At 43.0% G+C, this 288,358-nt stretch overlaps 4 protein-coding genes and 1 long non-coding RNA gene across 7 annotated transcripts in view; 4 read left to right on the top strand and 1 right to left on the bottom strand.

Annotated features, from left to right (window-relative positions):
- Nucleotides 1–44,550, top strand: part of ADGRA1 (adhesion G protein-coupled receptor A1) — a 554,873-nt gene extending 510,323 nt beyond the window's left edge. Inside the window, exons 17-19 of the mRNA XM_084845922.1 lie at nucleotides 1–57; nucleotides 37,215–37,316; nucleotides 43,329–44,550. The exon at nucleotides 1–57 is cut by the window's left edge and continues 89 nt beyond it. Coding sequence (XP_084702048.1) covers nucleotides 1–57; nucleotides 37,215–37,316; nucleotides 43,329–44,550 — 1,381 coding nt within the window. The remainder of the gene's footprint in view (nucleotides 58–37,214; nucleotides 37,317–43,328) is intronic.
- A 44,517-nt stretch (nucleotides 44,551–89,067) lies between these two features.
- KNDC1 (kinase non-catalytic C-lobe domain containing 1) lies at nucleotides 89,068–212,066 on the top strand. The gene is made up of 34 exons (XM_084845921.1): nucleotides 89,068–89,106; nucleotides 119,581–119,730; nucleotides 120,363–120,403; nucleotides 126,248–126,404; nucleotides 126,747–126,846; nucleotides 129,847–130,045; nucleotides 136,124–136,182; nucleotides 154,677–154,823; nucleotides 156,135–156,252; nucleotides 158,432–159,411; nucleotides 165,463–165,577; nucleotides 169,191–169,262; nucleotides 169,347–169,408; nucleotides 170,636–170,794; nucleotides 171,138–171,215; nucleotides 174,152–174,233; nucleotides 174,408–174,570; nucleotides 175,768–176,675; nucleotides 177,072–177,216; nucleotides 186,684–186,769; nucleotides 188,048–188,406; nucleotides 192,771–192,864; nucleotides 192,964–193,061; nucleotides 196,188–196,396; nucleotides 199,849–199,962; nucleotides 200,535–200,682; nucleotides 200,944–201,126; nucleotides 204,567–204,779; nucleotides 206,444–206,526; nucleotides 207,829–207,979; nucleotides 209,272–209,394; nucleotides 209,516–209,575; nucleotides 210,653–210,810; nucleotides 211,053–212,066. Exons 2-34 carry the CDS (start codon nucleotides 119,714–119,716, stop codon nucleotides 211,282–211,284), a joined length of 5,913 nt encoding a protein of 1,970 aa, XP_084702047.1. The 5' UTR covers nucleotides 89,068–89,106; nucleotides 119,581–119,713; the 3' UTR covers nucleotides 211,285–212,066.
- A 21,035-nt stretch (nucleotides 212,067–233,101) lies between these two features.
- VENTX (VENT homeobox) lies at nucleotides 233,102–237,642 on the top strand. Its single transcript, XM_084845654.1, has 3 exons — nucleotides 233,102–233,480; nucleotides 235,352–235,602; nucleotides 236,970–237,642. Exons 1-3 carry the CDS (start codon nucleotides 233,102–233,104, stop codon nucleotides 237,294–237,296), a joined length of 957 nt encoding a protein of 318 aa, XP_084701780.1. The 3' UTR covers nucleotides 237,297–237,642.
- Nucleotides 237,643–246,026: 8,384 nt separating this feature from the next.
- Nucleotides 246,027–255,099, bottom strand: LOC146350861 (uncharacterized). The gene is made up of 3 exons (XR_014789432.1): nucleotides 254,706–255,099; nucleotides 252,041–252,098; nucleotides 246,027–248,694 (listed from the first exon to the last, which is right to left on the bottom strand). It is a non-coding gene; the product is annotated as an uncharacterized LOC146350861 (long non-coding RNA).
- Nucleotides 254,739–287,396, top strand: LOC146350860 (homeobox protein vent1-like). 3 transcript variants are annotated; one of them, XM_084845914.1, is made up of 4 exons: nucleotides 254,876–255,243; nucleotides 255,835–256,052; nucleotides 271,374–271,464; nucleotides 273,902–274,215. In XM_084845914.1, the coding sequence occupies exons 1-3, from the start codon at nucleotides 254,997–254,999 to the stop codon at nucleotides 271,434–271,436; spliced, it is 528 nt and encodes a 175-aa protein (XP_084702040.1). In that variant the 5' UTR covers nucleotides 254,876–254,996; the 3' UTR covers nucleotides 271,437–271,464; nucleotides 273,902–274,215. The 3 variants fall into 3 exon arrangements, with proteins under 3 accessions (XP_084702038.1, XP_084702040.1, XP_084702039.1); XM_084845912.1 differs by lacking the exons at nucleotides 271,374–271,464; nucleotides 273,902–274,215 and adding an exon at nucleotides 263,813–264,308 and having other exon boundaries at nucleotides 254,739–255,243; XM_084845913.1 differs by lacking the exons at nucleotides 271,374–271,464; nucleotides 273,902–274,215 and adding an exon at nucleotides 287,039–287,396 and having other exon boundaries at nucleotides 254,993–255,243.
- The last annotated feature ends 962 nt before the right edge of the window (nucleotides 287,397–288,358 follow it).

Raw genomic sequence — 288,358 nt, 5'->3', positions numbered from 1 at the left:
GCCTCAGAGCTCTCAAAACAGTGACCAGCCTTCTTACCCAAAACAGCCATTGCTCAGGTATGGATGATTACTGGTATTGTTTCTGTGAGATTTGCTCTAAAAATTAAGCTTTGCTATCCTTCAGATCAAAACATAGTGGAAATGCAAACATTCCTGTATTTCTGGAAGTTGTATGTTTTCAAAACTTGCACCAAATATGCAGAAGCTCTATTAAAATAGATACTCTTTGTGAGTATCACAGAATCCTAAACCATGGTTTGAAGTTGGTTTAAGATTGTGATTGTTGTGATCTTGATAACCATAGTTTCCTGGTTCAGACATAACTGGAAAGTATACTTAATTTAATACTTTTGGGGTTATTCATGGCATGCCAAAAAGAGAAGAGGGGAGGGGAGGTGCATAGACATAGTGCACAGGAAACTATGGTTATGCTCATGCATATCTTGACTTATTAATCCAAAATACATATGTCCAGACCAGGCCAGACTATGTAAATACCTGAAAAATCCTTCTTTCTAGTGCTTTTACACCACACTGCAGACTTCTCATAGAGGGTAGAAAGACAAGAATGTGTTGGGGGGGGGTGGGTCCTAAATTTTCTTGCAGTGTGTAGTAAGAATTTAACATTCACTGTTAGCTTTTCATTAGAAATATATTTCTCAGTGCCTTTTTTCATAATGTGTTTAACAAGGAAAAATAGGCAAAGATTGGTATACTTTGATACCTTAGCTGGTTTTAATCATTTGTGAAGATTTAAATGCAGTGTCCAGTTAATGAGTCATTGCTGGACTGCTTAGTCACTTAGTGATTTCTTCTACTATGTTTTGTAGGCCAAAGTTAAAGCTATCATACCAGTCATAGAATTACTCATTCTTCCTTTCCTTTTTATATCTTAATGGTTATAACCGTATTCAAAAATTCCTTAATTTTGCACTTAACTGAGTTTTTTAAGAATGTAAAATGGTTGGTTATCATTACTCTTGTGACTAGCATACTCTGAATATTTTTGTTGATTTTGTGTCAGGGTCCTTTTACCAACAGACCTCTCAATGAACATGCTTTTTCCCTGGGACGCAAATCTCCTTTACACTGCTTTTCTTTCATACCGAATGAACTTCAGACCATCAGTTGCTTTACAGGGTACTTTATTTGGCTAACTGGAGCTCAGTTAAATGGCTAGAACCAGTTAAAGCCAGCATGTCTACCTCAAAGTAATAGTGCTTCAAGGTAATCAGCTTGATGACTGCAGCTGTTATATCAGGGTTACTGGAGACCTTTCAGCAGAGCTGGACAGATTAAACCAGTGCTCTAGAACCTAGACAGAGCCATGCAGCACAAACTGTTTGGCAGTTGTCCAGTAGCCATAAACATAGGTGAATTCATTGCAGCATGGCCACCTCTGCATAAAAATGACATTTTTAGTTGAAGTGAAATTTGCCCTATGACCATATAGTGTTTATATAAAATCTAAAGAAAAGTACTGCATTTCTATGTTCAGAGAAACACATTGAAAAATCAGTATTTATTCACATCATTGGTTTTCTGTTGTTTACAATATTTTCTACTCAGAGGAAGTTGATTAGATCTGTCTAATGGAAGAAAAAAAGACAACATTTGATAGAAGCTCTGCATGCTCCATATAAATTGAGCATATGCAGTTTGTGATTCATTATAATGTTCCTCACTCAGTAGTTCATGGTGAAATGAATAATTGCTAGTTATACATGGTGCAGTAAGGTTATTAATGTAGAACATTATTTCAGGTTGCAAAAACCCAGTATAGTGTGTGTATACCAAATTCAATTCCTATTTGAGTTGGACGAAACAAACTGTCAGGTTACTGAATTAGACTTTTGTTGTAACTGTCATTTCACAAATACAAGTGAGCAATAATAAATAACTGTGGCAAATTCTTAAAGAGATGGGAGTACCAGACCACCTTACCTGTCTCCTGAGAAACCTGTACAAGGGTCAAGAAGCAACAGTAAGAACCGGACATGGGACAACCGATTGGTTCAAAATTGGGAAAGGAGTACGACAAGGCTGTATATTGTTGCCCTGCTTATTTAACTTATATGCAGAGTACATCACGAGAAATGCCAGGTTGGATGAATTACAGGTCGGAATTAAGATTGCCGAGAGAATTATCAACCACCTCAGATACGCAGATGATACCACCCTAATGGCAGAAAGCGAAGAGGATCTAAAGAGCCTCTTGCTGAGGGTGAAAGTGGAGAGTGCAAAAGCTGGTTTGAAACTCAACATTAAAAAAACTAAAATCATGGCATCTGGCCCCATCACTTTCTGGCATATAGAAGGGAAAGAAATGGAAGCAGAGACAGATTTTACTTTCTTGGGCTCCAAGATCACGGCAGACGGTGACTGTAGCCATGAAATTAAAAGACACTTGCTCCTCGGGAGGAAAGCTATGGCAAACCTAGACAGCATAGTAAGAAGCAGAGACATCACCTTGCCGACAAAGGTCCGTCTAATCAAAGCTATGGTTTTCCCAGTAGTAATGTATGGCTGTGAGAGTTGGACTATAAGGAAGGCTGAGCGCCGAAGAATTGATGCTTTCGAACTGTGGTGCTGGAGAAGACTCTTACGAGTCCCCTGGACTGCAAGGAGGTCAAATCAGTCCATCCTAAAGGAAATCAACCCTGAGTGCTCATTGGAAGGACAGATACTGAAGCTGAAGCTCAAATATTCTGGCCACCTAATGCGAAGAGAACACTCTCTGGAAAAGACCCTGATGCTGGGAAAGACTGAAGGCAAAAGGAGAAGCGGACGGCAGAGGATGAGATGGCTAGATAGTATCACCGATGCAATGAATATGAACTTGAGCACACTCCGGGAGAGAGCGCAGGACAGGAAGGCCTGGCATGCTATGGTCCATTGGGTCATGAAGAGGCGGACACAACTTAACGACTGAACAGCAACAACATATTTACAACATTAGAGTAATAACAAAAGCCCTACTTTTACAATAACAGAACCTGGAAGTAATTGTTTAATACCTGTCTAAAATAATTCTGTAATTTCCTCTCTAAGGACATCATTAGTCCTAGAGGCACAAACCCAGAAATGTTTAAGATAATTCAATAACACTTAGTGCTTAGTTGAACAATACTGAAGAATCTATTTCATTTCACACAGAAAATGGGCATATAACGTGGAAAATTAAAATGTGTTCAAAACATTAAAATGCCTTTAATTTGTAATTAGCCCCCTTTTCCCTTTTGGAAGAATGATTATGTTTTTTGCTGTGTTTTCAAAAAGTTAGGATTCACAGTGTTCAGCATTCCATTCCATATTATCTTCCTTAAATCCACTGGAGAAGGGTAGATGATTAGGTTGATTTAAAATTGTCTCTAGCTGCTTTTATTTTCATGCACTTAGAATCTGAAGCTTAGCTACTGCATGTTTGTTTATATGATTTTTTTTTAAATGCAGGGATGAATTCTTTCTATAGGGACGTGTCATTTTTTGTATTTCCAAGGTTCTGTATGGCCCTATCTTTAAATCCGGTTTACATAGATAACATCTTGGCCTGTGTTAGACAAATCTGGTAATTTAGTTTTAAAATGTCTACTTTGTTTTGATACTGCTTTCATTACTTCTGTTTTACTGGATGTATAGAATTGACTGGTTTTCCCAGCTTCCAGATGGACATTTTTATAGAGTGCTGTTGCTGTAGGGGGCATGTTGAGATTCAATAAACAAATACTGTTGAAGACAATTAAGCAATCAACATTCCTCTGAAGATATTTTACCAAACAAATTCCCAAAGAAACATTGTTTCTTGCAGCAGGTAGAATGGCAGAAAATGGCATATAAATGTGCTGTTATCAGTTTCAAATGCAGGTGAATGTTTCTGTGTAGAAGAACATCAGGGAATCTGTGCAATTACTACATGTAATTGAGTGAACAACAAGGTTTCAGATTTCTACTTTTATTCTTGTATTTATATTTATTAGGCTGGCACATATACTAACCATAACCTTGCAAGGAATTACAGATGAACTACTTTAGAAACCTCTAGGTCATTATTAAAAAAACAAAAAGATCCATGCAGAGAAATAAGAGAACTGGGTCTTAAAACATGAAATGATCAGCAAAAGCTTGGTTTTTCTTCAACTTACATTATGACTCAGCGAAGCTGTAGATTTGGATTTTTTTTCTAAGCTGGTCTCTGCAGTATAAGGGTTTTTTGCTTTCATTAGCTGAGAATTATGTGGCCCCTGTAATGCCTGACTTAGGCTGCCTTTATATTAAAGTAAAAACTTGCAGTCCCCCCACTGTGGAGCCTTTCCACGTTTACAGGAGCAACAATATGATTGCTGGTTTTCAAGATTCCATAGAACTCAATGAAATATCACCATCTAATGGCTGTTTTAATTGCGTAACAATCCAACTTTAAAAAAAAAACTTCATTAGTTCAGGATCTTTTTGAGATGGAATAATCAGGAAATACCTCTGGATGTGCCCTGGAGGCTGACAGCGTCATGAAAAGGACCCGCAAACTTCCATGAGATAAAGGGATAAAAGCTCTGCATGAAAGAGCCATTAATCTGTTCCTCGTTAAATTGTAATAATAAAAACATGCTTCTGCTTCATTGTGCAACGTTTTATAATATAAAAGAGGGGTGGAAAACCTCAGGCTCGGGGGCTAAATCCAGCTCTTCTGGGATCCCATTTCTCCTCCAGTGTTCCCCAGATGGCCCCACCAATCATTTGGTGGTTTCCTGGCTCTTGTGCAGTTTCCCCCCATTCTAAAGGGTTGAAATGCCTCTCCTAGTGCTTAGTTACTTGCACTAAGGGCTTTAACCTAAAATATGCTGGTGTTTTTGGCCCCGCCTCTCTTGCCTTCAGCTCCACCCACCACTGGAACATGGCCCTTGAAAGCTTCTCCAAAATGGAATTCAGCCCTTGAGTTGAAAGAGGTTGTGCGCCCCTGATATAAAACATCGATTTCTTTTTTTCAATTTGAACTTTAAAGCATATTTTCCTATGCTTGCTGATGAAATAAGCCAGCAGTTCTTGAAAAAGGTGGATCAGTTCTGTTTCCCTATGTGTTTCATCAGAAGTCTAACTGATACTGGGTTGTATCCAATGTTAGTCCTACTTAGAGTAGATTCATTGAAATGAATAGGACTTAAGTTAGATTAGCATTAGATATAACTAGATAGTTTTCAAAATACTTACTTTGATTCAGTCTCTTTGAACCAACCCCAGTCTTTTGGAATATGTTTGGGAATAATCAGGATATCTTTGCAAGGAGGTGGTAAAGAATTATTGTGCATATATATGGACAAAATATCCTTAGCTGCTCTGGAAAGATGTCTGGTTGTCTGCCTCATCATGTCAAATGGTAAGGATAATTTTACCAGATCAGGTGCAAATTTGTGGTGGAATATGTGGTAAAATAATTGATTATGTGAACTCTAAAAGAAGATGAAGAACTGCCCAATAGCCGAAGCTTTCTGGGTGGTTCACAAAATTAAAAACACTAAAATACAACATAAGATATAATAGATGAGAGAGCAATCCTATGGCGGCTAGTTAGTGGCTAGATGGCCATAGAATATCTGGTTTTCCAGGAACTGACCTCGGAAACTGTGCTCTGAGGTTGGTTCCTGGAAAACCGACCTCCCCGCACTTCCGCGTGCTCCGTGCTCGCAAGAGGAGCGCAGAGTGGCCAAAATGGGGCATGCTGGCGGGCGTTCCAGGGTGGAGAGGGCGGAAATGCCTGTACGACACATCCAATGTGTCGTACAGCATCCTCTATCCCCGCTCAGCCCTCCAGTGGCTAGACAGCCACAATCGGCTGTCTAGCCGAGAATGCAGGGCAAGAGGAGCATGGAGGAGAATGATCCCCTCTGTGCTTCTCCTGCCCTGGATTGGATAGGTGGTCGCCTCTGAGTTCAGAGGTGGCCGCCTATCTGCATAGGATTGCACCCTAAAACTACAGAATAAAAATACAACCAGACTAAAAACAGAGCAGCAGTGCAGATATTTAAAACACAATAGCAGATTTAACAGCAAAACTAAAAAAAAACCTGGAATGCTACAATGCTAAAAATGCCTGGGAAAATAACAAAGGTCTTCATCTGGTGCTGGAAAGAGTACAACATGGGTGCCAGGTGAACCTCTCTAGGGAGTTTGTTCCACAACCAGTGTGCCACAGCAGAAAATACCTTTTTCCTGGTAGCCACCTGCCTTATCTCTTTTGGTGATCTTAGGGTCCGGGCAGGTACATATGGGAGGAGATGATCCTACAGATAACCTGGCCCCAAGCCATTAAGCCATTAAGGGCTTTGGGGCCAGCACTTTGAATCGGGCCTGGAAAGGGACCAGCAGCCAGCGCATCTGGAAAAGTACTGGCATAATATGAGCTTGTTGGCCAGTCCCTGTTAACAATTTTGCTGCCTATTTTGGACCAGCTGATGTTTCCGGACTGTTTTCAAAGGCAGCCCCACGTATAATGCATTGCAGTAATCCAGATGAGAAGTTATCAGAGCATGGATAAGTGTAGGTAGGCTATCTCTGTCCAGATAAGGGCGTAGTTGGTATACCAGCCTAAGCTGATAAAAAGTGCTCTGTGCCACTGAGTTCACCTGTGCCTCAAGTGAGAGCTCTGCGTCCAAGAACACCCCCAAACTATTTGATATGAAAGCTGATGGAATTTAGGAGGGGTTGTCTTGTTCTAGGAATTATTGCAATGCATTCTGTTACCATGATTTGGTAATCAAGAACATTGAACCCCTGTTCAGGTGTTATGCCTAAACAGGTTATTTCAACTCATCGAGGGGATATGGCGCTGTGGGCACTGGCCCCACCCCCCAACAACTCTGCACATGCCAGCCCCATCCTCTCCACTCCTGCACTTCCTGCATTGAGTAGAAGATCTGAAGGGAGTTTCTACATGCGTTCAGCTGAAAAACAGAATTCCCAACTGTGGGAATGCACAGTAGAAACTCCCTTCTACATAACATAAATGCACGTAGAAACCCCCTTCTACATAACATAAATGCACGTAGAATCCCCCTTCAAACCTTCCTGCAAAATGCAGGAAGCTTGGGGGATGAAGATGTTGGACATGGGGCTGGCATCTGAATACAAGTTGAAAATCTCTGATAAGGTATAATGTCTGGACAGGGCTTGAATCTTGACTAATGCACAAGTGAGGCAGTAAGCCTATATTATCAAACAAATGAATTCATGGCCACCACAATTCCAAATTTGGGCCAGTCACCATCATTTATGGCTTTCCAACATTGAAATTAACTTCATGCAGTTCACTCTGTAGTTCACAGGTTGCCTTACATTTCAACGCCTTCAGGCAATCTGCAATGTTCTGCACAATCTCCCCAGAAGTGGGGCCACTAGAAAACTATAGGTTCAGTGTTCCAGATTGAACATTGGACCTATGCCACTCCAATAACATTTCCTTAATTGCATGAACATCTTCCCGTTTAGGAGGTGGAATAATTTGGGCCTTAGATTGCAGAGCAGATATCCATGGCTGAATAATTAATGCAGTAATATCGGGTTTATACATAGCTGTGCTCTATCATCAATACAAAAGCAAAACAGGACATCTAACTTATGTCCCTGATGTTAATTCAGATGCATCTCATCAGAGCTGAAGAACACTTTAAATGAGCTTCCCTTTGTGCTAATAATTGTAATGTATATTTTTAGATCATTTCATATTGTGCTGTAATTAGCTTAATTCATTAATGAACAATAGAGATTTTTAGCAATTCGTATGCATTCTCAGACTTGCACAATACTTGAATAGCAGAAGTCGATAGAAGGACGCAGGGTATAATAGCTATTTCCAGGCATAATTCTCTGCTTTTCAGCAACACTTATAGCACTTCGATTGAAATTTAAAATACTTGCCAAGAAATGTGAGCCAGTATGAAAAAGAATGATATAGCCTTTTAAATTTTTTGCTATAGAGCTTGAACCAGAGAATAGTCAATTAAAATTTATAGTATTTTCTGTATTCCTGGAAATACAAATTAACAATATCCCAAAGTATGAGAATATATCAAAGAAGAACATATCCGTTATGGATCAGACATTTACATACAGTGTAATGAAGTGGTTTCTCAAATAATTTGTATAAAAGAACTGATCTTTTAGTAGTTCTACCTGCATTACCTGTTGTAGTAGTTCTGTCTGCATGGAGAAAGGATTAAGGAGGCATTTGCAAGAGTCAGTCCTTCAAGCAGCTGCCAAGTCCCTCACCTCCCTCACATGCTACTAGTGTCATAGAATCATAGGAATGGAAGGGGCCTATAAGATCATTGAGCCCAACCCCCTGCTCAATGCAGGAATCCAAGTCAAAACATCCCTGACAGATGGTGTCCCAAATGGGGAATCAACAGTATGCGAAGGAAGGAGTCCGTGCCCATGTTATCTCCAATCTATGATCAAATGTTAAGAGAGGGGCGGCATGCTGAGAAATCCTCTTGTTATTTATCATAGATCAGAGATAACATCCGAGATCTCTCCCTTTCCAGGGGTGGAGATTAGGGAGAGGCTTGGAGAGGGGGAGTGGTCAGCAGAGGGTGCCCTCCTTTGTCTGGATTAGGCCCTTTACCAAGGACAATTGGAGTGTTTGTTATTTAAAAACATGTAATTTATCACCATTACAGTTGACTTATCAGTGTTGTTAGGACAATTGCTAGGCAAAGAGGTGAATCCTAAAAGTAAAATAAATGAGGTTTGTGAGAGTAAAGCAGTTTGACGATCATACCCAAAGTAATTATTAGAAATGAGTCCTACTTCCAGTGGGATATATAATGTCAAAGCAAGAGCAACTCCAATATTATATGCTGGACCATTTATGAGTGGGTTTACCTAGGGTTTTACATCAGAGGTTCACACATAAATCTTAATAGATTTCTTGTCATTGAGTTGCTTCGAGAGAAATAGTTGCTACAAGGTAAAATGGTAGAGAAAATTTATCTAGAATTTTATTCTAGATAAAATTAGAATGATGTTTTGCTTTCCTAAGGCAAATGAGGAATCATGTTTGGAAAACCTTGGAGATAAAATGTTCATGCTCCCACAAGGCTTTTTGTGTGTGTCAGGAGTAGGGATGTATGGACTATGTAAAATCCGCTCCATCTGTGTTTCACAGATTGTCAGGCACCTTTTGTTCCGTCATCTGCTCACAGATGGATGCAATTTTTTTTTTGTCATGTGGAAAAATACACAAATAATTATGTAAGAGGTTTCATAACAATTTACATAATTTACCTTCATACATAACATTTAGTGTATTGTCTCCCATTTCATTCAATTTTTCCTCAGCAGAAACTTGTGTATTTTTCTATGAATAAATATGTGTAAATTTCTGGAAAGTTAAAAAAAAATTCCGAAAGTCCACGGACACCAGGTGGCCTGAGGGGGTCACTCTGCAGCGGATTCTGCAGGACAGATTCTTAGAAATCCAAATTCATTTTAGTCCATCTTGAATTTCTCCAGAATCCCTAGTCAGGAGTAAGATGAAGATATAGGTTGGTATCAGACTTGCCCCTCCACAAAAAGAAGGACTCTTTCCACTCACGGAGGGAACCTGGCCCCAACAGAGACTTCTGGCAACTTCCACTAATTCCCTCTTCAGCCTCCAGGAACACCTCCCACACTTTTCCCTCTGGAAGACCATGGGAGGTAGTGCTGGGGGTCTTCCGGGGAAGGAGAAATCAGAGGAAATGGCTGCCCTACCTATACATTTTCATATGTGTAAGTGGGCTGCCATTTCAGATGATCGTTTTCTAAAGCTTATAAATACATTGTAGCACTTAAACTGGAGTGTCACTTCAGTTTAGATGGAAGTTTATTATAGGAACTAGGAATAGGCATAAGGAGATAATGTTCACTAGTAATACAGAGAAAGCCATCCTGGCATTTATTGATACTTAATGTTGGTACAGCTGATTAGGGAAATTATATGATAAATCTGTTCAGTCTATATCAATAACATAAAATTCATAGCAGATAAAAGTACTACAGTGAGCCTATTAAAAAGAAAATGAAAAAGTATGCAAGCAGAAACTTTTAACAGCACATCAAGTGCTAGAACAGGAATATCAGAAAGAGTCCTGATAGACCAGATCAAGGGTTATCTGAGCATAGGGCATTTAAAAAGGTGCCACAGCTAAAAAAGCCACACTACATGTTGCCACCCACCATGCCTCAGAAGTAGGGATGGGGAGGGGGAGAATTGTTTGGTTCGCATTTTGATATGAACCAACCTGATTCACTGTTCTTGTGAGTCACTAATTATGCCGCTGCTATAAACTATGACACTGGGTCGGTTTGCATGATCATCACAGCTTAAACAAGCAGTTTAAATAAGCCATGGTGGCTTGTGTAAGCCATGGCATGTGCTGGGCATTATGTGAATAATCCTTGACTTTGTGGCTTTGGGTTATTTGAGGGTGAAACAACTCTCAAATAACCCATCAATAACCCATGGGTTCTTTGATGATTGTTTAACCCTCCAACAAGCCATGCTGCACGGGTTCAGATGACAAGCCGCACCTAGGCGGTGGTTATTCAAATCACATTTGGCTTGCGCGCAGCTTAAAGAAACTACCATGGATTGTTTACTTGTCCTTTACCATGCGTCCTACAGCAGTAATTTTGTAGTAGTGTCCAGGGCAGTTACTCAAATTGCCAAATGTGCCCATGGCCCAAAAAGTTTGCCCAAACCTGCTCCAAACCATAAACATTGGAGATGTATGGGCTCTGGTTGGTTTTTGAGTTGATCTTGTTGACAAATTAAATTTTTATTAAATTTAATTAAATTATGCCACCCAACATGGATGTGCAAATTGCCATGCAATATTTTCACACCCTTGTGAACTGTGACACTTTTGTAAAACCTAATTTATTTTCAGTCATTTGAGGATTTGATATTTTCCCATCAAAATGTGTGCCAAGAATGTTTTTCAGGGCTGAAACTCATTGAGATTTGAAGTGCTGTAGACGGTTTTGGAGAAAGTTTGCTAAGAAATGATATCTGAGTTATGAGAGCATGGGAAAATACTTGCCTGCTGCATTGAATATTTGCACTGGTTCTCATGCTTAAGCTGGGAACTGCTGCCAGAGGAAGGGTGTTACATGTTTTCTGTCTCACTGGAATATTTCACAAGCCCAATTGCTCCGATTCCTTGGTATTGTGTTGTAATATATAATTACAGCAAAGATGATCCAGGATAGAGAGGATAAATGCAATTCTTGTACAGTCCAAGCACTGTTGGACATACTACTTAGGCTGCAATCCTATGCATGTTTAGACAGAAAAAAAGTCCTACAACTCCCAGCATTCCCCAGCCAACTATGGGTGGTTGGGGAATGCTGGGAGTTGTAGGACTTTTTTTCTTTCTAAACATGCATAGGATTGCACTTCTAGTGGTTATTGCTCCTGAATTGCTAAAATAGTGCAGCTCCCATCTTAGTCCTAGAGCTGACATGGTTTAACAACAAGATACAGAAGTTAGAGACAGACAAGAAGAGAAAGGCTCTAGAGACCACAAATGAAATGAAGCACAGAAGGAGATACAGAGGAGTCCCTGAACTATTCTTTTGGGGGTGGTTAGTTATTTTTATGTTTGTGTTTAAACGAGAATCATAATGTTCTCCTGAATCATATTGGACTTGGGGTAGCAATGTTCAAATCCCAGTACTATCATAAATAGGTTGTATCTGGCTTTTGGCAAGTCAGTAGCTTTAAGCCTCCTTTTCTAAACAGTGAGTTGCCCGTAGGTGTTACCACAGTGACATGAAATGAGGCACTTGGCTCACTTAAAATGTGTTAGAAAAAAATATTTACTTAGTGTAAACATGATAATCTGTGACATTTTCACACGCAAATACTTGGTCTGCTCTAGCTTTCCTATTGCAGGATGACGTCTTTTATTATGCAACCAGCTTCTGGCAAATCTAATGTGTGCCAAATCTGCCTGCAGTCTTTTGGAGAAACTGTGAGCCTAGTGAAACTGGCAGCTAGTCCTCCAGGTAGTTACATTCAGGTATTGCACTGAGATAGAGTTAGAAATATACATGCACATGTAGAATTCCCTCTCACACAGGGAATTCTATTTGTTTGCAATTTGAAGCTTTATATGGGTAAAAAAGCATAATGACAAAAATCTCATCCTGTTGATTGTTTGATACAAATTAAAATACCCCATTTTGACTTCCATTTAAACAGTGTAAAACAACTGAAATAACCAGTAGTCCACAAATCCAGATTATCCTATACCACAGCAATATTGGCTGAGTCCAAGTTGCATGGTTTTCTTTCATTTCTCATATGGTATAGCACTCCTATACATGTTTATTGAAGTGCCATTTATTTCATAAGAACTAGCATGCTTAATGCTGCATATTTTGTCAAATGATAGTAGTAACCTCATTTGTTCCTAATAGTAGGAATAAGGCACTTTTATTTCAAAACTCAGGAAGCTTTGGAAGCTGCTAAGAGCTTAGGCATATGTTATAGAGAAATGTGAGCACAGCTTTCAACATGTGCAAGATAGTTCCACATTTTGTCACTGCCTGGTGATCTCCCTTTGGCAACGTCCTCAGTAGCAAATAGGAAGGCAATGAGGTGGATCAAGAGACCCCATCCATCATGGTGGGACTGGTGAATGGAGGAAAAGGAAAAGATGGTGTCAGGCTAAGAGAAGGTAACAGGGTAAAAAGCTGGAGCCCCCCTCCCCAGAACGCCCCTCAGCCTGCCCATGACATTTGCAAGACTTCAACTAGTATTTGATATTTGAGACTGGATTTCTTAGGTTTGTTACTGAATGTCTATCAGAATGCTACATTTCCTGTAGTAGAACTGCACTGCCAGAAGGGGGAGCACTGACTTCATTCAGCCAACATGATTAGAGCTCATGTTCATTGCCCATTAAAGAGATGCTCCTTTGCAAGTCCCAGAATGATTTCCTTTGGAGAACAATGTACATTTGTAGCACTGAGTCATGTGGAGTTTAGACTATTTCTATCTGAATAGGGTCCGAATGAAGTCAGTAGGACTACTGTATGAGTCACGGCATCAGCCTGACAAATAGCACCAAATTGACATTATAAAGATATTGCAGCTAAAAATAGGCTACCTGAGAGAATGGCCTTTAATATGTGGCAGCAGTTTTGCGTTTGGCTCTCAGCTTTGTTCACAAGCCAGTGGAATTAATGGGAATGTCTCATAACCAAGCTTTAAGGCTTCTGAATACTACAGCTCCTTTCCTTTAGGGTATGTTCATAATAGGATACCAAAAAAGGTTTTCCAGTCTGGCATGCAGTACCTCTGAATATTGTTCATGTGTATAAAATGAAGAAGAGATCCACCTTTAAAACTGAGGGTATATTTAGCTAACGTTAGTTACTAACCTGAATGATAAATATACGAGATGCAAAAACTTGTGCTTCATTTGTGAAAATTGCCTTTGGTGTACTAGGAGCATCCTGGAACCTCTTGAAAATATGTTTAAAATAATATCCATGTGGCCTGTCCCATTCTGCTATGCAGCCTCGTATGTCTCTCGGTACACATGCTTTGTTACGCTGCTCTTATCTCTTCATTCTTGTCTTTGAGCCTGTTTCTTCTTCTCTCTTTAAATGTGCCGTTCTGCCCTTGATCTCTTCTGAATGACTAACAGCCAGCTGTGGTCAGCAGTGTCTTATAAAAGTTTATAGAAAGATGCATTTAGGCCCTTGGATTTAGTTATCTTTAAGTATGTAGTAAAAGAATAGCAGTTTTATTTAATATGTCAGTTTGGGAACTTCAGACACTTCATATTTTCTTTCATATTCCAGATCCCCATCTCTGCTTCTGCCATTTTATAACATTTATTTGAAGCACTTCCAGCTGTGTGTGCAACATGCATAATTACAAAATGCACATATATTGTTTGTCCTTTCTTCACTTCCTGTGTATGTTCCCCTTTTGATGGGGCAATCCATAGAGTGAATGGCTCTGCATATTACAGCTCCTATGTGGAGCGGCTGCCACACAGAAACTGTTCCAAGCACAGCCCACGTGGTGGCTGGCTGCTTGAATGCTAGGTATATAATGCTGGGGATTTGAGAGGTGTTGCCACCAGTATGTGGCTAGCGCACAGCTCTATTTCTCCTTCTCATCTATTACCAGGGTAGTCACAGATGTCCTGAATCAGTGCCTGAAGAAGGTAATGGATGGATGAGGAATAATAAACTGAAGCTTTATCCAGACAAGACAAAGGTGTGCTTGCTTAGGAGAGAGACACACTCTCGAATAGAGATTCAGCTTGTTTGGGATGGGGTACTACTCCCCTTGAAAATCAGGTTTGCGGTTCAGGGAGATGTTCCTGGATTTGGCTTTGCATCCGTAGGCTCAGATGGTGGCAATGACCAGGAGTGCCTTTGCTCCATTGGAATTGGTGCTCCAGCTGTACCCATTACTAAGAAAGTAGTCAAACAAGAGGTATCAGTCCCATATGGCACCAATTTAAGGCAGAAGAAGTCAGGATACAGGCAATGGTCAAAGCACAGTATTAGCTGGCAAAGGGGGGTTTCTAGAAAAAAGTTCTGAGGTACAGCCAAGAGCCAAACACAGGTGAATAGGCAAACAGAAATGCAATCCAAAAAGTAGAGCCAAGAAGTACTCCAGATATCAGTAGTACAAAAGTTTTGTCACAAAACCAACAACACTGGAACTAAAAGCAAGATGTTATTTCCAGCACCTAGCAAGTTCACACTGAAGGCTTATATGCTGGAGCTTCCAGAGCCCAAGCCCAGGACTCAGCTGCATCACATTCAGAGACTTGTAAAATAAGTCCTCCTCATGAAGGGGCCCCTACTCATGAGGAGTCTTTTACTCTTGAGGAGCCCTCTTCAGCAAATGGGCACTCCTTTGCCTGATCACCAGCCTAGCCTGAATTTTAAGGTGCCGGTATTCTCAGAGGCTAGGTGGTGATTCAGCATCCCCCTCCTCAGAAGCTGAAGTCTCTGCCTCTCTAGGAAGCAGATCTGAAGGCCTCAGCCCTGAGGGCACAGGACCATTTTTGGTAGCACTGGGATCCTCTGAGGCAACCTGTTACCAGAGGACATCTGGCTCAGAATGTTCAAGCTCATCCTCTGATGGAGGCATGATATCTTGGACCATGACAAGAGGGAACAGGGAATTCTGATGGGAGTGGCAGATGATGTCACTGTTCTTGCTAAAAGGTTCTGACCATTCAATCCTGTGAGCCCTTGCTCAGCTGCACCATTGCCTTTAGAGCCCTAAATGGCTTGGGTCTAGGATACCTTAGGGATCTCTGCCTCCCATATTAGCATGCCCAATCCCTAATATCTTCTCTGTCTCCCACCTGTAACATAAACACAATTGGCTGGGACAAGATTTCTCAGTGGCTGCATTCAGATTATGAAATACCTTGCCCCATAAGGTTTGTTTGGCCTTCTCCTCCCTTGCCGCTTTCCGTCAATCAGTGAAAAAGTTCCTTTTCTGGCAAGCTTTTGTCTTGCCAGGCAGATGAGATTTTTCATGGTGAACTCTGTTTAGGGCGTTTTATCTTCTGTACCAGTTTGTATTGTTTTATTTTTCTATTGTTGTTTTTTTATGGATTGTGTCATTTTGATTGTTGTAAGCTGTTCTGAGTAGTGTGGATGCATTAGAAGGGCAGGATATAAATCTTTGAATAAAGAAATAAACTTTAACTAAGTGTTAATTGAGGAGTAATTAATTGTCACTGAGGAAAGAAGAATGGTCCGGTGGAAACTAAAAATTTTAACTCAGGTGCATCCTTACAATGTGGGCATGTTTAAGCACTCAGAGAAGAGAAACGGGTTCTCAGGATGCAAGACTGAATTTATTATAAGAAGCCCAATGCGTTTCCACCTTTTTTGTATCTTATTTGAGGCCTCCTTCAGGGAGTAAAGAACAAGGTCTGCAGAATTTTTTCAGCAAAAGATGGTCTCCTGTGTCAATCGTGAAAAAATTCTGCAGACCTTTTTCTTTACCCCCTGAAGAAGGCCTAAAATAATAACAAGAAAAAGGCCGAAATGCATCCTGAGAGCCTGTTTCTCGTCTTTGTGATCTATTTTGGATGCTCACCTCCTTCTCTTTTCATGTTTAAGCGCTCCCTACTGCCTTATGAGTTTATGGTCTGTAATAATCTCATCTCCTACATTTTCATGGTTTCTTTCAGTTTTTTCTGAAAACAAAATAGGTGAAAAAGTTGAGCTTGAACTTGAGAAGACTGAGAGACTATTGTTTTTGTGAGCATGGACTGAGAACATTTCCTCGAAGTAAACAAACCTTGGATGTATTTTTGGCCTTCTTAATCCCCATATAGGCTGCTTAATGTATGCATTTTTAAAAAATAAAAGCTATTTAGAATAATGAAAATTTCCAATCCAGTTCCAGGTTTCATATCCATCCATCATCCATCCATCCATCATCTCATTCAATTGCCTTCTAAATAGGGCTGTGCGGGGACCCCCCAATCTGACTTGGAAGTCGCAAAGCGGCTTCTGAAGTGGGCCCAATCTGCCTCAGGCAGATTCGAGGGGCCCTGACCCACCTCAGCCCCAAACCTGAAGCGGGTTCCCCCCCCATGCCCCCCCAGCTCCTTACCTGGGCCACTGCCTCCTCTGTCGCTGCCGCCTCCTCTGCTGCCTTCTCCGTTGCACCGCCTCTGCCACCGCCCGCTGCTGCTGTCTTTGCCACCTCTGCCTCCGCTGCCTCCTGAGGCCTGGACGCGCGGTGACACTTCTTCCAGGGCGTTGCCATTTTTAAAATGGCAACTCCCTGCAAGAAGAGTCGCCGCGTGTCCAGACCTCAGGAGATGACAGCGGGTGGCAGCAGGCTGCTCCCACTTCCGTCTCCGGTGCTGCTGGTTCTTGTCCTCCACGCTCGCAAGAGGAGCACGGAGCAGCCAGAAAGGGGCGTGGCTGGGGGTGTTCTGGGGCGAGGAGATCATAACTGCCTGTATGACACATCCAATGTGTCATACAGCAGCCTCGTTCCCTGCTCCGTCCTCCCACAGCTAGCCTGGGGATGCCTCATTCTCAATGTTTCATTTTCTTATTTTGGTTCTTAAATTATTCCATTCTTATTTTGCTCATAGGGTGAAGGCAGATATACATTCTAATGTGTGGTAGAAGTGGTTTTGACACACATTTTCTGCAAATGCTTCAAATTGTAGCAAATACAAGTCAGAACCACTTCCAACACACTTAAAATCTACCTGTCTTCACCTTTAAAGGAGATATATATTTTTCTATAAATAAATTCAATTTACTTACAAAGTTATATTCTTGGTGGGTGTATAAGAATTGACACACTGATGCAACACAGACTGTGACTTAAAAGATTATAAGTTTAAGGGCAGAGAACCTATTATTATTTTGCTTGCTTTCATTTTTCTTCTGCATTATAAGATCTAAAATGCTATTGTACTAAAGTCAGTTACCAGAATTTCTTGCCTTGATGAGGGTAGGTAGGTTAATGGTTCTTTTCTCCTCAGTGAAAGCAGAAGGACGTCATGATGGTTATTGACTTTCTCAAGGTGTACTAATGCTTGATTATGCAGTTGCTGGGCTGGAGTTGCAATTGAATTTTAGACAATAACTCTGTACAGATATAGCTAAATTCCTGGAAGAAAGAGGTACCAATTGCCTACATTAAGATCCTCAACCATTCTACTGTTGGAAATTAACATTTTAAACACAACTGGAAATCTCTTCCCAGTGAAGGGATAGCTATGCAGAATGATAGTGTCATGAAAAATTTTGCAGGATGAGATTATTATTTAGCTGATACAGCTTGCTTGTCATGGATTCCAAAGCCAGATCAGGAACTTTACTTCTGCTGTGGGTCCCAATCAGTCTAAGTGCAAATATTGCCACTTCGCACTGCCCCAACCCCACAGCAGATGACCAGCCCCTGCTGTGTATAAATAATTTTTGAACAACACATTATCTAGTTCTAGTGCTTTCTGTTTAAAATCCTATGTCTGCTTCCTGTCTCTGTGGATCTTTGTTAAAGAAAATGCATTATTTTCTTTTACAGATTTAAAATTGGGCTCATGAGAACTGAGACATTGACATTTATTCATCTTGTTAGTCATGGCCACAATGTTTAAAGATGGCAGACAAACCTAAGATCAGAAAAATGGTCCCTGGACTCATTTTCATTCTATGCACCACTAAAATAATTTTAAATCATAAGAAGGCCCCTTTCATATATGACTGAACTATCAAGTGTGAGCGTTTATGACTGAGAAAACCAGGGAAACATAATCACATGAGAGAAGGTACTCTGGAAATTCAGAGATCAGACAAAGTAGTACTTCCAGAATAGTGATACTACCATGTAGCAGCAAGATTTTTAAAAATGCTATTCCATTTTAGAAACTGCCTGATTAATTTTTGCATAAGCTTGTGTATGCACCAGCCTATGTCATCAGATGCAAAATTCATTTTGATGTTGAGTTGTGAGATAATTGTATTAATTTGTGGTTTAATCCCACTTTTAAACAGTCCTATTTGTAGCACAGTAAATAAATAAGTTGATCATCATAGGGTTGCAGCATTATGTGTGGGATGGCTAAGAAAGCCATCTTCACATAAACATCTATCTCACAGGATGTAGGCCAGGAGCTCTACATTGCCCTTAATGGAAAACAGGAAATGTATATAGGGAGCAATCCTATCTGGATCAATGGTCGCCTCTGAGCCTGGGGGCACCTGCCTAGCCAGTGCAGGGTAGGAGGAATGGTGAGGAGTGGATCTCCTCCTTGCTCCCCCTCCTGGCTTTCATGGCTAGACAGCCAATTTTGGCTGTCTAACTGTGGGATCTTGGAGCGCGGGAAGCAGCGGCCAGATAACACATAGGATGTGTCGTACCAGCATTTCCAACTTCCCAGGCTCTCCCCTGGGAACACTCCATTTTTGCTGCTCCATACTGCTCTTACAAGCGCAGAGTGTGGGGCTGATCCGCTCTGCCTACAAGGCGGTGAAGGAGGGGGTGGGAGTCGGTTCTTTAGGAGTTTGGGCTCCGATGTCGGTTCCTGGAAACTAACCTATCCTATGGCCATCTAGCCGCTGACTAGCGGCTATAGCCTTGCACCCTTAGGCTATTATCCTAAACACACTTACCTGGGAACAAGCCCCATTAAATTCAGTGAGACTAACGTATGAATAGATAGTCATAGGCGTTCACAGTTTCTTACTTTCATAGGCAACTTATTCAGTAATTTTCTGTCCCATTTTAATTAGAAAAGTTAATGTGGGTGGTTGAATAGAAATAACTTTCTGTAGTAGAAAACAACTTTTCTGAAAGAACTTGCAATAATAGATGCAAGTGTGCTGTTCCACCTAGTAAATCAACTAAGGATTTCCAATTGTTTGAGCCAAATTAAACACATGCTCCTCCAATAAGGAAAAATATGCATATACATCCATATGGTTTTGCTCATCTCGGTGCCACTGGACTGGCTAGATCAGGGTGGGGAACTACAACTACAGTTCCATCAACCCTAACCAACATGGCCAATGGTGAGGAATAATGGCAGTTGTAGTCCAACAACATCTGGAGGGCCACACGTTCCACATCCCTGGGCTAGATGCAGCTTTTTATGGGATGAGGATGAACATCTCTGCTGATAGACACTGGTTGTTGACAGGAATGGAACTCAATCAGGGCCATTATCTGCTATAGCCAGAGTTCAGACAATGTGGGAGACAGACAGGTTATAGTGATACGGAACATAGTTTTACCACCTTTGCAAACTAGACTGTCCTGAATAGCTCAAACTGAAGCGCATCTGCCATGTCCAGAATGGAAATAGTCTCAATGGAAGGTGAATGCTCAAGGAAAGCAATCCAGTTGCCTAACATAAGAAGCTCTCTGATATTAAGGTGCTCTCCTTTCATGTCTTTCATCTGTGATGTTGTCTGAAATAGTTTTCATATTTTTTTATTCAATGTGTAAATATTAAAAGCAATGCAACAGCACAGTAAATCTTTCAAGCAGTTATGATATGCTTCAAAAACACATTATTTTTCCTCAAAGGTTCAGAAACTCTGTAACTTTTTATTGGATTAATTTCTACCATATTATTACCTAACAGCTGTATAGCTTCTGTGACTGTTTTCTACAGCTTAATTCAAATGTGCATATAGAAATTTCCCACAAGCCTGCTTATCAGTGCTGAGCAAAATTTGTATAAATGAGCATTTAATCCTTACACTCTAAGTTAAAATATATACTTAATACTGAATTCTTTGCCTTTGTAGGCCATGATAATTTGTGGCTTATACACACATTCTCATGGCATCTGAGGTGTCAGCAATGTTTGGCTCACACTGAACTGAATTGACACTCACCAAAATTAACTCAAACTCTTTTGTTCTGTAAACATTGCAGCTGGTGGCTCAGAATGGTCTGGATCGAGGGGCTGGTGGATGAATTGGCCTACATTCCTCCTACCACCAAGGTGTCTGACCATTTGGTTCCTCCTAACACTACAACTCTAAGTCATGTACTGTTAGGTGTTGATCTGTCTCCTTTGACCATGAGTAGGAGCCCATGGGATATGACAGACACCTGAAGGTGGCTTAGTCAGGTAGGGAGCAGGTACCATTGGGCTGGAGTTTCAGGACCTTGGGATAATTTGAAGCAGACAACTTGCTCTGACAAGGTCTGGAGCTCAACTGGGGCCTTTAATCCCTCTTGGGCCAGACTATCCCTCCCATGCCCCAGCCCTTTCCTGAAGAGTAGAGTATAGCCTCAGGCATGGAGCCTAGCCCTCCATCATTTCTCAGTCATCTTTTGCCTTGTGCATTGCCTGCATTGGTGAACAGGCACTGAGGATTGTGGTCACCAATGGTGTAAAGGGCTCCAGTTACTCTGGCTCAGATAGTGCTACCTCTGGTGGTCCCAACTTCAGGGCTCTGGCTCAAGGGACTCCTGGCTGACAGGCTCAAGCTCAGTGTCAGGTGCTGAGTTCAGCACCTCTGTGGCTTACACCACCAGCCTTCCTGATGCAGCCATTTCCTCAGTGGATTGTGCTTATTACTAAGCAGACCTTAGGGGTGTAAGGATATGAGACTTGCTGGCAAGTGAGAAGAGAGTTGTGGATAGCAGGATAACTCCACAAGCAGTGATGAGGATGGGGAAATAAGAAGGCTCAAGGGGCTCAGAAGTTCAAAGGGAAAACAGGGCACCTGGAAGTAGAACTGTGACACAGTCAAGGAAAGACCACTGTCATTTCCTGGTGTTCAGAGAAAGAAGGCTGTTGGGCTCAAATCCTCACTCAACACAAGGCTTACTGATGCCAGTTGCTATCTCTCAGCATAACTTACCTCACAGGTTTGTTGTGAGGAGAAAAGGTGGACCATGTGTATCACCGTGGATTTGTTGAAAGAAAAATGTGATAACATTTTGATAGATAAATATGGTTCAGAACTAAATAGGCCTGTCTAAGGTCTAGCCGAATGGACCACCACTTAGGTTCAGGCCTTAGGTTCCATCATGGCAATGATCTCACAGACAAAAGGGCTGCCAACATAAACACACACACAGGGTAAGACTAGCAATGGCAACTAGTGATGCTGTTTATGTATTACTAGTGCTGTGCCAAAAATTTCTCCCACTTTTTTTTTACCATTCACATTCAGTTTGATAGAAGAGAAATTGCTTTCAGAAATAAATTCAATGGTGAAGACATTTCAGAGACATTCTCAAGGGTTGGGGTTGGGTTTCTTGGGCTTACCTTACTTAGAAGGTGGCCAGGGATTGAGTGCAAATGTCTTGTCTTTCATTGTAGAGTAATCTCTCCAGCAGCCTGTAGCTGCCTCAGCTTCCTACACTTCAATTAAAGCCCAGTTTAAGGCACCATGAGGTAATTCCTCCCATGGTGCTTTTTCAGTTCAGGACATGCAGGCAGCCTGGGAGGCTAGCTGTGATTAGGTATGCTCAAAAACACCACAAAAATACATTATAAAACATCCTGAATGAGGCAGAACAATGGAAGCCTCTTTCATGTGGGGAGAAAACTCTCAGGAAATCGGAGGACAGATATTGGCAGAGCACTAACTCCACCTCATCCCTGGAGCTAGACACAACACTGCCCCCATCTGCTTTGCAGTGCATGCAAACTGGGGGCCAGTCTGCCAAGACAGTTGATGCTTTTTCAGCACAAACCCCCCCCCCCCAAACCCCTTAGGAAAGAAGAAAGAAGCTGTGCTACAAACCCTGCCAATGGGGAGTCCTACCTGGGAGAAACAGTTGAGAATTTCTCCTCCCGCTGGAGAAATTTGGTGAAACTGTCTCCCAAATGTATCTACCCAAGCAAGGTGGAGGATTTCAAGAGGCCATTTGCACACAGCTCTATATATTACCTCCAGGATCAGAGGCAGTATGATTCTGAATACCATTTGCTGGGGAACAACAGCTTCCCATAGGCATCTGGCTGGCCACTGCGGGAACAGAATACTGGTCTTCATAGGCCTTTGGTCTGATCCACTAGGTCTCTTCTTATGTGCTTATGTTCTATGCACACACACACACACGGCAGTGCACTGCTATAGCAAGTGAGAGGGAGTGGTGATCAATGGCCTAATCCAGGTAAATACTGATCCAGTCATTTCCCATGATGTCTTTAATTACATCTAGCCCCACCATCTCATGTAACTACACTTCCCCCACATTCTTTTGGATGATACTGATTTTTCTCAACAAACCTTGTGGTGATTTTTATAAAAACACAGCCATACTGTGCAATTTCTAGACAAGTATATAAACAAATCAGATGACAATGTATAGGGAAACTCTCAACTTGCTGCATACACATTTTACACACACACACACACACACACACACGTGTTTCCCTGTGTGCACATGGTCCTTAGCAATGGAGACACAGAGGAGTTTTGAGGGGCCTTGTTTGTATCTAGCAGCCTGATCACCTGTTAGACCATAGCTGAAAACATAGTATGGGTTGTTTTTAGTAATGTTATAATATTTTGGTAATGTATTTGGTCAGCATATTCTTAAGTGTTTTTGTTGCTTGCAGTATTTCATCTCACTGAGGTTTTATATTTATTCCATCTTTTTACAAACTCAGGAGCAGCCATTTCTTCAACTGGTATTTGACTTTTTGCCTGTCCTCCATCATATAGCCTTCTCTCTGCTGTTAATCTATAACTTATCATGTTTATAACTCTGCCCCATAAATCAGCAAGTTCATGTAAAATGGATGCCATATAGCCTTCTCTCTGCTGTTAATTTGTAACTTACTGTGTTTATAACCCTGTCCCATAAATCAGCAAGTTCAGGTAAAATGGATGCCAAGTTGCCTTGTACATGCTAAACAGAAAACATAGCATGTAAAAATAAAACCATTTCAGAAATAGTGTGCAAACCACTGGCTCAGATGTAGGCTTTGAGGCAAGCTATAAAATCTGGACAGGCTTCATTAAGGAGAGCTGAGCAAAAAGAATCAGAGGGGTATCATTCTTCGGGGAGGAAATGTCCCTGGATCTGGTCATATAACCAAGTATTGAACACAGTTTGTTCATTTTCTTCTAAGTATCTGATTTTAGGATACTTACTAGGGTGCCATCCTAACATCAATATAAATGGAAAACAAGGTCAGAGGGCAAGAGCTAAATGTCTGGTCATAGCAGGATAGAAGTCCAAGTCCTCTTCAGTTCACATAAGGGCAAGCAAGCAGATAAATAAAAGGTGGTGTATTAGAAGCATAGTTTTAAAAGAAACAAACAAATAATGCAATGCAAAGCAATATGGGCCATAGAGGTGAGATGCACACTCCTCCATTGCTAGAGGAGGAGCAATGCACATGGTCTTGGTGCTGGAGCTCGAGGATGTGGTTGGGTGCAATGCAGGGATAGGCAACATGGTGCCCATGAGCACCAGTGTGCACCTAGGCACTTTTCTTGGTGCCCACCAAGGTGCCCTGTCCCACCCACTTTTTTAAAAAGCATATTTTCTCACTAGCAGCTGGGATTGCTGTGAAATAGGTTTCTGTTGGTGCTGAAAACTGTGGGTTCAGGGGAGTTGTTTAGCATGTTGGGGCCCAGACCCCAGCTCTGCCTTGTACTAAGTCTTTTGGACAGGTTATTTGTCCTTTGCCACACCTTCCTTGGCAGCCATTTTGTGGTGGTGCCCAGGACAGTTTATCAAATTGTGCCCATGGCCCAAAATGGTTGCCTGCCACTGGTGTAGTGTCATTGCTAATGCCAATTCAAAACCACCAGTCCCCAAAAAAGCAAAGAAGAGAGGTGGATGGGCTCAGCTCATTCTTGGTCTTCCTCCCTCAAAGCTTTTTTGCCTGCTCCAAAAGTTGCTTTTATCACCCTCACTGACCTTGCTTCCACCCCCCCCCTTCCCTGGCGTGTCCCTGTGATGACTGGCACTACTTACTTTGCCCCACCTCCTGCTGGCCTTACCAAGGTCCTGGTGCTTGACACTCTCTGGTGGGATGTTCTGACAGACAAGTGGAGCCAGCAGTCTCAAGGTTGCCAGAGGTACCACCCCATTGCAGTAGATGTGATATGGAAACAAGTTACAACTTGCTTCTGTTGGGGGTTGAAGGTGATGGAAAATTAGACATATATCGCATTCTAATAGCCCAATCACCATTGTATCGCTCAAGGATGCCTTTGAAATCTTTGCTGAGTACACAGTATTATACTGAAATCTCAATAAAACGTTAATAGAAAGAAATTAATGTAAATTCATAACATGTGGTTTATAAAATCCTTGAGCTGCAATGGACCAAATAGGCCATCTAATCTAACTCCTTGCTATAAGGCAGGATATTGCACACTTGAAACATTGTTAATGGCTGCTTTTCTAGCCTTTCCATTAATCCTTCCAAGACTCCACAATTTCCCATGGCAGGTGGAACCATGTAAAAATGCTGCATATTGTTAGGAAGGGTGGGGGGTTGTAATGGCAACATAGTAAAGTCTTATTGTAAAGGGTTGTTTGAATTTTAAATTTTAATTAAGATTTTTACCCTGTACTTTTATGTATTCCATGGCATGGTACTCACCCTCAGCCCTTGGGATATGGTGGGCTTCTAAAACAACAGCAAAACACCCCAAGATGATCTGCATTTTCATTTAATTAGCAAAAGCCAGTGGTTATATATGTTTTACCCACCCTAATGTTTTGTGTGCATCGTATGTGGTAAGAATATACCCACTGGCTTTTGCTGATTGGACCAAAGTAATTGAAAACCTGCTGAAACAGCTGCAACTCTGATGGAACACAAGAGCAATAGTATTTCTGACCCCAGAGGGAAACTTTCCAAATAAGCATTTCTGTTCAGGCTCCATTTGTTTGGCTGGGGGGAAATTTAGTCTATATGACATTCTCTGGCAAACCTTTTAAAACATTCATAGAAGGGGATAGTGTATTAAGGTTGTCAGGTTTAATTCTTGTTGTTTCACTCTGAGCTCTCTCAACAGGAAGAGCCTTTGGGTAGATGCAAAGAGGCCAGCCCTCCAACCTTCTACAGACATTATGAGCTGCAAGAGATTTTCTAAGGATAGAATTTGGAGCATGAGGGAAGGGGTGTTTTTTGTAGTCTATGAAGAAATAAAAGTCCATTGAAAAGTCCATTGCAATACTGAAGATTCTGAACTGTTGTAAAAATGGATAGTATTATCTTTATTTTTTCCCCAGTTTTATGTAATGATAGTGGAGAGAAGGGATAAACTTGTGCCAGGCCTCTTCATCAGTTCATGTGTACTGCTTTGCATCAGTATGTAGGACAAGGTTAAGGGATGTTGAATTCACAAGAGACTGTAAGGTCAGATAAACTGGCTTTATAAAAGGGCTTGATTTTCTTAGATGAGAGGCACTGTACAAGTTGCTGCTATTTTCCATATACCTTTTTCTTGGCACTTTCTGTTATTCTTTTTCAGTCATTATCACTAAATCTAATGTATTGCTTGCTTCCTTTTACCTGAGAGGCCATGGGGGTACTAGGCAAGATCTATTGTAACTGTTTACTGTAAAAAAGAAATATATATATATATATATATATATATATATATATATATATATACTCAGCTCCTCTTCAAAAGAAACCAGAGTGGGTTACAATTCAAAGTAAAAATCACATTATAACAATAAAAATTGAATTACAAATAACTAAAACCATAAAGGAAACAGCAGACATAAAACAGCAAAAAATGATCATATTATCAAAACTAAAGCAACAGCAGATCAAAGGGGTTGAGAGCAACCCCAAGACAAAAAGTAGAATAGGAAATAAAATAACCAAAGCAACTCTAAGTCCACAAGTGTCATCTCTCTGAAGCAAGTTCTTAACTTGGCATCTAAACGCGTTCAGTGTTGAGGCTAACTGGGCTTCTCTAGGCCGTACATTCTACAGGATTGCCACAACAGCCAAAAAGATACCCATCATACTTCAGCTAGTAAAGAAATCCAGAGCAGCACCTCAGATGTCAGACAAGGCACTCTGGCAAGAACATACAGGGGAAGGCAGTCCTTGAGGTACCCGGGCCCCAAACCATTTTGGGCTTTAAAGGCAAGAACGAACACCTTAAATTAGGCATAGAAATGGATAATTAATCAGTACAGATTGAATTGCATTGGGGTGATATGTTCACCCCTACATGAGACAGCAGACTGGTGGTAGCATTTTGTGCCACTGAAGTTTCTAATCACTTCTAGAGAGACCCTCCCTGGGAAACCAGCAGCAGGGGAAAATGAGAGTGCCAGTTACAGGCAATGTAGGTAGTCAGGACCTTGGAGAGTTCCCACGGACAGCAGGAGCTGATTAGACCTGGGGTATTTATTTATTACATTTATATACTGCCCAACACCTGAGGCTCTCTTGGCAGTTCACAACAATTAGACCAGAGGAGGCTTTTATTGTGTAATCACTCTTCCTAATTCATGGAATTTTACAGGGGGCTCAGATGTCATTGTCTTCCATTTTTAAACCTCCTGTGTTTTCCTACCAATTCTTCCACCTATTTTCTTACCAGAAAAAAACCCCAATTATTAAGGAGAAAAAGATGACATAACTGCATAATAGCTTTTGATTGGTAGCACTAGGAGCTCTTGGTATGGAAGGACCCCAAGTCCAAAGCACATGAGTCCCTATATGCCCAGACATGATCCAGTGATTGCCAGAGCCCCAGCACTTAAGTGAATTTGGAAAGAACTGAAGGGGCAGAGCTCTGACTTTCATCTTTGATTGAATAGTCCCAGATTGTGCCTTTTGTTTTCTGCACTAGACCCTTGTGGAGAGCAAGCAGTCTTATGTAGTTAATGGGCTGATTCAGACTCTTCACCCAAAAGCTCTAGCTGCCATTTCCAGATGGTAATTTTTCCTCCTCCAAGATATCTGATTCTATCCAAGTACATTCTGGGGCCTTAATACATATGGGAGATATTATTCTGGGTCATAGTTATCAGAAGGGTCATTATCAGAAAGACTAGGACCAGGTCATACCACCTATGATTAGTTCTTAAGAGTTAAGGTAACTGGCCTGTAACTTACTGGATCTGTCACCCCCTCCCCCCCCCCACACCAACCTCAATTCCTTTTTTTTAAAATTAGCTGTTTTCCAGTCCTCAGGTTTGGAGGCTGATCTTAGCGACAAATATTTGAGTTAGAAGAACAGAAATTTCACATTTGAGTTCTTTAAGAACTCTCGGGTGGTAACCATCTGGAGTAGGTCATGTGTTAGTTTTAGAATTGGCAATAAGACTTCTTATTATCATCACTATTTGCTCCAGTTGTCATCTCTTGTCATCACTGTTTGCTTCAGTTCTTCAGATTTCCTTCTGGAGAAAGTCAGTCAGTTCAGGCACAGATACGCACCCTACATCTTCCACAGGGAAAACAGGCACAAGGAATGTATTTGTCTCACCAAAGAGCCAAAGGCAGGAGAAGCTGTATATGAAACAGACTGCGGAGGATGGGGCAAAATAATACTGTGAGACAGACAACACATGAGGCTGACCAAGAGACAAGATAGTTTAAGGAAGCAGAAAAAGAATAGATAGTGGCTGAAAAGCAAGGAACTGAGGACAGAATGGATGCTAAACATATGCATTTGAAGAAAAGAGGGGCCAAGAAAAAGTGAGGCTGGGGCAACATTTCTCATAAAGCCTGGGGACAGGAGCATCTGTGTGCTATTAGCAGAAAGCGGGGTGCTCTGGAGGTTTTGTGACAGTGATCTGGGGATCTACGGGGAGATAAGATTGGCAGGACTTGTGTGCCTCTAGGATTTGCATAGAAGTGAGAATTCTGCCAAGAATGGCTTCTCCCATCAGTGCAGCTCTATGACCTGACCACTGTAATAGGGAAGCAGGTCAGAAGTCTGAATTTTCACATCTTGACTTCACATATTGACTTAGCCATCCAGTTCTTGGGCTTCTAGGGTGCTTCCAGACAGGGGGCTCCTAGCACTACCTATCAGAAGGTGTTGTGCTGCAATTTCATTTTTTATTTTTTTGCCTTAATGGGTTTTCTGCAGTAAGGAAAGATGGAAGAAGTGGTGAGAAAACATGAGAGGTCTACAACTGGAAGACATCATTGTCTGCCCCCCCCCCCCGCTTTCATAATGAGGCAGGGTGATCCACCATAAAAGCCTCATCTGGAAGTAGCCCTGGTAATACCTCCCTGAATATTGTTTTCATACATTGCCATCCTTCAAATTGTTGTTTGTGACAGTAATAATGCCATGATATCTTCTTTATTCTAGGTTTTGGAAAGAGTCTGAGTTCCTATTTGAATGTGACATTTAGGGTAGATTTCCTCTAGCTTCCATCTGCTACAGGGCAAACGAAATCCTTGAGAGGTCCTGGTGCGCTACAGGGGATGTTGTGTTAAATGTCTTGCTATTTCCATTTAAAACAATGAAGCAGCACCTGAGGCTTGGAAAAAGCACATGGTTCCAGTTCAAGAATCTAAGGATTATCACTGAGTCCAAGAAACCTAGAGACAATCCATCTAAAATGTCACATGTGAATAATAGTGTCTGGTTTTGTAAAATGATTGCTGCTCTCGCTTTATTTTTTATTTCTTCAGTAGCTTTCTTCATATCAGCCTGTAGAGTTTAACAGTGCATATTTAGCTGAAATATGTTTCAAAAGCAGGGGAGCCAGAGATCTGCTAAATCATTATTGTTTTAATTACATGAGGGTGAGCTTGCAGTCTTTAGAGGAGGTCTGTTTTAAAAAGACACTGATGGGGCAGCAGAACCAGAATTATAATTTGGTTCAGGGATTCCAGATCTGGGAGCTGGAACAAAGGAAGCCCAATGACCAGGGCCGGCTCTACCATTTGGGAGAGTGAGGTGGCTGCCTCAGGCAGCAGATTTTGGGTGTTATGAAAGGGCAGCAAATTGTTAGTTGTTTCATTTGTTGTTATTGTAAAATTTTGCCAGGGATGTGGAGAGGTGTTTGTGGGATTTTCTGCCTAGGTGCCAAAATAACTTGGCTGTTTTGGGAACCATTTACCTTGACTTGGGTGGCTGGGTGGGTGCCAGTGCCATTTGCTGCTATGCCTCAGTTAGCAAAATCCTTTGGGGTTGTCAAGGACAGGAACGATATTCAACTATTTCAGTAGTTACGGTACCATCTCTAAAAGATACTGAAAATTAGACAAGGCTTCCTATGGCAAAAGGCTATAGCTCAGGACACATGTTTTGTTTGTAATGTATGCAGAACATCCAAGGTTCAGTCGCTGACATCTCCAGGGCAGGTTAGGTAACACTCACATTTGAAACCCTGGAGAGCTGCTGCCAATCATTACAGACAGTGTTGAGCTGGATTGACCAATAGCCTGATACAGTAAAGGGAGCTTCCTGTGTTTCTGTAACAGTCGTAATAAAGGCTGAGGTTACACGAGGAAAGGCCAGTAGAATTGCTGAGAAGTATTTGCATTCTGACATTCCCCCCACCAGTGGACTGTCTGCAGATAAGTTATATGAGCATATCCCGGGTTCTCCTCTGTTCTGCTTTCAGACAAAGACGTTGTCGCTCTCTCTGGACAGAGACACCATGGGAAGGTTAGAAAGGGTCCTGTTCTGATACAACAGATACTTAGGGTGCAGCCCTGTGCATGTTAGACAGAAAAAGTCCTACAACTCCCAGAATTCCTCAGCCAATATGGCTGGCTAGGGAATTCTGGGAGTTGTAGGACTTTTTTTCTATCTAAACATGCATAGGATTGTGCCCTTAACAAAGCGTTCTGATGGAATCCTCTTTAATGAGAAGTACATGCTACTGCTCTACCATCCATTTTGGTTTTTTTTCCAGTAAAAACAAATTACAGTATGTTAAGTGTATAACTGAAGTAACTGTGCAAACACAGCTAAAACTAACAGAGACTGACAAATTCAGATTTTTTTTAATATTTGGAATTTTTTTAACAGCCTGGAATGCAGTGAGAACAACTTGTATCACATTCGGTTTATCAATAGAAAACTTTGTCATCTTTTTGGCACCAGGTTAAGACTTTCCTCTACTCCCAGGCATTTGATGTCATATGATGGGGCTTTTTAGATTTTTATCAGGTCCTGGTAGCTTCATTGTTAAATGTTGTTGTTTTTTACTTGTTTTCAAACTGTTCTAAATTTTTGAATGTTAAAGGTTTTATATTACGCTTTATCATGTTGTGAGCTGCCCAGAGAGCTCTGGCTATTTGGTGGCATAGAAATGGAAGGAAGGAAGGAAGGAAGGAAGGAAGGAAGGAAGGAAGGAAGGATTGTACAGGAAAAGTGGTCTGTGACTTGGAATCCCCCTGTCTCATAATGACTGATGAAGGGTGGCATTCAGCAGCATCACGTGATAATGGTATTCAGTGGCATGAAAGGATAGATTTTCCCCCAGGGTCAAGCAGTGGAATGGTCTCCTATACGGTGATGCAGATGCTTCCCCAGCATTGGATGGAGAGATTAGATCTATGCTATCAAAATAGTTTTAGGGAGCAATCCTATGTGGATTGACGGTCACCTCCGACCCTGGGGGCAACTGCCTATCCAGTGCAGGGCAGGAGGAGCGGTGAGGAGCAGATCTCTTCCTCGCTTCCCTTGCCCTGCTTTTGTGGCTAGACAGCTGATTTCGGCTGTCTAGCTGTGGGACCTCAGGGTGCAGGAAGCGGCGGCTGGATGACACATAGGATGTACTGGCATTTCCGACCTCCCCGTCCCGGGAATGCCCTGTTTTTGCTGCTCTGCGCTGCTATCATGAGTGCAGAGCACAGGGCCGATCCGCCCAGCCTATCAGGCAGTGCAGGAGGGTGTGGGGGTCCATCCTCCAGGAACCAGTCTCAGAGTGCAGGCTCTGAGGTCGGTTCCTGGGAACCTACCTATCCTATGGCCGTCTAGTCACTGACTAGCAGCCATAGGATTGCACCCTTAGTCTTATAAAACATATAAAGGTTTTGGAAGATGGAAAGCTTAATTCTTTGCAACTGAATACAGTGATTACACCAAGCAGGAAAAGAAAACAATGAAAGCAGGTTGTCAACACTGAAAATCTCTGTCACATTGTCCTGATGCACAAAGGCAATTCCTATATTCTTATTTGTTATCTTGCATTGTTCTAGCCACCTCTACTTACGTAGGGAGAACTCTTCTGGGAAACAAGTGAGAGGTGTACAAGAGCTCCTGGTGTTGTTATGGAGCTTTCTTTCATGTCAACTGGGTTGTATAAGAGAACTTTCCATGAGATTGTATTTTAAATGAGATTGTGCCTTAAATAAGTTCTTGAACGTGCTATTCTGTTTGTAATTTTATTGTTCTTTCTGTTATGAAGAACAACAGTTTTTACTTTTCTTAAACTATTTTGTTGTTGTTTATTCGGTCAGTCGCTTCCGACTCTTCGTGACTTCATGGACCAGCCCACGCCAGAGCTTCCTGTTGGCCGTTGCCACCCCCAGCTCCCCCAAGGTCGAGTCCGTCACCTCCAGAATATCATCCATCCATCTTGCCCTTGGTCGGCCTCTCTTCCTTTTGCCTTCCACTTTCCCTAGCATCAGCATCTTCTCCAGGGTACCCTGTCTTCTCATGATGTGGCCAAAGTACTTCAGTTTTGCCTTTAAGATCATTCCCTCAAGTGAGCAGTCTGGCTTTATTTGCTGGAGTATGGACTGGTTTGATCTTCTTGCAGTCCAAGGCACTCTCAGAATTTTACTCCAGTACCACAGTTCAAAAGCATTTATCTTCCTTTGCTCAGCCTTCCTTATGGTCCACCTCTTGCAGCCATAGGTTACTACGGGGAATACCATTGCTTTCACTATGCAGACCTTTGTTGTCAGTGTGATGTCTCTGCTCTTCACTATTTTATCAAGACTTGTCATTGCTCTCCTCCCAAGAAGTAAACGTCTTCTGATTTCCTGGCTGCAGTCAGCGTCTGCAGTAATCTTTGCACCTAGAAAGACAAAGTCTGTCACTGCCTCCATGTTTTCTCCCTCTATTTGCCAGTTATCAATCAAGCTTAAACTATAATGAGGAGATTTTACATACTTTTGTTTTTGGATACCATATCCTAGACCCCCCTCTCATCTAGTTAATTACCCACTGCGTGGCAGTTTTTTACTGCTGCACCCATGGTCTCCTCTTATATTATTTCAGATTTCTCCATAGCCATTACACTGAATTTTCCAGTGTAGGGCTGCAATCCTACCCATGCTTACTTAAGAGTAAGTTCCACTGAACAACAGTGGGCCTTACTATACATTGTTTCCCTCGCTTTCATCTTTCTATGCACACATTTTCTGCTGAAACTGAAGTTTAACATAGTCTGATTTCACATTTGACAATTAATCAGTTAATTCATAAATGGTGCAACGCAGGGATGATCTGGGATTTAGCTAATTTGTTTTAGAATATGCCCTTTTCTTATAGGAAAATGTGAGTGAGCTATTTCCTTCATAATCTTTTATTTCTTCCTTTATCTTCTCTCCCTTTGAGTACTTCCTATTTTTCTATCATTCAGAGTTTCTCTTTTCAGCATATATCAAAGTTAATGTGGGTTTTTTTCCTCTATCCCTTAAGAAGTCTGATAGTACAGTGAAGAATCATTTGTACAGCCTGTCATCTCCAGACTGTATTTTAATTTTCCTTTGGCAATGAGACAGAGCAGACAATGTGTTGGGCTGGATAAAAATGCAGTGTACCTCAGGTACAGTGAGAGCATTTGAATTCACTCTGTGTCATTTATAGGCTGTATTTTTTCATGTGTAGCAATGACGAGGAAGAGGCTGGATGCAGGGTTAGAGACTTTGTTGCACAGTGCTTTCTAATGCACCTGAAAAGTACCAATATTTGGCATATCATGTGACCCCCAAAAGGAGACAGTGTACTGGTTACATGTGACATATGCAAGGCCCATGGTGGGAAAAATACTTTACTGCTTGATTTGGTTAGTTTGCTGAATTTCTGTCTTGTACCTTTCATGGGTTTGGGGCAGGCAACATAGTAAAAGATAAAACAAAACATACATATGTCAAGGTCCCACTTATGACCTGGACCCCCTGAGCAACTCCTTAAGGATCTCTTGCCTCCCTTAAGAGTCCCACCTTCCTCCTTTTAAACTTCCCCTTCCCAGTAACGTGGGGTTTAGGCTGTAAACATGGGGTGACTGACACTCTAGACACAGGGTTTAACCTAGGGATGTGCGAATTCTCCCCCGTCCGGGTTCTCTGGATGCCTGCCCAGCCCGTGCCCCAACTCGCTGGTCCCTGGACTGCACTTGAGCCCCTCCCATTCTGGGCAAGCAGCCCACACTCACCCCAGCGGCCTCATTGAGCTCTGCATTCACCATTTTTTTGGAAAATAAAATTGCGATCACAAAAAATGTGCATATTTTTGTATGCGCAAAAACACACATTTTGCAAATGTGCATATTCTCATATGCAAAACACACATTTTGCAAAGGTGCACAGTTGTGTGCGTGCAAAAATTGAATTGAACTTCCAATTTAATATTTGAAATGGAGTCTTGTTCTCAAACTGTTTCTGCATCTGGAGATAATGGCCAACACCATGAATAGTCTCATATGACTTGAGTTACAACTGTTGTATTATAATTCATAGCAGCAGAAGTAGCGGCAGCATAATCACCCCATAGACTAGGAAGAGGATTCTACAGAGTAACTGTCCCCTGTTACCGCCTCCCTCTCCCCTTTTGCCACAAGCATCTTTCAACGCGACAGACAGAGCCAGAAGTGACACAATATCATTGTTTGATGCTACCAATGGTACATGGCATTCTAAACCTGTTGCTGTGAGGACAATATCATTGGACTAGAAATCTGGTTTTATTGTTGTGAACCACTTTGAGAGCCATTAGGGTTTAAAAATGATATCAAAATGTTGTAAAATATATTTTAATAATAAAGAGACCCTAGAGAATAATCATCACCAGGTCTGTATCGGAGTGAAAATGATACAGCCTTCTTACGAGATGAATCTGATAAACATCACTGCTTTTCACAACTGTAACTTGGGCTTCTAGCTGCAGCACTGGATCCAGAGCACTTTATACCATGACAGGGTTTTTTTCTGTAGAAAGCGCCTGGGGAGCAGAATTGTATTAAGGTAAAAAAAAAAAAAACTCATTGGCTGTACTATGCTGAGTCGGGGAAAAGTACACTAGGGTGGGCATTTTTATAAAAAGACTGGAAACTGATGTAGCTTAATGATAGAGTGTGCTAATGATCTGCTGCTTAATTATGACAAGTATTAATATACATTACACACACTTGGATGATTCTAGTTCCAAGAATCAAGGAATTGGTATTTAACCAGTTAAGTGTGTGATGTCCTGTCCTTCACTATTTACTTGCATGCAAGTTGCAAATAAATATTATATTTTGACAAAATGAGGAGATGAAATACAGCCAGTAGTCCTTGTAAAGGCCACTGATCAGTTCCCTGCAATCCTTTCACAGAACTGCAGCTTTGCTGAAAACCTGTGGTTTATGAACACAGACTCAGTGACAAGCTTGTGATAGTAAAATAATAATGTTGAGATGATTTTATGCTATGAACTCTAAAGAGCAGGACTCTGAAAGATGTTTACTTATTAGCTAATGGCTCTTCCCTTCCCCTCAAAATTATAACATTAGTGTAGTTTGTGGGTCCTGGCCAGGTCCAGTGTCAGCACCTACCACCTTCAAGCAGCTGCCAGGCACTGACTACTTCTCCCCTCATAAGTGGGGGCCAAAAAGAGGAAATGCATTGCCAGAAGAGAAGGCAAAAGAGGGCAGTAATTTGCATAAAAATTGCATATGTTAATTCATATTTATAGATGCAAAGTTAGAAATAATTATTGTAATTTATAGAAACACAGGGTAAAATCCAACGTATGTCCTACTTAGAGGAGACCCATTTAAATGAATAGGGTTTAAGTTAGTCATGACTAATTTAAGTCCTATTCATTTCAGCAGGTCTACTCTAAGTAGGACATATGTTGGATTTTACCCACAGTACATCTTCATAGAACACTGTGACGAGGTGACTTGTATCTCTGCCTTTTCAGCCTGCTGTCCAGGTGCTCACAGTTGATGGGCAACTGTTCTGATGGTTCTCTGTCCTTAAACTGGAATTGGACAGGACAGCCCTTCACGTAGAGGACACCTTCAAACAGAGCAGAGTCCCCTGGTAGCCCTTCAAATAGAGGACTATGTGTCTTCTGTAAAAGAAGACACATAGCCACCCTACCTCCGGGCCTTCTGTCCTGGGCAGGTTAGAGCCACCACTTCAATTTCCCTCTCACAGGACATCATGAGAGGAAAATTAAAATGGGAGTTCCTAATGCTTCTGCCTGCCTCTGCTGTCACTGCCACTAGGTAAACCCGACGGGGCACATCGACATGGTGGAGGAGACCTCACCAGGGGGCATTTTGTTCAGGGTTCCAAACAAACTGGGGGCCAGCCCTGCTCTGACCTATGATCATAGGATGTTATCCAGTTGTATTGGTAGGACTGATTTCAGAAAGAGCCTTTCCTAACATAAGCAAGGTTTAGCAAAATCCTATTCATGATTTGATGCCCACAAAGGAAGATTATTTTGACTGCTGGCAGCTGAAGTGTTTCAATGTTGCCATTCCTGGTTCTGGCATGTGTAAATGATAAGGTCAATTTTAAGTAGTTATTACATTTATATTCCACCTTTTTCCTTCTTCCAAGGAACCCAAGGCTGCTTACATAGTCCTCCTCCTCTCTATATTATTATCACAACAAACCTGTGCGGTAGGTTAGCCTGAAAGTCAGTGACTGGCCCAAAGTCACCCATTGAGCTTCATGGCTGAGTGGGGACTAGAACTTGGATCTTCCAAGTCCCAGGCCAACACTCTAACCACTATACTACACTGGCTCCCAATTCAGATAGCAACTTAAAACTTGTACTCTAATTCTGTAACAAATATAATAACAGCTTAACTGGGACATGGGAGTTCTTCCTGTGTTCTATATATTTCTGGGCCCTGAAGTCAAAGGTGTGATGATTTTTGTCCCTGACTGTAGTCACAAGATTAAGTTGTTGGTGGGGCACTTGCTTGCTTTCTGTAGTGGGGAAGGGCAGCAGGTCGCACGGATAGTATTCCTGATAACTAGAAGTGTTTGGGAAGATGCTGTCAAATTAATGAAGACAGAAAGAAGAATGTTTTGGTTTAATAGACCTTTCAGTTGTGTTACTTTTCAGAATTCTCTTTCTTCACTAGAGTTAAGTAAGAATATTTATTAATATGGCAACACTACCTGAGAAAATGAGTTTGGCTCCATGATTTCAGTTTGGCCATAACTTTTCAAATTAAAATGATTTTCTGTTCTGTATAAATTTTTAGTTGACAGCAATACTTCCTTAATGGTCCAAAATATTTTTCATATTTAAGGTGTTTTTGCATTTACAGGTAATTTATAATTATGCTTAAGGAACACCTAAAGTTTTGAGTGACATGTCATGAAGAAATTCTAAACATATTTTGCTTCCTAGATCATACTGTATGGTTTAATGTTCTTTTTTTTTAATTTTAATGGGCATTTAAAGTTAATGACCTAAGCTATATTGTGCTTTCATAGATAGCTGTTTCAAGCATGAAAAATCATTGTTATGAAGAACACTGCTCGCATGAAGCCAAGCGAATTCATCTGTCAGATATTGTTTTTTAACAGGTTTTATCTGATTAGTGGAGGAGTCCCTTTTATTATTTGTGGAATTACAGCAGCAACCAACATAAACAATTATGGGATAAAAAGCTATGCAGGAGCCCAATTGTAAGTATATCAATATGTTTTTTTCAGATGCTGTCATCATTCCCCCGAATAGCAAACTCAAGTGTCTATCAGTTTCGAAGCAAAATAGGGTCACCCCAAAATGATTTTAACATATTCAGGGGACTCCCTAGATATGCAGAAGTGTATAAATTTATATACTGAAAGAAGAAGAAAATTAAGAAGAAGAAGAAGAAACAGCCAAACAAGCACTTGTGAGGTACCAGGTCTAACAGAGTGACCTGGTTCGCATGACACGCCAACCCACCATGGGTGCTCACCCATGGTGGGTTGTGATGATGTCCAAACCCAGTGTGGTTTCTACAGTGTGGCTTAGTTTTCATGAACAAATCACCCTGAGAACTCATGGCTTCTTGTTGAGCTGTTCAAGTTGGCTTGTTTTCAAGGTAGCTTTTCGTGACATCCAACCCTGGCACAGTGGCTTCTGTGTGACTTGTTGGAAAGAGCTACTGAGACACTTGGCAAGAGCAGTGAGAAACCCTGCCACTCCTCGCAATCTGCCACCACCTTCCCTCAGCCCTTGTCAGTGCCCTCTACCCCACGCTCCTATATTTTGAAAGGGAATGATACTGCGGGGTGTCCTGAGCATATTTGCAACCATGTCATTATTTTTTCAGTCTTGTGCAAGGGCTCAGATGTGAAAGTGCACCACTATGAAATGTGCATAATTTCTCCCTCAGCTTTACTGCTCTGCCATGAAATTTGTGTCTTTTTAGCGATCTGCCTCACTGCTCTGTATATCTGACAGCTAACGATGGACACCTGTGGAGACAAGCGTGAACTGGGGTGGGGAAACCCATGTATTCTTCCTTGAGCTCCTTGGACAAAAGGTGGGGTGGGAGGAGCTGAAAGCGACTGGCAGCTGCACAAAAAAGAGCTTTTGAAGTGGGTGTGATTACTGTGGGAGTAGGTGAAGCAACTGTTAAAAAAAAAGTGTTCACTAGCAAGGGAAGCCCTGAAGTGGCAGATGAAATTGACAAGGACATTGACAAGAGAGGTATATTGGTATGCTGGGCTGAATGGTGGACAAGCAGTCTTGCACACTTGCACAAGACCCCAAAGAATAAAATTTTAAAAAGCTTTCCAATGTGTTACAGCATTCATAAATGCTCAGAAAATTAATCCCATGTTGCAATCTGATGCGGGGCGGAGGGAGTTTCCCTCAGGAGCCAGCAACCAACTTCAGAAAGGGTACTGACTTAGGGACCAAGGAAATAAGGAGTTCCGCCACAAAGGGGCCTTATTTTCCCTCCCAGTGTGTGCTGGTCGCAAGCCACCTAATTAACATAATAACAAGCCATGGGTTTCAGGGCGCTTTGTAAAACACCCTAGCCAGCCACCCTCACTTGGTTCGGACATCATGACAACCCACGTCCTGTGAGGCTAATTATGCTAATTAGGTGGCTTGCAACTGGCACATGCAGGAAAGGAAATTAAGCCACCATGGCTGATTTTCCATCTGTGATCATGTGAACCTAGTCATAGCATGACATGCAAACTCTCCCAGTATATTGATGGCAGTTAAGCCTATAGAGAGAGAGAGAAAGATCTAAGGAAAGAGAGGAGTTAAGATACAGAATGCTAGGGTGTCAATTGGGGGAGAAAAAAAGAAAATGGTGGCCAAGGGAAGAGAGAGAATGCTCAGGCCCCAAACAACTTATAGTGAGTATCCTGGGTGGATGGGTTAGGGTTGGGAAAATGTGTAAGGTTAAAAAAGTCTGTGTGTCCCCTCTTCCTCCAAGGATGTTTCAGGAGGAAGGAAAGTGGAAAGAGCCAGTGTAGTGTGGTCGTTAGAACACCACACTAGCCTTCAGCTCCTTACCCAGCCACAAAATTCACTGGGTGACCTTGGACCAGTCACCATCTCTCAGCTTAGCTTGCCTGACAGGGTCATTGTGAGGATAAACCATGTATTCTTCCTTGAGCTCTTTAGAGAGAAGGTGGTCTATAAATGTAATCATAAATAAATAAAATCTTCCACTCTCCAGAACTGTGTGACCCCCCTGAATAGCTATAGTCCCAAAATGCCCCACTCTTCCATGGGGCCTGAACAGCACTGCAAGGACCCCTGAACCGGAGCACTCCTTTTAGAGGCTGGGGATATACTGCAGTGTTTAGTTGCAGTGCGGGGCTTGTATACTATATATAATATATTTGTCTTCCTAATGAACAGAGACATATCACTTCATATTAAGTAAAAACAACAACCCATCTTGTGGCACCTTAATAACCAACACATTTCTTATAGCATAAGCTTTTGTGGACTAGAGTCTACCTCATCACATATTAAGTGCCTTCAGAGTTGCCTGGATTAAAGGCTGATCTGCCACCTCCCTCAAACAAGCTTCAGTTGAGAGAGAGAGAGAGAGAGAGAGAGAGAGAGAGAGTGAGAGTCATTACATTTGTATTCTGCCCTTTCTCCAAGTAACTCAGAGAAGCATTATAGCCTTGCCAACAACCCTGCGAGGCGAAGGGAGGGTGGCTTGCCCAAGGCCATCCATAGCCAAGCAGGTATTTGAAAGTAGATTTCCATCACCCAAGATCAACACTCTAGCCGCAACATCAAACTAGGTCTCTAGGAGTAATCTATAAATCTATATATATTAACAGCCTGAGCTCCATGCAGTTTAAGGATTGTGACTTGATATATTCTAAATTACCTTTTAGACCCCTTGTTGCTTTTTAAGTCCCAAGTATCTTTCTTTTTAGGTACCTAAAGTTGTTCAAGCACAGCCCTTCAAATAGCTGATGGTTTGTCCTGGGCTATTTGAGAAAAGCTGGATAAGGAGAATGCTGACCAAATGTTCAGTTGCTAAAAATACACATTATGCTCCTGATCTAGAGCTCCATGAGTGCTCCAGTGCACACAACAGAGCTCCTGCATACACAGGAACCCATTACATTGAGGAGCATGTCCTTGATCAGTGGACTACTGGTTTTGCATCAAAACATTGGTTTACTTGAGTACTACTGATGCTATGAAATGCATATATTTCAGTTCAGTGGAGGCTGGTAGCTCCAGTTTCAGTGGCTTTGTGAATCCATTCTGGGTTTCAGTCAGAACCAGCCAGAACTCTAACAGAGCTATCCAAGGTGCTGAACCTATTTTGGGGATAGGATAGAGCCACCGGCCTCCACTGTTTGAATTTATGCTAGAGCATTTGAGGAAAGCGCTTTAGTATCCAATGGACTTATCCAATATTACCATATTTGTAACAAGAGAGGAAATGAAAGCTAACCATGTTTTGGCTTTATGAAAATACTTCCAGTAAATTCCTTTTTAGGAACAGACATCAGATGAGTGAAGAGCGCAGGCAGGTTTCTCTTAATAGGGTGGGGCTACTCTGGAAATTCTGTCATATTAAAACTTATTTATTCCAGCATGTGTGATTAGACAATCACTTATAATCAACAGGGTATTAAAAGATCTGATTATTTATGTTCATGAATTTGTGAGAGACTTTCCCTTTGGCGCTGTTGCAGAGGTTGCACTACTTTAGTTTAATCACTTTAATCACAGGCAATCAATACCAGATATCACAATGTGAGCAGAAAACCAGGAAGCAGGTGGAGTGATAAAATTGCTTGGGGGTGGGAGGAGAGATTGAGAGAGAGCACTACAAACAGAGCAACAGCACAGTGGGTTGTGTGCCTTGTTCTTTTTTAATAACATTACTACATAAAAATGTAGATGCACCGACTTTAGCGTGTACTTTATGGAACTGATTTTTGAAGTGGCCCATGATGATGCTCCTCTTGAAAATAACAGCATCCTAAGGGAGGATGTTCCACTGGGTATTGCTCCACTTTTACTTGGCATAAATTATGCAGATTTTGAAACTTTTTAAGGGATGCATACAGAGTCATGTGTTGCTCTTATCAGATGAAACTGTTAACCTTTTAAGCATTTGAGATTCCTAGTAAAACTACCTGGGTAGCTTGACATGCCTGAGAGCAGAGAAAGAAAGAACAAAATATTCAAATGCATGTTCTTTTCAAGACCAGCCAAAGATATCTTGCTGCCCCAAGTATCAGCACTGCACAACCTGACAGGCATGCACCAGCCTCTTCTGTGATGCTGCAGGAAATAGTAGAGACAGACCACCTCTCAGGTTATCCACCACTTCACTGTAGTGCCTAGAAAGTAGTACCACTCCAAGTGCCTGCTCAGGGTGCTTCTGTAGTCAGGCCAGCCCTGATTGTTTTAATAAGGAAAAGAATGTCCATCAATGAAAAATGTGATGAAAACGTACATTAATCAAAACAAAGACTCCAGTAGTCATAATTCCTGTCATTGAGGCACATAGAGGAATTTTAAGACTCATAGATCAGGCATGGCCAGCTTCTCAAGCCTTGGGAGGTGGCTCTTCTCCCATCCATTTCTCCAGGCTGATTTCCCCACAAAAAAAGAACAAGTAGGATCAAAGAGACACTGGTAAAAGCCAACCAGACAGCTGCATGTCGAAAGGCCTTCCTATAGTGAATTAGAAGCAGTGTCGTTTGGAAGCTTTGAAGAATTTAATTGCCCTTGATGAAGTCTCTTGAAATGCATCAGGAACACAAATATATTGGGAAGTAAACATTGCAACTGTCTTTTGGGGAGAGGGCTGATTTCACCACCACCACCACCACCACCACCACCACCATGTATCTGCTCCCCCCCCCCGCCCCGAATATCAACACATAGGAACATAAGAAGAGCCATGCTGGGTCAGACCAAGGGTCCATCTAGTCCAGCATTCTGTTCACACAGTGGTCAACCAGCTGCCCACAGGAACCCTGCAAGCAGCACATAAGTGCAACAGCACCCTCCCACCACTGTTTCCCAGCAACTGGTGTACAGAGGTATACTGCCTCTCATACCGGAAGCAGCATATAGCCAGCAGGACTAAAGTTATCAGGCCATTGATAGCCTTCTCCTCCATGAATTTGTCTACTCCCCTTTTAAAGCCTTCCAAATTGGTGGCCATCACTATGACTTGTGGTAGCGAATTCCATGAACTCTCCCAACACTGAGAAGACATTCCAGAGCAGCCTTCCCCTACCTGACACCCTCTACAACTCCTGTCATCTCCAGCCAGCTTTCCCATTGGCCATGCTGGCTGGGGATGATGGCAGCTCAGTCCAACACATCTGAAGGGTTCCATGTTGGAGAAGGCTGCCCCAGAAGGCTTCCAAGAGAACTAGTTCATCCTTTCATTTAGCACTGAGATGGGTGTCAGCCAGCTAGGAGGGAAGCGCAAGAACAGCCCTGCTTTTCCCTAGCTAGTGGAGCTCTTGGGCCTTCCTCCTATTGGCTTTCTGCAGTCTTCCCTTCTACCACCACCACTTTCCTTCCTCTAGCCCCTACCCCGTGGTGCAGGGAGGCCTTACCTCATAGCTACTGAGTAAGAAACAGCAGGCCACCTGCCCAGAATGACACCATGCTCTCCATTCATGCAAGATGCTTGCCTAATGCAATGCGGCACACCAGGCACTGCTCCTCAGCTAGCAGGTCCCTGTACAAAGAAAGGACATGCCTGAGATCCCTCTGTGGTAGGCTGAGATCATTGCAACCAATAGATTCTCTGAGCTCTCTTATTGCCCTGTACAGGATATTGCTTAAGCTATAATAAAGGTTTACCTTAAACTCTGTGCATTCTGTTAATACATTTTATAATTGTTATTTCCATGGTTCTGCTTGGTACATGGCCGTGTGTGTGTGTGTGTGTGCCTGCCTGCCTGCCTGCCTGCCTGCCTGCCTGCCTGCCTGTCTATCATCTATGAAAGGTTTTAGCCCCCTTATTGCAAGGTGCATATTTGGGTTTAAATTGGTTTTGAAGGTGAAGAATTGAAATGAAAAGCTATCCTATATTCTAAACAATTTGAGATCGTATATTCTGCTGATTCTACAGCTATTGTATTATTTTTCTGTTGCAGAAAATTTAGGCTGAATGCTAGTAATTTGATTTCTTATTTGTTTAAATCTACTTCTTTTCTTCTTGTTGTCTCCAGTTGTTGGATGGCATGGGAGCCAAGTCTTGGTGCATTTTATGGTCCAGTTGCGTTCATTGTCCTTGTCACCTGCATTTATTTCCTCTGCACATATGTGCAATTGAGGCGTCATCCAGAGCGCAAATATGAATTGAAGGAAAGGACAGAAGATCAGCAGAGGCTGGCAAGTCCTGAGGTTGGCCACAGTCACATCGCAGACACCGGATTAGTCTCCCAGGCTACATGCTCAATGATTTCTTCTTCCTTGCTGGAAAATGAGCACTCCTTTAAGGCTCAGCTCCGAGCAGCTGCATTCACTTTGTTCCTGTTTACAGCCACTTGGACCTTTGGAGCACTTGCTGTTTCCCAAGGACATTTCTTGGATATGATCTTTAGCTGTCTATATGGAGCATTTTGTGTGACCTTGGGGCTTTTCATCCTCATCCATCACTGTGCAAAGCGAGATGATGTGTGGCATTGCTGGTGGTCCTGTTGCCCATCCAGAAGAAACACATACTCAGTGCAAGTGAATGTCCGGCCAAAGGTTAATGTCAACGGGGAAAGCCAGGTTCATGCCCCGTGTCTTCAGGAATCGCCATGTCCTAGTAAATCTGCTGTTTTTAATCACCCGGCTGCTAGCCACTGTAAACTTACAAATTTACAAGCTGTTCAAAACCACGTCAACTGCCTTTCACCGGTCACACCGTGCTGTGCAAAAATGCACTGCGACCAGCTTCTTGAAGATGAGCCTCATATTCATGTACACAATGAGGGGACTTTCAGACCCAACATGCACATCCACAGATGTCTGAAAAGCAGAACTAAGCCACGATACTTCAGCCGGCATCGGTCTGCGGGTGAAAGAGAGTATGCTTACCATATTCCTTCCAGTATTGATGGCAGCATCCACAGCTCGCACACAGACAGTCCACACAGTACACACGACAGTCAGTCGGGCCACAGGCGGCCATGCTGTGCAAAGAGCGACCCATATCCTACCATCAGCCAGCCTGAAAGTAGTGATGCAAGTACTGTGATCTACAGTTGTGCTACTGTGCCAGAAAGTGAGACAGTGCACCATGCAGCTCATTTTGAGATGCATCCACGGACACAGTCCTTGCCATTTAGCACAACCAGCCACAATGGGATTCTAAAAGGGAGCCTGCATGAAGCCATGATCTACAGTTCAGATAGCACAGGAAATATCAAAACTGGCCCTTGGAAGAATGAAACTACTGTGTAGTTGGTGGGCCGTGCTTCTCCTTCTGCAGCTCAGACCATCTTAGGCTGCAGTCCTATACACACTTACCTGGGAGTGAGCCCAGTGGAATTTAACTGGGCTTACTTCTGTGTAGATCTGCATAGGAGCACACTACTGATCTTTGTTTTCCTTCTAAACTGAGGAAGATTCTACATGTTTGTGAAGCACATCGGTAAATTGTACGGTTTTCAGCCTATTGTTTTCTTAATAAGAAGAGGCTTTTAAAAAGCAGTGGCGGTCTCAACATTATTTTTAAAAGAAAGGTGGAACATGGCTGGGGCGGGAAGGGGGGGACTGAAAAGTAAACCCAGGTAGCAAAATATGAGGCAAAACCCTTTTGTTACAGCACGCTATATTGTTTTTCTTTTAATTTTTTTTAAAAAACTGCATTAACGTCAGACGCTTTCGTACACATATCAGCATCACAGCCTTTCCTTGGTTATTTTTGTAGCAAAATGTTGTTATTCCACTGATTTTTTAAGTTACAGTAGCAGAAAGAGAAGGAGGATGTCTTGAGCAGACTAGCACAGCTTTTTAGACCTACAAAAGTGATACTGCCTCTAAAGACCTTCTGTAGCATATGGCCTATACAATCATGTAGTGTACAGTCGCTGTTATGTCTCTCTTCGGTCGGAGAGAAATACTAGGTAGTAGCGTCCCTTGTTAACATCTATGGTGCTGTATTGGTTGTATTTCTTCCTCCCCCCCCCTTTTTTTTTTTGCATGACACATGTCAAGATAATACCATTTGCTGTTTTCTAGTGTTACATGTGTAAAATGAAGAAAAAAAAACTGTTGTAAAAGGCTGTGACTATTCATGTTGGTATTAATCTAGAGCATTTTGAATCTATGAAAAAAGACAACAACAAAAAAACACCGCTGCACTAGTTCAAGTGGCACAGTCCTTCGTATAAGGTTATATGATAGCTTTGATAAGGGTCCACTCTAATGTCTCTACAGTGCATGCACTATTCATTGTATGTGGCACTGTGCAGTGCAATAGCAGCTATCTCCATGAGTCTCACTCCTCTGTAAGTATGCCTTTTGGAATCAATCCACAAGCTGTCCTTCCATCCTCTTTTTTTTCCAAAGTACAGTTTTATCATTAACTCTTTGAGGACTACAATACATTACTTAACAAATTACTTAGGGCACAATCCAGCCCAAGCAAAGCACTTTGAAGACCCACCGATTTCAGTGGGGAAGAGATAAGTTGCATCTACTTAAATTTGCCCTGTTGGAAGTCACCGGGACTTAAAAGTGCTTGACGTCAACTGGATCATTCCCTTACTCTAGTTCGGAATCGCAGGGAGGACTTGTACATGTAGTGTTGTTTTACAAAACAAAAACAATAACAATGTAGTCCACAGTAGTCAGCAAAGTGGAAGCAACGTCACTTTAAGGCTGCAATTCTAAACACTCTTTCTGGGGAGTAAGTCCCAATGGACACAGTGGGCCTTACTTCCAAGTAAACATGCATAGGATTGCACTGTAAAGAAATATAAGTTTAAAAGAATATTTATTTATTTATTCCACATTTTACAAGAAATCCCCTTCTCCCCCATGCCTTTAAATCGTCTGCCAAAGCAAATTTGAGATTGTCTTTATACTTCCATATAAATTTGACCTTCAGTAGCAGGACTTTCCATTGATTTATTCCGCTCAGCTCCAGGACATTTTAGGGTCAGCAGCATTCAGTATTCATGATGCTTTGGGCAAAGAGAGAGAGAGGGAGGGAGTGTGTGCATACACACACACACACACACACACACGAACATCTGGACACAAAGCACTGACTGACAGTGAAAAAAGGAATTATAATTGCCCTTATTTAATTTTTTTTTTTTTTAAGAGTCTGGATATAGATTGGTGACATAATGTGAATGGGACCATACAGCCAAAATAAAGAGAGAGGGCTGTAATGAAAAAGAGCAGTATTTCAACAAATAAAAAAGGACAAGCACAATGTTATGTGGCCATTAATAGCAAATGTATAGACGTATGACACAAGCTAAAGTAACCATCACATGACTTGCAATTTAGGCCAGCCTTCCCAAACTTGGTGTCCTTCAGCTGTGTTGGACTACAACTGCCATCATCCCTATGGCCATGGGTGATGGGAATGTAATCCAACACATCTGGAAGGCACTGGGCTGGGCAAGGCTCATTTAGGCAATTCCCTGGGGATGAGCATTGCTTTATAGGGGATTATTTTGTCAAGATCTTTACAGACTTTAATTCATTATGTGATTATTATCAGCAGGTTATGAATCCCTCCATTTTATCATATGTAAGAATCTATTTCCTTACAGTGTACATAACAGATGATTATTATAATTGTTGGAACGTTATAAAAAATGTGTGTCAGACAAATGTGTTCTGCAGTGTTTGCAGGTGGGAATTAGTACTCAAAGGGTTAATGCTCAGTATCTGAGTGTAAGGAATTTCCTTTTTCTTTTCTGTATTTTTTATAAACTTCAAATATATATATATATATATATATATTGTAAATTACAGCTGATAACGTATCCATTATATGTGTGTGTGTGTGTGTATGTGTTGTGTGTGTCTTTCAAAGGTGAACAAAGCAGAATGCACTAGGTGGGTGTTGAGTTTTGAACTGTATTCAGCCTTTTCATTATTGCTTCTTTTAGATGATGCAAAAAGAAAAAAAATACCCTGAGCTTTATTATGTATATGCTGTATATGCTTGAACTGTCTCAGAACTGAAATACAGTATTTTGCATTGTGTGCATAATATTTTTTTATCATTATTTTTTCATGTATACGTTACTGTCATTTCCACAACATCAGTGCAACTATATAGGCATAGATATAATGTTAAATGCCACATCTCTGTATCTCAGTGATCTTTATAATACTCTGTAATAGCTAAGTCCTAGAAGGTCTCTAGAATTATGCAAAATAGTTCACACACACACTGAGGTCCAGGTAAAATAGTCACATTTCAGGAACACACTCACTGAAATTCTCCAGCTTGTATTTCTATTGCCAATGTTGTTCTGTCTGACAAAAAAAAAAAACCTAAACAAAGATAATTAAATGGGTGCTGCTTTCCACAGAAGATCTATCATAAACCTCTCCTGAAGACTAACATTCAGTATTGATACACCTTTCGTATTGTGTCTGAATATAAAGTTAGCAAAAATTTCTGGGCTAATTTGGAAACAATGTTATGCAATAATCTGTTCGCAATTTTTTAAAAGAAAATATACAGCATAATTGCAGAGTAGGAAAACATGATATTAAATAAATTAAAAACGTTTTGTAACATGATATGTGACCAAATTTATTTTGTGCTTTTGACTCTCTCTCTTTTTAGATTAAAAAAAGTTAATTTCTTTTTTTTTATGCTTGTAGGCATAGTTTATCTGTTTTATATGTTCACTTGCCTGCTCTTGGAATCAGATATGGAATTCCAGTAAACTTTATTGCCTTAATCTAGGCTTCTGTGCATATAGTCCAAGCTGGAATTCCACTGATTCAGGAGCAAAAAGGGCTGCATTCATTCCGAGGATCTCTCTTCCCCACCAGTCACCTGACTGGCATGATCCCAGTTTTTGTTGTTGTTGTTTTTTAACCAGGCAACGTGAGTGATGCCCTGTTACTGCATTTATATTCTGTTGAATCAGGGTATTCATATAGCACTGCGGGGGATTGATTGTAGTTTTAGTTGTGTCTGAATTGCTGGACAACTTTGTTTTACAGTTTACCTCCAGTGTGAGACAGTATACAAATAAAATGAGCCTTAAATATAATTTTCTGATTATAGAAGAAATATTTGGATAGGTTTGAGCTAAAATACTATACCTCACTATCCTGTGCTATAAGTGAAGACACTTTTTACAGCAAGGTCCTCTCTAGTTGCCTGTGATTTGAAACAGATAATTCTGGGTTTAAAAGTCATTAAGCGAGCACAACATTGGCTAACTCCACATCCGTCAATTTTGTTACATCACCTGCATATGTGCAAATTGATTTTGTCCAATGTAATAGCAAATGACTGTTGGATTTAGTCTACCATAGGACATTGCATGTGATGACAAGAGTTGTCTTGCTGGGTCAGCTTAAGATTCATCTAGTTTAGCATTCTCTTTCAAGCAGCAGGCAGATGCGCCTTAGGAGCTCATAAGCAGGGCCTGTCTTTATTTCTTCTTCAAAGGAAAGAGGGCTTCCAAGCAGCAGGCTTGTGCCCCCCCCCCCAAATCTGGAAGCATGAACCCTTTGGGAAGGGCCATAACTCAGTGGTAAATTACATGCTTTGAATGCAGAAGGTCCAAGATTTAATCCCCAGAAACTGGAGAGCTAGCCCTGGAAAGCTCCTGCCAGTCAGTGCAGACCAGGGGTGGGAAATGCTTTGCAGTTCAAGAGCCACATTACCTTGTGGCTAAGCTTCCAAGAGCCACATACCAGACAGGTGTGTGAACTCTTTACACACACCTTCTCACACTAGGGATGGGTGAACCCCCCGACGTCCAGTCCAGGGTAGGTCCACTGCAGGGAAATCCGGGCCGCTTGGGGCTCCATGGATTCCCCGGAGCCCTGGCACATCCGCTGGAGTTCGTGGGTCAGCTCTCTGTGTATATAAAAGGTGCAATTGGCTAATGGCAGCTGCCATTAGCCTATCGTGGGAAAATGACAGCTGCAGTTGGTGCATTTCACAGCCTATTATACAGCCTAGTGAGATTTAGTGAGACAGAGAGCCGCCCTGTGCAAAATCCGAGGACGCAGACTCTGCTGCAGACCCTGGAGGCTGGATTCCTGGGAAATTGGCCTCATTTGGGATCTGCAGCAGATATCTCCAGCATCCCTATCTCACACACACATGCATTCATCCACATCCACACATACCACACACCCATTCATTCACACATTCACACACACACTCATACACACACACACACACACACACACACACTGATCCTCATACATAACACATGCAAAGATGTCCCTCTGCACACAGCAATGAAGCTTGAAAAAAGGCTTCCCATTGGAGCCAAAGGGAGGCTCTTTTCAAGCCTAATTGCTGTGTAAGGGGCTGATTTTTGGTGGGGGCAGGGTCAGTGGATGGGGAGGGAAGGGTTCATCCTTCCCAGTGAGGGACCCCCCCCCAAATTTCCCCCTACAATGTAGTTAGCCTTTGAAAAAGCCTTCCAATGGAGACACCATTGGTCCATCTAGCTCAGTAGTATCTACAGCTGGTGAGGAGCGAAATCCCTGCAGACTGTGGGCCAGAGCTTCTCTGCCTCCGGTGTAGACAATACTGAGCGAGATGGACCAATGTTCTGACTGAGTGTAAGGTACCTTCATCTTCCCCTAATGTTACCCACAAGCTTCTCAATGAGTTCCAACATTATGCTTATTTATAATATTTGATTTAGCTTATTTTCTTGAAATATTAGTGTGCATATTATATGTTTAAGAAGTCAAATTTCAAAAGAAATTAATTGAATTAGTCACAATGACTGAGTTCAGACAACATGATGACCCACATTCAAGGGCTGAATATGGGTTGAGCATGGGTTGTCGTTGAACCATGGGTTGTTGCTGAGAATTGGTTATTACACTGTCTGAACCCAGCCATTATTTGTGATCTGTGGTATGTATATAAAGTAATATGACAGATAGTTATGCAAAGAATAGGGTTGTGTTTCCTTTCCAGATGAAAGGACAGGAGTTTTCTCTACTAATTCAAGAGAGGAAAATTGCAGGAATACTTTAATATGTTGTGAGCAGTTGAACACATCTATCCACCATTCTATTTTGACTCTGTGGGCTGTTTGTTTACAGTTGCAGCTTAGCATTGTGTTAAGGTTCTAAGAATCCAACTAAGCAAAAGTATCTTAAAGTGCTTCCAAATACTGGGGGGCAGGGAGTTACTGCAAACCCCAGTTTACTACTTCTAAATTGGTCCAGGGCAATATGCCCCAGATACCCACTGGGAGTTTGGATACATGCCTTTTGCCTCATCATTTCAGCCACTCATTCTTACATTCCAACAAGATTTAAAATTAATAAATATATACTTGTTTGCTAATTACTATAAAAGTGTGCATGTGTGTGTGTGTGTGTGTGTGTATATATATGTGTGTGTGTATATATATATATATACACACACACACACACACACACATTAATTTCTGTATTACATTGGCATCTGTCTTGACTAGAAGTGCTGAATGTTGACTCATGGTTTACCATCAATTGCCATAGTATTTCCACCATTCTTGCTCTGTATTTATAACTCTGTATTGATCAATGACAAAACCAACATCACACTAGAGTCATCCATTCCTATAAGCAATATGATGTTCAGGGTTCACAAAAGTTGTTAAAGTTCAGCTCCATGAGCCACAGATTCATTCTTGCTTTCTTCATGGAAGTGGACAACTCCGCTAAGTGAAAAAAGTCAGCACAAAGTAACACCTGAACGAGCCCTCGGAATATAAAAGATTCCAAAGGGATCTGACCCTTGGTGGCTTCCCATCCCCATCAAGCAACAACCATCATGTACTTATTGCTTGAGGGAAATAAAAAAGTGCATATAACAGACAAAGGGCACCGCTTGATCACAGGCCATCATTTGGGATTATGAGAAAAAATTATTTGCAGATTCAAAGCATTTTTATCCCACTCTTCAGTCAAAAGGCCCCCAGAGTAGCTTACAAGAATCAACCATTAGACAATCGCTGTCCTCAGGCCTACAATTTAGAAAGACATGAGATTCAAGGAAAGGAATTGGGAGGGAGGAGAAAAAAAGCATGATGGTGATGGTTGATTCAGATGGGAGTAGACCTATTCTGGAACCAGTTCTACTCAGGTTTGCATTGTATCTATTGTCCTTCTGGGCCAGCCTGTCCTTTGCTGGCCTCTTTTCTTCTCTTCCCCTTTTGAGTTCAAGCCTCTTCTGTTTCATCTCCCACCCCCTCAGGGCAAGATGTTTCCTCAGAAACCCTTCTGGTGGCAATTGAGGGGGAGACAGGGAGGGGACACCACTGGGAGCCAGATGGTGGCAGCTCATCAAGTTGTGTCTGTTTCTCCTCCCATCCCCTCAGGGCAAGCTGTATCTTTTCATAAACCATAAGTGAAGATAAACACACTCAGATGTTACCCCAAAATATAGAACAGTTCTGAGAAAGAAAAATGGTAATGCTTCATACTGTTCCCAGTGAACCATTGGTGTTGACTAACCTTGCATGTATGTGTGTGTGTTGTCCAGTTCTGAAGCAAACAAGGGAAACACATATCTGACGGCATTTTAGTTCCTCAAAGTGAGCAGTGTGAAACTGCAATAATGACATTTACAGGCGTGAACTCTGACATGGGGGGAAAGTGTCTTCTTGTAAATGCCAAGAAGCTTTGTACTCTCTGCTAGTGCAGCACCAAGACTGGAGATTCTGTAAACTACTTCTTGACCCAAATCAGAAAATTTCTGTTCAGGGTTAAGAGTTTTGCTTGTTCTGAATCAATACAATGTATGCACAAATCTGTCAAGTTGTGAAACAGGACTTCTAGCAACAGGAAGTTAGTTATAGGTTTAGGATGTGTTTCCCTCATGTGATTTCAGCCTCTTTTGTTTGCTTGTTTGTTTAATGTTTGGTTCAGATGTCTAATTACTTGCTTTGCTAGCTAATTGCTTACATTGACTCAAGGCAGCTAAGTGCAAAAAAGAGGCAGGCCCTTCCCCTAAAGAATTTTATAAAAGTAAACTTGGGAAAATAAAGACAAAGGGGAAAGGGAAAAATGAGATTACTTGTGACAGAAATAAATTGAAGTGTCTAAGCCATTCATATTCTAGGACCCTGTTACAGCCCACACCAAGCTGGACAGTCAGATTTTCTTTCCCCTCCCATTGTGTATTTATGAAGTCTATCCTTTACCTTAACGCATTCTGCATATTTAGGCCCTGTATGAGTCATGTGAACTAATGCCATTTTCAGCGCCAAAACAAACAATTCAAGCTGTACATCATAATGCTATTTTGAGAGCCACAGCCAAATGCAAATCAAGGCAATTAACCATATAAACTGCCCATTTCTATGCAACCTTCGTCATATGGCCAGACATGAAATAATTAACAATGCTGTTAGAGCTGCTTGGATTTACCAATAGCCATAATTTTTGAAGTCTATTTTCTGCTACAGTTTTTCCCATTCATTACAGAAACATGACCCATTTATTTTACTTATGAGCAAGAACCATCTGTGTCCCTGCATCATAACTTTAGTAAAAACATTCTTTTTCAGCTGTTACAGTTGCCCTCCACATGAGATTAAATTCTGGCATATTTAGCTGTAATATAAAACTTGTTCACCTGATATATTAGCTGCTGCATGTGAGTAGCACATCGTTGTCCCGGTCTTCAACAGCTGCCTATGCTCACCCAGTAGTTCAAAACTGCCATTTTTCTCAGCAGTCAGAACAAAAAAATAGGGTGTCTTTTTAATTTAAGAGTCAGTCATTTTCCAACAAGGATTTACTGTCATTTCATGACTCAAGGAATACCCTAATAATGTATCAGATCTCATTTTCCACGTTTGTGGCACTAACAAAAATAGTGATTGGATTGCTGTTACTCTGAATCTTTTCTTCAAAATGAATCCTATTTTACTTCCCTTTTGTACAGGGGGGGGGGGGGAGGGAATAATACCAACAGCAAAAGCCCTGAAGGCAGTGATGGGGAATTGGTTTTCTGATGATGACCTATTTTTGCAGAGAGACAATAAGATTACTCAGTTGAGGTGCAGCTGATATGATAGCCCAAGGCCACCCCTAAACTTCTTTGCAGTCTGTGATGTAAGGTCACCTTGTTGCAGTTTTCAGCAAACTGTAAAATAAGCCGTAGCAAAATCAACAGTGTCAGGGTCCTCAAAGAAGCATCTGGCACTTAGGCTGACCCAAGTCTGCGATTACAAGTCTTTAGAAGAGCTCTGCTGGATCAGACCACCTAGCCCAGGATCCTGATTCCCTCAGTAGCCCAACAGATGCACCTAAGGAGCTTGTGAGCTGGCAGTGCTGGCTCCAGGTTTTGGAGGACCCTTGGGCAAGACACCTTCAGTGGGCCCACTCCATCAGTAAGTCCGCCTTCTCACCAGCATTGTCACCGGCTGCTCTTGCTCCTTCCCATAATTGCTACCACTTGCTTGCTTGACAGGAAGAGGGCCAGTGAGTAAGTAGACAGGGACAACTGCTGCCCCTCCTTCTCCTCCCCACCTTCATTGTCTGGGCCAGAGCAAGAGGCAGGTGAGCAAGCTTGCAATGGCGAAGAGCAGGAGCAACTTCATGGGACTCTTGTCACTGGGCCCCTCCTGGGGTGGGGCCCTTGGCAGGCACCCAACCATGCCTGCCTTTGCTGCCAGCCCCATTCTTGTTGTGTGTCCCCCGCATCCGGTATCCGAGGTTCCCAGCATCTGAGTGTGGAGGGTTCCAGCCAGCTGTTATGTTGACAGACTCTTTCTCCATAACTTTGTCTAATTTCCCTTTGAAGCAATCCAAACCGGGGCCCACCATCACATCTCGTGGCAGCGAATTCCATGCATTAATGATGCATTGTGTGAAATACGACTTCCTTGGCTTGTCCTAATTCTACAGCCCATTAATTTCATTGGGTGACCCTGAGTTCTAATATTCCAAGAGAGGGAGAAAATAGTTATCCACACCTCTTTTTTTCTCTTAAAAAAATAATTTTATAAATGCCTAAGTATTGTCCAGGCATGTTTGTCTGTAAGAAGAAATATGAGAAAAGACAAGAATGTTAACAATCGATCTCATGAGCAACAGGGGAAAATCCACCTACTGGACTAACCATGTCTATTTCCAACTATGCTGCAGAATATGAATGCTATCATCTAGACCAGGGGTAGGCAACCTGGTACCCCTGGATTTTTGGACTACAACTCCCATAATCCCTGGCCACTGGTGATGCTGGTTGCGGCTTATGACAATTATTCTCCAAAACATCAGGGCACCAGATTGCCTAGCCCTGAATCTAGCATACCATGCAGTGGGTCCTGCGGTGTTGCTGTATCACTGATGGACAAACCACACATTACCTGGGTTATTCTTTCAGTTTAAAGCAGCTAGGGGCCACCCACTCAGAGGTTTATTGGAGGATTGGTGCTGGGTAGGGATGCTTAACCATTTTCCCTGCAGCATTTTGCTTGTCTAAAGTTGCCAGCCCAAAGCTGCTGTCAACCCTGTGGTGATGGGGAATATAGGTACCTGTACTTTCACCCCGTGGGACTAACAGTTTCAGGGGAGGGGCTATAGCTCAGTGGTAGAACACCTTGCTTTGCATGCAGACGGTCCCAGATTCAATCCCCAGCATCTCCAGGGCTGGAAAAAAAATTCTGCCTGAAACCCTGGCGAGCTGCTGAAAGTCAGTGTAAAAAATACACCATTGTATTGATGGACCAAATATCTGACTCTGTATAAGGCAGCTTCCTATGTGCCTATGTGTTTTTTAAAGGGTGCAATTATTTAGATTACAGATTTGTTTGTTATACATTCACAGACCCACTCAGCAATAATGTTGATGAGGAGAATGCGTGGTGGTGGGGGAGAACAGGCCAGATTTAGTGACAGATGAGTTAGGTGACCACCTTGAGCACAGGGCTTGGGAAAGCACCTGTCACAGACATATTGCTTCAATTTTCTACCCCATTGCTAAAATAGTACAAACGGTTCACTTGTAAAACTGGCCACACTGACCCTACCTGACTAGAATTATGTTAATGTTTCATTTTTCTTTTAACATCAGTGTCCTCTTCAACAAACATTATGAATGATTGTGGGTGATTTTGTGGTCAGATCCACGAGTGCAGGTATGTCAACTTATATGTCAGGGATAAATCAAGCATGCAGCTCTTGCATGAAAGCTGTAAAATGGGCTACAAATGTAATTTCCCCAAAGGTCTTCAAATGAACAAAAAGAGATGCTCATTGGTCAGCCCAACTAAGGTTTAAGCATCTCACCCCGCTCCTACCCCAAGCACCACTGCTTTGACCAAATTCTTAGGCTACTGCTGCTTTGAAGTAAACAAATGAAAGCAATGGGAGACCCAGGGTGCTTTCAGTCAAGGCCTTCTATGGCACCATCATTGTGCTTTGTACACTGAGTTTTTACAGAGTCCAGACATCGTCATCTTCCACTCATAGCCCTCCTGTGTTTTCTCACAGCTTCTTTCATCGCTTTCCTTACTACAGAAATTCCATGAAGGAAACAGAAAAGACTGAAACTGAAACAGAAGTCTTCATGATTGTTAAGCTCTAGGAGTCCTCTGTCTGGAACCACCCCCAATGACAGAACTCGATGTAAGATGTAGTTTAGCCCCTGCTGGAACTTCTAGAGGGAGGGATCACCTCACATAGCCACACATGATCTTCTATCAGACTTGAGCCCTTGTGCTGACATTTTATAGGATTCTACTGAGGAAGGTTACAGCAGCATGGAGCTGAAGCAACTTCTCAAATTGATGCAGCTCTTTATTCAGTTGCAAAGCCTCTCTGTTAGTAGACTGGGTGCAAGACCTCACTGCCTCCTCCTCCACCACCTCTTCCTCCTCCTCTTCTTCCTCCTCCTATTCTTCTTCTTCTTCTTCTTCTTTGTCTTCTTCGTCTCCTTCGTCTTCTTCTTCTCCTCCCTGGCCCTAGGAAGCTCAGTGATAGCAGGGGAAGATCTACCAGATGCTTGTACAAATTATGGCCTAGCAGAACACTGAATGCAGAGGGTTGTGATCTGCCAGGACCATGATGACAACCACATCCAAGTCACTTTTGTAGTCCTGGGCAGGCTGCAAACCTAGGTGGGCTGCCATTCATTACTGGTAGACTGTATTCAAGTTTGTAGGTGACAGGTTGGCCAGACCTCATCTGCCATTTATAAGGGGCAGGTAATGCAGGCATCATCACAGCTAGTATTTGTGCAAAGTTGCTGTTCATGAACTCTAGATATATGCGTAATGTTTGACACAAATGGGTCCATGCACCAGTGGGAACCACTGCTAGTGCATCAGGGAGCAAGCGATGCTTAAACAACTGGAAATGAGCAGAAAAACTTGGTTCCAGAAAAGATCAGGTCAGCAGAGCTCACAGATGGGAGTTCCACTGAGCTGTCCTGATCTGGAAAAGAGCGTTTCCATGCAATTCAGGAGCTACTTTACAAAGTGCCAACTCCCCGTTGTGCTAGTGGTGGGTCCTGCTGGCACAAGAGAATGAGCGGGTGTGCAGCGGCAGTATTGGATACTGCCCAATGAGCCACTCAACAAAGGCTCATTCAATCCACACTGTAGATCCACTCAGGATAGGCTGTGGGTTCACTGATTTGAAAATTGGATACTAAAGAAAAATGCCTCAGGCTTGTTTAATATGGTCAAGGAACACCTAATTACTTTGAATGAGTTGAAATCTCCAGGGCCAGATGAAATGCATCCTAGGGTAATAAAGGAACTGGCAGAAGAACTCTCTGAACCGCTGTCTATTAAATTTGAGAAATCATGGAGGACGGGGGAAGTGCCAGATGACTGGAGGAGAGCTAATGTTGTCCCTATCTTCAAAAAGGGTAAAAAGGAGGAAACTGGGAACTACAGACCAGTCAGTCTGACATCAATGCCTGGGAAAATTCTGGAGCAGATGATAAAGCAATCCATCTGTAAGCACCTTGAAAACAATGCAGTGATTACTCGAAGCCAACATGGATTTGTCAAGAACAAATCCTGACAGATGAATCTGATCTCATTTTTTTGATCAAGTAACCTCCCTTGTGGACCGTGGGAATGCTGTAGACATAATATACCTTGACTTCAGCAAGGCTTTCGACAGAGTGCCCCATGGTATCCTGATGAGCAAACTAGCTCAAAGTGGGCTAGAAGAAACAACGATCCGGTGGATCCACAGTTGGCTACAGAATCGGACGCAAAGAGTGCTTATCAATGGGACTTTCTCAAACTGGGGAGAGGTAATGAGTGGGGTACCTCAGGGCTCAGTCCTGGACCCAGTACTCCTCAACATTTTTATTAATGACTTGGAGGAGGAGGTGCAGGGAATGCTGATCAAATTTGCAGATGACACAAAATTGGGCAGGATAGCTAATACTTTGGAAGACAGAAACAACATTCAAAGTGATCTGGATAGACTGGAGCGCTGGGCAGAAAATAACAGAATGACATTTAATAGGGATAAATGCCAAGTTCTGCACCTAGGAAAAAGAAACCAAATGCACAGTAACAAGATGGGGGATACGTGGCTCAACAACACTACAAGAGAGAAGGACCTTGGAATTTTGTCAATCACAAGCTGAATATGAGCCAACAATGTGATGTGGCTGCAAAAAAGGCAAATGCTATTTTGGGCTGCATTAATAGAAGCATAGCTTTCAAATCCCGGGAAGTCCTAGTTCCCCTCTACTCAGCACTGGTTAGGCCTCATCTGGAGTACTATGTCCAGTTCTGGGCACCACACTTGAAGAAGGATGCAGACAAACTGGAGAGGGGTCAGAGGAGGGCAACAAAGATGATCAGGGGACTGGAAACAAAGCCCTATGAGGAGAGACTGAAAGAACTGGGCATGTTTAGCCTTGAGAAGAGAAGACTGAGGGGAGATATGATAGCGCTTGTCAAGTACTTGAAAGGTTGTCACAGAGAAGAAGGCCAGGATCTCTTCTCGATCATCCCAGAGTGCAGGACACGGAATCATGGGCTCAAGTTACAGGAAACCAGATTCTGGCTGAACATCAGGAAAAACTTCCTGACTGTTAGAGCAATACGACAATGGAACCAATTCCATAGGGAGGTGGTGGACTCTCCCACACTGGAGGCATTCAGGACGAGGCTCGACAGCCATCTGTCAGGGATGCTCTGTCTTGGATTCCTGCACTCAGCAAGGGGTTGGGCTCAATAGCCTTGTAGGCCCCTTCCAACCCTACTATTCTATGATTCTAGGATTCTATAATCAATGGTCATACATTCTTATATTATATTATGTTATATTATATTATATTATTACAGAAGATAGAGCCATTCTGTGTTAGTGGAAATTTGAAAGAGTTCCACATATGTGCCTGCCACTCATTGTCTCCCTTCATTGCAACTGAGGATTGTTGACAATAATACAAAAGGTTCATAGACATAAAACGTTTAAACTTCGTAATTCGCACCCATTGTGACACCCAAGACATTTCCTCAAGAACAACAAATAAATATGTTGAAGATGGCTGTTTTCAGAGGGGCTCAAGGGTTCAAAACCATTGCAGGAGGCATTAAGTAATAGCTTCCTTCATGTCTATAGGGACAACTTCAGTGGGTTAAACTATCAATCTATCCACCTAAAATCCTACACCAATTTCGCTTTGTTATAGCTACTTTAGGCTGAAATCCTATACCCACTTACTTGGGGGTAAGCCCCATTGAACTCAATAGGACTTGGTTTTGAATAGACATGTGTAGGATTGCTGTGTAAAAGGAGTATATAGCTATATGGAAGTATACATGCCTAGAGTCACCATCAAGCATCCCCGGGCATCTGCTGGAAGCCATGGCTGATGGTGACACATGTCAAGGCCTCGGTTCTTGGTCCCTGGCAGTTACAGTTGTAGCCACCATCTTAGTTTTCCAAAAACACCCAGAAGTTCCATTGTCTCACTACTGTGTGGGTAAAAAAATGTCTGCCACCACATAAACATGAATAAACTAGACCAGGAAAAGGGAGCTTCCAGAATTTAGGAACTGCATTGTGAAATTTCTCCTTCAATCCATAAGACCTTGGATTCTTGCTTCTCAGCTTATATTTTTCTCTCATTATGTTCTTCAAACTATCTTTAATTGCCTTTAACTCTTTATTTTTTTTTCTATTTCCCATTTGTATCCCACACTTGCTCCAAAGAGCTCAGCATGGCACAGATCATTCTCACAATAAGCCTATGAGGCAGCTTAGGGTGATAGTGACTTCTCCAAAGCCTCTTAGGGAGCAATCCTATGGCCGCTAGTCAGCGTCTAGATGGCGATAGGATATGTCGGTTCCTGGAGAACCAACCTCCCCCCACCCCCGCGCTGCCATGCAGGCAGCTCGGAATGACCTCGCATTCCGCGCTTGGAAGAGGAGTGTAGAGTGGCGAAAATGGGGAAGTGGGGTTCTGAGTGGGGGGACATTCCAGGGTGGGGAAGGCAGAAATGCCAGCATGACACATCCAACGTGTCGTCCGGCAGCCACTTCCCCCGCTCCACCTTCCTGCAGCTAGACAGATGAAATTGGCTGTCCAGCTGCAAATGCAGGGCAGCTGAAGCACAGAGAGGACGATCCCCTCCATGCTTCTCCTGCCCTGCATTGGATAGGTGGTCTCCTCTGAGTTTGGAGGTGACCTCCTATCATGGTAGGATTGCTCCCTCCAACTGCAATCCTAAACTCACTTACCTAGGTATAAGCCCTATTTGGAGACAAGGGGACTTACCTTTGAGTAGACACTGTATAGGACTGCACTGTTAGCTGACTATTTGAATCTGGGTTTTCACATACAAACCAAAACCTCTAGCTACTACACCACTGAGTAGCTACACTTCACACTTCTCCACACTTCATGCAGCAACGGAATTTCCACAGCTGTTTGCCACAGAAAGGGCTAAAAGTGTGAAGAGGGGATATATGAGGATATATATGAAGATACATAGAAGATATATTGTTGTGAACCACCCAGAGAGCTTCAGCTATTGAGTGGTAAATAAAATCAATCAATCAATCCATCCATCCATCCCTATGATACATGCAAGTATTTGTGCCAAGGGGCTGCATCTCCCTTGTTTATGTGGACTATATGTTTGGAGACACATGCCTTCCCTTCACACTGTCTGTGTTTACTGTCAGAAATCCTGGGGAAACACTCTGGAAACTGGCCATGGCATCAATTGTACCACACTTTTAATCCAAACAAGAGTTTTTCAGGAAGTGGACTGCGATGGACCTGTGGTCTTTTTTTCCTTCTTCCATTTTTTAGTTCCATTTTATGCATCCACGTCAGTGCTCTGTTTGATTTGTCCTAGATGAGTCAGCATGTCATCATCGCTGCTTAGATGGAGGCATGATCTTCAGCCCTGTCCTCATCAGGACTTGGAAGCAAAAGCCTTTTATGTGAGCTGTTCGAAAGCGCATTCCACTCAGAAATCAGATCGAGGCTTTGAGGCAATCAAGTAAGAACAGCTCAGCCGAGGCTCTGGGGAAAGGAAATAAAAGTTGCACTGAAATATGAGGAAATATAAATAATAAAAACAGTTCATGTCGCATAAACATCACACGTGGACATGTGCCGAGTGGCATGTGAAGGGGGGTGGGGAAGACACCCTGTAAAACCTAGGGTTAATCTTTCCCTCAGGCAAAGTCATTTCAGATATTCAAGACCTTGCTTGTCCTTCAGAAACCTGAAATAGCTGGGGAAGAGATTTTTGTTGGCAAATATGATGAGAACCAGCGCTGAGAACCAGAAGTTGAGCAGCTTCCTGTTTAGTTGACATAATGCACACTTCCATCACCAGCCCCAAACCAGCATATAACGCACCAGGGACTAGAGAGTGATGCAAATTTCATAAGAAAGATGAGATATCCACTAAAAGTATCCCTGCTAACAATCCATCTAGGTCAGTGATGGGGAACCTCAGACCCAACATCCAAATCCAGCTCTCCTGCAGTCCCAATTTGGCCCTTCAAGGTTCCCCAGACAGCCATGCTCACTTCCCTGCCCCACATCCCTTTCTCCCAACCACTGATCATTTGGAGGTTTCCTGGCCTTTATACAGTTTGCCTGCATTCTATAAGGTTAAAATGCCTCTCCCAAGGCTCAGTTACTGACAGGAGGAGCTTTGAGCTAAAATATGCTGGGGGGTTTGGCCCTGCCCCTTTTCCCTTCAGCCCTGTTCCTGTTGGCTTCATCCCCACCCACCACTGGAATGTGGCACCTGAAAGCTTCTCCAAAATTGAACTTCATCTTGGGTTGAAAGAGGTTCACTACCCTTGACCAAGGTTCACTTCATTTTACATGAGAGCCATGTTTTTTCCAGAGAGAAAAGGTAGTTGGTAAAGGTGAGTATAACAACAATATTCCTGAACAATTATTAACTACATCTACCCTTCAGAACTTTGGTCAGATAGTTTTTCTGGCACAGATTGCAAGAGGGCAGCAAATTTAAACAATACAATAACTGGATTGTCCTATCTGTCATCTTTGTTTCATGCATGTGCTTTGATGTGATCAAGGGATGCCCTGTACTTGTGTCCAAAAAGCAATCTAGCCTTGGAAAATACTTTGCTTTGCCTACATTTTCCAGAAGGCTGTCTAGAGCTCACACTATTGGCTGCCACAATTTTTCTTCAAATTTCTCCCCTAAATTTTGATGAATATTTACTATATATTCTCTGAATATTCACATATCTGATGGATATTTACTCTACATATTGATACATATATTTAATAGATTACATTGATTTGGTCTTTGACAACTGATATTCTTCAGTATTTCACCACTGTCGTGTGATGATGTTAGTACCTGATCGATTAAATGCAACGGTATTTGTTAACCGATAGTTGACAGCCTATGAAATTTCATATTTGATTCTCGTCAAAAAATCGAAAGAAGCCAATAATTTTGAATGCAAAGATACACATAAAAATACAAGGCTGAATTTCAAATTAAAAATGGGTGTGGGTTTTTTTTTTCTGCTTTTAAATACTTATATCATTCACTTTGGCTTTAGCCTATTCACACAACCAACTGGGTTCACAGGAGTCATAGAAATAGCCTGAACACACCAACTCCCATTTTGTGTAGAGGCAATCAAGTGCATCCATTAATTTATTCTGCACTACTCAGACCTCATCTGGAGCACTGTGTCCAGTTCTGGGTCATGCGCTTTAAGAATGGGATCGTCATGATCCCACAGTCCACCAATGACATGGACACAGAAGCTGAGGTCCCAGTGCTGCCAGTGGAGGAGGAACTGGTCCTGGGCATCACTGGTGAACCACTGACCTCCAAGCCCAAATGCCAGAGACCCTCCAAATCAGAGACCCTTGAGGCTGACCCAGAGACTGCACTCCCTGAGGCCTGGTCAAGCAAGAAGCCATCATACCCACCTCCCAGGGACTCACAATCCATGCAACCAGTGTGCCACCGCAGGCAGTCTGTGAGCCTGAGGCCTGCCCCTTTCAGGCCTTCTACTCATCAAGGTGGAGGCAGTGCCAGAGGGGGGTGCTGGATGTCAAGGCATACACAGGTTCAGTCTGATCCCAGACCATGCCGGAGCAGTTTGCTCATTTGGAGCTGTCCTTGGTACTGACACATTTGGTCCTTGCTGCCCCTGAGCTCCTCCTTGGGACCAGGGTGGTGTCTCCATTGCTGCAAGCTGGCTCCGTTTGGAGGTCATTCAGGGCACATGATGTTGTGGCCATCCTGCAGCCACCCCAGAGATTTAGCGGGAAAAAAATGGATTTCCTGAGACTATTTTAAGTCCGATTCTTTTCCTCATGTCAGGTTCTCTGAGGTATAGTGTTGTGTGCCCCAACCCCCGCATTTACCTCAGGTACGCTAGCCCTGCCCAGGGATGTGCCTTTCACCATGGCCCCAGTCAAGCCTTTCACCATGGCCCCAGTGTTTTCTATCCCGGTGTTTCCCATCCCTGTGTTTCCCAGCACAAACCAATTAGCATCTACTCAGAAGTAACTCCCATTGTGGTCAATAGATCTCGAATTTACCAAGATTCCCCCCTCAATTGAAATAGCACATTTTAAAGCACTAATTCCCTAAAAGCTGTGAAGTGCTATCTTGAAGCTGCATTTCTTCGAAGTTTGGTTGATTGCTGTTAGGAAGTAACTAATGTGCAGCTTCAGTCCTTCACAGCATCAGGTTAGAAAGGGGGCTGCTTAGAGTCACAATCAAGTGTTTACAGGGGTAGATCTGACTGGACTAAGTCCCCTAAACGGGAGCTTCAGGGTGAAGGAGAAAGGGAATTAGAAAGGGGGCTGGTTGAAGCATTTATAAGATGAAAGGCTGACTGAAGTCCCCAAAAGGCTGTGAAGCGCTATCTTGAAGCTGCATGTCTTTGATGTTTGATTCGTTGCTTTTTGGAAGTAATTATTGTGCAGCTTCAATAATTCGCAGCTTCGCATACCGGGTGCTGGGGCAGGGCTGGTTGGAGCCATGGTACATCAAGTGTTCATAGGGTTACAGGCAGACTGGAGTAACTCCCCTGAGTGGCTGTGAAGTGCTAGGTTGAAGCTGCATGTCTTTGATGTTTGTTTTGTTTTTAAGAAGTAATTAATGCTCTGCTTCAATCCTTCGCAATGGGAGCATCAGAGAGAAGGGGAAATGGGGGTAGAGCCTGGATGAGGTGGAAAGCCTCTCTTATTGGTCAAGTAGCCCCCACCAGTCTGATGACATTCACTCCAATCCCCCCACCCCACCTGGATTTATGTTGCTGTGAAGTGACTTATGATGGTACGGTGCACTCGGTGCGATTCCTTGAAAAATCCGGGTAATCCCCATTCCACTTCTCCTTCTGTTGTCGTGAAGATTCCCTCCCCCACAGAACAGGATGGACAAACTGGAAGGGGTTCAGAGGAACAAAAATGGTCAGCAGTATGAAAAACAAGTCCTATACCTTTGGCCAAGACAGCAGAAGACTGAGGGGGCGACATGCTAGCACTCTTAAAATACCTAAAGAGTTGTCACATAGAGGAGGGCAATGGTTTGTTCTCTGCTGCTCCAGAGGACAAGACTAGATCTAATGGGCCTAAGTTACAGGAGGGTTTTATCATCCTCAGAAGAGACCCTTCTCCTGGTCCTGCCCCTATCAGAGGCACATTTGAGAGGAACATGAGAAGGGCCTTCTCAGTAGCTGCTCCCAGGCTTTGGAAGTCCCTGCCAAGGGTGGCCACACTAGCTCCATCTCTGCTGTCGTTCTGCCAGCAAGCAAAGACACTTTTATTCATGCAGACCTTGGGCATGGGTCAACTCACAGGAGTTACTGTATCCAGCAATACAGTCAGTCTCAGATGCTTCATAAGGGTATACAGGGCCAGGATGACATGGGGCATCTTTGCTGGTCCCAGGCACTCCATCCACCCCATCTGGATTTGGGCCTGAAAGACCAAGGAAAATGGAAGTGCATGGAGGGCAAGTTGTAAGCAAGCTCAATTAGTGACATTGCATGACATCATCACTGATCAGGGACACATCAGTTAAGACATCAGCCTTAGTTTCCCATTTCCTGGCTTTGGGGGGTTTGGATCAACATGAGATTGCCTTAACTCTGGTCTTTTAAACTGGCAGGTTTTTTTAAATCGTTGATATACCCATAAGCAGCTCCATTTCATAAAGGCAATCCCTGAAGGGTCATTAGGAATGGTTGAAAATAAGGCTATAGGCTACAACAGGAGATTAATATTATATACACCAGAACTCTCTCAGGAAGTCAGCAGTTCAAAGCTGCCCTGCCCAGAATGTCCCTTGGGGCTTTTTTCTGGATTCTTCCCAGAGTGTATTTGGTCTGTTTTGGTGTGTGTGTGTTTTAAGCCTCCAGGGCCTATCTCTGACAGCTGACAAGGCAGCAGTCCTGTGTTGCACTGGCATGCCTCATGGAAGGGAAAAAACCAAACAAACCGCAATTACACTTGAATTTGGAACTGAAAGCCCTGCCATTATCATCAAGCAAGCCAAGGATTTATTTGCAAGGGGGACTCCACTCCAAATGGTATGGAATGGCAGCCCCCAAAAGAGCACCTTTGTTCAGTTGCCCCTTTTGAATATCAACATATAATTTACTAGGCAGACACATCTGTTTCATGAAAATTGCTGGGGCGTACATCCTTTTAAATGGAGTATATGATTTTTAGTGCAAAATTATGTCACATAATAAATCATGGGATGCAAGGAATCTCTCCTTCTCTGCCTCCACCCTCACTGTTCTGTTCCAAATCAATCTGGCTACTGAAGAATGTGTGAATCTCCCCTCCTATTAGGATGGCGTTAAATATCACACACACACATACATACAATCTCAGCACCTGGGTGTGTATATGGGCTCCTTCACACGGAGCTTTTATCCTATGATTGAGATTGCTCCTTCACAGAAGTTTGAGGGCTCTTTACATGATGCCGTGACTCTGCCATGACCCTCCCGCACTAAATGCCCTTTGTTCCGTTTTTAAATCGATTGCAGCTAATGAGCTATCAAATTACCCTGTTGTGTTCCACTGCAGTTTCCCCCATGCAATGAGTAAAAGCAGCAAGAAGAGAAGCAAGATCAATGAAAGATAATGGAACACTCTGATACGGGGAGAAGGAGGGGGAAGTATGGGGGAAAGGAAGCACGTGAAAAAGGGAGTCGTCGTGATCCTGCATTTAAAACAGAAGCAGAAAGCCCCATTTTAAATGCAGGATTTTAGGCTGGTATAAAGATGCCCTATATGTGTCCTTTTTCATATTTAATTTGAACTATAGAAGGATTGTAGTTTCGTAAACTACATCCCAGAAAGGGAAAATGGTCCCTTTTTGTGTGATTCACTAGCTTGGAGAAAAGGGAACTTTATAACTCAGGCTCAGCCATCTGACCTGGGGCAGGTGTATATCTCAGGTGTATATCTCCTTTTATATCTCAGGCTCAGCCATCTGACCTGGGGCAGGTGTATATCTCAGGTGTATATCTCCTTTTATATCTCAGGCTCAGCCATCTGACCTGGGGCAGGTGTATATCTCAGGTGTATATCTCCTTTTATATCTCAGGCTCAGCCATCTGACCTGGGGCAGGGTTGTAAATGGCAGAAAGGCAGGAGCCATTCCCAAGCAGCACTTGTCACTGTAACAGCGAGGGAAACAGTAGGAGAGGTCAAAGGCCGCATCAGGCAAAATGAGTTTACAAGATTTTCGACCGTCTTGCCCCGTTTTCACCCAGGGGCTTTTGAAATGGCTTCATAGCTAGCCTGAGGTTTCCGGTAAAGTCATAGGACAAAATCCTCCTTGGAAGAAAGGGGCATTCTCCCCTTGCCTCTATTTTTACCTTCAGGGTAGCTGATTGTGCAAGGGGTGATTCCCACAACTGTTCTGTTCGCAATGTCTGCCCTAAGAACATAAGAAGAACCCTGCTGGATCAGGCTGCTGGACGCAATGCCATTTGCATCCCTGCCTTTTGCCATGATAGGCTACGTAAATATACACATAGCCTATCACAGCTAATGCAGGGACGCAAATGGCATAGTGGCCACCATTTGCGTCCCTGCGTTAGCCGTGATAGGTTACGTATATATTTATGTAGCCTATCACGGCAAAAGGCAGGGACACAAATGGCGTAGTGGACGCTATTTGGGTCTCTGCTCTTTTCTGTGATAGGCTACGTAAACACTTACGTAGCCTATCACGGCTAAAGTAGGGAGGCAAATGGTGGCCGCAGACTGGGGCAGCCATTCACGGCTGCAGACCGGGGCAGCGGATGGACTGGACCAGCTGACGCGAGGTAGGATCCGTCCTGGGAAAATTTCGTGAGGTGGCAGGGGGGATTGCTCTGTTCTGCCACAGACTCCCGGGGGCTGGATTCTAAAGAATTATGCCACGGACTCCAATGGGGCTGGATTCTAAAGAAGCCAGCCCCATTGGAGTCCGTGGCATAATTCTCTAACATCCCTACCCCTTACCCTCCTTTTTTTCCAAGCTAAACAAGCCCAGCTGTTGTAACCTTCTCTCATAGGGGAGATAGATGCTCCAGCCCCTTGATCATTTTAGTTGCCCTTTTCTGGACTTTTTCCAGCTCTACAATCTTTTTTTAGGTGTGGTGACCAGAACTGTACACAGTATTCCAAGAGTTGGTCGCACTGTAGATTTGTATAATGGCAGTATGATATAGGCAGTTTTATTCTGCATTCCTTTCCTAATTAAACCTAACACTAAGCTCCAATGGGGCTGGCTTCTTTAGAATCCAGCCCCATTGGAATCCATGGCATAATTCTTTAGAATCCAGCCCCCGGGAGTCCGTGGCAGAACAGAGCAATCCCCCCCTGCCACCTCACGAAATTTTCCCAGGACAGATCCTACCTCATGTCAGACACTCTTTTACAGTGTCTGCACACTGGGTTGACATTTTCATCGAACTGTCCACCACAGCTCCAAGATCTCTTTCTTGGTTGGTCGCTGCTAGCTCAGATCCCATCAGGTTATACTTGAAGTTGGGATTTTTTGCCCCAACGTGCATCATGTGGTAGCTTTCTCCCGAGACATGGTTATCCCCACAGTAGGGGGGGGGGCAGAACTGGCATTCCAGTCTGAGGATAAGAAGCCTCCTTGACATAGGAGGGAAATATTTCTAAAAACTGTGTTGTTTTTAAAAAATGGAGTTGTGTGCTTCAGAGGGACTGAAGAAACACTGTACAAAATACAACAAAAAGACTGGGATATGTGGGAAATTCAAAATGGTGCAAGGGAGGGATGAATGAGATTACCACATGACACAGCAGCAGCAAATAGGTGCCTGCAGTGTGAACATGGCCACCTTGTCCGTACTAGAAGAACAGTAAATGCTGCCATTTGCTGGGTGTGGACATGACTGTTTTCAAGGAGAGTGTATTAAAACAAAGGTGCAGAACCTCAGACTTGGGGGCCAATCCAGCCCTCTGGGGGTCCCAATGTGGCTCTTGGAGGTTCACCAGAAGGCAACGCCCCTTCTCCTGGTCCCACCCCCTTTCCCCAACCACTGATTATTTGGTGGTTTCCTGGCTTTTGTGCAGTTTCTGCCCCATTCTAAAAGATTGCAATGGCTCTCCTAGGGCATAGCTGCTGGCAGTAAGAGCTTTAAGCTAAAATATGCTGGTATTTTTTTGTTTTGGACCCTTTGGCCTTTGGCCTTGCCCACCACTACAATGCAGCTCAGAGAGCTTCTCCACAATGGAATCTGGCCCTTTCTTGGGCTGAAAGAGGTTCTGCACTCCTGTGTTACAGGCGTAGGAAAGGAGAAACAGCCACTGCAACAGGGCAACAGCCTCTAGCTGGTCCAGTCATGGTGCCATGGTCTCTTGTGGGAACAACCCTACCTGGAAGACCCCACTCTGTATGTTGAGATTATGCAGAGCCCTTTCTGCCATGTCCCACTTTGTGCTCACTGGCTTGGAAAGGAAGGAAGAAATCCCAGAAAGGTGTATTTTTGAAACCTGCAGGACATAAGAACATAAGAAGAGGCCTGCTGGATCAGACCAAGGGTCCATCTAGTCCAGCATTCTGTTCGCACAGTGGCCAACCAGCTGCTGACCAGGAACCCACAAGCAGTGCACAAGCGCAACAGCACCCTCCCACCCATGTTCTCCAGCAACTGGTGTACAACAACTTTTGTCTTCAGGAAGGGGTTTGCAAATTGCAGAATCTCTTAATTTATTCCTATTTTGGTTGCGACGGAGGCCTGAGTGGCCTGTTGTTAGCCAGATCTAACAAGCTGGAAGTTCACACTGCTCACAATGCACAAAGAGTAGAAAACTCAAGTCTAGAGGCCCAGACAGAAATGCATGGAGCTGGAAACAAAAGCGGCTTTCTGATGTTTTCTGAAAGGACTACACTGTGGAACTGGAAAATGAACCAGGAGATTTCAAATGCCACGTTAATTTAAAACGGCACCAGACAATGTGTGCCTAGGATAGGCCAGGCTCCATTTGAGAAGATCTTGGTTTTCAAGCAGCTGTAGTTAAGAAACAGACAAACTAGAGCAGGGCTAAGCAACAGTTTTGGTCCCGTGGGGAAAGAGGAGAGGAGCATGGCAGGGGAAGGAGGAAGAAATCCCAAGGGGGTGTGGTGGGCACACTCGGGGGCCCTGGCAGACACCAGTGCACCCACAGGTGCAGATTGCCAGCCCCTGAACTAGAGCATCAGTGCCTACAGTAGTCTTGTCTAAACTGGTGCCCTCCAGATGTTTTAGACTATAATCCCCAGCATTCCTGACCATTGGCCTTGCTGACCAGGGCTGATAGGAGTTGAAGTCAAAAACATCTGGAGGCCATCAGGTTGGAGAAGGCTACTGTAGGCACTGACACTCTAGTTCAGGGGCTGGCAACCTTGTGCCTGCAGATGCATTGGCATCTGCCAGGGCCCCCGAGTGTGCCCACCAGACCCCCTTGGGATTTCTTCCTCCTGCCCCTCCCCCTGCCATGCTTATCTCCTCCTTCCCCACAGGACTAAAAATGTTGCCTAGCCCTGCTCTAGTTTGTTTCTTAACTTCTAAGTAGTCTATGAGATTTGGTGAGCTAAAAATACGGGGCTTTGTGTGTCGTATTGGGTTGCTTTTAAGGGCATTTCTACACCAACCTAAAATCCTGCATTTAAAATGGGGCTTTCTGCTTCTATTTTAAATGCAGGATTACAACTGATTCCCTTTACACGCGCTTCCTTTCCCCCCTCTCCTTCCCCCCGCCTTCTCCCCGTATCTGAGTCTTCCATTATCTTTCATTGATCTCTCTCTTCTTCTTGCCGCTTTCCCTCTTTTCACGAAGGAAACGGAAGCAGAACACAACGTGGTAATTTGATAGCTCATTATCTGCGATCTATTTAAAAACAGAATAAAGGGCATTTAGTGCAGGAGATGCCTTGGAGGATCACGGCGTCGTGTAAAGAGACCACAAACTTCCATGAAGGAGCCATCTCAATCACAGGATAAAAGCTCGGTGTGTAGGAGCCCTAAGTCTGTACTATACTGGGTTGGAGCAAAAGACTCCACCCTCAGACTATTCATAGAATCATAGGGTTGGGAGGGGCCTACAAGACCATCGAGTCCAACCCCCTGCTCAGTGCAGGAAGCCTGATTCCCAGGTGGTCTCTCATCCAAGTACCAACCAGGGCTGACCCTGCTTAGCTTCTGAGATCAGCCGAGATCAGGCACATCCAGCCCTTAGTCATATTCTTGCATTTTACTTTCAATGCAATTTGTTTTGTTCTTCAGTGAAGAGGTTGCAATTTGGACCTACAAAAGTGAGTAGAATCTGACTTCCTTTAAAAGTGAGGAATGTAACAGTGGTGACGATAAAATCTTGCCATGCCATCCTATGGGAACATTGAGGAATTTAATCCAGGGATCATATGGGACGATAAACATCAAAATAAGGTAACCAGTATTTTTAATCTAATATACTCATACTCCCTTCACTAAATAGTGTGATTGTCACTGAGGCATGACAGGTTTCAAGGCACATCCAATTATCACTCTAGCAGTGATAACTGGGGACAGAGGCATCCCTGTGCTGGGGATCTACACACCATCAGCATTTCTGTATTGCATGAGCTGATCTTATTCACTCTGATCCAGTCCACTGCTGACTCTCGGGAGTCATTCATCCTGCCACACCTGATAAAAAGGGAGAGCAGAGAGAGAAATCTGGATGTCATCAGCATACTGATGAAATCATGTCCAAATTCCCTAAACCGGGCAGGGAGACCTGAAGGCAACAATCCTCCACTGCTGCTCCCTGGGAATTGGTGTTCTGGGGTCTCTGATCAGCTTTCTTGGCTAATAGGTATGGGGTGACCTGTCCTCTACTAAGGGCACAATCCTATGCTTTTTTTAGACAGGAAAAAGTCCTACAATTCCCAGCATTCCCCAGATTGGTGGGAGTTGAAAGACTTTTTTTCTGTCTAAACATGCATAAGATTGTACTCTGATTTGTCTCATTCGTTCTGAAAGCCATCTAAGACAGCAGCCATGACCACATATATACCGCCATCTCAAGATCTCATTTCTGGTTAGTTATCAGCTCAGACCTTATCAGTATGTAAGTGAATTTAGGATTATTGGCCCCAATGTGTATTTCTTTACACTTACACTGAATCCTATTCATCATTTTGTTGCCCATTCACCCACTTCGGAGAGACCCTTTTGGAGCTCTTTGCAGGCCACAGGGTAGGCATGGCTGGGAACCTGCCAAGGCCCACCCCCAGCAGGGTCCCACAGAAAAGAGCCACCTGGAGTTGCTCCTCCACTTCACCACTGCAACCATGTTGTTTGCCTGCTTCTCTGGCCCAGACAATGGAGGTGGTGAGGAGGAGGAGCAGGAGATGCCCCTGCCCACTTGCTCACCGGCTCTCTGCCTATGAGCAACCAAGTGAAGGAGGAGCAACAGCAGCTGGTGACAATGATGGTGAGAAGACTCCCTGAGGGAGGGAGCCCACTGAGGGTGTCTTGCCCAGAGGCTGTCGAAAACACAGGGCCAGCACTGGCAAGCCACTGGGGTTTTCACCATCCTGAATCACGAACTTGGCCACTACACGACTCAGCCCTGACTCCAGGTAATCTATGAGAAAAAACATCATTGAGAATGATACATATCCTTGAGGGACTTCACTGCTTGGTTCCATCCATGGTGAGATCTGTTTATTCCCATCCTTGGCCGCCTCTTGTTCAAAGCTGAGACTATGGGTAAACTTTGGAGTGCAAGGGCTGCTTTGTTAAAGAGAGAGAGAGAGAGAGAGAGAGAGAGAGACATTGGTCTATGAATCAGTTCTGTTCCACTGCACATGCAAACTGCAGTCCTGATAGAGCCAACGCTCTGGGTCAGATAAAATTTAATCCCTGAAATATTTTGTCAGCATAGTTCCATATTAATAGGTAATCAGGAATGCAAAAATGCTGAGCCCATCTAATCTGAAGAGAATAAGCCAATCTATATTTCATCTTCTGTTTGAGCCATACATTTTGGAGTTCTGCAAACTTTGGTGTTGAAATTAACTGTCTCAGTCCATTAGTTGCTCACTTCAATTTGACCCAGCCGTAGTTGGAGTGAAAATTGCACTAATGAGATGGATCTGAAATGGCCTTCAGTAAAATGAACATTTTGATGATCTCTGCCAATTTACTATAGCACAATGGCCACATTAGGAAAATTTATTGCTTTTGTCTTAGAAGAGACTGTAGGCTATATAATAAAAAATGGGGGAAAGGTTGTTATTCTGAGCTGGGAGTTAACAGTCTGGTAAACTGATAAAGCATGTACAGGGAATCCTTTGCTACCACTGAATTCATCCCATATATTGATTCTGCACAGTCATTTCTATTCATCTATGCATATTCCAGATATGGATGTTTCCAGTGTTTTAACAGCCTATTGCTCATTGCTGTACAACCTGCAGATTAGATTTTTGGAGCTCTGAACCATGGGAAATGTTTATATGCATTTCAGTATCTTTCCATCACTTCCAGCCTCCAATATTCTCACTTCCCAGCGTGCCACAGAAATAATTCCTGTGCAGCAGATGCACAAGACAATGAGTTTTAGAGAACACACCAATTTAAATATAGATGCTCAACAGTGGCCTTGCTATATTAAACTCTCCATCTATTGCCAATGGGGCTGTGTCAGCACATAATAAGAGTATGAGGAGTCAACCCACCCTTCTAGCCCTCACATTCCCAGATTCTTTGGGGGTGTCCTTTCTTTTCTCCAGTCATTGGAAGCTGACAGCTAGAGACAGTCTGATGATGTGAGCCCATGAAGAGGCTCTTATCTTGACTCGCAGGCTGTAATTAATGTGTTGTAAGCTGTGTTATTCTGTCGTGCCAAGCAATGGGACAGTTTTCTAGCATCTCACACAGCCTGTGAGTTGAAGGTGAACAATGGCATTTTTCCTTAATCGCCCCCAAATGACTCCTCACACTAGTCTGCCCTTTGCCTAAAATGTCACATCCAATGCCACAGTTGTACGCAAGGTAGAGGCTGAAAAGTAGCATTTGTGCACAGAGAAAATGTGCTAGACAGCCAGCAGCACTTTTGGGGAGAGGGCTACCAGTATGCTGCTATTCTTTAGTGGAGGATGAGTGTGTTTTAAGACTAATATGTCTTAATATGGCCCTAAGGGAAGGGGCCACAGCTCTGTGGCAGAGCACCTGCTTTGCATATAGAGCATTTCTACACCAGGCTTTTATTGCACACTCATGACTGGTCACACACAGAGGTTTGCGAGTCCTTTACATAACATCGTCAACCTCCAGGGCATCTCCTGCGCTTTCTGACTTTTATCCCACTTTTTAAAAGATTGAGGATAATGCAGTAATAAATGTAAATCTGCTTTAATGGTCTTGTGAAATTGCACAGTTCCACTATAACCACAGCGCCATCTAGTGGCTGCAAAATGAAACATATAGAACTTGCTGAGAAAGACAGCCCTGAAAAAAAGCCTGTGTCAGCCCGTGTAAGGAGCCAATCTTAATCCTGCAAAGAATCCAGAAGCAGAAGCCCTGATAAGTTGCAGGATAAAAAAGCCTGGTGTGGAGAAGCCCATAGACTGTCCCTAGGATCTCCAGTTAAAGGATCTTCTGCAGTAGGGCTGGGAAAGACCCTTTCTCTGGAATCTTGGAGAGCTGCTGCTTGTCAGACTGATAGCGCTGGTCTAGATGGACCCAATGGTTTGACTCAGTATAAGACACCCTCAGATGTCACAAATCAGCCTTCCCCAGTCCAGACATGTTGGACCATTGGCCATACTGTCGGATAGGATGACACATCTGGAGAGCATCCATTAGGGAAATATTGTAAAATAATAATAAGATGGTATTACAAAAATTCTGTAGGGTTTTTTTCCCCACAAAGAAATTGTTATGGAGCTTTCTACCACTGGGACAAGTGAAGGGCAAGCACAAAAATCAGTAGCCTGTTACAAGAACGGGCCATCTTTCATTGAGGCAGAGGGAGACTACCAGCAAGGTATAATGGTTGGCTTTTGGAGCCATTCAAAGTAATATTGAAAAACAAACTGCAGGGTATTTTAAGGCCGCTAGTCATGTGTATGCTTTAAAATGGGTTGGATCCAGGATTGGCAGAAGGGCTTTTCACACAGAAGGTGCCTTTGCTTGATTGGGGGGTGGGGACCCTTCCTCTCCCACACCACAGCTCACCTGACCCTCCGTGAAGCATTTGCAGGGTACTGGCAGGGCTGCCATGGGCAGGAGGGGAAAGGGAGGCCTTTCCCCTGCCAGCCCAGTTGCACATGCTAAAATCTGGATCTAGCCCAATAGCCACAGCAATGTATACAGATCAAGCAATCATCCTAACAGAAAGCAAGCAAACCAGCTGGCAAGCAAAAGCATTGTGCCTTTGGCATACATGCCTAATCTGTAGGCCCATCTTGTCCTTTGTAATAATAATAGGCACACAGTGTGCAGAGTTGGTAAAAAGTGCAGAAGCTTTGAAGAATGTTGTTGTTGTTATTCAGTCGTTCAGTTATGTCCGACTCTTCGTGACCCCATGGACCATAGCACGCCAGGCCTTCCTGTCCTGCGCTCTCTCCCAGAGCGTGCTCAAGTCCATATTCATTGCATCAGTGATACTATCTAGCCGTCTCATCCTCTGCTGTCCCCTTCTCCTTTTGCCTTCAGTCTTTCCCAGCATCAGGGTCTTTTCCAGTGACTTTTCTCTTTGCATTAGGTGGCCAAAATATTTGAGCTTCAGCTTCAGTATCTGTCCTTCCAATGAGCACTCAGGGTTGATTTCCTTTAGGATGGACTGATTTGACCTCCTTGCAGTCCAGGGGACTCGTAAGAGTCTTCTCCAGCACCACAGTTCGAAACCATCGATTCTTCGGCGCTCAGCCTTCCTTATAGTCCAGCTCTCACAGCCATACATTACTACTGGGAAAACCATAGCTTTGATTATACGAACCTTTGTCGGCAAGGAGATGTCTCTGCTTCTTACTATGCTGTCTAGGTTTGCCACAGCTTTCCTCCCAAGGAGCAAGCGTCTTTTAATTTCATGGCTACAGTCACCGTCTGCGGTGATCTTGGAGCCCAATAAAATAAAATCTGTCACTGCTTCCATTTCTTCCCCTTCTATATGCCCACGAAGTGATGGGGCCAGATGCCATGATCTTAGTTTTTTTTAATGTTGAGTTTCAAACAAGCTTTTGCACTCTCCACTTTCACCCTCAACAACAAGCTCTTTAGATCCTCTTCGTTTTCTGCCATTAGGGTGGTATTGTCTGCATATCTGTGGTTGTTGATAATTCCCCTGGCAATCTTAATTCCGACCTGTGATTCATCCAACCCGGCGTTTCTCATGATGTACTCTGCATATAAATTAAATAAGCAGGGCGACAATATGCAGCCTTGTCGTACTCCTTTCCCAATTTTGAACCAATCGATTGTTCCATGTCCGGTTCTTACTATTGCTTCTTGACCCTTGTACAGGTTTTTCAGGAGACAGGTAAGGTGGTCTGGTACTCCCATCTCTTTAAGCATTTGCCACAGTTTGTTGTGATCCACACAATCAAAGACTTTAGCGTAGTCAATGAAGCAGAAATAGACGTTTTTCTGGAATTCTCTTGCTTTCTCCATGATCCAGCAAATGTTGGCGATTTGATCTCTAGTTCCTCTGCCTCTTTGAAACCCAGCTTGTACTTCTAGTAGTTCTCGGTTCACATACTGCTGAAGCCTAGCTTGTAGGATTTTGAGCATAACCTGCTGGCATGTGAAATGAGTGCAATTGTGCGGTAGTTTGAACACTCTTTGGCGTTGCCCTTCTTTGGAATTGGAATGTAAACTGACCTTTTCCAGTCTTGTGGCCATTGTTGAGTGTTCCAAATTTGTTGGCATATTGAGTGCAGCACTTTAACAGCATCATCTTTTAGGATCTTAATTACCTCAGCTGGAATACTGTCATCTCCGCTAGCTTTGTTGTTACTAATGTTTCCTAAGGCCCACTTGACTTCACTCTCTTGGATGTCCGGCTCAAGTTCAGTGACTGCAATATCATGGCTATCAGGGACATTCAGATCTTTCCTGTATAGTTCTTCTGTGTATTCTTTCCACCTCTTCTTAATCTCATCTGCTTCTGTTAGGTCCCTGCCTTCTTTGTCCTTTATCATGCCCATCTTTGCACAAAATGTTCCCTTGAGATCTCCGATTTTCTTGAAGAGATCTCTAGTCTTTCCCATTCTATTGTTTTCTTCAATTTCTTTGCATTGTTAATTTAAGAAGGACTTCTTGTCTCTCCTTGCTATTCTCTGGAACTCTGCATTCAGTTGGGTATATCTTTCCCTTTCTCCCTTGCTTTTCGCTTCCCTTTCCTCAGCTACTTGTAAAGCCTCATCAGACAGCCACTTGGCTTTCTTGCATTTCTTTTTCTTTGGGATGGATTTCGTTGCTGCCTCCTGAACAATGTTACGGACCTCCGTCCATAGTTCCTCAGGCACTCTGTCTATCAGGTCTAATCCCTTAAATCTATTCCTCACCTCCACTGTATATTCATAAGGGATATGATTTAGGTCATACCTGAATGGTTTAGTGGTTTTCCCTACGTTCTTCAATTTCAGCCGAAATTTTGCAATAAGAAGCTCATGATCTGAGCCACAGACAGCTCCAGGTCTTGTTTTGACTGACTGTATAGAGCTTCTCCATCTTTGGCTGCAAAGGACATCACATAATCAATCTGATTTTGATATTGACCATCTGGTGATATCCATGTGTAGAGTCGCCTCTTGTGCTGTTGGAAAAGAGTGTTTGCTATGATCAGTGTGTTCTCTTAGCAAAACTCTATTAGCCTTTGTCCTGCTTCATTTTGTACACCAAGGCCATGCCTGTCTGTTATCTCAGTGATTTCTTGACTTCCTACTTTAGCATTCCAATCCCCTATGATGAAGAAGACATCTTTTTGGGGTGTTAGTTCTAGAAGGTGTTGTAGGTCTTCATAGAACCGATCAACCTTAGCTTCTTCGGCATCAGTGGTTGGGGCATAGACTTGAATTACTGTGATGTTGAATGGTTTGCCTTGGATTCGTACTGAGATCATTCTATCGTTTTTGAGATTGTACCCCAGTACTGCTTTTCCCACCCTTTTGTTGACTATGAGTGCTACTCCATTTCTTCTAAGGGATTCTTGCCCACAGTAGTAGATATAATGGTCACCTGAATTAAATTTGCCCATGCTTTTCCATTTGAGTTCGCTGATTCCCTAGATGTCGATGTTCAACCTTGCCATCTCATGTTTGACCACCTCCAGCTTACCTTGATTCATTGATCTGACATTCCAGGTTCCTAAACAATATTGTTCTTTACAGCATCGGACTTTCTTTTCACCACCAGACACATCCACAGCTGAGTGTCCTTTCGGCTTTGGCCCAGCCACTTCACTCTTTCTGGCGCTGTTTGGAAATTCCCTCTGCTCTTCCCCAGTAATATATTGGACAGCTTCTGACCTGAGGGGCTCATCTTCCGGCGTCATTTCTTTTAGCCTTGTGATACGTTCCTTGGGGTTTTCTTGGCAAGAATACTGGAGTGGGTTGCCATTTCCTTCTCCATTGGACCACATTTTGTCAGAACTCTCCACCATGACCTGTCTGTCTTGGGTGGCCCTGCACGGCATAGCTTATGGCTTCACTGAGTTACGCAAGCCCCTTCGCCACAACAAGGTAGTGATCCATGAAGGGGTTTTGAAGAATAATCACATGCATTCTGAATTTAATGGATGGATCAGTCTATTCGGGGTCAGTGTCAGTTTCAGATATATTCATTCATGAGGCTGTTCTGTCCCATTTCCATGTTGGTCCTACCTCAATGCGTATTCTATGCTATAGAGCGGGAGTGTCAAACTTGTTGGGGGATGAGGACCAGATTGCCCCCAGACCCCTCCCCCATGGTCTAGATGATGCAGGAGGAAGGGCTTCTGCCCCCAAAGTAGGCTGACCATACGTACCGCTTTAAACGGGACAGTACCATTTTTTTTTCTTATTTCCCGACCGCCCCATCGTTTTAATATAAATGTCAATTTTGTCCCGTTTTTAATTTTTTGTAAAAAACTGAACGCGTTTATCATAAGGCTCTATGCTAATCAGTGCGTGCAGTAAAACTACTAGTGTGACAGAAGAGGAAGTTCCGTTTCCTTTATCCAGCCAGGGCCAGGCTTCTTGAACCAGCGATGATCAGATGCCGCCCCTTTGCTTGTCTGCAGTGGCGGGGAATTCGAGAGGCGGTCGCTAAGCCCCATTTAGTGTGTGGGAGCCAGGAAGGTGAGTCTTACTGTTATTTCTACCATCATTCCGCCCATAGAGATTCTTTCTTTCTGCCCTACGTTCAGTTTGATTCAGGGTTTTCACACTCATATTTCGGTTCAACAGGCTGTTAGCTATTTTTTTATTACAGCGGAACTCTCTGGTGGGACATTAGCATTAGTGGGACATTAGTTAGTTGTAAAACAAAATTGTGTAATGGAGTGTGAGAAGTTTTATGATAAGATGTTGAAAGACCGAAATTTGCTGCAAACTTCATCGGAGAAATATTCATGGTATGACCGTGGGGAAATACAGTCCCCCTCTACGTCTACCTAAATTTTTGTACGAGTTCTGTCACTGAAGAATAATTGTTAGCTCAATAAGTTCATGTAATAAAACTTTTGTTATTGTCTTACTTTTTCATGGATATGGAATATTACATAACCCCATCCCGTTTTTGTCATCCCAATATCCCATTTTTGTCTCAAGGAAATATGGTCAGCCTACCCCAAAGCCCACCCTCCCCTCTCACCTCTACCCATTTTGCTTTTATCCAGGCAGAAAGAGGCAATGTGCCTCTCGCTGCATGGAGAAAAAGACGTGGCTGGCACTTGGGGGAACTGTTCCTCCAAGTGTTGGCTGAGTCTCTGGCTTTGCATGCCACTCACCATCCTGAGCGGATGAGGGACTTAGACGGTGCTTGGAGGAGCTGTTCCTCCGAGTGCCGGCCAAGGCCCGAGCTTCACATGCCACTCGCCGTCCCGACTGAGACAATGGCTTGATCATGGGTTGTTGTTGTTGAACTGTGGGTTGTTGAACTGCAACTTATCGTGCTGTCTGTATACAGCATGTTTTCCACAGGGTGGGTAATCGTGTTTTCTGAATGCAGTGCATTTTCCACAGGGTGGGTTGTTAACCATACAGTGTAGCTTGTTAACCACCCTGAACAACCCAGCAACAAACCATGGATTCTCAAGGTGGCTTGTTCAAGAAAAATAAGGCACACTGCATGGTTAACAAGCTGTCCGGTGGAAAACGCCCTGCATCCAGACAACACAATAATCCACAGTACAACAACAACCCACAGTTCAACAACCCACAATCAATGATTTAGTGTGAGTTAGCGGGTTGTGTGAACCCAGTCAGTGAATAGTGCATGAAGCCAAATCCATTGTTATCTCTCATTGTTATCTCTGATTGGAGATAACAATGTGGATTTCCTGCATGCTGCTCCCGCCACTGGCTAGGATGATTAGCAGCATGCAAAGCCACATCCTTGCTATTATCTCTGATCAGTGAGGGACTCCTTCCCTGGAGGAATCCAAGAGGGCTTTGCAGAACCAGATGAGGAATTTCTACAGGCTGCATTAGGTCCATGGGCCAGAGTGCCCCATCCCTGCTGTAGAATTTAGGAATTTAAAAAGTCTGTGTCGTGTCTTTGTTGAATGTTTCTTATGGCTTGATTGGATTATGACTTTCATTCTATATTTGCAAAAATGTCTGATGTTTTTCCACAGATGTTGTTACCTAATATTATCCAAAGATTATATTAGGTATCAACAGAAGAGGAACCACTGTCCAAAGGCCAGTCAGAAGCTTTGGATAAATAATGTCCTGCACTGGAATCCGAACTGGGAATTTAGAAGGATTCACCTTTGCTCTAAGCCTTAGAGTTTAAGGCCTAATTCTCACTCAAATGAAAACAACAACATATTTTTGGCCTGTACAGTCTGTCTGAGCTGCAGACACGCCAGATTACTACAGTCCCTTTCCCACGTACTCCCCTTCTGAAGTTGGCTGGGCACCAGAGAAATGTCCTTTTTGGTAGTGGCACCTCAGTTATCGAACACTCTTCCTGCGGTGCCTACTTTATTAAATTGCGGGTGCTATATATAAAGCAATCTTAGGCTGCACTGTACATTTACCTGAAAGTAAGTCACATTGAACTCAATGAAGTTTACTTCTGAGTAGACATGTATGGGATAGATTGCACCATTATTCTCCCAAGCTTTTAATATATGATATACTTATTGCTCCCTGGGCTGTTTTTTTTTTTATTATTACTGCTTTTTGCTTGAATTGGTATTTCTGCTTTTATTGCTTTTTCTGACTATACTGTTTTTATTGTACTTTTATTGTTTTATGCTTTAATTTGATGCTTTAAGAAAAAAAAACTTTTGCTGCCTTGTCTTATGCTGAGAAGTGGGATGTCTTTAAAATAAATGAAAAATTATAGCAGTTTTGCAGGGCAATTTCGGTGGTGGTGGTGGTGGTGTGTGTGTGTGTGTGTGTGTGTGTGTGTAAGGCTAAACACTTTCCTTTTGCCCCTGCTGCTTCTGTTGTGATCTAATTCAGAGGCTGTTGCTCTTTTTAAGTTTCAAAATACAAACACTGGGAAATCAGATCACATCAAAATATCCTACATCATGTCTCCTAAAATGAAAAAAATGTTCGTTCCTCAAAGAAAGATATAAAATGTTGCATGGCTGTTCATTTGTTTTTTTATGATACAGATAAACTTTGTTCAAGGCAAAATATTGTTTCAGGTTAGACTTTGATTTAAAAAAAAAAGGAGGTGCGGGGCTCCATGACCTGTTTTTGCAAGGTTCTTAATGAAGCAAAAGCTTTGGAAGGACTGACAAAAGAAATAAAGATACTCATCATTTTTCTACCCTGAATGCTGACATGAACACTGCAGCCTAGCAATGAAAAGAGGTATTCAAACACACAACCGTGTGTCGACTCCAGTTACATCCAGTGTTGTTCGGCAATGGAAGGAGAAGTGTAGCTGTGATCCTCAGCACGCTTACTTGGCAGTAAGTTCAGTGACACTTACTTCCAAGTAAATATGCTTAGGCTGACAGTTGAATTGTTATTATCTCATTTTTAAACCTCAAAACTGCCATTGACTGATACCTGAAGCATGCAATTAGTGCCTCAAAGCCAGCATTACGGTCAAAAGAAAAGGTTTTATCATTCTTAGCAGTGTCAATATCCACACTTTCCACCTTAACCACTTATATTTGGGGAAGAGGATAAACCTTCTCTTTCTGTGCTTTGGAAGTTAACCAAACTCCTGTTCCTCTGAGGTTATGCTATTGTAAAGCTCCATGGGATTAACCACGTAGATGCTGAAATTATGTGTCATGCTGGAAAACAATTTGGATAGTTATGGTGAATGTAAATCTTTGGAGGTGCACCTGCATTGTCAAGCAGGAATTGTATTTATTCATAAGATAAGCATTAAAGCATGTCATGACTGTTGATACGCTAGTACTTTGTGCTTAATCTTATTGCTCTGATAGATGCTACTGAGTGCGCTAGTCTCATGCATATTTGAATCCTAAGAAATGTATTTTGTACTCTGAAGATTAAGTCAGACAGGAGAAACGCTGCTGTGTAATGTGAACAGACAGAGCAAAAGGGCTACATGGCAGAGGAGAGTGCAAGACTGAAAGTACTGCCAGATGCACAGAAAGGCAGAAGAGCCACTGAACTTTGAACTGTGCTTAATTCCCATGCCAAAAAGAAGCTTATGGGGTATACTTGTGATATGCAAATGCTTATAATGTTTGTTTTTTAAATGAGGTTGAACATGCAGTTGTCAATTGTTCTTATTTTTATATCTTTCATATTTTATAACTTTTATCTTTTATATGATGGGTGGCAAATGTGTGGCCCTCTCGATGTTGCTGGACTGCAAGTCCCATCAGCCCCAGCAAATGCTGATGGGTGGTGGGAGTTGTACTCCAACAACATCTGGAAGACCACACATTCCCACCCATTTTAGATTTCTCATATTGTCACTGCCTATGTGTGTACAGCATATGCTGCAACAAAAATCACTTGTAATAGAGTTGCTAAGAAAAGCAACTTCATTCATAGCCGTTGCAGGAAGGTAATGCAAAGGATCAAAATACATGTTACATGTAAGCACAGATATAACAAATAATTTTTTTGAGTGTCAAAACAGAGAGAAGCATCTCTTATGGAAGGGAAAGTATCCGGGGGTAGGATTTTCCCAGGCTAGCTGGGAAAGGGTCAAGCACATTCTCTGCCCCCTGCCCCCAGTTGCTCATTGACTTATGGTGCAATCCTATGCATGTTTAGACAGAAAAAAGTCCTACAACTCCCAGCATTCCCCAGCCAAGCGTGGCTGGCTGAGGATTGCTGGGTGTTGTAGGACTTTTTTCTGCCTAAACATGCATAGGATTGCACCTTAAAATCACAGCTCCCTGAAGAGGCTTTTCATTAAAAAAAAAAAAAAAGACATTAAGGTTTGTTTTGCACATTTACTTGTAATGTGTAGTTTGCCTCTTAATATCAGCTTCCTGAAATGACTATGAGCCAAGCAGAAGCTCTATTACCTTTTCCACAGTATATGCTGTGTATAAAGTATGCAGTCAAAAAATGTAAGAAGAAGAAAAATAACATCATATGGAAACAACTTTATGTCAGGTTTTCCTCCAGAAGATAGATTAAAAGGCATTTTAGGAACTGTGCTTTTACTTTCATTCTGTCTGGTATTTTGCAAACTATCTTCAAAGGTTTTCCTCTTCAGTGATACCCAAGTGGCATGGTGAACAAGTTGATATTTTAACCGAGGGTGTCCAAAGTGCATAAACTGTAGGCAGTCTCAAGGGAATGTTGAAAAGCTAGTAAATGTGTGCCACTGTGGAGTTACATTAGTGAATGGTGACAATGACCATTAGGCGACTAAGGGTGAAATCCTATGCATGTTTAGACAGAAAAAACATCCTACAACTCCCAGCATGACTCAGCCAGCCATGCTGGCTGGGGGATGCTGGGAATTGTAGGAGTTTTTTCTCTGTCTAAACATGCATAGGATTGCACCCGCTACATTTACTAGGTTAACTGCATAGTTTCAGATATTTGCCAGATGCATGTAGAATTGTTCAGAGTCCATCATAACTGCTGACAGTATCTATATTTTTGAAATTCGCTGTTAACCTATATTTACTGTTAACATATGTAATGCCTGTATGTTTAGGCATAGAAACATGCATTTGTCTGCAGTGCAGCAGCTGGTAACTCTGATCGCCTTGCCCCAGCTCTCCTGGGGACTAGTACTTGGGTTGCCCAGAGTGAGATGAGAAAGCCTGGCAGAGATCAGCTGCAAATATACTGCAATACCCAATCAATATGCAGTACCAGCAGTAGTAGTAGAAGGGTAGTGGTAGTGGCAATAGGATTTTGTTTGCAGGTGGTACTGATGTGGCTGGTACATAAGATAAACTGAAGATCTTATGGCACATGGGCATTAATGCCTTCATCTATTCCTTTCCACATCACCTGTTTATTTACTTTATTTTGTAGCATTAAAAGAAGAGTTTCATGGGCAGAGCAATCCTTTACTGACATTATGCCAGGACTGGCAATATGCCATCACTATGGTGGAGGAACAGCTGCCATATCCAGTGCTTGCTTAGTCTGGGAGAGGGCAGGGAAAACACACACAGAGAGAAAATACAGAGACACGGGGGCTAGATATTGTGAATAGGAAAGTAGCCCTACTGCGAATGGAGAAAAAGAGAGAAGGGGGGGAAGGGGGCGGCCCCACCCATTGACCAGGTCACTGCAGGTCACAGCCAGGCCACAGAAACAGGCACACCCAGGATTTAATGCGGGGGAATGGGGCACCCTGCAGCAGAACCATACGGGAGCCACATTTAAGGGGGAAAAGGTGCACTGCAAGGACTTTTCAAAAATGCGCCTTTTCCAGAGGGAAGCTGCAGTGCTGCTGCGGATTGGCGACAGGATCATCTGTCGTGAATGACCCTGATGTGTTGTCGCTCCGCACTAAATTGGATCTGTAGACTGGGCTCTAGAAAGCAGCCACAGGTACAGCCAAGGCAAAGACATGTACAGGCAAAGATAGGTACAGGAGCTCACGGGTTCAGAACCACACAGCCAGGGAATTTTTGTCTCCTTTCCTGGTAGATGTTCATTGAAAAGGGGATAGTCATTATGTATGTATATATTTCTTTACTGCCTGATAGCCAAAGCTATCTGGGTGGGTCACAAACAATTCATATCACATATAAGATAATAAAAACATAATATAAAATCTCTAACATAAACATTTAAAACAATATAAACAGTACAGTTGTGAAGATGCATGTTCCCAGGTTCAACTGTTTCAAGCACCCAGATATTGGCTGGGAACCCCTGGGACAGGATGCTCCCAAGATCCCACTGGTTGCTGAGGAAGAACCAGCACTGCACCAGGGTCAGGATCTGCATCATCAGAATTGATGATTCTGAAATGCTCTCCGGTGATTGAGAGCATTTCTACACATGGCTTTTATTGCACACTCATGACTGGCCACTCATGGAAGTTTGTGGGTCCCTGACATGACATCGTCAACCTCCAGAGCGTCTCCCATGCTTTTTGAACTTAATCCCGCTTTTAAGAAGATCAGAGCTAAGCCAAAATAAAATTTAACTTGAAATATCTGCAGCCACTAGATGGCGTGTTTTCATTGAACACTGTAGAGCATCCTGAGAAGGGAAGTTTTCAATTCCCAATCACATGCTTGTTGTCTAATGAGCTCATCCTGATCCTGCGAAGAAGATGGAAGCAAAAGCTGCAGTAAGGTTGCGGGAATTTTCCTTAATGTAGAGATGTCCTGAGAGTAAGCCTGCAGCTTATGACCTTTATATGCCATCCCTCTGGGTGCCTTACAATAAACAAGTCAGTCCCCCAGCATCTCTTCGCCAATGGAACAGTTCTGCTGACAGAGTGTTCTGCAGGTATTTTGGGGGACTTCCATTGGTGCATCTGCCATGGTAGGGGCCTATCTCCAGTATAGCAAGTCAGTCGCTTGTTTGAGCAGTTCATTTTCTAGCTGCACCTGTTGTTGGTCTTGATTCTCATGTTTCTGCTTTTTCTTGTAATTAAGCCAGGCTTGAACAGCACACATTCCTCTTGAACGACATCCTTTTTCCAGGATGAAATTCTCAGAAACATTACCTGACTCATGGATTCCAAGAATACTGCTTATCTTTCTGAACTTCCACCCATTACTGTTTGAAAATAGAAATCTGTTTTGAGAACTGAGTAACAGTAGGCACTCTTTGAGCATGGCTCTTCAATTGCTTTGAGGAGAACATAATTTAACATATTCTTCTTTAATGCCTACATCATTTCCTAAATTCATATAAAAGGAAGCACTTGCTTCCTCTTTCTGATCCAAAATGCACATGGAAGAAAACAACTTTTTTTTTCTAACAATCATTCTCAAAGTGAGCTGTAAACATAGCACAGCTGTATTTATTGATTTGATTTGATTGGTACCCCATCTTTCTACCAAGAAAAAATGGCACTCAAGGCAGCTTACAATCATAAATAAAACTTGATTAAAACAATAATAAAACAAATGCACTAAAACATAATTAAAAACACAACAAGAACAATAAAAACAGCATCTGACCCAGCAGACCCATTTACATGCCAAAGGCCTGCTTGAATAAAGCAGTCTTTACCAGCTGGCAGAAGGACAGCAGAGAGGGAGTGAACCTAGCCTCCCTCGTCAGGGCGTTCCATAGCCTGGGAGTGGCCATTGAGAAGGCCCTCTTTCATGCTGCCACCAAACGTGCCTCAAACAGGCCAGAGAAAATGTGAAATAAACTTATAAACAGAAGTTTGTATAAGCCACGGTGCCCATTATCTAGGCATATGGGAAGCTTCATAAAAGGGGTGGAATTCCTAGGTAGGGAGGGACCTAGGCCAGATCTACATGGGGCTTTTATGCCAGCCCTGCTGCGCCCTGAAGTTGATAGAGTCAGATGACACATGCCTTCTCCGTAGCCAGCGTGTTGTTTCTAGCTCTAAAATCCGGTGTTTCTGAAACTGCTTTTCTGACAGATTGTCCCGTTGTGGCGATTTCACGGGGCTTTTGGGTCTGTGTGAGCTGAACTGCCATCGCAGGGCTGCTGGAGCAGCGCTGACTGGAGGAAGGGAAAGTGGCAGGTGGGGCGGGTGCAGGGAGAGCCAAGTCATGCCTACCTTGAAGTAACTTCAACTTGCACTTTGCTGAGTACAGGAGCAGAGCGGTGGGGAGAATTCCTCTGCCTGTTTTATAATATTCATTGAGTGTGGGAGGGGTGAGCGGGAGTTGTGGAGAGCAAGCCTCAACCCTGCCATTTTAAAGCTACGCATCCCTACTTGGAAGTAACTCATCCTCTTTTGCAATTCACACCCACAGAGGGCAGGGAGAGAGTGGCGGAGATCAAGCCTCACGCAGCAGGAGAGGGAAGGAATGGAAGGAGTTAGCCTTCCACTTCTCCCAGTCTCCACAACTTTGAATATGAATGGGGCCATTTCTTTCCTTTCTCCCTTCTAATATCTTTGCCTCAAGGAACAACGAGCTGGCATGGATAACCATGCCTACTCAGCAGAAAATCACATTTTTTTTTCATTGAGGCTTACTCCTGAGAAAGTCAGCTGGTTGCTTTTGTAAAAAAAAAAAAAATCACGCAGCATCGTAGTTTTACACTCATTCCTGCAATGCCCTTCCCCTCCTCACTTCCCGATTCTCAGGTACGCAGTGCTGTATTTATTTTAAGAGGTGATGGCCCCAAAATGACCCCTAATCCCACCAGGATCATCATCATTATTATTATTATTATTATTATTATTATTATTATTATTATTATTATGGCTTCTGCTCAGTCATTCAGTGTCACTTTCCCAGAGGAGTGTTGTTGCATACTTAGGGGCACTGCAGCCACTGCAGCGAAAGAGAGGGGTGGGAGAGAAGATGTTTGCACGTCTACTCAGATGTTACTCCTCCATTGCACACAAGCACGGGGGGGGCGGGGAGGAGCAGAAGGCTAAAAAAATGGAGATACACAGGTACGCAGAGCTTTATTGATTTTCAGCTGATGGTTCCAATGTGCACATATACGGGATTGTCCCCAACCCCCCTTCATTCTCGTCCATTTCACTTGACTAAGCCCAAAAAGGGGAACGGGGCAGAAATAACGTTGTGTCTTCTATTGACTTAAAAAACGTGAGTGTGGAGAGCGGGGGGCAGGGTGTGTGGCAAGCCTGTCTGTCCACATGTCCACAGCAATTTAATTCAAGAACTTTAATTTACCCTGACTTCCCCTGAGAGAGGGAGCATGCAAGGCGAGTTGTTTGCTAAACGTGCCTACTCGCAAGTAAGTCATGCATGCCCATTGCACTTGACTGAGCAGGGAAAGGGGAACAGGGGCAGAGAGCAAGCTTCCGCTCATTTGCTGACCCGCAGTTACGCAATTCATGAGGTCGTTCTACTCTCCCACCCAAGACCAAATTAATGGGGCCCCGGGCTGCCATTTGCCCAGTGCATGATGTTCTACATTGCATTACTGGCTACCGTGTGCCCCCAGAGAAGCAAACCTGAATTGATGAATCTCTGTATTAAAACTGAAACAGATCATGAAGCATCTCCATGTTTCTTTCCATTGACTCCATAACCTACTATGTACTGAGCAAGATGTCTGAGCACAAACATCTGTGATCATTTATTCTGCAATCTTCAGGATACTTATAATTTTTAAAATAAATATTGCATTCAGGTTCAGTCTGGCATCTCCAGTTATAAGGATGTCACCTGGGAGAGCTGCTGCAAGTCTGATTAGATCATAATGCCCTGGATGGACTAAAGGACCTTCTCAGTTGTGGCACCTTGTTTGTAGAATTCTCTCTTCAGACTGACTCACCTACTTTACTGTCTCTCCAGGTTTTTAATTCTTAATTTAGGAAGACATTTTTATTGCTTCTCATCTTATTTGTTGTTTTAAAGGGGTTTTTTTGTACTTTTCACTTTTATTGTTATATTTATTTATTTATTTTTATATATTTTATTGTTGTAAGTCAACCTGTTAATGTTCACATCAAGGGCAGAATATAAATTGTATCAGTAACTAAAAACACTAACAAAATAGTCTGACACAGTAAAAGGAAGCTCCGTATGTTCATTTAAAGGAGGGATGGGTAATACACAGCCCATGGGCCACGCCATCTGCCTGGCAGCCCCCCCCCCCAAATCCCAACAAGTTTGCCACAGAAATTTGGTGACACAACAACAAAAAAGATCTACTTTTTCCTTGTTTTGAGGAACACAAGTAGCGGTTTGGCACTTACATTTTAAAGGACAACAAGGGTGCGGAGATGATGGATGTCTAAGTAGTCTCCCCACCAGCACTGTCCCCATGGGTTTTCTTCCATAGCTTTTCTTTCCAGATCTTATTGTAATCTCCAGTAACTCTCTGCATCTCTTTGTGAACTGCTGAGGGATTTTACTAAATTACAGCGGTATGTAAGTGCCACAAATAAATACAAATAAATACATTACATGTTTAAAGTGTAAGCCATTTTGAAACCTATTTGTCATGATTCTCAAAAAGACACCCCTGTACACTGTAGTTCGCTTCTTTGAACTAGAAACAGAAGTCCAGATATTTAAGCTAGAGTTATGTAGATGGTGTACATACGTATTCTGTATACGATTATCTTGGGACAATTCCTTGCTAGACTCAGGTAAGAGCTCTCTCGCTTTGTGTTTGGATCAGTGCTTGAATTAAAAGGGCGAGGCGGGCCCTACCCTACCTTTTGTAAACCCCCCCTCCCCTTAGCTGTTGTTTTAGAAGGCTCCAGGGGGACATGATTTGACTAAAATTGGGAGCTTAGGCGTGGGGCCTGTGAATAATTTAAGGGCTCCCCTGCTTTCCTACCATAATTTGAGCAGTGGTTGGCAGTGTTTCTTTTCCAAAGGTAAATATTCTTTATGTGAGTATTTAAGGGTGCAGTCCTATGTGTGCTGCCCTTGCTGGGCAAAAGCCTCGGGTCTCAGAAGGTCCTGAGTATTCCATGACCTGCTGGGCTGCTGCCAGCAGGACAGGAGGAGTGACAGAAGCAATTTTCACCCTCTGTTTTCCTTTGTTGTTGTTTTCCTCTGAGCCCATCTAGCAGAAGCCCAGGGGCAGGGCAGGGGCTGGAGAGACCATAGGATTCTTCATAATCAAAGCTCTCCTCTCTCTTTTCCTCCCCACCCACCGTAACACCCCCTCTTTCAGACGAGGAGGCTGCTTTTCCATCCTCATAATGCAGCTGGTGCAGATTTTTCTGGGGCAGTTGCAAGGGGGTGGGGGAGGGATAGGATTTTAGAGTCCCCATTACAAAGTTGTAGTAGTGTCTACAGCCTGGGAGGGGGGACTCAGAATAAACCTGTGGTCCCTGGGATTGCTTTCTAAACTGTTAAATGGATAAAATACATTGCTTATATCTAGGGCGAGTTTTTTATTGGCCTTTTTAGTTTATACGCATTGGTAGGCTTTCTGAGTTCTGCTATATCTTACCAGTCTATGCTGTACATTTTTCTTCATTATGGTTTATGATGACGACTCCTTGTAATGAACTACTTTAGTTGGTGAAGAAAGTAATCAATAGTCAGTGAGTCAGTACTGTAAACCCACTTGTGGTAGGCAAAACCAGCAATAAGAATTCCCCATATTTTACTGAACTCCTCTTCTAAACTCCGTACTGAAATTTTCAGTACAAAGGCTAACCATCAAGCACTTACACATTTCCTTTTAATCTTAATATGCCATTGAGTTTTGCTCCTTGGAGTAATTCTTATGACTTCCAATCATTTATATAACACTCTCTCTTTTTAAAACATTTTATCTCTAGTAGAGGTAAATCTTTGAAATACACTGTCTGAAAACACTAAAGGAAATTGTTCCATTTGAAATTATGGAGGCAATTTAGTATTGATTAGCTAAAACGATTGCTTCCCATTGGCAATGGAACTGTGCAAGTAAGCTATAAATGAAGAAGATAGGAAAAGATACAGGCATACCAGCTGGCAAATATAACCATACATTTGCATTTCGAATTTATAGTGGGGAAGTTAAAGTGGCACAAGGTTGGTCTTAGAAACTTTAGAATTTGTTATACTTTTACTTCTTACAAAAAGGTACGTCCATGTTTCTTAGGCATTGACAGACAGTGAAGGAGATATCTATAAGTTATTTTATTCTCATCTATCCCCCTTGACCAGGGGGATGTCTCCATGAGCGATTTACTCCTAGCTGGCTGCGTTTGGAGGTTGTTAGGGATATATGATGTCGTGGCCATCCAGCAGCCTCCCCAGAGCTTAACAGGGAAAAACTGGATTTCCTGAGGCTGCTTAAGGTACGATACTTTTCCTTACATCAGGTTCTCTGCCATATAGTAGTTGTGTGCCCCAACCCCTGCATTTACCTTTGGTATGCTAGCCCTTCCCAGGGGTGTGCCTTTCACCATGACCCCCATCAAGGGGTGTTTCCTGTATGTTTCCTGTCCCTGTGTTTCATAGCACAAACCAGTTAGTGTCTACTCAGAAGTAACTCCCATTGCGGTCAGTGAGGCTTGTCCCCTGAATGTGCACTTCAGAATTTACAGAGACCTCCCTCAATTGAAATAGCACATTTAAAAGCATTAATTCCCTAAAGGCTGTAAAGCGCTTTCCAGAAGCTGTGATTCTCTATTGTTTGGTTTATTGCCTTCGGAAGTAACTAATTCACACCTTCGTTCCTTCGCAGCATTGGGTTAGAAAGGGGGCTGGTTTCCCATCCCTTTGTTTTCCCTCCCTGTCTTTCCCAGCACAAACATATGTGCGTCTACTCACAGGTAACTCCCATTGTGGTCAATGAGGCTTGTTCCTGAAATGTGCACTCCCAAAGTTACTGAGATTCCCATGAATTGAAATAATGCATTTAGAGAGCCTTAATGTCAAAGCTTCGAAGCTTCGATTGATTGCAGCAGGCCAGCAAGAACACTGTGTTCCTTTCATGATTACTTTGCTGTAAGGAAGTAATTAATGCAAGGGGTAGGGAAGAGAGAGAGAGAGAAAGTGATTTCTGTGGATACAGTGGAGGAAACCTTCCAGGATTTTATCAAAGGAGAAAGGGAGAGAAAGCCTGGAAGGGGGGGAGGAGCCTCTCTTATTGGTTGAGCAGCCCCTGCCAATCAGATGACATTCACCCCACCTACCCACCCAGAAGTATGTTCTGTGAAGTGACTTTTACTGGTGCGATACACTCACTTGTGGAGCCCTGCACAGACCAAAGCTAGCTCCTTGAAAAATCTGGGTAAGCCACAATTGGCTTCTCCTTCTGTCTCCTTCTGTTGTCATAGAGAACCCCCCCCCCCAGGTGTTGGCAAGCTTTTGGGGTCCATAGGCACATTTGGCAATTTGAGAAACTGTCAGGGGCACCACCACAAAATGGCTACCATAGGAAGCATGGCTAGTCACAAAGGATATGTAATCTACCCAAACAACTGTGTACAAGGCAGAAGTGGGATCCGAGCCACCACACACTAAACAACTTCTTTGAACCCACACTTTTCAGTGCCTTCTTCTTCCCTTCTTTTTCTTGGTGGGTGGGCATGCCGGAGAGGAAAGCATAATTCTGGAGCCTCCTGTCCTCATTTCCTATTAACATCTCTGAATCCCATCATGTTACTCAGAGGCATTCATGGGAAATGAAGTTGACAGCAGCTGGGGGGCCTCACTTTGCTTAGAGGTGATCCCAGCTGCCAATAAGAAAAGGTGTTAATTTTTAAAAAGTGGGAGGGCTTGGGCACCTTGGTGGATGCCAAGAAACTAGACTAAGAAACTGGGGTGCTAGACAACCTGTGGGCGCCAGGTTGTCTAGCTCTTCTCTTGGCAGTTTGGTATCAGAAACTTGTAGATGGTAAGAATTAGGGGAACCAGCATGCTGGCTGGTAATGATAGGAGTTGCAGCCCAACACATCTGGTGGGAACGAGGTTGCGGAAGGCAGCTCCAGGATCCCAGGCAGAGTCAGAGATCTCTTCATCACCTGCTACTGGATCATCTTAGCTGGCGATAGTGGGGATTAAATCCGGGACCCACTGCATGCAAAGAATAAGCTCCACTGCTAAGCAATGGTTTCTTCAAATACTCTGGAACTTACAAGTCATTACTGGGTGGGGGTGGGGGATCTTCATGACAATGGAATGAGAAGCACCTTGGAGTATTATCTGGATTTTCATGGAATAGGCTTAGGTTCATCAGGAACACACGAAGCAAGAAAAGCCGAGTGTTCCATACCTTTACAATTCGGTTTTCACAGCTCACACAGTGCTTGGAAGGAACATATGGGTTGGGTCAAGGTAATAGAACTGAACATTATCAACCTGGCAGGGGCTGCTGAACCAGTGAGAGAGGCTTGTTTCCTGGTCCATGTCCAGACTCCCCCCATGCTGCTACATTATTATGAATAGAAAGTAACTAATTCACAACTCCATTCCAGCAAACTGTCACAGAATTATTCCTCCCCTTTTCCCTAACGTGTGTACTTTTGCATGAAGAAGTCAAAATCCCTGATTCTGCAGTGTAGCATCTGAATACTCTCTATGAAAGCACCCCACCCCCACCCCAATTCCACCTCATTCTAGAAAACCATCACAGAGTTATTCCTCCTCCCCTTTTCCCTAATGTGCGCACCTTTGCATGAAGAAGTCAAAATCCCCAATTCTCCAGTGCAGCATCTGAAGTGTCCCTATGAGAGCACCCTCCTCCATTTCACCTGATTCCAGCAAACTGTGGCAGAGTTATAGCTTCCAACTACACTTTCTCCTTCCCTGGATACTTCTCCCTGCTTGCAATGACAGGCTTCTCTGCTCCCTTGATCCCAAGACCATGGTAGATCGCTATTGCAATTAAGCCTTATGCTCATAAGGGCTTATGCCCTTACTGCAAGCATCACAAAGAGGTGAAGTTATGAGATATCAGAGAAGTAACTTCACACAACATCACAGAAGCTAAGTAATGCAAACATCAGAGAAGTGCATTACCACAGAGGCTAATTACTCCCACTGGCAAAAAGGAAGTGCAGTGCAATTCTGAAGGCCTGAAAGAGCACTCTAGCGCTTTGATGTGTTGGAAAGGCAGGCTAGTTATTCCAGTTACCTAGGTTACTGAGAGCATAGCCAAGTGAAAGACATACCCCTAGGAATGCCCTAGGCACACCAAATTTAAAGCGGAGGGATGGGCACACAGCAGGTGAACCACAGGGGAGCTGAATTAAAGAAAAACAATGGAGTAAAAGTACTCTGCAAAAATGCAGCTGCCACACAGGTAAACTTGAGGGTGACTGCAGGTGGCCATGACATTATGTGTCCCTAATGACTTCAAGCCACAGCAACATCGGAGAAAGCCTCCCATGTAGATGGGCCCCTATTTTGTGAATTCTGAAAATGCCAACACATCCCATTAATATGTACTACTGATTACTGCATGAACTTATTTATCAAATACAAAAAAATAGAGAGAGAGAAAGTGAGTGCCAAAAATATTGTACAGTGGTTGTGTATAGCGGTCCTACCTTTTATGTTTCGTTTTTGCCTGGTACCTGTGAAATTACTTCATGGAAGATGAAGAAGAGAGAGGAGAAAATGTTTCTTCCTTTTACCCTCTATCTACTCCATTCACTCTATTTTTCTTCCCTCTAATCTAGCTAAGGATATTCACATATAGAAGCAGTCTTCCATGTATATATTACTTGCAGGATCAGAAACCGCAGGCATAAATTGGACTGGCATTCAACTGGGAGTAAATGCTGTCTATCCAGACTGTATTGCTTTCAATGGGAAGTGTACATCTTCATCCACATTCTGAGGCTGCACCTCATTGAAAGCAATGTAGTGCATATAGACTGTACTCTGTACTTGGCTGCACATCTGTATCAACATCCAACATACCCCACATTCTTCACCCAGAAAGTCATATACATGTGGGTAGTCTGCTTCTTGGGTTGGATCTCCTTGGGTGGGAGCCTAGCTCCATGGAGCCTGCTCAAGTAAAAGTGACTATACCTACCTGGGCAGAAAAGCTGTAACAGGTCTCCTATGGTGGGCAGTCTGAACAAGGAAACTAATTCCTCCCCGCTCTTATGGTCCTTCACAACACAATCCTATACACATCTACTCCTAAGTAAGTCCCATTGATTTAAATGAGGCTGACTCCTAGGTAGATGGCTATAGGAATGGGCTTTGTTTTTAGTACCCAACTGCCAAGAGTTCAAGACTTGGGAGAAAAACAAGAGGCCTACTTCTACTTTCACATCAGTTGAGGAAAAGAAGTAAAGCCATATACTGTGCTGGGACAGTGTTATACGTCAAAGGACACAGAAATCCAGACAGGTTATGCTGTGACTCAAACAAGAAAGTCAGGCAGAGCAGATGAGACCTCTTGTTCTCAACCTTGCCTTCATTTGCCATAACTGTTAAGGTTCAGATACTCCTATCAGTAAGGAATAAATTGCTGGCCTGAGTTTAACAGGGCAAAATTCCATTTTATGTGTCTGTCTTATTTGGGATGTCTATTAGTTTTCCCCACAACCTCCTTTCATCTTCTTAATGCTTCCCAATCACCCTTAAATATCCATTAATATTCAATATTGAGTTGATCAGAATACCTTGGAGTTGAAATTACAAATTCTTCCTGCATTCATTCATTTGAACTAATACATACCCTAGCAAAGCTCTCCTACATGGGCTTCTCTGACTTTTCATAATCGCTACCTCTCAAAGGCATTAACTGACCCACACATCACAAGAGGTTGGTGATCCCACAATCCCCATTAGAGGGCAAGGCTGAAGTTATCTGGAAGATCCTTTTGGATGAAGTCTTCTGATTTGGGATATATTCTTGTTTATGCTTTTGTTATCAGACTGACCACAGGTCTTCGGGGTGGGCAAGATGAGCGGGTTGCCCCCGAGCTGAGGGGTGTGCCAAGCTGAGTTCAGTGGCTGTGTTTTTTGAATGTACTGTCTGCAGTGAGCTAGGGTGGCAAAAAGCAAGTGTCTTAGGGCATAATCCTATGGGGATAGGCAGCCGCCTCCAAACTCAGAGGTGACTGCCTACCCATTGCAATGCAGGAGAAGCACGGAGGGGATTGTTCCCTCCACGCTCCTCCTGCCCTTCATTTGGGGCTAGACAGCCGATTTCGGCTGTCTAGCCACGGGAAGGTAGAGCGGGGGAGGCTGCCAGATGACATATAGGATGTGTTGTACTGGCATTTCCGCCTTCCCCGCCTCAGAATGCCCCCTGGAACGTCCCGTTTTGGCTGCTCTGTGCTCCTTGGCAGAGCCATTCTGAGCTGCCTGCAAGGCAGGACAGAAGGGGGAGGAGGTCAATTCGTTGGGAACCGACATATCCTATGGCCATCTAGCTGCTGACTAGCAGTCATAGGATTGCTCCCTGCACCTTTCTTTCAAGGTGCTGTAGGTTGTTTGGGTACTAACTGCAAAACTGATCTTCCTTCAATTAGCTTTAAAGTATGTTTCTTTTTCAGTTTCCACTTTGCTGTCATTTGCACTGAGTAAAAATCAGTGGAACACAGCTTTACTTTGAGGCAACATTACTGAGAACGTAGCGCTTCAAATACTGTAAAGCACTATTTGTTGTTGTTTATTCCGTCAGTCGCTTCTGACTTTTCGTGACTTCATGGACCAGCCCACGGCAGAGCTTCCTGTCGGCTGTTGCCACCCCCAGCTCTCCCAAGGTCGAGTCTGTCACCTCCAGAATATCATCCATCCATCTTGCCCTTGGTCGGCCCCTCTTCCTTTTGTCTTCCACTTTCCCTAGCATCAGCATCTTCTCCAGGGTATCCTGTCTTCTCATGATGTGGCCAAAGTACTTCAGTTTTTCCTTTAATATCATTCCCTCAAGTGAGCAGTCTGGCTTTATTTGCTGGAGTATGGACTGGTTTGATCTTCTTGCAGTCCAAGGCACTCTCAGAATTTTCCTCCAGCACCACAGTTCAAAAGCATCTATCTTCCTTCGCTCAGCCTTCCTTATGGTCCAGCTCTCACAGCCATAGGTTACTACGTGGAATACCATTGCTTGAACTATGCAGACCTTTGTTGTCAGTGTGATGTCTCTGCTCTTCACTATTTTATCAAGATTTGTCATTGCTCTCCTCCCAAGAAGTAAACATCTTCTGATTTCCTGGCTGCAGTCAGCATCCGCAGTAATCTTTGCGCCTAGAAAGACAAAGTCTGTCACTGCCTCCACGTTTTCTCCCTCTATTTGCCAGTTCTCATTCAAGCTGGTTGCCATAATCTTGGTTTTTTTAGGTTTAACTGCAACCCAGCTTTTGCACTTTCTTCTTTCACCTTTGTCATGAGGTTCCTTAGCTCCTCCTCGCTTTCAGCCATCAAAGTGGTATCATCCGCATATCTGAGATTGTTAATGTTTCTTCCAGCGATTTTAACTCCAGCCTTGGAATCATCAAGCCCAACACATCGCATGATGTGTTCTGCATACAGGTTGAATAGGTAGGGTGAGAGTATACAACCCTGCTGTACTCCTTTCCTAATCTTAAACCAGTCCGTTGTTCCGTGGTCTGTTCTTACCATTGCTACTCGGTTGTTATACAGATTCCTCAGGAGGCAGACAAGATGACTTGGTATCCCCATCCCACCAAGAACTTGCCACAATTTGTGATGATCCACACAGTCAAAGGCTTTAGAATAGTCAATAAAACAGAAATAGATGTTTTTCTGAAACTCCCTGGCTTTCTCCATTATCCAGCGGATATTGGCAATTTGGTCTCTAGTTCTTCTGCCTTTTCGAAACCCAGCTTGTACATCTGGCAATTCTCGTTCCATGAATTGCTGGAGTCTACCTTGCAAGATCTTGAGCATTACCTTACTGGCATGTGAAATAAGTGCCACTGTTCGATAGTTTGAACATTCTTTGGTGCTTCCCTTTTTTGGTATGGGGATACAAGTTGATCTTTTCCAATCTGTTGGCCATTCTTGTGTTTTCCAAATTTGCTGGCATATGGCATGCATCACCTTGACAGCATCATCTTGCAAGATTTTAAACAGTTCAGCTGGGATACTGTCATCTCCTGCTGCCTTGTTATTAGCAATGCTTCTTAAGGCCCATTCAACCTCACTCTTCAGGATGTCTGGCTCTAGCTCACTGACCACACCGTCAAATCTATCCCCGATATTATTATCCTTCCTATACAGATCTCCCGTATATTCTTGCCACTTTTTCTTGATCTCTTCTGCTTCTGTTAGGTCCTTGCCATCTTTGTTTTTGGTCATACCCATTTTTGCCTGGAATTTACCTCCCATGTTTCTAATTTTCTGGAAGAGGTCTCTTGTCCTTCCTATTCTATTATCTTCTTCCGCTTCCACGCATTGCTTGTTTAAAAATAATTCCTTATCTCTTCTGGCTAACCTCTGGAATTTTGCATTTTGTTGTTGTTCAGTCGTTCAGTCAGGTCCGACTCTTCGTGACCCCATGGACCATAGCACGCCAGGCCTTCCTGTCCTGCGCTCTCTCCCGGAGTGTGCTCAAGTTCATATTCATTGCATCGGTGATGCTATCTAGCCATCTCACCCTCTGCTGTCCCCTTCTCCTTTTGCCTTCAGTCTTTCCCAGTCATCAGGGTCTTTTCCAGAGAGTTTTCTCTTCGCATTAGGTGGCCAAAATATTGGAGCTTCAGCTTCAGTATCTGTCCTTCCAATGAGCACTCAGGGTTGATTTCCTTTAGGATGGACTGATTTGACCTCCTTGCAGTCCAGGGGACTCGTAAGAGTCTTCTCCAGCACCACAGTTCGAAAGCATCAATTATTTGGTGCTCAGCCTTCCTTACAGTCCAGCTCTCACAACCATACATTACTACTGGGAAAACCATAGCTTTGATTAGACGGACCTTTGTCGGCAAGGTGATGTCTCTGCTTCTTACTATGCTGTCTAGGTTTGCCATAGCTTTCCTCCCAAGGAGCAAGCATCTTTTAATTTCATGGCTACAGTCACCGTCTGCGGTGATCTTGGAGCCCAAGGAAATAAAATCTGTCACAGCTTCCATTTTTTCCCCTTCTATATGCCCAGGAAGTGATGGGGCCAGATGCCATGATCTTCGTTTTTTTTAATGTTGAGTTTCAAACAAGCTTTTGCACTCTCCTCTTTCACCCTCAACAACAGGCTCTTTAGATCCTCTTCACTTTCTGCCATTATATCATCTGCATATTGGAGGTTGTTGATATTTCTCCCAGCAATCTTAATTCTGACCTGTGATTCATCCAACCTGGCGTTTCTCATGATGTACTCTGCATATAAGTTAAATAAGCAGGGTGACAATATGCAGCCTTGTCGTACTCCTTTCCCAATTTTGAACCAATCGGTTGTTCCATGTCTGGTTCTTACTGTTGCTTCTTAACCCTCGTACAGGTTTTTCAGGAGACAGGTATGGTGGTCTGGTACTCCCATCACTTTAAGAATTTGCCACAGCTTGTTGTGATCCACACAATCAAAGGCTTTAGTGTAGCCAATGAAGCAGAAATAGACATTTTTCTGGAATTCTCTTGCTTTCTCCATGATCCAGCGAATGTTGGCAATTTGATCTCTAGTTCCTCTGCCTCTTCGAAACCCAGCTTGTACTTCCGGTAGTTCTCGGTTCGCATACTGCTGAAGCCTAGCTTGTAGGATTTTGAGCATCACCTTGCTGGCATGTGAAATGAGCGCAATTGTGTGGTAGTATGAACACTCTTTGGCATTGCCCTTCTTTGGAATTGGAATGTAAACTGACCTTTTCCAGTCTTGCGGCCACTGTTGAGTGTTCCAAATTTGTTGGCATATTGAGTGCAGCACTTTAACAGCATCATCTTTTAGGATTTTAAATAGCTCAGCTGGAGGACTGTCATCTCCGCTAGCTTTTTTGTTACTAATGCTTCCTAAGGCCCACTTGACTTCACTCTCGAGGATGTCCGGCTCAAGTTCAGTGACTGCACTATCATGGCTATCAGGGACATTAAGATCTTTCCTGTATAGTTCTTCTGTGTATTCTTTCCACCTCTTCTTGATCTCATCTGCTTCTGTTAATTTTTTTATTTTGCATTTATAATTTTGCATTTAATTGGGCACATTTCCCCCTATCACTGTTGCCTTTTGCGTTCCTTCTTTCTCGGGCTGCTTCCAGTGTCTCAGCAGACAGCCATCTTGCCTTCTTGGTTTTCTTTTTGTTTGGGACGTTTTTTGTTGCCGTCTCCTGGACAATGTTGCGAACTTCTGTCCATAGTTCTTCAGGGACCCTATCTACGAAATCTAGTCCCTTAATCTATTCTTCACCTCCACTGCATATTCATGAGGAATATTCGTGAGCTCATATCTAACTGATATGTGGGTCTTCCCTATTTTAGATCAACTCTTAGAGGTTTGTTCACGCTGATCATAGCAAACACTCTTTTCCAACAGCACAAGACATGACTCTACACATGGACATCACCAGATGGTCAATATCAAAATCAGACTGATTATGTCCTTTGCAGCCAAAGATGGAGAAGCTCTATACAGTCAGTAAAAACAACACCTGGAGCTGACTGTGGCTCAGATCTTGAGCTTCTTATCACAAAATTTCGGCTGAAATTGAAGAACGTAGGGAAAACCACTAAACCATTCAGGTATGACCTAAATCATATCCCTTATGAATATACAGTGAAGGTGAGGAATAGTTTTAAGGGATTAGACCTGATAGACAGAGTGCCTGAGGAACTATGGACGGAGGTCCGTAACAGCATTCAGGAGGCAGCAGCTCAATCCATCCCAAAGAAAAAGAAATGCAAGAAAGCCAAGTAGCTGTCTGATGAGGCTTTACAAGTAGTTGAGGAAAGAAGGGAAGCGAAAAGCAAGGGAGAAAGGGGAAGATATACCCAACTGAATGCAGAGTTCCAGAGAATAGCAAGGAGAGACAAGAAGGCCTTTTAAAATGAACAATGCAAAGAAATCGAGGAAAACAACAGAATGGGAAAGACTAGAGATCTCTTCAAGAAAATCGGAGATATCAAGGGAACGTTTTGTGCAAAGATGGGCATGATAAAGGACAAAGAAGGCAGGGACCTAACAGAAGCAGATGAGATTAAGAAGAGGTGGAAAGAATACACAGAAGAACTATACAGGAAAGATCTGAATGTCCCTGATAGCCATGATAGTGCGGTCACTGAACTTGAGCCGGACATCCTAGAGAGTGAAGTCAAGTGGGCCTTAGGAAGCATTACTAACAACAAAGCTAGAGGAGATGACAGTCTTCCAGCTGAGCTATTTAAAATCCTAAAAGATGATGCTTTGTACAAGCTGGGTTTCGAAGAGGCAGAGGAACTAGAGATCAAATCGCCAACATTCGCTGCATCATGGAGAAAGCAAGAGAATTCCAGAAAAATGTCTATTTCTGCCTCATTGACTACGCTAAAGCCTTTGATTGTGTGGATCACAACAAACTGTGGCAAATGCTTAAAGAGATGGGAGTACCAGACCACCTTACCTGTCTCCTGAGAAACCTGTACGAGGGTCAAGAAGCAACAGTAAGAACCAGACATGGAACAACCGATTGGTTCAAAATTGGGAAAGGAGTACGACAAGGCTGCATATTGTCACCCTGCTTATTTAACTTATATGCAGAGTACATCATGAGAAACGCCGGGTTGGATGAATCACAGGTCGGAATTAAGATTGCCGAGAGAAATATCAACAACCTCCGATATGCAGACGATACCACCCTAATGGCAGAAAGCGAAGAGGATCTCAAGAGCCTCTTGTTGAGGGTGAAAGAGGAGAGTGCAAAAGCTGGTTTGAAACTCAACATTAAAAAAACTAAGATCATGGCATCTGGCCCCATCACTTCCTGGCATATGGAAGGGGAAGAAATGGAAGCAGTGACAGATTGTATTTTCTTGGGCTACAAGATCACTGCAGACGGTGACTGTAGCCATGAAATTAAAAGACGCTTGCTTCTTGGGAGGAAAGCTATGGCAAACCTAGACAGCATAGTAAGAAGCAGAGACATCACCTTGCCGACAATGGTTTGTCTAATCAAAGCTATGGTTTTCCCAGTAGTAATGTATGGCTGTGAGAGCTGGACTATAAGGAAGGCTAAGCGCCAAAGAATTGATGCTTTCAAACTGTGGTGCTGGAGAAGACTCTTATGAGTCCCCTGGACTGCAAGGAGGTCAAATCAGTCAGTCCTAAAGAAAATCAACCCTGAGTGCTCATTGGAAGGACAGATACTGAAGCTGAAGCTCCAATATTTTGGCCACCTAATGCAAAGAGAAAAGTCACTGGAAAAGACCCTGATGCTGGGAAAGACTAAAGGCAAAAGGAGAAGGGGACAGCAGAGGATGAGATGGCTAGATAGCATCACCAATGCAATGAATATGAACTTGGGCACGCTCCGGGAGAGAGCGGAGGACAGGAGGGCCTGGCGTGCTATGCTCCATGGGGTCACGAAGAGTCGGACATGACTGAATGACTGAACAACATGGATACTACCATATAAGATCAACACAATGTGGTTTGTAAGATCATATTCTGTGAGAAACAAAGGTACATTTATTGTGCAATACATTCATGAAAAAACCCTAAATCTAGACTTTCCTGAAGGGACGCATAAGGGCATACATCTCTTCTTGAAGCTGTTACCATTTTACAACCAAGCTGTAGATTTGTATGGAAAGGCATCTTTTTAATTTAATTTAGCCTTGGAAATCCTAAAAAGGGTTGAAAACCAAATTTATCACTCTCTTGACAATAAACAAACAGGGAGGACGATGACAAGCTATTCAAGGATGCAACATATAAAAGCTTCTTTCTATCATAGCCCTAACAATTTAACTGCAAAGTCTCAACATGGGAAGTAGTTGACATTTTTCCCTTTCTAATTGGCCTCCTTATTTAGCTGTTAGCAATTTGTAAAACCACAAAAAGAGCAATTGATGAAATTCATGGAAAGAATGAAAGCTTTATTTCATATTTCACATCAGTGAATAAAGTTTTTGATAGATAATATGTAATCTGTTGGGAGCATAGCAAGAAAACTCTTCCATGCTTATATTCACAATTCATTGAGTAAATGTATTTCCTTTATATTTCTTTCTTGGGGACTAAATCAAAATTTTAAAAAGACAAGCAGACTTACTGTCCTCTCTTTTCTAGCTTTTGAAATCAGTGACTGATGTAATTATGTAAAAACTGAAAGAAAAATGTGATAGGAGACCATTGTGAAACTGAGCATAGGAGTTGATTCAAATCTACATCTCCAAAATAGAAACAAGATGAATAATGTGTCCAAAGCAATAACCATAGAATACCTTAGAGGTTACTGAAATCAATTTGCAAATAAAGAACAACTCATCCATCTTATTGCTTTTACAAAATGAAACAGAATGTACAGTATTTTCTTATAAAAGTGAAACTACTTCTGAAAGAAGAACTACAATATATTGTTATGTTTCAAGTCACTTAAAATTTCCAATAGTTTGGGTATTATATTGCACAAGTGAGAGCTACTGTAATATAGTGATGAACAGTGCAATCCTATGCATGTTTACTCAGCAGTAAGTTCCACTGTGTTCCTAGTATGAGGTGATAGGAAGCTCAGTGGGACCTACATCTGAGTAAACATGCTTGAGATTGCACAGTCAGAGACTAATGCATGAATCACTAGGTCCCTGGTTTGAATGAACTGTTTGCTATGAACTCAGTAGGTGGACCTAGACAAACCGCATTTTGTCACCCTTGGTCTGCAATATTGGGATAACAGCAACCTACCTCGCAAGGTTGTTGTGAGGATCACAACATAACATTTGGGAAGTGCTTTAAAAGTTCTAAGCAATATATTATTGTTGATGTTGTTGCTACCACAAATTTGTCAGCTGGGTGGAGACTCCAGTACCTCTTTGTGCTCTCACTGCTGTCACCCACTGCAGCTCTTCCTTCTAAATGTCAGGTAGAATGTCCTGATCCAACAGTCTCAGAATCTCACTCCAAAGCATTCATGGGAGAGAGTGCTCTCTAGCTTCAAGCAGGGCACTTCTCTCCATACAGAGCACTTCTTCTGCCATGTTGCTTACATTAGCGCAGGCACATTTTGGGATTGTGGCCTTACCTCTCATCTGCAACTCAGCTTTAAATGCTTTGGGGGCTTTCATGTCTGCATTTTAAAAGAGGCAATGCCTAATTCCATATGTTCTAATTCTTCACATTTGTGGAAGATGGAATATGACTTATGTTCTACTCGGGTTTACATATTTGAGTACAAGAAGTATCAGTGAGAAAACTGGAAAAATAATCTAGACACCGGTTCTTGCTTATGGCTGAATATACTATTTTTGGCAGGGAGAGCGCATATACTACACTAAATAATTTTCAATTCTTCCTGCTTGTATGCCCCCTTGAAAAGATCTCTGCTTTTCAGAGGTACTGTGGTTATGTGTCTGTATCGATAGAATACAAATATACAGTTTATGTTATTGTTCAAAGTGGTAATGGAATTCTGGGGCAAAACCAGCACAGTATATAGTCTCAACTCTGGCGGACAGGTTATGGTAAAGTTTAATGGAACTAACCACATCTACAATACTATATAAAATACACTTATCTTGAAATGAGTCTCATTGACTGACTTCTAAATAAGGATCAGTCTGTCAGCTTGTAGCTACCAAAAGGTATGACATTTCTCCCCCATTCGTTCTGTACCAGTTAGTGTGGCTTAGTGTGTGGTCACTCATTTCTTATATAAAATTAGTTTAGAATAGGGGTGGGCAACTTGTAGCCCTCCAAATGTTTTGACTATGACTTCCATCAGCCATCATGGTTGGCTATGCTAGCAAGGGTGATGGGAGTTGTAGGCCAAAACAGCTGGAGGGCCACAAGTCCACCCCTCATTTAGAACATATAATACATGTAATTATACATATATTATAATAATATAATATAGCGAGCTAGACACAGCTGTGATGGAGAGTGTTTCAGGGTGAATTCATATTACTATTTTATACTACCTTTTTATGGCAAGGGTTTTTTTTGCTGTTGTCTGACAGCCAGAAATTCAACATGTGCAGCATCCCCATCATGGCATTCTGTGCCAGGAAAAGTTTGATTTCTTGGATTTCTGCTTGTCATGCAGCTATGACAGTCAGGGGCACTCTGTCAAAAAAATAAGATGGCATTCCAGCTGATTTGAGGTCACAAAGTCACAAAATATATTTTTGTTTGGCATGTGAATGTGTTGCTGTATCTTAAAATTTGTATCCACACAGTAGTTTACTGCCCCCTGCTTTGATCTACATTAAATTTTTTAAATAATACTTTAAAAAAAACCCTGTGATTTTAGTCTAAATTCCTGATGGTATGCATCAAATAGCTGGTGCTTATGATTAATAGCCAAAGCTAACTTGAGACATTTTGGCTGCAGTCCTATATAATCTTACATGGAAATAACTCCCATTAAACTCAGTAGGATTTACCTCTGAGTAGATATGTATGGATTGTACTGTTTATTGATCTCTAGTCCAAAGCCATTTATAGCTAGTTTCACAGCAGTAGAGATTATTGCTCTTATATGCCAAATTATAATATCCAAATGGAAAATGGATATGTGTGTCTCTCACTTCCTTTCTTTCAAAAGCTTGGACGTGCTTTATAGCTTTGTTCTTGGATTCTTCTCCGATGTGCACTTTAGAGGTATGAACCAAGATCAATAGCCAAGCAGCCACAGTGTTAAAAGCTGATTTAATTATCGATGGTGGATAGCATTTGATGCAGGGTATTTAAGGAGAATAATTGACTGCAAGATAGACTTGTGCATGACTCAACAATGATGGTTCCATTTGCTAATGCATGCCTTTTTTACTGCAATTCTTACTTATTAATATTTAATAATAATATTTAGTATTTGTTGAGTGCAACCCCCCACCCCCCAAGCATTGTACAGAACACATCGGGGGAAACAGGCCTACTTACAATTTAGTATAGGGAACAAACAAACACAAAGGCAATGTAACTATGAAAATCATAGCACGAGAATCTTAGGGCTTCTTCACACAGTGCTCTTATCCTGCTATTGAGATTGGTTATTCATGGAAGTTTGCAGGTCCTTTAGATGATGTCATTAACCTCCAGGGTGTCTCCCACCCTAAATGACCTTTATTCCATTTTTTAAAAGATCGGAGATAGTGAGCTATCAAATTACTGCGCTTGAGTTTCCTCGTGAAAAGAGGAAAACCCACAATAAGAGGAGCTAGACCACAGTGCCATCTAGCAGCTGTATAATGAAACATATGGAAGATTCAGAGAAGGGGAAGAAGGAGGGGGGAAGAAAGCACATGTAAAGGGTTGTGATCCTGCATTTAAAATGGAAGCAGAAAGACCTGTTTTAAATGAGGGATTTTAGGCTGGTGTAGAGATGCTCTTAGGCTGCAATCCTCTCCACGCTTACCTGGGAGTAAGTCCCATTAAGCTCATGACTTAACAACTGAACAACAACAATAGGATTGCACTGTTAGCCTAGCTTCTGAGATTTTTTTAAAACAAAATAAGAGAATCAGTTAACTGAATTCAGCTGTCAGTTAATTACATTAAGCAACAGTAAAAGGCAAAACAGAAAAAGTAATAATATGTTAATTCGCAAAAGAGAACTTCTCTGATTTTAACCTAATTGGGGACTGAAACTGCCTTGTCACTCTACTAAATGGCCTGTACTGGGAATTGGACAGGATGACTCTGGCCCTCTTGGTTCTGCTCGACTTCTCAGTGGCTTTTGATACCATTGACTGGGTTGGGCCTAGAGGGCATTGTTTTGTTCTGGTTCTGATCCTGTCTAGACAGCAAGTTCCAGATGGTGGTGCTGGAGGACTGCTCTATGTTCCCTTTGCCATTGGGCTATAGCAGGAGTGGGGAACGTGTGGCCCGCCAGATGTTGTTGGACTACAGCTCCCATCATCTCCCACCTTTGGCTATGGTGGCTAGTGCTGATGGGAGTCGCAGTTCAGCAACATCTGGAGGGCCACACGTTCCCCATCCCAGTCTTATAGGATACTACAGGATTCCATCTTGTCCATAATGCTGGGTCTACAATATTTGGAGGACTGCCTGCTCCTCCGTGACTCTGCCTACCTATTAAGCATGGTCTTCCAGGGAGGTTCAGAGTCCTGCCACTCTCTGAGGTGCATTTGGTAAGTACATGGGACAAGGCCTCTCAGTGGTGGCACCTAGGCTCTGACATTCCCTCCCTGGAGAAGCTCATTTAACCACTTCGCTCTCACCCTTCGTAGAGATTAGTAAAATGGTTTTGTTTAGACGTGCTAAACATCCAATTCCCGGAATTTCATTTTGTGATGATGCTGTTTTGAGAGAGAGAGAGAGAGAGAGAGAGAGAGAATATGACAATCTGCCACTTCCAAAGCCCTGCCAGCTTATGCTGGTCAAAGTAGGAGGTGCCGTGGGGGGGAGTTTTCCTCCAGTGATTTCACTGGTATTTCTGATTTTTAATCTACCCTTTCCCCATTTGTTTCAATGGAGGAGGACTTAGCTATGTCAGCTTCAGACTGCTGTAGTTGAGGGGCTCTGATTCTGGGGCCTTTCAGGGGAATGAGGGGTATTTGATTCCAGCAGATCCAAGTTCTCCTCTGACCTGCCCCACAGTGCTCCATTTGGGCCTACCACAGTCAGAAACACTGACCGTAGTAGATCTTTGTTTGAAGAGCTCACCACATACTGATGGCCTCTGCAGCAGATGTGCCCCTGATACTTCCATGTCTTGAGCTGAATGATTGCTATATTCAGTACTGAAGAGCACTCCAGTGCCCCTTAACACTTTTTGCAGTAGGGAGAATTTTGGCAAATGCAGCTTCCTCACCCACAATAGCACTGTTTCACCCTGAATCTGTCAACTCTAAAGGGGTGTCCCTGAACCTCCAGCGATAGGGTGCAGTCTCAGGACCAACCCATACCCTGTAAATACCTTTGGGATCTCCTGGAGAGTGAGAGAGTTCCTGACCAAGATTTGATGTGATCTCTGCACTCTATACTGGAGGACCTTATGGACTTCTTCAATCAAGAATCCCTGGTCTGTAACCCATTTTTTCATTAGTAGCAAAATTACATTCCAGCTATATAGCCTTTCCACCTATATTAAACTCCTTATGCACCTTCACTTGATCTCCAAGGAGCTAGAAAGGGGATAATGATAAATGTGCTTATCCCCAATAAACGTCTTCCTGCTCGCAATGACAGGCTTTTCTGATCCCATGATCAGACCATGGTAGATCGCTACTGCGATTAGGCCCTTATGCACATAAGAGTTTATGACCTTAAGCCCTTACTGCAAGCATCACAGAGAAGCAACTTCACACAACATCAGAGAAGCAATTCACACAACATTACAGAAGCTAAGTAATGCAAACATCATAGAAGTGCATAATCACTGTGGCTAATTACTCCCACTGACAAAAAGGAAGTGCAGTGCAATTCTGAAGGCTTGAAAGTGACTTTAGCTCTTTGATGTGTTGGAAAAGTAGGCTAAAAGCAGTTATTCTAGTTACCTAGGTTACCAAGGGAACAGCCAGGTGAAAGACACACCCCTAGGAATGCCCCAATCATACCAAATATAAAGCGGAGAGATGGGTACACAGCAGCTGAACCTCAGGGGAATTAAAGAAAAACAACAGAGTAAAAGTACCCTGCAAAAATGTGGCTTCCCCACAGGTAAACTCCAGGGTGGCTGCAGAGAGGCCATGACGTCATGTGTCTCTAACAACTTTAAGCCACAGCAGCATCAGAGAAAATCTCCCATGTAGTCTGGCCCTTGGTTAAGCAGAACTGGTTTTCCTCTTGTAGGTGACACAATGAGTAGTGGGTGAAAGATATTAAAGTGCTTCCAGACAGAGGCTTTTGTAAATGGCAGATGTTCTGAATCAATGGCATTCAGTGTGCCTGATACTCATAGTCCATATGGGGACTCCACTAATTTCCACTACTTCAAATAGGTTAGTGTAGTTATCTTTAATGACACAAAACCAGCAACGTAAGTGTCTGTTTGAAAGACGTGGGGAGCAGGGGAGGGGAGGGAAGGGTTAAGCCTCCCCTACCTGTGCATTGTTGTCCCGTTTCAAAATGGAACTCACCTACTTACTACTACATTAAAAAAAAACCCTCACATAATGCTGTGACACATTTAACATCTCATGTAGTTAGGCCCCAATAGCCAGCAACAAGTCCTGGCTTCACATTGGATACAGAAAAATACATGCTGGCTAATTTGGGTTCAGTCCCCAATTTAGAGAGGCAGTTATTATGACTGCACAAAATTTTCAGCATACCTTGGGAAAACAGACACAGTGGCTATTAAACAATTACAGTTGGAGATTCTCTGAAATTGAATGCAGTTGCCCCTTGATTGGAAAAGGGTGCAACTGAGTATTTGAGAATGGGTCAGCAGGTGTGATTATTCTTGGCTTTTCACCAGGCTAAATCCAAGGATGGATGTGTAATTTGTAAACACAGACTTCTCCCTCCCCTCTTTCAACCAGCGATAAACATCCTTCTAGCCCTTTGTTAAAAAGATTCAGGCTTTCTTCACACGGAGCTTTTATCCTGTGACTGAGATTACTCCTTCACAGAAGTTTGCAGGCTCTTTACATGACACCATGTCCCTCCAGGGTGTCTCCTGCACTAAATCCTTTGTTCCATTTTTAAATAGATCGTAGATAATAAGCTATCAAATCACCCCATTGTGTTCTTCTTGAGTTTCCTCTGTGATAAGAAGAAAAGCAGCAAGAAGAGGAGCAAGATCAATGGAAGATAATGGAAGACTCAGATATGGGCAGGGGGAGGGGGGGAAGGAAGCAGGTGAAAAAGGGAGTAATTGGGGTTCATCACATGGAGCTTTTATCCTGCTATTCAGATGGCTCTGTCACAGAAGTTTGTGGGCTCTTTAGATGATGCCCTCCAGGGTGTCTCCTACCATTTCCTCCAGTCTATCTCGTGTTTTCCCCAAATGCAAAAAATGTGGTATTTTTTCCAGCCCACGGGACAGGAGTGCCATGACCTCCCCGTGAAATTCTCCAATAGCAGGAGAAACCGCTGTGTCTGCCTGCCATGGGCGTTTGTTTTCAGTTGCTGGGGGCGCATGCGATCTGGATGATGAAGGTATTGAGGATGGGAGCGGGGTGTGCAGGAGCAGGCATGAGGGCAAGAATCGCCGGGCAATTTCAGCTCCTACCTCCGCTCAAGTTTTGCTGAGGAAGGACTTTCCTCGATTCCCAGGTTCTGCCATGTAAATGCTTGAGCACGTTTCTCAATTGGAGGGAGAAGAGAGTAAAATGCCTCCCTGTAACAAAGGGAGACTCATCTGATCCCCCACCCCGCAAAGCTCAGAAGCAACATCCTCTGTTGATTCAGAGCACCCCATTAAGTTCAATGGGGCTTACGTTTCAATGGGGCTTACGTAAGTGTGTCGAGGGTTGCAGACTTACAGGGCAATCTTACTTCTACTCAGAAGTAAGCCCCATTGATTTCAATGGGGTTTACTCCCACGTAAGTGTGCTGAGGGTTGTAGACTTACGACACAATCCTACATTTTATGTCTACTCAGAAGTAAGTCAGAGGTTTCCTGGGGGTTGTGAGAAAAGAGTACAGCGGAAGTTAAGCTATGGAAACAAGACCTCACCCCTTTGCACACATGCCAGGGAGGGAGGGAGGCACTCCCTCAGTTCAAATCACATGTCTGCTGTGTAAAGCAGCCCTTCCTAATCCTGCAAAGAAACCGAAAGCAGGATGCTCGGGAAAGGATGTGGATTTTTGCAGGGGTTTTTGCTTAAGGTAGAAACACCCGTTGTGATCCTGCATTTAAAATGGAAGCAGAAAGCCCAGTTTTAAATTCAGGATTTTTGGCTGGTGTAGAGATGCCCTCAGTTACAAGGAGAATTCATAGAATAGAATCATAGGGTTGGAAGCCTACAAGACCATTGAGTCCAGCCCCTTGCTCAGTGCAGGAAGCCTGATTCCCAGGATGTCTCCCATCCAAGTGCTAACCAGGACTGACCCTGCTTAGCTTCCAACATCGGACTAGATCAGGTGCATCCAGCCCTTTAGTACAGCAGCAATGGCTCCAGCCTCAGAAGTATTTTATATGTTCAGGACATACAATAATCTCCCATATCATAATAGTAGAGCGAGTGAGCATGCTAATGGAGATTGTTTTAAAACACCTCTAGATCTTGTGTGTACATGTTTGTTTGATGGCAGAAAGTTAACAGCGCAACAACACATTATGTGCTTTCTTCACTACTGCATTCCCACTGCTGCCTCACACAGAGTTGCAGTCAGCCATTGCCAGACTGTTTCCCGTTTCCCCACTGCTTAAATAATGTTGCAATTGGAAGGGAAAAGGAAGGGGAAAAAAAGAACAAACGAACGAACGAAAGAAAGAAACAGCAGTTTTCACAGACAGAGAGAATATTAATGAAAATGTTATTAATGAGAAACTGTCGTAATAAAAGTTAAACAAGTGAAACTGAATGGCTTAACTATGTGCAAGAAATGTTTATATTGCACCCCTCCAGTTCTTGAGGTTTCACCCAAAGTAAATTAAAATGAAAACCTTCAGGCTATCTGGCAGTGAACAAATCTCTTAAAAATAGAGTAGGGTTCTAATTATAGTGTAACAAATGTGTACTCTTTTAATCTACAATAGTGGTGTTCCTAAAATGGAGTATAGTCATTTATAATTAGACAATCTATAAAGAAGAATAGTCAAAGTCTTACAGTGAAGTGGAGGGGGAACCCCTAGTAGTTTAAATTAAAAGTATAACTAGTGGAAAATGTGCGGCAAAACTATAATCCTATTATCATATTTTTTTCTCCTCCCATATATTGTATTGCACTTGTGAAAGTGAAACTTCTGACATTGATTGGCTGAACTGGTGCGATGACATGGGATGTTCCTGATCATTTCATGCTCAGGGAACAAAACTATCAGAATGCTTGCAGTGCGGTTCTATTAAGGAAATAGAAGTTATTAGTTTAGCTGGGGTTAGAGCAGTTATAGTGCTTCTCATACATTACATGTTTGTAATTACTTCCACGTTATAGCTGGGAAGAGGCTAAGGCAAAGAGTAGTTAACCTGAGTTTGTGTCAGTGAAATTAGAGCCAGGGACATCCTGATTTATAACAGTCTCTGTCACTATGCAGTACCAGCTTTCATATGAATCGCTATGCACTTGTAGATCTTATAAAGAAACCTTGCTTTCTGAGCATCACCTTTGGGAGTTAGTTTGGCTACTATAAGGCACAGAGCATTTTCTGTTCTTGTGTCACAGTTGTGAAACCCCCTCCATCCCAGTCTTTGATTACCTCCTGAATGTTGAAAAGTCTGGTATGATATGGGCTGAATCTACACATAGCAGTTATACCATTATCATACTGTTATCATAACAATTGGTGCCCATTGGTGTTATGTGTACCAATAGTTATGATAACTGTATGATAACGGTATAACTGCTATGTGTAGATTCAGCCTTACAGCAGAGTTGCCTTATATAAAGGAAGTGTGGTAACACAGCATTTAGTATTAGAGGGAATAAATGCAGGCTAGAGACAGCTTAGAAAAAGTTCAAATCAGCTTATTTATTAATGCTTTTTTATACATCGTTGAAGAAGCCTATCTAATACTGTTTAACTACAAGCACACCCTAAAGCTGCGTGTGCGAGTGTAAGTAAACGAAGGTATGAGATATGGTTACTTGTTTTCATCTGGGAGAGAGCACTTGCTGCTTATTACAGAGGCAGGAAGAGGAGAAGGGAAGAGGAAGAGGTAAGGGAGAGCAGGGAAAAGGAACTGATCAGGATACAGGACAGCAAGGGTGATGAACAAGACACATTCTCTATTGCCCCCGAGTGTCTGGAAGCATGCAGAGTTGATCCTATTAGGAAAGGAAAGGTTCCTCCTGTGCAAGCACCAGGTCATTACTGACCCCTAGAGGTGTTAGATAAAAAGTCCTTGCTTTCAGTTTAGAAGAAAAGGATGCCAGGCAGGCAGCAGTGGATCCAACACTATTTTATTGAACGTTTTGCAAAACGGGTACAGAGCAGTCTGGACCCCGAGCTAAGCGTGCATAAGTCTTTTTATACCTCCGCCCCCTATACATTTTTGCTAGTGATAAGATATTTTAACCGACTAAGCCACTAGCTGACACAGCAGAAGCATGACCTGCAGATGTACAATGAGATAATGTCGGCATGTTTATTTTTGTGATTATGCTTATGTGCCTATCCTAACCATGTTTTACGACTTCCCTTTTTAACAAATGCACATTCCCACTGGACATGTGTCCGGTGGGCTCAATAATTATGACTAATAGCTCAAAGGTCTAGCAAAGAGCTGACAGCCAAAGAATAAGAGGACAATCTTTTTCTAACAGAGGGACACCACTTATGCTGGCGTTTTCATGGCAGACTATAGCGGGGTGGTTTGCCATTGCCTTCCCCAGTCCTGACTACCTTTGCCCCAGTAAGCTGGGTCCTCATTTTACCGACCTCGGAAGAATGGAGGGCTGAGTCGACCTGAGCCTGCTACTCGAGACCCGGCTTCCGCTGGGATCGAACTCAGGTCGTGGGGAGAGTTTCGGTTGCAAATACTGCCACCTACCACTCTGCGCCACACGACCAACACTGAAAAACCTTATTTCAGAAGGCATTTGGAATGTTGTGATGCTTTAGAATTGTGCTGTATTTTTACGATAGTTTTATTGTGTTGTATTGAGATTAAAACTGTTAGAGAAAGGTGGCTAAGAAATATAATTATTAATAATAGTTAGGCAAAAACTGTCTAACCTGGCTTTCATTCTCTTCATGTAATCAGTAAAATGTCCAAGGACTGATCTAGTTTTTGACTGAGTGCACAATGGAATGGAACATTTCAGTTTATCTTTAATCCATGTCATTTTTATTGGGAAAGTAATCTAATCACAATACAAGATCTACACACCTCTGGTCTCCCAGATTTTAATGTGTTTACTAGAATGAGATAAGAGGAATAAACGGGATAAGGACTGTAAAGCACTTTGCACACTATAAAGTGCTAAATTAATTATTAATAACATGGCTTCCAACATTTCAAAGATCAAAATAGGGACTTGCTCATAACATCCCAATTCTCATTCCACGAATCACTGCCTGAACGCCATCCCCACTCCTAAAAACACTATTACATGTTGCTAAAGCTCTATTCTAACTGCTGTATACTGTATTTATTTACTCTGCAACGGCCTGTGTCCCCCATTGATTTTAAAGCTAAGGTGGTGGTGGTTCTTTAGGTAAAGATAGACTAGAAAGACAGAACTGTCCTATAATACATTATCACAGTTCAAAATATAACCCAGTAGCTGCAGCATATAAAATGGCAGACTGTGCACTGCATGGTGCCTTAGTATTCACACTCCTGTATTTACGTGTGTGTGTGTGTGTGTGTGTGTGTGTACTAAAAGCAAGATGCATCTATTACCTATTCCAGACACCTCGCTTCTAGAGACCTTGGAGGAACTAAATGTTTTAGAATAACAATGGCCTAAATCCAACACAAACTAATTCTGTGTTGCCTTTGTTGTTCAGTCGTTCAGTCGTGTCCGACTCTTCGTGACCCCATGGACCATAGCACGCCAGGCCTTCCTGTCCTGCGCTCTCTCCCAGAGTGTGCTCAAGTTCATATTCATTGCATCCGTGATGCTATCTAGCCATCTCATCCTCTGCCGTCCCCTTCTCCTTTTGCCTTCAGTCTTTCCCAGCATCAGGGTCTTTTCCAGGGAGTTTTCTCTTCGCATTAGGTGGCCAAAATATTGGAGCTTCAGCTTCATTATCTGTCCTTCCAATGAGCACTCAGGGTTGATTTCCTTTAGGATGGACTGATTTGACCTCCTTGCAGTCCAGGGGACTCGTAAGAGTCTTCTCCAGCACCACAGTTCGAAAGCATCAATTCTTCGGCGCTCAGCCTTCCTTATAGTCCAGCTCTCACAGCCATACATTACTACTGGGAAAACCATAGCTTTGATTAGACGGACCTTTGTCGGCAAGGTGATGTCTCTGCTTCTTACTATGCTGTCTAGGTTGGCCATAGCTTTCCTCCCAAGGAGCAAGCATCTTTTAATTTCATGGCTACAGTCACCGTCTGCAGTGATCTTGGAGCCCAAGAAAGTAAAATCTGTCACAGCTTCCATTTCTTCCCCTTCTATATGCCAGGAAGTGATAGGGCCAGATGACATGATCTTAGTTTTTTTAATGTTGAATTTCAAACCAGCTTTTGCACTCTCCTCTTTCACCCTCAACAAGAGGCTCTTGAGATCCTCTTCGCTTTCTGCCATTAGGGTGGTATCGTCTGCATATCGGAGGTTGTTGATAATTCTCCCGGCAATCTTAATTCTGACCTCTGATTCATCCAACCCGGCATTTCTCATGATGTACTCTGCATATAAGTTAAATAAGCAGGGTGACAATATGCAGCCTTGTCGTACTCCTTTCCCAATTTTGAACCAATCGGTTGTTCCATGTCTGGTTCTTACTGTTGCTTCTTGACCCTCGTACAGGTTTCTCAGGAGACAGGTAAGGTGGTCTGGTACTCCCATCACTTTAAGAATTTGCCACAGTTTGTTGTGATCCACACAATCAAAGGCTTTAGCGTAGTCAATGAAGCAGAAATAGACATTTTTCTGGAATTCTCTTGCTTTCTCCATGATGCAGCGAATGTTGGCGATTTGATCTCTAGTTCCTCTGCCTCTTCGAAACCCAGCTTGTACTTCTGGTAGTTCTCGGTTCGCATACTGCTGAAGCCTAGCTTGTAGGATTTTGAGCATCACCTTGCTGGCATGTGAAATGAGCGCAATTGTGCGGTAGTTTGAACACTCTTTGGCGTTGCCCTTCTTTGGAATTGGAATGTAAACTGACCTTTTCCAGTCTTGTGGCCACTGTTGAGTGTTCCAGATTTGTTGGCATATTGAATGCAGCACTTTAACAGCATCATCTTTTAGGATTTTAAATAGCTCAGCTGGAATACTGTCATCTCCCCTAGCTTTGTTGTTACTAATGCTTCCTAAGGCCCACTTGACTTCACTCTCGAGGATGTCCGGCTCAAGTTCAGTGACCGCACTATCATGGCTATCAGGGACATTAAGATCTTTCCTGTATAGTTCTTCTGTGTATTCTTGCCACCTCTTCTTAATCTCATCTGCTTCTGTTAGGTCCCTGCCTTCTTTGTCCTTTATCATGCCCGTCTTTGCACAAAACGTTCCCTTGAGATCTCCAATTTTCTTGAAGAGATCTCTAGTCTTTCCCATTCTGTTGTTTTCCTCGATTTCTTTGCATTGTTCATTTAAGAAGGCCTTCTTGTCTCTCCTTGCTATTCTCTGGAACTCTGCATTCAGTTGGGTATATCTTCCCCTTTCTCCCTTGCTTTTCGCTTCCCTTCTTTCGTGAGCTACTTGTAAAGCCTCATCAGACAGCCACTTGGCTTTCTTGCATTTCTTTTTCTTTGGGACGGATTTCGTTGCTGCCTCCTGAACAATGTTACGGACCTCCATCCATAGTTCCTCAGGCACTCTGTCTATCCGGTCTAATCCCTGAAATCTATTCCTCACCTCCACTGTATATTCATCAGGGATATGATTTAGGTCATACCTGAACGGTTTAGTGGTTTTCCCGACGTTCTTCAATTTAAGCCGAAATTTTGCAAGAAGCAGCTCATGATCTGAGCCACAGTCAGCTCCAGGTCTTGTTTTTACTGACTGTATGGAGCTTCTCCATCTTTGGCTGCAAAGGACATAATCAATCTGATTTCTATATTGACCATCTGGTGACGTCCATGTGTAGAGTCGCCTCTTGTGCTGTTGGAAAAGAGTGTTTGCTATGATCAGCGTGTTCTCTTGGCAAAACTCTATTAGCTTTTGTCCTGCTTCATTTTGTACACCAAGGCCATGCCTGCCTGTTATCCCAGTGATTTCTTGACTTCCTACTTTAGCATTCCAATCCCCTATGATGAAGAGGACATCTTTTTTTGGTGTTAGTTCTAGAAGGTGTTGTAGGTCTTCATAGAACCGATCAACCTCAGCTTCTTTGGCCTCAGTGGTTGGGGCATAGACTTGAATTACTGTGATGTTGAATGGTTTGCCTTGGATTCGTACTGAGATCATTCTATCATTTTTAAGATTGTACCCCAGTACTGCTTTTCCCACCCTTTTGTTGACTATGAGTGCTACTCCATTTCTTCTAAGGGATTCTTGCCCACAGTAGTAGATATGATGGTCACCTGAATTAAATTCGCCCATGCCTGTCCATTTTAGTTCGCTGATTCCCTAGATGTCGATGTTCAATCTTGCCATCTCATGTTTGACCACCTCCAGCTTACCTTGATTCATTGATCTGACATTCCAGGTTCCTAAACAATATTGTTCTTTACAGCATCGGATTTTCTTTTCACCGCCAGACACATCCACAGCTGAGTGTCCTTTCGGGTTTGGCCCAGCCGCTTCACTCTTTCTGGCGCTACTTGGAAATACCCTCTGCTCTTCCCCAGTAGCATATTGGACACCTTCCGACCTGAGGGGCTCATCTTCCGGCGTCATATCTTTTAGCCTTGTGATACGTTCCATGGGGTTTTCTTGGCAAGAATACTGGAGTGGGTTGCCATTTCCTTCTCCAGTGGACCACATTTTGTCAGAACTCTCTGCCATGACCTGTCTGTCTTGGGTGGCCCTGCACGGCATAGCTTATGGCTTCACTGAGTTACGCAAGCCCCTTCGCCACAACAAGGCAGTGATCCATGAAGGGGTGTTGCCTTTAGGGTGATGCTAACAACTCATACTAACAAAATTAGGCTGCAATCCTATGCACACTTACCTGGGAATAAGTCCCATTTAACTTAACAGGGCATACTTCTGAGTAGATCTGCATAGGATTGCATTTGTTGTTCAGTCGTTAAGCCGTGTCCGACCCTTCGTGACCCCATGGACCATAGCACACCAGGACTTCCTGTCCTCTGCTCTCTCCCGGAGTCTCCTCAAGTTCATGTTCATTGCATCGATGATGCTATCTAGCCATCTCATCCTCTGCCGTCCCCTTTTCCTTTTGCCTTCAATCTTTCCCAGCATCAGGGTCTTTTCCAGTGACTTTTCTCTTCGCATCAGGTGGCCAAAATATTTGAGCTTCAGCTTCAGTATCTGTCCTTCCAATGAGCAGTCAGGGTTGATTTCCTTTAGGATGGACTGATTTGACCTCCTTGCAGTCCAGGGGACTTGTAAGAGTCTTCTCCAGCACCACAGTTCGAACGCATCAATTCTTCAGCGCTCAGCCTTCCTTACAGTTCAGCTCTCACAGCCATACGTTACTAATGGGAAAACCATAGCTTTGATTATACAGACCTTTGTTAGCAAGGTTATGTCTCTGCTTCTTACTATGCTGTCTAGGTTTGCCATAGCTTTCTTCCCAAGGATCAAGCGTCTTTTAATTTCATGGCTACAGTCACCATCTGCGGTGATGTTGGAGCCCAAGAAAATAAAATCTGTCACTGCTTCCATTTCATTTTTGAGGGTTGCATTAGGCACCCTCAAAAGACAAAAATAGGGCAATGGACTAGAAAATAGGCCTGTCTCTGGTAATTAGGGAGTGTATATAAAATAGTGTTGAGTGTCAGTTTTTAAAATGTTTATATGAATACAAACTTTATGTTTGTATTCATATAAACTTTTATATGAATATAAAAGTTTATATGAATACGATGGCCTTGTAGGCCCCTTCCAACCCTACTATTCTATGATTCTATGATTCTATAATTTGTATGATTCAGTAACAGGATTCTTGGCTTTCCTGAACATTTCTAATCCATTTTTATGGTATGCATCCTTTCAGAAGTGAACGATGTAAGCACGAAATGTATCCACTGACCAATATGTAATCAGGAAAAACTGTCCCAATACTGCAGGATTATTTTTTTCAGCAGATGCGATCGAAATACCTTCTTCCCTCCTTACCCTCTTTTCCTTTTGTGTTGTGTCTTCTAGATTGGAAGCCTGCAGACAGAGACTGTCTTGTTTTTAATGTACAGTGCTTAGTAAAGTTTTTTAAATGAATAATAATTGTTTTGGAATGTGTGTTGATTTAAATATTTATAAGAAAAGGTTCCATCTTGCTTACACCTTCTGGCATTTAATCATTTCACTGAACTGATATATAAGACAAAACAAGAATTTGTGTCTCTGTGTGTGGATCACTTCTATCTAGCTGACACAATATTACACTGGTTGAGGAAAAAACAGAAGCATGTTAAAGACTGTGTCATGGTGTGGACTGCCTCCATAGTGTAAGAACCCCAATAAAAAGGGTTGTACATATTCTGCATCATATAAAAATACATTCCACAATTCTGTGTCAATCCTTGTTATATATGAACAGCTAACACACCTCTTAGCACAGCTCTTTCACACGGAAATAGGTGTCACATAGGTATGTTATGCATTTGTCATAAGGTCCAACTGCCTCTCTTTACCAGGGACAGTCCCTGTTTTATGGTACCTGTCCCAAGATTTTTGCCTGTTGAGAATGCATCATGGAATTGCTGATGTGTGAGTTTACTAGGGTAGTTTTCTCTCCAAGGGTCTCTAGAAGTCAAATCTCTGAGTGTGGAATGGATGCTTTTGTCTCTAGAGCACATGTAAATGCATGCACATAAGCACTAAGACACCACTCAATGTAAAGCCTTCATTTACACAATTAGCAGCTTGTGTGGTGTGTTTTTGAACTGATAACATATTCTGTTTTTCTAGTACATCTTTAAGCAAAAGAACAATAATCCTCTTGATTTTAAAATCATTTGAGGACAGACTGCTGCAGAGTAAATGGATGTAGTTTACACTAGGCTGCTAAGAGCCTTCAATGGTGTATCAGTAGCGGAGGAGAGAGGGTTTGGGAAATTATCCTTAGAATGAGAGTTACTCAATTTCTTCAGTAAAATATTGACAAGCTTGATATAGGATGCTTCCAGATGAGGCTTTTATTTTGCAATTGCCCTGCCTCATTCATAGGATTTTTCTGGGGGGTGTGGGCGGCAGACAATTTCTTCCATTTGTAACCCCAAATGTTTTCTCACAACTTCATCTTTTTTTCTTACCCCAGAAAATCCATTGATAGAAAGATGGAATAAGAGTAGAACATTTTTCAATTGATGGCAGTAGGAGCCCTTCATCTGGAAGCACCCACAGTCAGAACAATCTCGTGTGTGTTTACTCAGTAAGTCCTACTGTGTTCAATGGACTTTACTCCCAGGTAAGTGTGCATAGGATTGCACCCAAAGGCTGAAATCCTAGAGATATATGCCACTATGCATAGGATTGCACTATAAGTACAGGCTACTCTATTGTGCTATTAGACTGCAATCCTAGAGATACTTCCCTTCTGAGAAGACATGCATTGTATTTGTATTCCACTGTCAGAATTGCAGCTGCTGTGCAGAGACTAGAACAGGAAGTAGTAAACACACACAAAAAAGACTTGTGGACACCTTAGAAGACTAACAGGTCATTAGGAATCATACATTATGTTTTGTAAATGCAACACCTGTGTTTTCAGCTGAATATTTACACATTCAACTATTTTTAATGTAAGTAGATATATATTATTATAATGTAGGATGCTTATGAAGATTCTAAGCTTACAAATAACTAAAAAGACTAACACATTGAGTCATACACTTTTTTGGATGAGAGTCCACTTGTTATGTAGCCAGTGAAGAAGATTCTAGTCCAAAAGCTTATGCCACAGTCTATTATCAGTGCAATTTAGTTATCAAACTGTTTAACAGTGCAGTTCAAGGCACATTTACCCTCAAGTGAGTTGCACTGAGTTCAATGGGGCTTGCTCGTATGCTGCAGCATATGTTGCCTCAATTTTTCTTGCAGTCGCTGTATAAGACAACAGGACTCTCCCACTGGAGGTAGTAGTAAGTATGACTCTGAAACTAGCAAAAAACTGGAGGGCTGGCCATGCTAGTTTGTGTTGCAGCAAAAACACTAGTGTTCTGGCACCTTAAAGCCTAATACATTTATTCTGTCACAAGCTTCTATGGGCTTCAGCCCACTTCATCAGATGCATGGAGTATTATAGAGAGTTTTAGGTTTATACTCGGTATCAGTTATACATAAGTCTGCAAAACATGGCCTCTCCAAGAAATTCCTGACTTGCGTTGCAGATAACTTCCTCCTACAGAAAGTGGAGGAAGGAACTAGAGGATCGTCTATCTTTGACTTGATCCTAACCAACAGAGATGACTTAGTGGATAATGTAGCAGTTACGGGAAGTGTGGGGGAAAGTGACCATGTTATACTTGAGTTCTTGGGCATTTCTACACCAGACTAAAATCCTGCATTTAAAACGGGGCTTTCTGCTTCTGTTTTAAGTGCAGGATCACCACTGACTGCCTTTACATGCGCTCCCTTCGCCTCTCCCCTTCTCCCCCCTCCTTCTCCAGGTAGCTTAACTTTTGCTGTACTGTTTTCTTGCAGCCCCAATCCTGGGCACTTACTTGGGAGTAAGCCGCATTGAACTCAATGGAACTTACTTTTGAGTAGACATAAGATTGCCTGTAAGTCTGCAACCACCGAGTAAGCCCCACTGAACTTAATAGAGTGGTCTGAAACAACAGAGGATGTTGCTTCTGAGGTTGATGGGGTGGGGGATCAGATGTGTGGGAGGGATTTTACCCTCTTCTCCCTCTGATTCAGAAATTCAGAAGCAAGGGATGCAATTGACAGGCGATTCTTGCCCTCACACCAGTCAAATCTGCTTCGGTCTCCTTCCGTGCAAGCCTGCTCCCATCCTCAATGCCTTCCTCATCCTGACGGTGCCCCCAACAACTGAAAACAAACCCCTACAGCAGGCAGACAGAGTTGTTTCTTTTGCTATGGGAGAATTTCACAAGGAGGTCACCAGGCCCCTCCTGTTCCGTGGGCTGGAGAAAGTACCCCATTTTTTGCGTTTGAGGAAAACACGGGATAGGTGGGAGGAAACAGTGGAATAATGACTGGACAATGATGATATCGTGTAATGGTCCTGCACAATTCAGTGAGTGAGTAACCATGAACACGCAATAAACTTGAGGTGTAGAGATCCCCCTTGGTTATAAAGGAAGCAAAAGCTGAGTCAAATGCATATCCTGGATTTTAGCAAAGCCGATTTTAATAAACTCAGAACAATGATAAGTAAGGTGTCATGGCAAGTGACTCTAATGAGAAAAAGAGTTCAAGATGGGTGGGACTTCTTAAAAAAGGAAATTCTCAAGGCACAATTACAAACAATTCCAACAAGAAAAAAAGGCGGAAGACAACAGAAGAAACCAATGTGGCTTCACAAAAAGCTTAGAGATGACCTGAAAACAAAAAAGGACACATATAGAAAGGAAGGCCAAGCTACAAAGGAAGAGTACAGGCAGGTAGCACAGAATTGCAGGGATGGCGTCAGGAAGGCTAAAGCTGAAAATGAGCTAAGGTTAGTGAGGGATGCTAAAAGCAACAAAAAAAAACTTTCTTCAGATACGTGAAAGACAGAGGAAAGAAATGGTGGTTCAATTATTAAATAAGGATGGCAAAATGATAACAGATGACAAAGAAAAGACAGAAGTGCTCAATTCCTACTTTGGCTCAGTCTTCTCCCGAAAGAGGGTCTATGACTAGTTTCCCTCTACTCAGCACTGGTTAGGCCTAATCTTGAGTACTGTCTCCAGTTCTGGGCACCGCACTTTAAGAAGGATGCAGACAAACTGGAAAGGGTTCAGAGGAAGGCAACAAAGATGATCAGGGGACTGGAAACAAAGCCCTATTAGGAGGGAACTAGTACTTCAGGGGATTTTGAAGTTATGCTTCTATTAATGCAGCCCAAAATAGCATTTGCCTTTTTGGCAGCCACATCACGTTGTTGGCTCATATTCAGCTTGTGATCTTCAACAATTCCAAGATCCTTCTCGCTTGTAGTATTGTTGAGCCAAGTATCGCCCATCTTGTAACTGTGCATTTGGTTTCTTTCTCCTAGGTGCAGAACTTGGCATTTATCCCTATTAAATTTCATTCTGTTGTCTTCTGCCCAGCACTCCAGCCTATCAAGATCACTTTGGGCCGATCTACATTGCGCCCGCCATCACAATGAATTCGGTGTCCCGTCGGGTTAAACGCTCTCGCATTAAAACTTGATTATTCACACTCACCCATTTTCCCCATTGCAGTGCTTCATCGAATACATAAGCTCAGTTCACACTTGAGCGCTGTGCTGTTTTCCTGCGCGCGCTTGTCTGATCTCGGATGCTAAGCGGGGTCGGCCCCGGTTAGTTGTTGGATGGGCGACCGCCTGGGAATCAGGCTTCCTGCATTGAGCAGGGGGTTGTTGTATCCCCTCAAATGAGACTAAGTTTTACCCCCTCCTATCCCCCGCTCCAGATGTGTTTTTTTTTAATTCAGGCGTTATCCTCGCAGAATCAGGGCTTCTCTGCGATGTTTTTTTTTCTAATTGAGGCATGATCTTCGAAGCTTCGAAGTTGTGAAGCTTCACAGCCTCAAAGATCATTCCTGAATTAGAAAAAAAAAATCGCAAAGAAGCCCTGATTCTGTGAGGATAACGCCTGAATTAAAAAACAACAACATCCAGAGCATAGGAGGGGGTAAAACTTAATCTCATTTGAAGGGATACAACAACCCCCTGCTCAGTGCAGGAAGCCTGATTCCCAGGCGGTCTCCCATCCAAGCACTGACGGGGACTGACCCTGCTTAGCTTCCAAGATCAGACAAGCGTGCGCACATCCAGCCCTTTGCTTGTTGCTAAGGAAATGGGCTGCTGAGGAAGCTATGCGATCAGTAGCCGGAAGAAGACATGGGGCCGTCAAGAGCTGTGATTGCACAGGAGGAAAATACAAACATCGCCACATATGGACAGGTAGGGGTGTGGACTACGACTGGATATGGTAGCGAAGGCAGAAAACCAGAGCACATTAAGGGGAAATACCAGGATATTAGGGTATTGAAAGCAGGAGCACAGAAGTGGGAAATTCCGGTTCCAATTCGAGGCAGCTACTGCGTAGTGTGAAAAGCAGGCAGTGAAACTTCATTGGGAGCGAAAAAAGGTGGTAAGTGTAGATCCAGCCTACGAATTTTGTTTCTGTCTTCCAAAGTATTAGCTGTCCTGGCCAATTTTGTGTCATCTGAAAATTTGATCAGCATTCCCTCCACCTCCTCCTCCAAGTCATTAATAAAAATGTTGAGGAGCACTGGCCCCAGGACTGAGCCCTGTGGTACCCCACTCATTACCTCTCCCCAGTTTGAGAAGATCCCATTGATAAGCACTCTTTGAGTCCGATTCTGTAGCCAACTGTGGATCCTCCTGATAGGTGTTTCATCTAGCCCACTTTGAGCTAGTTTGCTCATCAGGATATTATGGGACACTTTGTCAAAACCTTTGCTGAAGTCAAGGTATGCTATGTCCACAGCATTCCCACATTCCACAAGGGAGGTTACTTAATCAAAAAATGAGATCAGATTAGTCTGGCAGGATTTGTTCTTGACAAATCTATGTTGACTTCGAGTAATCACTGCATTGTTTTCAAGATGCTTACAGACTGACTGCTTTATCATCTGCTCCAGAATTTTCCCAGGGATTGATGTCAGACTCACTGGTCTGTAGTTCCCAGTTTCCTCCTTTTTACCCTTTTTGAAGATAGGGACATTAGCCCTCCTCCAGTCATCTGGCACTTCACCCGTCCTCCATGATTTCTCAACGAGAATAGACAGTGGTTCTGAGAGCTCTTCTGCCGGTTCCTTTATTACTCTAGGATGCAGTTCATCTGGCCCTGGAGATTTGAACCTATTCAAAGTAATTAGGTGTTCCTTGACCATATGCCTATCAATCTCAAGCTGCAATCCTGCCCCTTCAGCCTGTACTTCACTTTTGCCAGGGGGGGCATAGACCCTCTTTTGGGAGAAGACTGAGCCAAAGTAGGAATTGAGCACTTCTGCCTTTTCTTTGTCATCTGTTATCATTTTGCCATCTTTATTTAATAGATGAACCACCATTTCTTTCCTCTGTCTTTTACAATGCACATATCTGAAGAAAGCCTTTTTGTTGCTTTTAGCATCCCTTGCTAACCTCAGCTTGTTTTCAGCTTTAGCCTTCCTCATGCCATCCGTGCAATTCTGTGCTACCTGCCTGTACTCTTCCTTTGTTGCTTGTCCTTCCTTCCACTTCCTATATGTGTCCTTTTTTGTTTTCAGGTCATCTCTAAGCTTTTTGTGAAGCCACATTGGCTTCTTCTGTTGTCTTCCACTTTTTTTTCTTGTTGGAATTGTTTGTAATTGTGCCTTGAGAATTTCCTTTTTTAAACGCTCCCACCCATCTTGGACTCCTTTTCTAGTTAAGAGTCGCTTGCCATGGGACCTTACTTATAATTGTTCTGAGTTTATTGAAATTGGCTTTCCTAAAATCCAGGGTACGAGTTTGGCTGTACTAGGCTTTTGCTTCCTTTAGAACCAAGAACTCAAGAATAACATAGTCACTTTCCCCCAGAGTTCCCATAACTGCTACTTTATCCATTAAGTCATCTCTGTTGGTTAAGGTCAAGTCAAAGGTAGCTTATCCTCTAGTTCCTTCCTCTACTTTCTGTAGGAGGAAGTTATCCCCCACACTTCAGGAATTTCCTGGAGAGGCCATGTTTTGCAGAATTTGTCCCCCACAAGGGAGGGAGCAAGGGACCTGAGGGAGCACCTTCCTTCTTGCAGCCCTGATCCTGGGCACTTACTTGGGAGTACGCTGCATTGAACTCAGTGGGATGTACTTCTGAGTAGACATGAGATCTCCCTGTAAGTCTGCAACCCTCGAGTAAGCCCCATTGAACCTAATAGGGTGCTCTGAAACAACAGAGGACATTGCTTCTGAGGTTGATGGGGTGGGAAATCAGATATGTCTCCTTCCATTGCAGGGAGGCATTTTACCCTCTTCTCCCTCTGACTGAGGAATGCAGAGGCAGGAGACGCAATTGGCAGGCAATTCTTGCCCTCATGCCTCTCAAATCTGCTAGGGTCTCCTTCTGTGCAAGCCCACTCCCATCCTCAGTGCCTTCCTCATCCTGACTGTGCCCCCAACAACCGAAAGCAAACACCCACAGCACACAGAGCAGTTTCTTCTGCTATGGGAGAATTTCACGTGGAGGTCATGCCGCTCCTGTTCCGTGGGCTGGAAAAAATACCCATTTTTTTCTGTTTGAGGAAAACATGGGATAAGTGGGAGGAAATAGTGGAATAATGCCTGGACAACGACTATGACAATGTTGTGTAAAGGACCCGCACAATAGTGAGTGAGCAACCATGAACACGCAATAAACTTGAGATGTAGAGATCCTCGACGTGGGTTTTTGCCAGACTTTTGTTTAATGTAGAAACATCCTTGGATTCCTGCATTGAGTAAGGGGTTGGACTCGATGGTCTTATAGGCCCCTTCCAGCCCTACTATTCTATGATTCTAAGGTGCTGGTGGTGGTGGTAAAGAATTGCAAACAGTGGGGTCAGAACAAAACGGAATGCATTTATGATGCAATCCTATGCATGTTTGGACAGAAAAAAGGCCTACAACTCCCAGCATTCCCTAGCCAGCATGGCTGGTGGGGGAATACTGAAAGTTGCAGGACTTTTTTCTGGCCAAACATGTATAGGATTGGGCCTATATTGACGCAAATTTCGTTGACTACAGATGCTTGCATCTGATGCTGTAGTCCGTGTTAACTTACACCTTAATACATTTATTGGTCTTTTAGGTGCCACAAGATTCTCTGTTGTTTTTGCACCAAACAACCGACTGGGCTGCAGCGTGCTTGGTGTTTCCTCAGAAACCTCGCCCCTCTTTCCACTCGTCCCATTAAAGTCTGCCCCACGCCGAGGGAAAGTTCTCTCAGGCTATCTGCCCGGAAAGAGGTGGGGCTTCTCCTCCTTCAACTCTTTCCGCCGTCCGGTGTTGTCGGAGGCGAGGCGCAGAGCGTCCGTTGCCATGGGGGCTCGCCGCCTTAGCAAACGCTCTTGTAGGACGGTGCGGGGAGCGGCAAACGAGGCATGGCTGTGATGGGAGGAAGCGAAAAGGCGCTGGGAGGGGGAGACAGAGGCCATAACTAGTCAAGGCAACGCGGGGTCACCGCCAGGGCAGGGGTTGAGTCCTGAAGAGAAGCGGCGCAGGACCTCGCTGAGCGATGTGCCGCGCAAGGCGCGACGCATTTAGGCCTCTCAAGCGAATACTACCCTCGTCTACTTCTCCTCCCTCAGGTGCAAAGGAAGCTGTTCGAACCGCCGCAGAATGGACGGGCTTGAAGAGGACCAGGACTGCTGCGACTTTGAACCCCTGCCTGCACTCTCGGAGGATGAGGTGAGCGTGGCCAAAGGCAGGGGAGCGAGCAGCCTTTTCCGCCGGCCAGCCGCACACAACTTGGCGGTCCCTGGCGGCTTGCTTGGCTCGAGGCGTCGCTGCTGTAGGTGGGGAGAGGGCTGCGCGCCTTGCCTAAACGTTCTTTTCCTTGGCGGTGTCTGCTGTACTTGTCTCCTCGCGCTGAGAGTTGAGCTGCCTTCGCTCTGACGCCTGTGGAAACTGGCTGCTAAGAGCAGGCACTAGCTGGCCTGCGGCTCCCGTCCCCTAGAAAACCCTAGTCTCCATTCAGAGTTATGGAGCGCAACCTAGGAATAGTATTTCAAGGGCCTGACAGCAATGGGGGATTATTAACCATAGAGCTAAATAGGTAAGGGCTGGTCAAAATTCTTCAGGAAATATGACTGGCTGATCCTGGTCCACTTGAAGTGAAATATAGCTCATATCCCTTGTAACTTAAAAACAAACCACAAAACGGATCCTTTGTTGCACTAAGCTACAAAGGAGATCTCCTGTGAAACAGTATTTCAAAAGCGCAGAGAAAAAGAGGCTGCAATCCTAGTATACTTACTTCCAAGGAAGCCTCTTTGAAATAAATAAATAACTACTGAGTAAACAAGGTTAGGGAATGAATAAGATGGACTGTGGAGTCCAGGGTCTGAATTCAATGAAAGTTTTATCCCATTGATTTTAGTGGGGGGAAAAGCGTAACTCCGACTGAAGTCACCTAGGCTAGATTGCGTTGGCAATTAGCATCCGGCTGAAATGTTGGTATCAATCAAAAGTCATGGAAGTCTAATTTCACTTTTAAAGTATGCTGAATTGCACTGACGTTCTGCATGGTTCCAGTTCACCCTAATATTAAGGCATGTTCTTTGCAAAACTGAATTGCGAAACTGAAAGTGCCAGTATTTCTTTCCACAAATGGCATTTACTACAGCAGGATCAGGTCATCAGTAGCTACTAGTCATGATAGTTATATATTACCTCCAGTACTGGGGCACTATGCCTCTGTATACCAGTTGCTGGGGAACATGAGCAGGGTGGTGCTATTGGACTCATGTTCTACTTGTGGGCTTCCCACAGGCAGCTTGGTTGGCCACTGTGTGAACAGAATGCTGAACTAGATAGAGCCTTGACATGATCTAGAACAGCTCTTATGATGTTATATTATTAACTCTAGACTTGTACCAAAAATACATAGGAATATCTAGTTTTTATTTAAAATATCTCTAGGTCTCCTTTCAGGGCAGAAGTTGTACTGGATATACGTGAATTTTTAGTCAAATCAAGCCTTTACCTTGGGTATGTAGCTTGCATATTAGATAAAGTTTTGGAACAAAACCCAAACCAAAATGGAACAAAAACATTTATGGGGCAGAGAGGAGTAAGCTTAGCATATTGGACTTGGATACTACCCTAAGTATTTACTTGAAAACAACCAAAAAAAGAGAGCTTTTAAAAACGAGAGTCAATCTGATAATTGTTTGATTTTATGACTTACCTGAAAAATAATTTTAAAAAAATGGGAAAATCTTATATATATTTGCATAAAACAGTTTTTAGCTTGTTCCTAATGACTCATCTCTTGTTTGAAAAGTATATGGAATGTCATAAACAGTTGCTTGGAAGCGATGTATACTAAATAGTAAAATACTGTATGGGCTGTAAGCATTGATCAAGTTAACATAGAATATTTTGATTCTGAGTTAGAGTGCATGTTATTCTGGCAACGGGAATGCTGTCAAAAATGGCATCCCTATGGGAAATTCATCCCTGTGCTAATTCTTAAAAGGTCTTACCACAAACATGGCCACCCTCACGTGGAGGGTCTTCATGTCCCCTTTTCACATTCTCAGCAGCCACCATAAGCAAAGAGTGTGGGGATGTTTCTCGTTTTTGTGGTATTCCACATGGTAAGACCACTTATATTTTATAGTCATGGAGGAGAGGATAGGGAAGAAGAGCTTGCCTTGGGAATGATGTTTTTTCAGTGTTCTTGTAGCTAATGGCATATGTGCTCCAGTCTGAAGTATGCTTACCAGGAAAAAATTGTACTAAAACCAACATGCCTTGCAAATGTGTTTTGGACTAGGCTTATAGTTCCATTGAAGTTAAATAGGACTGCCCCCTGATTCAAAGTATGTTTTGAAGTACTTTAGGGGCACAGATGGTTTTGACTTTAGCTACTGACTTAAATGTTCTATTGAAAATTGTAGGACCTTTATTATTACTAAATATGTTTATGATTAGTTTGTCCAAAAGTTTCAAATCCAGATATGACTGAAGAGAATTTTGGTTACTCTTCATGATATATTAACTAGAGATACTTTAACAATAAAGTAGGTGTGGTCATTATATGAACAATATTCACCCCCAAATAAACCTTTTGACATGTAAGAATAGTTCTGCACAATTAATGTTTTAGGAATGTGTCTCATTTTTACTTGTATACTACAAAACAAATATAAATGCATTTCCTCTTGGGATTGCTTTTTAATTCCATGTTTAATTCCATGTGATTCTCCCCCTGCCCCTTATATTGTGCTATTAGTAATAAGAACTTAATTGTGTGTGGGAGGTGGGTAGGGGGAGAAAGAGGTGGAATTAAGTCATTTTCCATTATCATATTTGATATCTGTGCCCCATGAGTGCTATGCTATTTCATTGGCAAATACCTTAGCAAGTATTCTGGATGAAATGTATTTTGGAGTTTGGAGACAGTTGCAACTACAAACTAGCAAAATACTGAGTAAGAAAAGAATGCCACCAGGGGGTGGGGGCAGGATAATTAAGAAGATAGTGGGGAGGGATAGAACAATTGGAGGCCACCATAAAAGTGCACTGTGTGACAATATATGTGCCTTTTAGATCTTCTGTCCTAGAAAGCCTTGAACACGCTGGAAACATGTTGGGTTTGTGTATTATAGATTTTATTTGACAAAATTGGCTACAAGTAATGTCATGAAATGTGGAGTAATTTATGAATTCATGTTTTGGCAGGAGAACGTGTCTCTTGCTGATGTTTTGTCACTGCAGGATAGCTGTCTTACTGAGCATGATATCTGGGCTATTTGCCTGGAGTGTAGCCAGTCTCTGAAGAGCATTGCCCATTCTGCAGTCTTCCGTACACTTTGCATTACTCCTGACACGTTGGCTTTTAATACCAATGGCAATGTATGCTTCATGGAACAGATCAGTGGTAAGTATTGATGCTTCCAGGCAATTTGTTGAAAAGTACAAAAACTCATGCTGAGAGGATGTAGTGAAACATCATATTCTCTCTCTGTCAGACTTCTACATGGATTTTAATTAGATTGGAAGCCATAATTTCTTAATGCAAGGATGAATGTCGGCCCACGTAAAGCTAAATTAGGTTGTATCCATTAACGCTGTGTGTTCATTTAGTTGTTGCAATATTAAACAAAGGTTTCTAGTTCAAATTTAATAAGCTTGTGGATAACATTTCAGTGATAGTGGCAGGAGATGAGGCAGCCATAGCTTCTCCTGCCCATTTCTTCCCTGACACTGTTATCTACCTACCTCCTCTGCTTGCTCTGTGTCATACCTGGAACCCTAATTAACTGCAGCAGGTTGGTAGGGGTTGGATGGCAAGGGTAGTGGAGGAATGGGTGTCACATAAAATCATACACTGGCCCTCTTTTCGCTGAATGGGTTCCTGTGGTTTGAATGGAAGAAAGTTACCAAATGGAATGTGCGAAGTTACCAGAAGGAAAAGGCTGAAGAACTGGAAAAAGAGGTGTGTGTATGTGCAAAGCTAAGTGTGGAATTACAAAACTGACCGAGAACGTGAACAACCAGATAAATAACTGAGTTGGGGGTGGGGGACTGGACAGAAGGTACCAGATAAAATAAAAGCCCCAAACTCAGTAATTCAGGAATGTTTCTAACAGGTGGAATGAGGGAAAGGTGATGCCCTTCAACATCAGAAATAAGAGTTTCCAAAAGAAATAAGATGAGCCCAAATAATGTACAACAAAAACGTGCAGCCAAAGAACATGTTTTCCAAGTTTGTGCAAAGACTTGGGAAAAAGAGTATAAGATACACCCGTGTGTGTGTGTGTGTGTGTGTGTGTGTGTGAATTACTAAAGGTGCCAGTTCTCTTCTCAAGTGCATTGATCTGACGTAATTCTTGAAATGACAAGAGCAGAATTTGTGGAGGGCATTGCCATCCTCTCTCTTAATAATGAGTTAATAGCCTCAGTTGTGATGTGTTAAAGTATGAACTGGGCAAGTCTGAAAGAATATTAAATATCTCTTCATTGCATGGTTCTTTGGATAGAATAGACACACTTGATTCAGGATTTGTCAGGTTCACTCTTTATTTAGCATCTTTTTAGCATAGTATTCCAGTGTTTCAGAAGATACTGTTTCCTAGGGCTAAGTCCAGTTTTAATTTTGGTGCTGAAAGTATTTCATCCCATCCATCTCCCCCCAAAACTCTGTATTCCCCTTTGGTTATTGAGAGTGGTCATTTTTATTTCAAACCTGTTTGCTGCCAGTGTTTCCTTTCAATGTTTCTTTCACTTCAGTGCCATTTCCCCCGTAATAGAATTATCCCAGCCAGTAAGGGATCACATAGAGAATATGGTATTATAATAATACTACATAGTCAGTCAGTTTTGACCATTGTGTAAAGTCTGTGAGAACAAATGGCTGCACTGATCACATAGAATGACAAGTTAGGAACGTAGTGATGTCACTGAGGGAAAGCAAAGCCTGTTCAGGGTAATGCTGCCTGACTAGAAAAGAGACACTGTAGTCCCTCTTCACCATAATTCCCCAAAATGTGCTGAAAGGAGAATGCCTTTCTATGTTGATAAAAACCTACTAGTAATTTCTTTCAGTTTTTCTTAAATTGTTCTTTTCCTGCGTTATCTTCATTTGTTAAGTCAAGGAACCACTTTGCTCATACTAACCACACCCACAACTTAGCTCTTTAGTTCTAACTCAGATGCCTTGACATTGTAAAACAACAACTACAACAATAAAAGCCGAGGAAAGTATTTAGCAGGCCAGTAAAAAATGGTTAATTAAAATGATTGCAACAAGACCTATGCTTCTGGCAAAAAGCAAAAGGCCTCTGGTGGCCTATAGTGAGGCCCTGCTTTTGGATTTCATGGTTGGCTTTTCCATGGGAGATTTGTATGGCTCTCTCCTGATCTTTTAAGAAACTATACTTTTAAGAAACTATGGCCATAGTTTAGCATTAGGAGAATGAGCTGAAGTGAGCCATGGGTTTATGTGTTTTCCTCTTCCCTCTCCTCTTCCTTTGTGCATAGAAGGGGGAGACTGAAAGTTTTCACTTTTGGTTTTGAATAAACAGCAGTTGCCTGTTAAGAACATAAGAAGAGCCATGCTGGATCAGACCAAGTGTCCATCTAGTCCAGCATTCTGTTCACATGGTGGCCAACCAGCTGTCGACCAGGGACCCACAAGCAGGGCATGATTGAAACAGCACCCTCCCACCCATGTTCCCCAGCTCACTGCCTCTGGTACTGGAGGTAGCATATCAAGACTAGTAGCCATTGATAGCTTTTTCCTCCAGGAATTTGTCTAACCCCCTTTTAAAGCCATCCAAACTGGTGGCCATTACTACTTCCTGTGGTAGTGAATTCCATAGTTTAACTATGCGCTGTGTAAAGAAGTGCTTCCTTTGATCTGTCCTGAATCTCCCACCAATCAGCTTCATAGGATGACCCCAGGTTCTAGTATTTTGAGAGAGGGAGAAAAATGTCTCCCTATCCACATTCTCCACACCATGCATAATTCTATAGACCTCTATCATGTCTCCCCTTACCCTCGCTTTTTCCAAGCTAAACAATCCCAGCTGTTGGAACCTTCTCTCATAGGGGAGATGCTCCAGCCCCTTGATCATTTTAGTTGCCCTTTTCTGCACCTTTTTCAGCTCTACAATATCTGTTCTTAGGTGTGACCAGAACTGTACACAGTATTCCCAGTGTGGTCACACCATATATCTGTATAGGGGCAGTATGATGTTGGCAGTTTTATTCTCAGTTCCATGTCTAATTATGCCTAACATGGACTTTGCCTTTTTTTACAGCAGCTGCACACTGGGCTAACATCTTCATGGAGCTATCCACCACAACCCCAAGATCTCTTTCTTGGTCGGTCACTGCTGGCTCAGATCCCATCAGGCTATACTTGAAGTTGGGATTTTTTGCCCCAGTGTGCATCACTTTACACTTGCTTACATTGAACCGCATTTGCCATTTAGATGCCCATTTTCCCAGTTTGGAGAGATCCTTTTGGAGCTCTTCACAATCCCTTTTTGTTTTAACTACCCTAAATAATTTGGTGTCATCTGTAAATTTGGCCACTTCACTGCTCACTCCTAATTCCAGATCACTTATGAACAGGTTGAAATGCACTGGTCCTAATACAGATCCCTGTGGGACCCCACTATTAACTTCCCTCCATTGGGAGAATTTACCATTGATTCCTACTCCATGCTTTCTGTTCTTTAACCAGTTACTGATCCATAAGAGGACCTGTCCTCTTATTCCATGACTGCTAGGTTTGTTCAGGAGTCTTTGGTGATAGACTTTGTCAAAAGCCTTTTGGAAGTCCAAGTAAACAATGTCTGCCGGATCACCCTTGTCTACATGTTTATTGACACTCTCAAAGAACTCTAAAAGGTTAGTGAGACGGGACTTACCTTTGTGGAAGCCGTGTTGATTCTTTTTCAGCACTGCTTGTCCTTCTGTATGCTTACTAATTTTATCTTTAAAAATCCCTTCAACCAATTTACCTGGAACAGACGTTAAGCTAACTGGCTTGTAATTTCCCAGAACCGCCCAGGATCCCTTTTTGAAAATTGGTGTGACATTGGCCATTCAGGTCCTCTGGTATAGAGGCTGATCTTATGGACGTGTTGCATATTTTGGTTAGAAGATCAGCAGTTTCATATTTGAGTTCTTTGAGAACTTAAGGATGGATACCATCTGGGCCCGGTGATTTTTTTGCTTCCAATTTATCAATAAAGTTGAGAACTTCATCTTTTGTCACCACTGTTTGCCTCAGTTCCTCAGGCTCTCGTCCTGAAAACATCAGTTCAGGCACAGGAGTCTGTCTTATATCTTCTGCAGTGAAGACGGATGAAAATAATTCATTCAGCTTCTCTGCAGTCTCTTTGTCCTCCTTCAGTACTCCTTTAACTCCATTATCATCCAATGGTCCAACTGCCTCCCTAGCTGGTTTTATTGTTGGCCTTGATGATGTTAGTGATATGCTCTTCAAAAAAATTTTTGCATCTCTTATCTGCTTGCATCGTCTTTGTGCAGGCTTGTGCTCCCTTTTGTTTTCCTCACTTGGGCAAGACTTCCATTTTTGTGAAAGAAGCTGTCTTTTCTCTAATAGGTCCTTTAACGCTGCTTGTTAATCATGCTGGCTACCTCTTGCGCCAGAATTTGGGAAACTGGCTTAGTCTAAATTAGCTAACTACCATTAGAACAAATTGCAGTTCCTGAGTTGAGATTTATGCGGTAATTGTGGTTTATCCAAAAGTGGAAGTGGACGCTTTCAGCTCCTCCCCCTCCATCCCCGGCCACACACACAGAAGATTGTGGAGCATGCAATCTTGAGGCTCAGTGTGGCGCATTGTTTTTGGTGCTGAAGTATAGTTTGGCATTATATCTGAACTGGGCTTTTTCTTTTTGGCTGTGTCTTTCAATAGAGATCTTGTGTTGAGAAATGTTTCTCTGCTAATTAGCTGTTTTAGCCATTTTAAAAAATATTAAATTGTTTGAATTGCCTCATGATGTTTCAAAATCTTCTGGGGAATTTTATTTTGATAAAAATACGTTAAATCATCAAGTATGTTTTGCCTATCTTCTAAAGGTGATGAGAGATATATCATATTAGAGTCTAACATGTTACACTCGGGGTGTTTCATTATAGCGTCTCAACAATTAGGAAAAGTTGAAAAATTGTGTCATAGCTAATAGGGCTGGAGGCCTCTGATTGGTCTTTCCGCTTAGGTGTATGCTATACTAGGGTGGAAGCTAATCTTCAGAGTTTGTCACCATGTGAAAACATGTTCAAACAACAAATCTACAATACAAAACTAACATAGTAAGATTAATCTTTGGTAACTTCACTACATTCTGTAAATAATATGATATCTGGACCTTGGTGTCCTTTGCATTATGAGGGAACAAATCAGTTGGCAATGTAGAGCACAATAGGAGATTACAGAATTTGCAATGATTAACATAAGGCTTGTTTGTTTGGATCATATTTTGTTATGGGAAGTGTACTAGTGAGAGACTTGGGTCAGGCCTTGGGCTAGTGTGCTACCTCCCATGTGCTACTTCCCTGACCCTCCTTTTACTGTGGACATAAATTAATGAATTATATATTTGCATGAAAGGTCTGTCTGACCTTGTGAGAGAGAATCTGCTAGAAGTAACTTCCAAAAAGTCTGAGTCAGCATTTGATGATCTGGATAGAAGTATATAAGAAGCTATCAATCTGTCAGCTTCCTCCCTTAGCCTTGAAATGGATTGATAGTTTTGAGCCTTCAAGATGGCTGTGGATGACAAGGATTGAGTAGTTTGTGGTTTGTTGTGTCTAATAACTGTGGTATGTCTTGATCTTCTTGATAGGAGTAATTTCCTAAATAGACGTTTGGGTGATAAGACACATTTTTTGAGGAAATTTTAGGAAAGAGATATATTTACCTTGTGTGATTTCTACAGATTCCTATAACATTTTCTTCATAATTCAGCAGTCAGAACTCAAGCTAAGCCTAGTGAGAATTCTTTTCTCACCCCTCCTAGAAGGAGATGCCAATTTTTTCAAATATTCTCTGAATGTTCTCCACCACTTTTTTTGTGGCAGCCATTATTTTCTGTCCACTGTGACCCAAGCCAAATGTGGAAGATCCAGAATGGTGGTCTGGCTGCTGACGTAGTTGATGCCATTGCTTCTTGCAGCAGTAGCCAGAAAAATCTTTGGAAAAAGGGAAGAATCTGTGCAGCTACCACTGCTAAGTGTTCACCCCCAGGAAACTATTTGAATATTTCTACTCTCTCTGGAGAATATTTGGTAAAATGGTCCCCCCTCCCTTTTTCTACCCATAAATAGAGTATAGAATTTTGGGAGAGAGGCCATAGTCACTCAGTTCTAACTTGAACCCAATGTTGGGTAAAGATTGTAAGGATTTAATTTGTTCTTAAAACATTCTGGAATCCTATTTTAACGTCTTAATCTGATACTTTTTTACTTTTCTAAAAGATGATCCAGAAGGTGCCTTTGTGCCACCAGAGATTGATGTAACTGGTAACACTTTTGAGGTAAGTAATGAAGTTTTCATTTAAAAACTTGGACTTTGTTGAACCATAAAGAGATTTCCGTAAAATGCTGAATGTTTGGTTATGTATGTGGTGCTTCTCAAATGTCACATTTGATTTTGGTACCTCTATATTGACTGGGTTCTGATGACAAGATGCAGCTAGTTGTGAGGTAGTTAATCCATCACGAGCCACAGTGCCTGTGGGCTCAATGTTGCATATGCAACTAGAGATGTGAAGGCCTAGAAAACTGGAAAAATTTGCAGATTTTTTTTCCTGTTTTTTTCCAAGGATCATTTTTGGGTTTTTTGGCAAAATTGAACAGCTTTGAATTATGAAATATTTTCTTGTAGAATTTAAGACAAGGCGTTTATATATTCTTACCAAGCCTTTACTCCCCACCCCCAAATGATTTCTAAAAACTATGTAATAAGAAAACTTTAATAGAAAGACTAGAGATGTAAAATGTCTGGAAATAATGATGCCATGGGGAAAATGTTTTTTAATCCTCTCTGTAAGATTCTGTTATTTCTTCCATTTCTTATTAAAAAGCAAACAGCCTCATAGCAAGCAAACAGCCTCATAGTCATTTGTGTCCTATAGACATTTCTACTGTACTAACAATGACTGGGTTTGTGTGACCATTGCAGTCCACCATGGCTTATTTAATTTAAGCCACAGTGGGTTGCAGTGCATGTTGGGTGGCTTTTAAATATTCAAGCCGCAAACAACTGGCTTGTCATGTTGTTCATACCCTCAAATGAGGTTTGAATATTCAAAATAGCCACCCATACATGCCATAGCTAGGGATGTACGAAAGTCACTTACCTTTTCGATGGGGTGATTCGCGGTGGGGGGGAGGCGCTCTGCACCTCCCCCTGAAATCCTGATCTGGCTGGCTCCGCTCTGCGGAAATTCTGCAGAGCCGCCAGCCGGGGCCGCCCGCAGCCGGACATCCGGCTGCTGGGCAGCCTTCCAGAAAAAACAAACAAACCCGCGTACGCAAATGGTGGCAGCTATGGCGACCGCCATTTGCATTCCCTTTTTTTCGCTGTTTTAGCCTACGTAAATATTTACATAAGCTATTTTGGCGAAAAAAAAGGGGGACCGCAAATAGCGTAGTGGGCGCCATTTGCGTTCCCCTTTTTTCACCGTAATAGCTTACGTAAATATTTACATAGGCTAAAACAGTGAAAAAAAGGGAACGTAAAAGGCGGCTGCTGTAGCCGCCGCCATTTGCGTATGCTGTGGTTTTTTTTTTTGCTTGCCGTGATAGGCTACGTAAGTATTTATGTAGCCTATCACGGCAAAGGCAGCTATGCAAATGGCATGGTGGCCGCCATTTGAGTCCGCAGCAGCCGATCAAGAGACCAGCTGCCGCCGCTGGAGCCACTGCCAGAGCCACCGCCACCGGAATATCCGCCCCAGGTAAGCTTTCGTCCTGGGGGGGATTCCGTGGGGGGTGGGAGGCTGTTCCACCACGGGTTTCGGGTGGAACACTGAACACCACTGAAATCCGTGGCGGAATTCTCCGCCATCCCTAGCCATAGCCCACTGTGCTTTAAATAAGATAGTGGGCTGGTTCTTAAAATTGCAGGGAGGTTAACCATGCGTGCTGATCGCATGCTAGCCAGACGTGCATAATTACCCTCAACAGTGTTGCTTCTCATGTCATGTGAACTCGGTGAGGGTGGCTTGTTGGGGTGGGTAACAAACCACACCATGACCCTACAATCTATGGTTTCTGGGTGGCTTTTCACCCACCCCTACAAGCCACCCTCACTGGGTTCGCATGACATGAGAAGCCACACCAGCGAGGGTAATTACGCAAATCCAGTCAGCATGAGACCAGCCTGCGCAGCATGGTTAACAAGCCATAGTGGATTGTTAAGCACCCTATGATTGTGCGAATCAGGCCAGTGACTATCAAGAAATTACTTCTCTCATTTCATTATTTCATGATGATGACACTGTTTGACAGATACATGTATTGGTTTCCACTAAACACCAGCTCTTCTATGTTTTGTGTTTTCCCATTGGATCTATTTGTACAGGGGCTAATCGCGAACTTAATAGCAAACTATAAAAATAGCTTGGCATCTTCTATAAAAATAATTCATGCTGGAATAGTTAATTTAATTTTATGGTATAATGAACAAACCAATGGATCTCTCTGGTCTAGTGATTCATAAATGTTATTTATTATTGAATTGAATTACTGGCTTAATTGTTTACACTCATTCATTAGCCTCCCAGATCAGACATCTCTAGTCCTCTTGCAATGTGTGAATTTCTGCTGATAATCCTGTTCAGAGTATTTAATGTTTTCTTGCTTCTTTTATGAATTATACTCAAAATAGCCTAACTAGCAGGCTGAGAATGTGTTGATTATTTTTATACAGGCATTGTATAAAGTTACTACATAAAAATCTTCATAATTTTTCTACCTTTTTTAAAAAAGGGAGTAAATGAATCCTAGTAATTAAATATTATAGATCAGCAAGATGCAAAGCAGTTCTTCACATTAAGTTTCTTTTTAGCTGTGTTGGAATGTTTTTCAATCTATAGGGCAATTACCCAAGCTTACATCAAACATATTAAGACATTCGTATTGGTGATGAAAGCTAATTTGTCAGCTGCACTTCCAGGTTTGGCACATAGTTGTGGCTAATATACCTAGTTGATTTTGAGTATGGATATTCTGTTCATTTGAAATAGAGATTTTTTTCAAATATTCTATTTATCTGATTTCTTTATATTTTTTTTGTATCCTAGGACCCCAGTTTCAGGAAGCCTACTTTGCATATTATGCAACTTGTTTGCTATCTATGCAAAGAATGGACATTATTTTATATTGGCAAATACTGGAGCAAGGAAAGATCTATTTATAAGTCCCTTCAATAAGCCTTGGACATTTCTGAGCCAAGCACTGAGTTCAAATGCCTTCTCTCTTCAAGCAGTCTTGGGCAAATAACTATATCAGATTCATTCTATACCTTTAAATAATAATAATTGTTACTGCCTCATAGTTATAGTGATATAATTATAGGTGATAAAGCCCTGTTAAACCCTCTACAAAACATGCATTCTACAGTTTTGGGACCCCATAGCACAGGGCAATTTTTATACACAGCAGGACATGATAGCATGGATTGAAATTTAGAGTCATACATAGTTGTAGGACTGAAGTGAAACTCAAAACCAACAGTTTTAGTTACATGAGTTCTAGCGCTTTCAACTTATAGCAAAAAAATTCATAGTAAAAATAGAAATACTACATCCATTGAAGATCAAGGAAGGTGAGATTTAGCACTGAATGAAACCCACTTCCTTATATACACACACTCCTTTGCTGTGAGTTAGGCTGTGTACTTGCTTGGATCTGTTCATTCTTCCTATGTCCCACAAAGAGCTCTGTGTGGCTGCACCTGTCACCTTATCCCAGCTATGTTCCTAGTTCTCTTTCCAAAGTCTCTAAACCAAAATGGATGTTTTATCAGGGGTAGAGAACCTGGTGCCTCTGGATTACAACTCCCATAAGCCTTGACTGTTGGCTATGCTGTCTGGGGTTGGCAGGAGTTATACTCCAAACAACCTGGGGGGGGGGAGGTGGATAGCAGCTTACCTAGTTCTATGATACATTAAATGTGTGAATGCATTTATCGTGTCTAGCCCTCTGCCAATAAGAGGCAAAGGGGGGAGAGAATCAGGACTCTGGAAAAGAGTGTTCAATGTTTCCCTCTCGTTGTGATTTTAATTAAGATTACCCCTCCCCCCGCAGCTCCTATTAGTCTTAGGAGGGAAGTTTTCATTGACACCATTCACGCATTGGTGAATAACATATTGGCCCGGTTTGCATGATCATGGCGGGGGAAATAAGCCATGGTGGCTTATTTCCCCTGTTGTGTGTGCTGGGGGATTTGCATATTTACCCTCACTGGCGCAGCTAGTTGCGTCATACAAATCTGGTGAGGGTGGCTTGTTGCCATGGTTAACAAGCCACCCAGAACGTCATGATCATGTGAACCAGGTCATTGTCTAGATTGTTCCTCTTATACACAATGAAAAGGAACAGATTCTGGTGTGGTGAAAAGTTTATCCTGCACATCAGTGTGTTAGTAAGTATGCAGCATGTTATGAAATCAAACTTTGGGGTTATTTGGTTATTAACCAAATGTGTCTCTGTGTTCGAAGCCTGTACTACTATCTTCAGTCACTAGCTGGCAGACTTCTTTAATTAGTACAAAGCTTTGCAGTTGCTATAGACTGAAGCTGGGGGTAGATATCTGAGGGACAGTGTTATATGGCTATCCCTTCCTCCATTATGTGGGGCAATCCACCTTGGGACTGCCCCACATCTCGGGAGCTATTGGGGTGTATCATGGCAGGGATTATACCTAGGGGTGGCAGGGGGCTATGGCTTCACTCAGATGGGGCAGGCACGATGCGTCCAACTCTGACAGGTACCTAACATTGCTTAAAGGCTTTGCTGTATCAAACTAAGGGGTATTCCAACCCATGTGAAGCTGGGTACATTCACCATTTCAAAAATATAAATGAAGTTCCTATCTCCCATTTCTCTACTTCTTCAAAAAAAAATGCATTTCAGCCTGTACACCTGATTTTAAGTAATAACAGTGTTGGATTTTAGATAGTGAAAACTGTGTATTTGTATACTAATTATATAGTTAATGCCTGCATCTTCCCACTGCCTCATGGAAGATATCTGGTCAAATTAGTGGTTGAACTGACCCTAAGTAGATTTATTGTTCCTAGTGGCTCAGTCCTTAAAGTTGGTGCTCCATCATCAGTAGACTGAGAATCAGGCACAAGAGTTGCTCTACTTGCAAAACATGCCATCTGGCAGCAGGATGCCAACTTGACTTATTACTGCCATTGACACTACTGTGCTGGCAAGATCTTTTCCTAATCACTGTGACACCATCACAGAGGCGGAAAGTTCCATTGTGCACACTCGTTCTACACCTCCTGCTGCTACACCTTGATCCAGCACCATTAATGTGCAATCCTGTGCGAGTCTCTTTAAATCAATGTTCAAACATCGAAGGACAGAATTAATATAATGGTGTTTCAGCCAACATGTGGTTTATTTGTATAAAATGTACGAACTGAAATGGATATCCACTGTTATGGTTGTGAATAGAAGAAATGATAATGAAAGAGATACTTATAATAGAGTGAGCCTGGCTCTGCAAGCTATACCACACATCATGCGTTTCTTAAACAGAGAGAACCTGTGCAGGAAGCAGTTGTATAAATATTGCCGGGAACATAACTTGCGTTCACATAATTGAAATACATTAGAAATGTTTTAAAAATAATTTACCTTGTAAATCTGCTATATTATGAATCCCTCAACAGGGTGCTAGTTATGAGAACTCCCAGTTACCATTGTTAACAGGAGAACTTAGAAATTTAATCATGGTCTCCTTTGAGAATTAATACAAAACACATCATGTCATCTGCCTCTAAACATTGGCATTAGCTATCATGTCAAAACAGTTGGTGCAAACATCCACAAAAGCTTCCCTCCACCCTCGGGTTCCTGTCAGTGCAAAGCAAACTCCCTGACATTAAAGCCTAATTCTGTTCAGTTCCCTGAATGTTCAATTAAAAATATGAACTTATAGCTTTGATTATTTTTAATATTCTGTTTGCTCGGTATGGATCACTTGTTCTTTATGTGACATTTAATCTGATTCAGCTGGTTCATGCTGCCTGGCCTGTTAAGCTTATGGGTGAGGTGGGGGGAGGGCAGCTGCAGACAGTTGTGGCAATGGGCAGTGGTCCTGGTGCTTAGTGGAGAAAGGGTGAGTCATGTCATTATTTTAATTTTCCTGGGGGAGGTGGACATGAGGGTGGTATGAGCCCCAAAGGCAGCTTGCCCAAGTCACCTCAAATTGTGCTGGCCCCGATGCTGGTAAAAAAACCCTTTGCCCAAGATGACAGCACCCAGAGTTCGTTAGCAGTAGAGTACTGGCTGGAAAGGGGGCATGGCATGGTTGATTAAGGGATGGCTCATTTGCATCCTAAAGCGTTGTGTAACCCTTACATAACCCAAGCTCGCTGGATTTGCACAACATGACAGCCCCCGAGTGGGGGTTGCATATGCTCTTTGCCACTTGCGGGCACCGTGGCTCATCCCACAACGAGCCGTGGTATATCGTCCAAACCAGGTCATAGTAGTGAGGTATTTCAATAAGACTGCAGCCAACACACAACCTAGTTGGGGTTGGGGTTCAAAAGTACTGTATACAAAAATGATGCTTTCCATTAATTGCTGCTTTTTATCTTTTCAATGTAAGGTGTGTGCTCCTTCCAACAGTAGCATTTGCTTTCCTTCTATATAAGATGTATTGGTATGAACTTCCCAGGGAGGCGAAAGTGGCACCCTCCTTGATGTGCTTTCGTAGGCATGTAAAAACGTTTTTGTTCCAGCAGGCCTTTGGGGATAACTAGTCTGGACCTGTGAAAATATGACAGATGGATACTACTTTTGTTGTTGTGGTTGTCTTTTAATGTTTTGATATTTTTACAATTTTAATATTGATGATTTAATTATATTTTTAACTTTTGTACACTTGTATTTCTGTTTCTATTTATAGGTTTTAATTGTATAAATTTTAACATTGTAAGGCTGCCGTGAGTCCCAGTATTGGGAAAAGGCGGGATATCATCATCATCATCATCACTGCTCCTTTGCACTGGGCACTATAAGCTACAGCTTTCGGTCACAATACAAAGGAGGTGTGTGTACACATGCATGTTCAGCACTTGGTAATACCATGTCACTGTTACTTCAGACACACAAAGTTGGTTTACACGTTCAACTGCAAGCTATCAGTTGTTGGTTAATCAATCAATAGGCAGGAGTGTGTAAAATAACTTGGATAACTATGGCTTCTTTTCTAGGCTTAGCCCAGCAGCTCCAGGGCCAGCAAACCAAACCAGTGCCCAATTAAAAAAAAATATCTTAGCTCTCATGCTCTGAGCTGCTGTGGAAATCATGGCTGAGAGAACCCTGAGATTGTGTAGATATCCTTTGCTTGTATGTACATAGATACTGTTTGTACTATCTCTTCCCCCTGCTCTGATTTTTACTGAGCAAGTGACTGCAGTAATTAGTAGTATATATTAATGGAGTGTGCTAATGTCTTCAGAATTTGCACTGGAGACATGATCACCCATGGCTGCTTCACCTTGGAGACTGATAATGAGTTGTATGTTCCAAAGTACTCCTAATTGTTTCTCTTATTACCTCTATGGATTGTTACATTTTACAAAGGTTGTGGCCAGTAAGGCAAGCCTACCTGTTTAAAGTCTGTTCACAGGATTCCCTGGTGCAATAATGTATTGTTCTGCAAAGAGCGTTAAGACCAAGGCCAGGAGAAATGGCACTGATTGATACCAGCAGGCCTTGAAACCATAGCTCGCTGCCCTGTTTATCTGTTTACTGCACTCCTTACGTACATTAATTCCTTGCTTTTCTTTTACTGATCTGTTCTTCTGACCGATCCTTCTCTCCAACTGATTTCTTTCCCTTCTCTTTCCTTCTTCATTTTCTATTGACACAAGGCTGATTTTCACTTACATGTTCATCATGAATTTTCTATAGAGGCATATCACTGTATATGAAAGTTTATATTAATGTCAGATAAACAAACATTAACCAAGCAAGAAGATAAGTATCAACACTTACTAGCTTCAAATAATTTCTGAGACTCTCCTGGCATCTGTACTATGTATTCCTTGAAGGAGAAGAAGTTAAAATGAGTAGCTGGACATTTTTATTTTTTATTTTATTATTGCATTTATATCCCGCCTTTTTTCCTCTTGCAATTTATCCTCACAACAACAGCCCTGTGAGGTAGGATGGGCTGAGGGTGTGTGACTGGCCCAAAGTCAGCTGGTGAGCTTCCATAGCCGAGTGGGGACTAGAACCCAGATCTCCCAGCTCCCAGCCCTAAACTCTTGCCACTACACCACACTGGCTCTCAATATCACATAAGATTAAAGCATTGTGCTGATGCCTAGGGAATCACTTTTAAAGGGTCTATAGAGAACTACAGACATATTTCTCAGTTACTGGGTCCAGTGCTTAGGGCAATGTTGCATAGCTCAGGACACATCCAGGATTCTCTCCTAGCGTGAAGGTTGCTACAGTGTAAAAATGAGGAAGCTCAGCAAATGACCTGATGTTTTAGGAGAAATGTGTGTTCAGATGTTTGTCAACATGTCTGAAACAATCTATGGAGGCAATATTTTTAGAATGGGCACTTAAATTTCGGAAATACACCTGATTCTTAAAATGCAGCTTTGTTGTGTTCTGAGCAAGAACTGTACAAATGACTAGATATTGGCTGTGATGTAAGAAGGAACAGCTGATAATTTGGAATATATCAGTGGCTGGTTTGTACATAAGATGGCCCCCATATGATTGCTTTCGGTATTTGTGGGGGCATCATCCATTATAAGGTTGGATTTGGCTTGTGTGGAGCACCATTTGTGTGAACCAGTGCTTCTACATGGATGCAGTATATGGGGCTGTCCAAATGTCCATGGTAGTTATGACAAGTGTTTCAGGCTGTCACCATTGCAAAAATTGGAGTGGCTATACATGTGGCAGGCCTCAGCCAAGCTCAGAAATGGATAGTGACTAGGGGGGTGGTTAGGTTTCCAGCACTGGCAGATCCAAAAGCCAGAACATGTGCTGTAAGACGGGCTACTGGTTAGGTTCTAGGGCAGATAGACAAGGAGGGAGTGGGGTGAGCCAAGCCAAGGCCAACCAGATGTTGAGGCTTCATAGGGGCTGGTTGCTTTTGACTTATGGGCTTAGCTGGTATCCAGGCTCATACTGAAGCCTAGAGGGTACCCTTGACACACATAGCTGCTTATACTTGATTTGATGAGAAACCAGAGTGCTCGTGGGGCAGGAGACTGGCTGCTGGAGGTCTTGGTTCAAGGCTTATATTATGCCTCCTATGTACATCTAGCAGTTTACATAAATGGTGCCTCCATGCAACCCTGGATAGACTGAATCATTATTTCGCAGTATAAATTGCAGGTGTGGAGGCCCTGACCTGGATTGGGACTGCAGCCGGTAGCAAAGAGTGAAAAATCCTGTACCTGCCATGCTAATGCCCGGATCAGGCCCTGTACACCTAGTTTTGAGTAAAAGAAGAAAAATAAACATAGCTGCTAGCTAAGTCTTTAAAGTATAAGGTATGCTTTGGTTCTTACTGCTGGAGGTCTTAGAGCTGTAGTTCCATTTAAGGTTGGCATATTACATTGAAATAAGAGAGAAGGATTGAAATGAATGCTCACCTTTCAGTAGAATGTGCACAGGATGTCCTGTTTTCTCTTTGAATAGCACTTAGTCTTTAATAAATAATTGTATGATATATGAATAGGTAATGTTATGAACTATTCTAGAAACAGTATTTTATTAATGGGCTGAGAAATGCTCCTATTATTATTATTATTATTGAATTTTAGTCACCTTCGTGTTTAAAAAGACCCAATGTGACTACAACAAAATTATTAAAACATAGAAAATATAAAATAGCTAAAAACAGTTTTCATTAAAACACCAAAACATATTTAAGTTTAAAGTTAGAAGGTTTGCTTAGAGTGTACGTTCAAACATTTTCTGATCTATTTATTTTTCCCTAGAGCTTTACATTCTTTGTCCTTCATCATGGGAGAAAATTCAAGTCTTGCTCAGCACCACTGGGGAAAACAACAACAACAAATAAAACTAATATTGAGCAGTTTAATAAGTCACTTGGTTTTTAAAACTTTCGTCTTTTAGGTACCAAATGTAGAACCTTTCATTTTTCCAATGGGATTCCATCTTCATTTTTTCTCTTGTTTTGCACTATGCTGCGGATGAAATCATAGTGAATTTTAAATAAGGTTTGCAACATGAATTCCCATTTGAGAATTCTTTAATAGATTCATTTTATTCACTGGCACAACGCAGTAGGCTTCTGCTGGGGCTAACAATTGTTGCTAGTGTCAGCTCAGCTGCAAATGGGCATTTGTCCATATTACAAGGCTGCCATTCAAACTGACATTGCAGATTGCTGATATGTATTCCCCTGTTTTCAATATATGCTCTGTGTTAAAATCCTGTATTGAAGCCATTTAATGCTTTAGACTGCTTTCAATTTCACATGGTTAATTGACTTTAGGGAGAGCATGCTTTTCCTTTTTGCCTCTTCCTGTCTCAATGGGTTATATATAGAATGGGCAATCTTATGATGTGCATCATCGTAACATGGTAGTGAGCCATTGACGAATCAGGATATTGTCCCCAAAAGTCTTACTAAAGAAATATTTCTTCAAACTTTCTGCACCCAGTCCCTCTTTCTCAGCTTACCTTTACCTTTTATCCCTATATTGAACTGGAACTTTGGGCTTCAGTACTTATTGCCAGAATTCTGTAGCCAATATTGCTCAAATCCATCTAGCCATATTTTGAACATATTTTCTTCTTCCTTAAGAGAGGAAGATTATAGTATGTGAATATGTTACAGTATTTTTTGAGCATGTATGTATGTGTCCTTTTTTCTGATATTTTAAAACTGGAGCATGTATTATAATTAAAGATTTGTCAGTATTTATCACTTATTCTTGACCCTGCTTAGTGATATGGCTCCTATCGCAATAAAATAAAATAACACATTTTATTAAATATATTAATAAAATTAATATATTCTATTATATATCAGGATAGGTAGTCCTTCATTCCCTTTTCAGAGATGCCTTTGTTTCTCTGTGGACTTTGCTGAGCCCTGTTTTATAGAATGTGATGTGATAAATGGAGTGTTTTATTAAAGCTGAATAGAAATCACAATTCTTTATATGTTACTCATATAATACATGTACACTGTTACTGAGACAGGTACTTTCTCTGCTTGGTGGCTGCATTTTCAAGGCTTCCATTCTTCCTATGTCCACAAGGAAACTTGCTGTTCTGCCATGGAAACGGAGCTTGCTTGAGTTATGTAATTCCATAGACTGAATCATCACTTAATATATCATGTACGGAAGTTGAGTCCAAGAGCAGCTATGGCAATAAGATAAAAGTATTTGACTGTGATTTACTATGTGATTCTGAAGCATCTTACCTGCATAGCCTTTCATGGCCCTGTCTCATGTATGGTTTAGCCTCTTTGCTTCCTAATAAATCTTACCTAGACTGTGTCTCCATGCCAACAGAAGGAGAAGCTAATTGGAGGAGTACTGGATTTTTTTTAAAGGAATCAGCTTTGCTGTGATTTGGTCCATGCAGGGCTTTACGAGGGAGTGCTTCGCACCAGTAAAAATCACTTCACAGAACATACTTCCTGCTGGGGGTGGGAGTTGGAATGAATGCAATCTGACCAGCAGGGGCTGCTCAACCAATAAGAGAGGCTTTCCCCATTCCCCCCCCCTTCTCCTTTCCCCTGAAAGTCCAGCTGCACCTGCATTTCAGGAGCAAGCCTCATTGATGACAGTGGGAATTACTTGTGAGTAGACACACCTATGCTTGTGCTGGGGAAGAGGTGGGGGGGCACAGGGATGGGAAACCAGCCCCCTTTCTAACCTCAGGATCTCTATAAGGAAGGTGTGAGGTAATTACTTCCTAAGACAATAAACCAAACCATGGAGTATCACAGGTTCGGTGAAGCGCTTTACAGGCTTTAAACTTCAATTCACGGGCATCTCTGTAAATTTTGATACAGGTATTCAGAGACCAAGCTTCACTGAGCACAATGGGAATTACTTCTGAGTAGACATACATATCCTTGTGCTGGGAAAGGGATGGGGAGAACACAGGTATGGGAAACCAGCCCACTTCTAACCAAACCAATACTGCGCAGGATCTCTGTAACAAAGCTGTGAAGTAGTTACTTCCTAAGGCAATAAGCCAAGCAACAGAGAATCGGAGCCTCAAGATTACGTTTTAGAGCATTTAGGGAATGTGCTTTAAACTCATTTCAACTGAGGGGGCAGGTCTCTGTAAATTTTGATGTGGGCATTCAGGGAATCACTTCCGAGTAGACACTAATTAGTTCGTGCAGGGACGGGAAACATCCTTTGAGCAGGGTCACAGTGAAATGCACACCCCTGGGCAGGGCTAACCTACCCGAGGTAAATGCGGGGGTTGAGGTACACAACAACTATATTGCAGAGAACCTGACTTGAGAACTTTGGGCAGTCTCAGGAAATCCCATTTTCCCTGATAAGCTCTGGAGTGGCTGCTGGATGGCCACAATGTCATGTAAACCTAACGACCTCGACATTCAACCATCTCGGAGTAAATCGCTGGTGGAAACACCCCCCGTCAACCCATGTTTTCTTAACGGAGACTCTCTCTGAGCCCACTACTTCTTTGCCACCAATTCCATGTGGACATATCCATCTGGTGGCCATATACATGTTGTGTGCTTTGGTCCTTTCTCTCCTTGCCTTCATAAGCTAAATTGGAATAAAATAATGTTGTTCCAAAAGTCCCTGAGATGCTGCATTTTTAGTCGATGCCTTAAACTAGAGGTGTAATGGCTTGATTGTTGGACTAGGAGCGCCCACTAAGCCATGAAGCTTATTACATAACTTTGGTTTGATTGTTGTCTCATCAGCCTACCTCTTGGATGGTAAGGATAGAATAGGGGGTTGTTGGGACTATGTATACCACTCTGAATTCTTTGGAGGAAAGGAGGGATCGTAACATAATAAAAATAATCTTGAGGATTCTCAAGCTTAGTATATGAAATGAAGTTTATACTTGATTATTCTAATGAACATCCTTGTATTTATTCCCCTGGGTAACTAAGGGATGGGATATTTGAAAGTGGACATGGATTCATGGATTCATTTATCAGATTGTATTTTAATATGTTCCCCATTTTGCGGGCCTTGGAGCCAAAAAAACAGAATACAAACACACTTGAATACTACTCACTTCAGAAATTTTGAAGAGCATTTAAAACTTTGTATTTTTTCCACCTTGCTTATTTTGTCCACAAGATGTCCAAAGATGTTATTGTAGTTCCTGCTTGCATGCTATTATCATATTTATATCCTGCTTTTCAGCCCAGATTGACTCCAAAAACATGTCTTTTGACTGATTTTAAAAGATAAACCTAAGATGTTTAGCTGTATTCATCCAATATAGGTGCCTGTCTTGATCAGAAAAAGTAGCACTGGATATTCATGCATATCTTATTTCCGATCCCAAATTTTCATATACCCCCATAACTAAGGATTTCCCAAAACAATAACAAATCTGTTCAAACTGCAGTTCATGCATTTCCTATTTATCCCACAAGTTGCAATATGCACATGATATTCTGTCACTGTATTCCTTACAGGGCACTGAGAATAACACTGCTGCAGAGTGAGCTGCAAGGGATAGGAACAGCATCCCAGCAGGAAAGCAGCTGGGATGCTGTCTGACTAACTCTCCCTGTAACAGATATGACTGTACTCCTAGCTAGAAATGTTAGAATGAGCAATGTCTGTATACTCCATGCTGCGCTTCATATGTTGCATTAAAATGCCAATGCAAAATGGAAACATTACTTCAATCAATGTTAATGCTCATACAGCCTTAGTCCAAAGCTTTCTGTTAGATTCTCATTCATATAGCATTGTACATCTGCAAATTAAGTATTTGAAAGGAACAGATGGCGCTGGATTAGATGGACAAATAGTTTGACCTAGTATAAAGCAGTTTCTAAAAGCATTTTTATTAGTTTGATTGTGGCTTGTTTTGCCAAGGGTTTCATCTGAGTGAGGTTTTGTATCCTTGATGCCTTTGAACTAAAGGAAAATATGTCTCTGCCTCTACTATGAAAGCATGATAACTTTAGTTATGGAGATACTAGAGTATCTAAAGGCACGTCTCCTCCTGCATGTACCTGCTTGGACCCTTAGGTTATCCTCTGGGTGCCCCTGCCAAAGGAAGCTAAGTCGGTGGCTACAAGAGAGAGGGCCTTCTGAGTGGTGTCACCCCACTTACGGAATAAACTCCCCAAAGAGGTTCACCTGGTAACTATGCTGTTATCTTTCTGGTTCCAGGCAAATACCTTTCTTTTCTCCTAGGCATTTTTAGACACCTAGTGCTAAGCTATTATGGCTGTTTTACTGTGCTGTTTTTTGTTCATTATATTGTATTTTATTCTTTTAAATATTTGTATTGTATTTTATATTTGTAAATGTTTTAAAAAGGCATTTTACTTTAATTTGGTTGTAATCCACCCAAAGAACATTAATTATTTGGTGGATTAGAAATATGCTAAATAAAATAAGTGGAATTTCTTTGTCACAGAACTAGTAAGAACATAAACCCACATTCACTTAAAAGGTGGCATGCCCTAGTCATGATTCTCTTAGGAACTACTTTATTATATGACTGTGATGTACCCTGGAGTCCTTACCACTTTCTTTAAATTAGGTCATTAGGTAAGCCCATTTAAATGGGGTTTGTGTTGCCTCAGCATTACCACTGGGACTAAACTGGCCCCAAAATATCCCTCAGAACAGAAGTGCCACCACCGACTGAATTATTACAGAAGCTTAAGATCTGACCAGGGTACTAAGTAAACATTCTGCCAACTACCAATTTCTGCCTATTCATCTCCCCATAAAAGTTCCTTGTTATTAACGGTTTATTAAGTTTTTCTGTTTTTCAATACGATACAAAAAATTAACATCATCCCGTCCATGTCTTCCTCCACGTTTTCCCATCCCCTCTTCATATTATCATATAGTCCCACCCTTAGAAAGTACAGATTGTGAACAAGATAATTGAACAAAGGTTAAATATATTAAAAATAAAGAAGGGCGAAAAAAGCAAACGAAAAAGGAGAAGGGAAGAAAGACAGAAAGCAGTGTCATGTATATCTCTTCATGAACCTACACTGGCCTTGTAGAGAACCTACATGATTCTGGTACAGCTCAAGCATGTTTCCCCATATTAATTGGCATTTACTATCTTTTTGCAGTTGGTTATTATAGATCTTTTCATGGGTGGCTAATGTCAACAAATCTTGAATCCAGTTGTACATATTTGGCACATTATATACTGTGGGGTGGGATGGGGTGGAATTTCGGGATGCATTCTTGGACATCACAAGAGTATTACAGGAATGAGCAGAAGATAGATCAGGATCTGCTGATAGATTGCATGATGGTTTGCATTAGTTTGGCAAGGGTTTCTGACTGCCAATAGTTTTAACAACAGCATAACAAAAAAAACTTTTCCCTTTCAAAGTTAAGCTGGTAGAATATCTGTGCTATAGTCACTCAAATGTAGGGATGTCAGAGAATTCTGCAACGGATCTCGGTGAGGCCGAATGCCAGTGCATTCAGCCCCCCGAAACCCATCGCGGAATGAAGCCCCCGCCCCCCCAACCCACGAAAGGCGCGCGGGACGAAGTGCCCGCCGCCCCCACCCCATGAAAGGCACGTGAAACGGAGCACTTACCTGCTCCCATCCACGCTGCTGTGCGAATGGCAGCCGTCCTGCGGCTGCCATTCGCTTGCTCTTCAGCCATGATAGGCTACGTAAATGCTTACGTAGGCTATCATGGCTAACGCAGGGACGCCATTTGCGTCCCTGTGGAGGCCGTGATAGGCTACGTACGTATTTACGTAGCCTATCACGGCGGGGGGGGGGGGAACCTGAGTGTACGCAAATGGCGGTAACCGCCGCCATTTGCATATGCTGTTTCCCCCCCCCCCCGCCGTGATAGGCTACGTAAGTATTTACGTAGCCTATCACGGCAGGGGGGGAAAAAAACCCAGTGTACGCAAATGGCGGCGGCTACCGCCATTTGTGTACACTCGGGTTTTCCCCCTGCCGTGATAGGCTACATACATTTTTACGTAGCCTATCATGGTGAAAGAAAGGGACGCAAATGACGGTGGCTACGACAGCCGCCATTTGCGTCCCTGCAGGGCTGCCCAGCGGTTGGATGTCTGGCTGTGGGCGGCCGGAGCCGGCCAGCGGCTCCGCGGCTTGGCTGCGGAGACGGCCGGCGAGGATTCCGGGGGGACGGACGGAGTGCCTCCCCCCCCAGCAGAACCTGGCGGAGCCAGGTAAGTGGGGTTTCGTACACCCCTACTCAAATGTAGATTTTACTTCTCTGTGCAGCTTATTCTAGTACATGGAATACGGAGCACAATAGGTAACTTAACTGGCTCCGCTCCCTGAACTACCATTTTGCACTTGGCTCTGGTTGGAGGACCTCAAGGGTTTTAGTAAAAAATAAAGCATATCCTACAAGCCTGAACTCTGGCCATGCTACTATATCATTCCTATAAGTTGGGATTGGGTTGAGGTCCCTGATAGGAGTGGGCTAAATTCTGGGCTGTGCTACAATTTCTGTGGTCACCACTTTTCAGCCAAATGGATATTGCCTAATAAGACAAAGAATGCTGTCTAAAGGCCATATGTCAGTTTGTCAGTATGTGGGATGCTATGTAAATGTTTTAAATGTTAGGCTTGTCCTATAAGGGGAGTGAACGAAAATGTGAAATACACAGATAGCTGTTCATATAGGAACATACTAAGCTGCCTTATATCATGTCATGCTATTGGTCCATCTATGGCCTATGGGCAGCCACTATATAAGAATTCAGGTGGGGATCTCTTCCAGTCCTACTATTGGAATTTACACCTTTTCTGATGTACGGAATGATAGACTTGAGGGCTTTGTTAACCTGCATAAGATGTTCAAATACATTATGAACTATGCACATCTTTTCTGTATGGACATTTCTCCCATGTAGGAAATGTTGTCTTATGGGAAACGGCTCATACTCAGGTGCTTTCATCTTGATGAAGGGTTTCTTTTTCCTTTTCATTAAAAGAGTCTAATTTCTTAACAGTCATAAAATAAAAATCTAAAGGATGTGTGTACATATTTGACGGATAGTTCACCGACTCTGCTAAACTTTCAGTGAGTAGTTTTAATAGATTTGGAAAAAGCTCCACCTAGTGGAAAGCAGCCAAATACTTTCTGTTAGTTTTACCTAAATTCAGGGGGGAAAAAACGGTCATTATGCTTAGAGGTGATTTAGACAGCAATCCTATGGTCTCTGGGCGAGCGTCCCAGGGATCATAGGGTGGCTCAGAAAAACCCTTCTGAGGCCAGAGACAGTGCTAGGAACTTGGAAGGGGGAGTTGAAGATCCAGCCCATGCCCCTTTGCAGCTGGCACAGAGAGAACCGTGCTGGCTGCTTCTCTGAGTTCAGAAAATCAAAAAGGGGCCATTCTGGTGGGCAGGGAGGGGAACCAAGGAGACAGGAGAGGCCAGGATATGATTTATCCTGAGTTTTCTCCAGCCTCCTTCCTTCCCCCACCAAAGTGCCCTCACTAGTGAGATGGGCTGAAAAGCCCATCTAGCGAAAATAGCACAGAATGGAGGATGGGGAGGCACTCTTCCTGCCCTTCCAGCTTCAGCCTGGCAGGGCAGAAGAATCTCGGAAGCCCCCGAGTTCGAGGGGTTCTGAGCAGTGAGGGTGCAGTTCACAGGATTGTACTTTCAGATGCTAGTTCCCACCACGGTTGCCACTGATAACTCTGTAAGCAGTCTGGTTGGTTAAATACCTCTATCACTTGTATTGGCTTAAATGTGTGGAACAATTGGTTCACCAGCATTTCCTTCCCCGCAGAACCATGTGATCCTGACATACTGATGTTCCATGTTATCAGGGCCAGCCCAAGTGACACCTCCCCATTGCATGTACAGACTAATCTCCAACACTGAAGAGGGGACAGTGACCATCATCACCTGAGGACCGCAGGGTGGCTTGGGGGACACGGAGCAGGCTGTCTGGCACAAACTGTTCGTTCCTCCAGCACCACCTTGCTTTTCCTGCCCTCTAGCATCTGTTGTGTGAGGCAGCTGCGTCACTCTTGCTAATAGAAGGGCCGGTCCTGCATGTTATGCATGGTAGGAGCATTTAAAATGTGCTCCTTTCCTACCCTGTGTTTGTTGATGTAACAGGAATACAGGTGATGAGAGCATTTGAAGCAGGGATTGGCTGGAGAGGGATGTTTAACCACTCCCACATTGGCCAATTATTATCTGCAGGATTGTTTCCCTCTCCACTGAGTTTACTTCCTCTTTTAGAGCTTGGCTGGGAAAAAAACTACTGGGGGGTGCATTTGTAGCAGAGAATTTTTAGTAGGGGAAGGTTAAGATACACACACACACAAACTGTTTTTTCCCTTCAAGTATCACTCCAGATCTTGTATTACCTTAACATCTAGCTCTGCCCTAACAAAATGTTCGGATAGAAAATAAACCAAAGTTTAGTGTTTGCTCAAGATGTGGGAGTATGTGTTAAGATACTTCAGCTGTGAGCCACGAACGGCTTAAACTGGTTTTCACTCATTGATTTTAGTGGAGCTAATCTGGATTTAAGTAGAAACACAGCAGTTTGTAGAATGTTCTGTTTCTGTTTTCCATTTCTTGCAGACACATATCTTTTCCTTGGGAGCCACACTAAAAGCAGCAGTTGAATATATGATGGAGCCTGAAATAGATTCAGAATTTAGCCATGATTTACATACTCTGCTTAAACAAATGCAAGAAGAAAATCCTAAAGAGAGGCCAGATCTTGAGGTAATTTTTTTTTTGTCTTGGCAACTATGGAATACTTTCATATCATGTTGACCATGGTGTGCTATCTTGAATAGAAAATTTTTCCAAATTTTAATCTTCTCCATTATTCTTTTAGAATATAATTTCTTGATGCCAGGTATGGATAAAGCAATTATACTGGAAATATAGTATTTATAATGTCTGTATTAGAAGCAATACTTTTTAAACATATGGACAAAAGGTTTGGAAATACATATATTTCCCTTTGTTGTTGTTGTTGTTCAGTCGTTCAGTCGTGTCCGACTCTTCGTGACCCCATGGACCATAGCACGCCAGGCCTTCCTGTCCTGCGCTCTCTCCCGGAGCGTGCTCAAGTTCATATTCATTGCATCCATGATGCTATCTAGCCATCTCATCCTCTGCCGTCCCCTTCTCCTTTTGCCTTCAGTCTTTCCCAGCATCAGGGTCTTTTCCAGGGAGTTTTCTCTTCGCATTAGGTGGCCAAAATATTGGAGCTTCAGCTTCATTATCTGTCCTTCCAATGAGCAGTCAGGGTTGATTTCCTTATATTGAGTAGAATTTCTGAATATTTATGTTCAGCAGAATTTCCAAGGGAATTGGACTCTGTACCATTTGCTACATTCTAGCTGTGTGTGTTGGATCATGGCAAATTAGCATGTCAGACAGAAGAGGTAGGGTATGTGGAAATATGAATTCTGGATTCAATCCAATGTATGTTAGCCATTGGTTTTGCCATTGGGCTTCTTAAATGCTGTTTGTTAATTGACTCCTCAGTTTGACTGACTTGCTTCATTTGGTTTAAATACTTTGGGACTGCTCGTACATAAACATTATAAAATCAAGACCAAAGTATAAACCTTTGGAGAACAACCTGCAAATCCTTGGCTTGATCTGTATTCCTGACAACATTTCTGTTTCCTGGTAATTGCCTTGTAGTGATAAGGCTACTTTGGTTGCTAAGAGGTAATATATTTTTGCCATTGAAACTTGGTTCGGTGCTTTGATAGTATAATTGATTCAGCTAGTCTAGAGCATTCAATGAATGATTGTTATAGAATTCACTATTACTTCAAACAAGAATGAACAGAATTTTAACTAAATAACCCATATTGTGAACATTGTAACATATTTAAAATGTTGCACAACAAATTAATCTCTATTAGATCTTGTAGAAAGGTAACAGTTGGGGAGTTATGTCATCTTACAATTCGTTAATGGCTTGCTTTACAAATGCAAAACGGTGAAGTTTCCTAGGTATGATAGGTAGGCAATTATTACATGCTTTACGTGGCTATACAATTGGTTTTATAGGTTGTCATATCATTGTGTAAAGAGAAACTGAAACTTTCTTCCTCAAGTGATATTTGCCAATGTCTGTCTGCTATTGGAAGAAGAGTGCTTTCAATTGAACCATGTGGCAACTTTCAAGGTATGTTATGTAATTTTGATACTATAGCATATTTGCATAATGAAATCAAGAACATGTTTTCTAGCTTGTGACACAGAACCCAATTTATTATGGGTCAAAATAATATTTTTCTTTCTTTTTTTCTACTGGGTCAAGTAAAAAATTATACTCAAACAGATTGTTTTCCCTCTCTAACTTATAGTCAGTTCTTCTTTACCTTCCTTTTATATTGCCTGTTCTCAGAGATGTATTTCATGACTCAGTTATATGGGTTCTTATGCTAGCAGTTGTTTAGGATAGAGCACAATTGCTGCACAACTGCAGTGTCCCAACCTCTGCTATTGCACTAATTTTGCATGTTGAGGTTTTCAGACTCGAACATAAGTGGGAAATGGCCTGTGTAGACAAATGCTACCTAGACCATAGATCAGATTTCCGCAGTCTGGTGCCCTCTAGATTATTTTATTTGTTTTTATTTATTTAAAATATTTATATACCTCTCCACATCAAAGGTTTCGGAGCGGTGAACAAGATAAAAGAATAAAACCCATAATTAAAACAATTACATTTTTTTTTAAAAGAACAGATTCTGAACTTAATAAACTGCAGCTGGTCACCCAGGGAAGGCCTCTTGAAATAACAATGTCTTCAGAAGGCACCGAAAGCAACACAGTGTTGGCGCTGCCTGACCTCCAAAGGCAGGGCATTCCACAGGAAGGGGGCCACCACACTGAAGGCTCTTTTCCTGGTGGACTCCAACCAGACCATAGGTCAATGTGGAACCACCAGGAGCAAGCCCTCTGATGATCTCAGTGACCGGGCAGGTTAGTAAAGAAGAAGGCGCTCTCTCAAACATCCTGGTCCCAAGTAGTTTAGGATTTTGTACACGTGTACTAATACCTTAAACCCGGCCCAGTAGCGAATAGGCAGCCAGTGCGGTTCCCTCAGCAAAGGAGTTACATGCTGAAAAGATACAGCTCCTGACAACAGCTGAGCACCTGCATTCTGCACTAGCTCCAGCTTCCGGACCAGCCTCAAGGGCAGCCCCACATAGAGTGCATTGCAGTAATCCAGATGTGTTGGGACTAGAACTCTCAGCATGCCCCAGCCAGCCAAGCTGGCTTGAGCATGCTGGGAGTTGTACTCCAACACATCTGGAGGGGACCAGGTTGGGGAAAGTTGACATACGTATTTATTATCTCACAGTGAGGAGCAGCGTAGTGGCAAATTCAGAAGTGCAGGGTCCCTTCATGACAGTCACACCCATACACCCTTCTAAGATTATACAACCTTGTAAGATATACAGCCTTCAGCTGGGATCCAAAAACAGTGCAGCTGAGAGTAAGGCAGTGGTATTTGAACTGGATATCTGAGAAAAAATGTTAAAATCTTTTTCTTTCTTTCTTTCACTCACTCACTCATTCAAACACAAACGTTTTAGATTTTCAAAATAAGATACTCTTGGGAAGCTTCACCCTCTTAACTCAGCCCTCGTGGACAGTTCCCTTCTCATTTAGACAGCCCCCTTGCACATGCCCTTAGCACCCCAACATTACCCATTAGCCTTCCCTAAGCTCTTTCATTGTATCTCCCCCCTCTTCCTCCAACAGAAACATCCACACACCCAGCTGGATTGAACTACAGACACACACACACACTGATTTGGAAATGCAGGAGCTCATTGTGACAGTCTCCAAGGGCAGGCCAAAAATATCAGGCAGCTATGTTGATTCATATCAACAAACCAGTTCTAGGAGTTTTCATCTCCACCAGGAGCACATCTTTGGCAAAGCGAATAGGTCTTAATTGCCCATTCCAGACCAAGTCATCCCAAATACTTTGCATTGTTGCTTGGAAAATTCATTCCCCTCACAGCTACAGTGAGGATCACAACTAGGCTCAGAGGGAACAGGGAATTCTGAGTGGGGTGGCAGATGACATCAGAGTCCCTGCTAATGAAAAAGTGCCGGGGCTGTGTCTCTGCAAGCCCTGCCTCCACTACACCACTGGTGAGGAGGAGGAAAATTGGCTGAAATGCCTTAAAAGTTTCTATACTGAAAGTCATCTATGATTTGGTTCGCCCTAAAAAGCCACCATTTCACATTTAACTTTTAATAATATATTTGGTTCCTTTGGTGGGATGGACAGTTGGAGGGGGGAAATTGCAATGTTTTTTAATAACATCTGTCTTTGTATCCAGACAGTTGTGATAACATGTGGGAAGGAAAGGCCTATGAGAGGATTTCACCTTATGAACAGTGCACAGATGACAACTTAAGAGAGAATTCATCTCTGGAAGTGGAAGACATGAAAGCTGCTAGTGGTAGAAATTCTTCTGGCATATATACTATGAATGGCAGAAACAGTGATATAAAAGAAATTAAAAATAACCTGGTGAATGAAAGACTCTGCTGTCAACATGTTTCAACTTGGGTTACAAAATGTAAAGAAGACAACGGCAATATAAAATACAACAATAAGTTAGATGCAAAGCCATGCACAAGTGAATTGGGGAGCAGCACCTTTAAGAAAAACTGCTTAAGGAAAGTAAAAACCTTTCCTGTGCTTCCTCTTGGATCTGAGACAGACCCAAGAATTTCCTTCCCTTTTACAAGGCACAATGAACCACTAACAAGGAAACAAGATCAGTTACAACCCAAGTCATTATCAGCAATCAGTAATTATGAGCATACTGTTCTAGAGGGAAAATTAAGTCAATGTGCTAGAAATAATCAACTTGGATCAAAAGCATCATATTTACAGGGGCCAAACAGTAATTTAGAGGAATTTTGCCTGGGCCAAGAGAGATCCTGCATTTATCAACACCACATGGCAACCTGTGATGACAAAAAAGCAGATTTTCTTCCATATAATCCTGTGGTTTCTGAAACTTCAGACAAAAGTTGCATACTAAATGGACCAGATGTGTCAAGTCCTGGCCACAAAATACTAGAAAACTGTAATGCATGGGAATACTGCAGTGAAACTTCTCCAAGGTCAAATGAAAACTGTTCGTTACGTATTAACAGGTTTTCTGCAGTGGTTACGCCACTTAATGAAAATGGGTGTAGCTCAAGCCTGCTAAGTTCTCCAGAACAAAATCACAGTGAGACAAAAGGCTATTATATTGAAGATATACCACATGGAGGCAGGGAGTCAGAAATGAAAAATAATGAGCAGGTAGTAGAAACAAAACTTTCATTTAAAACATTGTCTTAATTTGTGTGGCATAGAAGAGGTTTAATTATTGGCAAGGTGGGGGAGTGTTGTCTTCTTTCAAAGTATTGTAATTGGGCCTTAAACTGTACCAGTATGCATGTGCCATAATGAATACCAGGAACTAATTGAGCACTTTCGTTACCAAAACTTTAAATAGGGTCTGAATTGAGGTGTGTTGGTGAACCTTTGTTAAAACATTGGCCAACTTTAATATGATTGAAGTCTTATTATAGATGGAAATCTCACCATAATTTTGTCAGAATAACTTAAAGGCAATTATTTCCAGGTAGAAATGATCTTGAGCATTTGCAATTTGTTTTATATGAATCAGTGCCCTGGTTTGCTTGTGTTTATAATGAAGTTGGTGCCACGTGGCATGGAAAGCTGTTCATGTAGAGTGCTCTTCTGTACAACTGAATTATCTTCTCCATACCACTGTAAATGCTGCCAAAAGAAAAATGCACCGATAGTGATGAATGGCTCCATGTAAATGGCTTTCTTCATGATAACAGCTGCCATGTGGAGGAATAAGTAGCTTGAGCTGTGGCTGCTATAATGTGGCCCAGTCATTAATTCATGTGTGCATTATAGATATACTGCTCATTTCTACTCTTTTTATCACTCACACTGAGATGTTAAAAGTTAGTAGATGCATGAGGGAGGGATATCTTCTTTGCTGAGTTTGGCTAACACATAAGAAATTGCATTCATGTAGTCAGATAAGACACTGACCGGGTTCACACAATCTCTTCACATGGCTTACTTAAGTCATAATGAGCTGTGGTGCCCATGGGTGCCAGATTGTGTATTCAGGCCCCGGCCGCAGCTTGTCATGTCATGTGCATCTGTCGAGGGTGGGTTATTGGTGTGGTTAGCAAACCACCCACAACCCTAAAACACCCCATGAGTTCTGGGTGGTTTGTTAACCACACCAACAACCTACCAAGGAGCAGTTGTGACTTGAATATTCAAAATGGCCACCTGCACATGCTGCTAAGCCCCAAGGGTTAATCAATCCACGGTGGCTTAGCATGACATGTGAACAGGCCCACTGAGGCTGAAGTTCCCTTGTCTATCTTAGAGATGAAGATCAGTTTTTAAGCAGATTTTTCTTTGTGCCAGCATGTGTTTGACTTGGAAGAACTTCAGCAAGCTTTGGTACATAAGATCTGTTATTCTTGCAAAAAGGAAGCTTAAACATAGAGCACTTTGGTTATCTTTCTTCTCTCCTTGTTCATTTTATGTAAGTAATTGTCCACAGCTAGGAAGAGTCAAATTAGCAAAACTAGCGTCTCCGGTAGCATGACTTCGGAAGCATGTGCAAATATATTTTATCTAGTTGGAAATGAAGGTCTGAGATATTTTGAAGACCACTGCATGTCAGTAGAAACTTCCATGCAGCGTGTTAAGATTGAGGATCAGCAAATCTGCTGTAGTGTAGAGTGGTCTCTGACATCACTAATCCTTTCATACAGAATAATTTGAATTATTTGATAGATCTCTTGAGATTCAAAAAGTCACTGTTCTGAAAGATTCTTGCAATTATATAGAGTTATGCTGTATATTTTTATCAGGGAAGAATATTGGGAAAGGTGAAGTTATGATGCAGCAGCTTTGTTACAAGTGATAGTGTCTTTTGCTTTAACTGAAATATGTACTGTCATCCATGCTTAGCTATCCTCGATTAGACATTTTGGGTGACATTAAATGCTATACAAGTGTTGTACATAGGTCATTATTTAAGTTTCTCCCCTTGTTTTACTTTTTACCAATATTTTTTTCAGTTTCTTCACAAGACGTAGCAACAGTCCTTCCCATGGTAGCATGCCTCTCCTAGGTTAGGAATTCCATTTGTCAGAAGTTGTGCAACATTAATTCAGTAACTTTGATCAAGCAGCTCTTATGCATGGGGCTTTAGTGCATGTGCCTCCATGTGAGCAGGAGTTTCCCTATTCTCTTAAGTGTTGAAATGTACTTGTTTATGCACCATTTTCCTGACAGTGGGGAAAATAGGGACACCCCTGGTTTTGCAGAGCCTCGTGTGCTCATTGCAATCCAGTGTGCTGGTTTTGATCTCTCTTGTCCCAGAAATAATGCTTATCCGCCACTAGTTTTTAGGTATGTCTGCATTAATGCCATAATCTTGCTTCCTGTTTCATGTGCTTTTCTTCAAATTTACATTGCCAGACTTGTTTGCCTGCTGGCCTCATAACTGTACCTTCAGACTTTTAAAAATTGCTTTATCTTTGCAATTCACAAATAAACACTTTGTTAATTCAAGTGTGACTGGGGATCTATTTTCTCTAACCTCCTTAATTTCACTCTTAATGTCTCATCTCTTTTCATGCAGTTGCTTTGGCTTTTTTACTGGGAGGCTACAGCCTGTGTATATACTCTATTGCTTTCTGCTGGTGATCTCGAGCCTTAAAAGTATGACAGTAGTGAAAACCAAGTCAGATAATGTATTTATACTGGGGGAGAAATGCACCATTTTTGAATGGTAACCATTGTCTTGGTTCCCAAATGATTCTTGCTATGAGATGCAAAATTCAGGGTAGACTCCTTTTTATGTTATGAAAATAGAAAATTGTTGTTGAGAAAAGAATTTCCTATTCTCAAGAAAATAACTGTCAGAAAATGAATGTCCTCTGGGACATTGAACAATTTGGGAAATTTTAATGACTGTGCAGTGAACACATTTTTTATTAGTATGGGTGATGTAGTTTGTATTTGGAAGCTTGAGGTAGAACTATATGCAGGAGGATTCTGAAATGTGTACTGTAACTATTCTCATACACTCCTTCAAAGCAGAAATACACAGGTTTATGCATTCTCCTCTACCTCTGAGAAGAGGTTTTAGAAGCAAGCACCTTAGAGGCACTTAAGGATTGCCCCCTCCTTAAATTTGATTGGCAAAAATACAAATAGAAATTACCATAGATGTTGTGATGTCCCTTTGACAGCTTTTTTGATTGCTTAAGGGGAGGATTCAGTATCCAAACTGGACATTTCTTAATATTTATATAAGGGGCTGTCTAACATAACATCAGACCATTGGTCTGCATAGCATAGTACTGTTTTGTTTCTGAATGTTAGAGGCTCTCCAGAATATCGGGCAGAGGTCTTTCCCATAGCTCCCTGATCAGACAATACCTTTATTAGGACCAGCCACAATGTCACAGAATAGCCAGCAAGATTTTAAGTTCCCTGATATCCTTTAATATGAGATGCCAGGGACTGGAACCTTTCTGTCTGCAAAACACATGCTTTTTCACTGTCCAAGGTCATGTTCTGATTCTTCCGCCCCCCCCCCCCAATATTCTTGTATATTCTCTTTCCAGAGGATTATAAATCAATTGGGTTCAAGGTGTCTTGCATTTCACATGTACTCATGGAAAGAGTGCCTGAAAATTACTATTACTTACAGCGAAATTATGTCTACTGGGTTTGTTTGTTTGTTTAGTAAAGGAACAAAGCAAATGTGCTTTAAAGAAAAGTGGCAAGAAACTCAAAATCCAGTTGTTGGTTTTGACTTTATCCCTTTGTAACCATTTAGTATGCCGTTTATGCAGCTGTTATATGATGAGGTCAGAATTGTTTGACACCTACCTTTAGGATTACAAGGATGCATTGAATATAAAGACCTGTATCTCTGACAGAGGAGAAAAAGTTTTAGTTGATACCTTGCCACAGCAAGCATTTGTAGGGACATGTGATTGTTCTGAGTAAATTTCTTAAGGTAATGGAAAACTAACATAATATTTTTTATTTATTTCATTTCTATACTGCCCAATACCTGAAGCTCTCTGGGTGGTTCACAAAAATTAAAACCACAGAGTGCAGCATAAAACAATATAAAATATGAAAGCTTAAAACCACAAAATAACAGTACAACTAGAATAAAACCTAGCAGCAATGCAGAGGTTTAAAATACAGATTTAAGACACCAGAGCTAAAAGATTAATAAGCTAAAATGCTAAAATACTGGGAGAATAAAAAGGTCTTCACCTGGCGCTGGAAGGAATACAATGTAGGCGCCCCGCAAACCTCTCTAGGGAGCTCATTCCACAGCCGGGGTGCCACAGCAGAAAAGGCCCTCTTCCTGGTAGCCACCTACCTCACTTCCTTTGGCAGGGGCTCCTGGAGAAGGACCCCTGAGGATGATCTTAGGGGTCCGGGAAGGCACATATGGGAGGAGGTGATCCTTCAGATAACCTGGCCCCAAGCCGTTAAGGGCTTTGAATGTTAATACCAGCACTTTGAATCAGGTCTGGAAATGGACTGGCAGCCAGTGCAGCTGGAAAAGTACTGGCATAATATGATCTTGTTGGCCAGTGCCTGTTAACAATCTTGCTGCTTCGTGTGTGCAAACCATATTTTAGTATGTAGTAAATTGGGGTGGGCAACTTCTGGCACTCAGCCTAATTTCATGCAGCCCTCGGCAAGCAATTTGTCCCTCTCTGACAGTCCACTGAGCAGTGAGAAAGGGGTGGGGGGGTGAAGAGAGAGAGAAGGGGAAAAAAGGGAATAGGAGAAAGAGAAAAGGATGGCTCTGCCCACTTTTGGCTCTGATCCTGTGGCATGCGGCCCCAACAGATTACCTCTAAGGCAATGTGGCCCCTAACAGAAATAAAGTTTTTTTGCCCTTGTACTAAACGGAAGGGGCTTTTTAGAACCAAACTACAAAACCAACAGTCTTGTATGATTTCCTCTGTTGCTGAATTGTATGACATCATACCTGGTGGGTCAAATGCTGCCGTGTGTGTGTGTGTGTTTGTGTGTATGTCTGTGTTTAAAAGTACTTAAAAAAAAAAAAAGCATTTTGAGGCAAAGGGGAGACTTGATCCTTCTCCCCGACATCTTAGTTTTGTAAATACAGATAGTTTTTGCTATAAATGTTAGATCCTGTAGTCTGAAATCATAGGCATTTAGCAACAAATAACATCACATTGGCTGATATTGTTGCTTGGCTCTTGGTGCTGTAATGGCTAAGAATAAGTAATATTTCTTGTAGAGCAATAAGTTAATATTCTGCTATCTTCACTACTTTGTTTTGTATTTGGTAATAAAAGGCTTGTCACAAAATACTCATCTTTCCATATTATTTTTGCTTGTTCCACAGGAGAGCTCTAAGTGGTGATGAAACCTTTAAAGTAAGATGTACGAAGCACAGCTGCCAGGATAGATCAGTGTTTAGAGCTGGCACCTTAGAGATGACAGATATAGCTGAAGAGACTCTGACATGTTGCACAGAATAGACCTGCAGTTTTATTAAAGACCAAAGCAGCCTATTCTCCCCTTCTGTTGTCTTTTGTGACGTTTAATTTAAATTTCATCATAGTTCAGAAGATAAAATGTTGTTATATTTGGACAGTTGACATTGGATGCAATTGCTAATGAATAAAAGGCCGACAGGCCAATCACCGTGGAGATGGTCGCTGTCAGACATTTCCCTTGTTTTCTCTAATTATCAGTAGTTCCTCAATGGAACCTATAGTATACCTCTGATTCTCTGCTATTTTTTAAAATTAAGCCACACATGACATAGCTGGGATTCTATCCAATCTCACTGAGCAGGCAAGGTGGAAGAACATACCCAAAGAGTAATCCTTTCCCTTAAGCATTGTTTACACATTTTGTTAAGTTGGAGGGAAACTTGAGACCTCAGCAATTACACTGTGGAATTTGATAACTGTATGTCTCTGTTATTTTCAATTATGTATAAGAGGGAAATTATTCCTTTGTACACCAATAAGGAATAAAAGCTAAAAATTATGATTGCTTTAAATGCTTTGGTTCTATAGCAATCATGAAGCAATGAATAAGTACTTTGGGGTGAAATTGAAAAAAAACCTGGTATTTCTAGATACCGCTATCACACATGCAACAATTAACTATGGATTGTGTGGATATATTGGCACGCACACAGTTAAATTAATGTACTCTTTGTCAATAATATTGACTTCAGAAATTCTTTTTGTCTCTTAACTGTCCTTAACATTTTGTTTTCAGTGTGCTTTTCTGAAACATCTCTTAACACAGTATGGTAAACCATTGAAAGACTATGAGCTCTGGGCTTTATGCCATGAATGTTTGCTTACTCTGGAAACATATACAGATTATCCAGGTAGGACCTTCATTACCTTCATTATATTACTAAATATAAATTAATATATTTTGTTATCTTGACAATATGGGCATACTCTATCCTTCCATGAATGTAGCTATCTGGGGCCTTGGTGAGGAAACAGTGAATTGGTATATGAGAGGTACACACGCTGGCTTCCTATTATAAATTAGAGCCTGCTGAGAAGTGGATGGGAGAAGTGGATTCACGACCCCATGAATCATATGGTAATCTCCTTCCATGAACACAGAGGGAGGATGGATCATGTCCTCATTGTGATAGAATGTCTTTAATTTTAACTTTGGATGTCTTAATATTACTATTCCAAATGTAATTTGTCACACATCCTGGGCAATATTCAAGCCTGGTGCTGAGCCCCTGCTCATTCCATTGCTCCCACTAGTGGGTTCCAATCACTAGTGCAACAGGAACTAGCACTTCCTAAAGCAACCCCAGAAATGTTTGTTTCTGGAATGCAACTGAGCTCCCTTCTGTTGTTCTGTTTATTTCTACTAGTTTCCAGTTGTGCTAGGTCCTGCTAGCACACAGGCAGCATTGGATGCTGCCCACTGGCGAGAAGCCTGTAGGAGTTTCAATTGCTAGCATTGGAGTAATTCTCCTGCCTTTCCCTTTTTGCATGTTGATCTATTCTCTAAAGACATCATCGAGCAAGAATTTTAAATGGTCTGTGAAGTGTGTAATGGTGTAGCAGTAAATCAATACAGCATAGTTATAAACTGTGGTCAATAATTCATTGCATATCTTTTATTACGACAATAAAGTCATTTTCTATATGCTGTCAAATGTGGCAAAGAAAGATAATTAAAAAGTAAAATTGTGGTTTTGGGTGTTTGTATACAGCTTAATATTTCATGACTAGAGTGTCTTGTAGACTCTCATTTAAGATGTCGATCCTTTTTTTGATCCTCATCTTTGTATTCTCAGAATAATTGAGATGATGTTATCTAGAAGATAAAAATTCAATAATTACTCCAGACTTTAGTTGGTACTTTTAGACACATTCAGGGTTTCTGGCTAGCATGACCTTTCCTTTGCAATGTTGAGATAGTTTTGCATTTCTGTCAAAGCATCCCCAAGTCTTTTTCTCTTACCTCTTCTTCTGAGGCTTCGAAGGAGATGACTGCTTTTCCCTATTCTTCTAAATCTATATGTAGGTTTAGTGAATATACTTACTATCTTCATAATGACTTCTTTAGTACTTACCGTATTGAACTCTGCCACTGGAAGGGTCCGATATTCAGTTGGCTTTGCCAATGCTTTTCATGCTTTTCGCAAACCACACTTGAGAGATAATGTTGGCGGTGGAACCAGTTGCCTAACTGCATGTGTCTGTCTCCTCAAGCTGATCACAAAAAGTAAGAGTGGATAATTGGTTGCTGATGAGATTGGGTGAGTGGGAGGATCGAAGTGAGGAGGTAAGCCCTGGGAGGCACAGAACAGGGCATGAAGCACAGGGGTGAGATAGGTTTGTATTGAGTACTCTAAGAAGGCTAGAAGTGGGACATGTCTCTTGGTGCTTTCTATTGCACCAGGTGTGTCTGCTGCTTGAATTGCCACAAGTCCTAGAGGCTTCTGATCTACAGAGGGGCTGTTGAAGGCTGTTCTAATTATGCATAGGGATGAAGGGATAGCCTTCCGGATTAAAGGGGAGTGTAAATGCTTCATTTGCCATTTTCAGCTCAGTAGATTTCCGCATCCAAACTCCTTACGAAAAATGAGAGGTATACTTTTTAGCTGTTGTGTCCAGATTTAGTTCTGAGCTTTGGGCCGGTACAGCTATTAGACATCTTTTCCTTTCACCCTTGTTCAGAGGAATATGATTTATAACAGATGGGATTTTGATTTTTTTTTTATGAGATCAAAGTCAGTCTTGCAGTTAGTCTAAAAATGAATAGTTTTTGCAACACACTTCTAAAGGTACCTGTGATACTCAGGTGTATGCGAGATGGCTGGTAATATTTTATAAAACTCTCTAACCTGGGGTGGGAGGACATGTAGCCCTCCAGCTATTGTTGGAAATCAACTCCAGGCAGCGTAGTCAATATGAAGGATTATGAGAGTTTCACTACAACAACATCTGGAGGGCCACACTTTCCCCATCCCTAGTCTACTGCCTAATTGCTTATCCTGGGCATTTTCCCCACTGGATATCTTTACCTTACCCATTAATACTTTTTTTTTAATGGCTGCTGGTAATATTGCTTCCCAGCTGTCTTACACCCTAAGCCAGCAATCCTCTGATGGTAATGATAATGTTAGGCAGGCAGGCAGGGAGAAATGGCTCCTGGATTAAGCCTGGTGGTTCCTTCCCTTCAAACCTAAAATGTTATTTAGACAGTCAGACATGAGACTGATCATTATCTATATTAGAAGCTATATTCCCCTGGTCATTGGATATAAGTCCCCCCCCCCCCATGTCTTCCTATAGTGGTGAAGGAGAGATCTGCAAGTGGAAACCTGTTCCTGCTCATGGATCGCTTTTTGTGCTTGGGAGAAATGCAAAATAAGGCAACTTTGTTCCATTAGAAAATATGGGGGAAATCAGTGTCTTTGAGAACATTCACGTTTTAGGGTGGGCTGGCTGGGCTTTTGTTACAATATTATGTCAAAATATTATATACCACATTATGATATTATAACATTCTCTCTATATCCTTTCTCTCTTTTCTGACTTTTCTTCCATGATACTGCAGTGTCGGCAATTTTTAGATATACTTAACTGCTTGTATCCCCTTTTCTATTTCCTTTGTTAATTGTTACACATTTAAATTTCTAAAATGTACCTGTTTCACAAAGCTCCGAACAGCTCAAGTATTGTTATTTATTTTATTAGATGCCTCATAAAACTAGTTCTCTAGTTGTTGTACAACAGTTAAAACATAATAAAACAATAGAAATCACAACGTGTAGTTGAAATTCAGCACAGCATAAAAAATAGTAAGCACACACCAACATAGCACAAAAAATACAATACAGAATACAAAGCTGAAACAAACCAACAGGAGCTCAAAAAGAACCCACCCGCACTCCCTGGGACCAAATAGATTTCAAATACTTAAAATATTTTTAGTGCTTAAAACCGTCAGGAACTAAAAACCCCTCCCCCATGCCCTTTGGCCATGCTGGCTATGGCTGATGGGAATTGGAGTCCAACAATATCTAGAGGGCCACTTCAAATTGAACCCGGAAATTAATTAGAAGCCAGTGAAGGTGAGAAAGGACCAGTGTAATATGATCATAGTGCCTGGTCCCCATTTAAACTCTCACAGCCATACAGTATGTTTCAGTAGTCCAAATGGGGTTACCAGAGCATGGATCACTACAACCAGATTATCCACCTTTGGATAGGGGTGTAGCTGGGATACCAGCTGAATCTGGAAAAAGGCATTCAATGCCGCAGATGCCACTTGAACCTCTAATAACAGGGATAGATCCAGGAGCAGCCCCAAGCTCTGTGCCTGGTCTTCCAGAATCTTACTTATCAGAACTTTATGCATGACTAGACACTTCCACAGCCAAAGTTTATACCAACAGTGTTTAAATCCTTGTAAGGTTATTCATTCCTCTAATATTTTTATTATCTATCTTTCAGCATATTTGTGTTTAGACTCTGTGGTGATTAACAGTGATGGAAGTGTTCTCTTTGTTTCACCTAAAAGTGAAGGTAAATGCATGCTGCTTATTTTATTAAGCTATACTTATTTGTTTGCCAATATTAAAATAGATTATTTTTCTTTTTTATCTTTAGGATCATATGATATGTTTTATTTGGCTCCAGAGATGGCAGAAGAGGATTTTATTACTGAAAAGGTATTATGATATGATAGAAACAGGGCCTCAAACCTTAAATCAGGGATGGGGAATGTGTGGCCCACCAGATGTTGGTGGACTGCAGTGCCCATCATCCATCACCATTGAGTATGATGGCTAGAGCTGATGGGAGTTGTAGCTCAACAATATCTGATGGGCCACATATTCCTCGCCCCTGGCTTCAACAGAAATACATTTTTAAAGAAAATAATAGTCATATTTGCTTCTGGTTACAAGATAACTCCATGATATGCTGTATTTACGTGACCTCCTTTCATAGTATGTTTTCGTAGTTTGTACGCCTGATGGCAAGGCCTGTGTTTCTTTTTTTTAATTGATGTGAGCCACTTTGGAAGACAATAATTGTCTGAAAAACAGGATAAAATGCAGTAAATAAATGAAAGAACTAATCTTGGAACACAATTGCATGCTTTTAAAATACTAAAAATAAAAATGCATATGAATTTTCATGCAGATTTTTAAAAAAAATCTCAAAGTTCAGGACAAGCCAAAGTTAAGACTGGAAAAATAAGAAACAGAGAGATACTGAAACTGACAGATTCATCCATCCCTAGCTGCGACTTGCTGTGTGCAGTGTCATTGTGTGGGCGTCACAGGCATTTGATGGTGCTGATAAGATAAGAGAGACAACTTTGTTTCACCACCACACACACACTGCCATGCCATAGCATACCAGAAACCCTTATCTATCTATCTATCTATCTATCTATCTATCTATCTATCTTTTATTTATTTATTTATTTATTTATTTTAGCTTTAATTCTTTGGAGGCTGAATGCTCACCTGCTCTACGACTTCCCCCCAGCAGTTCACATCTAACCAGATTTAAAATGTCCCCAAAGTCATGAACAGCAGCAGTGTAGTGTTATCCCTTAAGGTTGCTACTGTTACTATCACTGAAAAGTCAGTTCTGAGAGTATCTCAGCAGTGGCTAATATGCACTTGTTGCATGGTTTCAGCGAACGTGAGGGACGGGACACGAACTGCACTGTGTCCTGACCCCAGTTATAGCTGGGGGTGGCTTGGATGTCTGTGCTAATGCAGGAGTGTCTACACAGCCATTTGTGGACTGTGCTTTTAGTGAATAACTTGGCTTTATGCCAGTGACCTGAAATGGGCTGTTGTAAGTATATGTATTTAAGACCAGGGTCTAAGTGGGACTCGCCCAGTGCATTATTTGCCTTTTCACTGTGCCATTTCCAACAGGTATGTATTTACTGTATTGCTGCAATTTTGTGGAGAGCAGCAAAATGTAATTTTCCACCTGATCGCAAACTGGTGTTGCCAAGGAAACTGAAGAATTTTCTTCTGGATATGGCAAGAAGAAAGTCAGAAGACAGGCCTTCTCTGGCAGATGCAATTAAGGTGAATTAAATTAATCAATTTTATTTGTAAAGGGTGTTTTATTCCTGTAAACTAGTTTAGTAGTGAATATAAATTTCAACTATTTTTGTAACAACCCCAAATTAAGTACTTGGTGACTTTTCTTGCCTGAATGGGGGCCTCGGAGAACAAACGTGCGGGATTTAAAAACAACAACAACAATATTGAAATGTAGCACCGTCAATGTAGTTACTTTATTTAACTGGAATAAAGTAAAAGAAATGTCCTCAGTTTAAAAATAATTACAAAAAATATTTCTGAGTTTTGTAAGAACCCCTTTCCTACCTAATGTTAATTACTCAACATGATATTTCACCATTTTTAGATATGTGATCGCTACCTGCTTGAACAAAGTATAAACAGCAAGACAATTCTGGCGTTTTTAATCAAATCGGCCTTTCAGGTAGGAGGATTCTTCTTTTGTGTGTTTATTTTTTTCATGATGCTTATGCGAGCTCTTGTTAAATTCAGTAATAGATGAAATAAATGTCTTCAGGACTTTTTAAATTACGTGTGTAGATGTGTAAATCTTAATTTTTAGAAACTCTTTTCCCCTGGCTATTTATCTTAACAAAAATATAAGAGTATGGTGGCCATGTTCCATAGAAGCACTAGTATTAGATTTGCACGGACATTTTAAAAATGACCCGAATGTATCTAGATTTCTCAAAGATCTTTGAGTGCATCTCAGTCTTTATCTACAGAATACCTGCTTAGTAAAAGACATTTTAATCTTCTGTCAGTTTTATAACATCGTTACAATATTTGGAGTTCAGCCAAGGCTGCAAGTGAGCAAAGCTTATATGTGGGAGGGAATCAGGACTGCCCCATCTAGTGTGAGTGCCTCTGCTGTCTCCTGGGATTATGAAAATACCAGGCACACAGACACACTCTCATTTTCTGTTATGTGTAGCCCCCACCTCCCTCAATACGCCCAGTATCAAAACTTACTCCCAAAAAAGATTGTGCAGAAAAGTTTACCCGTGACCAAGCAGGACAGCTGAAGTGTAGGAAAGGGTGTGGAGAAGAGCTCTGAAGACTGGATAGTGCCGAAGAGCTCCAGAGATGAACGAAGAGCTCCAGATTTAATGGATAGCTCTGACGAAGACGTCTGGAATAGAAAGAAGATTAGGATGTAGTGGAATGCTTTCATGTTTCGGACTTCGTGGGACATTTTTTAAACCCTGGTTTGGCACACAAGCTGTCAGAATGAATCTGAGCGTGTGGAAATAGTTAGCAGCTCAGACTCAGAATGGGAACATTCTGAGAACCAGGGGAGTCTTCCTGCTTGGTGAGCTCAGATATGGATAGGCGTTCTCAAGACTTTGGCATGTAGATGGCTCGACCTGAAGGCCCCCCCCCAATGAGAAGTTAGAGGCAGAGCTCAGACGCTCCTCCAGGTTGGCTATGCATGATAGCCTATGTAGGCGGGAGCCACTGTAATGGAAGGGCATCTCCCCTAAGGCAGTCTGGCCGGGAAGTTCTTGTTCAAACTGCCAGCAACTTCTCTAACTTCCACTTCCACCTCTTCTATTGGTATTTGTAATTGTGTGGAGTAGCTGTTTCCTTTGTAGCCTGAGAGTTTCCTAGAATTTGCATTTGTAAGGAACCTGGTCCTTAATGAATGAAGCAGTGAGTTTGAAGCTTAGTCTCTTGGAGTGTGTTGATTGCAAAGGGAGAGGACGAAGGAATGTGACACAAGCCAAGGCAAACCAGGAGGGTCAGAGCAGGTCTGTTGGTGAGGAGACATGGGGTGTGGTCTCGTAAAAGGGGCTTGGGCTGCGGGGAGAGCTTGGCAGGCTAGATGCAGAGCCTTGGCAGGCCAGAGGTTCTCCCTGCCTGAGAACTTCATCAGATACTTGAAGTATTGTGCTCAACTGGGATGCATATGTGTTTGATTAGACACTGATATGGGTAGGATGAACCAAGTTTTTCTAGACCATACTTAGAATGCGTATTAACATATCAATATAATTATTTGATCAGGGCTGACAACAGGAATAATTTGTCTCAGAAACACTTCTTGTAAAAGTTACCAAGATAGAACGGGAAGAAAGCAAAAAAAAAAAAAATTTACTTACAGGACATTTGAGGAATCTCAAAGTAATCTCCAAAAGATAAAAGGGCTTCATTTCAGGAAAGTGAGACGCACCCAAATGCCCTCTTGTGGAATCTTGAAACATTGCATAAATCTAGCACAGAACCTATAGACCCGGCTAGGAATCTGTTGTGTTTTCTATCTCTCCACTTATTATTTCCTCTGCTCATGCAGTAACATGGGATGCTAACATAATGTAGCGTTCTCTGCATCCAATATTTTGCTATGTTTCTAAACAGTCCTGGATGGCACTAGCTATGTCTCCAGCCACGTATTTGTGCAGCATGAACACTGCCATTCTTCAAAGTCATCTCTGCTGTCATATCTCTGCTAGCTTTGTATTTTATTGGGCAGTTGAATCTATACTTTGAATATATTTTGAAAGCTGACAATTTCAAACTAAGTCCACTAGGTCAGTGTTGGCTTCTAGTATTCAAGTTCCATTAATTAAAAACCAGGGAGCCTCATAATGCTATGCTTCGCTTAAGTATGGGCATTTTTTCAGAGCAGAAAGAGAGTCTGGTACACCCAGCTAGTGGCTCTCCTGATTAAATTACATGCTTTCTAAAAGTGGCAAGAAGTGCCAGGGGGCGGGGGGGAGACGCCTGGAGAACTAGCATCTCCCTCTTGCTTTTCCTTTTTTTTTTTTTGCTGTTGTCATGGCAGCAGAATTGGAGCTTACTAGAATATGAACAAGAGATGCTTAGCCTTTTATATGATCAGTACCTTGAATAGTTTAGGGTAGCCTTGGACCATTCCAAGGGTCATTTTGTCTGCCAATTGATTCAGATATTCAAGAAAAGGTGTTCCAATGACCTACAATTCCTTATTCCTATAGCCTGATAATTTCTTTCATGGTGTATTTGGGAAAATTAAATGTCACGTTCCATACATCTTTTATTTCTAATGCATTTGGGGTTTTATGTCTTGTGGGATTAATAGCAGTCTGTGCATTCCTTCCAGGGAATATGCACAGAGAAACTAGATAATTATGAAGTCAGAGTATTTTCAACAATCATTTGTAACAGGAGGAACCATTATGACTGGTCTACAAATACAAATGGCATTTGGCTCAAGGACTTCACTCTATGCTTTCACTCTCCTGACTCCCTTGAAATTGGAAGTATTAAGTGTGTTGAGCCCTCGGGATGGAGCAAAAAACTTGAACAAATAAATGTCTTTTTAAAAAAATGATAAAGGTTACATTTCTGATGCATGTTTAAAAACTATTTTGCTGTTAGGCTTTCAAAGAAGTGGATCCTTTTAATGATAGCTTGCCTTTTGATGGTCAAAGTGAGAGAAATTCAGTGGATGAAAACCTAGGTGAGTATTTCTGTAGACAGACTGCTATTCCTGCATATTTGTAATGTGAGAACGCTGTTTGTTAACGTGTCTAATAATGTTGGAAATCTTTTTCGTACGTCAACAATTGTTCATCTTCTCTTTACACTAAATGAATTCTTTTGTCTTTTATGTTCAACTTCTTTGCATATTCAGGATTTTTACCTATGAACAATGAAAGCAAACTGATAGCAGTGAAAGGACCAGTTCCCTGCCAGCCACCTTTACATATAGAAAGCACCATGTTGCCAAATGCTTTCACTTCTTCAGCAACCCACTTTAAGCCTATTATTCTGCAACAAAATACAAATATTAAAAAGTAAGTATGACCTTGTGATGTTAGGACAACAACATCACATTTGTTAGGTAAATTAAGTATGTTATGTTTTAATAAGTTTCCTTCTTTTTGGCTGATTGCACCCTGAAGACCTGCATTTCCCTCAGACTTACTCATGTGTAGAATTCCCAGGCCTGCAAGCATCTTGCTATTTGCTATGTCCAGACATCCATGGGCACCCTTAAATATCCTTATTCAGTTCAGCGTTCTAGGCAACATTCTCCAGCACTGTGCTAATTAGATTTCCTGCTTTTCTTAGTATCACAATAAGAACATATAGTTATATTACTGTATGAGACCAAAAGCCCATATAATCCTGCAATTTGTCCTCTTCCCCATATTCACGGAGGTGTCAGTTGTCTATCCCCAGCATTTGAAATTCAGAACTATGGTATGGAGGCTCCATTTAGCTACTAGCTGCATTGGGATGGAATGCAGCCCCATGAAACTGCATTCCATTATGCTATGGTTTAGCTTTACACTTTAGTGAGACATGTCTAGCCTTCCCCCCTGGGCTTGCGTGATATTCCTCCCCTTTCCAAAGTTCAGAATTTTTTGCTTCCATTTTTGATCACCATAGCTTGCTTTGTCATTTGAACTGGGTAACCTCTGGGTAAACCTAACTATAAGTTAAGTTTCCAAACTGATAGGTGTCTGATCACTCAAGTTCACTATTAGAAGGAATTCACCAGTTCCATAGAATACTGAATATGATCCCAAGAAGGGAGAAAAGGTGTAGTAGTCAAAGTTGCCTGGAGGAAGTGGCTTTCTTCAGAAAGGAACAAGATAGAAGAGACTTGTCTTCATAGAACTTCGAGAAATAAAGGTCAGGGGACACAGTGGCATAGAAGGGGAGTAAAGAGATCTATAGGGCAAAGAACAGAAAAATTTAAGCGGGAACAAGGAAGTGGGTACAGAGTAAATATGTGGGTAGTTGCAGCTGAAACCCAAGAATAACAATTAAAGGGACTTCGGGGTGGAATGTAGGTAGGGAATGGCATTTAAATTTGAAATGGTACAGCAGCCATTAATAGGTGGATGCATCAATGGGAAGGGCCACATTGACAAAGCTGTTTCATGACCCTTGTAAAATAAAGCACAGTTGTTGAAGTTGTCGTCATCTTAGTTTTGCTGATTTGTTGAAACTGTCTCTTCATTACAAAATATATTATTTTTCAGAGATACCATTGCATCCACAATAGTACAGTATGAGACAACTACGGAGAGAGTAGCACCTGTGGATAGCAAAAGCTCAATACACTTAAATATTGACACTGAAAACCAGACAGATGGGAACTCTGATTTGCCAACTGTTTGCATGATGTCTGATATTCTGGAGCATGATGAACAAGGACTGAAAACATTACTTCAGAGTGGTCCAAAAGAGCAATATCCAAGTCACACTAGTTCATTGATGGCAAAATTACCATTACTCTCTGAATCTTCATTTGTCTCCCAAGAGAAGTGTATTTCACAAACACTTTCCTCAAGCATTTCAAACTGTACTGTGTCATCTAGTATGGCTTTTATAAATAACTTTCTTTTGAAGCAGGACCCAGAGACGAAGGTGTTAACTCTTGTACCTGTGCAGATGGCTATATCAGAGCAAATACCAAATAAACCTCTCCATTCAAAAATAGCCTACAGTTGCTGTCCTAGTTTACACGTCCTCCTTTCGGATTCTGTATTGAGCTATGATGTCAACAAAGCCCTACAAAATAATTCACCCGTTAACAATCTGAGAAATTCCAGTAATGTACAAAATGAATGTTTGGACATGAAAGCCAAGACTAATAGTATACCCCCAACTACAATTAATAAAGAGACTCAAACAAAGTGTTCTGATAGGGATTCCTTCCTTTCATTTTGTAAGGAATCTAATACAGATGCTGAGAGCAGTGTCCCTTTATCAGATCACAAATTGCATTCCTGTGTAGACCAAAATCCTGGTTGTTCACTCATCCTAGAAACCTTGCACAAGAATAATGGGATAAATGAGGTTTTCTTAAAGAAAGTGGTGCATCTTATCCAAGAAGAGTTTGCATTTGGTAGCTATCTGGACGATTCAGCTGAAGCACTCGCAATCAGTATGTATGAATTTTTTGATACCATAGAAATTCAATAAGTATGGGAGACTAGACCAGACTTAAGAAGTTTTTGTGACTTAGGGTGTGGGGGTTGGTTATTTTTAACTATAGTTGACAGATCCAGATCCCAAGAAGTCTTGTGTACCTTTAAAGGTTTTATATAGAATGAAAAGTTCTTCCAGCATCACTGCAGCTCTATGAAGGGTAAAATCCATATTTGATTTTTGAATAATCAGTCTATGTAGCTTTCTTGCTCTCTTTCAATTTGTATTCTGCACTTCCTCTAAGGAACTTGGGATAATTTTGTCTTCACACACAATAAAACAAACAAAAATAATGAGTTAGAGGTTGGAGTGTTCTTGTTGTTTTACATATTTAATTCATTTTTTTAAACAGGTAAATATATTTTTAGTTTAAAGGATCTCAAATATAACACATTCTGTAATGCAGTCTCTGAGAAATTTTGTGAGCTTTATTGGGAAGAAAAACTACTAGGAAAGCTTTATGATGCAGCAAATGATAGAGCTACTCTGTCTGTAAGGTAAGTGTTTCTGCTTTTCCACTTACTCAGTTTTCAGTTAATGTTCCTTCTGACTTCAAACAATAGCAATAACTTTTTGATATTGGCTATAAACCAGAAGTGAATAAGGCTGCATTACTCTTTCCAGAGCTCCTTCCTTGCTTCCCCTGGTGCAACAACAAGAGTCATTAAAAATTCTGCTTCCCAATATTTTGAGTTTTCACCATTATTCATTACATTTGTATAATGCCTTTTCTCCAGTAAGCTCAGGATAACATAGCTGGGCTTATTCCATTGTATCTTCACAAAGAGCCCTTTGAGGTAGATCAGAGGAAATTGAGGTCCAAGGTCACCCAGCGAAATTCATGGCTAAGTGGTGATTTGGACCCAGATCTCTGCAGCCCAGAGTATTTATTTGTTTGTCTGTTTATTTATTTTGTACCCTGTCCTTCTACCAAATGTGCACTCAAGGCAGCTTACAGAACCAATTAAAATGGATGAAAACAATACATTAAAATGCAATAAAAACATAACAATTACAGAAAAAAATATTATTAAAAACAGCACCCAGCCAACCAGACCCACTTACAGGTTAAAGGCTTTCTTATATAAAGCAGGTTTGGGTTTAAATGATCAAACTGGTTTACAAAGCAGTTATAAGGATTCTTGTTGATAGTTCTGATAACTTGAATTTTGTGCCCACTGTAGTCTGAATGCACATGATGCAGCAAGCTTGTGCAGTTTAAGCAGGTCTGGGTGTGGGTCAGTGCCTGGATGGCAGAGCCTTGAAGACAGGAATGATATAAATAACTGCTTCTGCCTTCCCTCAACCTGTTCCTTTTTTAACATATACTTTGCCCCCGCCCGCCTGCCTGCCTGCCTTTGCCACCTTCAACTCATCCATTATTCCTAGTGCTTTTCTACCTTTGTCTTTTTAGCTTTGCAACCTAGCTTTTGAATATATATTGGCTTTTGTTCTCTGATGGGACTTCTGAATGAGGCATTGGAATTCTGACTGTGACCTGGCATGGTTTTATTATTCTGATTTTCTTCCCTTTTGATATTGGCCCCTACACCACGGTTCTTTAAATAGGAAAGGATTTAGGCATTTAAGAATCGTGCAGGAGCTTAAATTGGCTGGCACATCTGTATGGACATAAACATGAATACACTGACATAAACATGAATAGACCCATGAGAGGCTATAAAACTCTCAGTAGTTGTGGCTGCAAGCTGCTGTGCTATCAAAAAAGAGTCTTTTTGGTTTGCACTATGCAGTTTGCTCTCTAGAGGCTAGTTAGATACAAATATATTAACTTCAGAACTTCATTAAGTGCATAAAAAAGTTCTTAGGTTCTGCATTAAGTGCAGGAAAGACTCCAGACATATGGTTGGCATTTCACAGCAGCTTATAACATGAATGCTTCTAGTTTGGCTTAATGTTTGTCATGACTACCTTGGTAGAGAGGTGGCTGTAATGCAGAAAAAGAAATACTGGGATTATTCCCTGATGCATTATGTTTCAGAAACTGGCTCTCTCTATAAACGAGAGATACGCATTTGTGTGGTACAGTTTCTAATAGTAGTATATTAACATTTTTATTAACTATTACTGTGTTTTACATACATAAAACATGTTGCAGATTGACTATTGAGGAAAATGTTGGGAACTGGAGGTATTTATATTACATGCCTCTGCCTATCAAAAAAAACAGCATGGGAAATCTCTTCAGTATCTTTTTCAGTTTCTTTGGTATTCTAGTGGAGTGGCTTTCAAACTTTCAATCTTCAGGGAACCTTTCCACATTGACTTGTCTGCCACAGAATTTTTGGTGCATTGCAGAAGACACTCTGGGGCATGTTCTAAGTCAGTTCACGTAGAGTGCTGGTCAGTGTACGCCTGTTGGGCCTAATTGTTTTCCTGTGTGAAAAGAGTGAATGCCTGACACCCCCCTGTTGCTATGCTCTGCAAGGGAAGATTAGCAATGGTAGGCAAGGGAAGCCATTTCTGCAGTTGCTGATCTTTTCATTGAGAAACCAGATGAGCTTCAATGCAACACTTTCCCAGAACACCGTTTGAAACCTGTTGCTTTGGTACAAATCTCAGAAGCTGAATGCACAGCAATTAAATTAGAACATGAAGAAACTGGTGCGCCTGGAAAGTTTTCTTATGTGCTAACTCATTTGGGCTTTTGCTTAAGTACAACAGTTTGAACTTTCTCTCTGCCCATTCAGATAACCATTTTGTTCTGTGGCAGTCATCTTCTACCTAAACACCATTTAAACTGCCTAGGAACAGAATCAGTGAACCCCTATGGGTGTGTGTGGGGGGGAGAGAGACTGACTGGCTGACTAACTGAGTGGAGGGGACATTCACATGATCATCTCGGCTCATGGAAGTCACAAGCTTTAGTTAACCCATGCACACTTGGAGCTGCACTGCCATGGTCTGAAGACTAACTGGCATAATTCTGTGCTGATAGGGTTTTGTGCTCTTACCATAACTACTGGGGAAGGGGGGGTTGGATATGTTAAAATGCTAAAACCTGATCCACATATGCCTCTTAGCATTCACATGAGTTCCAAAAACTGTAGTTGTCATGGCTAAAGTTAGTCACATGAAGTATGCATACAAATTTGTGTGTGAATATCTCTATGCAGGTAGCCTGATACTGTTGCTAGACAGTTAAGAAGTGCAACTGAAGGGTTTTGCTGGCAATATATGCTAAAACCCCATTGGAATTGAATTTGCAGAGATGACTCGGGCGGTTGACACGATCGTGCCCAAGCTCCCTCTCCCTCTGAGCAGAGTCCAGCCAGCTCCTTGGTATACACCTAAGCTGAGGGCAATGAAGCAAGAGGGGAGATGGCTAGAACGCAGGTGGAGGAAAACTCGTGCTGAGTCTGACCAAACACAGGTTAGAACTCATTATCGAGCCTACTCTGTGGCGGTGAGGGTGGCAAAGAGACAGTTCTTTTCCACTAGCATTGCATCTTCTCAGTGTTGTCCAGCAGAGCTTTTCCAAGAGGTTCACAGCCTGTTACATTCTGGGCCAGAGAGAGAGACTTTGGAATCCTTGGTTGCACACTGTGATGAGTTTGCACTGCATTTTGAAGATAAAGTCGCTCAGATTCATCATGAATTAGACACCATGATTAATTCAGTTCCATTGGTAGAGGCATTCAGAGCACCGTCTGGTCCAGTTTTATTGGATGAGTTTCAGTTATTGAGGCCTGAGGATGTGGACAAGGTGCTTGGCCAAGTCCAACTGACCACTTGTGTGCTTGACCCTTGCCCTTCATAGCTTATTACCTCAAACAAGGAGGGGATGTCTGGCTGGGTCCAGGAGGTTGTAAATTCCTCCTTGAGAGAGGGAGTGGTGCCGACCTCTTTAAAAGAGGTGGTAATCAGACCACTCCTGAAAAAGCCTAACTTGTACCCGGAGGATGTTAACAATTATAGGCCAGTGGCCAACAGACCCTTCCTGGGCAAGGTGCTTGAGCGGGTGGTTGCGGGACAGCTCCAGGCACTGTTGAATGAAACGGATTATCTAGATCCATTTCAATCGGGCTTCAGGCCTGGTTTTGGAACGGAAACTGCCTTGGTCACCCTGTGGGATGACCTCTGCCGGGAGAGGGACAGGGGAGTGCGACCCTGTTGATTCTCCTGGACCTCTCAGCAGCTTTCGATACCATCAACCATGGTATCCTTCTGGATAGGTTGTCTGGGTTGGGAATTGGAGGCACTGCACTGCAGTGGTTCTGCTCCTACTTGGATGGCCGATTCCCGAAGGTGGTGCTGGCGGATTATGTCTCTGTGCCATGGCAATTATGCCATGGGGTTCCACGGGCTCTATTTTATCCCCCATGCTGTTCAACTTCTACATGAAACTGCTGGGGGAGATTATCCGGAGGTGTGGGCTGAGGTGCCATCAATATGCGGATGATACCCAGCTCTACCTCTCTTTCTCATCAAACCCAGGTGAGGCAGTAGCTGTTCTGAATCAGTGCCTGGGCACAATAACGGACTGGATGAGGGCCAATAAACAAACTCAATCCAGACAAGATGGAGGAGCTGTTAGTGAGTGCTTCGTCTGCCCAGCTAGGTGATATTCAACCCGTGAAATTACGTTCATATGTTGGGGGTGCACTTGGATCCAGAACTGTCACTTGAAGTACAGGTGAACTCAGTGGCATGGAGCACTTTTTATCAGCTTAGGCTGGTATACCAACTATGGCCTTATCTGGACAGAGATAGCCTAGCTACAGTTATCCATGCTCTAATAACGTCTTGTCTGGATTACTGCAATGCATTTCACATGGGGCTGCCTTTGAAAGCGGTCCGGAAACTTCAGCTGGTCCAAAATGCTGCAGCAAGATTGTTAACAGGGACTGGCCAACAAGCTCATATTACACCAGTACTTTTCCAGCTGCACTGGCTGCCAGTCCATTTCCAGGCCTGATTCAAAGTGCTGGTATTAACATTCAGAGCCCTAAACGGCGTGGGGCCAGGTTAACTGAAGGATCACCTCCTCCCATATGTGCCTGCCTGGACCTTAAGGTCATCCTCAGCGGCCCTTCTTCGTGAGCCCCTGCCAAAGGAAGTGAGGTGGTTGGCTACTAGGAGGAGGGCCTTTTCTGCTGTGGCACCCCGGCTGTGGAATGAGCTCCCTAGTGAGGTTCACCTGGCACCTACATTGTATTCCTTTCAGCGCCAGGTGAAGAACTTTTTATTTGCCCTGGCAATTTAGCATTTTAGGTTTATAGACTTTTAGCTTTGCTGTTTTAAATCTGTATTTTAAATCTTTGCTGCTACGTTTTATTCTGGTTGTATTGTTATATTGCGGTTTTAATGTTTTTATATTTTATATTGTTTTACTATGTGCTTTTTGGTTTTAATTTTTGTGAACTGCCCAGAGAGCTTCGACTATTGGGAGTTATAGAAATGAAATAAACAAACAAACAAACAAGTTTTCTGAGACCCTTTCTACATGAAGCATTTATTGTGTGCCTGTGATTCCTCACTCACGGTAGTTTGCAGGTGCTTTTCATGATGTCATTCTCCAGGGCCTCTCCTGTTCTTTGCAATCATTTGGGGGGGCGGGTTAAGAAGGAAAGTCTGGTATATCCTGAATGCTGACATGAAGCCCTAGGGTATTTGTGCAATTCCACTATACCACAATGCCACCTAGGGGTTGTGTAATGGAAACTATAGAAAGGCAGAGATGGAACCCTCTCAGAAAAAAATGCACATAAACAGAAAATCTGGAAGCAAAAGCCTTGGTAACATGGTGGGTTAAAAGCCTCATGTAGAAAAGCCCTCAGGGTAATGGGCTCAGTAGGAAGGAGGAGACAGAGATTAATGGAGATGTGGGGGAAGTTGTAGAGGCATGGTACAACGTGGTGGGTACAATGCCTGTGGAAGGCTGCGGCCAGGATGTGTCTTATTTATTTATTTATTTTTATTTAAAAGTATTTTTAGGGTGCCTTTAAGGGTAAAAACCCCTTCATGGATCACTGCCTTGTTGTGGCGAAGGGGCTTGCGTAACTCAGTGAAGCCATAAGCTATGCCGTGCAGGGCCACCCAAGACGGACAGGTCATGGCAGAGGGTTCTGACAAAATGTGGTCCACTGGAGAAGGAAATGGCAACCCACTCCAGTATTCTTGCCAAGAAAACCCCATGGAACGTATCACAAGGCTAAAAGATATGACGCCGGAAGATGAGCCCCTCAGGTCGGAAGGTGTCCAATATGCTACTGGGGAAGAGCAGAGGGTATTTCCAAGTAGCGCCAGAAAGAGTGAAGCGGCTGGGCCAAACCCGAAAGGACACTCAGCTGTGGATGTGTCTGGCGGTGAAAAGAAAATCCGATGCTGTAAAGAACAATATTGCTTAGGAACCTGGAATGTCAGATCAATGAATCAAGGTAAGCTGGAGGTGGTCAAACATGAGATGGTAAGATTGAACATCGACATCTTGGGAATCAGCGAACTAAAATGGACAGGCATGGGCGAATTTAATTCAGGTGACCATCATATCTACTACTGTGGGCAAGAATCCCTTAGAAGAAATGGAGTAGCACTCATAGTCAACAAAAGGGTGGGAAAAGCAGTACTGGGGTACAATCTTAAAAATGATAGAATGATCTCAGTACGAATCCAAGGCAAACCATTCAACATCACAGTAATTCAAGTCTATGCCCCAACCACTGAGGCCGAAGAAGCTGAGGTTGATCGGTTCTATGAAGACCTACAACACCTTCTAGAACTAACACCAAAAAAAGATGTCCTCTTCATCATAGGGGATTGGAATGCTAAAGTAGGAAGTCAAGAAATCACCGGGATAACAGGCAGGCATGGCCTTGGTGTACAAAATGAAGCAGGACAAAAGCTAATAGAGTTTTGCCAAGAGAACATGCTGATCATAGCAAACACTCTTTTCCAACAGCACAAGAGGCGACTCTACACATGGACGTCACCAGATGGTCAATATAGAAATCAGATTGATTATGTCCTTTGCAGCCAAAGATGGAGAAGCTCCATACAGTCAGTAAAAACAAGACCTGGAGCTGACTGTGGCTCAGATCATGAGCTGCTTCTTGCAAAATTTCGGCTTAAATTGAAGAACGTCGGGAAAACCACTAAACCATTCAGGTATGACCTCAGTCATATCCCTTCTGAATATACAGTGGAGGTGAGGAATAGATTTCAGGGATTAGACCTGACAGACAGAGTGCCTGAGGAACTATGGACGGAGGTCCGTAACATTGTTCAGGAGGCAGCAACAAAATCCGTCCCAAAGAAAAAGAAATGCAAGAAAGCCAAGTGGCTGTCTGAGGAGGCTTTACAAGTAGCTGAGGAAAGAAGGGAAGCGAAAAGCAAGGGAGAAAGGGGAAGATATACCCAACTGAATGCAGAGTTCCAGAGAATAGCAAGGAGAGACAAGAAGGCCTTCTTAAATGAACAATGCAAAGAAATCGAGGAAAACAACAGAATGGGAAAGACTAGAGATCTCTTCAAGAAAATTGGAGATCTCAAGGGAACGTTTTGTGCAAAGACGGGCATGATAAAGGACAAAGAAGGCAGGGACCTAACAGAAGCAGATGAGATTAAGAAGAGGTGGCAAGAATACACAGAAGAACTATACAGGAAAGATCTGAATGTCCCTGATAGCCATGATAGTGCGGTCACTGAACTTGAGCCGGACATCCTAGAGAGTGAAGTCAAGTGGGCCTTAGGAAGCATTAGTAACAACAAAGCTAGCGGAGATGACGGTATTTCAGCCGAGCTATTTAAAATCCTAAAAGATGATGCTGTTAAAGTGCTGCATTCAATATGCCAACAAATCTGGAACACTCAACAGTGGCCACAAGACTGGAAAAGGTCAGTTTACATTCCAATTCCAAAGAAGGGCAACGCCAAAGAGTGTTCAAACTACCGCACAATTGCGCTCATTTCACATGCCAGCAAGGTGATGCTCAAAATCCTACAAGCTAGGCTTCAGCAGTATGCGAACCGAGAACTACCGGAAGTACAAGCTGGGTTTCGAAGAGGCAGAGGAACTAGAGATCAAATCGCCAACATTCGCTGCATCATGGAGAAAGCAAGAGAATTCCAGAAAAACGTCTATTTCTGCTTCATTGACTACGCTAAAGCCTTTGATTGTGTGGATCACAACAAACTGTGGCAAATTCTGAAAGTGATGGGAGTACCAGACCACCTTACCCGTCTCCTGAGAAACCTGTACGAGGGTCAAGAAGCAACAGTAAAAACCAGACATGGAACAACCGAGTGGTTCAAAATTGGGAAAGGAGTACGACAAGGCTGCATATTGTCACCCTGCTTATTTAACTTATATGCAGAGTACATCATGAGAAATGCCGGGTTGGATGAATCACAGGTCGGAATTAAGATTGCCGGGAGAATTATCAACAACCTCCGATATGCAGACGATACCACCCTAATGGCAGAAAGCGAAGAGGATCTCAAGAGCCTCTTGTTGAGGGTGAAAGAGGAGAGTGCAAAAGCTGGTTTGAAACTCAACATTAAAAAAACTAAGATCATGTCATCTGGCCCTATCACTTCCTGGCATATAGAAGGGGAAGAAATGGAAGCAGTGACAGATTTTACTTTCTTGGGCTCCAAGATCACCGCAGACGGTGACTGTAGCCATGAAATTAAAAGACGCTTGCTCCTTGGAAGGAAAGCTATGGCCAACCTAGACAGCATAGTAAGAAGCAGAGACATCACCTTGCCGACAAAGGTCCGTCTAATCAAAGCTATGGTTTTCCCAGTAGTAATGTATGGCTGTGAGAGCTGGACTATAAGGAAGGCTGAGCGCCGAAGAATTGATGCTTTCGAACTGTGGTGCTGGAGAAGACTCTTACGAGTCCCCTGGACTGCAAGGAGGTCAAATCAGTCCATCCTAAAGGAAATCAACCCTGAGTGCTCATTGGAAGGACAGATAATGAAGCTGAAGCTCCAATATTTTGGCCACCTAATGCGAAGAGAAAACTCCCTGGAAAAGACCCTGATGCTGGGAAAGACTGAAGGCAAAAGGAGAAGGGGACGGCAGAGGATGAGATGGCTAGATAGCATCACTGATGCAATGAATATGAACTTGAGCACGCTCCGGGAGAGAGCGCAGGACAGGAAGGCCTGGCGTGCTATGGTCCATGGGGTCACGAAGAGTCGGACACGACTGAACGACTGAACAACAACAACAACAAGGGTAAAAACCCAGACAAGGTGGTGAACACCTCCTCCTCATATAAAGTAGTACAGTTTTTAATATACAAGTCACACACCTTGTGAGCTGCCTCATACCTGCTTTTCACCATATGTTGGCAGTGTATCAAATACCCCTTGCAAGAGCTGCTAATGTCATCCTTCACTTAGATTACTTTAGCTGCAACCTGGAACCATTCTGCTATAGCAAGTAAGAAGGAAGGCTTCTGTGCAGGCAACAGATGAAAGCTGAACCATCAGTGATTGTTTTAGAGCAATCATTTGCGGGTAGGCGAGTGGAAGGTAAGCTCGTTGTCATTTGGATTACTGCCACCTCAAGTAACATAGTCAAGAGGATGGACAGACCAGGAGGAAGATAAATATATGAAAACCTGTATGAACAACAATATGTGTTGTTGTTTTCTCCACAGCCTTACTGTGGAGGCTCCTGGGGAAAACATAACAGGTGGCTGAGATGGCTACACATATTCAAGGTCTTATAACTCACGGTTTGATGATATGCTATCTGTTTAATGTTTCAGCTGGGCCTTTGCTTACCGCTATATGAGAGTCACTATATTGGAGAAAGTCCCATGCCTTTTGAATCTGTATATAACCTCTGAAGCTTTTCTACTTTGACTCATACACACATGCATTTTAAGTTGCAGATGCTTTAATTCTTATATCTGAGCCCATATTTGACCTTTATAAATCTATCATTTATAAATAAGTAACCAGCTGTTTCCCTCTCCCCCATTTTCAGAACAAAGGAAACACAAAATTGTGGCAACACATTTCAGAGTCAAAACAAACCTAACAACCTTCTGAACGGCAGCGAGGAAGCAAATGGTAAGAAAAGACCAATGGTCCTATCTTGTGTTGATAATAATGAGACCACAGGATGTTAGCCTGAAGTTATTCATTCAAGTTAGTAATGCCAATATCTGCCTTGAGATAGCACAGCAATCAAACTTGAAGCTTTCGCCTTTCCTCATGTTAAGGTGACAGTTGTCACATATTCCATCTGTTTAGATTTGCTAATGCCACAAGGCATGCTTGAGGAATTTGACCTTTAACAATTGAGTTATGAAGAGACCATATCTGCACCACCTACCCTAATGTGTGGATCAGAACTTATGTTATCCACCAGTTTTAACACTTTCTGAATGTTCAGAGACTGACACAATTCTTAGCTAAACAAATGTATCAAAAGACATTTAAAATACATGTTTGGAGAAAAAATACATTTAACTTGCCTATTGAAATGTGAATTTTTGTGTGGATTTTTAAAATCCTAGGTTAATGCAGAAATGGACTTACAGGTGAACACATGCAGAAGTAATACAGACTGGTAATAGACCTAGATACAGCATAGAAAGATCAACTCCCCTCTAGTCATTGCTATCCCAAAATTACTGTGCTGCCTTACTGTTCCGTGTTCTTGATCACTAATGTGCATTAAATCACCTATAAAATTATATTGGAAAGGATGAACAACATCTACCCATTTGCCAGTCTGTCTTTAATCATTCTGGCTCTTACATTACTGGGCATAGCATGTTTTTGTTTTGTTTAAATTGAATTATTTTAAGCTGTTGCACTTTGCATCTTCATAGCTTAATGTGGCTTCCAAAAAACAAAAACAAAATGAGTTTAAAATGACAATACAATGAACAATAGTTGATAAAAATGTTACAGTCTGCAGCAGCAGCAACATAAGACCACAGTGTAACCACTCAATGATTGCAGGCTTGCTGGAAGAAGAGTTTTGCATTCCCTTCCAAAAGTCACAAGACCAGAGCATCTTTAAACCTCTTTGGGAAAAGTCATTCCATAATCTTTGCACAATGAAAAGGTCCTGGAAGATGCTGTCTGCTCAATCAGTGTAAGCATTTGGAGCAAGACCCATTCTGCAGAATATGCAGTGCCTGTGCTCATATGGGGGAAAGTACATGGTTCCCAGCCATGAAGAGTTTTGAAGGTTGCCAGTGCTACCACACATAGAAAAGGAATATGATGAAAGCTGTTGTGACAATTGGCTTGACAGCAATTGCCCTTCATAGGAGTATGATGTAATCCAATGTGTTTGCCTTTCCCTCCCCTCTTTCATTTTTCACACAAATGCAGTTTCTATTGCTGATGTGGTGGTGGATGGACTTCCACAAAATAATTCTGAAAATGAAGTCAAATCCCAGAGGGTTATGGTGGGAACTGAAATAGAAGGAGAATGTTTGCAGATGAATAAATGTTACCTCAGCCGAGGCTTGCCAGAAGAGAACCTAGAAGAAGAAGAAGAACATCCAGTAAATACAGAGGAAAATATTTACACCAGCTCTACCTGCCTATCTGAATTGTATGGATTTTGTCCTGGCTGGAGCAGTGCATTCTATGGTTCAGATTGTTTTAGTTTGGAAGTTCTCAACTACATTAGAAAACTTGGAAAGCGAACCGCGAATGGAACTCAAAATATAGATGCTAAAAAAGTGGTAGGTATCCTGATTTTCAAGACTGAGAAAAATGCATTTGCACTTGTGGGTGGGATGTAATAAGAAATAATACAAGTAAGAAGCTTTTTAATTCTTCCAAAGCTAAATTAACGTGCACTTACACATATGCTTTCTGTTACGCACATTGACATGAGTGCTTTTGCAGCATTAGACAACCTAGCGCACTCTAGATGTTTTGGACTGCAACTGTATTCCCTGACCGTTGGCGATGCTGACTGCGGCCTATGGGAAGTTGTGGTCCAAAACTTCTGGAAGGTACTAAGTTGCTTACTCCTGCTTTAAAGTGTTGGAAGTGCTCTCCTACTACCTCCAGTCTTTTCAAAATAGGGTTCAGAATCCATTTGTAGTGCAGATAGGTTGCAGTCTGCATATCTGGCCCACCTGGGGTCCCAGTTTGGCCCTCTGGGATTCCCCAGATGGCCATGCCCCCCAGCCATCAATCATTTTGGTGGTTTCCCAGCATTTATGTAGGGTTTTTTTTAACCCATTCTAGAAGCTTGAAATATCTCTCCTAAGGCTTAATTACTGGCCATAAGAGCTGTACGCTACATAATGCTGGTATTTTTCTGTTTTTGATCCCATGCCTTTTGCCTTTGAACCTGTCCCCTTTACCTCTGGCCCCACCCACCACTGGAATGCAGCCTCTCTGGAATTGAATTCAGCCCAAGGGCTGAAAGAGGTTCCCCAGCCCTAGGGATGTACGAAAATCACTTACCTTTCGCAGATTATGTTGATGGGGGAAGGGAGGCGCTCCGTCCCTCCCCCCAGAATCCTGGACGGGGGGGAGGCGCGCCGTTCCTCCCCCCCGGAATCCTGGCCGGCCGGCTGTGCTCCGCAGGGATTCTGTGGAACCGCCAGCCAGCTCCGCCAGCAGCCGGACATCCGGCCGCTGGCTAGCAGGGACGCAAATGGCGGAGGCCATAGCCACCGCCATTTGCGTCCCTGCAGTCAGCCGTGATAGGCTACGTAAATGTTTATGTAGCCTATCACAGCTGACTTAAAACAACAACAACAACGCGCGTATGTTGTATGCAAATGGCGGCGGCCACGGTCCTTATTTTGGCACGTCTTAGTCTACGTCAAGATTTACGTAGAATAAGACAGCAAAAATAAGGGGAACGCAAATGGTGTAGCGGACGCTATTTGCGTTCCCCTTATTTTCGCCGTCTTAGTCTATGTAAATCTTGATGTAGACTAAGACGTGCCAAAATAAGGAACACAAATGGCAGCGGCCATGGCCGCCGCCATTTGCGTACGCGCATTGTTGTTGTTGTTTTTAAGTCAGCCGTGATAGGCTATGTAAACATTTACGTAGCCTGTCACAGTTTTTTTTAAAACCTAGCCGTGATAGGCTACATAAATCTTTATGTAGCCTATCACGTCGTCTTCTTTTTTTTTAAACTGGAAATGGCGGTAGCGGCAGCTGGTCGGAAGACCGGCCGCCACCGCTGAACCACTGCCGGAGCCGCTGCTGGAGCCGCCGCCACCGCCCACCCTAGGTAAGTCTCGACCCAGGTGGGGGGCGGGGGGGCAGACCGTTCCGCCACCGATTTCGGGGGGCCGAATGCACTGGCATTCGGCCTCCCCGAGATCCGTGGCGGAATTCTCTGACATCCCTACCCAGCCCTCTGTAATTTGCACAGCATCATGAACAAAAGCTATGATACAGGTTTAGTGCTAAAACTTGATGGTGGAACATGGAGAATATATTGTGCCTTATCTATTGTGTATAGGTTGAGAAGTTCATTTGCAAGAGAAATCAAGACATTTTGCAATCTCTCTCATATTCTGAATTGTTGACTAGACATTCAGTACCAGCTAGCATCAAGAGGTTTTTGTGTAGTCTTACAATGAGCTTTAGCATTTCCACAGTTGAGCTCACAGAAATCTAACATTCCTGAAAAAGAAATCTCTGCCTGCAGAGGTCAAGAATTTAACGGAGACATCATTTATGGACATGTCTTGAATTGAAAATCTTTGACTTTTGATTTTGAGTATGTACTTAAATGTGAAAACTATTCTTAAGAACAGTATTAATTAACTTACCATGGTGTCCTTATCAAAGAAACAGAAGAATTTTAGCCTTCAGGCATCTTTAGCTTCAGGGAGAGCTTAGCTTAGCTAGCCAAGAGAAGCTGGCCCTTTAACAGATCAAAAGCTTGTGTTGAATTAAATGTAAGGAATTTTTTTCCAACCCAAAAGAGAACTGCTTACCGTTGACGTTTGTTGGCTGAATTCTTACTTATAGTTTCCTTCACAAAATACTTTTCAGTTTTCACACACACACACACACACACACTTACTTACAATGCCACTGCTATTTACAGTAAGCAAAGCACCCATTAGGCTACTCTATTTTATTTAAGAAGTCCTTTATTCTGGTATTAAATGCTGTGCTTTGTTGACTTGGTTTCTAATGGAAATAATTAAAATAATCTGTATTATTATATGACTGCATACGCGCCATCCACACATCTTGTTTTTACTTGTATGCTAAGGCCACTATCTAGAGAACTTAGCAGGGAGAATGTGCATCATGGCTTCTGTGTATTCTTTTTCCTAGCAGGATTCCTGCCTATCATTTTACAAACTATTATTGAAACTCGGGAAGGATCTGAATGATTGTTTTTTCATTTACTTTTTCCACACTGTAAGAACAAATTCACTTCTAACTCAGGGGAAAACTATGGCCCCGAACCACTTGTGTTTTGTTGCAATTAGTAGTGGTCTTGGATGGAGATGCATATCCTGGTCCACATCAGATGTATCCATAAAGGGGGCTAGATGCAATTCATCATGTACATCCACATCACCTGCATGTACAGATCTTCCTTCCAGGATTGGGAAATGTGTACTCTAGAATACTTTCCTTGAACTTTGGTAGGGCTCCTTAATATTTATATAGAGCAAGATTTCAATCTTAATTTGTTGTTGTTGTTACATTATCATTAGTTAATTCTTTTTTTCTTCAGCCACCCGTGCTCCAGCTGCCCTGCATTTCTGCTAGATGGGCGATTTCACCTGTCTAGCAGCAGCACCTCACAGTGGGAGGCTGGTGCGGCCATAGGAAATGTACAGCCACCACCCCAGTCTCCTCCCCTCCCTGCCCCTGGGAACGCCCCTTTTTCCCTGTCTCCATGCTCCGTTTTCCAAGCATGGAGAAGTAGCTGGTGTGGTTCTCTCCATGCCGGCTACAAGGGGAGTGGGTGGGGAGAAGGCAGGGAGCATGGTTTCCTGACTCTGAGCTCGGAACCAGGGGACTGAACTATCCTAGGCACACCCCCCCCCAATGCTGTCTGGGGGACATAGGATTGCTGTCCCCAGAAAGCAAGCAACAGAAATGTGCTCTTACAATGTGAAAAGCTGCCTTTTGTTATCTCGGGATAGAAGCCTGAGATACACTTTCTTTTTAATTAAAACGGACAAAACCATCATTATCTGCTTTATGACCAAGACTTGTTTGGGGTCATGTGACTAGCCCTAATTGTCCCTGGATATCTTTATAGTTACATTGGCATTTATATGATTTTATGGCCTAGCTGAAATTGCCTTCAATTTTCATCAAAGATTCAGTTGCAAATAAACTATAAAATCGCCAGTGTTCCACAGTGGGGAGGAGCTTAAATGATGTGTGCATAATATTACCACAAATATATTTATTCATCAGATTTGAAGGATACTTTTTAGAGATGTGCTAAAATTAGTTTAACTTATTGGCTTAAATACCTATTTTTCGGAGAATATGGTCTGCTATAGTCACACAATTTCAGTCCAGCAAACCATGGTTTATCATCCTGGAAATGTCCTGTGTGTCTGCATGCTTCTACTCATCCCTTCCTTCCTTCGCATGCTTCATTTTGGCAAAGATATTCTTGTTTCTTAAACCGCAGTTTCCTATGACATCTGAACATGACAATGATGGTTCAAGGGCTTGTTCCAAACCAGGTTAGGGTGGATCATATCTTGGTTTGGAGCAAACCCTTAAACCACAGTTTCCATTTTCAGTTGTCACAGAGTTAGGGTAAGGAGCTGGGAACGAACAGAAACAAAATTTTTCCCAGTCTGATAAACCATTGTTTAATTGGACCAATATTGTAGTCTGAACTAGGCCTATATGGCTGCCTGCTAAAAATAGCAAGTAAAAGTGTGACAGCATTTAGTTTTATCTTTTATACGTTGCTTTAAAAGAGAATGCAAAGGCATTGTATGAGGCAACACTAGGTATCTTGAGGAATTTGCTGTTATGATGCTTACTGAATCCAGCTTCTGCTTATCAGGACTCTGAAGAAAAACCATTTCATCATTATAAGATTACTTTTAACTCCCCTCCGTCCTCCCACCAGGAACTTGAACAGCTGATAATGATTGAGACGAAAAATTACAGAAAGAGTATAAAATTCTACCAGAGGCTGTTGCATAAAGAGAGAAGAAGCAAAGGTATATTTGTAGTTTGTAAACGTAAGACTACGCTGTAGCAATTGTGCATCTGTGTTAATGCAGACAAAGTGATCCTCATTGCACTTTTTAAATCTGGAGGTGGTGAAGTGAAAACTATGTTGCCCAAGCTGAGGGGACAGCTAGAAGAAATGAAATCAAAGGTACAGTTTCTTGAACTGGTGAAGAAGTATCTACAGGTAATTCTTTGATTTATTTTTTAATTGGAAATTGATACCTATTGTTTCTACATCAGTGCAAGTGGCAGTAGAAGTTTTCATATATGTGACAGTTCAGTGTTGGAGGAATGGAGTGAAAGTGTGCAATGTAACATTACTCTTAGCTAGATAAATGTGGAAAGTTGGATTCCTCTTCATCAACACCATTCCCATTGTTTTCCACTCTCATTCCCTATGCTTATTTCAGGTGGAACAATACTGTGTGCCATAGAACTAAATGGGAACCACTGAGAATCAATCTGTACAGTCCCATTTTGGTTTCTTGTTTGTGGTCGTGCTATAGTGTTCCAGAATATTAAAATCTCTCTCTGTGTTTATCTGTAATAGGCAGTGTGTGAAAGAGACAGAATCCCTGTCATAATGACTGTGATGTTCCACCCGAGGTTCCACCTTTCCCTAGCCTCCTCCTCAGAAACTGGGAACCAAACCCCTCCGGATTGCCTTCTTTCATTCTGGGACAGCTGCACCCATTGTCCCACAAGCTTCAGCCCTTTTACTCTCTTTGGGTTACAGCAAACCTCAATATGCTCAATTGGTTCTCTCAACCCACTACAGGAGAAGTATCCAGGAAACTGATTATCTATCATCAAAAAACCTGCTGGTTTAAAAGACCAGACGATAAGGCTATCTCACGTTGGTCCAAGCTCCACAAAGCCAGGAAATTGGAAGCTAAGGCTGATGCCTTATCTGACATGCCTCGTGATCAGTCATGATTTTATTTATTTATTTATTTATTTATTTAATTCTGTGATCGCCCATCTGGCCGGTCACCTGGCCACTCTGGGCGTTGTACAGTGGTACAATTTAAAACAGTAAAATTATACATTAGAACATTATTTAAAAATACCCTAACCTACACCAAATGCCTGCCTGAATAACCAGGTTTTCAGTGCGTGGCAGAAGCTCTAAAGAGGGGGCATGGTGGAGTTCCCTAGGGAGGGAGTTCCACAGAGTGGGGGCCACCACAGAGAAGGCCCTCTCCCTCGTCCTCACCAGCCTAGCTGTCCTGGCTGATGGGACAGAGAGGAGGCCATCCGAGGCTGATCTTGTTTAGTGGCCTGTCTGGTGTTGCTGGAGGCGCTCCTTGAGATAGGCTGGGCTGGAACTGCATAGGGTTTTAAAGGTCAAAACCAACACCTTGAACTTATGCCAGAAAACAACTGGAGTTTTTTTCCAGCACTGGAGTGATGTGAGCACGCCGGTGGCTGCGTTTAATCAGGCGAGTCGCCGCATTTTACACCAGCTGCAGCTTCCAAACTGTCTTCAAGGGTAACCCCACGTAGAGTGCATTACAGTAGTCTAGATGAGAGGAGACCAGGGCATGTACTACCAATGGGAGCAGATGGTCAGGAAGGTAGGGGTGCAGCTGCCGTATCAGATGCAGTTGGTACAATGCAGTCTGGCTCACAGCTGACACCTGAGCCTCCATAGACAACTGGGAGTCTAAAATGACCCCCAGTCTGCAGACCAGGTCTTTCAAGGTTAGCTGTACCCCATTCAACACCAGGTCAACATCCCCCAACCTCCTTTTGTCTCCCACCAAAAGTACCTCAGTCTTGTCATGGTTCAGTTTCAGCTTATTCCTCCTCATCCAGCCATGATGTTGTGCAGTGTCACAAATTGTGCTTGCTTACAACTTACCCTCCATGCACCTACACTTTTCCTGGGTCTTTCAGTCCCAAATCCAGATTGGGAGGATGGAGTGCCCGGGACCAGCACAGATGCTTAACGCTGCCCTGGTCCTGTACTGCCTTATGAACATCGTGACTGATCACGAGGCACGTCAGATAAGGCATCCGCCTTAGCTTCCAATTTCCTGGCTTTGTGGAGTTTGGACCAACGTGAGATAGCCTTATCGTCTGGTCTTTTAAACGGGTAGGTTTTTTGATGATTGAATTTCCTTGGATTTTGAAAAGTAAATGTCTCCCCACACTGCTCTGTCTCTGTCTTTTTCTCTCTCTGTCTTTGCAGTCAGAGGTACAGTGCTTCTGAACATTGAGGTCCTGTCTCTAATATGAATATAAGAAGAGCCATGCTGGATAAGACCAAGGGACTAGCATTCTGTTCACATGGTGGCCAACCAGTTGCCCACGAGGAACTCAAAAGCAGGACATGAGTGCAACAATACTCTCCTGCCCATATTCCACAGCAACTGGTGTAAATAGGCATACTGACTCTGGAGATAGTTACAGCCATCATGACTAGTAGCCCTTGATACCCTTTGAATTTTTTAACACAAGTTATATGTTATTTATTCATTAATACTTGGTTCTAACTTCCCTACCTACTCTACACCTTCTAAAATCCTATACACAAACCCCACTAACTAGATGTTGCTTCCATGATCCCTAAGGCCCAATCTGACTATCTAACTGTCAGTTCATTCCTTATATAAGCTCAGAATCCCCACACACATACAGGCCGCTCCCACGCTTCACTCACTTTCTGGCATACTTTTAACCCTATCTTACCTGGTTTAAATTTAACAATATAAAAGCAAATATTAATATAATAGGCACATGTCACAATGACAAATGAATTATATGAAATGGTAGTGTTCTCATACTTTAGTAGTGGGGTGCCCTATGCAGACTATATACCCTTCGGTATACTTGTCATTGAAGGAAGGACACCCAGTTTATTGCGTAGACGACATATTCTAGCATCCCATCCATTTAGAAAAACCTATTCCTGCCTTTGTGGCCCCATCCTGGTCACATAACAATGAGCTCAGCTGGCCACTGTCAGAAACTGGATGCTGGACTATGTCTCAGGGGTGGGAACTGTGTGACCTTCCAGATGTTGTTGGACTCCAACTCCCATCAGCCCCAGACAGCATGGTCAGTGATGATGTAGCTAAGCAACATCTGGAAGTCCCCCCACTATCTACGAGAGAAAGACTGCTCCTATTCAGGACTGAGAGACCTCTGCGAGCACAATGAGGATATGTGAGTGCGTTTGTGTGCCTAGTGACCTGTGTATCAGTAGTGCTCTTGTGTTGTTCTCTCCCCTGCCCCCCCCCATATCATTGTTGGAAGTGTCTTGTCCTTTGGGCCATTTTGTCCCCTTTTTCTCTTTTTCCTGCAGATTATGCATACAGAAAAATGGGGAGTTGACCCATACGACCTTCTTACAGTGGTTAACATGGGAAATAGCGAATCACTGCCCATCAGCTCCTTAGACTGCATGCTCATTTTCTATAATATAAATAAAACCCAATGTAGTGACAATCAAAATCAGTCAAGAAACCTGCAAGCTGGAACACCAGTTGGACTAATGGCATATCTCTACTCCAGGTACAGCCTATTCCACAGTTCCACAAGAGATAGTGTCTGTCTCACCCTGCTATTTAATGGAAACGAGACATCCTAAGCTCATATGTTTTATGCTACCTGAAGAACATTGGAAGCTGCCTTATTTTGAGTCACAACATTGGTACAACTAGTTATGCATTCTCTATGCCAGGGTGTTGAACCTCTTTCAGCCCGAGAGCCAGATTTCATTTCATAGATGCTCTTGGGGGCTGCATTCCAGTGGTGGGTGGGGGCCAAAAGACTGGGGCCAAAAATACAAAAAATGCCAGCATATGTTCATAGAATCATAGAATAGTGGGGTTGGAAGGGACTTACAAGGCCATCAAATCCAACCCCCTGCTCAATGCAGGAATCCAAGTCAGAGAATCCCTGACAGATGGCTGTCCAGCCTCGTCTTGAACGCCTCCAGTGTGGGAGAGCCCACCTAGGTAATTGGTTTGATTGTCATATTGCTCTTACAGTCAGGAAGTTTTTCCTGATGTTCAGCCGGAATCTGGCTTCCTCCAACTTGAGCCCATGATTCCATGTCCTGCACTTTGGGATGATCAAGAAGAGATCCTGGCCATCCTCTCTGTGACAACCTTTCAAGTACTTGACGAGCGCTATCATATCTCCCCTCAGTCTTCTCTTCTCAAGGCTAAACATGCCCAGTTCTTTCAGTCTCTCCTCATAGGGCTTTGTTTCCAGTGCCCTGATCATCTTTGTTGCCCTCCTCTGACCCCTCTCCAGTTTGTCTGCATCCTTCTTCAAGTGTGGTGCCCAGAACTCGACACAGTACTCCAGATGAGGCCTAACCAGTGCTGAGTAGAGGGGAACTAGTACTTCTCGGGATTTGGAAGCTATGCTTCAATTAATGCCACCCAAAAGAGCATTTGCCTTTTTTGCAGCCACATCACATTGTTGGCTCATATTCAGCTTGTGATCGACAACAATTCCAAGATCCTTCTCACTTGTAGTGTTGTTGAGCCACGTATCCCCCATCTTGTAACTGTGCATTTGGTTTCTTTTTCCTAGGTGCAGAACTTGGCATTTGTCCCTATTAAATGTCATTCTGTTGTTTTCTGCCCAGCGCTCCAGTCTATCCAGATCACTTTGCATTTTGTTTCTGTCTTCCAAAGTATTAGCTATCCTGTCCAATGTTGTGTCATCTGCAAATTTGATCAGCATTCCCTGCACCTCCTCCTCCAAGTCATTAATAAAAATGTTGAAGAGCACTGGGCCCAGGACTGAGCCCTGCAGTACCCCACTCGTTACCTCTCCCCAGTTTGAGAAGGTCCCATTGATAAGCACTCTTTGCGTCCGATTCTGTAGCCAACTGTGGATCCACCGGATCATTGTTTCATCTAGCCCACTTTGAGCTAGTTTGCTCATCGGGATATCATGGGGCACTCTGTCAAAAGCTTTGCTGAAGTCGAGGTATATTATGTCTACAGCATTCCCACGTTCCACAAGGGAGGTTACTTGATCAAAAAATGAGATCAGATTCGTCTGGCAGGACTTGTTCTTGACAAATCCATGTTGGCTTCGAGTAATCACTGCATTGTTTTCATGGTGCTTACAGACTGACTGCTTTATCATCTGCTCCAGAATTTCCCCAGGGATTGATGTCAGACTGACTGGTCTGTAGTTCCCAGGTTCCTCCTTTTTACCCTTTTTGAAGATAGGGACAACATTAGCCCTCCTCCAGTCATCTGTCACTTCGCCCGTCCTCCATTATTTCTCAAAGAGAATAGACAGCGGTTCTGAGAGTTCTTCTGCCAGTTCCTTTATTACTCTAAAATGCATTTCACCTGGCCCTGGAGATTTGAACTCATTCCAAGTAATTAGATGTTCCTTGACCATATGCCTATTGATCTCAAGCTGCAATCCTGCCCCTTCAGCCTGTACTTTGCCTTTCCCAGGGGGGTCCTAGACCCTCTTTTGGGAGAAGACTGAGCCAAAGTAGGAACTGAGCACCTCTGCCTTTTCTTTGTCATCTGTTATCATTTTGCCATCTTTATTTAATAGCTGAACAACCATTTCTTTCCTCTGCTTTCTACTATGCACATATCTGAAGAAAGCCTTTTTGTTGTTTTTAGCATCCCTTGCTAACCTCAGCTCGTTCTCAGCTTTAGCCTTCCTGACGCCATCTCTGCAATTCTGTGCTACCTGCCTGTACTCTTCCTTTGTTGCTTGGCCTTCTTTCCACTTCCTATATGTGTCCTTTTTTGTTTTCAGGTCATCTCTAAGCTTTTTGTGAAGCCACATTGGCTTACACGTTGTTAGTTGAAAGCTCTCGCTGCCAGTAACTAAGCCTTGGGAGAGGCGTTTCAGTCTTTTAGAAGGGGGAAGAAATTGCACAAACGTCAGGAAACCACCAAATGATCGGTGGTTGGAGGGGGAGGGGCCAGGGATGGGGGCATGGCTATCTAGGAACCCCAGAGGGCCAGATTGGAACCCCAGGAGAACTGGATTTAGCCCCCAGGCCTGTGGTTCCCCTCCCCTGGTCTCCACTAACTGGCAGCTTTCCAGGATTTCAAACAGGAGCCTTTCCCAGTTTCAGTCTGGGATAAGTTTCAGTCTGTGGTGATGGAACATAAATGCTTGTCAGCAGACAAATGAAAAAAAAACCCTGGTTGAGAAAGGGACTTAAGTGTGTCTGCACACAAGGCCTTTCCCTCCCTTTTCCAGTTATGGAGGAAGATGAACCCCAGTCTACCTGGATTTGGGATCAGAGTTCTCCAGGGTCTTCCTATGCTAAGTTAGTGGCATAGTATATAAATAAAAGTGCAAATATGCTCCTATATGAATTGTTAATTTGCACAAGTGCCACGATTGGAAGGAGAGTAATGGTTGTGGAGCAATACAAACAAATTAGAGTATATATCCCTTCTGCTACTTTGCTAAAGTAAGGAAGCAATCCCAAGCTAATATACCTCCTTGCCCACTTTTAGCAATTCTTCCTTTCCAAATTTAGGCATAGAGAAGCAGGATTCTGTCTTTCTCACTGTGACAATTGAGGCAAGAGGGAGTTGTCCCCTACTCTCGAGCCCAGTGAAATGTTTTCTGTCATGTCATGGTTGGGGAAGGCAAGTAGAGCCCTTGTTTTATTGAGGTATGCTTTTTTTTTTTTCCCCTGGACTGCAACTCTTTTTGAGCACTCCATCAGGAATCTTTTTACTTTCATGCTCATTACATAATTGCTCCATTGGTGCATTTGTAGAGAGTGTAGATCTTGTCAATTCCCCCAAATGTAGGATTGTTCTTTAATGCCACTCATTTTTAAACATACAGTTTCTTTTTTAAAAAAATGAAATCCTATTTTAAAGAAAGATAGGAAATGCAGGAAATCACATGACATAGTAATTGAATTAATTCCTTTGGGTTTTCAATTTTTTTGATGTTCCAAGAAACTTGAGCTTGCGAAATTGACTTTTTTCCCTTGTACTCTGCAGAAATGCATTTTTAGAAGGGTATGTACATCAGTTCCTCTTCACCTTTCGTTATTTCTGCACACAAGAAGAACTCTTGCAATTTCTCCTTGATAGAATCAGGATCACCTTACCCAGGTATGTGTTGAAATCATGTTGAACTCAAATAAATTTCAGTGGACTACATGGCCATGTTAGAAGCCCTCTCTCTGTCCCCTCATAATTGTGAATGGTTGCTTTATTTTTATTTTAACTAAAAGCATCCATTTAAGTTTGATATGGAGAGATGTATACATTTTCTTATGAATATGAGACAATTTCAAGTTAAAGAGAGCGTTCTCCTTTATTTGAACACTCTCATTTTGAACAGTTTCAATAGCTCTTTTTTCTTGTCTTATTAAGCTCTAACAAATGAAACTACACTTTTATCTCATGGTCATATCTGATGGACGTTTTAGTTGTGCTGGCATGTTTATTAGTTTTATATCGCTGATAGATTTTATTGGGATTTTATTTGTATTTTTCATGCTTTTACATTTTATATAATGCCTAGAGAAATGTATTTATAAGGTGTTTGAATAAAATAATAAATGGTTTCTGTTCTTGGTGACAAGCTAATATAGAACATCCTTTCAATAGTTCAATATAATTATTCAGGCTTGAGTATATAATAAATGTTCATTTATTCACCAGCTTTTTGTTCTTCTTAGTTCAAGCCTTGAATCTTGTTCATTGCTTAGCAAAATATACCACCGCAGTTTCTCCATTCTACAGACTTGGATTGAAGACTGTTATGCTATAGACTTTACAATAAACCCTGGCTTTACGAGTATACTAAAAGACTTTATCATTTCCAAGGTAATTCACTGTTTTGACAGGAAGCTTAAGGTAAATGTCATCTAAATCAAAGTAAGTTATGATGTGTAAGATTGCAGCAGCATTATAAGAGAATTTCATTCTAAATATAATTGAAGTGAGAAGGAAAAAAACATGCCTTAGGGATCCATGCATTTTGTTTATAAATGACTCTAGTAAAACAGGATTTATTTTGGATAAATTAAGGCATTTACAATTTGAAGTATAAATCCATAGAAGAATGTAATTATGGACTCTTTGTAGGTAGTTCCATTCAATGGCTATGGCAAATGGTTGCTGTCATTACTTGACAGCATTACTAGCAGGAAAGGGAGCAACATTTCTCAGTCGTACAGGATGGAAGAATGGGAAGAAGTGGAGGAGATCAATGAAACACCATCTTTAAACTCTTCATGCAGAAGGATCTCAAAAGATATTTTACAAAAGGTATGTGGCTTCTTTATTTCGCTTTATGGGCAAGGAACATGTACCACATTGTTTATTTTTACTGAGATCTCTTTCCCACCATACTCGAGGTCTTAGTTTGTTACAATGTATCTTTGTCTCTTGAGGAAGTGCCTTGCCAAGGTAATCAAATAAGCTTTATGTCTACATAGAGATTTGAATCTTGATCTAGACAATTCATTACCCCATTAATGGTATAGGATGCAACAATGCACTTGGGTTAGGTTTCAGCCGTCTTGAATGCCTTACAGTTCCAAAAATGGTCTTATTCCATAGATTGGCAAAACACCTATCTTTGGAGGGCACCATGCCATAGCATTGGGAATCAGCTACATCCAAATGGACAGCAGGTTGATTCTTCAGGGCCTCTGTCACTGTCCTTCATGCCCCAGTGACTTCCATATTAGATTACTATAAAATGCTGTATGTGGAACTGCCCTTGAAAAGCATTCAAAAATGTCAGCTGGTGTAGAATGCTGCCACAAGGTTGTTGATAGTGCCCGGGCATCAAGAACACGTTGCACCTATTTTATTTGATTTCTACTGGCTACCGGTTCATTTCCTGTCTCAATTTAAGGTGCTGGTTTTAATGTTAAAGCCCCAACCAGCTTGGCACCTGGGTATCATAGAGAGGCTGCCTTTTCCCATATATTCCTCTCAGCATGCTCTGCTCAACATCTGAGGCTTTGCTCCGGGTTCTTCGATCATGAGGGAAGATGGGCAACTTCTAGGAGTAGAGTCTTTTTTTGTGGAATGCTCTTTCAACTAAGATCTGTCAGGTCCCAATACTATGGTGTTTTAGGTGTTTAGTGAAAACATGGATGTTCAAAATGGCATGTGGCTGAATGTTTTCCTGGCTTTCTTGTTTGAATACAGTTTCCTTTATGGTTATGTCTTACGATACATTGACAGTATCCAACACTGCCCACGCACCTCTGCTGGTTATGTTGCCAGCGGGACTCACCACCACCACAATAGGAAGCTACCACTTCCTAGAGCTACCCCGGAAATGAGCCAAAATGCTCATTTACGGGATGGGACAGGTCAGCAGAGCTCCATTCTGGAAACAACCATCTTGGCTCATTTCAGGTTGCTTTAGGAAGTGATGTCTTCCTGTTGTGCTGAAGAAGGTGGGTCCTGCCGGTGCATGGGTGGCATTGGATATTGCCCGATATTTGTAATTTGGTTTTTATGTTGTTATAAGGCTGTCTTTTCTAAGCCATCTTGAGTGCACCTGGTGAAAATAAATAAAAAATAAACAGTTAACACTGTAGACATAAACACACTTACTAGGGAGTAAGCTTGAATACAGTGACACTTACTTCCAAGTAAATATGCATAAGATTGCACTGCACATGAAGTTTTTGACCATAGGTTTTATATCATCTGTAATATAGGATATTTGAATGAAAGACTACAGATTGGTACAAAACAACATTTAAAAAATCCAAAATATTACATAGTCCTTGCCTCAAAGAGAGAGACTACTGTTGTTGTTGTTTTAAAAAAGTATCTGTGTACAAGTTAATTAACTCACTTAAATGTTCTGAAATACATTGAATTTGATAGTTATGAAATAGTGTTTTCCCTACCATAAAGACCTTCTAGGTAATGTTATTGGCCTCATAGTGGGGAAAAACATTTTAGTGGCCTAATTGCCATTAAATTCTTTTAAATCCTCCTGAAATGATTACATAGCCTACAGTAAAAAAAGAAAATTATAAACTTGGTCACAAGTGTTTGCAAGAAGTTTTTCTGTTCAAGTAGAAGAGTAGATGGAAGTGAAGGAAGCCACTGAGCAGGGAAATGCAGAAGTTGTGGTATTTTTTAATACACTTTTGGGCATGGCAATAATATACATGAGGAGAGACAGACTCTTAAAGATTTCTTGGATAAAGATGCAACAAAATTGTCTTGAGTTCTCTAAGGTGGAGGCTGGATTGCAACTGGCATAGAGTATGTTGATAATGACATTGAAAAATCTGGAAATTGGAAAACCTCAAAAAGTCTGCCTATAGGCACACAGCTCTGGGAAATAGGTTGGAGATATGATCCCCAACTGCTATTCTCTGGTAAGCAGGTGCATTTTAAACTAGCTGTGTTAAGATGACACCAAAGAGTATGGCCTCTAAGGATAAGGTGTGGCGGAAGGAAAGGAAGTTGGTACCAACAGGGTTGCCACTAAAGGGGCAACGTAACAGGGGACAATCCATCTGGGTCATCCATCCTGCTGCATATAAAGCCCAGCTTTCAAAAATGTTCAAGATTCTTATAAGGGGGATTAGGCAAGGAACACTATATTTATTGAATACAAAGATAAAACCCAAAAAGCGCTCTGTCTCTATCTCTCTCACACACACGCACGCATGCATGCACACGCAGTACATAGTTGCTCTAGCTCTGCCAGGTAGCCAGCCTGGGAGTCCAGGGTAGGAAGGAGGATGTGGAACATGGCTGTGACAGAATCTCACTGCTCAGTGTGGGTTCGTAGTTCTTGCCCTCAAATGTGCAGGAAGATGCTGGATCTTAAAATCTTTATAGGGGATCAGTTGCTCAAATTTTTTATGCCCTCTGTTCTTGTCTGTTGACACTTGGTCAGAGAGACATTGTAGCAGCAGTCCAATTTATTAAGGACTGGGGGGGGGGGTTCTATAAGGAAGGCTGAGCTCCAAAGAATTGATGCTTTCGAACTGTGGTGCTGGAGAAGACTCTTACGAGTCCCCTGGACTGCAAGGAGGTCAAATCAGTCAATCCTAAAGGAAATCAACCCTGACTGCTCATTGGAAGGAGATGAGCAGAGAGCTTCGGCTATTGGGCGGTATAGAAATGAAATAAATAAATAAATACTGAAGCTGAAGCTCAAATATTTTGGCCACCTAATGCGAAGAGAAAAGTCAATGGAAAAGACCCTGATGCTGGGAAAGATTGAAGGCAAAAGGAGAAGGGGACAGCAGAGGATGAGATGGCTAGATAGCATCACTGATGCAATGAATATGAACTTGAGCACACTCCGGGAGAGAGCAGAGGACAGGAAGGCCTAGCGTGCTACGGTCCATTGGGTCACGAAGAGTCGGACACGACTTAACGACTGAACAACAACAACAGAGGGGGTGGTTGTGTGATGTATGTAGCTTTAAAAGAAACAGCAAGTTTTTGTTCTTGCAGGAAGCCCGGGTGGGGCCTCCCACCCCCCTTAGTGCAGGCTTTGGAGCTGATACAGTATTCCAGGCAGCTCTTCAGAAGTTAATGTTTGCTCATGTGTTGTGATAAAGAACCTTGTTGGGATGGTACCTAGGTTTATTGGACAAAGTCTAAGTCTATATAACCTTGTTTATGAATTTAAGATGTGTAGATTATGTAAGAATTCATTTTTGTTTGAGTAAAGTTATAGATGGAGCAAATAGCGTTTTTTCCTTGTACAGAACTTTAACTGGAAACTCTCAAAAGACAGTGAAGCTTTTGCACCATGCCGGAGAGACAGACAACATGGCATTGCATCAGCTTTACCAAAGGCATGCTATACAAATGTAAAAGAAGAATTCTCAGGCTTCTATGCTAAAATAGATGGAGGACCATATTTCTTAATAGATTATACTGCACAACAACTTTGCTATCAGCTGACACTGCTGGAGCAGGTAAAATTAGTTCTCTTTTATTAACTGAAAAGAGTTGTATGCAATCACTTCTCTGTTGCTATATTCTTAGCACTATGCAAGCTAGATGCTGCTATGCTGTCAAACCCAACCATATCCAATCACATGCCTAGCTTTTCCACATGGCCATTTACCCACATGCTCTTTCAACCCTATAGTGTCTTAAATGTTTTTATAAATTACAAATGTATCCATTTCTACCTAAAGGGAGAACAGTCTTGCTTTGTGAACTAAGAAGATAAATTGAACACAGAACGTTAATCTTGAGACTAGTTTACAGTCAGTATTCAAATTGTTGTGAAAACACAGAAACTGAGTGGTTGAATGAAGCCAAGCTGAGCAATCACCAGTGATCATGTGTAGTGTACAGTCATGAAGCTGCAGGCTTCATGGGTAACTTCCATATCAAGCCCCTTGAGAATGTGATTTTAAGACATTATGGCCCTGAGAGCTGGCAACATCTCTAGCCCACTTATGTGACCTGGCTGCTTCAAATGCTGGAGGTAATATAAGTACCAAGTCTGTGTCCTAGTGTCTCCCAAGGTCAGTTAACACATTTCCTGAACAACAACAACAAAACGAACCTTCCATTGTGTTGTTCAGTATGAATGCTCATTCTGTCCCCCTCCTCTTGAAATCCTGGTTATTCTGTGGAATGCAGAGATCAGTTGACACAATTACTTTCAAGCGCCGTCTCCCACTGAGCAGAGCCCATTTAGCTCCTTCATATACACCTGAGGGCAGTGAAGCAAGTTGGGAGGCAGCTAGAATGCAAGTAAAATTCGTGATGGGTCTTGTCCAGCAGAAAGACACACTACTGAACTCTTTGGTGGTGATGGTGACAAAGAAAAATATTTTTTCCACCACCTTTGTATCTTTACAGTGCCAGTGTAAAGTGGAGCTTTTCTGGATGGTTTGGGCCATCATGGCCAGTAGGAGGCATGAAGGAACCCTTGCTTTGCCTTTGAACATAAAATCACTTGCATCCACCACAATCTAGATACTATGGTTAATATAGATCAGTGAAAGGAGCTGTCAAGGACACCTTATGTAATTTTGGAATATGACTCAGTTATTAAGGCCTGAAGATGTAGACAAATGCTTGGCCAAGCCTAGCTTACCACCTATATGCTCGACCCTTGCCCCTCTTGGCTTATTACATGTAGCAGGGGTGGGAAGTGTCTGGCTGGGTGCAAGAGGTGCCTCTTTAAGAGAATGGATGGTTTGAGCTGCCTTAAAGGAGACTGTGGTATGACTGCTTTTGAAGAACTTGATTTGAACCAGGAAGATGTGAACAATTATTTGCTGGTGGCTATTACCCCCTTCCTGAGCAAGATGCTCAAGGAGGTGGTTGCTGGCCAATTCCGAGCACTCATAGGTGAAACGGATTTTCTGGTTCCATTTCAGGGGTTCACACCTGGTTTTGGCACAGAAACCTTCTTTGTTGCTTTGTGGGATGACCTTTACTGTATGAGAGACAGTGTGGGGAAGTGTGGCCCTATTGATTCTCCTTGATCTTTCAACAGCACTTAGTATCTTTGATCAGAGTATCATTCTGGAAAGGCTGCCTAAGTTGGCATTGAGGGACAAAATTATACATGTACAAATGATAAATGGTATCATATGCATCAGTTTTTTCTGTTTAGGAAATGTTCCATAAATGTCATCCAGTGCACTTTCAAAATTCAAGAGCGCTTGGAGTCAAAGACAAAAGTGTACCTTTCCAAAAGTAAGTTTGTTGCTTTGCTTAGCCTAGTTATATACTGTGTAATGGATATCTCTTTTTTAATGCAATATGTACAATGATAAAATTAGTTTAAGACTTCAGTTTTAACCCAGCTTCACATATCATAGGAGACTTAAACAATATACAGCAACAGAGACAGTTCTAAAGACAATATTACCCAGATAATGTTTGAAATTAAACATACTGAACATCCATTTGTAAGCAAAAGATTTTATCAAAATGGTAGCACATATCTATTCTGTATTATAACATTTTTCATTGATTAATAGAATAGTGTTAGTCAGCTTGCGTACTGCAGCTGGGAGTGAAAAGGTTGTATGTCTCACTGTACCAATTTGTCCTGGCAAGAAACTGTGACTTGGCCTTTCAAAGGCACATTCTGCAGCCAATCTTCCAGTGCAGGGGTGGGTTGAAGGTAGGTATGGATCTACTGGTAGATCTTTGGATGATTTGCAGTACATCATCAAGGATACTTAATTCCCAATTGTTTAACAACAGCAGCAACAAAATGAGCTCTACCCACCCTAACATATACTGCTGAAATGAAGAAAACTTGGAGTAACCAGAACTTGATTTTTGTGTGGAAGGATTGTGAGCTCCATTTTTTTCTGGTACTCAAAACTCATTCCTGGACTCAGAATTCTTCCATTCTAAGTGTATGCCATTTGCACTGGGTACTGGTTTGTGTATCTCAAGAGTCTACTAAAAACAAAGTAGATCATAGGCATGGGAGAAACCTCACTATCAGAGAAAAGCTTATAAAATGAACAAGATCAAGATGTTTATTAAGGGAATTATTTACATAAGGAAATAAAGTGTTGCTTTTCAAATGGTAGGATGAGATTGCTTAAATATACTGTTTTTAAATTAAATATGCTTAGCTACAGTTCCTAATACATATGAGAATCTTTGCCAGCTAAATAAGCTCTTAATAACTTTTTCCTCAGACCAGCTTTCCCTAACCTTTACTTCAGCCAATCACCCACAAGAGCATCTTCCTCTGCCTCTTCCTAATTTTCTGACTAGGATGATTCAGATGTTTCAAATTCTTTGGTCCTCAGCTCCACTTCCAGTTATTAACCAACTGTCTTCTGACTAACTGACTTAGACACAAATGACCATCACACAATGACCCTGATCATTTGAGTGTAGACCTTGTGTCCAGGATATCCATCCAGTTTGGGGTCGCTATGATTTCTTTACAATGAGTTTGCTAACATTAGTCTTTACTAACACAGATAAATAAATAGTATTTAAATTTTGTAGATGCTTGTTCTTTTACAGAGCTGCTTCCTCTGGGCCATTGCCTACTCAAGTCTATAACCTTTTTGTGAAAAACTGTGTCCAAGACAATTACCTCTTGCAGCTTTTAAAATATGCAGACAGTGTCAGTACCTGGGTTGCTGCTGAAATCGTAACAAGCTACAGTTCTAAGGTTTGCAGTCTTTTTTTCTATTTCATGATTAATAATTTTGTGTGCATAGATCATTCTTTGTGGTTGATTCATTTTATGCAGTTAACATGTTTACTTTTTCTATGAATAGGGTAAGGTAGCTGCAGTGGCGTTAAGGAGTATAACATTCAAGGGAAGGGAGGTTGGCCACATCAGCTTCCAAGAGTGGGTTTTGTCAGCACCATGGCAAGGAGAGAGAGAATAAAGCCTATCTCCCCATTCCCTACATTCCCAAGGTTGCTCAGGCTTTGCTGCCATGGCAGTCAGTTAACATTTGGCCCTCCATTTTAACCCAGCAACAAACCATGGGTTAAAACGATGGTTTGTTTGTCCCCAACAACCCAGAGTGCCAGGTTCACATGTCACATCAAACAGGAATGGGGCATTCCTGTATTGTTTATTAAAGCTGATGCAAAACAGAAGTGGTGAGCACATGGGAGGCTGCCCCGCCAGTTCATGGGTTAAACACCCATGAATTGGTGTTACATGTGAACCAGGTCAGTGTGTTTGTATTGCTGTAGTTTAAGCTCTAACCAACTTGCCAATTCAATGGCCCCGAATTCCTGATGCTGCCTTTTACTAAAATACACCTGCACTGGGTTATTCTTGCTGGGCTGCTTTAATAGTCAATTAGTACAGGAGGAAGGTGTGGTGTCCGCATACCCGGCATTCCTATCCCATATATTCACTCTGAAAATTTTGACAGAAGGAATTCATTCTCATGTCATTTTGATAGCATCATACACTACAATAAGAGAAGTTTGATTGATTTTGTTGCTCAGCTTCTAAAGCAGAAATATTGCTAACTCTTCTTTTAATAGCATTTCCTATTCTTGTGTATAGCATTTCTCAGAAATGCACATAATTGTTAATTAGTAATCAGAAAACAAGCAATTAGAGAGCAGTAGTTTTGCTGCTGTTCAATAACAAGTTTGATAGAGACAGAGTTTCATGTAATGAAGAGGCCATAACATAAATATTTCTTGATCTCCTGTTTCAACATATGAAGCAAGATTTGTTAATTATAGTAATTTATCTAGTCTGACACCATAATTCTTTTAGCCAGCTTTTAGATACAGTCATTGATGGAAAATGCATTTCAAGTCATTTAAATAGTTGGTTTATTCAGCATATAGCTTTTTCCAGTTGCAACTTTCTAATAATCATGCCTTCCCAATTGTATAACAAAAAGTAACAGGTTTACTGGAAGCATATTTGGCATTAACTGAATGATGATACATTTTGTAAAATATTTATTATAATTTATTTTCCAGCTGCAAGTAAACTTACTGTCAAAATTTCTCTTCATTGCAAAATGTTGCTATGAGCAAAGAAATTTTGCTACTGCAATACAAATCCTAAGAGGCCTGGAAAATCTCATTGTGAGGCAATTGCCAGTGAGTAAATATTTACTTTGCAGTTCATCCAGGCAATGTCATTTTTATAATATTTTGAACAGGCAAAATTATGTATTCCAGCTCAAAAACTAATATTTTTGTTTCATATACTTCTATGTAGGTTTGGAAATGTTTGCCTTCTAAAGTATCTGACATAATGGAAGAACTAAAGGCTGTTGAGGTACATTAAAAATAATACTCCCTATTCTGTGTTTCCTAGTGGCCTTTCCCTCACTAGATTTAGTACAACTGCAAAGTTAAATGATATCTCTGTAAAAGCAAACTATAGGATCACTTGGCTTGATTCTGTTGTCCTCCCATGTGCTTCATTCTGACCTGCTTTTCTATATGCAGTTGTCTCATTTCAGAGTAGTCTGCAAACACTGAAGGATATTGATTTTTTGTGTTGTTGTTTTTGTAGCACCTGCTGATAGGCATCCTGGGATGATGGTGATGATGATGATTTTACAAATGTACATTAAGGGCAACAATAACTTATTTTTTCCATAAGACCAAATTTCTGCTAGTCGCAGCGAGACAACTGCTTGTTAGCTATAATACAATTTTCAACTTCTAAAGAGAAGTACTATGCTGCATTTCTACCTTTGAGCTCTGCCCCTAGAATCTGGCTTCTTAAAACCAGAAGTGTTGGCTGTGGTGAGTTTAATTATTCTCCTAGCCTGATTACAGGCTTCTGAAATGGATTCCAGATGAGCTCTATTTCCAATAAAACACCTGTGCTTCTGCATCTGTTGTTCAAATGTCATAGTGTCCTGTACAGATGGACCTAACTGGAGGTAATGCTATTTTTCCCAAGGTGGAAATAACCTGCTGGCATATAGACTCTGTTCTGTATTCCTGTATATCCTTGACAAATTGTATAACAGGGGCTGAGAAGGTGCTGTCGAAGGACTTGAGAGTCAGTTGTCTCCTCATACACCCACTTAACGGCCTTTGGGGGAGGGAGGGATAAGAAAAGAAAGAAAGAAAATTGCAATCTCTCTCTGATTCTCCAGGATTGGAGTTCTATTATTAAAATCAGTTTCCAGGACTGAGTCCAACCAATCTCTGGCTCAGGTTAAGCCCTGAACAACTTACCCACATACATTATTTCCTTCTCTAATCTAGGTTTTTTTTCCTTAAAAAGTACCCAACATATTCATTATAGTGTACTAAAGGAAAGATGTTGCCACTATGAAACAGATTTTTACGCCATGCTCTAATGTGTCTGTATGTGTTTCTATGCAAATTATATCAGGTGTTTTTAAAAAGCGACAGCTTGTGTTTAATGGAAGGAGAGAGGTTTAAGACTTCACCAACAATCCCATCAGCCCATGTTCTGGCAATGCACATCCAGCAGCTTGAAACTGGAGGATTTACTATGAGAAATGGCACATATAAATGGACTAAACTTAGGTAATTTTACTTCTGGCACAAAGTTCTTTAAAAGTATACAGAACAACAGAAATAAAAAGTACATTCGTTATTTTGGCTTCTTGTGAAATGTGTTGTTTTGATTTTATTGTAGAATGCCTTGCATACTTTTGTAGAAAAATGGTTTTTAAATATTAAATATATAACACTGTGCATTTAAGTCTTCTTGTACTTTATCAGCTGTTAAAAAAAACTAAATTTCATTCATCTCTTCTTCTTTTAAGAAACATTGCAAAAGTTGTGAGCCAGGTTCATGCATTTCAAGAAAATCCCTACGGGTTCCCTCCAGATCACCGACTACAATCTTTCCTAAGACAAAGAATAGCCTCTCTTAATGATGCAGACATCTCTGCCTTAGCAGCTGACAACTGCACCAATTTTCACCAGATACGAGCTGAAAAGCAGTCCCGAAAAATCCAGGACACATTGCACAGGATGAAGGCAATGTTTCAGTAACTGTTTACATTTCATCTTTCTCTAATGTTTTAGGTTTGAAGTAACTTAAATTCTTGGGATGGTTACCAGATTGTGGCACTTGTGACAGCAGTTTTAGAGTGCAATCCTGTGCAGATTTACTTGGAAGAAAGTAAAGGTACACTTAAAGTATCATCTCCATTTGAAAATAGCACTGACCAAGATGTATATCTGACTCAGTTTGAGTTTGAAAAAAACAAACTCTAAGCAAAAAAGGGCACGATATCTGCTGTGTTGGTTCCTTGCTTAACAGGAAGTTGCCCTCAGATGATCTTGTCAAAGCCATATGTTGTGTAAAGAAATGTAATATTAAGTCCTTCTTTATTTTGTCTTGGAGGGTAGAGGTTACTGTAGAATATGAACTCTATTTATAGCAAGTCTGACTATATCTTGTCAAAAGGGAGTTCCCTCCAGGCTTGTTGCTAGTACTGATGGGCAAGCATAAGGGTGTGTGAGGTATCTGGTGTGGAGGGGCTGGTTCCTTAAATGGAGCAAGTTCAGGGGTTACTGCCTCTGGAGATTCTAATGTAGGGATCCCTGACTTGTTGAGTCCTGGTTGATGGGCTCAGGCTTGATGTTGGGCCATGGACTGGTATCCAGTGCCTCTGCCTCCAGTGCTGCTGGTCCACCTTGGCTTGGCTGGCCCCCTCCTCATCTAGTTCAGGGTCATGGTCCAACCTGCTGGGGTGGAGGTCCTGACATTAAGTCCACAAAGATAGGAGTTTCTTGAAACTGTCCATCCACATGTAAAAAGCATGCCTATTAAAAAAAAAGAAAAAAAGCAGATCAAATATATCTGTAAAGTGCATTGATGGGCCTTCAGAGTCCCACAGAAATAATAGCAGTTGTTGGCTAAAACGTATGCATAATTGTTTAGAAATGTTTATTTACTAGTATGTTCTAAGTAATTAAGGTTGTAGAGAGACTAAATTAGACCAGGTGCACACATCTTCAGCAAGCTGCTGTTCATGAATGGAGACAGCCACCACAAGATCTTATGAGAACTGGCCAATAAATACTTTTAAGTATACTGCAGACTATGCTACCAACTTCTAAGTTTGATCTGTGGCTGAAGTTGGCAAAATACTAAATCATTTTTATTTTGTGTTTAATCCAACTGGATGGTGGACTCTGCTCCTCTCCACACCAAGCCATATGGCATTGTACTTGCCCAGGATCTTCCAAAAAGGTGTATATAACATTGAAACACAGAAGTCTTTCAACCCCAGTGCCACAACTTGTCCACAATCCAGTTTTCTAAACTATCTCCCAGAATTGATTTTGATAAGTGGCAGCACATCCTAGTGCTGAATACTATCTGCAGACCAAGATCTCTCAACCCAATCAATTCCTTGAGTGCCATGATATTCTCCTTGCCCTCAAGGTGCACAATGCGAATTCCTAATCTCAGTCGGATCGATCTCCTTCAACTGGGCAATAGGCTTGCCCACTTTGAAAAGTCCTACAAGTGTCTCAGGGTAAGCCACCTGAGAGGATACTTCAACCCAGAGTATTTTTCTGGTTGTCTGTCAGTTCCCTCATATTTTCTGTGGCTACTGGGTGCCACCAATTCTGGGGCTCATCCCCCACCCTTAAAATACATGAAAGACTTCACACTCCAACCTTTCTATCCATGAATCCACCCATCTTAATGGAGAATGCCAGTGCAGCGAAGTGCCCTGAAATTGACATCATAACCAACTGTCTCTGACTTAATGTTATAGTATTACAGTGGCTTAGAAATCCCTACACTCCTCAAATTCCTTGAAGGTCCTTATATATATCACCCTAGTGCCAGTGATACTTGGATGGGCCTGTGGCCTTGCCACAGTGCCTAGAGTGGCTCAGCTTAAAGTGAAAGAAAGGCATCAGCTATGCTGCTTTTATTGCCTAGCACATTTTCACTGTGAACAGAACATATCACAGATGTGACAGCATGAGTGACCTCCTCACTTGCTTTAATATGAATAATAAGGATGAAGATATTATTAATAAGCATTTATATAGCACTTTAGAATGCTCACAGCACTTCAATATAGTAAGTTAGGTTAGTATTACTCCCGATTGTAAGGCAAATTTCTCCAACCTGGTGCCTTGCAGATGTTTTAGACTATAATTAATTAACCCTGATCATTGGCTGTGCTGGCTGGGGCTGACAGGAGCTGTAGTCAAAACATCTTGGGGACACTAGGTTGGGGAAGAATATTGTAGGGAGTGATACTGTCTTGAACAAAATCACCTGTTGAATTTACAAATACGATGAAATTTGAACACAGAACTTCTCAGTTCACAACACAGCCTCTATATTATACTGGATCTTGGTGAATTATTGGGATAACTTCCTGGTTGTCAAACCAGAACTCCAGTAATGAAGAGTGCTGCTTCCTCACGATTTTCTTGCCCAAGGGTTTCCACTGTGTCAGAGGAAGCTCGAAGGCCTTGTTGGGCCTTGGATGTCCTCACCATTGCCCCTCCCCTATTCCGTACCCCTTCATGCACTGGGGTGACCATAGGATGACTGAATTGGCATGCACTCCCATTGGTTCTTCTTTCCCTCAAGGCATGCACTCCCATTGGCTCCTCCTTTCCCTCAAGGGCCTCATGCAGTAAGTGCAGCACAGTTAACTGTTTCCTCTGAGGAGTTACATCTTGGTGAGTGCAATGGTAGTGACTTCTTTTCATCAGTATTGCAGTGAAGAAGCTGAGATTATATACACAGAACACACGGATGCTTTTGAAAGTACATATCCAGCTGGACCTGCACTTTCAAAGTGCCCCTATCTCTCTGCTTGGGTAAAAAAGGGGCTGCCCCCTTACTGCCAGGACAGGGAAGGTTTTTTCTTCCTCTGGCATGGGGGCAGCCCCCTTCAGTCTTGACAGAAAGATATTTGGAGCTCTCTTTGTTTCCTGGCAGCTTCTGTTTTCTTTCTGGGCTGCAGAGAGAGACAGAGAAACTGGCCACAGGGCTCTCCTGCTACACTAGCCACTGTGCTCTGGTTTTTCTACCCCAAGTCTTACTTTTTGGAGATAAACCACAGAGTGCCTCAGCTAGAGCAGCAACAGAAGCTCTAGCTGCTGCATTCTCTTTTTTAAAAAGAATCTTAATAATGACAGGGAAACTCTAGGGCATGGGGGCTAGAGCAGTGAAAATCTTTGTGGCCGGTCTCTCTCTCACTGTGGACTAGGAAGACATTGGAGACACTGGGGAGGGGGACGACATTCAAGAAGACTGAGGGCTACATGCAGGCCACAGGTTGCCAACCTCTCAGCTAAACATATTAAGCCTAGCAAGGCTTCCCATTTATATGGTCCCCATGTTAAAAACAACAAATGGACATACTCATACCCAGGAAGACAACCCCAGCATAGCCGTATTATGAGGAGGACAATCCTGATACCTAAAAGTCAGGGCCTGACTTGGCCCAAACCCAAAGGAAGTAGCTTTCCCATTGTGTTCCTGTACAGCTCAATGTACTGTTTTGATAATTCCGCATGACTTCAGCATCCATGTACCATCTGGCAATATTGATAGCCTGAGTGGACTAAAAAAAAAAATTCCTCCAGCACACTACTCATCCTCACATTTGTTCCCCATTTCCTGTGCTCCTCCAGTGTTCATTTACAAGGAGAGCTACCCAATCTCTGACCACAAGATCTACGCTAGAAGGTGCTAACAAGAGCTTCTCCTTGCTGTAGCAGAGCACAAACTGCACCAAGGCCCCAATCCATTTGTCCTTGATTTGTAGGGGTGCCATAGCCTTATGCCATTGCTTTCTCGTGATACAGAAATGGTCAGAGTTGCCCTGAGCTTGGCTTCTTCTACCAGATTGGCTGAAACTAAAGCCTAACCCCAACTCACCAACATGGGTTTTTTTAAAAAAATTGTCTTCCTTTATGGATGCCGTTTTCCTTGCAACTTCTCATTTTGAAGGCAAATATATTTCCTTGGTTACTGACGTGAATCAGTGTAGAATTTGGCTCAAAGAGCTATTTTCATATAATTTTGCAACTGTATTGCATTTCTTGTGTGCTATCATGTTGACTGGATGAATTTTTGTGTGTGCATGTAAGTTCTAGTACTTTCTTGTATTTCATATAATTATCCCTAGTGTCTATTAAAAATGTAGTTTCAAACAGGTACCCTGTTCCAACAAAATGAAAAGAGCATGATACAAGAAGTCTTTTAAAGTATTAATTATACTTATTAACAATTTTTCTATTGCATTTCAATAAAGTTAATAATGGCCTTTTTTCCTGCATCTCAAGACGTTTTGGTTCAGTTATCTACATCTTTTTGCAGTAGGAAGTGGTATCTAAAAGAACTTAATCCTTCGTTTGTAAATGTTAAAATGTCATTCATTCATAAGGAGGTTTAAGTAAATGTTGCTGCTGTAAATTACAAATATGCCTCTGTAAAAAAATATTTGTTCGAAATAGCATATTTTCATGTCACTAAGTCATGCTTTGCTATTGTGTTGTATCAATATGACTTTCTACTATTTGAAATTACTTTTGAGATTCCTGGTAATGAAAACTGTTCTTCCCATCCAGTATTTAACTTTTTTTTTTAGTTTGCGTATAATTTATTTCTATAGGAACCAGTCAATATGTAAGGTAACAAAATTCTCAAAGTCAAGTGTTGTTTTTTAAGATAACTTAAAACATGACATGAAAATAAATAACAAATTTGTGTAATCCTTTTTGCATGTGTGTTATTCCTATTGAAGCTTGTGCTTCATTTTTATTCATGAAGTTTGTGGGAAAGCTGCATTATTATTTAATATGCATTAGGAGTGTTATTCCATGTGCTGTGGATACAGTTAGTGAGCAAGAAGTGGTCTGTGGCAAACCGGTTTTGTGGGATTGGTTCCAGCTTCTTCCTTCTGATGAAGTAGACAAGGTGCTTTCATCTGTAAGGCTGACCACCTGCTTACTTGATCCTTGCCCATCTTGGCTCATTATGGGCTGCAGAGAGAGATTGGGTGAGGGGATCAGGGCGGTGGAGAATGCCTCCCTTGAGGAGGGAGTGATGCCATCAGCCCTCAAGGAGGCAGTGATAAGACCACTCTTAAAGAAGCCCTCCTTGGATCCCCAAATTCTAAACAACTTTTGCCCACTCTCGCATCTGCCATTTTGGGGCAAGGTGATTGAGCAGGTGGTGGCGATACAGTTGAGGGCACACTTGGAAGAAGCCAATTATCTAGATCCATTTCAGTCGGGCTTCAGGCATGGGCATGGGACAGAAACGGCCTTGGTCACCTTGGTGGATGATACAAGGAGGGCTCTGGATAGGGGTGAATGCTCCTTCCTTGTTCTCCTCGACCTCTCAGCAGCTTTTGATACCGTTGACCACGGTATCCTGGACTGCCTGGAGGGGCTGGGCATTGGAGACACTGTATTGCAGTGGTTCCGGTCCTTCCTCTCCGGCAGGTACCAGAAGGTAGCACTGGGATAGGAGGTTTCGGACCCATGGCTGCTCACTTGTGGGGTGCCACAGGGTTCCATCCTCTCCCCGATGCTATTTAACATCTATGTGAAGCCGCTGGGGGCTATCATCAGGAGGTTTGGAGTGTGGTGTCATCAATATGTAGATGACATGCAGCTCTGCCTCTCGTTCAAATCTTCACCAAGGTTGGCCGTAGAATTCCTGTCCAAATGTCTGGAGACGGTGAGTGGCTGGATGGGGAGGAATAAGCTGAAGCTGAGCCCTGACAAGACCGAGGTACTTTTGGTGGGAGACAAGAGGAGGTTGGGGGATGTTGACCTGGTGTTGAATGGGGTACAGCTACCCTTGAAAGGCAAGGTCCACAGCCTGGGGGTCATTTTAGACTCCCAGCTGTCCATGGAGGCTCAGGTGTCAGCTGTGAGCCAGACAACGCTGTACCAACTCCCTCTGATACGGCGGCTGTGCCCCTTCCTTCCCGACCATTTGCTCCCATCGGTAGTACATGCCCTGGTCTCCTCTCGTTTAGACTATTGTAATGCGCTGTACGTGGGGTTACCCTTGAAGACAGTTCGGAAGCTGCAGCTGGTACAGAACATGGCAGCTTGCCTGATTACAGGCAGCCGCTGGCGAGATCACATCACTCCAGTGCTGAAGGAGTTGCACTGGTTACCAGTTGTTTTCCAGGCCAAATTCAAGGTGTTGGTTTTGACCTTTAAAACCCTATGCGGTTCCGACCCAGCCTATCTCAAGGAGCACCTCCAGCAACACCAGACAGGCCGCTTAACAAAATGAGCCTTGGATGGCCTTCTCTCTGTCCCATCAGCCAGGACAGCTAGGCTGGTGAGGACGAGGGAGAGGGCCTTCTCTGTGGTGGCCCCCACGCTGTGGGACTCCCTCCCTAGGGAACTCCGCTATGCCCCCTCTTTAATGAGCTTCCGCCGTGCATTAAAAACATGGTTGTTCAGGCAGGCATTTGGGGTGGGTTAGGGTATTTTTATGTTTTTAATGTAGAATTTTATTGTTTTAACTGTTTTGTTGTACATCGCCCAGAGTGGCTGGGTGATCAGCCAGCTCGGCGAATACATACATACATACATAAATGCCTTTAAAATGAAATCTTGAAACGCAGTTCAGTCTCATTAATCTAGTTTAGACTGAACTACTCTATCTACAATAATCTTCTCCATCATCCCTAATGATATGAAAGTTGAGAAGAACATATGGAGCTGCCTTATACCGAGTTAGACCATTGGTCCATCTAGACAAATGTTGTCTACTCTGACTTGGCAGCAGGTCTCCAAAGCTGTCTTACGGAGGTCTTTCCAAGATTTGCTGCCTGAGATCCTTTGCTAAGGACTCAATCTAGATATTCCTGATTGTAAAGCACATACTTGACCTGTGGTCAAGTTTTAACTATGGTGTTTGATCTGTAATGGCTCATTCAGACATGAGTCAAAGATAAATCATAGGGCTCAGAAGGAAGGGGAGAGAGGGGTCTTGGATCAATGACTGCCTGCCCCCAAGTGATCAGTCTCCTAAATTATATATCAGGGGCGGGCAACTTGTGGCCTTCCAGATGTTTTGGCCTAGAACTTCCATGATCCCTCACCATTGTCTATGGTGGCTAGGGCTGGTGGAAGCTGTACGCCAAAACATCTGGAGGGCTGCAAGTTGCCCATCCCTGGTATACTTCTCTGTCTCCTCCTGCCCCCAGGTGATCAATATTCTTGTAGCTTGCAGTTCTGAGAAGAAATTGGAGCTCCTGACTGATACTGGATGTGGGTATTCAAACCAGCTAAGGAACCATAAGTGCAACGTCCTCTTTGCATGAAGATAATACAGTCCCAAAGGGCATTGATGCACAAAAGTAAGCCTTGACGAATTGGAACATGTATCTTGTGTGTGCAAAACGCCTTATATTTGGGTTATTTTATTAGATTGCTATTGTTTTACTGTGTAGATGGATGGATGATTAACTAGGACCTGAGAATATTGCTTGATTTAAGGTCACTAGAATCTATGGCTGAGCAAGGATATCAAGTGAGGTCCATGCCCAATATTCTATCCACTGGGATCACACTGGCTTGCAGATGGTGTAGTAGCAATGCTTTAATTCCAAGTATCTACTAGAATCCCAAACTCTTCTCGGGAATGCTACTACCAAGCTCTTAAATTTTCAACTTGCATGTGTGCTCTTTCTGTCTTATGGATACACACACACACATACCCCTCCATTTTATATATATCTTCCCATTTATCTTTACTGAATTTTGCTTTCCCATTACATCCCACGTTTATGGAGTCTTTAATATATATGGGATGGGAAATATGCCCTACCTGTGTAAATACTATAACCCTCTCTTTTTTAAAAGAACTAACCCTATATGCATATGACAATATAGTAAAAACAAACCAGCAGTTCTGCTAAGTTATATGGTGAACTGATGTATAAAATGGGATAAAAGCTGTGGAAGAAAAACGGTGATATTGGAACTATAGAAGAGAATTGCAGAGGTTGAAATCCTAGTTGAGGAGAATGCATTAGGGTTTTATTTCAATATACTTTTTGTTTAATAAGTTTTTAGAGAAGTGATTACAGCAGTACAAAGGTGTTCTTTTCCTCTTTACTACTTAGTAACATATTCTTCCAGAAGGTGGCACTGGAGAACCTTTGAAGTTCTGAATAGTTAGTGACAAATTCCTGAAGGGCAGCCCTGAGAGTTGGTTATATACATCAAACATAAAAAATAGGCTTGTAGCACATTTAAAGACTAACAGATTTATTGGGACATAAGGTTTCGTGGGAAGCTTATGCCCCAATAAATCTGTATTAGTCTTTAAATGTGCCACAGCTTTCTTTTTTTTGTATTTGCAGTTTTGAAGAAATAATAAAGATACATTGGACCATATTCAGGTTGCAATAAAATATATCCTGAAGTTCCATTATTAGAATAAATCCTTCAATATAAAGAGAGAAATTAAATTCTTACTGGTTTTAATCGTGCTCTACTTTTAACATATGAACTGCTCAAATACAATAAATCAACACTTGAAGGCCTCTTCAGACAATCTGTGAATAGCAGAGGTTAGGAAGCTGTGGTCCAACAGATGGTGTTGGACTACAACTCACATCATCCCTGACCATTGGCCATGCTGGCTGGGGCTCATGGGAGCTGGAGTTCAAAAGATTTGGGGGGGCCACAATTTTCATACCCCTGCTTTATAGCATGACAAATGCATCCTGAACAATCTCCCTCTAGAATGCTGGAATAGATATCCTGTAGCTTCTAAAAAGAGAGGACGACAAGCAAGGGTACCACCACCAAGGTAACAAAGATCCTTACCAATTTGTTGCCTTTGCTCATCCAAGAGGTGTATATTGACAGTGCTTTTGTGAGTATGGTAACAATCCTTGGTTACAAATGAATTATTAGGTACTGTCTGTCAGATGGTGGCCACTATGTGTGGCATGGCACAGGACAGTGTTTCATCATCACACATAGCTGCTTAATCACAGGTTATAGTGGTGGTGGTGACAAGCTATCCTTGCCTTCCAGTATCAAAACAGAGTTACATATGACTTAGAACCATAGAGATGGAAGGGGCCAAAAAGCCATTGGGACCAGATTTCCACAACAACAGAAGGCCATGCAACAAGCAGCCTCCGTTTGTTCGACAGTCCAGACCACAATGTGCCACTAGTAGGAAGCAGATCTACTGTAGAAGCCTGCCTTCACAGCCCATAATGCCACCAACTGTCAAGTGAGAGCAATGGTATGTTAGGGTGGGGAAAGGAGAGAGGAGGGAGGGAGTCATTTACCAAACGTACCAAGGGGGTAAGGAAACGTCTTCCCAAGGAAACGCAAAAGATGGTAGCTCCAGACCAAAAATCATCTATCCAGAAACTTCTTATATCTCTGACCTGGAGGGACATTCTTCCCTGACCCTAACCAAGGATGGCAATTGGCTATACTCTCAAAACATATCTGGCTTTCCATAATAGCCAGGGAGAAGAACAGTGTAAGGCTAGGATCCAGAATACAAAATACAAATCTGGATGAAAGACCTTTTTGTCTAGAGCACCCTTCCCCAACCCAATGCTCCCCAGATGTGTTGCGCTATAACTCCCAGCATCCCCCAGCCAGCCACTGGATGTTGGGAGTCGTAGTCCAACACATCTGGAGGGCACCAGATTGAGGAAGGCTGGCCTAGAACTTCATACCATACAATTCAAGCTACAGTAGAGACATCGGGTTGGGACTAATTACTAACAGGTTTGGTGAGACCAATGGACTACCTCAGTGACCATCATCTTCCACATGAGTTTGCTTGAACCCTTGGTTCTTCAGCTGAGGCCCTCCTCCAGGGGCCCTTTCCTCCACCATCCAAAGTTAGCAGGTGATGCCTGGAAAGAGGACTTCAGATATGGAATGCCCTCCACACAGAAGCTTGCTTGTCACCAACTTTTATGTCTTTTTGATGCCAGGTAAATACTTCTTTTAAAATTTTGCCCAGACATTCCAGAATGTTTTAGAAGTAGTTTAGTTTGTTTTAAAGTCTTACTGGATTTTAGTGGGATTTGCTGTGGCTTCTGTAATTTTCATTTCTGTCTTTGTGATTTTTTATAGTAATTTGGTTGGACCAAGACTAAGCTAGTTGCACTTAGGTCCCATTGATATCCATGGGACTTACTGAAGTCAACTCACAACTAATTTGTCCCATTTATTTCAGTGGGAATTAAGTCCATTGTGAAGTGCAATCCTATGCATATCTACTCAGAAGTAAACCTGTAGCAAAATTTATTTATTTATTTACAATATTTATATACCGCTCCTCATCAGAAGATTTCGGAGCGGTGAACAACGTGATAGGAATAAAACAATGGTTAAAAGAGTTTAAAAAGTTAAAACATTTTTAAAAAGACAAATCCCAACAAAGTGGAATTCAACAACCCACGGCTGGTCATGCAAGGAAGGCCTCTTGAAAGAACAACATCTTCAGGAGGCACCGGAAAGAACACAATGTTGGCGCCCACCTGACCTCTAAAGGCAGAGAATTCCACAGGAAGGGGGCCACCACACTGAAAATATGCATTGTGACATGAAGGGTCGATGGTCTTATAGGCCCCTTCCAACCCTACTATTCTATGAAGGTTGACCAGAATTTATTGTATTTCATAGGAGTGTGATTCATTATAGTCTGTGCATGGTAATTGTATGTACAAAGTAAGTAGTTCTGTATGCTATAAGCTAGCCTTAAGTGTGAAAATTTGTTCTTAGAATTGGGACAAGGAAGCTTGCCGCAGGTGGGTGGGTGAGTTCTTGAAAGTGAAAGCTCATTACTCCATGAGGGGATGGGCCTTCGCAAGGATGTTTCTGAAGTAAGCTGTAAGCCTGGCTACATTAAGGAAAGGCCCTCCTGAGGTCATGGGTAGGAGCTATGACTAACTCCAGAGCTACTGATTTAGTCAAGCTGTCCAGATGTATATCTAAGATATGGACCTAGAGCTGATCTGGTGTAAAATGTTATAAATAGTAACAACAACAACAACAACAACAACGCCTTGTTTGAGCAAAGAGATCCTGGAAAAACAAGAAGCCTGCCATACATGCTTAAGCTACCTCTGCCAAACATGCTTCCAGTTCAGGTAAATATGATCTTACCTGTTAAGAGGAACTTGAATTTTGCTTTTATTAAGAATATGCTGGTCACTCTTTCTATTATGCTTTTAGCTATTATAACCTTCATGTATTTAGGGATGTTTGTTATCTGCTTCATTATGATAAGTATGTTATTATCTTAGATTGTTTGAGCAATACCAATATTCTTTGGTACCAATTTTGTGCTGTCTGACTCAAGGGGTGCTTCAGGAACCACTTCCCAATGATTCTTATGTTTCATAATGCCCAGAACAAATAGATAAGACTTATAAATCTGGATCTGAGCGGGAACCATCCATATAACTGTAATTTCTCTCCTGAGCAGGTGAACCATAGGTGCATCTGCCTCAGGTATGAGAAATTAGTTAGCTGGATGGAGAGCTTCAATAGGGTTGTCTCAAGCCCTATTGTACACAGTGAGGTTTACTCCCATGTGATGCAAGCCCCCTGAGTTCACTTGGACTTACTTCCAGGCGCATGTATAGCAGAGGTGCGGGACCTCTTTCAGCTCTTTTAGGGGTCTTCCAGTGGTGGGCATGGCCCAAAGCAAAAGGGATGGGCTAAAAATACAAAACATCAGTGGAGGCTGGTTCAGCAAAATAGGTTCAGCACCGTGGATACCTCCTTTAGAGTTCTGGCTAAAACCCAAAAAGAATACACAGCCCCACCAAAATCGGAGCCACCAGCCTCCACTGCCAAAAATACTTGCATATTATTTTTAGATCTTACTGCCGGTAACTAAGCCTTTGGAGAGGAATTTCAACCTACTATCATATGTGGTGGCTTTGTCCCTTGGTGAACCAGTTTTGGAGTAATGTCTTCAAAGAGGCTGAAAAGATTATTCAACAAAAAATTGACCTCTCTCCTCAATTAGTTCTATTAGCCAGTTTCAAAGGGGGAAAAAACTTGCACATAAGGAACTTCTTTCTTTCATGTGGGTGACTGCTAGAATGATAATAGCATCTTCATGGAAAAAAGGACAATCAGCATCCCTTACTGCATGGAGAAATAAACTCCGTTCTGTTGCATAGATGGAAAAGCTAAGAAAACCAGTCAAGCAGTATAGATCCAAGTCACAAACTGATAATTTCTATGGAATCTGGACGTAATTTATTAACTATAGTTAATACATTTTTCCATGAAGATGCTATTATCATTCTAGCAGTCACCCACATGAAAGAAAGAAGTTCCTTATGTGCAAGTTTTTTCCCCCTTTGAAACTGGCTAATAGAACTAATTGAGGAAAGAGGTCAATTTTTTGTTGAATAATCTTTTCAGCCTCTTTGAAGACATTACTCCAAAACTCTAGTTAATAAATGAGAGCCAGTGTGGTGTAGTGGTTCAAGTGTTGGACTGGAACTTGGGAGACCTGGATTCTACTCCACACTCACTCAGCCATGAAGCTCCCTGGGTGACTTGGGGCCAGGCACAGACTTTCACCCCATCTTATCTTACAGGGTTGTTGTTGTGAGGATAAAATGGAGAGGAGGATTGTGTACACTGCTTTGGATTACTTGGAGGAAAAAAGGTGGGATATAAATGCAATAAATAAATAAACAATGCCATTAGAAATAAGGACATTACTGTACCTCCATCTACTCATAGGACATGCTGGAGAGACCTGTTAGGATAAGACTCTGCAGAGGGAAAGGGTTTTGAAATATTTTCCTCTAGCTTTGTATAGATACAATTACAATCGGTCTATTGTGTCCCCTAATTAATTTGGATTGATGTTTGTTGTGTATATCAAGCATATCCCATGTTTGACCATTGTGTTATGTTTGATGTGATTGGATTTTGTTATTAATGTAAAATGTAATAAAAATATTTTTACAAAGAAAAAAGAATGGGGAACAAGCTGCACAAAAGTCGGAAAACCACCAAATAAAGAGTGGGGCGGGGGAAGGGCATGACCATCTGGGTAGCCCTGGAGGGCCAGTTTTGGCCCCTGGACCTGAGGTTCTGCATCCCTGATGCAGAGGATTGTAGCCTTAGTCTGCAACCCTGTTTCTAAATTGTACATCTTCTGGAGAGTCCTATTTAAAACACATCTAAGAAACAGTAGCCTAGAAAATGTCTTTGTAATTTCATGAGCAAACATGTTGCCCAGCATATGATAAGATACTGGGAAGGTGTACCACTGGGTCCTCCTTAGGATGAAAAAGTTTGTTGATCCAGCGCTTAGTGGTAGAATATGAAAGGGATTGTGTTTTGAGGTGATGTGAAGTGATACCAAAGTTCTACATGTTGTGTTGTATTTTTGATGGCCTATTTGCTTATACAAGTTGCCACTTGCTGCAACAATCAAATGATGTGTGAACTAACCATTAGAGCAGCCTTCCCCAACCTCAAGCCCTTCAGATATTTTGGATTACAATTTCCAGGATTCCTGACTATTGACCAAGTTGGCTGAGACTGATGGGAGTTGAAGTCCAAAACATCTGCTGTGCGCCAGGTTGGGGAATGCTGGATTAGAGAAACTGACTTCCTTGCACAAAGCCACCCAATGAATTCCACCTCTACATACCATTATAAAGATCTAGACCCATGATCCAACCTCTTCAAACTCTGAACACATATTTAGCCTCAACCTGTATCATGAGACTTTTACTTTTTTATTTATAATTAAATGTTCATGTTAGGATGTGTTTTTCCCTCTCACTTTTTCTCCTCCTTCCCTCTCCCCCTCTCTCAATCTATTTCCTTCACTTTCAAATATTCGAAGAAAACAAAGGGGGTAGTGGGTTTTGGTGTGAACTAATTTAGGTCAGGTTATAATCCAGTCTGGACCCACAAGTTGAAGACCAGTGGTTTCAACAACATCACAGCTATAAATAATAAAGTAGCAGATTCTCTGTTAAATATAAATTACCCTATTCTCACTTTACCACTATTTCAGTCAACCTTGGCTGGGGTTTTCTCAGTCTGCTGTTTAAAAAGTTATACGGCTAAGGCCATGATCCAATACAGAAGAGTTATGCACTCAAGTCTTATTGGAATAAATAGGGCTTAAGTGTGCGTTTTAATTGTGGCTCAATCCTTTGCTGTTCTTAAACATCCTGGGTGGTAAAAATGTTGGGTGTAAAACAATTAACCTGCTGCCCATGTGTGTCATAACGGATGAAAAGTCTTTCTAATATTCCTACTGTTGTGTGCTGCGCAACATGTCGCTTATCACTTTCTCTCTGGGTTCAGAGACCTCGTAGCCTTGCGACTCTGATGTCAGTGGGGCAGTTAATCCACTCTGGGTTTGTCGGAACCAGTCAGAACCCTACAAGAGTTATCCAATGTGCTGAACCTGATCCCCAAAATAGGTTCAGCACCTTGGATTGCTCCTTTAGAGTTCTGGCTGGTTCTGATTGAAACCCAGAGTGGATAGACTCATAGGGTTGGAAGGGGCCTACAAGACCATCGAGTCCACCCCCCTGCTCAATGCAGGAAGCCTGATTCCCATCCAAGTACCAACCCGGGCTGACCCTGCTTAGCTTCCGAGATCAGACGAGATTGAGCGCATCCAGCCCTTTATTCACCAGCCCACTAACTTCGGAGGCACCAGCCTCCACTGGTTAGAGAACCTCCATGCCCATCAAATCCTAACAGGGAAGTAAAAAAACAACCCATCTTCTCACTCAGTCACCAGAATGTGCTGAAGATTAATGCCTTGGCTTTCTCTATTTGTGATTGATGAGCAATTAAGTTTTGGAAAGTGATGTGAAAAATAAACAGACAATGAGTCTTGGGTAATATTTAACTAAGGTGAGCTTAATAGTGAAAGGCGCCACATTGGCAGGCACCAATATTAGTTCAGTGGGTGCTCCTGTATTTACCTATTGCACTGTGAGCTGATCAGCCTTGGCCTGGGGTTAAGGCTACAAAACTGGTGCATCTGCTCGTAATGGTGCCTTTTGTCCATTAGGTGGCAATTTGCTTCTATCACAGCATGAGTTGTGTTGTGTGTAGCTTGTCTGTAACTCGTTTGTCCCTCTGTTTTTCTTTGCCGTTCTTTACATATTTCCAGTACACATGCGCCCCTTAGAATATATAATGGTCAAGAAACATGGAGTGGGAGGGTTGTGAGCAACAAGTGACTTTTTTTTAACCTAGTACAGCTTCTAAAATTATCTCCACCTTGGTTAATATAAAGACTGCCTAGTTTCTCTTTCAGGTGCACTGGTAAAAGGGACTAGTGTACATTGCCCAGGATGGAAACTTATTTGAGTAACAGCTGGATTTTATATTTCCAAAATGCAGATCCACCTTTTTTCTTTTCTGACTTCCAACCACCCCAGGGGCAGCTGTAACCATCACATGATCTACAGAGTCTAATTTACACATCTGCAGTCTCCTCCTCTTGTACGTCATCTGGGACTCTCAACATGCAGGCAGTGTGATTTCACCATCAAGTCAGGGTCCCCCCCCCATTTCCCCCCTCCTGGAAGAAAACGACAACCCTGAGGTTTGTAAGATCTTGCTGGGTAAAGAGATTTTGTGATCTTTCCATTGGCCTAATAAAGGAATTTCACTAATATGGATTTTGTCTTTACGTGATATTGCTACAGACAGCTCAAGTGAGTTATGCTATGTTGGGATGGGAGGTGGGGAAGAGGCCAAAAAGAAAAATGATCAGCCAATCTTTCCGGGGGGGGGGGGCACCTTCTAAGCTCAAAGATAGCAGTTGCCAGACCTAAGCTAAACTCCTCTATCCTGAGCAAACCCTAAGCAACAGTCATCACTTTGGCCTTTATTACAATGACCTGAGGGAAAATTCCTTTCCAACCAGGTGAATGGCAGTCAGGTGATCCAGACGATACTCTGTCTGTCTAGTCTTTCTTTATTGCTCTGGAGAGCAAATGTGTTAGGTTGGGATCCACAATGCAAAGTATATATCTGGACAAAGCACCCTTTTGTCTGGAGGTAAATGGAGTCATTAAAGCTTTGTTGGAAACATGGGCTGGGTCTGATTTTATTACTGCCAGCTCTGTTAAGGCCAAGAGGATGAACACTAATGAGGCTGACACATCCAGCTGTAGCAGCATCCCTTCACGGATGCTCTGGTTGGTGGTGAATTATGAATCATCAGAAGGATTGATACATTTATATCCCACCCTTTATCCTCCAAGGAACCCAAGGCAGCTTACATCATCCACCTCCTCTCCATTCTGTCCTCACACCAACACTGTGAGGTAAATTAGGCTGAAAGTCCGTGACTGGCCCAAAGCCACCTAGTGAGTTTCATGACTGAGTGGAGACTTGAACCCAGATCTCCCGCATCCCAGTTCAGCATTCTAGCCACTACACCACACTGGATCCTACCTTTGCCATTGAGAGAACCAGATGCCTATATGCCGATCTTTGCAAGTTGGGACAATACATAGTGTGCAAGATCTATTGCAGTACCAGTTTATCACACAGAAAGTGGCCTTACATCAGGTCAGACTATTTGCCCATCTAGCCCTGAGGTGGGAAATATGTGGCCCTCCAGATGTTGGTGGACTGCAACTCCCATCAGCCCTTGCCAGCATAACACATGGTGAGGGACAATGGGAGTTGCAGTCCACCAATACCGGGAGGACCAGATGTTCTCCACCTTTGATCCAGCCCAATAATGTCTTATCTGGCTGCCATCAGCAGGGTCTCAAGCAGAGTTCTTTCTTATCGACAGCAAACCCCCTCCCCTTTTTTTTAAACTGGAGACAGATGCTATGGATTGAGCCTGGGACCTTCATATGCAATGTCCTCTGACACGGCGCTGTGGTCCTCCCCCAGAGGAACAATAATTTTGTAGTGAGAGTAGCTTTGCTATGGAGATGCAGAGGCCTCCTGGGAAGTGTATTCGAAAAAAAGAAAGAAAAAAGACCAACGATTGCTATAGGACTCCCTGTGGCTCAGATGCTACAACTGTTTAGTTTCATTTTAAAAAACCAAAGTACTGTGTTGTCATTACTCCCATTTTACTTTTGTTGCAGCAATAAGTTTAGTTGCCAGATTCAAGGCAGGACAGGGCACCTGAAATGTAACCATTAGGCAGATAGAGTTTTCCCCACCTTCCTCTTCCAGGAAGTACCAGGAAAGGTGCCAAAAAATCGCCATCCTGTGTAAATCATTAAAGGCAGTTTTTCTGGAATTGAAAATGTAGGGCACAGGCTTTATTTTCATGAAGTGGAATGGTGCAAACAAACATCCCACAGTCTAGAGGTTTCAAAGGCAATATTCCTTGATTATCTGTCCCTTTATAGCAGGTGGTAGGTGATTTGTGGCCCTCCAGATAGTTTGGCCTAAATCTCCCATGATCCCATTGGCTATAGTGGCTAGGACTGATGGGAGTTGTAGTCCAAAACATCTGGAGAACCACAAATTATCCATCCTTGATTTATAGAGATGCTGACATCCCCCAGAGGACATCCAGAAATGGAGCTCTAATTAGTGACTCCAGTTGACTTCTGATATAGTTCCTGATATTGTGTACTGTAGTGGTTGATGAAGTATACTATAGGAGGTTAAAGTGTGAGTGTGGAAGTCTCTGGTTTAATTCTCGACTCAGCCACAAATGCAATTAATCCCCCCTCCCCTGCTTAGCTTCAGCCCTTCATCTAGAGCAGGGTCAGCAGACGTTGCACCATGTTTTGCTAGTGAATCCCTGGGTAATTTCTGGTGTGACATCACCTTGCCGACAAAGGTTCGTATCATCAAAGCTATGGTTTTCCCAGTAGCAATGTATGGCTGTGAGAGCTGGACTATAAGGAAGGCTGAGCGCTGAAGAATCGATGCTTTCGAACTGTGGTGCTGGAGAAGACTCTTACGAGTCCCCTGGACTGCAAGGAGGTCAAATCAGACCATCCTAAAGGAAATCAACCCTGAGTGCTCATTGGAAGGACAGATACTGAAGCTGAAGCTCCAATATTTTGGCCACCTAATGCGAAGAGAAAAGTCACTGGAAAAGAGCCTGATGCTGGGAAAGATTGAAGGCAAAAGGAGAAGGGGATGGCAAAGGATGAGATGGCTAGATAGCATCACCGATGCAATGAATATGGACTTGAGCACACTCCGGGAGAGAACGCAGGACAGGAAGGCCTGGCGTGCTATGGTCCATGGGGTCACGAAGAGTCGGACATGACTGAACGACTGAACAACAACAACCACCTAGTACTTGCTGGTTGCTAGGATTCTTGCGAACGATGCTAGTCTGGGTAGACCTTGATTAGATCCAGCCAGACACTTCCTATGCTGCTTAGCACAGATTGGTTATGGCTGAACAGTTAAACAGATCCTGAGTAGGCATCCTTTCTTTGTAAACCTAAATTACATAATGGGGATTCTACTTTCAAAAAGCAAAGAGGCAGACAATGAGAGAGAGAAAAGATTACACAAGACTGAAGTCAAGCTGATCTGCACTATGGGAATAATACCTTCCAAGGTTGTTGCAAGGCATGTTTGGATTGTGTATGTAAAGCACTATATAAATGCTACTTTTAATTATATCATTCCTTGCTTCCATAGATTTCTGTTCAGGTGCTAAACTTTGGAAAGATTTTCATCTTCACTTTGTAGGACAACCCAGATGGTGGACAGAGATGGCTGTCTTATCACACATCTGTTACCACAGTCTAAAACAGAATTTGGTATGCTTACGGTCTCTGAAATCTGCAAGCTTAGAGTACCTAACTGGATTGTACAGTGTGGCTAAAACGCACCATATTTTGTGGCTAAAAGCTGCCTTGAATACTTTTGTAGAAAGGTGGGCTAAAAATTAAAATAATGATAACAAATAAAATTTTCCTTATTTTTTTATTTGATTTGATTTGTACCCTACCTTTGTATCAAGAAAAATGGCATTCAAGGCAGCTTACAATCATAAATAAAACTTGATTAAAACAATACTAAACAAATGCATTAAAAGAATTATAAACACAACAATAACAGAATAAAAACAGCAGACCCTCTTACATGCCAAAGGCCTGCTTGAATTAAAAGGACTTTGCCTGCTGGCAGAAGGACAGCAGAGAGGGACTGAACCTAGCCCCCTCCACAGAGAGTTCCACAGCCTGGGAGCAGCTACCGAGAAGGCCCTCTCTCATGTCACCACCAAACATGCCTCTGAAAGCAGCAGTCTCAAAAGGAGGGCCTCTCCTGAAGATAAGACCCAGGCAGGCTCTTTCAGGTAGCCTGCTCCCAAATTGTATAGGGCTTTATAGATCATAACCAGCACTTTGAATTCTGCCCGGAAACAGACCAGTAGCCTATGGAACTGTTGTAACAAGGGAGTTATGTGCTCCCTGTGCCCCCAGTCTGGCTGCAGCATTCATGACCAGCTGAATTTTCTGAACAGTTTTCAAAGGCAACCCCATGTGGAGCACTTTACAGTAGTCCGAATGGGATGTAACTAAGGCATGCGTGACCATGGCCAGATCAGATGTCTGGGCACAGTTAGTGCACTAGCCTCAACTGCGCGTGGCCACTGCCAAAATCTAGGCATCCAGGTTCTGGGCCAAGTCCAGGAGTATGCCCAAACGGCAAGCCTGAGTCTTCAGGGGGAGTGTAAACCCATCCAGCACAGGATGAATCCTTATTCCCTGATGTGCCTTTTGACTAACCAGTAGCACCTCTGTCTTGTCTGGATTAAGCTTCAATTTGTTTGCTCCCATCCAGTCCATTATCAACATCAGGCACCGATTTAGAACTGGAAGAGCTTCCTTGAATTAAGATGGAAAGGAGGGACAGAGTTGGGTGTCATCAGCATACTGCTGACACCGAACCCCAAAACTTGGAGTCGATAGCCTTTTAGGCCCCTTCCAATCCTACTATTCTATGAACTCCAGACAATCTCACCCAGTGGTTTCATGTATATGTTAAATAGCATGGGGGATAAGATGGAACCCTGATGGACACCACAGGCCAACAGCCATGGTGTCAAACAGGAATCTCCCAGCACCACCTTGGAAATCACCCTCCAAGAAGGACCAAACCCACCATATAACAGTGCCTCCCAGTCCCATCTCAGACAGATGCCCCAGAAGGATAGCATGGCTGATGGTACTGAAAGCCGCCAATAAGTCCAGCAGAATCAGCAGGGACATGCTTAGTAGGATGATACAGATAGCAACCCCAGAATGAGAAAACACACCCCAGGGTAGCTTACTACCCAGTCAGCCAACTGAAATCAAGTGATAACATGTAGATCATGGTAAGTAACCACTTGGCAAATAAACTGATAGTTAGGTAAATGATAATCTATCTTCAACATGAGTTGGAGAAACTTGAATATGTTTTTCAGTCCCTGCCTTGAAACTCAAATTTTCCAAAGCACCAGTTGTGGCAGAAAGTTGAACTAATTGCCCATTTAAAGATCTTCCAACTATACAATTATGTAGCTTATAGTGTGGGCAACAGCTCAGAAAAAGATGGAAAGGAAACAGTGTGAAAATAATGTCCTGGATATGTTGAAAACAAGTCAGTTTCCCCTAACATCTATTCGCCAGATAGAAACATAACACACATGAGAACTATGGCTCTTTCTGACTCCCTTTCCCTAGAGCTGCAGATAAATCACTGTGGTGTGGTGGTTGGACTAGGACTGGAGGTGACCTGGATTCAAATCCCCGTTCAGCCACAAAATTTATGGGGTGATCTTGGCCCAGTCTTTCACTCTAAACCTATCCCAGAGGCAGTTTGTGATAATGAAATATAGAGCAGGAAGAACAATGGAATTCGCCGAGTTGCTTGCAGGAATGGGGGGTGAACTACCTCTGCTACAATGATGATGGTGATGGAGAAGCAGTGTGGTGTAGTGGTTAGATTGTTGGAATAGGACTGGGGAGACGCAGTTTCCAGTCCGCTCTCAGCTGTGAAGCTCACTGGGTGACTTTGGGCCAGTTACTGACTCTCAGCCCAATCTAACTCACAGGGTTGTTGTGAAGATAAAACGGAGAGGGGGATTATATATGCCCCATTGGGCTCCGTGGAGGAAAGATGGGGAATAAATGCCATAAATAAATAATGATTAATAACAATAACACATCAACCACAATTATCACCACAAATTGGGAAATAGTTTAGCTAGTGAAGGCGGAAGAGATTAGCTGCTCCTTCTCTGACACAACACAGCTATGCATATCTCAAAATGGTTGGTAAAAGTGCTTTCTTTTTCACCCACTAGGGAGGGTGGGTAGGAGCCATTGGTGTGGATTAGCAAAGCCTGAGGGGTGTCGGGTGTGCTTGGTTTTAAACCGCACCCCACTTACTATGGTTTAACAGCAACAGCCAAGCGATAGTTTCTTCCCGGCCCCAAGATCACTGCTGTCCTGCAAACCATTTTACGGCCTTGGCAGCTCTTGGAGGAAATGTACCCACGGGACGGGACGATATCATTGCATTGTCTGTAAAAATAAAGGAATGAATGGGTCTCAGCCAGCCCCCTGCGCCAGGTGTATATTTGAGCAACATGGCCATTGCCCAGCCTCCGCAGCGAGGGCCCCGGCCGCTGAAGCCCCCTCCTTCCAGGAAAGCCGGGCAGCCGGTGCCATTTGCATCGAGGGGCAAAGGATGTGTCAGGTACTGTAAATCGCTTGCCACAGAGTGACCTGATCTACTGGCAGACACCGCGGAGCCAGCCCGGGCGGCCCCTTGGAAAAAGTGCGAAGAGCCTCCCGGCTCGGGGAGGCCCGATGGTAATTAGACGGCACTTATCTGCCCTTTGATGTCTGCGGAGAGCCGCGGCCTCGCCTGGGGGCTGGCGCGGCCCTATAAGAGCAGCTCCGCGGGCCTGCGCGCCCACTCGCCCGGCCGCTCCCGACAGGACGAGACCCGGAGCAGGGCACGCGCCATGACCAAGGCCCCCTTCTCGGTCGAATGGCTTTCCCAGAGCAGCCAGGCCACCGCGCAGGGCCGGAGCAGCAGGGCGGAGGGCGCGGAGGCCGCCGCCGCCTCCTCCGACGGCAGCCAGGCCCAGCCGGGAGCTCCTGGGCCCCGCAGCGGCCCGCCTGCGGGGAGAGAAAGAAGGACGAGCGGGGCGGAGGGCATTGCCAGAGCCCCCGAGCCGCCGTCGCTCCAGAAGCACGTGGGATCCTCTCCCGCAGGTTCGGATCCGCCGTCTCCTTGGGCCCCTTGGGTCGCTCGCTCGCTCCGTTGCCTTGGCCGCCGTGGCAGGCCTGTAGACAGCCTGAAAGTTCGGGCGCGGGGCGGGGGGCTGAGACAAAAAAGTGGGGGGGCAGTTCATCTGGTTTTCAGGCCTTTTAAAGGCAACGTTGTAACCTGTTTTTTGATTATTTGTTTGTAAAGAAATTTAGGGGGGCACAGAACATTTAGGGGCAGCCCTCCCACCCAGGCCCCCTAGCTACAGGCCTGTGCCTTAGAATCACGCACCGGGTTGGGGTTTTTACTTGAACGGCCTGATGATCTCGGGGAAAGGGGCCATGCCCAGGATCTGGAGCAGGGCCTCTTCCAACGTGGCTGTCTGGACCGTCCATGGTGCTTGCAGGACAAGAGAAGGTAACTCGGTGCCCCCCAGATGGGAGTTGTAGTCAGTGGAGGCTGGTGGCTCTGCTGTCAGTGGGGCGGTGAATCTGCTACAGGTTTCAGTCCGAACTCTAAAGGAGCTATCCAAAGTGTAAAGCTCCTTTAGAGGTTGACTGAAACCTGGAGTGGATTCACTGCCCCACTGACATCGGAGCCACCAGCCTCCACTGGTTGTAGTCCAAAACAGCTGGAGGACACCAGGTTGCCCTCGCTGTTGTATGAGAGAAAGTGGCTGTGAGTGGGTCTTCAAAAAAGCTGGGGTTGAAAGTCTAAGAAGTGGAAAGGTGGTGTCAAACTGAATGATGTGGGCTGTGGGGAGGAGGGACTGGTTCTGTTTTCCAGAATGATGGAGAACAAGAAAATCTCAGCTCCCCCCAATCTGGTGCCTTCCTGATGTTTTGGCCTACAACGCCCATAATTTCTAACCATTAACCATGCTAATTGGGACTGATGGGAGTTGAAGGCCACACTTCTGGAGGGCACCGGTTGGGGGGAGGCTCCTGCCTGGGGGTGCTTTGCTTCGCATTTTCCAGCATTCTGGCCACAGAACAGGGTCCCTCACCTGCCATCCTTTCATTTGACAAGGGAGGCTGGGAAAACCAATTATTTTGGGTTTCTTTCCCTAGCACATCTCAGTGCGTAATTTCCAAATTAAATTTTGGCCTGGACTTCCAACTCCATCTGTAACCTTGATGCTCATTGCCTACTTTTGCAAGGGGGACCTGGCTAAAATTCACAGCCCAAGACCCATGTCTGCTTGCATGAAAAGGAAGCCTCACTGTGTTCAATGGGACTTGCTCCCATGTAAGTATTCCATAGGAGTGCAGCCGAAATGAGAAAACGGCAAAGTGGGTGCTTGAGAATCCATTCAAGTCGCTCACATTTTCCAGTGTTCTGACTGAACGAGGCTAAAACTGCAAAAACGATGTACACTTGCTTCCGGGTAGCTCCAAGTAAAACTGTGGGCCTTCAGATGAACAAACATGAATGGAATCAGGCTGAATGAGTGAGCTGGGCATAGCCACCCACCCCCAAACCTGCGTCTTGTAACATCTCGCCTGATACAGAGATCTGGAGATGATGCTCTGACTTGGATTGAAGCTCTGACTTGGATTCCTGCACTGAGCAGGGGGTTGAACTCGATGGACTTATAGGCCCCTTCCAGCCCTACTATTCTATGATTCTGTGATCTTGAAAGCTTGCACATTTGTGGGTGATTGTGGAGTTGGCATAATAAAGGTATTACACTATGTGGATTTTGGACTTTTTTCCCCTATGGGCAGCATGGCTGCCTTTGTTATTTTGAATGACTGGGCCCTACTTGGGGCCCTACTTGCTGCACTAGACTGGGGAACAATCTTGCTCTGGAATGGGAAACGATGGTGGCCATGCACCTTCCTCATCTGTTTCTCCTGTCTTCTTCTGCCAGCAGGATTAGCCGCTCCCAAACGGGCGTGGAACACTACGGAGGGTGGCTCCGATGGCGAGGGAAGCCTCTCGGAGAGCCAGACCCCAGAGGACGGCGGCAGTGGGGGTGGCAGAAGCGTGAGCAGCCGCCGCCTGCGCACTGCTTTCAGCCTAGAGCAGATCAGCACCCTGGAGAGCTCCTTCAAGCGGCACAAGTATTTGGGTGCAGCAGAGAGGCGCAAACTGGCCAATAAGATGCAGCTCTCGGAAGTGCAGGTAAGGTGTCAGGCTGGCTCTGCCCTTAAGCGGAAGGGCTGAGGATCAGGGCAGGGCGGCGCAGGGCATGGTGGGGAGAAGAGAAGGGCCCTGGTTGCCAAAGCGCTCAAATGGCCAATATAGTCAAGGAACTCACCTAGCTACTTACTGGTCTGAAGAATTTTCAGCTGACTTCTGGTTACCTTGTAAAGGCAATGTGAGTATAATGATGATATTATTGGTCCTGGATATTGTTAATTGACCTGTTGGTATGTCTTATGCTTGTTTAAATTTTGATATGTTTTAAATGAACTATAATTGCGTTAATATTGTAATATTTCAAGGCAGGGGGAAGAGATTTGAGGGGGCAAGATTCTCAGCAAGGTTTAAAGGCAGGCTTTAAAATTAAGATTGTACAATCAATCTGTGTACATATTTACTCAGCCCCATTGAATCCAAAGGGACTCCCCCCCCCCAGATAAGTGTGTATAGGATAGCAGCCTACAAAAAAAAAAAGAGCATTTGATGTGATTAGTCTTTTAGAGCTCATAGCAATTTTAACAACACTGGCAAGCCCACCTTTTAAAAGAAAAGAAAAGAAAAGAAAAGGGGATTGTGGCTTTGGCAGATATGCATAGTACATAGGCCTATTTAATTGTATATAATGTCAAGGTCAAATCCCATCTTACTTTAATGTCATAGATAGCTATGTTCCCCTCCCCCTTCCATACTCAAAAGTAACAGGGAACCCAATCTGAATTGGGACCCTTGAGTGGGTGGTATGGAGCTTTAAGTCTTTCCCCCTTCCATACCGGGGTCCCCCATGCCTGCAATTTATATTCCCCAAAAGTGAGCTATTGAAACATAGTCACTCAGGTAATAGAACCAATGAGCTGTCTTGAAATATAGGTGCTTTGGAAGAATAATCACATCTGATCTAATTATAGAGGGGAAGGCAAGCTCTCTCTCTTGCCTCTCTCCCTTACTGTCCTTCTCTTACAGTATTTTACAATACCAGCAGTATTCATTCCAATTTGTGGTCACGTGATGACTATGTACCTATAGCTGGGACCAGTGTGGCCCAGCCTTCCCCAACCTGGTGTCCTGCAGATGTTTTGGACTACAACTTTCATAGCCCCCAGCTAGCATCATCATGATGGTTGTCATCCAACACATCTGGAGGGCACCAGGATGATATGGCCACTGATTGTCTCTTGTGAGGAGGTAGAAATCCCTATACTGAATATGGGGAAATTTTTAAAGGAATAGGATGAAATTCCTAAACACTTTCACCCTAGCAGAGAGACCCCTGCTTGGTTGAGCAAGGAAGGGGGGCTTGACCTGCCAGTGAAGGATATTAGTCCATCCACCTCTGGTTCTTTCCGCAGATCAAGACATGGTTTCAGAACCGGCGGATGAAGCTGAAACGCCAGCTGCAAGAGATGAGACCAGAACCCTTCCATGCTGTTCCATTTTACAGCCCCCTCCCTTTTGGACCTCAAAGTGGGCCCCTCTCCTATGTTTTTTCACCACCTCAGCAGACTTTTAGCCGGAGGGAAGCTGCTGCTCCTTCTGGCATCACCTTCCCGCCAATGCCAGCTCCTACCCTGGATCCCAGAAACGCCTCCGGAGGGCAGACAGGTGGTGTCTGGCCAATGCCCCTGCCCTACTTTGTGGGATACCAAGACCCTAGAACTGTCTTCATGACCCTCTGAGTCAATCAGCAGGGCTGCTAATGACCCATAGAAGGATTTGCACTAAAGTTTGCTCTTCCATTCAGGATCTAGAGCTATAGGGATCCTTGGTCCTGGATATATATGCTGTGAAGATATTTTGCACAGAGACACTGAAATGTTGGGGTGAGTGGGAAAATGATATTAATATAAGTACAATGAGTTTCAATAAAACTCATTCATTTAACAAGACCTTATTGAGTCTTCAGTTGTCATATAAATGAGGGTTTGGCATGGAAGAACACAGCTCCTATCCTTCAATTTAGGACATGTCATTCTGCAAGAATGGGCTATAGTCCACAAAAGCTTATGCCAGAATAAATGTGTTAGTCCTTAAGGCGCCACAAGACTCTTTTGTTGTTTTTGCAGAACAGTATCTGGAGAAACCTGACCCAATCCTAAAACTGGATTGGGCAAGATAGCTTATGCTTTAGAGTTCAAGACTCTTTTGTTCTGAGAGGCGTGCAGTAATTGCATCATAGAGAAGTTAAAAACACTGGGATTAACTTCTGTCATTGCAAAATCAATCCAAAAACCAGTGATATGCTGGAAAATTCTGGTGTTTATTCACACCCCATGGACAAATTGTCTTCTGTGGTTGCAGTGCAATATATTATGTGTCATTATAATATGTAAGTCAAGGGTGCAGAACCTCTGGTACTGGGAGACAAATTCAGCCTTCCTGGGGGGGCCACCCTCCTTTCCTTTGGCCCCGTCCCCTTCCCCCAACCACTGATTGTTTTATGGTTTCCCAGCTTTTGTGTTTTTTTTCCCATTTGAAAAGGTTCGAATTGCTTCCCCAAAGAACTTGTTTTATTAACAAGTCTTTAATTGGAAGGTGGAAGTTTTTATCTTATCAAGACCAGGAAATAACTGGATCCACTTGTGTTGGTAAACATGCATGCAAGCATGGAATTCATCAGTCAGCATAGAAAAATATCCATATCATTATCATAACAGTTATATAGTGCTTTCAAGTGTTCAATGTGCTTCATACGTGTTAAGGCAAGTCATTATTATTATCCCTCATATTACAGATATGAGCCTGAAAGAGTAACTTGCTAAGACCATGCTGGATGCACCCGATCATGTCTGATCTCGGAAGCTAAGCAGGGTCAGCCGTGGTTAGTACTTAGATGGGAGACCGCCTGGGAATCAGGCTTCCTGCAATGAGCAGGGGGTTGGACTCGATTGTCTTGTAGGCCTTTTCCAGCCCTACGATTCTGTGATCTAGTGAGTTTATGTCAGACACAAGATTTGATCTTGTTTTGTAACTCCATCTCTTAGGTGGCAATCCTATACACACTTACCTGGGAGTAAGTCCCATTGAGCTCAGTGGGATTTACCTGTGAATAGATGTGCAAAGAATTGTGCTGTTAGCCACTACACTACACCAGCTCTGTATCCAACTATATGTGATACAAATTGTTTTTAATAATGTTCATACTTGGCATATATATAGTATGAATTGTGTGTTCAGGTGCTTAAAACAACTCTGCAAAGTAAATCCATATTCTCCCCATGTTGCCGATGGGGAGCTATTATGAACTTCTTCATTTGTAAGTTATTGCACTGCACCACACCACACAAGCTTTACTCATATTAGTGGCCTAATCATAAAAATATTAGCACTTTAAAAAAAAAAAGTGTTCCCCTCACCCCCTCAAATCTGTCTATTAGTTTTGTATCTTAGGGACATTTTCCAGAGACATTCAGGGGAACAAAACTACGATTGTATTGTGTCATCTCTACTTTGATTTAATGTTATGGTATATGCACAGATACTGAGAAGTGAGTCATTAATCAATTTAAACAAGTCTCAAGTGAAACAATGTTCAATGACTTATTAAACAGGTACATAGTCAATATCTTCCCAGTTCTTGGTTTCAATTCGTATATTTTTATAAGTGTCCCACATAATAAAAGTTTTGCCATGTCCATTTGAATAACTCAATTCACTCATGCTTTTTGCAAGTCACCCCTCATTTCATAAATTAGGATTCGTGTGATTAAGTTGCAGCATGGTAGTGTGTGTGTTTTTTTTTAAAGTTACATTTGTATTTCACCTGCCCTTCTGGGGGCTGAGATTGGAGTACACTGGATTACCAGAGAAGCATTCTATCCAGATATGGGCAAAGCTGAGGTCCGTGTTGTCATGAAGTGGCAAAGCTGGGTTGATACACCCTCCACTCCCTACTGAATGCACTTGTATAATACACGCATTTGCGAACATGGGGCTGGATCCAGTTTTAGACACATGCAACTGGGCTGGCAGAAGTGAACTTCCCCACCTCCCCACAGCTGCCCCTCCAGCACCCTGTAAATACTACACAGAGGATTCTGCTGAATGGGGTAGGCTGTGGTATAGGAGGTGAGAAGAAAGGATCTTCAACATTGAGCAGATCATGCTCCCAACTGATTTCAGGGGATCCCTCCCCCAGCCCCCTGCATCTCGGTCTGCCCCACTCAGCACGGTAGATGGGGGGGAGGGGCAGTAGAGGGACTGGGTAAGTCTGCTTCCAGCCAGTGGAAGCCCATGGATTTTTGTCTTCATATATTACATTTTTATAATACACAACATTTGTACATATCATGCTTGAATTACACGTAAACATTTAACGTGCACATCTTAAAAGATGCGATCTGTGATGCACCCCTGCTTAACCTGAGAGGTGGAGCTGCGTTAGGCACAGAGCTGCCATGACTGACTGTGTGCTTTTAACAATTGTAGCTTGTGGAGCTTTTTCCTGGCACAGGGAATAAGTAATGGGGTGGGGTTGGGGGGAGCTTCATTAGCAAAATTTCTGTCTGGTAGGCTGCTGTTAAAGGCACAAGAGCTGGGCCAGTACATCAAAGGCAATATAGTTTGGATGCCTTTCTGGCATTGTAAAACCTGAGCCAACACTTTTATATACCAACATAGGTCTTTTCATCGACTTTCCTGTTGTAGACAAGTGCCATGGCTCTTCCTTTGCTTTGAATAAAAGAAAAGGGATCCAAGATTCATTCATTTCATTTCATTTATATCCCACCTCTTTTCCTCCCTAAGGAACCCAAGGCGGCTTACATTATCCTCCTCCTCTCCATTTTATCCTCACAACAACAACCCTGTGAGGTGGGTTGGGCTGAGAGTCTGTGACTGGCCCAAAGTCAGCCAGTGAGCTTCCATGGCCGAGTGGGGACTAGAACCCAGATTTCCCGACTCCCAGTCCAACACTCTCACCACTTCACCACACTGGCTCTCAGGATCAGACACATCCTGTACACAAATCCTCTTGCCGAGTCCCACTGAAATGACTCTTTGTATAACTGAGTTCAAGCAGTGATCTCATATGTTTGTTTAGGATTGGAACCTTTAGAAGCTAATTCCCAACCTTGGTCCAAAATAGCTCAGATTTGCTGACCTTGTATGTGCCAGTATTTTAACAAAGATTTTCTGTTTTCAGAATAATGGGAATTTGTGGGAAATCAGTTTTGAGCCAGCCCTACTGTTACGTTCTTATAGATGAAGCTGGGTTATTGCGAGATAGTAATTAAACATCAGGGTTCACCGAGAAGATTTATAGGCAGCCTCCTAGCATTTTGGTAGAAGATATTAAAAGAATGTGTGATACTTTATTCCTTTGGGTCAATACATCTACTTAGGAGTATTTTTTTTTTTAATGAGAGACAGCCAGTTCCACCGTTTTGCCAAATTCCATATATATTCGATTAGAAATAAAAGGTAAAATTAATGTGCATGCAACTTAAAGGCATTGGTTTGCATACAGTGGTGGTTTTACCTGGCAGAAAATGCTTTTGTGGTGGGGGAAAATTATTTTCACTTATTTCCCCCCTTCCTACTTAAGCCGCAGCTGGTTTCCAATGATCCACTCTGAAAAGCTATTGCTGAGGGTTGGGGGACCTTCCAGAACAGAATGGGATGTGGCTGCATAGAGCTACAGTAGCTAGAAGGGATGGGCAAATCTTGGGTGCCACAACTTGCATGAGCCGAAGTGTTTTCTGCTTATTTATCATCATCAACATCATATTTACTTTAATAATAAATAAGACAAAACCACCACTGGATACAACCAACTGCAACTTCCAAAAATGTCTATTAGGGCATGGTCTGAATTCACACGATGCAGCAGTCTTGCAGAAGCTAAGCAAGGTCAACTGTGGGTGTTGACAGAACAGGAGACAGACTACCTGGAAATCCTGTGGATGATACCTTTAGTTCCATCGGAGAAGAAAGGTGGGATAGAAAGGTAATAAATAAAATGCAAGTTACATCTTTAAAACATTTGGAGAGAGAGCACGTTTTCTTTTGAGACCCAAATGTTGGGGGGAAATGAGTGCCTCACTGAAAATTAGCAGGATGATGTATGGATGTTTCATATAGAAAACAACTGCTATGGTGGAGGTAGCTTAGCGTGTTGAGCTGGGAAACTTGTGGCCTCCAGATGTTCTTGGACTAAAACCTGGTTCACACATTACAGCTACCCGGGACTAAAACCTGGGTAGTTGTGAATGAGTGGGAGTGAGCAAGCATGCTCACTCCCAGCTGCCCACCCTCTCCCACTGAGATAAACAAGCGAGGGACACTCTGCCCATGGGTTGTTGTCCATGGCTTCCAATATCAGAATTGTGGGTTGTTGCAGGAAGAACAACACACATTTGTAACCCATGGTTTGTTCTTGGGTTACAAGTGTGGGTTGTTTGTCCCCCAACAACCCATAACTCTGGGTTCAGACATCATGACAACAACCCAGTGATGGAGCATCCATAGGTTGTTGTGACGGGCTAACCGGCCCTACATCTCCCGTCATCTTTGACCATTGGCCACGCTGGCAGGGGCTGATGGGAGTCGGAGCCCAACAATATCTGGAAAGCCATGGGTTCCCCAGCCCCACATGTAACCCACTCCAGCTTTCCTTGTTTGTTCTTCCTGTCAAGCTTGGCTTATGGCTGTTATAGAAGCCACAGGGAGGGAGGGAAAGAAAATAGGATGTCTTATTTTATACCATGTTATTTCTGTCCCTGCAACACACACACACACACACTCATCATCCTGACATATTGTCCAGTAACATTACACATACACAACTCAATATAACACAACTGATGGGAACATCTGGAAACAAATGGTGGATAGCAAGGATTGTGGAATGTACCATTTGATAGTGTATCCCATCTCTAGCCTTACCTATCCATATGTGAATCAGTTACGCAGAGGAGTGAGGTGGTGGTGGGGAACAGTTTCTGGTGTTATAAATCTTATCTCTTCAATGTAATGAAGGATTAAGATGTCTCCAAGCCCTGACATAAGAGGCTTTATCAGACATCAAAGAACCCCATTCTGAAAACAGAAAATAGAGTCAAAATAAAAGGTTTGTTACCTGTAAACTTGCCAAAAAGTTTTCTCATTTGTGGACTTGTCATGCTGACTCCACTGATGCACTCTGATTCAGAAAATGGCTGGAGTTGCTTCCCAGTTCCCCACAGCATTGTCAAACCAAGATGGGCGTTGCAAATGCCTGTGAAGCAAAGTGATCTGCTTGTCCTGCCTGGTGGTTTATATGTAAAACTGCCTCTAGGCAAGGCTGTTTGGAAGGACCTTTGGCTCGGTATGGTAACAGGCCTAAGAGCTAACTAGCTTCCTTGATGATATAAGGGATCTGGGCCAGCCCAAGACATTTTGCTGCCTGAGGCAAAGAACAAAGGGGCACCAGCTCCCATCCCATGCGTAAAAGCTGACTGGACCAGACAGATGAACCTGTCTTCAATACTGATGATGGAACATCATCCTGCACAGCACCTGAAGAGGTGCTGAGCAGGTCACATGGCACACAAGCCTCTTCTTCAACAGCTTGCTGCTGTCTCCCAGCATGTGCTGCCTGAGGCAACTAGCTCACTCCACCTAATGGTAGGGCTGGCCCTGGGAAGCATTTTAAGTAGTATACAGTGTGCGTGTATGTACACCACCCACAGTACTGTCACAGTTCTGTCCAATCAGCTCAGGGCAGTGTATATGAAGGTTATCCCATTTTATCCTCACAACTACTCATTATGGTAGATTAGGCTGAGAAGAGAGTGTGACGTGCTCACAATTACTTGGTGCTTTCACAGCTGTGTAGGAATTTGAACTGGGCTTTCCTGGCCAGGCTGGCTGGGAATAATGGAAGTTGCAGTCCAACACATCTGGAGGGCACCAGGTTGGGGAAGGCTGCTCTAACCATACTTGCTCTCAGAACGCTCTTCGAAGCCGTATCATACTGCCTTGCTGCTTTGCTGGATTTTCTTATTGTTCAAAGACTCTGACACTGAAGGGTTTGCAAGAATGGCTAGCCACAATACTTCTAGATTTCCTTCCCCAAGCTTTATTAACTGAGGGTAGGATCCAATGTTACTCCTGCATAGAGTAGACCCCTCAAAATGCATGGGGCTTAAGTTAGTCATGACTAACAAGTTTCATTCCTTTCAATGGGTCTACTCTGTGTAAGACTAACATTGGATACTACCCAGTAAGAGATGCAGACTGAACCCCTTTAGACAGCAAAATGGACAACAGCAGAGCAATATCATTGCTAATGATATCACTGTTAGCAAGACTAAGAGGCTTTATTAAGTCTGTCTTGTGGCAGCATAGAGTTGAACTACCAGGATCATAATGTCCAAGCATTTCAGGATTTCTCAGCAGAAAGCCTGTGCTGCAGGACCAAATGATACAGAGAATGAAGAGGCGGAAGTTTGGGTCTCAGTAACAGCCAAACGCAAGAAGAACAGAGCACAGAAACATTGAATGTCTTATCAAGCCAATTATATATTTTTGTTCTAGGCCAAGCTCAAACCATCTTCTTTATCTATGGTTTATATGAAGGAAAGATTGGAAGGTACAAGTCTTCATTGATTTCAGTATATGCAAATACACCAGCTCATACTGAATCCCCATGTGTTGCCAGAGGTAACATGACCACTGACTAAGTTCTAAGTGTCTAGAGGGCATGATATCCAAGCTCTCTATCAAAATGTTATCTCATGGCATCCAAATTGTTGACTGAATTATTTTATGGGTCACCTGAAGCATTAAAACCATGCTGGGAGGGGGGTTAGGGAGGTCAAAAGACAATTCCCGTTTGTGAAACATGTTTAAATTCTGGCTCAGTGAAAAGAACAAGTGCAAGAAAATTGTCTTTCAAAGTTGGCATTTAATCCCAATCAAGGAGCAAAACACCTTTAAATAAATGTTCAAGGGGGTGTCATGGGACTGCAATAATTGGCCTTGTGTGATGGTCATGTATTCTAGTAGACACTTTCAGGGAGCCTTCCCCAACCTGGCACCCTCCAGATATGTTGGATGGATTTTTTCAAAAGACTTATCATCTACACTGCATAAAGACTTTATTTTGCAATCTCCAGCAGCAGCAGCAGCAGTAATTACAACCCAATGGAAAAGTTCAGTTGACTTATCTACCAAGGTTTGGGTTCAGAGGCTTTTGGATCATTAACTAATAGACAAGCCCACCCAGCACATGAAGGTTGTTAAAGGTCATGCAAAACCTGAAACATTTCCTGCAATACAGGACTGATTTTTCTGGTATGTTGATCAGACATCCAAGCCCCATGCCCCAAATCATTCTAAGATTTTCCCCAAGTACTAAAAGAAAATAATTACAGCTTGAAGGTTTTGTTATACCGTACTACATGCATCCTAACTGAATTGGTTGTGTTCAATTGTTTTCTTCCAGCTTGTACTGATTTTGGACATATAAAAACAAAGTTATTTTTTAAAAAATCATGGGAGGTCTGATCACAGGTCCCTCAACACTGCATCTAGTTCAGCCCAGAGAGTATCCATTATGATTGTTATTTGTCTGGGTTGGAAAATAAAAATGGGAAACAAGAATGCCCCTCAGAGTTTCTAATTGTCAATGACCACCAAGTGTTTTACTGGGCACCATGCAAGTCGATTTCGTTTCAGGGCCTGCTTGTTGGTGGCCCCACAGGAGTAAGACCTTCACCACACTGGTGATCTGGGTGACCAGGCTCTTTGCCTGCCCCACCATCTTTGGTGCTACTTAAGACCCGTGTGCCCTGAGGGAAGGCAGAAGTGAAGAAGTCCAGGCCAGGAATCTGTGCCATCAGCTCCTGAAGCAAACATCAATGGTCTGAGAGAATCCTGTTCTAAATTTTGTACTGTTTGTTTTAGCATTTTAACATTGTAAACCACCTTGGAGGCATTGACAGAAAGGTGGTATATAAACGCAACAAAACAATAAATAATAATATTAGCCCCAACACCCACTGCTGTTGGTATGGTGATCCAGTGCCCAAGCACAAAGCTCATTAGATCCCCTGGCAAATTCTAAGGGACCATGACTGGGAAATCACTAACAACAGTGACAGGAGAATAGGACATCCACATACAAATGGCACTTTCCAAACCCCATCAATAAATTATGGACTGGTTGGAACTCAGGCTTCTTTGTCTTCATTCAGCTTAGTTAGAAAGTGAGACGTCAAAATGGCCTCTTTCAGAAGGTGCTACTTCCAGCTGTGTCACCTCTGAAGGACAGATGACATGTGGTCTTAAACAAACAGAGTTACAGAGATGCTAGGGCTAGCTGAAAGGGAGACAACTGGAGGAAAATGGAAGAGAGGTGAGATAAACGAACATCAGAGAAGATGAAACAGAATCAAAGTGGAGAGAAAAATCAGGCAGACGATGATAAGCTGATTAAGTCATGTATTCGCAAACAAGAGGTGCTGTTGTGGGTGCCAGAATTTGGTGGCATACCAGAAAAGGCCAGCCACTTTACCTAACTTCAGGAACATAAAATAAATAAAGCATGCTTGCCCAGATCCAGCAAAGGCAGTCTTGGTTCAGAGCTGGTGTAGATTTAGATGCAGCCCCCAATGAACCTGAGTTGATGCACATGGAAATGCAACAAGTCCTTATCCAAGGCAACAAGTCATGCACAACATGAGCAATTACTGCTGAACCAGGCTCATTGCCTTTTAAGGAACAAAGTCTGCTACAACAGGAGTATGCAAGGTTTCCCGTCACACAGAACCTTTCATCAGGCATCATTCCTATGCCAACAAAGTGCATGGTTCTACAGCAATGAAAGTTAGTGAAATAAAAAAGATTGCTTCATTGCATTTCTTAACCTCTAGGACAAAAATGGCAATAGTCTTTCTTTCTTATTTTGAAAGGCAATTGGCGAAGAAGAAGAAAGGAATTCACCTTTCTGAATGACAATTAAAAAAAAAGGTTGGAAGCATTTTCTAATTCCTATCCTGGCTTCAGTCAATCTAATTCTTATCAAGATGGTTAAGCACAGTTTATTCCCTTTAGAAAAAGTCTCAATAGCTCTTTGGCTGCTGAGTACATCTCCCTACAATTTTTTAAAAGGCAAAACTTTTTAGAAAATAAATTGAGGAGCTTTTAGACTTGACTTGGAAGGAGAAAAATGCCAAGGCCAGATTTGAGGAGCTGCGAAATCCTATGATTTTTTACTCGGAAGTAAGTTTCCCTGCGTTTCTGGGTGGGGGGCACAACACGCACTGGCACAACTTTCTTCTCTTCCTTCCTTGTCACCATCAGGTCAGTTGACCCCCCCCCCCCAAAAAGCGGCATGTAATTGGCAAAGAAAGAGAGAATAGTTCCCCCTGAGTGAGCTCTAGAAAATCAGGCAATTACCAGGATAATGAGGTAGAAGATGCAGGAGCAAGACTTCTGGGTAAGATGGCAACATACAGTAGTTCGACACATGATGGCATACAGAAAGCTCTTGAATTGGGATCTGCCATTGACAGATGGGATTCTGCTCATGGAATCACAGAATCATAGAATAGTAGGGTTGGAAGGGGCCTACAAGGCCGAGTCCAACCCCCTGCTCAATGCAGGAATCCAAATGGAAGGTCCCTCTGCTCAATTTGAGGGGATTTCCCCTCCTGTAGCACATCTCACCCCATGCAGCAGTGTTCCCTGACCCTCTGTGTAGCATTTCAGGGTGTTGGAGGGGCTACCACGAGGCATGGTGGGTTGCAGTGCATGCCGACCACCACTGTAAATATTCAAGCCACAGTGGGTGGTTGCCATGGCTTATCATGATGTGTGAACCCAGGCATGGTGGCTTATTGCCATGGGTAACAGGCCACCCAGAACCCATGGGCTGTAGTAGGGTTCTGGGGTGGTTTGTTAACCACGGTGGACACCGGCGATCATGCGAACTAGCTCTCTGTATGATGGGTCACTTGAGTACGTGAGTCTGGAATTGTAAACTTTTCGGTGAAGAACAGGAGCAGGAGATTGGTACAAAAATACACCCTTTCCCTTTGGCTCCAGATTTCTGAATTATTATGGGATGCTTTACAGACTGTGGAACTAAGAAAACATTGCATATACATACTCCATGGTCTCGTCACTTTCCAGAGTATCTGAAGAGACTTCAGAGACCCTAAGCAGAGTTTTTTTTGTTTTTTTTATCAGCCATGGGGAGGACAACTTTGGTTACAAATAGACATAGCTTGGCTTCTGGCCCAATCTGATGCATGTTTACTCTGAAGGAAGTCCCACTCTTAAATGAGCAAATGTAGCATTGCAGCCATCTTTAGGAGAGATGAAGAGTTCTGTGTGACCAGGAAGCTTGTGTCAAAGAGGCTGGTCCAACAGAAGATCACTTTCATCAACATTACTACTCCCAATTCCTGTCCAATCCAGGGATCACTTACACATAATGAGTGCCATTGTTGCATGCGTAGTGCATGCACACATTTTCCTAGCTACTGAGGAACTGACAGCCTACCCCCACAAATCTGCAATTTCAGGGCAGAATTCCTTGGCCAGAAGACCTTCCTGACAGGCATGATCCCCCTTTTCAGAACTTTAGACCCCCACTGTCTATTATTATTCCTTGGCAGACAAACTGGGAAACGCAGCTGCATTAGCAAGGCAAACTGGGCTTTTGCCTGCTCAGCAACCTTCATACAATTTGGCCGGGGAAGCCAGCAGGGTGCTGAGCAGTCCTGGGCAAACCATTCTGCCCCCTGCTGTCCCCAGACACCATGGAGCCCGTCCAGGGAGGTACCACAACCCCAGGGAAACAATTCCACTGCTGTGTGTTAAATGAGGGAGATCTCACCCTGCCAGGCCATTAAGTCTAATTGCTGCCTATTATCTCTCCCTTTGATGCACAATTAACTGTCAATTAACTAGGAGACACCCCCCCTCCTCTTTCCAAGGTGCTCAGAAGAATGGGGGGTGGGCGGGGCAGGTAGAACAGTCAGGCCTCTGGATTTTTGAGAGTATTTTCTCTTTACAGCCAGCTCGCAATTGGAAGTAGTGGGGAGAAGGAGGTGAGGTCTGGTTTTCATCCAGCTGTTTTCAACACATCTATAACAAAATGTGAAAAGGAAGAGAGGATTTAGAGAAGGGGGCTGGAGGAAAGGAGTGTTAAAGGAGATTACTGAAAAAAGAATATCACTGTGCCGAGATATTAAAGGGAATGCTTTTAAATTATAAAATATGGTAAATATAATATTTATTATGGCCTAAGCTTCATCAGATGCGTGAATTTTCCTCTCTCTCTCACTCACACACACACACACCCCACAGATGAAAAGGGAACATAGTGCAGATAAAGAATCCTAATAGCCTCTTTCACTTTCCAGTTGTGATTACCAGCTTCTTTTCTGGTTGGGCTCCTGTGCTTTTAATACCTTGATGGGCAGAAATTCAATAACTGAACCATCGTCTAGCATGTTAATCAAGTGAAACTTAATCAACTCAATATCTTACTGTCATGCAGCTTTTAAACCGAGGGTGGGAAGCCTCTGGCCCTCCAGATATTGCTGGGCTCTAGCTATCATCAGCCTCAGCCAACATGGCCAATGGTTAGGGATAATGGGAGTGGGTAGTCCAACAACATCTAGAGGGCCACAGGTTCCCCAACCCTGCTTTTAAAATAGAGGAGCTGTGATCTGGATTCAGGTTTTCCCTAAACAGTCTACTAGGCTATATTGACCAAATGAGCAAGGTAAGGTAGCCAGCATTCTCTCACTCTCTCTTGTATAAGGGTTACTCAGTGTCTCCTACCTAAAAGCCGTAGACTGGAATTTTTCTGTCTTGAGAATTTTCAAGAAAAGGTTGAATGGGCAACTGTTAGAAACAGGACTTTCTTTTGTCATTTTCTTTTGGTGGAGCTTCTTGGTCTTTTAGAGGCATAGTGGGCAGATATTCAAGAGGTGAAGCTTTCCCTGTAGCTGCATCCTGATCCAAGGAAAAGCTTCAGCTCTTGAATTCCTGCCCATGATACAGCTGTTAAAGGCAACCAAGCCCTGTCAAGAGAAGACGACAACCATGATTAGGGTAGGACATTGGGTACAGTAGTAATCTGTGTGTGTGTGTGTGTGTGTGTGTGTGTGCGCACGCGTGCGTGCGTGTACGCTGAGGTTGGGCAAAATGAAAGTAGACCTTTGGTATCCAGAGACGGGTTTTCCTTGTGCAGTTTGCCCTATGCTGTTTCTTGAGTGGGAGACACCCCCACCGGTGAGGCTTCAGATTGGAAAAGACTGAGGTGTAAATATGTCTTGAACAGCATTCCTGGGAAATGCTGGGGGGAGGGGGAGGCCAAGGCAAAATGACTTTCCATCTTCAACCAAAAGCAGATTCACATTCAGCTATTGTAAAAATACCTGCAGGCTCAACATCTTTAGAGGCAATCAGCAATGTAGATTCCACCTGAACACGTTATTTCTCAATGGAGAAATAGGTACTCTGCCAAAAAGATATGAGAAACAGCCATTTGGCCATTGTGTATTTGTGTAACTTATAAATCTCCTTTGCTTTTTTCTTTTCTTTTAGCTCTGCTCAGTGTATTCCAGCCTTTTGATCCTTAAATCTTTTGCAAGGAGCTAAGGAGATTTACTCAGATAAACCAGGATTTAGGCACCACAACTTTATTATTATTTGAAACCAGTGGCCTCCACTGTGATTTAATTTTCCAGATTGAAACAGAATGGGGAAAGGATCCTAATTGATAAAGCAAGAGTAACTGTATTATAAAGAGGGTTGAGTGTGGGGTGTCAGGTTCTCCCATAACACACATCACTTTTTGTTGCACAATCCCTTTGGTATGATAGAGTGATACTACCTCCTCCTTTAGCTCAAACAATGCAGGGAAGAGGCAAGACAAGGGACAAGTTAGTGGGCCTGGGTGCTTCAAACAAAAGCTTTTCTTACTCAGTTAATCTCATTGATGCCTAATTGACTATCTAATAGCAAGGATTAGGACATCAAAGGCCTGGCTAAATAAACTTGTTAGCATTTCCAAAGAGGGCGGTGAGTGTTACAAACAGCCATCAATTTGCTTATGGTTGATACTTAAAAGGGAAACTGCCCCTCTGAGCAGATAATGATGTGTGATCTTAAATGAAGCATTGGGGGGTTTATTGTCTCCTATGCAAAGCCTGAGGCCAGTGATAGTCTGGAGGGGATGAGGTGGGAGCTGCCCCACTTTGGGTCCCTTTGATCAGCAAAGCTGAACCATGAGTAGCTGGAGATCATGTCAGACTCCTGGCGCCTGGCCCTTAGGGCTCTGTTTTACAACCTCTATGTGCAGCGCATGGGAAAGTATTCCCCAGAAGGGTACAACAGTTCTCTCCAGGTAGCTTATAGCCTTGCAGGAAAGGGGAAAGAAGGTTGTTTCTTATTCTGGCATGGCAGTGTAACAGGGAAAGCTTCCCTATGGCTACGTGTTTTGTTATCATACCTCTGTGAAAGGTACTGGATAGCTCAATCTTGTCTAGAATTTTGTTTCCAACAAAATATTTGTAACACCATAGGAGTTGCCTTATATTGACCTGGTTCGCACAACATGGTGGGTTATCATGGGTTAAATAACCCACAATGATCTGTGGTGCCTTCTGGGTGTGTGCAGCTGCCGTTTTGAATATGCAGTTTCCAATTGAGGGTTCTTGGTAGGGTTACGCAAGGGTTGTTTAACCCTCGGATGACCCATGGTGGCCAGGTCTGCACAAAACATGCAGCCCCCTTGCCCTGATCAGGGGTTGCATATTCAAAATGGCAGCTAAATGCGCTGGGGCTCATTGTGGATTAAATAACCCACGATGGCCTGGTCATGGTGGGTGAACCGGCCCAATGAGTCTGACGATTGATTCATTTGGCTCAGTATTGCTGACATTGACTGGCAGCAGCTCTGCAAGGGTTCAGGCAGGATTGTTTCTTAGCCCTACCTGGAGATTGAAGCAGGAAACTCCTCCATGTAAAGCAGGTGCTGTACCACTGACCTACTGTCCCTCCCCATCAACTGGTCAGAAAACTCATAAGCATGGCAACTCATCAGCAAAACATGGAGGGATGGGATAACTTTATTTATTTATTACACTTCTATACCACCCCGTAGCTCAAACTCTCTGGGCGGTTTATAAAAGTTAAAACATTAAAATACAATATACAAAGTTCAAAAGCCATTTACATAAAAGCATGCAGACAACATGTACAAACATATAACTAAAAACAACGTTGAACTAAAAAAATTTAACCGCTCCCCCCCCACCAAACAACACTGCTTAAAAACAGTATACAACAGTCAGCACAAGGAACAACATTTCTAAAAAGGGAAGGCCTGCCGGAATAACAGAGTCTTTAATTCCTGCTTAAAAACCTTAAAACAGGTCAGCAGGCGCACTTCAATTTCATGCCCCTTTATTTTACTTACCTGTTTCTTTACAGATTGTTTGTAACCTTGGCATCTGATATTGGGAAGTATACTGCATCTGTAACATAGAAGTTCCAGAATGGATTATCAATAGCCAAGACATTCAACAGCTTTCCTCAGGAAAAGATTTGCCTCTTTCAGGAACAGTTTTTCATGTAACAACTGTGTTTTGATGTGGCAGAGATAACCCTTACCAGGTTACCTGATCATGTTCTCCTGTATACAGCTACCTGAACCTTAAGATCCTCTTCAGAGGCTATGTTCCATGTGCCTCCACCAAGTGAAATGAGGTAGCCAGGTGGCTACTAGAAAGGCTTTTTTGGTGGTGGCACCCAAGAGGTTTGACTGCCACCTTCTTTATGCTCTTTTCAGCATCAGGTGAAGACCTTTCACCCAGCCTTTTAAACACAGCTTGGGTTCCTGCAGTTTCAGTATAGTTTTTAATCCTATATTGGGGAAGGCAATGGCAAACCACCCCGCTACAGTCTGCTATGAAAATGCCAGCACAAGCGGCATCCCTCTAGGAGCCAGCAATGACTCTGTGCTTGCACAGGAGGAACCTTTCCATTCCGTGGATATTGTTTTATGCTGTCTATCAGAATGATTTTTAATGCTGCATTTGTATTGTTTGTTTTTATTTATTGTATTTTTAGTATTTATCTTGATCTGTCAGCTGCTGAGAGTTTGTTGATGGGCAATCATATGCATTTCAAAAAATCAAATCATTATCATTACAGAAAACCTGACATCCCTCTTTGAACTGTTGAGGTAGCTGCAGTGCTTTTGGGATATAATATGATCCCTCCTAGCTACTCCTACCAGCAGCTGGACGGCAGCATTCTGCACTAGCTGCAGCTTCCAGACAGTCTTTAAAGGGGCCCCTCATAGGATGTGTTGCAATGGACAACTAGGGCCAGATTATCTTCATCCAGGAAAGGTTGTAGCTGGTGAACCAACCAGAGCTGGGCAAAAATGCCCCTTGTCACTGCAGTGAAGTTACACTTGGGCCTCCAGCGACAAAATGGAATCCAGGAGCACACCCAAGCTGCATACCTTTTCCTTCAGGGTGATGCCACTGTTGGTTTGTAGATTCAGGACAAGAAAGTGTGCAAATTGCACAGAAGCATTTATGGACTTAAGCAGACCGCCAGGGCCTGGAATGAGAAAATTAATGGAGTTCTGGTAAATCTCGGCTTCATCAAGAGGAAGGCAGACTCCTCCCTCTATACCAGGCAGAAGCTGGCATGCTTCAGGCGGCAGATGCTGGGAGGTGGCAGCAAGGTGTTGGGAATAAAAGCTATGTGCCAAGCAGTCTGCCCTGTGCTCCATAAGCTAGCCTGCTGCCTTTAGGTGTGGTGGAGGATGTGTGTTGAAGAAAACCTCAGTTGCCAGTCCAGCCACTTTTTGTACTTGGAACGGGGCGCCATCTTGTGCTTTGCTTCATGCAGCAAAATGACTTGGGCCAGCCCTGGATATTACCCATTACCCATTGACTGAATTTATATCCCATGCTTCCTAAAGAAACTCAGGCTGCTATACATATCCTTCCTTCCCCAACATATTTTATGCTCATAACAGCCCTCTGCATTATGTTAAACTGAGAGGTAGTGACTGGCCAAAGGGTGGGTTAGAGACTTTCAGTCTTTCTACCCACAGGGCCCACTTGGGAGAACTGAAAATTACATTGCTGAGGCCCACCAGCCACAACATGGCCTTGCAAAGTAGCCTGCCACAAGATGGCAGCAGATGGAAGCGGAGTTTGGCTTCATTAACTGATATTATTTTCTACTGCAATCTAATCTCTCTTTGAAAATTGCCAGGTTCTTTGCAACAGTGATTTCCTGTGGTCGTAGTGGGTACAGGGTGCCCAAAGGGACAAAATTAGCTTGTTTGCAGCAGGCCTTCCCTCACACTTTGTGGGCCACTCTGTCACTCTGTGGTTGGCTTCCTCTCTTCCTGTCTCTCTTCTTTCCTTTCCTGCCCTACAACTTTGCATACTACAGCTTTGCTCTCTAACGAACCTTTGCTGGGGATTGAACCTGGTGGGATAGTGGGCAAGAAACGTTTGCTACTCACAGGAAGGTTGTAGGGAAGCCAGGCCTGGACCTCAGGGCCGAGGCCCAGAGGCCCACAACCTCCCCCCGCCCCAAACAAACACCCAGAGAGTGGCAAGTAATGGAGGAAGCAACAGGGCTGGTGTCCACACCTTGACTAGCATGGTGGACCCCACCAGGGCTGACAGCGCTCGCTGCTGCTGCATCCTCTCTCACTTTTTTTTAAAAGGCTACCTGGTTACAGATGGCTCCTTCTATTATTTTTACTGTAAAATGTATTATCTGTTTTTTTTACAACAGAACTGTGCTTCTTCCCAAGTATGTTTAGGCTCAAGGCATACGAAGCATTCCTGCAGTCATGATGGTGCTGTGATTTAAAATGCGAATCTGCACATACAGTATTTCTCCTTTAAAAAAAGAAAAAAGAAAAAAGGTTGGAAAACAGGATTTTGTTTGATTTGTGTTTGGCTCCAAAGTATCAGCCATGCGGAAGAAGTTGCAAAGCATGGGATGGCGGAGGTGGGGAAGGTTTAGTTGTGTACTCAACTGAAGTAATACCCGTAGCTGTCTAACCCCCTCCCCCATTAAATTCGGAGCCTGAAATTACCAACCTGCCCCTCCGGTCCTTCCATGTGCGCACATCCAGGGCGGCCATCTCCCACCACTCCCAACATTCAAACTCCCAAATGGGATTTCCCCGTAATCTGGCGATAGATGCGTTTGGCGGCAGGGGCGTGTTTTGCTCTGAAAGTACCGCGGGGCCAGGTGCGCTTCCGTTGCCACGGGGCTCCCAATACTACCTATCAGTAATAATTAGGGTTTCGGCGGGAGCCACGGCGCGGGTGGTGAGGCGGGGGTTAACTATAAATAAGCGGAAGCTGCACAGCCGCCCAGCCGAAGAAATGTCCCTTGCGCCCAACCTCGTGCGCCAGGAGGCCCGCGACCTAGAGAGGCCCGCACGCCAGGCCCACCTCTGCTGCGCGCCTCCTCCCCGCCCCCCCACCTCGTTCAACAAGAGCCATCTCGTCGCGAAAGCCCCGTGCAACCAACACGCAACCAACCCCCTGGAGGACAACGCCGCCAGCGGGGGTGGAGGAGGCGCAGAACTCGAGGCCCAGGAAACGCCCGTCGGTGGTCCACAAACCCTGGGTAAGCCATAAAAAGACGAAAAAAGAAACCAGCCTCCCCGAGGACTAGAAACATGAAAGCAAAACTGCCAGGTAGACACGAGGTGCCTCGATTAAACCTAACTCGGTCTTGAGGACCGTTTTCCCCTCTCCCCCGCCCCTCTGCGCGTACTTAAAACTCATTTGAATTCACTGAAGGTGCGCATCCTATGCATGCTGGCTGGGGAATGCTGGGAGTTGTAGGACTTCCTCTTCTGGCTCAATATGTATAGGATTGCATCCCAAATCACCCATTAGTATTAGCAGTAGCAGAATTCTAGAAGGAGGGGCGCCTGCCCCTGCCTTGGCGCTTAGGCGGAAGAGAGAATAGAATTGTTCTTGCGGAACTACAGGGTCAAACCCAGAAATGAGCCTGGAGCGACGGTTATCCGCCCCCGCCCGGTTGTGGAATCGGTTCTCGCTTTACGGGTTGCCACCTGCCGCGGATGAATAGAAAGTGTCCCAGCGGACAGGGCCTTTTCCCTCCGAGTCATCACCCAGGGAGGACTTGCGTTAGACGGGCGCCGGGAGGGAAGAGAAGTTAGCACCGCGTCTTCTGTGTTCGCTGTCGAAGGCGGCTGGGCGAGCGCGGACGGGAGCGAGAGCGCCGCTTCTGGCGGCCCTCTCGAGCCGGAGGACAGAGAGCGTGAGATCCAGCACCGCCGCCGAGTGCGCGCAGCCTTCACTCGGGAGCAGCTCCGCGGCTTGGAAAGCGCCTTCCAACGGCAGCGCTACCTGGACGGTCCGGAAATGAGGCGCTTGGCTGCCGATCTGCATCTCGCCGACCTACAGGTGAGTGGGAGAATTGTTTCCCTCTTTCTGGAAACACGGGGTGGCGTTACACGGTTTCGTCTTGGAGCCACTTCCTCCTGCGTAGTCTCATTGGCTATTGAGGCGCTGGCTCTAGCTCGGGTTGGAAGCCAATAACTGGATTATGGCCAGTGGTGCAGCTCGGGTTGGAAGCATGAAATGATGGCTGGGAGTAAAGACAAACGTTAGCTGTGTGCTTTGCAGCTGAAGTAATACACCTGCCCAACTCCACCATGAGACCAATGGCTAAAATCCAACGTAAGCCCTGCTTAGAGTAGACCCATTGAAACGAAAGGGATTTAGGTTAGACATGGCTAACTGAAGTCCCATTCTTTTCAATGGGCCTACTCCAAATAGGATTTATGTTGGATTTCACCCATTAAGTGCAGGGTCTAAAATGACTGAATTAATTTTTAAATTAAGTATGGAATTAAAATTATGGTCTAAAATTACCTCACTGCACCACTGATTATGAGAAGTTCTGCCTGAACATTTTTTGGGGGGGAAATTTAATTGGCTTGGCAGTGTAGGCTGGTGGCTCCGATTTCAGTGGGACTATGCACCCATTCTGGGTTTCAGTCAGAACCAGCCAGAACCTCAAAGGAGCTATCCAAGCTGCTGTACCTATTTTGGGGATAGGGTTCAGCACTTTGGATAGCTCCTTTAGCATTCTGGCTGGTTGTGACTTAAACCCAGAATGGATTTACCTCCCCACCAAAAATCAGAGTCACCAGCCTCCGCTGTAGTTTGGCTACTGGTTTTATCGGCAGTGCTCCACCTCTGGATTTCCTGCATCATGCAAAGGGTTGGACTAGATGACCCACAGAAGGCCCCCTTCCAACTCTTCTGATTTTATGATTCTGTGATACTTTTAATTTGGGAGATAGGGGAAGGGGTCATGTACAGTGGTGACTCATGCATGCCTTGGATATAGAGCAGCTGTAGTATAACACAGCCTTCCCTAGCCTGGCACCTCCAGATGGCTCAGACTACAACTCCAGCATTCCTGATCATTCGGCATGCTTGCTGGTGCTGCTGGGAGTTGAAGTCCAAAACATCATGTTGGGGAAGGCTGGAGTAATGGATATAGTGTTGGACTTTGGCCACATTCAGCCATGGGTAAATAACTTTAGGTTCGTCTGTTATCTCAGCCTAACCTACCTCACAGGGTTGTTGTGAGGATGAATTGGAGTAACCCCTATGTATGCAACCTTGAGGAAGGACAGGATAAAAATGCAGTGTAAATGTTACATAAAAGGCTAACCTACTTAACCAGTGAGGCCTGGACACTATGAACAATGCTGAGATTTCCATTTTTTAAAAAAGATTGCAATCCTAAGCATGCTTACCAAGCAGTAAGTTCCATTGAACTTGGTGGGTTTTATTTCTGAGTGAACAAGCTTAGGAGGATCATGCCGTATGCCAGTTTAGAACTACCGTCTCTGTCCCAAGTGCCTTGAGCAGAAAGAAGAGGAACAGGAATCAGTGGGATCTGGATGTAGTATGTCTTGGAATTGCAGCAGCTGTAGTTCTGTGTGTCTTTCTGTGGGGCCACCGGAAAGAGGGTGACTAAGGCAGTTCCCGCAACCCACTAATCCATTTCTCTTAAAAGAGCTCGGTGTGAGATTACTCTGGGAAAAGTGCCTTGTTGGCAGCAGCCAGACTGCCTGCCATGGCTTGCATAGTCGGGGCTTTGGAGATGGGAAGCCCTGCCAAATGCCGACTTGTGCAGATGGAGTGCTGGTGACTGTCGTAGATCGCCATGGCTCGTCCACATCTGTTTTAGGGAGAGAGACCAGCAGCAAGACAGAAGAAGTGCCTACAAAGCCTGTTTTTTTTCTCATCCACTCTTGAAAAACATAGTACATAACCCACCTTTCCCCAACTGTGTGCCCTCCAGATGTGTTGAACTGCAATGCCCAGAATTCCCAGCCAATGGCCATGCTGGCCGGGAATTATGGGAGTTGTGTTCCAACACATCTGGAGGATTCCAGATAGAGGAAGGTTGGCAGAACCCTGTAGGTTATCTTAGTTTGGATATCCTGAGCTTGTAAGTGAAACACCTGTTCTGTTGCGAAGAAGAAAAAGCAGTAATGTTGAATTTTTTGTATTACATTTGATTTGACTCAACTGTGATCTGACTCAAATATGTATTTCCCTTACTTCAACACAGCTTGTTATTGGCTGTGGAGGGAAAATGTTCATTTGAACTAGGGATGGGGAACTCTCCAGATGTTGTTGGACTACAGCTCCTATCATCCTTCACCATCAGCTATGCTGGCTCAGACTGATGGGAGATGCAGCCCAACGATATCTGGAGGGCCACATGTTCCCCACCCCAAGTCTCCTTGCCCTTCAGCGTTGCAGTGCATTCTTACAGGATCTCACCATAACTAACAGTACAATCCTAAGCATGATCATTAGGAAGCAAACCCCACTAAGTGCAATGGAACATCCTCCCTATCTAGTCTGCTTAGGATCAGTGTTAAAACTGCACTCCTATGCATGTCTGCTTGGAAGCAAGTCCTTCGGTGTTCAGTGGGGCTGACACTGTAGCATGTGTATTTGCCAGATCCTTGATCATACGTTTCTAGTTCTCATAGATGGACCAGTTAGGTAGACAAGAGAGGGAAGGAGTTTCTAACCCACTAAGATACCTGGCAGCATATATTTACCTATGCTGCTTTTGGCATACTAGGAATTCTCCTAGTGAGAATTCCCCTTCTCACTCCAGCGGGAACTACTTTCTCTCTCATGCACTAGGTTTCGCTGCTACCAGGACCTTTAAGGTTTAGGTCCAACCCTTTTTCCAGTTCTCCATCTGCGAGGACACACAGACTTCACTTATAACCTTGTACTATCCCCTTTATACCCTCCCTTTACATAGCCAAGAGCAGAAGGTGTAGGATTTATAAACAAAGAAAGCTTTATTGATTACAGTAAGAAGTTGTTGAATAGCAAGCAAGTAACTCTTAGTGGCTTTATCAATATATGTTCTCTCATAACCATTCTCTAGATCACACTCTCTAACAATCACTTCACAGACCCCCACTCTCTCTTAGTTCTCAGTCCTAAAATCCTAACCCTATCAAATCATATCCTTGTCTGTATCCTATCTGACTCCCACAGCACAGCCCACAGTTTACCTAGCACACTTCACCCCCCCATCACTCAGCCAGTCATCTCACACATGCAGATCCACCATTCTTCGTGTCACTCATCCCGTTCTCATTCTAGAGACACTCAGTATAAACATAGTCTTATAACAGGAATACATTATTATAACCACAGGTTCACTATTTACGTACGTGTGATGTCACGCCACCTTTGTTGCAAATTCTGTAGTGCTTCCTCTTCGAGACCCTTTCCCCTTGTGTGTCATGCTCCCACATCTTGCCACCAGCTCTTGTATCTCTGGTGACCATTGACCATGCTGGCTGGGGCTTATGGGAGTTGTAGTTCAAAACATCTGGAAGGCACCAGATTGCATAATCCCGCTCTGTTTTTCCTTCACCCCCTCATGCTTTCTAAAATCCTGTGGACTTGCCTTCTTGTCTCTTCTAATTCCAGATAATAATTTTGACTCGATGATAGAGTTACATGGGAAACTGAAAAGGAGCAGAAAATGCTTGCAAAATAATTAACTTGCTTCAGGAGTTCCCTCTTGTGGCCACATGTGCTTTTGCCTTTCTGGTAGTTTGAACACTGGTTAACATGATATTAACTTCTTGAGAACCCATACATAGAATCAGAGAAACGGAATGGGCTGTTTAGGGCAACCCCTTGCCCAGTACAAGCATGAGAGTAGATCATTCTTCCCCAATGTGGTGCCCTCTAGATGCTTCGGATTTTGACTCCCATCATCCCCAGCTGGCATGGCTAATGGTCAGGAATGCTGGAAGTTGTGGTCCAAAACATCTGGCACGCACCAGGCTGTGGTAGACATCAGAAGAGGGGTGGACAACCTGCAGCCTCCAGATGTTGCTGGCCTTCAACTCCTGTCAGCCCCAGCCACCATGGCCAATGGTCAGGGATGATGGGAGTTGTAGTCCAGCAACATCTGAACCACCACAGGTCCCCTACCCCATATTAGAGGTGTATATAAATACTATAATGGATGGAGGTCCTCCTCCTGTGGTGGGGTGGGGAGCGTGTGGCCCTCCTGAAGTGTCACTCTTCAGTTGGGATAACTTACAGCAGCCTTCCCCAACCTGGAGCTGTCCAGAAGTTTTGGACTATGACTCCCAGTGTTTGTAAGTATTGGCCATGCTGGCAGAGGCAGCTGGGAGTTGAAATCCAAAGCATCTGCAAGGCAGCAAGTGGGGGAAGTCTGTTGCATGCATTTAATTGCATGAAGGGGCTCCATGGGAGCCAATATCATGTAGTAGTTGGAATGTTGGTCTGGGACTCAGGAGACCCAGGTTCTAGTCTCCATGCCGCCATGACACTCATTGGATGAATTTGGGCTAGTCAATGACTCTCAGCCTAACCTATCTCACAGGGTTGATGTGAGGAAAAAATGGAGAGGAGGAGGACCATATAAGCTGCCTTGAGTTCCTTGAACGAGGGCAAAAAAGCTGGGATTTAAATGTATTAATAAATACGTACATACTATTTATCCCGGGGGGCAGTGAGACTGCATCACTGCCCCTGCCACCAGCCCACGGAGCCTGGAGCAAAGGGCTGGATGCGCCTGATCTCCCCTGATCTCGGAAGCTAAGCAGGGTCAGCCCGGGTCGGTACTTGGATGGGAGACCGCCTGGGAATCAGGCTTCCTGCACTGAGCAGGGGGTTGGACTCGATGGTCTCGTAGGCCCCTCCCAACCCTATGATTCTATGATGTCTGCTTAGGTCAAACCTGTGTGTGTCGACCTCTGTGCATGTAGGCTTCCATATGAGCTGGTACCCTGCATGATCAGGTTTCCAGCATGCATAGAGGTCTCCGCGTGTGGGCTTCACCTATGGAGATATCTATGCTCAATGCATGAATGTTGGAGGCATTTAGTTATATTTGACTAAGTGTCCATTGTTTAAGTGTGTATTGTGGTCTGCCTGGTTGGCCTGAGATTCTCATGTGGATTTAAAAGTGTGTGTTCTTTTTTTCTTCTGGGTTGGGAGTCTGGAGAAATTTGGGGGTGGAGGGAGGTTGGTAATGCATTTCATCCATTGTTTAATCATGCATTGCGGTCTGCCTGGTTGGCCCATGGCGACCCCCATGGCTCCACCTCTGCCACTGACCTGTCCTCTGCCTTCCACCCCAGCCACCACTGGTTGTAGTAATACAAAATTGAAACCATTGAATAAAACAACATTACTTAAAATCTTCCTTCAGACACATGTCATATAAACAATTAAATAAACATGATTATGCCTCCTTTGTTGTCACTAATTCACTCCAGTGGAATTATAACATCTCCGACTTTCTCTGGAGCTCGTTACAGGGCAAATAATCTTAAAAGCCACTGAAAGGGCCATCAGCTGTAGTACCTTCCTGGACTGGTGTTGTGAACTGGAAGTTGTGGGCATAGTGATATGGTGGTTCCACTTCATCTGTATAGGCACCTTTGGGAATTATTGTTTGAACCCCTGACACTTGGGTTATGGGCTGCTATGGGGTTCCATCTCATTCCCCATGCTATTTCACATCAATATGAAGCCTTTGGGAAAGTCTAACTTAAATCCCCCTTCATTTCCATGGGTCTACTCTAAGCAGGACTAACATTAGGTACTACCCCAGGAAATTATAGGTTGGTTAGCTACGACAAGATAAGTTGACGTCTATCATCTTAGATGGTTTTGAATTTAGCCTTATCCATGAATTGGTCTGTCAGTTGGTAGTAAGCATATAGCCATCATGACATTTCCAGGACCAGAGGCCTATGCCCCTGAATACCAGTTGCCAGTGGGACACCAGCAAACAGCAGGAGAAGGCTATTGCCATCCTGTCCTGCTCTGAGGCTTCCCATAGGCATCTGGTTGGCCACTGTGGGAAATAGGATACTGGATTAGATAGGCCTTTGATCAGATCCAGCAGGGCTGCTGTGTGCAGTCCTAATAAGACAGAGGTGCTATAGATAGATGGTTCCATAGTCTGGGAAGGGGCGATCCAACCTCTTTGGAACAAGATTGTCCTTCTGAAAGATCAGGTGAGGACCTTGGAAGTACTTGTTGATTCAACTTTGTCACTTGAGGCTCACAGAGTGATTTCTATCAGCTTAGGTTGGAGCCCATCAGCTGCAGCCTCTCCTGGACAGGGATAGACAGGCAATGGCAATTCATGCTGTGGTAACATTCTTGGTAGGCTACTGTAACACACCGTGCATGGGGCTGCCCTTTAAGACTGCAGTTAGTTCAAAATGCAGCAGGTAGGATTTTGACTGGGACAGTTCACTGGGAACATAACTTGTTGGTTTTGAGACATGCATGTAGGATACCAGTTTACTTCTGAGCCCAGTTCAAGGTGCTGGATTGGTACTGGTGCAGGCACCTTAAGGACTGTGTCCTCTCATATCAACTGCCAAAACCTTTAAGATCTTCTACTAAGACTCCTCTCAGCGTGACACCACCATCGGCGATCAAGCAGGTGACAACAACAGATACGGCTTTCTCATCTGTGGTGTTCCGCTAATGGAACTTCCTCCTCAAGAATGTTCAACTGACACCCACTGTGTTATCTTTTAGATGGCAGGTAAAGACATTTCTATTCTCTCAGGCATTTGAAAGGTTTATATGTTAAATGTTGGAAACATGCTTATTTTAAACACTGGAAAAGAAGTCTTCACTTTGCTGTTCTAATTGGTCATTCTATTATTTATGGATTTTCATTTTTTTATTGTGTCTTGGTTTGTGTGTGTGTCCTAATTTGCATTTCAAGCCCCCCTGAGGTAAATATTCTGATGCCCTTCATATAAAGGCCCTTAAATAAATAAAATGGTTATTATAGATGGCCTGAGAAACATTACTTAACCATGCTAGACTTCCTTTTTCAACAGTATCCTCAACAGGCTATTTTAAATAAAAGCCAAGAGTTTCATGACTAAGGTAGTCTGAGCCAAAAACAGGTCATTTACTGGAGAGCAGGAGGGTTGTCATTTTTATATACTTGGCTGTGTAAATTAAAGCCAGGTTGTGGGGTCAGAGAGGATATGCTAGAACCCCTCTCTCCCCACGCCGATCAGAACACATCAATGCATTTAAATCAGTAAATATATTTATGGAAAATAACCAGAACAAATAGTCATTTGATAAAAACAAATGGTTCTGTTTACCCCAATCCAACCTTCCCCTCGTGCCCTCCAGACGTAATGGATGACAACTCACAGCATTCCTGACCATTCGTCATGCTTTATGGGGCTTGTAATCTGACAGTTGTGGATTGCACCAGGTTGGAGAAGGATGGGCTATGAAACAAAACGGGAGCATCATCACGTTGTTCCAGCGACCCCTGATGTAGAGCGCAAACTATATTAAATCTCTAGTCACAGTGCAGGGTAGCATTATGTGCACTTTGCTCCCATTGGAATCGATAACTACACACTGGAGCAGGTGGCTTAATAGGTTCTTTTAGGGAGTAATCGCATGCATGGTTAGACAGAAAAAACTCCTACAATTCCCAGCATTCCCCAGCCAGCCATGGAACTGTAGGGCTTTCTTCTGCTTAACCATGGATAGGATTGCACCCTAAATGTGTGAACTTTTACATAACTATGATCTTTTGTATGATGAATTTATTTTATTGCTAGGTCAGAACCTGGTTCCAGAATCGCAGGATGAAATGGAAGCGAGAGCTGCAAGGCCATCGCCGACACTACTGGGCTTCCCCCCACTTCTCTCTTTTATACAGTCAAGGGATCTCTTCCAGCCTGCCCAATGGGGTTGGCATCTACCCTGCTCTTCTGCCTCAACCAAGTACTCTGCTGGCCTTCCAAGCCAGTTCTCCCCGTCCCTTTTATCAGCCCTTCCCAGATCCTTCCTATCCACTCCCAACTTTTGAACTGCCTTATTACAGTCTGCCCCAATTCTCAGCATCTCCAGTTGCATATGGTGATGTGGACGATCAGCAGTCTGTTCAAACTCCTACTTTAGAAGATGAAAACATATTATAGCATTGTGTTCAAAAAGGAGTTGATTGTGTGGTCTAGACTGGTAAATGTGTGTGTGTGTGTGTGTGTGTGTGCACATGCATGTGTACGCACACACACACACGCTAACTGAATAAATTTTCATTAAAGCTATTTTAAATATAAATGCTTTTGGCTGTGATTTATCCAAAGGTTACTGTTGTAATCTATAGCTTTAATTTAGTTTTGTAGTAATGTAGTAGTAATTTAGGGCACAATCCTATGCATGTTTAGACCCAAAAAAAGTTCCATGCTTGCTGGGGAATTCTGGGAGTTCTAGGATTTTTTTTTGGTCTAAACATGCATAGGATTGTGCCCTTAATGTAGTAATGAGGTTGGTGGCTCTCACGGTTCTAGTAAAAATAAAGTAGATCCCACAAGCCTGAAGTCTGCCCAACCCTGATGCATTTGTTGCCACTTTAATCAGTGGACTAGAAAATCTTTAACATCACCTTGAGCCCATTCTTTGGCAGAAAGGTGGCATAGAAATAAAATAATATAACAATTAACAACAACACTTTAGACTCCATGATCATTTAGTTCAGTCCATCTGGCTCCAGGCTAGTAAGGAGCAGATGTCTCATGGGGACAGCTGCAGAAACAACTCAAAAATGTGTTGCATTAATGTAGTAATGTAGTTTCTTGGCCACCCACCAAAGTACCCTGTCCCTCCCACTTTTTAAGAATTAATGTATTTTCTTACTGGCAGCTGGGATTGCCTCAAAGTAAAGGGAGGGGCTCCAGCTGCTGGTGTGAGTGTGTGTGTGTGTAAGAGAGAAGGGGCGGGGTCAGGCATGAGAAAGAAAAAGAGATGGGAATTAATTGGCTGGCAGAGTGCGGGGCAGGGGAGAAAATGAGAGTATCTTCTGTGAAATAGGTTTCTGTTGGTGCTTAAAACTCTGGGTTCAAAGGAATTGATTAGCGTGTTGGGTCTCAGACCCCACCTCTTCCTTGCATTCAATCTTTTGGGCAGGTTATGTCTCTGTTGTGACTGGTGACGCCACCCATGGCAGCTATTTTGTGCTGGTGCCATGGACAGTTTCTAAAATGGCCAAATGTGCCCATGGCCCCCCAAAGGTTGCCTTTCCCTGAACTAGAAAGTCGTGCAACAAAAGGCAGGCAGCGATGTTACTTCAACATATTGCTCAGGCTATTTCTCTATGCCACCCTATTCTCCTTTGCCCCCTTTTCTCTGTGCTGCTCCATTTCTTTCTCTGTCTGAGTCCTGCCCAGGCCAAACAATCCTAACCATATACAAAATTGGGGCAAAAAATTGTAACTATATACTTACTGATGGGACCTGAGCTGGAGGTAACTGACCAACAAAGGGATCTTGGGATTGTCATGAATAGCTCAATGAAAATGTCACCTTAACCTTGTAAAGGATGGCGCCTGTTGCACTGCAAATTCCAAAGCTGGGGTGCCACAACAGAAAAGGTCCTTCTACAGTTGCCATGAGATATACCCATGCAGGTGACAGGACAACCAGGAGGCCCTGATCTGCAGATTTCAGTGAACAGGTATGTTGATATCCCACCATTTCACCCCAGTCTTTGATGACAGTAAAATACCAATTTTCTTCAAAAGGGAAACACATCGAAGTGTTACCTGTCAATGTTTCTTTTTGGGCTACTTCCTCCAGTATCGATGAGCTTTGAGTGTGTTACTGTTTCCCAAGCACTGTGTGTCATTTCTTTATTTCTAAGACGTTATTGTCCCTCCAATTGACTTGCTCATACAGCACATTATGTACCTGCCCCCCGCCCCAAACTAGGGTAAAAATACTAGAACTGCCTTCCCCAACCTGGTGCCCTCCATATGTTTTGGACTACAACTCTCAGCTTTCCTGACCATTGGCCATGCTGGCTGGATGTAAAACATCTGGAGGGCACCAAGCTGGGGAAGGCTTTTCTAGACTTTGGAAGAACTTGATTCCAATTACAGTCTTTGAACGAAACTCTGGTGTTGTCATTAAAATAGGACAATTTGAGGTGTCCAGACTACCACAAACTACCACCACTCACTCAAGACTTAACTGGTTCCTAACCATGCAGTATGAATTTGGGGTATTTATACTCTTTGTACTTCCTAGTAAAGTTGCATTAACCTGCAGAACTGGAAAATAATTTGTAGGTTACTATCTTAGTGTACCACTGAAGGAAAGTTACTGTACTTCTGCATATTGTTGATATAAAGAAGGAAAACTGAGTCAGCACTATCTAATAGCATCCCAAACACTTAGCTCACATGTCTGCTCACAAGTAGGATAAGCCTTTGCATGTCTACTCATAAGTAGGACTGAATCACTGCAGCACTTTCAAATAGCATAAAAGTACCAAGCCTTTGCATGTCTATTCACAAGTAAGCAGGACAAGACTCTGCGAATCTACTCACAAGTAAGCAGGACAGAATTACTCAGCAGCTTCCTCTCAGGGCCTGCCTATTCTCCCCCTGCAGGGAAAAGATGTCCAGTTGGCTGCTGATCAAAAATAAGAGCTTTTCCCGGCAGGAGAGTGTGGGCATGGCCCGGGGGCAAAGCTCATGGCCCAGATGGGGAACCCTCAAGGGCCAGTGTTTCGTAACTTCATAATATCATGCTCAACCTTGTCATGAAGAATTTGAATTATGCCTGTTAGTAGCAGTGATCGATTTTTCCTTTTATTTCAAAGGAAAGTAAAATAGGTAACTGAGGTAACTCACAAGTATTCTTGGTTTCAGGTATCCCATTGTGCATTCAGTATGAGTGCTTTTCTCCTCTAATAACACCAGGTTTGTTTGTCTTACAGAATTACATTCAGTAAGAGATGAGACACACATTTAGGTGCAACCCTGATCCACAGGAATTAAGTAGGTGTTTTGCCCAGTAATGAGATCAGCTGCAGCATTCAGTCAGTCAAGTTGATAAAAATAAATGAATTAATTTAACTGCAAAAGGAAAAAGAGTTCTAAGCTGTTGAGATGGGATTTGAAGTGGAGTTAAGTAGAAACAAAGTGTGCAGTCCTTGAAGTAGTGGCATGCAATATGTAAAAAAAAAAATAAGGTTAGCAAGAACTTAAATTATTTTCTACCCTGCCTTTCTACAAAAAAGTGCTCATGAAATCTTAATAAAACATAGCATAAAACCAATAAATTCCAAACACACCAATAACATAAATAAATTTAAGAAAGCTTTGCATTCAAACCATCTTACCTAAGCAGCAGTTTACACTTTTTTCTTGTTACATAATTTTTCCCAAAACTTAGAAACCTGAGTGGAAATCCTTGTTCAGACATGAAGCTTTCTGAGTCACTTCAGGGCCAGTCAGCCTTTCTCTCAGCTTACCATACCTCACAGGGTTGTTGTGAGGATAAAGTCAGGGCAGGAAGAGAGAGAACCATGTTTGCTATCCTGATCACCTCAGATAAAGGACTAGTTATAAATGAAAGAAAGAAATAGTATTACACCACTGTTGCTAACAGGATCTTTCTCCCTTTAAAGGAGAAGTTACACAGCAACTTGACAGCATTGCCTTTTTGTCTCCAAGATCTCTCAAGAATAGACTGAGGACTCTGCTTCTACATTCTGGTTCCTAGTAGTTGTGTGTACATATGCAATCTTTTCCAGTTCAGTTAGTAAGAATAGCAAGAGGTTTTTGAGTTCCTTCAGCAGCTGTCCCCATGAGACATCTACTCTTTACTAGCCTGGAGCCAGATGGACTGAACTAAATGAGCATGGAGTCTAAAGTGTTGTTGTTAATTGTTATATTATTTTATTTCTATGCCACCTTTCTGCCAAAGGATGGGCTCAAGGTGATGTTAAAGATTTTCTAGTCCACTGATTAAAGTGGCAACAAATGCATCAGGGTTGGGCAGATTTCAGGCTTGTGAAATCTACTTTATTTTTTACTAGAACTGTGAGAGCCACCAACCAGAGCCAGGTGGGAAAAGACATAGGATTAAATAACTCAGAACCCAGGAATTTTCAGCTAGAATATTAGAACTGAATGGAGCTTACAGAGCTTCCACACAACCCACACTCCTGGTTACCCCAAGCATTTCTCATTTCTTCAGTGTAACTTGGGATAGGTAGAGGAGTCATTTTGTTGCTGCTATAAACAATTAGAAGTAAGAAATCTGTGCTGATATACTTTAGATCTTTTATCTGTCCACCCCTGAAATACATTGTAGTTTTGATATAAATTGCCAGATTAGATACAGGATGAGGCTCTTCCATTATTAATAGTTGTGTAGAATGGACAAGCATTTCCTGCTTTCACTACTGCAACTTTATGGTATGCAATCTTCTTTTGCCCATGGGCACAGTTGGCAGTTTGAGGGACTGTCCTAGGCATCACCACAAAATGGCTGCCATGGGAGGTGTGGATAGTCACAAAGGACAAGTAACATGCCCCAAAGCCTTGAGTATGCATGTATGTATGTATTTCAATACTGCCCAATAGCCAGAGTTCTCTGGGCCGTTCACAGCAATTAAAACCATAAAATGCAACATGATAAAATATAATTTAAAACTTTAAAACTATGGTATAAAATTAAAAAACCCCAAAATAAAACCTAGAAGCAGTGCAAAACTTTAAAATACAGTAATATATGTAAAACAACAGAAACCGAAAGACTAAAATGCCTGGGAAAATAGGAGGGTCTTCACTTGATGCTGAAAAGACCACAGCATAGGCACCAGGCAAGCCTCTCTGGGGAGCTCATTCCACATCTGGGGAGCCACAACAGAAAAGACCCTCTTCTTCATAGCCACCCACCTCACTTCATTTGGAGGGGGCTCCCAGAGAAGGACCACTGAAGGTGATCTTAGGGTCCTGGTAGGTATATAGGGGAGGAGACTTTCCTTTAAGTAATCTGGCCCAAGCCCTTTAGGGCTTTGAATGTTACTACCAGCACTTGGAATTGGGCCTGGAAATGGACCAGCAGCCAGTGCAGGTGGAAATGGACTGGCATAATATGTTCACATTGGCCAGTTCACATTGGCCAGTCCCCATTAACAATCTCACTGCCCTATTTTGGACAAACTGTAGTTTCCAGACTGTTTTCAAAGGGAGCCCTGCATATAACACAATTTGAGTAATCCAGACAAGAGATTAACAAGAGTATGAATAACTGTAGCTAGGCTATCTCTGTCCAGAAGAGGATGTAGTTGGTATATCACCATAAGCGGATAAAAGGTGCCCTGTGCCACTGAGGCCACCGGGAGAATGGGCATCCAGATGGCAAATGCAGTTCAATGTAAGCAAGTGTAAAGTGATGCACATTGGGGCAAAATATTCCAACTTCAAGTATAACCTATTGAGATCTGAGCTAATGGTGACTGACCAAGAAAGAGATCTTGGGGTTGTGGTGGAGAGCTCAATGAAGATGTCAACCCATGTGCGGCTGTTGTGAAAAAGGCAACTCCATCTTAGGCATAATTAGGAAGGAAATTGAGAACAAAACTGCCTCTTTACAAATCTATGGTGTGACCACACTTAGAATACTGTGTACACTTCTGTTAGTACACCAAAAAAAAAAAAAAAAGATATTGTAGAGCTGGAAAAAATGAAGAAAAGGGCAATTGCAATGATCAAGGGGCTGCAGCATCTCACCTATGGGGGCAGGTTACAACAGCTGGCTCTGTTTAGCTTGGAAAAAAGGAGGGTGAGGGGAAACATGATAGAAGTCTACAAAATTAGGCATGGTGTGGAGAATGTGGATAGGGAGACATTTTTCTCCTTCTCTTACAATACTAGAATCCAAGATCATCCCATGAAGCTGATTGGTGGGAGATTCAGGTCTGACAAAAGGAAGTACTTCTTCACATAGCACATAGTTCTCGGTTCGACAACCCCTCCGCAGGGGTGGAGGACCCATTAAAATCATCTGCCCTAGGCATCCTATGGATCCAAATGGATTCCTGAACACGCTTGGGGATTCTCTGGAGCACACCAACGGCCACTCGGTCGAGACCCTGGTGGGTGGCTGGAATGCCGCAATCACTGGGGCATTAGATTGGGTGGCTCTGAAACGCCCTCTCCCCCTGAACAGGGCTCACTCTGCACCATGGTTCAATCCACAGTTACGAGCTCTGAAACAGGAGGTGAGATGGCTAGAGCGCCGGTCGTGGAAGTCTCACTCCAAAGACAATCAGACATGGGCTAGAGCTGTATGTTCAGCCTATCACGTGGCGGTAAAGGCAGCAAAAAAGGAATATTATGCCGCCTCTATCATGTCCACAGAGTGCTGTCCCGGGAGGCTGTTCCAAGTGGTCCAGAGCCTGGTCAGTCCAGTGGCTCCGGAACCGCTGGAGCATTCTAAGGCCTCCTGTGAGGCCTTGGAAAGGCACTTGATGGATAAAATTGATTGGATCAGGAGTGTTATTCTGTGCGCCGTGGATCCAGTTAGTGAGCAAGAGGCGGCCTGTGGCAAACCGGTTTTGTGGGATCGGTTCCAGCTTCTTCCTTCTGATGAAGTGTACAAGGTCCTTTCATCTGTAAGGCTAACCACCTGCTTGCTTGATCCTTGCCCATCTCGACTCATTATGAGCTGCAGAGAGAGACAGGGTGAGGGGATCAGGGCATGCCTCCCTTGAGGAGGGAGTGATGCCATCAGCCCTCAAGGAGACAGTGATGAGACTGCCCTTAAAAAGCCCTCCTTGGATCCCCAAGTCTTGAACAACTTTAGCTCAGTTTTGAATCTGGCATTTTTGGGCAAGGTGATTGAGCGGGTGGTGGTGATGCAGTTGAAGGTACACTTGGAAGAAGACAATTATCTAGATCCATTTCAATTAGGCTTCAGGTCTGGGCATGGGACAAACGGCCTTGGTCGCCTTGGTGGATGATATGAGGAGGGCTCTGGATAGGGGCAAATGCTCTTTCCTTGTTCTCGACCTCTCAGCGGCTTTTGATACTGTTGACCATGGTATCCTCCTGGACCGCCGGAGGGGTTGGGCATTGGAGACACCGTATTACAGTGGTTCTGGCCCTTCCTCTCTAGCAGGTACCAGAGGGTAGCACTGGGAGAGGAGGTTTCGGACCCATGGCCGCTCACTTGTGGGGTGCCACAGGGTTCCATCCTCTCCCCAATTCTATTTAACATCTATGTGAAGCCGCTGGGGGCTATCATCAGGAGGTTTGGCGTGCGGTGTCATCAGTATGCGGATGACATGCAGCTCTACCTCTCTTTCAAATCTTCACCAAGGTTGGCCATAGAATCCCTGTCCAAATGTCTGGAGACGGTGAGTGGCTGGATGGGGAAGAATAAGCTGAAGCTGAACTCTGACAAGACCGAGGTACTTTTGGTGGGAGACAAGAGGAGGTTGGGGGATGTTGATCTGGTGTTGAATGGGGTATAGCTACCCTTGAAAGGCCAGGTCCGCAGCCTGGGGGTCATTTTAGACTCCCAGCTGTCCATGGAGGCCCAGATGTCAGATGTGAGCCGGACAGCGCTGTACCAACTCCATCTGATACGGCGGCTGCGCCCCTACCTTCCTGACCATCTGCTCTCTTCAGTAGTGCATTCCTTGGTGTCCTCTTGTCTAGATTACTATAATGCACTCTACGTGGGGTTACCCTTGAAATTGGTTCAGAAGCTGCAGCTGGTGCAGGACACGGCAGCTCGCCTGATTAAAGGAAGCCGCTGGCGTGATCACATCACTCGGGTGCTGAAAGAGTTGCACTGGTTACCAGTTGTTTTCTGGACCAAATTCAAGGTGTTGGTTTTGACCTTTAATACCCTATATGGTTCTGGCCCAGCCTATCTCAAGGAGCACCTCCAGCAACACCAGACAGGCCACTCAAAAGATCAGCCTCGGATGGCCTTCTCTCTGTCCCATCAGCCAGGACAGCTAGGCTGGTGAGGATGAGGGAGAGGGCCTTCTCTGTGGTGGCCCCCACTCTGTTGAACTCCCTCCCTTGGGAGCTCCACCATGCCCCCACTTAATGAGCTTCCACCATGCATTTAAAACACAGTTCAGGCAGGCATTTGGGGTGGGTTAGGGTATTTTTTAGAAATACGGTGTTTTAATGTGGAATTTTATTGTTTTAAACTGTTGTATTATTGTATATCACCCAGAGTGGTCGGATGACCGGCCAGATGGGTGATTAAGAAATTTAATAAACAAACAGTTAAACTATGGAATTTGCTTCCACGAGATTGAGTGATGGACACCAATTCGGATGGCTTCAAAGGGGATTAAACAAATTCCTGGAGGAGAATGCTGTCAATAGCTACTAGTCCTGATCGCTATATGCTACCTCCAGTATCAGAGGCAGTATGCCTGTGTACAGCAGTTGCTGGGGAACATAGGTGGGAGGGAGCTGTTGCACTCATGCCCTGCTTATGGGTTCCTGGTCAACAGCTGGTTGGCCATTGTGTGAACAGAATGCTGGACTAGATAGACCTTTGGTCTGATCCAGCAGGGCTGTTCTTATGTTCTTACCTGTGCCTGTAGTGACAATGCTGGATCCAAACTACAAACCCGATCCTTTAGGAGGAGTGCAGTTGCTGCCAGAACACATTGAACATCACTTAGCTGGGTGGAGGAACCACCCACTAACAGTACCTCCATCTTGTCTGGATTGAGTCTTGGTTCATTGGCCCTCATCCAGTCCAAGTACAAGACAGAGGTGGGGTGTGAGCCCTAACACACTGAACAAGTCCTTTGAATCATGGTTTTCAGCACTAATGAAAACCTATTTCACAGAATGCCAACTCTCTCCCATCCCTCTGCCAGCCAACTCCACACACACACACACACACACACACACACACACACACACACACACCTCTTTTTCTCTCTTACCCTGGATCACCACCCACACATAGGCATATCACCCATAGGCATGTTCATGCTCTCTCTCTCTCTCTCTCTCTCTCTCTCTCTCTCACACTCACACACACACACACACACACACACCATGTATCCATCATGCAAACATGTATACACACATGTCCCTCCCTTCTCTTCACTGCAAGTACATGAAAACCCACACTTAATCTTTTGCAAGATCCCCTTAAAATCCCCCTGAACCCTTTCTCATTTCCATCTGTTTTCTCATACACATGCAACCCCCATCCATTCAGACGTGCAAGCACACGACCATCGCAACTCCCAGGTTGCTCTCAGATAGATCCCCCAGCTCCCACTGGCTTCCTGCAGCTCTCCCTGCACCCTCCTAGTTTCACTCTGAGTCTGGCTTCCCTGAACCCACAGCTGGCTTGCCATCACCCTTCCTAGCTCACCTCACCTGCTCACCTGCTGCTCTCCCTGCTGCTCTCTTCAGCAGCCCTCTGCCCCTGCTTACCAGAGAGGAGTTTCTTCTCCTCCCCCCCTCCCGCTTCTGCTTCTTCTTCTTGGTGGCTGGGGGTGCTGCAGAGGAAAGGATCAGAGAGCAGCTGCTCACCATCTTCATTTCCTTAGAGTCTCGAGCCCCATATGTGGATGAAGGGCATTCATAGGAAATGAAGATGACAGTTATTTGAGGCCCTCACTTTGCTCTGAAATGATCCCAGCTGCTGGTATGTGTTTTGTTGTTGTTATCTTTAAAAAAAAGTGGGAGGGTGAGGGCACCTTGGTGGGCACCCATAAAGGTGTCTGGGGGTGCAGTGGTATGGTATTTTTGTGTTTTGCTCCAAGAGGCAAATAGCTCTCTTTGTGTGTTTATATGGGAAATGACACTTGGTGAGGAAGAGTTGATTTATTGATAGGATGCTGCTTCATATTGCAGATGGATAATGACCCAAAACATACAGCAAAAGCTACCCATGAGTTTCTCAAGGCAAAGAAGTGGGATGTTCTTCAATGGCTAAGTCAGTCACCTGAGCTCAACCCAATAGAGCATGCTTTTCACTTACTGAAGACCAGACTGAAGGCAGAAAGACCCACAAACAAGCAGCAGCTGAAGGCAGCTGCAGTAAAGGCCTGGCAAAGCATATTGAGGAGGAAACTCAGCATTTGCTCATGTCCATGGGTTCCAGACTTCAGGCAGTCATTGACTGCAAAGGATTTTCATCCAGGTATTAAAGGCGATCCTTAAGTTTGAAATGATGTTGGTTTGTTCCATTACTTATGAGCCACCAATGATGGGTGTGTGTGTATGCCACTGGCTGGCCTTCCTGAATGGTTAGTGCCCCACTTTTGTCAAACACCTTGAATTACAGCTGAAAGTCCTGACTTTGCTCCCATCTGGGTGTGCTTCCTTTCAACTTCAATGTGGTGGTGTACAGAGGCCAACTGCCAAAACAGTTATCCTTGCTGCAATATTTCTGGCCCTGACTGTATATCCTGCCTTTCCGACTTCAACAGAGGGTCAAACTGTTCCAGCACTGTGGTCCCAATCCACCCCTCTGCTGCCATTAACATTTTAAAAAATAGCAGGAGATCCTGTTCAGAGTCTTCTGTATCATGTCTACTTTGGTTCACTGAATAGAACAACTACCTCCCAAGTTCAGTTTTTGCACAACTCTTCCAGTTGTATTGTATTTACCTTTACTTGGGAGTGGCGAACCAGCAAATAAAACAAAGAAACAAATCTTGGGTTCGGTGGGGCTTGCTTCCAGGTAGGGCTGCACCCTCAAAGGCTCCCGCTGAGCCTGGTAACTCACCCTTACGCTCCAAAGCCTTTGGCCTGACTCTCACCTGCAGTGGGGACAGGTTCAGCACCACGGACAGCTTCCTCTTCTCGCTGGCACCGGGACCCGGTGCTTCCAGAAACTTTCTTCCAAGGCTTGCAGCTGCACAGCAGAAAGTGTGGCGCAGCCTCAACCCTGAGGGGTGGTGCTGGGCTCCAAGCTGCTGCTGGCTTCCCAGCCTTGCTTCGGCTTGACGATTCTCTGAGGGAAGCAACTTTTTTAAAAAGTCGGCTAGAGAAACTCTCCACAGCAAACTTTCCAGATACCCCGCTCAGAAAGATGGAGAAGTTTCCTATGTAGCGACCCATCTCATAACAGGCGCCAATAAATTGGTCTCGGCATCGTAAGCTGCAATCCTATATCCAGTTTCCTGGGAGCAAGGCCCATTGAATGCAACAGGGCTTACTTTTGAGTAGACATGTATAGGGTTGCACTATTAACCTTACAATTCCGAATCCATCCTGGCTTGACCTAAGAAATTAAGAGCACGATCCTATGCATGTTTAGACAGAAAAAAGGCCTACAACTCCCAGGATGCTGGGCATTGTAGGCCTTTTTTTCTGTCTAAACTTGCATAGGATTGCACCTTAAAGCATCGTGCTGGACTAAACCAACGGCCTCTCTTCTCCGGCATCCTGTTCCTACAATGGCCAGTCCGGGTTCGTCCTGTCCTTGTGGCTGCCTCACCGGGATTTAACAACCCCCCCCCCCCGTGAATACCCCCGTGTGATCCCAAGAGGCCTCCAAGCCTAAGAACCTTGAGTGCAGCTAATCACCTCTTTGGGCTGCTGGTAGTTACCTTTTACTGATCCGTTGTGAAGGCTCTCCCCACCTGGTGCCACATTCACTCTTCTCTTCCCCCGTTACTGATCAGGAGCCTCGCTTTAGTTTTCCTCCAAGAGAACCATTTGGTTTGGAGACTGAACACAGCAGCGATTGAAAGTGAGGCCTTAGCAATCACAAACCAGCCTGGCTACTCAGTGGCAGTGGAGGCTAGTAGCTCCAATTTTGGTGGGCTGTAGATCCATTCTGAGTTTCAGACAGAACCAGCCAGTACTCTAAAGGATCTATCCAAATGAACCTATTTTGGGGATGGGAGTCAGCACCTTGGATAGCTCCTTTAGAGTTCTGACTTGTTCTTACTGAAACCCAGCGTGGATTCACAGCCTCACCGAAATTTATTTTATTTGTTTATTTCATTTCTATACCGCCCAATAACTGAAGCTCTCTGGGTGGTCCACAAAAATTAAAACCAAATGGCACACAATAAAACAATATAAAATATACAGAACATTAAAACCACAATATAACAATACAACTACAATAAAACCTAGCAGCAGTGCAGGAATTTAAAATACAGATTTAAAACAGCAAAGCTAAAAGTCTAGAAAGCTAAAATGCTAAAATCATTTGGAAAATAAAAAGGTCTTCACCTGGTGCAGAAAGGAATACAATGTAGGTGCCAGGTGAAACTCACTAGGGAGCTCATTCCACAGCCGGGGTGCCACAGAAAAGGCCCTCCTCCTAGTAGCCACTCGCCTCACTTCCTTTGGCAGGGGCTCACAGAAAAGGGCCACTGAGGATGATCTTAAGGTCCAGGCAGGCACATATGGGAGGAGGTGATCCTTCAGATAACCTGGCCCCAAGCCATTAAGGGCTTTAAATGTTAATACCAGCACTTTGAATCGGGCCCAGAAACGGACTGGCAGCCAGTGCAGCTGAAAAAGTACTGGCGTAATATGGGCTCACAGGCCAGTCCTGTGAACAATCTTGCTGCCCCATTTTGGAGTAGCTGAAGTTTCTGGACCAGCTTCAAAGGCAGCTCCACGTATAACGCATTGCAGTAATCCAGACGAGAAGTTATCAGAGCATGGATAACTGTAGCTAGGCTATCTCTGTCCAGATAGGGGCGTAGTTGGTATACCAGCCTAAGCTGATAAAAAGTGCTCCGCGCCACTGAGTTCACCTGTGCCTCAAGTGACAGTTCTGGATCCAAGAGCACCCCCAAACTACGAACCTGATCCTTTAGGGGGAGTGCAACCCCCTCCAGAACAGGTTGAATATCACCTAGCCAGGCAGACAAACCACCCACTAACAGTACCTCTGTCTTGTCTGGATTGAGTTTCAGTTTATTGGCCCTCATCCAGTCCATTACCATGCCCAGGCACTGATTCAGAACAGCTGCTGCCTCACCTGGGTTTGATGAGAAAGAGAGGTAGAACTGGGTGTCATCTGCATATTGATGGCACCTCAGCCCACACCTCCGGATAACCTCCCCCAGTGGTTTCATGTAGAAGTTGAACAGCATGGGGGATAAAACAGAGCCCTGTGGAACCCTGTGGCAAAATTGCCATGGCACAGAGCAATAATCCCCCAGCACCACCTTCTGGAATCGGCCATCCAAGTAGGAGCGGAACGACTGCAGTGCAGTGCCTCCAACTCCCATCCCAGACAACCTATCCAGAAGGATACCATGGTCGATGGTATCGAAAGCTGCTGAGAGGTCCAGGAAAATCAACAGGGTCACACTTCCCCTGTCCCTCTCCCGGCAGAGGTCATCCCACAGGGCGACCAAGGCAGTTTCCATTCTAAAACCAGGCCTGAAGCCCGACTGAAATGGATCTAGATAATCTGTTTTATTCAAGAGTGCCTGGAGCTGTCCTACAACCACCCGCTCAAGCACTTTGCCTAGGAAGGGGATGTTGGCCACTGGCCTATAATTGTTAATGTCCTCTGGGTCCAGGTTAGGCTTTTCCAGGAGTGGTCTAATTACTGCCTCTTTTAAAGTGACAGGCACCACTCCCCCTCTCAAAGAGGAATTTGCAACCTCCTGGACCCAGCTGGATATCCCCTCCTTGTTTGAGGTAATAAACTATGAAGGGCAAGGGTCAAGCACACAAGTGGTCGATTGGACTTGGCCAAGCACCTTGTCCACATCCTCAGGCCTCAATAACTGAAACTCATCCAATAAAACTGGACCAGACGGTGCTCTGAACGCCTCTACCAATGGAACTGCATTGATCGTGGTGTCCAATTCATGACGAATCTGAGTGACTTTATCTTCAAAGTGCCTTGCAAATTCATCACAGTGTGCCACCACGGGTTCCACTGTCTCTCTTCCTGGCCCAGATTGTAACAGGCCACGAACCACTCCGAAAACCTCTGCTGGACAACACTGAGAAGGTGCAATGCTGGTGGAAAAGAACTGTCTCTTCGCCACCCTCATCGCCACAGAGTAGGCTTGATAGTGAGCTCTTACCTGTGCTTGGTCGGACGCAGCACAAGTTTTCCTTCACCTGCGTTCTAGCTGTCTCCCCTCTTGCTTCATTGCCTTCAGCTCAGGTGTACACCAAGGAGCTGGCCGGGCTGTGCTCCGAGGGAGAGGGTGCTTGGGCGCGATCGTGTCAACTGCCCGAGTCATCTCTGCATTCCACAGAGTGACCTGGGCTTCGACAGGAGTACCAGCCATACCAGCAGGAAAATCCCCCAGAGCCCTCTGGAATCCATCGGATTCCATTAGCCTCTGGGGATGGACAATTTTAATAGGTCCCCCACCCTTGCAGAGGGGGAAGCCTGCCAGGAGTCTAAACCTCAGCAGGAAGTGATCTGACCATGACAAAGGGACATATGTTAATTCCTCCACTTTCAGATCACCAGCCTCCTGCTCAGTCGAGAAAACCAGATCAAGCATGTGTCCTTTTACATGTGTAGGGCTGATGACATGTTGGGACAGCCCCATGGTTGTCATGGTGGCTATGAAGTCTTGAGCCACCCCGGATACAGTGGCCTTGGCATGGAAATTGAGATCCCCCAGGACCATCATCCTAGGGTTCCTCAACACCAAGTCTGAGACCACCTCTGTCAGCTCAGGCAGGGAGTCTGATGGGCAGCAGGGTGGGCGGTACACCAATACAATCCCTAATCTGTCCTGGGTACCCAACACCAGGTACAAACACTCAAGATCTGCACTTGAGTGAGCAGTAAGCCTAGAGAGAGGGATTGAATTCCTATTGACCACGGCAACGCTCCTCCCCAACCCTCGAGTCGGTGTTGGTGCTGCACTGAGTACCCAGGAGGGCACAACTGGGAAAGAGAGACCCCTCTGAGTTCCCCCACCCAGGTCTCAGTAATACATACCAGGTCAGCCCCCTCATCCACAGTCAAATCATGGATGAGGGAGATTTTATTTTGGGCCGACCTGGCATTCAGCAGCAGCAGCACCAGACCCGAGGGCAGACTGGTAAGGCCGCCAGGAACCATCAGGTTGGGGGAAGAACCAGACGAGGGATAGCCATAAGGTGTCTAGCCCCTCTTCTCCTCAGCTGGCCTGTTAATCCCCCAACGCCATACCTCCCCCTGCCCATGACCACAGTTATGGCGGCACCTCCCCGACCCCCTGAGTTGCTCAATGGTCCTCCCAGGCACATATTAAAATGTTAGGATATAAAATATATGACAGTATAAAAGAAGATAAAAGAGAGCAGCAGCTAAGAAGGAGCAAATAAAATCTATGTTTGCCCCTTTCTCCGTGGTCTTTACAGCTGCTGCCCTCGGCTGCTGCTATTTGCTGCTGGTATCTGTGGCGGCGGATGTCTCTGGAGAGGCGGGGGGTGGGTCTTCCTGTGCTCCTCCGTGCATCTCCAAGCGCGACCCTAAGTGCGCACTTAGCGTCACACTTGGCGCGGTGCCGTGGGGCTGCCTCTGGCAGCCCCACCTTAAGTACCTGTTTGGCAGGGGCAGAAACAGGCTCAGGGTCCACCTGGTGCAGCTGGTCCTCCTTCCCACAGGGTCCTTGGAAACTGGAAACTGGAACCACCAGTCTCCACTGTCTTGGAAAGAAGTCCCAGGGAACATAATGGGGGAAACTCCTTAGCAAAAGTGCTTGGGATCAAGCTTTAGAAATGGTAATCCTATTAAACTGAAGGTGCCAAGGTTCCAGCCTGTCAAGTACGCTGACTCGCGTCAGAGCTCTCAGGTTCGTTTGGAAGCGGGCTATGGGAAGCAATGGGAACGCACTCGGTACATGCTCAGAGGCACTGTCACCTTCACTAAGATAGCCCTTAAGGGCACAATCCTATGCATATTTAGACAGAAAAAAAAGGCTGGCTGAGGAATGCTGGGGGTTGTAGGGCTTTTTTCTGTTTAAACATGCATAGGATCTTGCCCTAAGAGATTCTGGAGCTGAACCGCAGAGCACTGAAAACTGTCCAGTCCCAAATGCCTCTTTGATTCGGGCCCTTTTAGTCTGTGACACTTGCGCGGTTCAGCCCTTGAATCCTACCTACATTTCTTTCTTTCCTTGGCTCAGACTCGTCACCTTAGGGACTAGTCTTTTGATCAGACGATTGGAAGGGTCGAATTAAGTGATGTGATTCGGCAGAGACAACGGTCGTTTGAGCCTGAAAAAAGAACCCCCTGCGGGTCGGTTTCGACTGTGCGTGGCAATTTCTGAACCACCCCCAACCCGGCCTAAGGGCTGGTGCATTTCAAAGTAAACACCCATGGGTGTGTTTTTGCAAAGCAGATCAAAGGCACACCGCATAAAACTCGGCTCACGGGCAAAGCCTGTTGAAGGAACTACTCCGATAAGGGGGGTGGGGGCGCAACTTTTTTTCTTTTTTGACAGTCTGAAGTGTGTCTTGGGTGACAGTGACAGAAATAAACAGCAGCCGACGCTTTGCATGGATGTTCTGTGAGTAAATAGTCGCCGCTTTATGAGTTTAGAAGGGCTGGAGATAATGAGACTGCATGTTTCGCAGTTGTGATTTGGAGCGGGGCAAGAGATGCTAAGCCTCGGACTTCAAAAGAAATTCCTGCTGCGCAGTGATGCTCAGCGCTAGAATTACATAGCAACTGGGCTAACCCTGTGATCCTTTTGATTTCCTACTGCAGTTTCACGGTGTAGCAAGTTCAAATATAGGCTCTCTGAGCACCACCTACTGGACAAGGAATAAATCACAGCTCGGATCTATAAAGGCCCACTCAAGTCTAGTAAGCCTCCAGAGGAATTGGACAGTCCTCTATTCCAGTTCTTCCTACCTTGCAAAAATACCCCTCAAGGAAACACATTTGGGATACTAAGCTTAAAAGGTTTATAATACAACGCTCTCATTCCATGCTGCAGAACAATCCCATGGTATTGTGGTAACAGTACGGGCAGTACCTTTATGAAGACCAACTAAAAGAAGTCAGCAAGCAAGCTTTCAAGTTCATCAGTTCTTTATCAGGCGAGATCTTAAGCCAAAACAACAACAACAACAACAACCCAGAAAAGCCTCAAGCTCACCCACAACATTTGTGCAATGAAGTCTTATAAACATTACTTGAGAGGATGTCCCGTTGAACTTGATGGGGTTACTTTTGAGTAAACACACACAAACTCAGGCTGCAAGCCACTTGTAAAATGCCAGCCTGGTTTCAATCCATTTTCAAGGGTTGCTGATGTTTCAACCAGCCACTACAGCTATGCTTTTAACAGTACTGTGCCATGCAGAAATGATGAGGTCAAATATTTTCACAGGAAGTAAATCAACATTATTTTCACGTATTAATTTATTTATGTTACATTTATATCCCGCCGAAGGTGGCGTCCATGATGCTACTCTTCTCCATTCTATCCTCAGAACAATGCTGTGAAGTAAGTTAGGCTAAGAGTCAGCGACTGGCCCAGAGTCACCCCGTGAGCTTCATGGCTGAGTGGGGACTAGAACCTGGGCCTCCCCAGTCCAGCACACTAACCACTACATCACACTGTCTCTCTGCTGATTTCTGCACATCAGCCTGCTGTTAAAGGCACAAGGGCAGGTTTACCTGTTTTTTCCCTGATCATTTGGCAAGCCTTCTATTCCCTGCTCTGTTGATGGAAGCATATGCCTAGACAAGGAGCAGCCTTCCACAACCTGGTTCCTTCCAGATGTGTTGGACTTCAGTTCCCATAATTCTCAGCCAGCATGGCCATTCCTGGGTGGGAATTATTGGAGTGACAGTCCAATATATCTGGATGACACCAGGTTGGGGAAGCTGGCACAGAAGGTGTGTTTATCCTTATCATCATCTTGTATGGAATGGGCTGTATAGTCTGTGATGTAATTGCTGTTAATTTTTGCATTGCAGTCCATTGTGGTTGTGTATATGTCAATACACACAGTAATGGGTTAGTCTTGCAGTTTGTGATTATAACTGTTAGGTTCATATGTTCTGCTTGTAAGAGGTGGCTCATATTACTTCGCTATGTTTACATACGGTGTAGAACTCAGGTATGGGATATCCTGTCTAGTTGTCATAGTATGTCAACTGTACACAGTCTTCATAGTTTCAGAGAGTATCTTGCACTGAAATAAATTTCAAAAAGGTTTGCATGAGCCCTTGTAGAGGCAAAGGGAAAGGGACTGAGATGAACTATATTCTAGTAAGAAAGTGTTTTACCTTTAATATGGCTTACCCTTTTTTGATCTCTAACAGTCAGCCAACGAAATTCTGGGATCTTTAAAACCTGGGAATTTCTGGGATTTTTAAGTTTGGTTTATGTGGATGACAAAAATAAGGACATTCGACAAAGAATTGGGACAAAAAAATAGTGTGGATCAGTGCAATCCTATGTATATCAGAAGCAAGCCCCATTGGGTTAGATAGGGCTTACTCCCAAGCAACTGAATGTAGGATTGCAACCTTAATTAACACCTCTCCAGGAACAAAGGCCTGGACTCCATCATCTGTCCATGTGGTGTTTCCAAATATTACACTAAGACAGAGAATTAGTGATCACACCAAGCATTCCCTTAGCAAACAACAGGCCTTGGCTACATCTTACACTCTAAAGATAGATCTGTCTACCTATCTATCTCACACATAACTTCATTTCATTTCTATACCTGCCCTATAGCCAGAACTCTCTGGGTGGTTCTCAAAAATTAAAACCCAAAATACAACATAATAAACACACAATATAACATCTTTAAAATACATTTTTAAAAAACAAACAATATAATACAGCTAAAACCAGTTACAATACAATACTAGGACTGATAAAAACAGCCGACATTAAAAGCCCCATCGTATGATATCAAATGTCTGGGATTTTAGTATTACTAAAGTATTACTGGGAGTATTACTAAATGTCTTATTTAGTAACAATGAATTACTAAATAAGGAATCCACTGGTGTAATGTTTGATAGCTGAAGTTGAATTCTGTAGCTTTATCTGTAAATGTTACAGAACTAGATTAGTAAATGACAAAGGATTCTTTCTTAGGTTTTACATGAAATGGTGTTTTATGTGAGCCTTGCCAGAGGAAGTTCCATTTTTAGCCTCTATTATATGTCAGGAAAATGAAAGTAATGGAATTCAATCCAAGCCATTCATTCAAATGAATAGTAAGAAATTAGGACACAGTATGGAGAATGTGGCAATTCTGCCTCTTAACAGTCCTTTTAGAAATATAGCTTGAGCTTTAAGGCAAAAAAGCCATTTAGAAAGCAAAGCTACTTCGATTAGATAACTGATGAGTCAACATTTGTTCATATTATCTTTAGACTTACAATTTGAAACACAATTGAAGGAGTAATTGTTATTGTGTTGCAATTTACTGTTGATAGTGATGTGATAAAACAAGGACTGCCTCCAAACTCTATTATCAGACTAACACAGGAGAAATCCCATTAAAAAAACCACACCCAAATCAGAAAGGTGGTATTGTTATTCCAGTCTGTAAACCAGAGGTCTCACATCTTTTTCAGCCCAAGGACCAAATTCAGTTTTGGAGAAGCTCTCCTGGGTTGCATTCCAGTGGTGGGTGGGGCCAAAGGCAAAAGAGGTATGGCCAGAATAAAAAAAAATGCAATCATATTTTAGCTTCAGGGCACAATCCTATGCCTGTTGAGACAGAAAAAAAGTTGTATGGTTTTTTTCCTGTCTAAACAGGAATAAGATTGTACCCTTGGGGCGCAACCCTATGCGTGTTTAGACAGAGAAAAGTCTACAATTCCCAACACTCCCCAGCCAGCATTAGTGCCAGTAACCAAGTCTTGGGAGAGGCATTTCAACCTTTTAGGACGGGGGGGGGGGGGGAGTGTCTCTTTCAGCTTAAGTGAAGCTGCCCTTGCATAACTGGTGTGAAGAAGGGTTGCCAACTTACCAGAAAGTCCAACCCCAATCTGCTTTTGTACCGTTTGATATGGAGAAACCAGCATATGACACTTTTTCCTAGCATGGAGCAAAAGATGATCCTCTTTGAAATTGCTGCATAGCTGCATAGCTGCTGTTGCAGGCATGGTGAACTGGGCCACTTGAGAAGTTGGCAAGACAAGGAATAGAAAACACTGGCAATTAGATGGTAGGATTACTTCAGTTTTTTCCCAACTTGATCCCAAAGACCTTTACTCTGAAACAATGAGGAGGGAGCATAGTTCAGTGGTAGAGCATGTGCTTTATGCAGAACACCTGAGCTTTTCATCCATGAAGGATCTAAGGATTAACAGGATCTAAGGCTGGACAAAGGCCTTTCTCTTCTTGAGGCCACCAACAGCTGCTGTCAGTCAAAGTTGACAATACCTGGATAGATGGACAAATTCAGTGGAGGCTGGTGGCTACAATTTCAGTAGGGCTGTAATTCCATTCTGAGTTTCAGTCAGAACCAGCCAGGATTCTAAAGGAGCTACCCAAGGTACCTACCCCTATCCACAAAATAGGCTCAGCATCTTGGATAGCTCCTTTAGAGTTCTGGCTGGTTCTGACTGAAACCTAGAATGAATTCAGACCCCACCGAAATCGGAGCCACCAGCCCCCACTGGACAAATAGTTTGACCTGGTATAAAATAGCTTCCTGTGTTACTAATGAAGCAATTGTGAGTTGAATGAACTTGCTTAGGATTGCACTCTTTATAACAGTCTGCTCCAACGTGGTGCCTCCAGATGTTTTGAACCCCAGCTTCTATTCCTGAGCATTGACCATGCTGGCTAGGGATGAAAGAATTTTTAGTCCAACATTTCTGAAGGTTGGGAAAGCCTGCTTTATAGGGAAATCTACATCCACTTAGCTTCTTGGTAAGCGTTTGCTTAGTGGTAAGGGAATCCAGAAGATACGACATTATTTCTAGAAGCAGGATTATGAACAGCTGAGAATGAAAAAACAAAAACATTTGAGTTGTGAAAGCCAGAAACTTAAACTTTTCACAGCATGGAAGCCAACATGACCTCTTGCTGATGTCTACAGAGTGAGGTGAAGGAGTCAGTAAGAAACTTGCCAACCCTAATTCTACCTCAGCCTTCTGAAGAGCCTTTAATACCACAATCCTATCTGTGTTTACCCTGAAGTAAGCCCCAGTGTGTTCAGTAGAGCTTACTCCAAGGCAAGTGTCCATAGGATTGCAGCCTAAATTACAGAGAAAAAGTATATAGGCAATGAAAGGCGGTGTATGCTCCCATGTGTGTGCAGGGAGCCCTATTCTGCAATACCCTACCATGACTAAAAGGTAAGTTGTCACTTTCTCCTCCCCCTTGATATGTGCCTTTAAAAATGATACGTTAGGCAGAATTTCTACAGGTGATTTTTTTTCCTGCAATGGACTCGACAATGATAGAAGGAGAGACATCTGTTTAATTTTTCCTTGTTGCACCACCATTAAAAGCACAACCCTGCTGAGAAATAAAATGAATAGTCTAAGGGTGCAATCCTATGCAAGTTTTAGACAGAAGAAAGGCCTACAATTCTCAGCATGCCTCAGCCAGGGGCATGCTAGGAATTGTGCTTTAAATATGCTAGGATTGTGCTTTAAATATGCATAGAATTGAGCCCTAAAGCTCTTTAAGGAACTGGCAGGCCTGGTCTGTCTTTAGACCAGTGGTAGGGAATCTGTGCTCCTCCAGATGTTATTGAACTACAACTCCTGTAATTCCTGACCATTGGCCATACTGGCTGGGGCTGATGGGAGGTGAAGTCTAACCACTTCAGGAGGGCCACAGGTTCTCCACTGCTTCTTTAAACTAATCTGCCAGGTGTCCCCAGATGTGTTGGATTTGCCGCTGCCAATCCATACAGCTGATGGAAATGATCACAGGTTGTGCAGCCAGTGCAGCTTACTGGAGTGAGCAGGTGGGTGGGGAAGAATCCTGCATGTGTCCCTGGAATGCTTCTCTCTGCTGTGATATCCAACTGGTATACAACTGTATTTGAGAAGAGGCGACTGCTACCATCTTTCACAGGGAGATTTGAGGGGCTGCCTGCTGGCTTTATTGTGTTTGGCTGCTGTTGCTATGGATTGATTTTATGGCCTTCTGAAATGTGTTGTTGTTTGTTGTTATGTTTTTAAGCTGTCTTGTGAGCTTTGGCGGACTCATTAAAAGAAAACAAGAACAAATCTAGGGAACAAATGAAATAGACAAACCAAATGTTTCCTAAAGCTGATGGGCTAGCCCAGGGTCAGCCAACCTGGTGCGCTCCAGAGGGCTTGGACTACAACTCCCATCATGCCCGGTATGCATGGTAAATGGTAAGGGATTGTGGGAGTTGTAGTCTGAAACAGCTGGAAGGCACTGAGTTACCTACTCTTGTACTCAGCTTTCTAATGGTCAGACATATGAGTGTTTGGCCATCGCTTTATTTTATCATTGGCTGAAGATCACTAATATCTGACATCACTATGCCATTTCTCTTTTATTTTATTTTCAGTGCTTCCAATAATGTATGTTCTCTGGGCAGATTACAGACAGTTAAAAGTAAGGCTGTGTGCAAATGGCCTTTCAAAATTCTCCACCCTATTTGTGGGCAAAGAAATTAGGGGAGCAGATTTCACTGAATCTCTCCAAGAGGAGGAGAATTTCTCCAACACTTTCTCACAGGTAGGGCTCACTGTTGACAGGATTTGTAGCACAGTTTATTTCTTTTTTCCTCAGGGATTTGGGGTTTTGTGTGTGTGTGTGTGTGTGTGTGCTGCCACTGCATGTGGCAACAGCATCAACTGTGTTGGCTGCCATTTTGCATCCACCACAATGCAGGTGTGTGTGTTGTGTTTAGCTCCAGAGAAGAGGTGGAGCTAGTGCTGTGTCTTAGTCTATCCTCCAGTTTCCTGAAAGTTTTCTTCCCACGTCAAAGAGGCTTCCATACTGATAACATTTTATAATTTATTTTGAATTTATTTTGATGGTGTTTTTGAACTTACCTAATCACTGTGAGGTAGACAAAGGGGCTGTGTGTGTTTGCTTTCTTTCTATTATACATCTCTCCATTGCTTTGCAGTCACCGAGGCTGTCTGGCCTTCCTGATCTGAAAAAAGCCCTACGGGAGGAATTACCTCATGATGTCTTCCCCTGGGCTTTGATTGAAGTGCAGGAAGCGGAGGAGGCTACCGGCTGCCAGAGAACTGGTTGTACAAGGAAAGGCAGGACATTTGTTCATAGTCCTCAGCCACTTCACAAGTAAGGTAGCATAAAAACGTCAAACCCAGCCCATGAGAATTTCTCCAAACTTTTCTTCTCCTTTGAATATCTTTTCAAAAGCAGTCTCTTTTCTATCAAATTGAATGAGAATGGTCCAAAAAATGTGGAAGAAATTTTTGGCACAGCACTAGTTAAAATAATATAATACATTCTATACTAATGATGGCATTGGTTTATATGTTCTATACGGGGAATTATTTTGATGCATGATGTATAAATTATTTAAGAATAATAATTTAGATTATGTTTAGAGGCAATATCATTCCATTTCCAGTGTTCAGACTGTGAATACCAAAATGACACTACACACACACACAAAAGGGAGGTGTCACCATGCTAGGGAGAACCCCACAAGTTTTGCAGAAGTACTAAACATCCATAGGGAAAAAACCCTATGGGGAGGAAATCCAGATGAAATGACTGTTTGTGGGGAGGAAGTGGGAGGATGATATGGAATGGAATGGTGTAGCTGCAATCCTGAACAGGGAGCATTTCTTTTTATGCCAGATTCCATGTAAGACACACCACTGTGGCCCAGTTCTCATGATCACAGAGGGAAATAAGCCACAGTGGACAGCCTGGAAAGCCACTGCCAGTCAGTGTCAACAGTACTGGACGAGATAGGCCAAGGGTCTTATCCAGTATAAGGCAGCTTCCTATGTTCCTATTGTAGGTCACATGACAGGGAGGATTTGCATACTTGCCCTTGGAAGCACAGCTTGTCATGTGGTGTGAACCCAGCCCGGGTGGCTTGTTGCTGTGGGTAACAAGTCACCGAGGACTCTACAACAACCCATGGGTTCTGGGTGGCTGGTTACCCACTGCAACGACCCACCCCGTCTGGGTTCGTATAACACGACAAGCCCTGCTGCTGAGGGTAATTATGCAAATTCGCCCGGTAGGTGACTGGCATGTGTGGGGGGTGGGTTGGTGATGCAATATGCTACCATGGCTTATTTCCCCAATGGTGATTGTGCAAACCTGGTCACTATGATCAAGAGATGACAACAGAAGCCATCAATGGAAAACCATGGCAGGATTTCTCACCGTGAGTCTTGTGTGTGCTGTTCTATGCCACTCAGCTAGACCTCTCTGGAGCTATTTCAGTGGGCAAGTCAGC

This window comes from Heloderma suspectum, chromosome 3, assembly GCF_057233095.1.
Source record: "Heloderma suspectum isolate Gila_16-S chromosome 3, 16-S_ref, whole genome shotgun sequence".
In the NCBI taxonomy this organism is placed as follows: Eukaryota; Metazoa; Chordata; class Lepidosauria; order Squamata; family Helodermatidae; genus Heloderma; species Heloderma suspectum.
Note: the sequence above shows the minus strand (reverse complement) of the source record. Positions and strands in the feature narration are given on the sequence as shown.

Excerpts from the sequence above, each read along its gene's own strand:
- KNDC1 (XM_084845921.1), top strand. Across the intron at positions 169,263-169,346 it reads TGTTTCACCTAAAAGTGAAG|GATCATATGATATGTTTTAT; the intron begins GTAAATGCATGC and ends TTTTATCTTTAG. Across the intron at positions 206,527-207,828 it reads AAAAGTGTACCTTTCCAAAA|AGCTGCTTCCTCTGGGCCAT; the intron begins GTAAGTTTGTTG and ends GTTCTTTTACAG.
- VENTX (XM_084845654.1), top strand. The coding sequence starts at position 233,102 with ATGTCTGCGGAGAGCCGCGGCCTCGCCTGGGGGCTGGCGCGGCCCTAT. Across the intron at positions 233,481-235,351 it reads CGTGGGATCCTCTCCCGCAG|GATTAGCCGCTCCCAAACGG; the intron begins GTTCGGATCCGC and ends TTCTGCCAGCAG. Across the intron at positions 235,603-236,969 it reads TGCAGCTCTCGGAAGTGCAG|ATCAAGACATGGTTTCAGAA; the intron begins GTAAGGTGTCAG and ends TTCTTTCCGCAG.
- LOC146350860 (XM_084845912.1), top strand. The coding sequence starts at position 254,781 with ATGGGATTTCCCCGTAATCTGGCGATAGATGCGTTTGGCGGCAGGGGC. Across the intron at positions 255,244-255,834 it reads CGGTGGTCCACAAACCCTGG|GCGGCTGGGCGAGCGCGGAC; the intron begins GTAAGCCATAAA and ends TCGCTGTCGAAG. Across the intron at positions 256,053-263,812 it reads TGCATCTCGCCGACCTACAG|GTCAGAACCTGGTTCCAGAA; the intron begins GTGAGTGGGAGA and ends TTTTATTGCTAG.